Source organism: Rutilus rutilus, assembly GCF_951802725.1.
Source record: "Rutilus rutilus genome assembly, chromosome: 6".
In the NCBI taxonomy this organism is placed as follows: domain Eukaryota; kingdom Metazoa; phylum Chordata; class Actinopteri; order Cypriniformes; family Leuciscidae; genus Rutilus; species Rutilus rutilus.
The window spans coordinates 16192869-16424184 of NC_140214.1; the positions used below are offsets into that span (position 1 = coordinate 16192869).

The 231316-nt window shown below is 37.3% G+C and overlaps 7 protein-coding genes across 10 annotated transcripts; 2 read left to right on the forward strand and 5 right to left on the reverse strand.

Moving 5' to 3' along the window:
• The first annotated feature begins 210 nt into the window (after nt 1-210).
• On the forward strand, nt 211-2410 carry dynlt4 (dynein light chain Tctex-type 4). Its single transcript, XM_084410163.1, has 2 exons — nt 211-285; nt 1640-2410. Exon 2 carries the CDS (start codon nt 1651-1653, stop codon nt 2341-2343), a length of 693 nt encoding a protein of 230 aa, XP_084266289.1. The 5' UTR covers nt 211-285; nt 1640-1650; the 3' UTR covers nt 2344-2410.
• Nucleotides 2411-3855: 1445 nt separating this feature from the next.
• plk3 (polo-like kinase 3) lies at nt 3856-11336 on the reverse strand. The gene is made up of 15 exons (XM_084412195.1): nt 11044-11336; nt 9621-9728; nt 9415-9531; nt 9197-9326; nt 9013-9100; nt 8833-8928; nt 8247-8445; nt 7971-8097; nt 7569-7681; nt 7061-7178; nt 6272-6355; nt 6000-6162; nt 5696-5825; nt 5291-5404; nt 3856-5159 (listed from the first exon to the last, which is right to left on the reverse strand). The coding sequence occupies exons 1-15, from the start codon at nt 11242-11244 to the stop codon at nt 4962-4964; spliced, it is 1986 nt and encodes a 661-aa protein (XP_084268321.1). The 5' UTR covers nt 11245-11336; the 3' UTR covers nt 3856-4961.
• Nucleotides 11337-12362: 1026 nt separating this feature from the next.
• cacybp (calcyclin binding protein) lies at nt 12363-14984 on the reverse strand. Its single transcript, XM_084411453.1, has 6 exons — nt 14808-14984; nt 14298-14514; nt 14104-14200; nt 13266-13365; nt 13079-13173; nt 12363-12791 (listed from the first exon to the last, which is right to left on the reverse strand). The coding sequence occupies exons 1-6, from the start codon at nt 14823-14825 to the stop codon at nt 12632-12634; spliced, it is 687 nt and encodes a 228-aa protein (XP_084267579.1). The 5' UTR covers nt 14826-14984; the 3' UTR covers nt 12363-12631.
• Nucleotides 14985-15639: 655 nt separating this feature from the next.
• Nucleotides 15640-17751, reverse strand: mrps14 (mitochondrial ribosomal protein S14). The gene is made up of 3 exons (XM_084412473.1): nt 17086-17751; nt 16314-16478; nt 15640-16082 (listed from the first exon to the last, which is right to left on the reverse strand). Exons 1-3 carry the CDS (start codon nt 17155-17157, stop codon nt 15900-15902), a joined length of 420 nt encoding a protein of 139 aa, XP_084268599.1. The 5' UTR covers nt 17158-17751; the 3' UTR covers nt 15640-15899.
• A 13435-nt stretch (nt 17752-31186) lies between these two features.
• On the forward strand, nt 31187-60801 carry tnn (tenascin N). 3 transcript variants are annotated; one of them, XM_084410837.1, is made up of 16 exons: nt 31187-31322; nt 35679-36068; nt 36971-37345; nt 41796-42059; nt 42990-43172; nt 43284-43373; nt 50626-50889; nt 53188-53451; nt 54623-54886; nt 55208-55338; nt 57652-57790; nt 57947-58098; nt 58196-58292; nt 58430-58594; nt 58676-58839; nt 60121-60801. In XM_084410837.1, the coding sequence occupies exons 2-16, from the start codon at nt 35684-35686 to the stop codon at nt 60244-60246; spliced, it is 3063 nt and encodes a 1020-aa protein (XP_084266963.1). In that variant the 5' UTR covers nt 31187-31322; nt 35679-35683; the 3' UTR covers nt 60247-60801. The 3 variants fall into 3 exon arrangements, with proteins under 3 accessions (XP_084266963.1, XP_084266964.1, XP_084266965.1); XM_084410838.1 differs by lacking the exon at nt 53188-53451; XM_084410839.1 differs by lacking the exons at nt 53188-53451; nt 54623-54886.
• A 4656-nt stretch (nt 60802-65457) lies between these two features.
• Nucleotides 65458-70341, reverse strand: kiaa0040 (KIAA0040 ortholog). The gene is made up of 2 exons (XM_084410840.1): nt 70148-70341; nt 65458-66447 (listed from the first exon to the last, which is right to left on the reverse strand). The coding sequence occupies exon 2, from the start codon at nt 65929-65931 to the stop codon at nt 65596-65598; it is 336 nt and encodes a 111-aa protein (XP_084266966.1). The 5' UTR covers nt 65932-66447; nt 70148-70341; the 3' UTR covers nt 65458-65595.
• Nucleotides 70342-77309: 6968 nt separating this feature from the next.
• tnr (tenascin R (restrictin, janusin)) lies at nt 77310-222732 on the reverse strand. 2 transcript variants are annotated; one of them, XM_084410399.1, is made up of 24 exons: nt 222485-222732; nt 181129-181161; nt 146645-146697; nt 123466-124009; nt 119783-120256; nt 116557-116820; nt 114796-114911; nt 112858-113008; nt 107869-108138; nt 107472-107657; nt 106588-106677; nt 106099-106362; nt 104080-104346; nt 100712-100831; nt 100489-100632; nt 96669-96788; nt 95584-95727; nt 89470-89600; nt 87793-87925; nt 87287-87438; nt 85278-85374; nt 82259-82420; nt 81940-82103; nt 77310-80319 (listed from the first exon to the last, which is right to left on the reverse strand). In XM_084410399.1, exons 4-24 carry the CDS (start codon nt 123950-123952, stop codon nt 80203-80205), a joined length of 4053 nt encoding a protein of 1350 aa, XP_084266525.1. In that variant the 5' UTR covers nt 123953-124009; nt 146645-146697; nt 181129-181161; nt 222485-222732; the 3' UTR covers nt 77310-80202. The 2 variants fall into 2 exon arrangements, with proteins under 2 accessions (XP_084266525.1, XP_084266526.1); XM_084410400.1 differs by lacking the exon at nt 104080-104346.
• Nucleotides 222733-231316: the final 8584 nt, after the last annotated feature.

Consider the following 231316-nt stretch of genomic DNA (forward strand, 5'->3'; position numbering starts at 1 on the left):
TTATTTTCTAGTGACTCAGAAATGAAAGACTCATTTGTACTCTCTCTTCTACCCATACCTGTACTTTCACATGTTTCATCTCCTTACTTGCTGTAACTCTTCTACATGAGTGTAGAGTAGTAAACTGTGGTGTGTGTATATGTTTTGGCACATAGATTATTATCACTCAAGAGTGGTGTGGAGGCAAAGACTGTGGAAAGGCAGAAGAGCAGAGAACCGAACCTGAGGTGTGGTACTCCGTTGACTCAGTCTGAGGACTCTAACAACATTTCATTGTACAGAAAGGTGGGAACTTCCCTGACGGTGCTGATCAAAAGGTGTTTCATACATTAAAAAGCACCTCATTCTCTTAAATAAGCTCTTCGGGTTGGCTTCCATGAAAAACCTTAAACCTGATGCAATAGTAATGGTTTTCAATTGTTATCATCTGCAGTTGATCTGGATCTGGATGTGTCTCGAAAACCATCCCTTTGATTCTGGGCCATTAAATCATTAACAATTACAATTTATATCCTCTTTATTATACCATGAGAATATAAACCTCAGCAAAAGAGATTCATAAAAATTAATTCATGTTTTTTTTGATTAGCATCTCAAGGGCCTTTTTTCAGTCATGAAATGTGTCATTTTATTGGGCATATCTAACATTCGCAAAAAAATCCAACAAAAACCAAAAAAAATTTGTGTGTGTGTTTGCAAGTAGATCAGTTCCAAACAGTAGTTTGATGGTATTTGGTCCATTTTTTCCTTCATGAACAACTTCAGGTCATTGATTTTTGCAAAAACATTCAAATTTAGCTCTTTGGCTTGACTGTTTTACAATATGAGCTTTTAATCTACTCTTCTTAGGATTATTCATGTGTTTTTAGAAACACGTTTGGTTGAATTCCAGCTGACTACATTGTTTTTCTTATGTTGAAATTGTGACTCGTCATATTGTCATATTGTCGCTCTCAATTCCTTAGTCTGGCCTTTTTATTGGCCTACTGTAAACACCTTTTGAAGTGATTTTGTTGGACACGAATTCATAGGGCCTGGGACAAAATTGTAATGTTGGACCCCAGCCCCCATACACTCATAAACATTGATTTGTCCCCCCTAGTCACGGGGTCTGACAATGATCCTGGTAGTTCCCCCTGATGTCAGCTCTGGCCAGACACCATTTATAAGAAAGAATAACAATACAAAGAGTACATACTTCCCATACCAATGGATTTATGAGGGCCAAATCCCTGAGTAGTGGTTTGTCCTATATCTATTAAATCTCAAATGCCTTTAAATTTGATCTATATAAATGTTTTTTGACCAAGGAAATTATTTAATTTAGAAACCTGTGTCTTTGAGGAAGCTATGGTAATTAGCATTCAGTTTGTGTTACTGGGAAAGGCCCTTAGTCTCACACTGTGAGATTTCAATAAATGAACTTGCATGACCTCTTTTACAGAGTTTACCTTCCTGTAAGTTCACATCTTTTTCAACAAATACATGGGTAATTCTCAAGAACTGATGTCTTTTGTGCCTCAACTTTCTACAGATATAATGAACAGGATACTGAACTTGACACTCTAATGCCCAAGAATGTTCAAAATCACTTTTTGAACAAGGCTATATCGATACAATGTGATTTGTCTCCTCGCAGATTTCTTCATCATGGCCAATCAGCCTTTACCGCTGTCACAGGAGACTTTAGCTCAGTTCAATCGCTCCCTGACCACAGAACCAGGTACCTCAGGGCCTCCAAGGAGACGTCTGGGCTCCATCTCCACCCGCCGAAGCTCCAAAGACCAATCTAAGGACCAGCCCCACCACAGACCCCTGTTCCTCAGGGGCATGACGGGTCTCTCGTCAGAGTCATCGTTCCTGAGCCCCAACGTCAGCACTTCTCACATCTCCATCGGCAAGCGGTTCTCTTTCGCCGGCTGGCACCAGGGAGGAAGAGTGAGCTTCTCTGGACTCTACCTTCCCCAACCCATCCAAGAAGTCTATGTGGAGAACACCTACAGAATGGGACCAGAACCAGGGTGCCACTTCAGCGCCAGCAGGACCCAGCAGATATTACAGGCCACTTTGGATAGTTATTTGGAAGGTGTGAGTTACAGTCCTGACAGTTGTAGCCAACTGTGTCAGATGTTAGCAGATCTAGTTCTCAGTAAGCTAAAAGATGTCAATCCGCCACGATATAAACTTGTGTGCCAGGTGGTGGTTGGGCAGAATGATAAACAAGGTATAAGGGTGGCCAGCTGTGGCCTGATCAACCCCAACACTGACAACTACACATCTGCTGTTTTCCAAAATCACTCACTGTTTGCTGTGGCTATGGTACATGGTATGTACTTTGAATGAAAGTTAAATCAACATCTCTTATTTCGTGTGTTTTCAAAGATATTCAAAAAATTCAGTGTTTTCAAAAAAATTCAAAGATATGAAATAAATACTGGTCATAATATTAAGCTATTTTTAATGTTTTTGAAAGAAGTCTCTTATGCTTGCTTACCAAGGCTGCATTCAAAACACAGCAAAACAGTACAATACTGTCAACTCCAGAATTATTGGCACCCTTGGTAAATAGGTGGCAGTGAAAATAAATCTGTATCGTTTATCCTTTTGATATTTCATTTAAAAAAAATCACAAAATTCTAACCTTTCATTGAAGTAAAACAATTGAAATTGGGGGGGAACTCACATTATGAAATAAATGTTTTTCTCCAATGCATGTTGGGCACAATTATTGATACCCCTAAAAATTCCAATGACTAAAATATCTCTGAAGTATATTCCAATTCCAATATTATTATTATTATTTATTTATTTTTAGCACACCAGGATGACTAGGAGCATGATATTGTCTAGCCATGACTTCCTGTTGCACAAGAGTATAAATATGAGGAAACACAAAGGCCAAATTCCCTTAATCGTTCATCACGAGTAAAACCAAAGAATATAGTTCTGATGTGCAGCAAAAGATTGTTGAGCTTCACTAAATAGAAAGTGGCAGTAAGAGAATAGCTAAAGCATTTAAAATCCCCATTTCCACCATCAGGGCGATAATTAAGAAGTTCCAATCAACTAAAGAGGTTACAAATCTGCCTGGAAGAGGACATGTGTCTATGTTGTCTTAATGCAAGGTGAGGAGGAGAGTTTGAATGGCCAAAGACTCTCCAAGGAACACAGCTGAAGAATTGCAGAGATTAGTTGAGTCTTGGGGTCAGAAAGTCAGAAAGCCAGCAAACCCACCAGATGGGATAAAAAAAAAAAAAAAAAGTTGCCCACGGTTAAATATACAGCTGAATATTTAATGTTGTGGGTCTATTTTTTTGCTGGAGGTCCTGGACATCTTGTTCAGATTCATGGTATCATGGATTCTTGCAAATGCGAACAGATAAATCAAAACCTGACCGCCTCTGCTAGAAATCTTATGATGGGCCGTGGTTGGATCTTCCATCAGGACAATGATCCAAAACAATCAATCAATTTCAACACTAAAATGTGTCACTGAACACAAAATGAAGCTTGTGCCATGGCCATCCCAACCCCCTGACCTGAACCCTATAGAAAATGAGTGGACTGAACTGAAGAGAAGCACCAACATCAAGCTAGGAATCTAAAGGATCTGGAAATGGAAGGAATGATCTCTGATCCATAGTCAGGTTCTCTCCAAACTCATCAGGCATTATAGAAGAAAAGTCACAGCTGTTATCTTGGGAAAAGGACATTGCAATAATTGGGTGCCAATATTTGTGGCCAACATGAACTAGAGAAAAATATTTCATAATGACATTTTTATATATACGATTTGTTTTATATATTTGTTTTTCCTTTTAAAACTGGAAAAAAGTAATCATGAGAGACAGAACATTTATATTTTCAATAAACTTTATTCCCCCCCACTCTCCCAATACATAAAAAGTGATCATACTGAACATTTCCCAGTGTTGACACCATACAATGTTACATCAATAAATAAAAAACTATAAATAAAAAAATAAATAGAACACGTGCCACAATTAATTAATAATACTAGTTAGGATTTGTCTGAGAGAGTAATGGCTTTCACAATGTTGGTATTCTAAACACATCACTTACAGCCAAGGTCACAGTTTTGAGGACATTATGATTACTTATGATGGAGCATGTCAAGTAAACAAAGCTGGAGGCACACTGAGTACATAGTCTTTTTTTCCCCTCAAGTACAGACATTAGGGATATAATAACTTTTAAGAGCAAAAAGCTTATATCAGGTGTGTATTTGTAGTGTTTCTTCCCCCACTCCTGCCTAATTTGCTTGGAAAACCGAATATGAAGACTACATAAAGCCCGTCTCATTTCCTTTGTGACTCAAGCTTGAGATTCAGGGCCATTATTGCACAGAGGAATCCATCAGAAAGGCACTTTAGTCACTCCCACTCCTAACTGCTCCTCCATGAATTACAGTTCCACCTCACCTATTCACCTCTGCCATCTTTAAAACTAAACTCATTAAAAGAATAACCATTTGGTGTCCGTCGCTCTTCTAGTTTGTGTACCATTTAGTGAAATAAAAGTCTTAAAAAAAAAAAAAGGCCAAGTGATCGAGCATAAAAAGCCAAGCCCATCTTGCGCAGTGCTTGAGACACTGCGAGCAAAAGCAAGACGCTTAAGAACCCTGTGAATTTTATGCCATCTGCACTTCAGTCCAGCTAAAAATCGAAATAAAATGAACGGGCTCAAATTTTGGTTGTGCACACTGTGAGTCAAGCTGGTAGTGTGATACTGTTGGTGTAGGCTCAGTTGCAAAAAAAAAAAAAAAAAGATAGTGCACCATAGTTCAAAGAGGCCAGCCGATGACCAAGGACAGGAGATCTTCGTGGCAACGTGGAAGCTTCCCCTGATTTTCTTTGTCATAGTCCTTTTTTGCTTCCCAAATTGAAGCGGTAAGCAGCAAATTGTAATACGAAGCAGAACAGCGGTTCCGCGGGGTTCATTTATGCGTTGGTGTAGTGCTGGAGAAGCTGCACCACGTAATGAAGCCGCTGCCGGAGCTCCGGAGCACAGCCCCATTCAGATAGCATGTTCAGAGGGTAGGAATAAGAGACGCGCTCCTTGCTGATGTACGTCAGCAGGTACAAAGAGTCTGAGGTCTTGCTCAGGATTATCTTCGTGTGGTCTGTGTAAAAGTTAACCTGGGAAAGAGAGCAGAAGCAGAGGGAAACGTTATGAACTGCATCAGCCGAGCAAGGTCAGTCATTCAATTTGGGTCAGTGGCCAAATCGTCAATGTTTCATCTGTCGTTCCTGCACAATCAGAGACTCACCTGTAGGGTTCGGTTGTCAAAGAGCATGACTAAGGCGTGATCAGTCTTGATCCACTGCAGCAGTAATGGAGAAGAGCTTGGAGGTGGCTGGTTCTCACCATTGACATCTCCACCCTACAAAAGTGAAAACTTATTTTAAAAACTAAGACTTTATATAAATAGCTTTATTTTATACAGATTAATGATTTAAAATAGGATTTATATTTAAAATCATTTAAACATTTTATTTTTGTATTATTTTTTTATATAATACAATATGGTTAAAAGGTTAGTGCTGAACTTTAGTGCTGAAGTTTAATTGAAAAATATGTTATATATTTTTTTTTTTATATTTTCATTTAAACTGTTATCTTAGATTATCTTACAATTCAAATGTTTCAATTATGGACCAATTTATGGACTTACCTCCATAAGATTCTGCTCCATGTAGTTAGCCATCAAATCCACTATGTGTTTTTGATTCTGGAGCTTCTCTGGTAAAGCGTCAGCTGGAAAGCTAAAGTGTTTGTTGTTTGTCAGACAGTAATGTACAGTCCTGCAGAAGAATAAAAAATAAAGGAGAATTAGAATTTCACAAGTAAAAGTAAAGCTTAAAACATTTGGTCGACTTTGTAAAGGCTAAAGCACTCTATGTGGGTCAATCAAAGCTCAGTCCAAAATGCCAAACTGGAGGCTCATCAGAGAACAGAAAGCAAGCTAGCTGACGTACCTCCGCTGATCACACAGGCTCAGATGAGTGCCTTCGTTGAAGAGTACGCCGACGTTTTGATTGGAGAGTTGGTAACCGAAGCCGTATTTGTTGGAGTAGTCGACCCACTTGGTTACCCAGATAAAAGGCTTGGTTTTGGAAAGGCAGGGTGGGTTTTTTGAAGCTGGAAGAGGGAAGGACAATATTTGAGTACATGATCAATGGCCTAAGAGTAAACCTTGAAAATGGCCATTGCTTAAGCACCTCGGTGTGAACAGAGTGTGGGAACAAACCTGTCGGCATGGAAGACAAGCAGCTGTTAAGAACCTTCATGGCAGATTCGGCTACAGCAGCAGGGGTAGGGATATCGTCACAAGCTGAGGGGGAAAAGGAAATACATTTATTTACAGGCAGAAACAAAACAGTACACAAAAAATATATAATTATAAAAAAATACATAATTTTTTTTGTTGTGTCTTGGTTATATATTATATGCATGTAAACTGTTATTCAAACATTTGTTCATGTTTTTGAAAGAAGTCTCTAAAGTTCTCCAAGGCTGCAACTATTTGATTAAATACAATGAAAACATTAATATTGTGAAATATTACTACAATTTAAAATAAGAATTTGATTTTTTAAAGAGCATTTAAATGCAAATTTATTCATGTGATGGCAAAACTACATTTTCAGCATCATTACTCCAGTCCTTAGTGTGACACGATCCTTCTAACATGCTGATTTGGTGCACAAGAAGCATTCATTATCAATGTTGAAAACAGTTTTGTTTTTAAGAATAGAAAGTTCACCTGACCCTAAACTTTTGGTTGGTAGTGTAAATATAAAAGAGAGGTATAACTTAAGTGCCAGCCAAATATATGAAGTGTAAAAATGACAAGTCATCTTGCTGCTAAACTCAGCAAAGAAATAAAAATGAATTAGGGCACGATGTTTTTGGACAAACTTGTTTTTAATGGCTGCCACTGAAAGCCTGAGGGGTTGAGTCTAAAATAAAATAGGCCTCACACATGCACATCCAAAACTATTTACTGCTGTATGTCTGGGCAAATCAGCTGCCTTACCATCAGTGCTGCTGGCGACGGTCCCTTTGAAGGAGCGCGATGCAGACTTCCGGGACTCCTCCTCGGCCGGGGTGTCCAGAGGGCCAGAGCTTGCCAGTTGAACCGTGGGAGAAGTGGCCTAAGAGGAAGTCACAATGTTTTTACAATCATAAGTACTTCCTTGTACTTAGTTATAAGCAATTATCATGCGCAGTGGACACTCATTTTCCAATCTTGTGTCTCAAGCTTAAAATATCTATTTGTCATGTGATTAATATGTGGGTTTGGTTTTGTAATTTTGGGTTTGGTCAGTACGGAGCTATTTTTGAGACATTCAGCACAATAGGTGGACTACTGTACTCATTCATCTACAGCGGCTTTCAAAAAACGTCCCCACAGAGCCCACTTTAGCTATGGTGCAAAACTGCATACACACTGACGCAGCTTTCTACGACAGTCATGAGTCAGCCGCGGAGCGTAGACGCTATTAATACGCACTAATGCGCATAACTGCGACATGCATTATTACCTCATTCACTCCCATTGTCTTGTAGCTCATCTGCCGACCGATGGAGTGTTTCACCATGCCTGACACCAGTTTAGAAATGTCATCTTTCTCCTCACAAGGGGTCTTTTCAACAGCTGCAATGACAATTTTAGGTCAATAACAGAAACTAAGGTTTCATTCCAAACCAGTGTTACTGTTAACTAAAACTATTAATGTTTTCAGTAATAGAAATAAAAATATAAATATGTGATGAACTTAAACTTAAATTAGAAATGTCGGCTTGGCAATTTACTAAATACAAAAAATTTTAATAATCTGGAAACAAAAAATGCAAGCCAATAAAGATAATAGTATGAAAATAATATTAAAATAACACTGTCCCAAACATCTCAAATAGAAAGAGTGGTTCGAATAGGTACATACCTTTTGATTTTTTCTTGCCAAAGAAGCTTTTAGCCATCTTGGTGAAGAACTTCTTAGCAGGGCTGGGTGGATTAAGCTCAGGCACCATCACACAGCTGCTGGTAGGGAGTTTTTCTGGAGTGAAGCCCTGAGGGAGAGAGAAAAAAAACAGATTAGAGGACTGCAGAATTAAAATAAGGAACTGGTTAAGAAGAGTAAACACTTAAACTGCTCTTTATAATCAAGTTAAAAGGAAAAGGTTTAATTGCATTTGGACACAGATGAATGATTACAAACCTTTGTGAAATACTCGTGGGCCAGTATTTGATCCAGCGTAAGGCGGTCACAGGGGTTTTTCTGAAGGACTGCGGAGATCAGCTTCTGTGCAGCTGGAGTGAGGGATGGGGGAAGGCTGTATCTCACTTCCTTAATACACTTGTAGGTCTCTTTCAAGTCTAAGGTTTCAAATGGTGGATTCCCACATAGGAGTGTGTACCTAAATAGACAGGAAAAGAGCTTGTCATCCAGGCTGTCACATCTGATGCAACATAAATCAAGTAGGGACTTTCCATAATATAAACAGTATATTAACATTAGACAACACCGGAAATTTCCAATCTTTTGGGTCAGACCTAAAAATAAAAAAATTAAAAAAAATTCCCCCCTGAGATTGTAAGTTAATATTTTAATTATTTAGGAACACATTTGGATGTTCTAGGTTCTCTGATGACCAATTAATGGTCATGTGATATGCAGGTAAACAAATGAAAAGTGCATTTTATTTTATTGTTTTTATTTTAAAAATGAACCCCCTGCAATTTGGGATTCCCTGGTCTGCAAAATAACCATAAAACGGTCTAGAGTAGACTTGAAAAAGACTTACATTACACAACCCAGCGACCAAACATCTGACTCCGTCCCATGGCCTTGTCGGTTAAGGACCTCTGGTGCCAGGTAGTTTGGAGTCCCGCAGATGGTCCTGCAAAAAGAGCATTTTATGTCAGCACACTGATCATGTGCATTTCTATGAAAGTTATTGAGGATAAAAGGCAAGCAAACTCACTTCTTCCTCTGCTCGACTGTCTCCAGCTTTGCTGCAAGCCCGAAATCTCCTAATCTCAAATCCATGTTTTCATTCACAAAAAAATTACCTGAAAAAACAAGTTATAGCACCATCAAACCAACTGAACTCATGGATGTCATACTAGGATTAAAACAGCAGGCTAAAAAGAGTCAAAAAACAATACCTAGTTTGAGGTCTCTATGGAGGATGCCTTTGTTGTGGAGGTATTTGAGCGCAGATATGATCTGTCTGAGGTAGTAACGGACTTCTGGATCTGTCAGTGTATGTCTTGCTTTCCAAATGTGTGCCAGAGACTGAAAATATGAAGCACAGGATTAGAATCAGTGCCTTGTTTTCACCAAATGTGAACATTAGAGGTCTGTCCTTAGTAAAGCAGCTCACCTTTCTACTGCAGAGTTCAAGGAAGATGTAAATGTTGTCTTGGTCCTCAAAATGATGGGAAAACTTCACCACATGCTTGTGTTGGAGGCTTTTGTGGAGCTCGATTTCATTAATGATCTGCGGGACAAAACCAATGAATATAAATATTAAAGGAGGAAGCTGGAAATATGACGATACACACGTGCACTCGGTTATTATCCATTTACCTTCTCTCTCTGGTGTGGCTTCGAGACTCTGCTTTGAGGAATAACTTTCACAGCATACATCTTGTTGTTGGCAAGATCCGTCATCTCATAACATCGTGCAAAACCACCCTAGAAACAAAAGCCATTATAAATTAAATCACTCAAAATGTGTACACAGGTGATGATTAAATGCAGACCCCTGTTCAACAGTCTCAACACTCAATGACTGTAAGCAACTAACTAGTTTTTCAGACAAAGACAATATCTTTGGAGATTACCAGCATGTTTGAACGTTTGACTGATGTCAAGAATGCTGTCTAGGCAGCCAGCTTTTATGGTGTTCAATATGTACCGACCAGTATTTGCAACCTGGAATTGATTTTAAGGGGCATTTTTACCCTTTGCACCATATATAAACAGCGTGTCATCCATTTAGCAAATGCTTGAATAGAAACAGAATTATGGTTATCATCTATAAAAAAAAAAAAAAAAAAAAGCACAACATGTTCTCTGTTAGATTTTTTTTTTTAAATTAGTTAGTTTAAGTTAAACACAGCTCTCCAACATCAAGGTCAACAATTTTTGTAGCTGCTGAATATTTTTATTTTGCGGGAGATTGTACCAATTAGACTATCAGTAGACCAATAAAGTGGTCATTAGTAAACCAGCTGTCATGTCGGATTCATTTTAAATCTGCAGAAAACATCCGGTTTCCTTTCTTTTCTTTTTTTTTTAAGAAAACAAACATGCAAAGATCTTTTTTAAACAATTTGTTCACCTCCACGTTTCAAATATCTCGGGTAATTTTTGCACAATCCCTAGTTAATTTCTGACCCTGGTCCAAACACATGTACAAAGGAATGACGTATTCTTTTCCCACTAGACCATCCTTACAGCATCGCACCATGATGCGGCACTTTAAAAACTAGGATTGATGATGAGACTTCTAATAATCAATCGTCTAATTAAAATAATAAGAGCCTTGTTTTGGAAACATGAGACGGAAACTGACAGTGGTCATAGGTTCCACTGATCATAAGCAATGCAGCATCATTTTCATTGATGCATTAATTCATTCAGTCATTCATCTTTCCCTGACATCGGATCATGTCTGGAATCCTATTAAAAATCCAGTCAATTCAATAATTGCAAACAGTGTCTTTGCATAAAACCATATGTATTTGATCAAAATTGGAAGACAGTGTTGTCCTATAACCAGCAGGTAGGTTCTAGAATCACAGACAGGGCGGGTTGCGGTCCAGTGGTTCTGGTGCACCCATGAACAGCTCCCAAAACCAGCCGAGCACGCAAGAGACTGACACATTGCGCACCGTGCGACCACGTTAGAGCAGCAGCATATCAGGAAACGCGACACGAGACAGTAACAAATGGCATCATTTATTCAAACGCTCTGATGTATGGAGTAAATATAAAAGAGTGGTACCTTTCCCAAAAGCTTTCCTTTACAGTACGATCTTCCAGACTTCGCGTCAACCACCACCTGCGCGACCTCCGTCTTAACGTGCTCTGATTTACTCCGGTTCGGCTTGGCGGGCGGTTGAACCGCTTGAGACGGTTTGAACAAATCCGGATTCATCATTTTACAGGAAAGACGCTGCGCTGTGGTAAAACGAGCAGGATCCATTCATTGATATAGATCCTTCGCTTTAGAAAATAACCTCCTTTATGTGAAGTCCCAAAGTCTGGCCAAGTTCTCTAGTCCTGTGAATCAAACATGCCCGGACGCCGGAGTCAAGCAGTATATAAACTGTTCGTGACGTCATGGGCACAGGCGGGGCCGAAAGACGGCGACGTCTGGAAAGAATCAACGTCATTGGCTGGTGAAGATTCAATCAAAGATCAGAGAGACGCATATGAAAGTGCTGGAGAAAAGTGAATGAAAACCTGAGAACACATCATCCAATCACGGTTGACGTGATTATGGATCTCTGGATGACTTGCACTGGATGGTTTATTAAAAGTGTTTCTGTTTTCCTCTGTTTAGGGTTTTTGTATAAAACGACATGCCGATAAAGGTTTTTTTTTTTGTAGTTTTTTTAGCATTATCGATTTAACTGTATACTACTGGTGAAGTGTGTGGATTAATTAATAATTTCGTGTCATTCTGCGTGGAAACAAAATACACATATGGCCGCCGTGAGTGTTTTTATCATGTAACATTCAGAGTTGAAAGCAGACATATGCAAAACAATTGAACAATTGAACTGCATACACACAGGCTATTTTTTTTTCACGAGGATGAAGCCAAATTACGTCATTGTGGAATATACTGAACTGATCTAAAAAACTCGTGGTTTCATGCGCCCCCTTGTGCCTTGACATCTATGGTGCCTTGATAAGTAAACTACTACGTTTTTTTTTTTTTTTTTTTTAGTTTTATTCAACTACTGCTATAACTGAATGCCTTTCTTTAGCTTTGTTCATATAAGGGATCTGCTGGAACGTCATAAGTGATTACTTTGTTTTCCAATTTTAGAACCCCTGCTCTAGAAAAGCAGTCTGAGATCATATTAAAATTATAGTCAACAAATATACTGGTTTCCTTTCTATCATATCCAGTTTATTTTATTTTAATGTGCCCCGTCTGATTGCACAACCTATTCATGCATCATATTAATATTTATTGGATGACAGCAATATTTCGTCATACTGTCTGAACATGGACAGTATGACGAAATATTATTATATTTAATAATATACCCCCCCCCCCTCCCAAAAAAAAAAAAAAAAAAATCAACAACATCAGAAGAGATATTTTGTTTATTTTTTTATTTGAATTTTTTCCACTTTTTAGGTATATGGTCCTAACTGCAGGAATAATATTGAATGATAATCCTCTGAACATTTGTTGATAGGAATTACAATGGGGATGAAAACACATCAAAAACATTGTTCTTTAACAGCCGCATTTAACAAGAACAAAGTACAAAAATGCATAAAGTAATAAAGTGGAATGGCATGTGTGCAGCAGCTGAATTGGTGTGAATGTGGAAGCAGATCAATAAGTTGGCTTAGAAGTCAAGATCATCTGCTTTGACCTTCTTCTCCTGAGACTCAACCCAGGCCTTGTTGATAGTGCGTTTCATCTCATCATCTCCATCGGTGTAGATCTTCTTCAGTACGCTCATCAGCCCCTCGCTTGGATCAGCGTTCTCATTCGAGCTGGGTTTGCTGAAACAGGTATGTTACCATTTTATGACTTATAAACATAATTTGCAGAACCAGATTTGGTGCAATGCTAACTAACTCTGGTAGTCTGCAGTCAAATATTTTTTCTTCTCATATTAAAATAATAATAAACATAACTCATGATTACAAATGCATTATTTTTATTTTATTTTGGATCATATTAATTTACATTATAATATGCATAAATCTGCACCATTCAATTTAAAATCTTGTTTTCAAATTAAAAAAGGAAGACGAATAGAGAATGAAAGTGTGCGCATTTGACTCACTCTTTCTCCTTAGACAGTTTTTCTACTTGTGTCAAGCATTCCCATTTTTTTGCTGACTTCTTCTTGCACATGACAAGGACCATGTCTGTTTTTATCTGTAAACAAATAAATTGTCAAGCCTTTTTATCTATACAATTTTAACCAATTTAGCAACAGAATATACAATAACATTAAGCAAGTGACAAACCTTTTTACTACTCTCTGCAACAATAATGGGAAATAAAAGGTTGTTGACTGTCATTTGATGGTTCTTCCCATCCAGATCTTTGACTAGAACGTTAAAACCTCTGTAAAAACACGAGAGCAGTGGTTACACTTATTGACCATTAAGAACACCATGATGCAAAAAGATTTTCACCCTCTTAACCTAGTAAATACATTTTGTCACATGACCATATATCTAGAAAAGACTATCATTTACAGGTGCCTGCAACTGAGAGATAAACGAGCAAACAGTAGCTAACGTAACTTTATGCTGAACTTGTAAAAATTCACTTTGTCAAAGCAAATTTATGCACGTCTATTATATATAACATAAAAATAAAATATAAATCATACTTTTTAAAGAATTTCTCTCTCACTCTCACTCTCCCCGACTTTGAATTTTGAATAAATAAATACTGGACACAATAAGAAATAAGAAATTTGGGCAACACTGAACAATACCGTTTCATTTGTGAATATTAGTTAACTAGATTAGTTAACATGAACTAAAAACACTTCTTTCTAAACACTAATTTCATAATTTACTAATATATTTGTCAAATTAAAAGTTGTGTTGCATTAAATAATGCACTGTAAACTAACAAACAAACCATGAACAATTAAAATTTCTAACTAATTTTAATAAAGATGGTTTTTTTTTTACATTGCTCATTGTTAGTTCATCTTAGGTAATGCATTTACTTATTTTAAAAAAATTTGACCTTATTGTAAAGTGTTGCCGAAATATATGTCCATGGTATTACCATAATAAAAATGATAACACAAACCAAAATTCAGCAATATTTAATAAAAGACCACACCTCTCTGTGAAGTTAGCCTCAACATTTTCAGCTGGAATACTTTGCACTCCTTTTAGTGTGATGTAGATTTTCACGAACTTGTCAGATTGGTCCCATCCTAAAATAGAGACAAACGACATGTGTAGCCTATTAGACAATGTGTACCACGGTGGAATAGCCTATACTAAACCTATTATCATGAGGTATGAACGCACCAAAATTGTTGATTTTGACTGTGTATCCTTTGAGAGTTGTTTCAGTTTTGTCTCCAGAGTCTTTCTTGGCTTGCTGCAGTTTCTGCTCTCGTTGTTTTTGTGCCAGCTCTTTCTCTATTTTCTTGTGCTCTTGCGTCAAGACGTCCCGCACGCGCTGTCGTTCACATTTCTCTATCAGATTCGTGATCTCTTTCAAATCACTCTCAAGACCGGCGATCTAGAGACAAAAAGTCACATCTGATATCAAGCTCATGGTGTTAACATGTTCATTACAGGACAGGTGAGTTCAGCAGCTGTCAACTCACTGCCTAGTAATATTTAATTCACCCAACATGTATATTATCGCATAAGATATCATAGTAAAACATGGGTTTCATTCACATTTATGAGTTCATTTATGCCACTGCATAAGGGCGCTTACAGTGCAATACAGAACAAACCTAGCAGACCGCTATATTCTCACTACATGCCATTACAATGACCACAACACTGAAAAACAGCATATTATACCAGTTCATTGATGTCCATCGCTGTCCTGGAGAAACTATCCACAACAATTTTATCGAAGTTATGAAAATGATCTTTGCTTTCAATTCGTCAACGTGTGTCCACTAGTGTGCATGAAGCGCTGTTTCTTTCTAGAAAGATTCTTGCTTCCGCGTTATGTCAATTCAAAATAAAAGTCCTTAATTACAAAATAATTCCAACAAAACCAAATACTATTAATCAAATTATAGTTACTTTATAAATTACATTACTGCAAACTTATTACATCATCTATCAGGTAAAAAAAAAAAAAAAAAAGTACTTAAAATTGTGTGTGTGTCTATATCTATCTATCTATCTACATATATATATGTGTGTCAATGTCACTTTTATTTATACAGCACCATTAAAACAACACGTTGACCAATGTGCTTTACATCATCTCAGTAAAAAGACATAAGACAATAGTAATACAATTGTGTGTACAAATATATATATATATATATACATACACACACACATATATATGCCCATTGTGCATATATAAAATAAACAGTTTATCAATCACAAAATATTATTTAGCTAAAATGTTCTAATTTACTGTTGCTTAATGTAAGGTGTTAATCTGTAAATGCACAGATTAGTGAATACATTTTCATAGAAACATGCAATAAATTATTTACTTTGTATTGTTGATAGGTTAAATATTTTCCTCTTTTTGTAAAACTAAATTATTTTTAAGTGTGACACCAAACAAAGAGCAAAAGTAATCCACAATAAGGTTAGATACATAAAACCTGAAAAGAGCACACCATTTTTTTTTCAAAAACTGCAAATAAATCACAAAACACAAAAGTAGCACATTACACTTTTTTTATTGTATTTACAATAACATAACTTATATTAGATTTGCCACCAGTCCATCAATCTGAATCAATTTAGCAGAAAAGAAAATTCCAAAATTTGAGCAGGTGCTTTCTGTGTCTTTGCACTTTTGTAAGAATTTCTTCTCTTCTAATGGCATAACAAACTAAAGCTCAAGTTCATTCATAGATTGTAAAGCTTATAAATTGAATGACTAGGTTGTACGAATGACCACTTCAATCCCATGGTTGATCACCACATTGATCTCTGTATTCCAGACATTTGGTTGTGGTCCGCTAAATGGCGAAAAACAATTCGGCTAAGACGCCACCTGCGCTTCACCCCACGTGGACGGGATGTCATCACACACCTGTTGCGAATGCGCACGGGACAACTGTCTCGAGGAAGTGCGGCTATTTCTTTATCAGCTATCTCCTAAATACAGAAACATGAAGACATGCCCATTATTATTATTAGTTTTAGAACATTATTTTGACATTTCATTCATTGCATCAAGTCAAAATAAAGGTTAATGACTTTGTCAATGAGTTATTTAGCATACAATTATTTATTTTTGCAGGATTTTAAAGGCTGTAAGCCAATCATGTAACTAAAAAACTGAGTATAAACTAGAACTGAAGTGAAACAGCAAGACTTTGAATATACCTGTAGCTCTTTTGGCAAAATAGTATTCTTCCTAATGGCATTGATGCGCAGTCTCGTATCTGCATATTCAAATGCCATTTGTCTTCTTTTCACATCCCGTACCATCCTCCAGTCAACATAGTAGCTCCTGACCTGCTCCACCACTCCAAGTGAACTTCTGTAGGCCTGAAGGACATCAGATGAGATGTTATGGTAACACTTTACAATAAGGTCAGGTTTGTTAACATTAGTTATTTATTGTATTAACTAACATGAACAATATTTGTTACAGTATTTCTTAATCTGATAATGTCAGTTAAGTCAAATCCAGCTGTTCATTGATGTGCATGTTAGTTTAGGGTTCATTAACTCAACAAATATAACAATTTTAATAATGTATTAGTAAATGCTGAAATTAACATTAGCTAAGATTAATAAATGCTATAGAAGTATTGTTAATTCTTAGTTCACGTTAACTAAAAAATAACGAAACCTTATTGTAAAGCGTTATATTTTACCTTTGTAGAATCATTTTAAAAGGTCTTACATTTGTAGATTGATTTTCAGGTCTTACAAAACCCCTAACAACTTATAAAAATACAAATGGCTAAAAATGAATCTTTCTGACAGACGTAACGTTAAACTACAAATGTCACCAGCATCTCTTGGTCTAACATTACAGTGTCCAACGGGATCACAATTGAAATTCAACACCATCAAAACGCAAATACAATGCATTAAAAGTCCTTACAGACTTTGCATTTACACATTATAATTTTTACAGTAAATTTACCTGTCTACAAACCGGCAAGGACGACTGCAGAAACCCCATCCCCGTGCCGAGGATCTTCCATGCCGCCGCCATGTTGATCCAGCACTGACTGAACTCGATGGTGGTTTGCAGGTTGAAAACTGAGTTTGGTTTATGATTACTGCCATCTACTGGTCATAATAATGTTCATCCAAGCATTTAAGTATTGTTATCGCTCTTAAAAAGCAGTAAACCATTTGCAAAAAAAGAAAAAGGAAAAGAAAAAAGAGACTTAGTCGTTACAGGACACAGCTGAAAATGTCGACAACTGCCTTTGTCTGCAAGGTTGTCATCATGGCGATTCATATATATTGCGATTCATTATGGTAAAGTCCAGAATTGTAGATCTGAGCATCTAGATCACCAGCCATGAAAATAGTGGTGTAGGAAAACGGATCCACATGACACAATAATCAGAAAACAATTCAGGAAGTACGAAGAGCAGTACTAACCTACAGTTTAAAAATGGCTTGTGTGTAATTGCGGTACACAGCCAGATAGTGGCAGTATTAGTTCAACAACACTAGGGGGGTTTCAATCCTTTAGTTGACACGGACCTCCAAATATGATCATTCTCATGCGAAGGACCCGCAATCTATGTAGTTCATTGTAAAAATGCCCAATTTGTACTGTTAAAAAAAGTAGCCTAATATTAATAATGTCATTAATTATTTAAATCCCCGCTGGGGGGAAACCCCCCTAAAATCAGCCTACGTTGATTGGCTGGTTTCAGAGGGCGTTTGGACACTACTTTGTATCTTTTTTATTTATTTTAATTGTATTTTTTGCTGACCAGACTGGGAGACCAGCTAAACCAACTGAACACCAGCTTGGCCAGGCTGGAAGACCATCTTAAACCAGCTACTTCCAGCTTAAACCAACTAAGACCAACCAACCATCCTAGGCTGGTTTTAGCAGTTTTTTTAATCTGCTAGTTTCATTATTATTATTATTTTATTGAAGGCTACATTGTTTTTTTTTTTCCTAAACATTTCCACAGACCCCACCCCCCAGCACTCCCTTGCGGCCCCCTGTGGGTTCCTGAACCACACTCTGAAAACCCTAAACAAGAAAAGACGCAATTTGACAAAATCTATAAGATCTATAAGTCTTTGTAATATAGGTTACATATGCATTTAAAGCAGTAGTTCTCAACCTTTTTTACTTCAAAGCCATTGAAGTAAACATTGTCCTCAACAATATTCCAAAGCCCTTGCCTAGTTTTATTTTAATTTATGGGCAATCATAGTGTCTGTAAATAACAAAAAAGTTGCTAAAATAATTCTAACTAAATTAATTTAAAAAAGCAAGATTCTTGAAGTTTTAGGAGTTGTATGTTCTTTCCACTTTTTTGAATTTACTAATGAAGTTGGTTACTTTTTAAAATTGTATTTATGTTCGTTATCTACCAGATAAGGACTAAGGACTACTCAATTTCTACCCATTAAAATATTTTAGAGCTTAACAATTTTTTTTATTAATTTACATGACTTTTCCAGATCTGATTTCTAACGCTTATAAAAAATCCAGGTTTTCCAATTCTGTCTGAATCCCCAGACAACCGATGATTTAAGGCACATATGCCCTATTCAGCTAGCAGCCAGGGCTTCTTTAAAGGGATAGTTCACCCGAAAAATGAAAATTCTGTCATTAATTACTCACCCTCACGTCGGTCCAATCCCGTAAGACTTTCATTCATCTTCGGAACACCAATGAAGATCTTTTTAATGAAATCTGAGAGCTTTCTGTCTCTCCATTGACAGCCTATGCAACTACCACTTTAAAGCCCCAGAAAAGTATAAAGACATCATTAAAGTAATCCCTGTGACTCCAGCGGTTTAACCTCAATTTTATGAAGCGACATGAGTGGTCTGTTTGTGCAAAAAAACATTGCAAAATATTAATCTTCAACGTGTGTTCATGCAACAACATCTGCTTTCGCGTCAACGCAACACACATGCGTCGTGGTGCTCTCGTGAAAGCACGTTGGAAATTAATATTTTGTAAATAAATTGGTAAATTGTGGGGGGTTTTTTCCTGCAAACAAACACTTGAGCGCCTAATATACTTGAGGTTAAACCACTGGAGTTACATGGATTACTTTCATGATGTCTTTCCTACCTTTCTGGGCCTCAAAAGTGGTAGTTGCGTAAACTGTCAATGGAGGAACAGAAAGCTCTCACATTTCAATAAAAAGGAATTCATTTGTGTTAAGAAGATGAACAAAAGTCTTACGGATTTGGACCGATGAAGGTGAGTAATTAATGACAGAATTTTCATTTTTGGGTGAACTAACCCTTTAATTTGAACCTATCTCAGGATGACCTGTCAGTAACCTGTCATGCATCATTGACTAATAATTTTTATTCAATAGCGACCTTTTGCATCAGTTGGCTGAACTTGGTACACGTTGGTCTTCACAAATAACATTTTCAGGAGTGAAAATGCAATGGACACATGAACATCCTGCATAGAAACCTTTGACACATTTTGAGGTCACCTGCATCATGATCCTACACCTGCACTGTGCACAAGCTCTCTAACAGACAACTGTCTGATTGTAATGCAGACTGGTTGTACAAATAGCGAATCTGGGCACGTTTAGACAGCAATTTTGTTGAGCATATAATAGGCCAACAAACTATAAGAATAAACAGAGGAGAGAGTGAAACTTCTGTTTTAAAATTCCTCCCTCGCAGCTTGATGTCAGAGGTAAGTTTGCTCATTTTGTGTCTGCTGATATTTTTTCTTTTCATACTTAATGAGGTTTACATGCCATTTCTTATGCTCATCTATACCAGTCTGTCATTGCCACAGAATAAATCCCCCATTAAAACAATGCAACCGAAAAGAAGGAAAAAAAGCAGACGACAACAAAATAGCAACCAACAAACAGCTCCTTATGTGCTTCTCTGCATGACATTGGTTAGAGTTCAACCCCAAGGCATTCATAAAAAACTGTTCTAGTAAATTCCTCTTGAATTTCCCAAGCAATCAGCCTTTGTTAAAAGATACTGGGAGATGTGTTCTGAGAAAAATACTAACATATGTCAAATTGCACAACTTTATAAAGAAGATCAGTCATGTAAATTAAAGTGGAGTACAGATCTTGCAGGGGTCGCCAGGTGAAAAAGATGTACTATGGAATGTATTAAAAATGTACTTGAGTATGTTTTTAGTACAATACAAATTTACTATGCATTCGTTTTTTAACCCATTTAAGCATGCAACTAACTAAACTCTAAAGCAGGGGTGTCCAAACTCAGTCCTGGAGGGCCACTGTCCTGCAGAGTTTAGCTCCAACCCCAATTAACCAGATAATCAGACCTTGATTATCTGGTTCAGGTGTGTTTAATTGGGGTTGGAGCTAAACTCTGCAGGACAGTGGCCCTCCAGGACTGAGTTTGGACACCCCTGCTCTAAAGGCTCATGTTATTTATGATCAATTTCTGTACAAGAAGACAAACCTACAAAGAGGTTTTGACAACTTTGAATTGAAACGGGAGATTACGTAATTTGGTGATATTTAATTCATGAGCCTTTTCTGGATGTTTACTCAGAAATATACCTGGCAACTTTAGTGACACTGAACAAAAAAATCCTCATCTGAATCTTTGCATCAGTTTCTATGGGAGTTTTTAAATGTGATATGTGCCCATCGGTCACTAAAATTACCATCATGAAATCATTTTTACATTTTAATACACTTTAAAGAGCTCCACACGAAACATTGTGCAAATAATTATATCTCTGGGCATGCGGGCATTAATGCTGTTATTCTAAAAACTCCACAGCACAGTTGTGTATTTTAAACTCACCAATATGAAGCAGAATGCCACACTGTGATGTGCATGTGCTGCTCTTCTGAAGCTGAATCTAATATCTGCAACTCTGCTCTTCTGAATATTTCTGAAGCGTAGGCTTCAAACACTATTTATTAAATTTCCTGCCTGTCCCAAGCCACTTGAAACCCCACTAGTTGAAATCTAATGAGAGCAATGCTTTCTAAAAACAAGATTCGTTCTGCGCTTTGTTCTTTAAAAAATGAAACATACTGAAGTGAAGAGCTTCACTTCATCACTTCAATATTCATATTCAGACATTCCAGGCTGATCCCCACTGGAGTCTGAAAATGAGAAACAAAACTGAACCTGGCATGATATGAAACCAAATGAGTTTGAGAATGACATTTTGTTGCTGTTTAAAGGGATATTTCACCGCTGGAAAGATTAATGTGTATTTAAATTGGGTCATTTATGTAGTAGAAATGTGAAATTATTTTAGAAGTTGAGAAAAGCCAGAAAATGTATTTTAGGCTTATGTGGATGAAAGACAACAACTCCCAGAATGCACTTGCTTCGCTGCCCTACGAGGCCACTCCCAAGCCACGCCCACCGGTTACAGAGGGCAGTATCGGAAGAAATGATAGAACTAGGCTACTAGTTGACTCGAAACTGAAAATACGCCGTTTTATTGTGAGATCCCACCCATATGGGCGGGTTCAGAGATCAGTGAGTGGAAAGCAAGTCTGTATTGAATTATAAAGGATTTTGAAAGTTATTTTAATTTTACATACCAATTTTAAAGGTATGATGTACAGAACAGCTGATGGACAAGAATTGTAAAGTTAATTACTCAACATTCACAGTTTGCTATATGTGACAAACATTTAGTTTTAGATTATGAATGAATTATGTATTGAATTCAGATGTTGGTATTATTATTATTTTTTTTTTTCACAAAGTAATTTTTTGTTTTGTTTAGGCTACTTCTGTGTTATGTCTCTGACTTGAATGCGTGACATGCCGTAATAATAAATGCCTTAGAGGTACGAGTTTCCCATGGTGCACTTGAAGGCAACATCGTTCAGAAAGTTCCCACAAATTTCACTTGACGATGTTCCACACGTGTGGAGACGCATCTGAGCTCTTTACCATATGTGGTAACAGGTGATTTGCATAAGTATTGTTTGGTTTCCAAGACCTAGCGTTCTGGACCAGTGGCCTTGAAAGTTTATTTAGATTTTTTCATGTTTTTTTAAGTTTTCAAGCAAAATTATGGTTAGAGAGTGGCAAAAACATTATAATTTGTTTAACACTTTATTTCGATTGTCCTTTATTCCACTAACTAGGCCTATAAAAAACTTTGCAACTGTCATCAGTTATTAGAGTATTGACTGTCTGCTTAATATCTGCTACACCTTATTTTGATGGTCTCCCAAAAGACATTTTACTGACTATAAGTAACTTTGCGACTATATGTAAACTTATTCTACTAACCCGAACCCTGACCTAAATATCTACAACAGTCAGTCTACTAATACATACTATAATGAGAGGAAGTTGACATGTAGTTGCAAAGTTACTTATAGTTAATAGAATGTCTAAAGTGGACAATTAAAATAGAGTGTAACCTTTGGGTAACTAGGCTATATTTAAGAAGCTCAGAATTTTTGACAAAATGAATAGCATATGAATATGAATGCAGTTTCTCTAACATTTCCATTGCGCTTACTATAGTTTCAGGCAGCCTTCCAGCTATGAGGTAAAGTCCTTTTTGGACTTGAGGTCAAGGCCTTCCTGAATTATGGAATGTACTGCATTGCTCCCTTAGGACCGTGTCAATCAAATAACTGGGGACTTGGGACTACCCCTTGCCGAACGAGTCTATATTTTGTCGGAAGCCCCTGTTCCTCTGTCTCTCCATGGGTCAGTTCATGTTTTTATCTACCTTATATACTCGGGTCCTTCTGTTCAACAGATGCTGAGGCCAATGTATAGAAAAAAGAGAATCCATCCATCCTGAAGTCTCATTTAATTTCATCATCAATTTCAGTAAACAAACAAGGGCTCTTAGAATGACTCCCAGCAGTGTCATTTTTACTGAACATTCAACCTCTAATCTTAGCACAGAAGCACAACTAGTATTTGATTAATGTTTTGTCCTCGATGCATGTCTGGTTTTGACATTATTAAGAAATAGAGACATCAGAGGGAATGAACTTCGCACGGCCAACCATCACAATCAGAGCGATCCCGCTTTCCAAACTTAACTGTTAATCCCATCAAACACAGCACATGGACGTTTATGATGAGTCAGATCCAAAATGAAATATAAAATGATAACTGGGACTTTATTCCTCTTTAGAGTTTTTTTTTTACACGGCCATCTGTGAATTCATTCAACGGGACCACCAAGGTTAACAGGAAGTGTGCTCTCAGGGCATCCTTTACCCTTTTCCACTCAGTGGAGCGGAGTCACCCAACACAATACCGTAGTAGAGTCTGTAAACTTTAAGAAAGCTTCTTTTATTGAGTCGGGTAATTGAGAATGGTCTGCAGAGAGAGAAAAAACCCTGACATGTGCATGTCAGCATGTGTTTCTGACCTGTTTAACCATTTAACTAAGAGGATAAATTGAATCTATAGACGTTTTTTGAGAGCTGCCATTAGAGGCGAGATTGCATGACTGATTTCCTCATGCCATGGTGCATTATTTTCAACAGTACATCTAAACTATGTGGATGTATGGAGTTGTGGACAGCTGAAGTGTAGTGTTTCTGCACCCACCTGAGTGGGTGGGTAGAGGATATCTAATTTAGCATGGAGAATGTGACTGGTGAAGTACTTTAGTTCATTTGATTAGACTTCTGGAAACATTTCACACATGATCTTGAATTATATCAATCCTCTGGCTGCAATGCTTTTTTAAGAAAACTTTAAGCTAGAGTGAGAGGTCATTTATTAATGTAAAAGCAATAAACTTTCACTTTAACTCTTTCCCCGCCAGCGTTTTTGAAAAAAGTTGCCAGCCACAGCCGACATTTTTGATCATTTTCACAAAAGTTTTATGGCTCCAGAATATTTTCTGAATACCTGAACATGCAATATGTCAAAAGAAAGAACAGACCCTCTGCTTTGAAATAAACAAACAAACAAACAAACCAAAAAAAGTTTTATTCTAGCTTCATACATTCCTTTTTTTATCAACACTTATATGGGTAAGTTTCATAAAAAGCAACATTTTGAGCAAAAAGCTGAGCAAATTTGCGTTTTTGTCAAAGAATAGCCTACGTCTGGATCGGATTCAGAATGATGATAGATGGAGTAGATCGAGTTCATCAACACCCCCAAAGCTTACACCGTCATATAGCTCATATGGGTCGACATTTCATTCAGTAACATTACAGTCTATACCAGAAAATATGGAAATATAGAAAATTTTACTAAGAAATTTACTATTATTTACTGTAATTGTGATACATAGTTTGCTAATGATGCAGACGTTGTGTTCTGTCATCCGGTTTGTATTTCAACAGTATGAAGGTAAGATCTTACAGATTAGTGCACTGTATAACTATGGCTGCATATGAAATCAAAGTTTTTTGAACGCATATTTTTAAAGTAAATTTCACTTATGGAATTAAGTAAACTCTACTTAACTAAGTTAAGTGAAAGTAACAAAGAAAATAAGTCATTTTAACTTAAACTTTTAAGTAAAAGGTTGAGTAATATCTATTTAGTTGAAGTTTCCTTTGCAATACATTTCACTCAAACAATATAACATTGAATTAAACCACACTGTTAAAGTATATGCTTCACTTATAAACATCTAAGTAATTATTACAATGGATATTGTGTGAGCCACTGTATCTAACAATCATAAGTTTTGCTTTAAGTGAACGCAGAGATCTCAAAACTGGGTAGACAATACACAATGACGTAACATTTGATGGATCGTTTTTTGTGTTTTTTGTGTTTGTCATTTTGAGTAGAAAATGAACTCCAAATATCACACAATGGCAAGTTACTAATCCTAACAACAAAAGCAATGATAAAACAGTGTAAATACAGCTGGAAAATCAACCTCATTAATTATTCAAGGCCCAGTGCATGATGGGAACACCAGTATCAGAAAAGTTGAGTTATTTTTATAACGTTGATATTTATGCTTTCATTTCTGCATGCTTGAATTGAGGCTACTAATATAGAATTTACTTAGTTTTTTTTTATTTTATATTCTTGCCTGAACTAACTTTTTCATGTAAATAACATTGTTTTTTTTCTGTAGTATTTACTTCACCACAAAATCATTTTTATCAGTGTAGTAGGCGAAATGCATGTGAAAAGTATGTCAGAATTCACAGTACTCATAAAATATTAGGCAAAAAGTACCCGGATAACACTTCTTCCGGCAAGATTCTGAAGTGTGCATGCAATGGACACTTTACTGTCCCATGAGGCCACGGAAGAGGATTTGTGAATGGCGGTGACGCTGTGTTAAGGGCAACTTATAGCGAATGTAGTATGTCCAGATTAAATTCTTCACACATACTACCGGTACTTTTTTAATGGTCGTGAAGTAATTACTTATTCAAAATAAGTACATACTCATGAGAGTATGCAATTTTGGACGCAGCCAATGTGTTTTAACGAATCAATTAATTTAATGGCTCAATGATTAACTCATAAACTTGTCACTTGTTGCCATGTATTCGTGCAACCTATCAAAGAAAAGTCTGTCTGGAACGAAAAACAAAAACAAAAAAACAAAGAAAAAACTGAGCAATTCACAAATGGTGAAAAGAACCAGTAGCGCCATATGGGACACTTCTCCCAGAGATTTGACCTCTGCTATACTATAAAGAAAGAATGTATTTTTGGGCCCTGCAGTGCAGGTTGAAATAGAATGCTTCGAGTCAAGTGTCCAGATCACATTATATCTGAAGAGGAAAGAACCTCGGTGGCTAATGAGAAACAGGTGAGAGAAGACGAGCTTTGCTCTCTGGGAGGGAGGTGAGTTATTTTTATGCCTATGGGATACTGTTATCAGTTATATGATATTTTAATGGCCTTTTTTGCTAATAAGTTGGTGTTTTGTGTGGTCTCATTATTAATATTGTGTATGATAGGCTACTTGGTGAAATTCTCCAGGAATACTATATTTTCAGATTTTTACAAAATGGTTTGAACCTGTCTAACTAAAAGGCTAATATTCAGGAGCGTTTAACTGTGAGTGTTTAAAGCAGAGTTTAGACATCTCTTTCAGGGTCTATTCTTTCCAACCAATTAAAGGCACAATATGTAAGATTTTTGGATTAACATATACAAAAACCACTATACAATGTTATAGTCTACTGTTTTTGTTGACTTGTACTTACATGATCCCAAATGTTTACATTTGTTACAGTATGCAAGTTGAGGCTGCTTATTCAAAAGGATATAAGAAGGAATGACGACAGTAAAGGGCGAGAGGGGAACAGGACATTTTATGTTGCTGTTTTTACTATGCTTATATGCGGCAGTCGGCTGCAGCCGCTCCTTTTGTTTTGTTGTTTATGTATATTTTACAATTACCTTCTTCCCTGAACTTGAACTTTGTTAATCATACAGGTCAGTTTGTTTGACGAATTACATTTGTGGGGTAACACAGCACTGTTTTACTTGGTCAAACGATCATACTATCAATATGTTTGAGTGTTTTGAAAGTTATGTTATAATGTTACTCTGTTCGTTCGCTCGGTGGCTGGAGGCACATGTTGCAAACTACAGCTGGATTGATAATAGAATATCATAATAAAAGCTGGCTGACATGTGTTGCTAAATGTCCTGCAATTAGTTTTAAATACTGTATGGTAGAGAAAATGCTGAATGCTGAATTACTGTTACTGCAAAAAAAAAAAAAAAAAAAAAAATCTGTTTATGCTATCATAGCCACTAGAAAAAAGTGTTATCTCTTGAGGCAAACATGTTACTTTCAGTAAATCAAGAAACAATACAACTAACCGTGTTAAACATTTTCCTTTCTATTGTTTAGCTGCTCTGAGCTCAGCTCAACTTTCCAATAGGTATGATGCATTTAAGTTATTTTTGGTCTGTCAAACTACTGCTCAGTCATCTATAATGGAACTACATTTGTCAAATGGTAAATAATATTGTGATATTAATTAAGGTTACCTTACTAATTATACAAAAAAAAAAAAATCTGATTATCTTATTATATGGTGTCTACTTTTAAAGTCTTTATTGACATACTTATTGACTGATTGATCGATTTTGTTAATTTTTGCATTTAATGTCTTGCATTTACGTTACCTCTGTATTCATTTTAGGAAGTGAAAGGCTGTCAAAAGCCATGAACCTTATAGAGCAACGAAGCTCTTTTACATTTTTCAGGTTGGGAACATGCTGTCTCGAAGAGTCCTGCAATGGATTTAAAATAAATCAGCCTCACATAGGTCTGATTCAGTGAGATGGTGTGAATGTGAAGAATGCCTTTTGTGCTGAACTTAAAGGTCACCTGCATGCTAGTATGTTTATTGCCATACATATTCCTGCTTTGAGTTACAACAACAATCATCCTTAAGTGTGTTTGTGCGATTAAGGCCATCGGTCAACTTTTGAAGAGCAAATCGTTATTCGTAGGATCACATTTTCTCCCATCGTTAATGCTAACGATGTCTTGGTTCAGTGAGTAAAGAATTGCACAGCAATGTTGGAGCACACCCCATTCGGTTCCTCGTAGCTTCCTGCCATAGCTTTGGAAAGATTTGTTATGTTCCCCGCTTTGGAGACAGGTAGATAGATGAATGGATATGTGTCTCACACGTATAAGTTGGTAGAAGGTTTATTTGCAGAGCTTGAGACCTTATGGCTTTCATTTAACTGTTTTTTTCCCTCTTAGTTCTCTTATGGTGGGGTTGACCTTCAAAACCAGTCTAATAAAACCCAGAAGCATTCCATCTAAATATGTTTAAGTACAGAGATTTTATTTTCGTTGATAGATTTCCTTGCAGCTTGTCTTTCAAGTCTCTGCACCTCTTGTAGACTTCAAAACAAATACGCTGTATTAAGTTTAACTTTCAACAGAAGAGAGATGGGTTGTGGAACAAAATGTACTCCTCTGAGTTTGTCTAACGTGTAGTCTGCTTATAAATTGTGTTTTTATAGCTACAGGTTATTGCTTAGTAATTGTGATCATCATAAACCTCCAGCATAGCAATCAACATCCCCCCCCCCCCCCCCCCCCCACCATTTTTTTTTTATTCTGTGAACATCACGTAGTCTTTATTGAAATATATCCCTGTTTCCTTCATGCACAAACTCTTGCTGAGCCTCTGCCTCATAAAAGGCATGGTAAAAGCCATAAGTCTGCTTCACGCCACGCCACATTTCTGCTGCATTCTTGTACACACAACACTGGTGGCCAAACACATTAATCACACAGATCCTCTTCTCAAATAAACAGAGAGAGTGGTGAAAAATGAGTGACAGATGAAAGTCATATTTCCTTTGTGGGTATCATCTCAATACTAGGGGTGAAAAACTGGAACATAATTCAATAATTCAAAAGGGAACTGCATATATCTGAGTACGTGTCAGGGGGGGACCTCAAACATGTGTATCGCTCAAAGGATAAATGATTTAGAGCTCTCTGGAACATGTAAATCATGCGGTACCCAGAGCTTGACTTACAAACGTATATATATCATTCTCATGCATAGTCCATTGGTATGTAAGTGGTAAATAAATATAGCCACTTCAAAAAAATTATTTTAGTATACTCGTCAATTTTGTATGGTCAGTCATTTTCTTTCTTTTTAAAAAAAAGAAAGAAATTAATACTATAGCAAGGGTGCAATTTTTTTATTTAGAAAATATTTAGCCAGTTACATGCAAAAAAAGCTTTTAATTGTGTTAAGCACACATTATTGGTCAAGAAATTAGCTAAATTTCAGCAAATGCACTTAAAAATATTTTTTGGGGGCAAAATACGGGAAGTTGTGTGTGGAGTGATGAATCACAGTGAAACTCATGGTGATGCTTCAGAGCGGTGTCTTCAAGAATCTGGTGATAAATATAATAAATAAATGCATCTCAACCACAGTGAAGCATGGAGGAAGAGCTATGATTGTGTGTGAGGAGCCTTTTTAGCTGCTGGTATGGGGAGCTACTTCACTGTGAAAAGTAATTTAATGATTTGGAGTACAGGAGAATATTGCAGAATGCCTTGCTTCCCATCAATGAAAAGTTGTTATCTCAGGGAGTGATGATCAGATGTTATTTTTCAACAAGACAATGCTCCTGCCCAAGTTTCAAAGACAACCAAGTGGCTTGAGAACAAGTCCATCAGGCTCATGTTTTGGCCTGGTCAGAGTCCAGATTTGAACCCTATAGCGAATATTGGGTCTCACATTAAACTCATTAATGAAACAACTACTCATGAACTCTTTGAAGGCATTAACATTGAGTGGAACACTGACTCCTGTAAAAGCTGTCTGCAAGTTGAGGAAGGCTATTCCGTGCTAAGTTACTTTATCTACAGTATTTGTGCAAGTTTTGCTAATTTCTTGACCAGATTTGTGATTAAAAACACCATTATAAGACCACTGAATATTTTGCCACTTCTAACTTGGCTCATTTGTTGTTGTTGCTGTTTTGTTTATTTAAAGTTACAGAAGTTTTCTAAAATTAAAATGGATCATTAACTTACTGTGTCTTTTTAAAACAGATATTATATGATTTTAGAAGACTTAAAATATAGCAAATTCCACAGAAGAAAGTCAGTCAGAGTGATGACGGTGAGTACACAATGACAGTATTTATTATTTGGATAACTATCCCTTCAAATCTAATCATCAAAATCAATCAATCAAAAAAGCAAAATATATTGCATAAAGGGGTACATAGATTTTGTGCAAGTATCATTATACATGACTATATACAGACTTAAATTTTACCTTAACTTAAGTCTGCCTTTTTTCCAGGATTCAAACTATAGTACTGCAGTCTGTAAATCAATCGCCCAATAAGCAAAATGGCATGTAATTAAAAACCAGTAGTAACAGTGTTTACTGTGTTTTTCAGGGGTAATTAAAGACATAGACACGGACACAATCACTTACTCAAAGAATCACTGCTGAGTGAGAGGTACTGTAAACTTGCATGACTTTTTTTTTAGCATGCAGCTGGACATTTCCTGACTACAGAACAATTTCTCCCTGTTCTTATTCCCTACATATTCCAACCACATGTAAAATAATCAAAATATATGGAGACAATCAGGTGTGCCAAATAATTTTTTATAGTGTTCAGGCTCTACGTTTAGCCCTTAACAAATTAAACATTGAGTATGTCTGCTTTAGGACTAAAGGGAATATTTTAAGGCATATAATCATGACTTTTTTCAATGACAACATCCTTTGAAAGTGTTCCATGAGGAAGCTACTGTCTGAGGAATAATATACGACAACATTATGTAAAAAGCCAGGCCCCTGCTTCTCTTTAAAAAACATTACACCTGGCCTGAACTCCAGTTTCAGCCCAAGCATTTCACCTCAGTGTAACACAACACCCTGAGATCAACAGATGCCTGGGAAATAATAGCCAAACAACTTTACTGATAATTGCTGTTCCGTTCTACTTAAAATCTTGATTATAGGCTGACAGAAAAATATGTGTGGAGTTTCTCCAAACAAATTAATTTGTTAAATCAATAATAATCAAAGTCGTATGTTTTTGTTAGGGCTGTTGTGCTGAAGTTTATGCATTTGAATATACATTTGTGTACATTTTGTTGACTACATGTTTAGCGTTGAACATTTTTTATAAACGGCACAAAACCAAAAGCTGTAAATAAGATTAGGAATCAATTTCCATTTGTAAAGTTATACAAGTTTTGGAATCAAGAGGAAAGAATTTGTGGAAAGTACACATACAAATATTGCTCTATTGCGCCATGTAGTTTGGTGCTGTATTTATAAGCTCAGGACTATGTTGAATTTGGCTCTACATGCCTGTCAGAAGCTATATATCACAATTCCTGGAAAATAGATTGATTAGCACTGCTACTGTAAGAAAAGCTCTGAAATAAAAAACGCTCATCAAAATTTACCTGCGAGGGATTGTGGTATGCATGGAGCGCTCTTGTTAAGTTTGTATTTAATGAAATAAGTTCCAGACAGTGTTCAACATTACCTCCCTCATTCAGTTCTGTCCTCTATGGTTGAGTTTTGGAGGTAGCCACACCCAGGCTGGCCATTGGCTCAGTGCTGCAATGAGGACATTTAAACAGTTTGAAGGCAGAGAGCTGAAGGACTTCCCGGGACATTGCTGGACAGGAGGGCCCTGAATGCCTAGTGTGAGCTTGTAAACAGGTGCTTGCAGTAATAGGCGTCAGTCAGTGAGCAGGGATACTACTGTGGCAGGGAATATTCTGGGGTAAGGCATCTGCTGCTTCATTATTGCATGTGCATGAACTTCTCACTTTTTTTACAGCCATAAAAATGGCTGTAAAAATTCGATTATTGACATCAAATTATGTTATGGTGGTATGTTTTTTTTAATTTTAAAAGAATTTCCCAGTTCTTGAATATTTAATCTACACTGTAAACATGTTTTTTGACAGATAATCTAAACTTTATGATCAAATCTAAATAACCTAGTACTATTCAAGTAAAAAAAATTTTTAAATGTCTGAATCACATTAAGTAATTTATATTTATTAGTCTAAAAACATAACTAATATAATGCAATCTAAATTTTAAATTTTCTTTTCTGTTTTTGTAATTGCTAAATGTCCATGCTCGGTAAAGAACCATTGCCAAATGTATCCTTTTTAGATAAATATACTGAAAGCATTGACATTGATTCATATTTTGTCATTTGGGACAATAATCTCTGGTTTAAAAGTACAAACAGCTTCATTTAAATAAAAAGTGCTCAATGAAAGCCTTAAAATGACCAGTTGATACATAAATCTTGTACAGCAATGGGGTTCCCAGTCTTGACAAGATAACATATGTGTCCCAATGGACAATGCCTAGTGGAAAAACGTGTTTGAAGTCAGGTGCTTGGCAGCACGGTTTGTAAATGAAAGCCTTTTTTTTAATGGTTTTAAATAATTTAGTTTTTTTTTTTTTACAAATTACTATTTCATATTTATTTAAACATATTTGATATTACTTTGCAATGGGTATTGGTACACTATTTGTCAGTTTTCTTTTGAAACCTTCCTACTTGCCATAACAGAAAAAAATATGGTTGTCATATAAGGCTGTATTTCCTGCTTATTCCATCTGTAAGTTTTTTTTTTCTTTTTCTGAGGCATATGCGTTAACTTAACCTATTCAGACCCCACCTTTACACAAGATCTAAGCAACATCCCCCTCGTCTGCCAGATTAGGAGGAAAGGCTACTGTGTTGGCTTCAGGTATTATCAGAAGCCCAGATCAGATGAACAGCAGATGTTGCACGCAGCCCACTGGAGTTTTACTATATGCTGCCCGCACATTACACATTACAGGCTAACAAAATCAGTTTTGGGCATCTGAAAGATCCTCTAAGGCTGCTGTGGTTTCATTCCCCAGTGGTTCACATACTGAGGAGAGGAAATGAGTCTGTACCTAGACTTAAGCTTAATTGCTTTCAGCTCTCATCAGCTGAAGAGCAAAGGGGAAAATCACTAGTGCTGGATGTTTGCGGCTCACAGTCTGCACTCCTCACCTCTCCGCCTCTTCTGTCTCTGCATCGGTAAGCCCTGAATCTCCTTCCTAATGGTGCAACTGGGGCTCCGCTTCAGATGCAGTGGAACAGACTGTCTTTGTCTTCTTCCTAATGTGTCTCAGGAGAGGAGAGGGCATGGCACGGCACAGTCTGGCTCTCTGTTTTCCCGCCTTATACCTCACTCAATTTATTCCCCTCTCAGAATGTGATTTATGCTGTTCACAGTCTGTTCGTATGCCTTATTGCTTGTAGGTCTTTGCACTTGTAGTTCCTAAAAGCCATGAATGAGTCCCAGTCAAAGCATTGAAAGATTATGTTTTGACTTGGTGTTGAGATCCAAGAGAAAACAGCCAACGGCCACTTAGCTGCCTGCATCTCTTCTATTGAACCAGGCTCTTTTAAGCATCCTTTCCACTATTGCTGTAGCAGGGATTTCATTGGGCACGGCTTGCTGAATTGTTCACTGGGTATAGAAAATAAATGTTCAAACATTACTGTGTCCAATTGGACATCAACTTGTAAAACTCAAGGAGATTCTTGAATGTTCTACACTGCAAAAAAAAAAAAAAAAAAAAAAAAAAAGGCATAAAATAAGACATATCTTTTGAATTATTATTTTTATCATTATGATATTTTTCTAGTTTTAACAGTCTGTTCCTCTATATATATTTATTTTATAAATATATAAAATCATGCATTGGCCAGTTACATGCAAAATGTGGGCAAAAAGTATTTTGTGGTTTTTGCAGTGCGATTTGTATTGTCTGTTCAGTTACTGTGATAGAAACAGAGCATCTTCTTTAGTGTGTTTATGTATGTGCATGCAGACTCAAACATCTCCTCCTGTAGCTGTGGAAGAAGAAAGTTGGCAGGCTTTTCCAGTGTCCTTTCCAAGATAAATAAAAGAGCAAAAAGAAATAAAAGCCTCTGACAGAAAGCAATAAACGAGACCCTCAAAGGGCCTTGCAGCTCTAGCATGTGTGTGGTGTCTGGGCCTGTGATGTGGGCTACGGCAGGACGGTCATGGACCTCACCACTCCATGCTTCAATATTGCACCATCCAATCTAATTAGCATCAGAGAGTCCTTCAGATGATAGAGAGACTCTCCTGCCTGTTTGAGTTCAGTGTTAAGTGTTTAAATATTACCCAGTGAGTCGAGTATTGTTATTTTGATATACCAATTAGAAGGGATAATGCAGAGTTAAATACTTTGTTCCATGTATGAGTCACAGATGTGAATGTCTTTGAATCTAGCCTACATAAAAACACATGTTAAACCAACATTATTCCTCTAAATAGTCACAAATTTCTCAACAGACCGTAACAAACCATTTCATATGAACTGTGTTGCTGATTTGTTATGTGGTTACTGTTATAGGATAATTGTTTTGCTCTGTGTGAACATTTTGTTTGTGCTATTGATGTTGCTTTTTGAAGTTGCTATTTGTATTGAGGTCTACTATTGGACATATACAGTTGGGTTGCATTGACAAGAATATATTGGCTGATCAAGACATTTTGTATTTAGTGAATGATTCATTGCTTTACTTGTTTTTTTAAGGTTATTATTTGGAAATTGATGAACCCAAAATGGCCGTTAGACGTCTTCTCAGACTAATGCAATGGAATAGTTGTCCACATCTGCAAAATAGAATCTGTCAAAAACAACAGCCGCCAGCACTGTTTTCTTCTCAGTTGGTTGATCCGCACGGCATGAGCTCCAGATTTTTCTGTGCTTCTGTTCACATTTCTATCTGGGTCCTGAGGGAGTGCTCTGTCTCCTCATTTCAGCATTTCTGTCATTCCACATCTGCTTCTGGACTTTGATGTGTGTTGATCCGTGTTTATATTTAAGTGCCGCATTTACAAAGATCCTCTTAATTTTCCAAAACAATGAATATGGTGTGGAATAAATAAATGACAAATTCAAAAACGTGGTGCTGAATTTTTAAGCCATTTGTCATGTTCTGTTATTACAGTGTTGTGATTGATAAAAGGACATAATTCAAATCCATAAAGGAAAAGTGCATATAGATATTAATCGGGTGTTGTCACAGGTTATGCAGTGTCAGTGAAACTATCTGGCTGTAAAAGCAGAGTAGATGGCTGTCATTTAAGGTCCTGTAGGCTCACAGGGGCCCTTGCCTTTGCATTGCATAATGGCTAGATATGTCTCATCTTCTACGAGTATTTATGATTTTTGTTTACTCAAGTTCTATATGCTGTCTATCTACAACAATCAGATGCATGTAAATAATATTTCTGATTTATATTTTTATTTTTTATGTATATTTTTATTATATATATATGTAATTTTTAAATAGTTTTATATCAGATTATTTATAGAAGAATGCTGTCATTTATCAAGTAATTTATAAAGATCTGTCGTATACATTTACTTATAATTAACTTAGTATAGTAGTAAAGTATAGTATAAACTATGATCAGTCTTTTAAGAGAAAACCCTTTTTCCACATCAAGATTCCCAGACCACACAAGATTCACATACTTACTGTAAATGAATTACATTAACTTAGGTATGCTGGGGCCCTGCTTTCCGCTGGTGTTCAGGAGAATAAAGTTATTTTAATTCATATTTTAGTTTTAAAGCAAACAAGTCCCTGGTGGCTCTTTTGAAGCATGGGTTTTCTCTTCTGTAAAACATCCTACTTTGCAGAGATGTATTAAAAGGTTTGAATGACATAATTGTCATGGGGATTACATCATTTAGTTTGAAGTGTTCTCTGCTCCCAGAAGCCCTTGTGGTTGTAGATGTGCAATTAATGGTTTTGATGGAATGTGCTTGGCAAACATAAGGTCTGCCCAGTTCCTAGTAGGATCAGACATCTGTAACACTGGCCTTGTAAAACAGATTTCGCTCCATTAAACATAATGTGATGTCTTGTGCATTGATTTTCATGTGTGTAGCATGCAAATCAAGCTCCTTACTGGAAGGTGAGACCGCAAACCATAAGGAAAGTTTGATATTTTGAGAAAGAAATGCTTGTAAATTCAACCACGCAATCATCATAAGATTCTCCAAGAGTTCATGTCTTTTTGCTCTCTTTTAGAAACCATGATTGTTAGATTCAACCGGCTGAAGAGAGGTCTCTTTCTTCTGGGGACGCTTTTTACCTTGTCCCAACTTGTGCTGTCCGAGGAGGTGCTTCCAGCAGAGAAAGAAGTCACATTCAGCCATGTCTACAGGATTGACTCTGGTTGTAAGCAGAGTTCTCAAGTGGGACAACTTTCCCAGGACCAGGCCTCAGAAGGACAGTTAGTCACAGTGGATGGAGAGAATGACATTGTCTTCAAGCACAACATACGGCTACAGCCGGCTGGTTGTGGATGTGCTGACTCTGAGGATTTCAAAGCCCTGTTGTACCGTGTAAATGGCCTGGAGGAGGAGGTCACGTACCTAAAAGGCCAATGCGCTCAGAGCTGCTGCAAAGGAGGGTCAGGTATTAGTATACTAACGATTATTCCCTGATTGTAAGAAACTTAAGATCAAGCTACTTGGATTGACCAAAAATGTATGGCAATTTTATTTAGTTAGCAGTGCATAGTTGAAAGTTTTAGTGCATAATGATAAAAGTGCAAAATGAATTGTCTTATGTGTCTCTTATCACATGCGACACCCCAGCCTTTCTTTCTAATTACATACAGTATCTGTTACTGTAATATAGACTAACTTTGGATGTGATCAGTTACATTAGACCAGAATGATTCGATTAAAAATACTACTACTACAAATAATAGCAGAGATGTATGTCATTTTTAATTTAGAATACAGAATTTTAAGTTAGAATACATTGAATTTTCAAATTTGAATTTAGAATTTTTGAAGGCAGTACCATTAAACTTTATATAACCCCAATGTAGTATGAATATAATCTGGATGTTGTCATAATCATGTGACCAACCAGCCTCAGTTGTCGGGAATTGAAGATCCGATTTATATCCGTGCTGTGGAGACACATTTATGCGGGCAAGTGTACTGTAAATGGAACCGTTTTAACATATCAGATAGCTATCCGATCAGTAAAAACTTATGAAATGACCATGTGGAAACAGGCCCTATTATACCGTGAATTCGGGGAGGAAGGATGCGACTTCAGATGCAGCCATAGATTTATGAACCACCAAGGTCAAATAACTTAATTTCCTGGAATGCCATTACCTTCTGTATTTCTTTGAATTGCAATTCAGTAAATTGAATTCAAAATCAATTTCATTGTTGCAATTATACATTAAATATTCTCTCTATTTTGTTACTCTCTGCTTCGTTCTCCACTTCAGATATAAATGCACTGGTAGTAAGACTTCATATCTTCAATATGTTAAGAGTATTCTCCTCTGCTAGGTGTGGACACCAGCTGCAGTGGGCATGGCACGTACCAGCATGACTCTTGCAGTTGTAAGTGTAACCCAGGCTGGGAGGGTCCAGACTGCTCCATCTCATCCTGCCCTGACGAATGCAATGATAATGGCCGCTGTGTTGACGGACGCTGCGTCTGCTATGAAGGCTACACCGGCCATGACTGCAGCCAGCTCACGTGCCCCAATGACTGCAAAGATAAAGGCCGCTGTGTGGATGGCAAATGTGTGTGCTTTAGTGGATTCTCAGGAGAAGACTGCAGTGTCGCGACCTGTCCGAACGACTGCATAGGTAATGGACGCTGCGTGGATGGACAGTGCATCTGCGATGAGGGATTCTTCGGAATCGACTGCTCCACGGGTAAGATTGTCTTCAGTGTGAAAATGTGAAGTGGGTTTACAGAATTTTTTTTTTTAGGATTTGAGTGTCCCACCTTGTAGGCAGAGGCTATTTACACTAACTCCACCCTCTATTATCTGACTGAGCCAGACAAAATTACAAAAGATATCCTGCTGATAACAGGAGCAGTGGTGTGGAGAGTGAGGTTGGTGGCATTAGCTTTTGATGCGACTGACACGAGTTTGAATCTGCCGCATATCAGCTCAAAGAGGCATTCATTTTAAATAAAAATTAAGAAAAGATTTGAAAATTGTAAATAAAGGGGAATAAAGTGTTTAACGGATACAATACACTGAGGAGAAAATAGTATCTGCCACTATTTGCACTATACCTATAAAGAGCGTTTAACTACTATTTACACTTATTGCAAAGAAAATACTGCTATTTTCACTCAGTGAACAGACTAATAAGAGTTATTCTCTTTCTAATCAGAATACCCTGATTACAGATGCACAGGTTCTTTTTAGTGAAGAATTCACTAAAAATAACTTGTTCATAAGTCGTTCATTCAGAATTTGGACTACTGTGGTCATGCTATTTGCTATATTTACATACATGTAAAAATAAATCTTAATTATGTTGAAAAAATTAATTGAATATGTTTGGCTTACTTACTATTCTCAAGTTCTGGCAACTTACAACACAAATAATGCATGTCAATTAAGTTTTTCTAATGAAAAAAAATCTACAATATACTCATCTTTTTTAGTTGAACCAACAAGCACCACACATGAGTTAGATCAATGCAAATCAATGCATTTCTTTTTTAAAACAGGTATATAATCAGAAATTTTGAGTACAAAAATTCATACTTAGGCTATATGCTTTATTTGAGAGGATTCTTCAAGATTACAAAGTAAGGGGCAACTTTTCTAGTTCAAGCTTTGACATTGTGCAAACTTTACAATTTACAGCTACTCACATACTTTTCAAATAAACGCTTATATAAGAGCTAATTGAACACTTTGAGGTAGTTCATTTGCTCGTATTAACTCTCTTTTTCAGTCTCCTGCTGCAAGAAAAGGTAAAAGATAGGCCTCATTAGCACAAGGGAATTGTTTTTCATCAATCCTTTTCTGTTCCATGCGATTCTCCCTCAGACCTTCAGATAAAAGTGGAGTGCCTCAGAGTTGGAATGCATGGATAGATAAGCTGAGTTTCAAAAAATATTAGCCATGGCCAGAGCCTTGGGGTGTGACACATCATCTGTGTTAACACTTCTGAAATGGCTTCTTAGGGGGGTTAGGGCACAGTTTAATTTACTCCAAGAATGATAATAGTAGGGAGTTCAAAGCAAGTACTGCAAACTAGTCAAACAGATCAATTTAGCGGTTACATTCTCATAATCTTGACACTAATTGGCTTTGGAATATAACTTGAGGGTTTCAGCTGTCCATAACTTGTCTGAAAGATTCTCCATATCTAACGTTATAGGGAAGGGAACTGCCATTGTTAATAAACCACACTCGTTCGTGCATATATGAGATGTCTGACTTGTAAAATCTTATGAGGATTCTTGGATGATGCTTTAAAAGTTATACCATGTACACCAGAAGCAATAAAACACATAGGGGTTGTTATATTAAGAGGTATTTATTAGGGTTTGAATGCAAGTTGTTTTAATACCCAAAACAATGTCCAAAATTATTTGTATACATCTAAATTCCCATTATATCATGCGTCTGGTAGAATGGAGTAAACAGAAATGTGTGAATATGACATGTTTTGGCATAACACTTAATATTCCTTTTAAAACTAAAACAAACAAGTTTGGGGTTGGTAATATTTTTAATGATTTTTTTTCTTTCTTTTCTTTAAAGAAGTCTTTTATGCTCACCAAGGCTGCATTTATTTGATCAAAATACATTTTTTTTTTTGAAAAATTATTACAATTTAAAGCCATTACACAGGCAGCCTTCAGTGTCACATGATCCTACAAAAATCATTCTAATATGCTTATTTGAGGATAAATAAATATTTCTTCTTATTATTGATGTTGATAACAATTGTGCTGCTTAATTTTTTTGTGAATGCTTTTTTGAGGATTTTTTGATTAATAGAAAGTTCACAAATACAGCATTTATTTAAAAGAGGAATTGATCAATTTAAGTTGTGCTTGCTGAATAAAAGTATTCATTTCTTAAAAACAACATCAACAACAGCAAAAAGAATTGACGGTAGTGTACTGTATAAATAGAAATTTGAAATTTGGGTTGCAGGCCTAGATTGTGTGGAAGCGATTACAAACCCACATAGATTAGACCTGTATGAAAAACAGAAAACACCATTAATTCTACATTAATCGTAAATTTGGTCGATCATTTAAAAGATCAGCGTGGCAACTTTGTTCTGACCACAATGAGTCTTGTGGGTTTTGGTGGATGTCTTAATGGCAAATCAACAACACAGTGTAGATGCTGATTAGATTTAGATTTTCCTTCTATGGAAACATCTGCTGCTGCCACAGGCTTAGGCACTGCATAAAAAGTCAGATAAAAGTGAAAAAGTGAAAAAGTGAAGTGAAGGCCAAGTATGGTAACCCATCCAAGGTAGCGTATGTAGCAGTGAGTAGAGAACACACACACTGCAAACCGTGGACACACAAACACACACACGGAGCAGTGGGCAGCCATTATTGCTGTGGCGCTCTGGGAGCGAATGGGATATTGAGTATCGAACCCACAACCTTCAGGTTACCAGTTTGACTCTCTAACCATTAAGGCCTCGACTGCCCAATTTCACAATAAATGTATATGATTGTGACATCAAAATCTTTTATATCTATTACAGATCACAATAAAATGCTATTAAAATGGCATTTATGGTTATTTAAAGGTACTTTAAGCATCAGGCTGATGCTGCTCTGGCTAGAAGAACCACCACTGTTGATTTATGCTAGTGTGTCCAAGTCCAAACAAAACTGTGTTATAATTGTAATTTAATGGCTTTGGTTATCCCTTACAATCAATCAGTGGGAACATGCATTTCCGGCACTTATGCTTTCTTTCCAGCTGGCTGATGATAATTAATTAGTTCTGCTGGCCTTTTGGGATATTATTTACGGGTGGAATTGTTACTGGAAAACCCTGGAGAGAACGGCAAGAATTGCCATATTAACTGCCACTGGATGGAAAGGCTCCTGCAGAATTGAAGGAAAACATTTGACTTCCTGCCCCCTCTCCATGTTGAACAATGTCCAAACCTGCTGTTCATTCTTTCCTGGGTAATGCGGTCTCCACAGCACCCTTTTCTCCCCCTCATGGAGTTCCCTGATGTTTTTCCCCCTCTAACAGTGTTTCCTTAAATCCACCATCTCCTTTATGTTTTCCCCTTAAGCCGGTGGGTAATGTGTTAATGGAAACTTCGCTCCCTGGGCTGCTGACAGTCTGTCTGACTCTGGGGCTCCTGGGTTGTTACTGGTCTGGGACCTTCCTCTTTTCTTCCTGATGTGTAGTTTTGTTCAAATCCATACTTATAGATGGAGGCCTAAAACCACAAAGTAACCAGAGTGAAAATGTAAGATCTCCCAAAAGTAGCCAGCTAAGATGTTCAGTAAACCTCAGGATCACCTGGTATTTGGCAAGATGAGCTGCAAAAATGTGAACAAGCTTAAGAAATGAAAGAAGAGAACTGGGTAAAAGTCAAAGTCATTATTTTCTCACCTTCACGTCGTTCCAAATTTGAATGACATTCTTTCTTCTGTGCGACACAAATGGAGAATTTCCAAAGAATAGTTTGGCCACTCTTTTAAATATAATAAAAGAGAATGGGGACTAGGGCTATCAAGCTCTAAATTGCCAAAAAAATAAATCATAAAAGTGTCCCATATGACTCTTTTACAGTTTGTGTGATGAACAAATCAAAATGTACTTAAATTATTCAATGAAAAGCTCCTCTTGGTGTATACTTGAGAGAAGTAGCAATGTCTAATTCATGAATTAGTTGTTCTTTTGAGTCGGATCCTTTTAATGAATCAGTTGATCTAAATGGTCTGAATGATTTGTTCATGAATCGGAATGATCTGATTCATCAGTTCAGCACACTGACTATGAGCCTGTAAAAATTCAAAGTAGGTTTTACTGGTTTAGTCTTTCTACTTTATTTTATTTTTAATTCAGAGTAACTAATTGTTACTTCTTTGTAAGGCTTTTAATATATCTTTATAAATTACTTGCAAGTAAAAGTGAATTTTAATTTCTAAGTGGAAGTTGTTTCAAAGTAAATCCTACACTCATTTTTGTTTCATGGGGGGAAGATTCTCAGTAAATAAATAGTGACACATTTCGGTCTGTTATTTTTTGGTGAACAAATCTTCTAATAAACCGGACCCCATTGCATAGACCCCAATGTCATCTGATGTAAAAGAATGCTTATAAACTCCCAGTGGTGACAACATTGTTTCATACTTCAGTTCTAGGACCAAAAGGCCTCCGTCTGATCAAAGTCACAGATGTATCTCTGCTGGTGGAGTGGGAGTCTGTAAGGGGAGCTGAGTACTATATCCTGTCCTACTATCCAAAGGGAGACGAGGGAGCCATTAAAGAGGTCCAGGTGGAAAACACGAAAAACTCCTACCTAATCACAGGACTCAGACCCGGAGTCACGTACATAGTGCAGGTGTACGCTGTCATCAGGGGCATTAACAGTGATTCTGATGAGATGGTGGCTACAACCGGTAAGACTGATGGCTTAAAATGCTACAGAGATACTTGTAATCATGCAGTATTAGGGGTTTATTTATTTATTTACAGCTTAAAATAGATTTTATGTCTCCAATGCCTTGTAAACAAAAGAAATGGGGGTATTTGTGTTAACCATAAATGCCAGATGTAACTAAGCTTGTAGACTTCAATGAATAGCCAAGAACACATTTTCATGGAAATGAATGTTTGCAGTTGTGTAACAATGGGATGTGCACTACAGCATTTTGATGTGGTCAGTTGTACATTCTCTAACAGCACGTTAGACTCCCATGAGAAAGTGCTGATCATATGGATATGATGACAAAGATGAATGGTCGGCATGGGACATTGTCAGTCACTGATTAACAAAGAGTTGAAATGTCTGAAAGCATTTCCGTCACAGAGATGAGAAGGACCAACTCAGTCTGAAGTGGTAGAATACTAGGCTGTAACTAATTTCTGTCATCCGGTGGCAGAATGTTGAGGACGGATGCTTGTAAGAGGAGTACCGGAGACATCAATTCAAAAATATGCAAGAACCTAAAAGTGTCACTGCAGCATCACTGTTAAAATAAGAAAAATAAGTGTTCTTCACTGATTAATTTATAAAAATGAATTATATATTAATATTTGCTAAAACAATTAATTATATGTAATATATACAATTTTAATAGCATTTAATAACATTCATTTAATAACAAATTCATTTTGGTTACACCCCATTGTTTTGATTTCTCCTAAGAAAAAATTTATTCTTGGACAAATACATTCAGAGAATAGGGTAATACTACAATGCCACTGGTAAACAAAATGAGTGTAAAGTTAAAGGCTACTGTCATATTGCGCAGTGAAACATAAACAAAAATCACTTTAAGCTGTTTACTGTGCATAACATAATTGCCCCGATCTGCTTTTCTGTTCAGAGGTCTCTGGTATTGAAGGAATAAAGGTGGTGGGCCAGACAGAGGACTCCATCCAGGTGGACTGGAAGAACCCTGCGATCGCTGTGGACTACTTCAAATTGACCCATTCTAGCCCTGATGGTCAGGGAGGACAGGAGAACGTGGCAATGAGCCAGGAGGCCAAAACCATGCACACAATTGTAGGTCAGTCTGCTGCAATGCATCCATCTACTATCATGGGTCCCTGAGCTTCAGACAGAGTATGTTGAATTCACTGGCTGTGTAGTGAGAACAACATGAATGTGTGTTTTTCAGGCCTCAACCCAGGAACAGAATATCAGATAGGCGTACAAGTGATCAAAGGTGAAATTGAAAGCAAGCCATCGTATGCTACAGGGGTCACAGGTCAGTAATGTGCCTCGTTGCAATGCATTAAGTGGAAAATAAAATGTATGAGCTGCCACTTTTGTTTTTCTATCATAGCGGATACTTTTCATTGACTTCTATAACATTTTTAAATTGAACTAACTATATTTTCTGTCCCCTAAACCCAAAACAGAATCCTTTTTTTTATTTTTTATTTTCTGCAAGGCTTAAGGTCATTCTTTTTTATTATTCAACATGTTTATTAACCCGTGTCGCTGTCACATTATATTTGATTTCACATTTTATTATTCTTGTCGGTACAAAAGGTCAAACCTGACCTTTGTCTGTATAGAAATTACAACTTTAAAAGATACTGAAAGAAATTAAGGAAGCGAAAAATGAAAGAGACAAATAGATGCAGAAATCAGATTATTGTTCTGATGTTGATGCTAGAGATAGAAATCTTTACCACAACAATCTTTTTTATGGATGGAGTCCTTTCATGCTTTACTCTCAGAAAATATTTTCTTCTGAAAGGGTTCAGTGTCCAATGGTAGTTAAAATCTTTACAGCCCAGTGCGCAAGACAGATATTTTCCTTGTCACCATAAATCAATTAAATTGCTTCCTTGACTGAAAAAAACAACAAATCCATTTTATTATTTTACCCAGGGCTATTGAAATGTGGCAGTTCTAACATTTCTTGCTCTGAAAAAATACACATGTCCAAAACCAACAAATATTCATGAAGAACCCTCGAGGCATCGGTTTCTGTATTATTATAGGTATCTTAGTGGTTGGAGCTGTAGATATTTAAAAGGTAGTGATCCAGTTTGCTTTAGAGCTGATAGTCTGCCAACAATGAGATCCTTATACTAACCAAACCTGTCAAATGATGTGGAAATAAATTAGTATTGTGGTCTGTAAATCCCCAATGATGTATAATGAAAATAAGTCTTTTAAAAATGTGATTTGTGCATGTCTGTGCCTTTTGGAAATGTTGCAGAATAATTCTGATGGACTGCTCATATAATATTCCCCTTATTAAAATGTCAATTAGCCATAGCCCTTAAAGCATTAAAAGGCATTTTTCATGTTTTAGCATTAAATTTCATAGCCTAAATGCTTGGACTAATATTTATGGCTTTTTAGGAGCTGTAATATTCCCTGTTTAATATTTATGCAACAGTGCTTTTGGCCCAATAATAAGATCATCCCTTCAGATTTATGGTTAAAGACACAAAATTATGGTTGCAAAGAAAACTTATCATACATAACCACAGTTACGTTCATGGTGCGTCTTTAATATGTCAAATGTAGGGCAGGGAAATGCTAGATTTTCTTTTCAACATCTGTATCTTTGAATTGTTGCTGTAAGCATAAATATAGTTTACTTTGTCAGGCTGTTTACCTATGGGAATTCAGCTCTTACCCAAAGGTGCTTAAGATAGATAAATTAGCTGTTAGAGTTTGCCAAGTCTCATAGTCAGCTGATCCAACCCGATCTCATGAAATGCGTCTCTAGTACGTGCATATTATACGCACTGTAAACCCATTGGGCAGGATTAGTGGTGTGGGGTACGTGCGTATTACACGCCATAAAGTGCGTATCATATGTGCCCGAAAACTGTGTATCATATGCACGTAAAAACAAATTTTCGCATATAAATTGCAAGATAAATACAAAGCATACTAGAGACGCATTTATGAGATCAGGCTGGCTGATCAGTCCAAATGATGTTTGTAAAGCTGTCTGAGGAGGCAAGTGTGGTGATAATTGACGGTAGGCTACATAAATAAAGCAAAATATGAAATCAAATAGTGGTCAAATAAGAGATTGTAACAGAAATACAGGCACACAGCTGTCTACTACAGGGGTATTCAATTAAAGTTCCTAGAGGTCTGGTCTCTATGGCCTCGTTTACACTGTCAGTGAAATGTGACCCAATTCCGATTTTTTTGTTCATGTGACACATATCGGATGTGTTCTATGACCGTGTAAACAGGAAAAAAAACGCATGCATTCGGATATTTCGAAATCGGTTTCAGACCTTGTTCATATGTGGAAATAAATCCGATATAAATTAGATATGTGGCAATGCGACTGTCATGTAAACAAAGATTTTCTGACGTTTGTTTTGTCGTAGGAGAGGAATATGGACAAACGTTGACACAACATATCAAAGGTTGGCTTGTTCATCCTAAAATTTCAGACACACTGCTCCTCGTTAAAGCCCCCCCACAATATGCTCCCACCAGTCCTGAGATCTCTCTCGCACACAATAACTGAAGCATATGCGCAGGCTGCCATAATGGCCCTTTTCGTCCTCCTCCGTCTCAAAATCATGGTGATGTTTGGCAAACTTCGCATATATCGCAAAGCTAGCATCAATCATATTTTGCATTCGTTCATCTGTGCAATAACCCCCTTTAAGCATGTGCGATGATGTTTCAGATAGTATGTCAAGTGTAAACACATGAATCTGATATCGGTCACAATTGAAAGAACGTGTAAATGGACGGTCAAAAAAATCGGATATAGGCAACAAATCAGAATTGGGCATTAAGACCTGCAGTGTAAACAAGGCCTATATTTCCTGCGCAGTGGCAGTCCAATCAATCAATCAATCAATCAATCAATCAATCAATCAATCGTTTCTGTCATCAATTACTCACCCTCATGCTGTTCCAAACCTGTATGAGTTTCTTTCTTCTGTTGAACACAAAATAAGTATTTTGAAGAATATGGGTAACCAAACAGGCCCAATGCCCCATTGACTTCCATATACCTGGGCCTGTTTAGTTACCGACATTCTTCAAAATATCTTCTTTTGTGTTAAGCAGAAGAAAGAAATTGAGCGTAAGCGTCAGTTCTAGCAGGCCGGGTAGTCAAGACGCTGCTAACGCTATTGGCCAACAACACGGTCTCATCAGCTGAGATGCATCAGCTGTTTTGCATCAGCGCATCAGCTGTTCAACTCCTCTCGCTGCTAATGGCTACGCTCAAAACAGGGCGCCCTATTTTAAGCAGATTCAGTTCGCTCCTAACTGCTTGATGCTAGCTTCTCTGCAGCCCGCCACCTCCCCAGCTCCTCCTTGTCGTGTATAACGTGGCATTTGCTTTTCTGTCATCGTTGCTGCTCTGTTCATTGGGGGAATAGTTCAGCTCTCCCAGTCCTAAGCTGTGTGAGCGTTCCCTAATGCTGCTGCTGTCCTCTGACTCTCTGCTATTTCATGGTGCTCATGAAAGGTCAGAGGACTCCCTGAACAGAGCCATACCGCCAAAAAATGTATTCAGAATTATCAACTTGAATGGCAATTTATTTCTAAATCATTTTTATTGTCGTGTGTTCTTGACTTAATAGACCTGACAGAAATTCATACAGGTTTGGACCAACATGAGAGTGAGTAGATAGAAGCATACTGCTTCTTCAGGCTATTTGATCCCTGTCAGGTAGCTAAAACCTGACCTCATATTAGTCCTACAGCACTAATCCCTTCCAAGCAAAGATAATTTACTTTACACAGTCGGAGTGTTGCCTAAAAAGTTGCTGGACACTTTAGCTCTGTGTTGGATTTTTAGAATATTGGCTCAGAATGATTGTATATTGGTAGTAATTGGCTTCTAGAAGACATAGTTTGGGTGTTATTCAGAGCCGGCGCAAGCAGAGTAATGAAAGTGGGCGATGACGTAACACAAAGTTACCCCAGCTAGAACATCAAATGTGGCCCATTCACGTATTTGCTGGACCGTAAACAAACCTGTCGCTACTACAACTATGAAACTAAAGCTACTGAACAAATACAGATGGCAGAGCTTTGAATACTACATAAAACAAAAGGAAAATTGCCTAGGCCAGCATATTTGAAATTTTGACTCATCGATATCCATGAAATTGACACGTTTTAAACCACCATATATAAGTGTCTTAGATACACAATTTCATTAGTTTTACCATGAAAACAGACAAGTTACCATGATACCACCAACACCAAAAGTAATTAATTGTGTCTGCTTTACTATGAAATAGACACTCATTGCGATGCGTTTAACAGATGTATATTATTATGTTTGAACAACCTGAAGTGTGGCCGGGGACAAACAATAACAATACAGCGAAATAGTCAGCTAACTAAGACCAGTTACCTAGCCCTCTAAACATGAAAAAATAAATCATCATACCTTTAGATTACTCAGTAGAGCTGTGTTATTTGTGCCACGGGATGTTTGTAGGTTAATGTCTCAAATGTGGCAATCAAAATGTGACTTTGCAAAACAGACTGTCCTCAGCCAAAATGTTGCTATAGTAGCCTAATTGTTTTATTCAGTTGTTATTTTTCTTTAAATAGTCTGTTATATTTTGTCATTAAAACCTGATCCATCTTGAGCAGGGTTTCTCAAACTCGGTCCTGGAGGGCCACTGTCCTGCACAGTTTAGCTCCAACCCTGATCAAACACACCTGGCTGTGAGTTTCTAGTGATCCTGAAGACATTGATTAGCTTGCTCAGGTGTGTTTGATCAGGGTTGGAGCTAAACTGTGCAGGACAGTGGCCCTCCAGGACCGAGTTTAAGAAACACTGATCTTGAGTGAGGGGGCAGGATAGTCTGGGTGAGGTGGCTCCAGCCCAGGTGTTATTGCACATTTAATATTTGATTTCTGTAGCACATACCTAATCTGAGCCTCAACAAGATTCTCATTTTCAAAAAGTGCTCGGGTTAGTGTAAATTTAATACCTGACTGTGCCTTTAAATTTACGGTTGTACTACATTCTTTAAGTCTGTTCCTGACAGCTACAGCAGCTATTAGAGGGGCCTCCAGTAGACAGGGTTTTCCCTCTGCTCAGCAACTTATGAAGTACAGCACCAGATACTCCCACACTTAGTCTCACCAAACCGTAGGAACAGGAAATGGTTTTTCAATGCTTCTTCATGGACATGACATATTTTGTGCATGTGCATCACAGAGTGTATATTATTCTTCTTGTCATCCAATGGAATGTAGGGCGACCATACTCTTTAATGTAGAATTCCTTATGTTTTACAACTGAAGCTTTCAGACTGACCTGAGAATGAACAGTGAAATTTATAGATCTGATTGTGGGCTTTACGAGGAACCTCTTTTAGCATCAATGACTTGAACAGCACTGTTGAGTTTTTTTATTTTTTATTCCTGGGAACCATAGACAAACAACTTTTAAATTAAATGAAAGGACTGCCTCTATAAAAAGAATAAAATTGCTCTATAGGGGATGTTTCTTCTACAATTGAAGACATTCAATCAGCCGCAGACTTTTGTACTACCCTGAAATCAACGTGTCCTCACCTCCTCCATAACAATCAGGTGTAGTTATGCCACCACAGGGGAGTTTAATGCATCATTTGTTCAGTGGAAAGAATCATTGGATTGGACTGCTTCAAAGAACTTAATGTCCTGGGGTAAGCAAGACCTCACATCTTGATCTGCACTACTTTAAAGCTTTATTTACCAGGAAGGGCTTTCAGAATCATTAAAACAAATGGTTCAGGTGTTTGTTTTCTCTTGAGCAAGGCAATTTTTTAACTTCAGAAAACTTTCTCTAATTAAAGACATTACCAAAAACAATTTGCATAGTGTACCTATATATGGTATAAGGACAAATTCAATGCTACCTCGCAAATTTGTTCAAGTGAGGTTGTATGAATTCGTACGAATTAGCCACCTCGAAAAATTCGTACAAATTGCCTTGCCTTTATTAAAGCTATATTTTAATTCTATTACATAACAAAGGCACATCATAACTATTAGATGCACTACAGTAGTTTACAAAAGCATGCTAATGAGTTCTATACTTATATTCAGTGTATTCATCACAGTATGAGCTTCTTTTCTTATATGCGGTGCTAAATGCAATGCAGATTAAATGAATGCACTCACAAGTCATTGAATAATCGCGTCGTTTTCTGTGCATCATTTTGCATTGCAATGTATCTTCACAACATATCTACAATGCACATCTTGAAATAGACATGAATTCTGCCCTGATTGTCATGATGGATAGAAAAGTGCTTTCAGCTTATTTGCTCTCCCCTGCTGTACCTTGGCCTGGAAGCTTGATATGTGTCCAGAGAAATTTGGGAGAAATATTTCAAATCTGACTATACTTCAGTGGTCAGACACAGGAATAGAGACACATTTGACAGTTTGGCTCAATCCCTCTGGCCACATGCTGTTTTATAAAGCACATTCTGTAATATGTGTATAAGAAATAACACAGAAAAGAGCTGCTTGGCACACAAATTGGTTTATGAGTGGTTGTTTGTGTAATGAGATATTGACTATAATTGCAGTATCATGAAGTTTTCAAGGTCTCACTAATGCGTTTAGCATTGGTATTGTCTGCTGTCCAGTGTAAGGTGTTGTTTTGTATTCTGGTCCATGTCTTGAACCCAGACGAGTCAAACATGATAAGCCCACCTTGGCAATCAGAGAGCATAAAATGAGAGCTGTGGATTCTAGCAATCTTGGAAGGCATCAGGAATCAGTTTCCATGATGCGGATACATTCGGCTAACCCTGCCACAGTCACAGAACGGTAATCTAAATGATGATTGCTTTTCCTTGTCTCCTCACTTCCTCCATTGCATTGCATGGACACTCTCTTAGTTCCAGTGAAACTGCTCACAAATGCTTACCGCACTGCCTATATGACCCTGCGCACATCCTCAGCTCTTCAGGTCTTGATAATTGAGAATCCATAAGCCTGATGAAATACAAAAACAGCATCTTGTTCCTGCAGTTACTTTCCCTCGCATACAAAATTCTACAAGTTTGCCATCTATTAATGAATTCACGAAGAATCAATTCACTGTAAAAATGTTTTGTCAGGTAACTGCAAAATCCATGTAGTATGGGGGTGTGGGAAGTAAATGTATCATGTTTAAAGTAAATTTATCACAAAAAATTATAATTTTATAAATATTTAAATATCAAATATTTGATTTAAACATTATACATACTTAAATACTTAAAAATAATTGAATAATAAAATAAAATGTATGCAACAAAAAATACAGAGGATTTATATGAAATAATATAAGAGTAATTAGTACATTTATCATAAATATTTCATGTAAATATTATTGTTTTTATTTCATTTCTTTTTATTGTGTGCAAGAATCTAAATATTTATTTAAATTGTTGAAATATTTTTGCTGGACAAAATACTCATTTAGAAAATGTTTTCTCTTTTATTGGTGCAACAAGTGTTGAATTTTCTTTTATCTGAATGCCTTGACTTATCTTATATAACAGACATTGATGCCCCAACCAATCTGGCAACCAGGGAGGTGACAGAGAACTCCGCAACTGTGACGTGGGATGGTGTTCGTGCTGAGATCGATGGCTATACGCTGACTTACAGCTCTTCAGAGGGCACCAGCCGAGAAATTAAAGTGGGAGCAGACGCTACGTCTTACCAGCTGACCTCTCTGAAGCCAGGAGTCCTGTACACAGTGTTCCTCTGGGCCTATAAGGGCTCTCGTTCCAGTAGAAAGAGCATGACTGAGGCCGAGACGGGTAAGCTCTTCACCTTCTGGGTGAGGATTTGGGGCTTTACCCTCTGTTTTTATTTCCTCATCTCAAGCATTCCCTCAAGGGATCTTGGCTTTGATCTTTCTAGTTTCTCAGTGGATGGAAGAGTGGCATTCTCATTCTCAGATGTTCATTGCTTTCATGTGCATCTAAGCAGTCATTTCCTTGCTTGATTTTATTTCTTTCGACAGAGCTTTTGTCTATCCAACAAAGCCTTTGCATTCATTCCTAGCAGAAAACATTTACATTTGTGCGTTTAGCAGACACACAGTACAGATTTTATCTTTATGTATGTTATCTGGGAATCAGTGTTGCAAGCAGCAGCAACTTACCAGTTTTCAACCGCATATTGTGGAGCCATCATTTTCTAGTATTTTCCATTTTCCATAAGGCGAAGCATCATTAACACATATAGAAGTGATGCTTTTAAACTGCCAACCCTGTAATAATAAGACTCCTTCATAGCAATTCAAGTTTAAAAGCGAGAATAAGAAAGTTATTTCTCCATTGGGTGCTGCTGTAGACGGTAAACCAGATGGTCTAAGTGCATTAGCAGCTGACATTCAGTCAGGAAACACAACCTAAACAGAAGTACTTGGATATATAACAAATGTACCCATGCGTATCCTCTGTCGGGTTTCCATAACCATTTATCACTGTTCACATTACAGCATCTAAAGAGCATTAGAAGAAATCTGTGCACTATAGTGTGAGCCTCATTGTCTATTTCTGTTTACATTGAGTTTTTATGAAAGACTGATACAGCCTTTAACAAGTGGAATATCTAAGGTTTTGCTTACAGGAATCAGGGAATCTAAAGTTTTGATTATTTTGTAGGAAATGTTGCTTATAGTAGCTGTTGCCTGAACTTACAAATGACAGCGTTTCATAATGTTTGCTTCTGTAGCTGACTTAATTAGCTTCAGACATTTTAATATGTAATGTAGTAATGTAGATTTTATGTTAATATTTATCATATATTAGTGCATTAGCATCTGTTGATTGCACAATAATTCACCCATCACTCCTCTCGAAACATGTTTGCTCTTTGCGAATGTTAATTCACACTGTCTGAGCATGCTTTATCTACCCTATTTTACCATGATTTGTTTTTGTATTGTGTTACTGCTTCACTTTAATGTGTAAATCTTCAAATTAAATGCAAAATATCAATCAGGTTAACAAATTTGAGGTAGTCAAACAGTAGCTTTTTATTGTCATTGTTCAGGAACGATTAGTTCACATTTTAATAATGTGGATTGGATTGGAGGTTACTGAAATGACAAAATAATAATAATAATAATAATAACAGCATAAAAATGATAAATATTATATATACATATTCATACTATGCTGCCACATTTCATAAAAGGAGTGTTGATTGACCAGTTATTTATTGTGCTCACACAACAACACAGACACTGACAGAAAAGAAGTGCTTGCAAGAAATTCTTGTTAGTTTTGATACATTATTTGTTTAAATTCCCATAAGCATTCATACAAGACATTTATAGAAGTCATGTTTTTAAAAGTACTATCATACAGCAGCATTCAGTGCTGTTTTGTTTTACGTCTCTGTGTCGTCTAATGATGAATTGCAACGTTCTAACAGAACCTGCTGGCTGCATTAATCAAGCTGAACACTAATTTGAGAAAATTGCACTTTTCATAAGCACAGGGCATTTCCAAATTTACACTAATGAAAGTCATTTATTTTCACCAACCAGCATCAGATAAGATAAAAAACTTTACCAAGATCAATAAACTTTCAAATGAAGTCAAACTGTGATGGGAAATAATATCAATTGCTATCTGCATTAGGGTTGGGCGGATAGACGATGCCATCGTCCATCGCGATGGCTGACAGACATCACGATGTTGAGCCGGCATCGCGATCCATTGAATCTGGCAGTTATGTCACGTCACTGTACATTCGGTCCTTAGTGGTCAGCTGCTGCAGAGCGTACCAAAATCGAAATTGCTGATGAGATGTAGAGAGAACTATCTAAAATATCTACCCCCCTACTTCCCGATGTCATCGTCCATCGTTTCACTGTAGACATCGTCTGATGCCAAATTGGTAGACATCGCCCAACCCTAATCTGCATCCTGCATTCGTTGTATCAGTATGAAAAGGATAGATCCTCTACCCTCTTCATGGTTCAGTGATGCATTCCTTTACATGGACATACATTGTCTTCTCCTCTGCTGCACTTCCTATACCTGCATGGCTTTAATGCAGCAATGTGGTGCATTAACACTGTTGTACAAATGGCTTTTTAGACATAGATGCTCCTACTAACCTTATGACCAAGGAGGTGACAGAGGACTCGGCGTCGGTGACGTGGGACAGGGTGCAGGCTGACATTGATGGCTACATGCTGAGCTACAGCTCTATAGATGGCTTCGGTCAGGAGGTTCGAGTAGGAGCTGACAGCACCTCCTACAGTTTCACTGGTCTGAAGCCTGGAGTTCTCTACACAGTCTATGTGTGGGCCATCAAGGGCCCTCGCTCTAGCAAAAAGAGCTCAACAGAAGCATTAACAGGTTATTGAACTGTATCTTCCCAATCGGCTCATGCAAACTAACACAGTGTTCTCTGTTTTGGACCGTTTATCTATTTGCAGAAATAATGCTTTAAATAAGACCTTTCAGTGTTACCCTCCCTAAATTTCAGTTATTGTGCTGTACTCAGACAGGTAGCCTTATGTTTCTACAGATAAATTGTTCAATCATGCATGGCTCAAGTGTAGAAATGTGGATTAAAAGTGATGTCATTTTTTTAAACGTAGTCCACCATTCAGAATTGAATTTTAAAATACTTAAAATTGAGGAAACAAACTGGATGCAGAATTGCAATTTGATTATGAAAGTAAAGAAGTTGAGTTAAAATTAATTGAAATTCAAAGAAATTAATATAACTGTGTAGAATGTTTAGAAAGCCTTGACGGTTGAAGATAGATGGATGGATGGATGGATGGATGGGTGTTTGGGAAACCTGCTTGAAAACAATAACTATTTTTGCAATTCTGTTTGGTGCCACTAGTGGTGAAGAATGACATGCTTCACCTTTAATCAAATGCGTTAACGGTTAATTTAGAAATACATACTCCTACTAACTTCTTGATCAAAGAAAAGAGAGACATCTATGTTACAATCAAAACTCTGGCCCAATGAGAAGAGACTACAGCACCCCCTACAGGTTTACTAGTTTATGCCCTGGTTGCCGTGATTTTGAAAAGTAAGGCATGTTCCTGGATCAACATCTTTTGTTGATCCTGGAACAACATTCCTGTCTAAAAACATAGCCCTAACTCTATTCGTACCCCTAAACCTAACCCTACCCATAACATCCCTAAAATCAGAGGGAAAGGATTGGTAAATAAGAATGGTGTAGAAGCCCCTACCCCCTGTTGTAAGCCTAAACTTGACATTAACTCTAAACCTATCCCTCAAATCTGACTGATTGATTGGAATGTTGATCCATGAACATGTTCTATTTGGTGAAATCATGTTCACCTTTAAGTCCTATACTCGTTGACAGACATATAGAATGTACATAGATGTCTTCTCTTTTGAAGTACTTCACACAACAAAAGCTTTTCATTTCTTTTATATTTTTCACTGTTCAACTCGTAATCTTGAGATAAATAACTGAAGCAGACCAATGGAAGTACTTCCTTGAAGCATTAACACTGTTGTACAAATGGCTTTTTAGATATAGACGCTCCTACTAACCTCTTAACCCGAGAGGTGACAGAGGACTCGGCGTCGGTGACGTGGGACAGGGTGCAGGCTGACATTGATGGCTACATGCTGAGCTACAGCTCTATAGATGGCTTCGGTCAGGAGGTTCGAGTAGGAGCTGACAGCACCTCCTACAGTTTCACTGGTCTGAAGCCTGGAGTTCTCTACACAGTCTATGTCTGGGCTGTGAAAGGCTCTCGCTCAAGCAGAAAAGCCACAACAGAAGCTGAAACAGGTTATTTGATTCATGCAGGCAGCGTGGCTCTGTGCCTGTGCTTTCGTCTTCTGCCTAAAAATGTCAAATGAAGCATGACGAAGGTCTTTGCTAAGGTCTTGTCTCAGCAGTAGTGATAACTGAATTAATTCAGCACAGCAAGCTTAAAGAGGAAGAATCCATAATTTTTCAACACTAACTGGAAGGCTAACTCTCATAGTTACAAGGAGAGACATTTCTCATCTATTAAGAGCTCATTTAGAATGAGTTGTTTTCTCATGACCATTTCCAGACACACAATGTCGACTTCATTTAACCAAGCACTTTTTTGTTGATCTGCAGAGATTGATGCACCCAAGAATCTCAAAGCCATTGATGTTCAGACTGAAACCTCCACTATTACATGGAAAGCTCCTCAGGCTAATATTGATGGCTACATCCTGACCTACAGGGCTGAGGATGGCAGTATGCAGGTTTGCTCTGCACACAAACATGTTCAATTGCATACTGTATCCGTTTAATGGTAACACTTTAGAAGGTAATTATACTTTAAGATTAACATGAACTAACAATAAACAATACATTTACTGCATGTATTAATGTAGGTTACTGTTAATTTCTTAATTTACTTATAGTTCTTTTACTATATACAGTTTGTATATATGTATATATATATATACAGTGCTATGCATAAGTGAATACACCCATGCTAAAGTTGACTAAAAAGAGGAATAAAAAATCATATTTTGGAAATTGAACTTAATGCCTTAATTTAAAAAATTAGGAAAAATCCAACCTTTAAGGACACCAATTTTCTTTGTGAATGAATAATGTATCGTAAATAAATAAATGTTCTTCCTTAAAATACATGGTGCATAAGTGTGTACACCCCTATGTTAAATTCCCATAGAGGCAGGCAGATTTATTTTTTTTATTTTTTTAGGATACTATGCATCCTGATAAAGTTCCCTTGGCCTTTGGAATTAAAATAGCCCCACATCATCACATAGCCTTCACCATACCTAGAGATTGGCATGGTTTTATTTCAGTTAGCCTAATAGCTAGTTTGATTTGCATTGAGAGATGATCTTATGGAAAGTACCCCATGCCAATCTCTAGGTATGGTGAAGGCTATGTGATAAAAAAATAAAATAAATAAAATAAATTTACTTATTTTTATTTAGAAAAAAAAAGCAAAAAATCACGAACGAAAGAAACTAACACTTTAAAGTTGAAAAGTGAACTATAATACATATATACAAATCTTTTTTTGTGAGATTGGGTTGCACGGTTTTCATTTTGGACACTTTTTTTCATACACGCACACACATGCATGCATAGGCACGCACACATACACATGCACACACACAACATGCTAAGATACGTGAAAGAGTAATGGCCATCCGCCTCCCAAGTTTAATTAAAAATCATCCCAATCCCCTCTTCTGCTGTCTACCACTTCTTTCGCCATGTATTTGTTCGTTTCTTTTATTATTTTATGCAATCCAAAACACTCTAACCTGCCGTGCTTCGTATCTCTGTTCAAATCCTTCCTTCCCGCTCTGCCAGAAAGCTGCTGTCAATTGCTGATGGAAAGCATGAAATTAAGCCATATATTGCTGAAAAGCGCATGTTGTCTACTGTCAGGGGCAATATGAATGGTTTTGATTGTGCAAACAGTTGAAGAGTTACAGTAAAATGAATACAGCTTGCTGGTATTTGTCGGCGACGACACAGTCGGTTTAAAAGGGTTAAAGGAACTCCTTCCATGGAAGCTGTTGATTCCAAGGCTTTGAGCAGCCTTGGTAGGCCTTCCGTTGTCCGGAGGCCACTTTGAGGCTTATAGCTTGGGCAGTGACAGTAGGGAATAATGTATGTGACCCGAAGGGGGAGTGTTTCTTAGCATTTTCTGTGAAATAACTGCCATTTCTGACAGTTTCTGTCACAAGCCATAATAGGCATGCACTCCCCTCAGCATGGTGGGATTGTATATCGTTCCCCATAGCGTCATCGACACAGTGCAATTTCCCTTTCGAAAGGGAACGTCTAGGTTACGACTGTAATGTTACGACTGTTCAGCAGGTTATGCCTGCTGAACAGTCCTTTCAGACAATAAGTGGATGACATGTTCTCTAGGCGCCCCTTTTATACTTCTGGGTCACACTAGTAGTGACATCATAGGCTGTCGCTGGTCAATATCGATTGCCGTGATTGGATAGCTTTTCAGACACCGATTCACGTGGAGGGCGTTCCCCCATAGCGTCATCATTACATCGACACAGTGTCTCGTTCCCTGTTCTCGTTTCTTATTATTATCAAAGTTGAAAAAAGTTGTGCTGCTTAATATTTTTGTGGAAACCGTGATACATTTTTGGAATATTCGATTAATAGTTAAAATCCCACTTAATTTGATTAAAAGTTCAAAAGAACAGCATTTATTTGAAATTCTTGACTGTCACTTTTGATCAGTTTAATGCATCCTTGCTGAATAAAAGTATTAATTTCTTAATTTCCCTCAAACTTTTAAACAGTAGTGAATGTATTTTATTTTAATATGAAATAAATGCTGTAAAAAAAAAAAAAATGCTATAAAACATTATTGCTCTTTGCTAGATTAGATACCCAAAGCATTAGCTAATGAACCTTATTGTAAAGTGTTCCCTGTTTAAATTGTAGCCGTTCTGTTTGTTAGTAGGCCAAACTTATATGATACTATGAGACATTTGTCATTTTGGCACAACTGAGTTCTTCTTTGTTTGATTCATTTCTCTGTTTTATGGTTTTAGACTTTGGAAAAAACTTTGACTGCGCGGGACAATAGATTTGATCTTTCTGGCCTTGCAATGGGGAAAAAGTACATTGTCACCCTTATTGCCTACAGGGGCTCGAAGAGGAGTAGGGTAGTGGAGACAATATTTAGTACAGGTAATATATGCAATACCATATTCCTTCATTCACACCTTTATTTGACTCCTAGTGTATCAACATATCATCAAGCCTTATTTGCACTAAATATTAAATAAAAGAAAGTTAATAGAAATAAAAAGCATCATTGATTCATTAAATTGGTGCTATTTGTAGTGGGTGTGGCCTACCCGTTCCCAATGGACTGCACTCAGATTATGAAGAATGGAAACATGGAGAGTGGCATCTACACAATCTACACCAATAGCAACCGTAGCAGACCCTTGCAGGTGTACTGTGACATGACGACTGATGGTGGCGGCTGGATTGTGAGTGCTAAGTTTGTCTTCATTTTTTTATTTCATTTGCATCTACAGTATAGTATGAGTGTTGTATCTAACAACTTACCCAATGCATCAACCACAGGTGTTCCAGAGACGAAACAGCGGCAAATTAGATTTCATGAAGCGCTGGAGAGACTATATGAAAGGCTTTGGAGAACTGAAAGATGAATTTTGGCTTGGTATATCCCAATAAAGATTTCACATAATATGCTTATTGAAACCTTTCACCTAGCCATGTCTTTGGTTCATACAGAACTAGATATTGATTTGAGCTGCACTGATGAATTTTATTTTTATTTTTATTTATTTTTACCAGGCTTGGAGAAGATCCATGAGCTGACTAATACTGCGACACAGTATGAGGTGCGTTTCGATTTGGGCGTGGGATCAGAGCGGAAATATGCCGTCTACGATAACTTCAAAGTAGCACCATCCAAACAGAAGTTTAAACTTACCATTGGCAACTACAAAGGAAACGCTGGTAAGTTGAATTATGTAATCTGATTATGCCTACCAAGTTATATGAAGCATAGTCATTTTATTAATAACACATTGTGCACAGGTGATGCCATGACCTACCACCAGGGAGGATCTTTCTCCACAGTTGATTCAGACAATGACATTGCACTTGGTAACTGTGCTCTGACTCACCAAGGTGCCTGGTGGTACAAGAACTGCCACCTGGCCAATCTGAACGGCAGATTTGGGGATAACAGACACAGTATGGTGAGTTATGATGATTTTTTTAAGCTGACTGATATTTTGAAAAAATAAGGGATCTGTATTGGTGTGGTTATGCCATGTAATGAGATGTAATAACCAGCAGAGGGAGTTCTCAAATTACAACACTGAAGGCAGGATTTAAAGCCAAGCCATTTACAAAGAATAGCCCAATAATTCAGTAGAAAAAAAGCAGTGTCCTGAATCTATCAGATCTCATAAGTTCACAAATAAAACGATACTTTCAAGTTGGCTGGAGATTTATGTTCCCATTAGAGCCCTTATTTCTGTGAGGCTAACAGGAAGGTTATACTGAATGTTTTTCACTGAGGAGTGAAAACAACATTTTAGGCCACAAAGAGTAGAATTTCTAAACGTCAAACTAAGCTTCGGTGTTGAGGGGTACCAACTTTTAAAACTTGTACTTTTTTTGTAATTTTTTAATATATATATATATAAATGGCCCAAATATACACTATAGTTTAGGAAATTTTTGAAAGAAATTAAAGGGACCCAAAAATAAATAAATAAATAATTGTCATTACTTACCATCAAGTTGTTCTAAGCCTTTTAGAGTTTCTTTCTTCTGATGAACACAAAAGAAGATATTTTGAAGAATGTTGGTAACCAGACAGTTGACGGCACTCATTGACTTACATGTAGGAAAAAAACCCACTATGTAAGTCAATGGGGCCCATCAACTGTCTGGTTACCAACATTCTTCAAAATACCTTTTGTGTTCAACAGAAGAAAGAAACTCATATAGGTTTGGAACAACAAGGGTGAGTAAATAATGACAAAATTTTTATTTTTGGGCGAACTATCCCTTTAATACTTGTATTCACTGAGGACGCATTCAATTATTAAAAGTAAAAAAAAAAACCATTGTGGTTTCGACAGAAATATCAAACATATTCAACTGGTTTCAACACTGATAATATTAAGACATGATTCTTGAGCACCAAATCATCATATTAGAATGATTTCTGAAGGATCATGTGACACTGAAGACTGAAGTAATGATGCTGAAATAAAATAGAAAACATTTTTTTAATTTGTAATAATATTTCACAATATTACTGTTTTTACAAAAATTTTGATCAAATAAATGCAGCCTTGGTGGCATAAGAGACTTTAAAAATCTTACCAACACTAAACTTTTGAACCGGCAACAGAACAGAAAAATTACCGCTTTATATTTCTCAGAGATGCTGCCTAGTGATATAATTAAAGAGTTTATGAATGTTAGTAAAATGCCTTAAATACATTCCTGATTGTGTCTTCCAGGGAGTAAACTGGGAGCCATGGAAGGGGCACCTGCACTCTCTTGACTTTGCCGAAATTAAGATCCGCCCAGTGGGCGCAGCGGGCAGACAGAAGAGGTCACTGAAGAGGAGGGTATCTGTGTATTAACAATCACTTGACAAAAACTACAAAATCCAAAACGTGTGGGAACTGGATCAAACCAGGTTGGAATAGATCTTCATATCAGGAAAGCCACTTTAGATGTAGCCGCTGTAGATTATATGCTGTGTAACTGTATTTTGTATTGTTACAAAAGGCAGATTTTGAATAGAATATGCTTTAGTTCTTTAATTTAGTATATATACACACTGTATATGAAAGAAAACTGATATCACAGTGCCATTCCTTACTCAAAGGATGCTTTTCATAAGTAACCTTTACAGAACCTCTTTTTTATTTGATCTCAGTGTTTTACAACCAAGGACTTTGTATGATAATTTCTAAAGTTTTTAATGGATATTAATGATTTTCCCCCATCATAATATTTGACAATTATGATCACATTTAAATGTCATGCATAAAAAGACGTTTTATAATAAAGTCTAAGCTATAATGTCTTCCATCTGGATGTGGATACTATAATTCCTGACACAGACACCAAATTAAGTGTCACATATTTTTACAGAAATAAAGTTTGTTGAAATAAAAAGCATTTGGAATCGTTCATACATGTATGAGGATCAGTCTTGACTGGCTCTACAGCCAAAAATAATGGGAAATTAGAAAAATTGCACCACATATTGCAGCATTTCAGCGTCATTGTCTCTACAGTGGGCCGGTTGCCCTCAGAGTAACTAGAAGTGTAAAATTAGATGATAGCGGTAAAATGACTGTTCTTATAGAGGAACTGACATCAGGAGGAGGCATATCAGCCTCAGCAGGAACAGGACTGTATATTGGCTCTTCTACAGGTCTCATGTGTTCAGCCTGCAGCTTTGCGTGCTTCATCTTTCCCTCATCAGTCCATGGCTGAATCACTGTTTTGAATGGGGTTTGTTATATTTCCTCTCCCCACCTTCCCCTCCTGCATTAGTGTGAGCTGGAGCATGAGACAAAACAAGGTCTGTTTGTGTGGAGGGATCTGGGCAGTGGGTGTGCGCAACCATCAGCCAGGGGAGAATTTCCTGACGCTCAGGACTGTTATGTGATGGAAAACTGCAGCAATAGGGTGTGTCCATGGCTGCAAAATGTTCACTAAGTGCTAAGTGTTGAGAAACACTCTTAAATGTGAATGAACCATTTGATGTTCTGTGAAAACTTAAAGTGCACTTGAGAGTAAATTATATATGCAGAGTAAAAAAATAATAATTGGTGTATAAAATAAAATGCAATTCATTTCATGATTTCTGAGTCTGAACAGCCTTTAAAAAGCAGAATTGAAAGGGGTTTTTTTTAGGTTAAAGGGATACTTCACCGCTGGAAAGATGAATGTGTATTTAAATTGGGTCATTCATGTAGTAGAAATGTGAAATTATTTTTTAATTTGGAGCTTTCTAGACTGAGAAAAGCCAGAAAATGTATTTTTGGCTCATGTGGATGAAAGACAACAACTCCCAGAATGCACTTGCTTCGCTGCCATAGGAGGCCACTCAAGCCACGCCTACCAGTTAGAGAGCAGTTAAACAACATACCGCCCTCCATGGGCAGGTTGAAAACATGCGGAACTAGCTCCTCCTACTGGCTGTAGTCTTTAGCCTCTGGCCAAAAAATCCTCAGATGACGCAAAATTACGATTTTTGCGTCATCTGAGAATTTTTTCCAAACAAAAAATACAGAAATCTCTCATCTCAGGGGGATATGAGGGAGGAAAGCATGGTAATTCGAAAATACTACAGGTTTTCTACTGATACAAAGCTTAATGCTAAATCCTGAAGTATCCCTTTAATAAGTTGTTAACCCTTAAATGCTTGAATGTTTTGCCATTCATTATTACATATTCGGGTCTTTAGCAACCCGGATCTATATCTAATACACATGGACATCTACCTGTCGCGATAATATAAAACTCTCCTGATATTAAAGTAACATTTACAGAAGAATAAAATAAAGCATATTTTGTTACCTTTTGGAGCTTGGAAGGGTTCAGTTTGAGCAGATGTTTTATACCCATCACTGTCCTTATCAAAGCTCATTTCCCAGTACATTCAGCATCTGGCTCATATTCGCAGTCTCAAACATATTCTCAAAACTATCATTTTCAACATCTTCAAAATCAATATTTTGATCGCTGACAGCTTCTTCACCAGATCCACCATCAAGTGACAGTGACACTAATATTTGATTGCGTTCAGTACTTGCTCTGCAGTAAATCGCTGAGCCATTTCAAGTTTTGCTGATGATACTTCCTATTCTTTTGTTTTCTGCCTGCAGTAACTATGAGTGAAATGTCACTTCATCATTGTGTATCAGACATTGCCATCTTGTGGAATAAAAGTGAATTGCACTTATTCAGTCATCAAAGATTATTGTTGTGCAGAAAAAATATACTTACACTGTTACACATGATTAACGACTATATACAAATTTTACAAAAAAAATGAATGGGAAAACAGGCATTATTTTATCATTTTTCTCTTGTTATATTGTTTATAATGAATTGATTGAGGAATACTAAGAAGGTTGATGTCTAACTTTAAAAAATTAAATGAGGAGGAGGGTAGTTACCAATAACGTCCTGGGTCAATAAAGACCCAAGGTATGCATTTAAGGGTTAATCGAGATTCAAGACCGGTGACGCTCATCATCAATCACGCAACCGGCCTCACGCTGTTTTGGGACAGCCTTCATTGTCGGTAGCACAGAATGCAGCATTAGTGTATACCTTTAGTTAAGTTTGTTGTTAACTTTGACAGGTATGAAAAAACTAACTACAGGCCAATACATATAAAAAATAATTTTATTTAATTTTGTATATCCCCCAAAAAACTGGGTTGAAAACCAAAGCTAGAAATATCTGCATGCATCGACCTGCATAGCAACAGACTTTGAGAAGCATATTCATACAAACTGACACTCATTTTCATGCAGAACTCGACTATCAAAGCTTTGCTATCACATATTTTGAACGAGAGCACAGGAAACAGAACTTGACAGCTTTGTTGTTTAAACTAATGAAAAATGTTCTCCTTCCAGCTGTACCAGAAACCAAAATCAATAAAGGACAAGTAGCTATGGCCCAACTTTACTGATTATGCAATGAATAATTCAGTGGTTGCTTTACCCGATAATACAAAAATGCGTGCTAGCCAAACACAACAGTTAAGTGAAAAAGAGCATGATGGTGGGTGTAAATGCATGACTTTCTGAAATGCATAATCAAAATGAGTTGAAGTAACAACATAAACATCTAATTATGGCACTGCAAACATCCCTGCATCTGAATAGTGCAAGAAGATCAAAGTTTGTTTATCAGCAAGCCCAATTACACACAACTGTGATGATAATGCTGTATCCAACAGTCTGAGTTTTGAGATCAGTATAATCATTTTCACTCTATTGTGAATAGAGGTGTTTAGGGGGAGATTATGAGGGAGATTAAGTGTCTTTGAACTGTTGATCTATACTCTAGTAAATCCATCCATATGGGTCACAGAGCCAACATAACATCCCTCTCCCCCTCTCCCCCTCCCATATTTCTTTAAATTATGGTTTAGTCAGTCGACAGTAAGAAATGCAGGTTATATAGGGAAATTGTGGGAAAGTATCAATTTCTGAAGCCATTTCAAGCAAGTCATTTTAAATGCATCGCATCCTTCAAGTGAAGGACAAGTGGTTGCGACCCACTAAGTGCATCACTAGATGTCTTTGACATGGTTTTGGTTCAAGTGCAGATTTTAGAAGCGTTTGTAATTGTGAAGAGCTCTTTGGAATTCTTACATATTTCTGACATCTGGCTCGATTAGAAATGTTAATCAAGCAATTGGCTATTACTGTTGTTCCGATAGAATAAAGCAGGTATAATCACATCCGTGTTGATATTCAGACAAACAACACAACTGCGAGTGTGAGGTTTCTTTTGTACAGCAGTTGAATAAACAAGAAGTTCATATTGAGTACAGTAAATGCCTAGGTCTGTCATGAAACTCTTGATGGCGCAGGCTGATTGGTCATTAAGACAAGCTGATGATATTTATTGCGTTAACTTCTTGGCACAAGCTGATTGGTTCATGTCAGCAGCCGTTGGCCATTGGTCAACATTTAAACGGTTGGTTACCATTCACTATATCAGTTTGCAGCGCACTTTCAGAGTTTGTCTAAAACACTCCACCTCCCCAGCTCCACCTGTATAGATCTGCTGTGGTTAATTGATATATTCTATTTGTGCAGCAGCAGTATGTCTTACTCACAGCAGCGTATCAGTATTAGCAGTAGCAAGTTCCTGTTTCTGTGCAGGCAATAATCTACAGAAGCACCAGCATCTACAACAACAGCAATAACAGCAGCAGCAGCAGCGTAGCAGATCTATTCTGCCAAGACCAAATAAATTAACATTGTCAAATCCATTACCATGCTAAAAATATCCTGAGAGTTGTCATGATAAAACTTGAGTATTTTGGCACAAATGAGCAAATTTCAAATGAATCCAAACCAGAATCAACTGTTGCACTTGCTAGCAACAGACAGCACAAAAGTTGTTTTTCATCTGCAAAATAAATCAGTGTTTCCGAATGAATCGATTCCATAATGATTCAATGACTCACTAATTTAGACAGTCACTAGCTTTGTTTATGAATGAATCTCACTCATATAGACAGTCACTATTTTCGCTCCTGACTGAACCAATCAATGACTGGCGTAACAATGTAACGTGCAGAAAGAGTCACTGAAAATCCTCACCGGAACGCACAAACGCAGATAAGTGGAGTGATACTAATCCTGGTGCTTTTGGACAGTCTATTAGGGACTATTCACACAGAACACATTTTTGCGTTTAAAAACACGAGACTCATGGCAGTGACATGAAAAAATGCAAGGTCTAGAGATGAGTTAAAAAAAAAAGTTAAACTATTTTTAATTAAGCGCCACATTTTTCGAAAGCCATGTCATGCGTGAGACTGGAGAAATGCATGAGCACAAAGATCAAACACGTCCGTCTAGACTCTAGAGCATGCTTACACACAAAAATCAATAGAAAAGCAGCGCAGTCAAATGCAAAACCACAGCTCAGCAAATCAAATCCAAGGCCCTGGACTAACCGTTGGATATGGATTTCTTTTCACCTACAATGTGGGTTTTGGGAAAGCCTTTCAGGACCACACACACATCATAAAGCATATTCTTGCACATTCATTCACTCCCAAATTACACTTCTATACAAAAAGTCTCTTGAAATTCTCTCTCTCTCCTTTTTTCTACATTCAGGCATATGTTTAGTAAACACTGCTGCAACACTTTGTACCTTTACATGTACCATAAAGATAAATAAATATAAAATTGTTCATTGTTCAACGTGGCTATTTACACCATAGTGAGTGCAAGTCTGTCACTACTCATGGGATCTGTTTTGACTGAGATCCACAAGTCTTCACTGTTCTGGCTGCCGTTTTTCTTTTTCTTCTTCTTTTCGGCCTTCACATTTGTGACCGAGGTGTCGCCTTTGCCGCGACAACACCGACATCCATCGGCATGGCGACAGCAGCAACAATGACAGCACACCAGCACAGATGTGAAGAGCACAACCAGCGGCAGAGTCAGAAGCACTACCAGGCAAACCGTGTTGTAGATGCTCTGGTCATGCTTGGATGAAGCGAGGCTCCACATATCATTGAAAAACTGCTGGATTGCCTCCTTCATGGTTCAGCAAGAGTTCTTCAAATCCCTGTAGAGATCAAATCCAATGTGATTTAAAGTGTAAAGCCACTGTAGATCCGATTAAACCACTAATTAGCATGGGATTTCTATCTGGAGATCAAGAAACTAAAGCACAGTGATAGAACTGGCTCAAATGGGCAGTTAAATGTTCTGATGTCATAGTCCCATCCTGAGGAAATATCACTCAAGCCGGTTGTAATAAATGATGGATGGACAATTTCAAAATCCTTGATGCACACAGTTATTGCTTTAATCCCAAAGCTCACTATTCATCTCATACAACGCCTTGCCTTTGGGGTCTAACAACAAAGCATTGCTTATGAGATGTTTCTCTTTGACTTTTGACGATTCATATCTTGTGGCTGTGAGGACTGCGGAGATCGTGGGTCCTGTTTATACTGGGTGGATTCCTCTCAGCATCAGTCCCTCTGGAGACACCAACTCTATTTTAGTCTCTTCTGCCTTGACTCTCACAGATGTGATGGAATTGGGGCATTTCTGGAGAGAGAGAGAGACACAGAGAAATAAATAGCGAGAACGAGAAAGAGAGAGAGAGAGAGCAGAAGTTAAGTCAGCTGTGGATCCTTCAGTGATTCAGTGTCTCTCATGTATTCTGACTCTCATCAATGTTGCAGGACAGAGTCATGAGTGCACAGCTACACGAGTCAGACCAGGTCTAAGAACCAAGCTTCTGACTGGGCTATAATACATATTTTTATGTGCTTTTTATAAAAAAAAAAAAAAAAAAAAAAAAAAAAAAAACTTCAGATGAGCTTCATATTGTAGAGTTAATTCAGTGTTGCTCAGAAAGTTGATTTAGTATTATTTTTTATTTTATTATTTTAAAATATATATATTTTTATATTATCAACGTATACTAAAACACAAATAAACAAATAAATATACAGTACCAGTCAAAAGTTTGGAAACATTACTATTTTTAATGTTTTTGAAAGAAGTCTCTTATGCTCATCAAGCCTGCAGTTAAAAAAACAAAAAAAAAACTGAAATGAAATATTATTACAATTTAAAATAATGGTTCTCTTTTTTAATATACTTTAAAATGTAATTTATTTTTGTGATGCAAAGCTGAATTTTCATCAGCAAGTACTCCAGTCTTTGGTGTCTTATGATCCTTCAGAAATCATTCTAATATGCTGATTTATGATCAATGTTGGAGACAGTTGTGCTGCTTAATATTTTTTTTATAACCTGAGATACTTTTTTCAGGATTATTTGATGAATAAAAAGTTAAAAAGAACTGTATTTATTTAGAATAGAAATCTTTTGTAACAATATACACTACCGTTCAAAAGTTTGGGAACAATAAAAATTTTTTTTTAAAGAAATTAGTACTTTAATTCAACAAGCATGCGTTAAATTGATAAAAGGTGATGGTAACGATTTATATTGCTAGAAATGTTTTTATTTTGAATAAATGCTGTTTTATGAATAAATGCTGTTAACGTTTTACTCATCAATGAATCCTGAAAAAAGTATTCCAAAAAAATATATTAAACAGCACAACTGTTTCCATCATTGATAATAACTGAGTATCAAATCATCATATTAGAATGATTTCTGAAGGATCATAAGACACCAAAGACTAGAGTACTTGCTGATGAAAATTCAGCTTTGCATCACAAAAATAAATTACATTTTAAAATATATTAAAAAAGAGAACCATTATTTTAAATTGTAATCATATTGTATAATATTACTGTTTTTTTTTTTTTTTTAACTGCTGGCTTGATGAGCATAAGAGACTTCTTTCAAAAACATTAAAAATAGTAATGTTTCCAAACTTTTGACTGGTACTGTATAAGCAAGTAAGTAAGTTAGTAATAATAATAAATATATTACTAAACCAATGAGAGATAAGGCATTATTTCAACAGCCCGAAGAACTATACACTGACGTCAATACACATACCACAATGATGGTAGAAAACCAAAATACACTGTGGAAAACCACAACATGACAGTTAACTGACATGGACAACAAACACAACAGCAACATAATGTCATCAACATAATAATAATAATGAAGTAAATTTGTACCGATTTTGAAAGTTAAACCGATGTATTACGGGTAAGTTTAAGCTGATACTCGTCTCAAGGTTAGTACACTATACTTAGACCTATTGATGTGGATACATGAAGTTTTCCTGAAAAATTAAAAGCACTGATACAGTATTTCGAGTAAATGTAATTGTTAGTAATGATTATTCGTGAGAATTTTGAAATGTTTCGAAACCAAGGTTTGATACAATATGACGTAACAAAGCCTCCTTCGCTGAAATCATGTGACTTGGTGAGTTTGATACAAGCTCCGAATTACAGATTCGAAACAAAAGATTTGTAAGTTGCATGAAGCGGTTTCAAAAGAGACCGTACATGCTGTTCATTTATTTGGGTATAAAACTATAGAAATGATAGTTAAGTTAAGACACCACAAGCGAATAGGGCAAAAATACAGATGTCACCATATTCATTATTTTCCAAGTTGATTAATCACAAACATCAAGACAGTTGTTTTGTATTTCAGTTAAGTTTTCTAAAAAGTCATTATCTAATTAAATATGCACTAAATTACTTACATTTGCAGAACATAAATCTGAACATTGGATAAAGGCAGGTTCAAAATTATTGTTTAATTTTTTTCTGGAAATGTATGTCCACTTCAGTAGCACTTACATTCCCAAACGTTCCAGGTTTATTCCTGGCTATATTCTGAAGGGTTTGTCTGTTAATATATTGTTCGCCTGATTTATATAACATTTTATTCCAAAAAAACATGGACGTTTTTTTTTCTCCAGACAGTAGATATAATTTCTGATTTATGGAATGATTAAAAAGAGATATTAAATTTGTTTTTTTTTTGAAATATGAATTTTCTTTCACAAACTGTGGAACCAAAAAAACAACAACAACAACAACAACAAAAAACATTTCCAAATGTGTTGCACAAACTTGATGTGTGTGCAGTGTGTTTGCCCTGCTTCCTGCAGACAGTTTCTCAACAGGAAATATGTTTGTGCAGCAGATTCTTGTGAAAAACACCTATGTAAGAGGAACTGACTTTTATGAAGACAAAAGAAAAAAAAAATTCTGAATTTTTTTTGAAGTTTCAGTCGTAGACTTGCGTAAGACTTCAACAGCATTCAGCTCTCCGTTCTTACTCTAATCCTTCACCTCCTCAGCATGACCCCTCTGAAGAAGAACAATCGCTTTAAATAATTCTAAGATCTGCAGAGGAATGTTAAACAGGAAGACTCTCTCAGCTTCACACAAAGCCAGGATGGAGCTCCGAATTTCACAGACAACATCAGTTACATGCAAAGACATGCCGTTGTGCACATCATGTCGAATTCCTCCGAATTTCGTGAGGAGGTTGTTAGATTCGCCTAGATAGAAAAGGCATTCTTTTTCTGAGACTCACAACCAGATTTAACACATTTCGAAAAGACAAATACAGGGACACGATTAACCTTCCACAAGAGAGGACACTGTCTAAATACAGCACAGGCCCTCAGGGCGCAAAATGTGTTTGAGAGAAAGAGGGCGAACATGGCTGAGAAAGCTTCACTCACAATTGCTCAGTTTCATCTGTTGGAAGCTCTGTATTAAACTAAGGTTAAAGCGTCTGTCTTATAATCAAACACTTGCTTGCTGCTATAGACCTGTGATGGAAATATTTACAAAAGCAGAGGACTTTTAAAGAGCCCGTATAAGCCTCCACCTGCCCTTCATTTACGGTGCCCAGTTTATATTCATGAATGATTTGTATCTCCTACATTCCTACTTTGGTGATGCCAAACAGCAATATTTTTCCAAACTTTAAAGTAGAGTGTACAATCCCGGGCGGCAATATAAACAGAATGAGTTTTACCACATCTTTGCCAGGACTAATCTGAAAAAGGTCAAGTTATTTAAGGAATATCAGCCCGAAACACAGAGAAAGCTAAGCAGAATGAACATGTGCTAAATATAAAAACAGAAAAGCATATTTCTCAGCATGTCCTCAAGCTTCTCCGTTACACAGGACGTCAGTCACGACACGGGAGGAACTCAGAAGTTAAAAGGGCATACGGCCTGAATTGAGTTAGCTGTTCTTCTCAGCTATGCCACATGTGACAAACAGATGCTCATCAGGACAGTAATCCATCATTTCTCAGCCCAGAAGCGTTAAACCTTACCGGATCTGATCAGAGGTCAGTCCAGATGTCTCTGCGGGCATCAGGAACACAATCTGCTGCTCTGACTGGAAGGCACATATCCACAGCTGTACCTGCGTGAGAGAGGAGGAGTTGAGTCACTGTAGGCCGTACGCTTTAAGAAAGAGCCCTCTGTCTGCTCGCAACTCTTTCGCCTGACACACACTGCATTCTTGTGGTTACTTTATAAACTCAACTTCCCTGTGATGTCACAGAACGAAGGGTGGGGAAAATGTGTCACTGTGTTTACATAGTGCCCCCAAAAAAGTTTTCAACATGTAATGGTAGCATTTTGAAAGTGCACAGAGGAACTGGAGAATCGTCTCAAACGCTTTCTTATAATTTAAGAAACTGTTATGCCTTTAGCTTTAGATTGAAGTGCAACACAATCTAAATTAATACTTCACATTGAATGAGGGCAAGAGAAATAGCAGTTTTGTTTTTTAGTAGATTTGATTTATGGTTTGCAAGATTTATCAAATGAACAGTAACAGGGTTTATTTATTCATACTCATCAAAATGCCGCTGTCCAAAAGAAGGCATTGTATAATTAGATTTGAAAAGGAAAATTAGGCTTGACTTTAGGTAATGTAAAATTGTGTTTAGCCTCATTTCTCTTCGTCTCATAACATTCACTTCAATTTTAAAAATATGTATAAATAGGGCCTACAGTAGTATAATAATATTACTGCTCAAACATTTTCCATCAGTACAAACAATAATATTGTGAAATATTATTAGAACTGAAAATAGCTTTTTTCTATTTGTATTATATTTTAGAATGTATTTTATTACTGTGATGGCAAAGCTGTATTTTCAGCATCATTACTCCAGTGTCCTTCAGAAATCATTCTAAAATGATGATTTGCTGCTAAAGAAATATTTCTTACTATTATCATCAATGTTGAAAACAGTTGTGTTGCTAAATATCGTTGTGATAAAAAATGTCAGGATTTTTTGATGAATAGAATGTTCATAAGGACGTCTTTTATTTGAAACGCATATATTTTGTAACATTCTAAATGTCTTTACTGTCACTTTTGGTCAATTTAATGCATCCTTGCTGAATAAAGTATTTATTTCTTTGAAAAAAATGAATAACCCATAACTTTTGATTGGTAGTGTATAATATCAATGTAATAATTATATTAATTAATCTGATTATACTATGACTAAAATGAAGCAGCACACCTACTGTGGGCTTTACTCTATCAAGCATGAAAATGCAGAACTGAGTGTTTATTTTGGGCACGTTCGAGACTTGAACTTCCCTTATTCAACCAAGTGACACAGGACGATCAACAACCCTGGTGATGTTCATTTCTAACACTACTTTCACAATTAGAATTGTCTTGAACTTAAATAAAACCAATAGAAGTCTCGTTTGCATTTAACACGTTTAAATACGCCTTCTAGCAGACTTGGGTTGTGTTTGATAATGTAAAACCTGGACTCATCATCTTTGATGTCTCACAAGCTTGAGGTTAAGACTCCAGTTACTGCGGTTATTCACACCCAACTTTAAAGTTCCAAAGAAGGCAGACTCAAAAATGATCTCTCTCAACCAGCATCTTCCATCATCCTTCTGTCTGACGTTCTGGCCTCTGATTGGATCTTTCAGAAGCAGCATCTGCACATCCCAAAGGCACAGAGTGTGCTTCGGAAACATAAGGGTGTTAAGTTTATGTGCAGTCCTAATGAAAAATAAAGAGGGCTGCCTCTGAATCCAAATATAGTCCAGGCCGTTCCCAACCAGTCAGAACTGTAGCTCATGAGTCATTCTAATGAAATGTATCAGAACAGTGCTATGAAAACAAGAGGAGGGACCACAGTATGCTCTGTGCTCTGCCATAAATGGACCTACTGTACTCCCTCCTAACTTTCTATACTACTGTGACTTAAGAATCAGGTTATTTACACAGGAATTGAAAACTTTTTACATTTCTTTTTTTGTATGGTTTTTCATTTCAATCCAAGTATGAGATAGTCTTTGCGTGTAGGACTTTTGGAGGGGGACATTTCTCAAAACAGGGAACTACTCTTTTCAGAAATGATGCAAATGTACAATCACATGAATTTGTGCTGAACCTTGAAATTCAGCTTCCTGTTTTGACTCACACACATCACCCCACCCATCCCTCCCACCTATTGTCACTTTTATATTTAGATCAGTAAACTCCGAGAGGTGGAAAGTAATGAGTTAGTAATGGAACATTTATGAATCAAAATCGGTATGCTTTTATAAATAGTTTGGGTTATCCATGTTTAAAATTAAGACTAGTCAAAATGCACCATGACTGTACCTCACCTTGTTTTCATATAAAGAGCCTACATTGTTAGGCTAATAAACTATACTACTTCATGGAAGAATTGTTTATGCTCATGTTTTTTCTTTTTAATTAGTTGAATTTATCATACGCCATCACTGGCTTACTCATTTACGTATCTTCATGTTGTTCCAAACCTGTATGACTTACTTTCTTCTTTGGAGCACACAGATATTTCGAAGAACTTTGCTAACAAACAGTTTCCGACTCGTTTCCCATTGACTTTCATTGTATGGACAAAAAAAAATAAAAAATACAATGGAAGTCAATGGGAACCGAAACGGTTTGGTTGTCAGCATTCTTCAATCTCTTGTGGTCAGCAGAAGAAAGAAATGCATGCAGGTCTGGAACAACATGAGGGTGAGTAAATGAAGACAGAATTTTCATGTTTGGGTAATCCTTTAACATTATCTAAGGCGTCTCAAACTTTCAGATTTTTATTTAGATTATTGCAACAGTCTTGTTAACACAATATCTCATGATGTTAGGTAGTCTAAACATATGACAGTATTGTTGATATTCAGAATATGAGCCTACATGACCCAATAGCAAGCAGCTTAGAAGAGATGATCACAGAGATTGTGGCTGAATGTGTGAATGTTTACTTTCGCTTTTGAGAACATGAACTGAAATGCCCAACAATACAACGTTAAATTATTATTTTTTTTATAAAAGATAGTTAGAACAAGGTCAATGCAATTTTTTAAGTTATGTTTTACAATGTCATTTCAGCTGACAACAGAAAGCTTAAAATAGAATGATTCATTTGGGCCAAACTCGCTCTAGGATTGGATTTAGCCTGGACCATATTGAGGCCAAAAAGACCCATCCCATGAAAGGCCATTTGAATACATGCGTATTATTGGGTTTCCAGCCCTAAAGGGCACTTCTGTGGTTTTTGCACCGAATGTTGTGACATCTTGATAAAAGGACAAAAGCTCGGGCATGCTCAATACAAGAAGGTTGATGTTGCCTGAGAGCATGAATTCCAACATGGCTGAGGAACTCAGAAAAGCCTGCTTTTGTACTAAGAGCTCCTTTCTGGAAAGCTTTATTTCATCCATCAAGCTGAAGTGTGCACTGGAAATCCAAGCAATATCTTGTCAACAATCGTCACGCATGTCACAAAATGAGGTGCAATATGAACTTATTGTTAATTACAATCAAAACAATGACTAATCCATCATTTAAAGATGAAAAAAGCTCATAGTTATAGTTTACAATTTATATTGACCCTAAACGAACCCACAAAGTCGTTTACATACTGGTAGGATTGAATAATCTTATTCTGAAAAACGACATATATTTAAAGACAGGTACTAGTATCTTAATATTAAAATAAGCTCTAATGCTTTGCGTGACTGATGAACCAACATACAAATGAAGAGTTCAGATGCAAAAGCCTCTAAGTGCCATCTGAAATTTTCTTCTAGAATGATCATTTTTATCAAGCTCGTAAATTTAAGTTCAATAATTTCACTTAAATGGCATTGCAAATGACCTATTAATTGTCATTTAAGTGAAATTACTTAACTTAAATATACAAGCTTTATAAAAATGATCATTCTAGAAGAAAATTTCAGATGGCACTTAGAGGCTTTTGCATCTGAACTCTTCAAATATTGTATACTTTTATAGCAGTAAATAACACTATTACAGTATGCCATAGCTCTTTGAAAGCATGCAGCTTTTTTGATTTCTCAGCACCGCTGACCTGTCAAGGTCAGGTGAAAGAAACTTCAAATAAAGACACATTACTTCTTTTAGCAAACTCTTTATCCTTCTGTTTAGGAATCACCTGCAACTGCATGAAGCTTACCTTTAGATGTACATTGATCGCCGGTGTTTCCTCCACAGCATGTGCATGAACTGGCCCTGAACGTACCTCCACTTGTTCTGTTGAAGCTGTTCCAGAGATTTGAACTTGGTTTCTGATTTAACCCCCGTATGTGTGTGTGTGTGCTGCCATTAGTGAGTCCTCCTACAGGCAGCCGCCCAGCCTCTTATTCTGGTGTCAGGAGTGATTAGTTCGCAGCGTTCAGTGACTTGTGAAGATTTGGGGGTGGTGTACTCTGCCTACTTACATCAGACTCACCCTGGGCACGGTGCATACAGGGACCAAGAGCTCTGATAGAGCGAAGAGGTTCTGATGCCAGAGGGGTCAGCCATTTCGAGAGCCCTTCCGGTTGATGATCGGGCTATAAAGTGTTTTATCGGGACACTTTTAAGTGTGCACAGTAAATACCTGCGGCATGGCTCTTATTTTTTACCTCCTACCTCAGAGAAAGCATTGAAAAGGCAAGCATTAATGTTACTTAATACAAGCCCCAGCAAGTCAGTTCAAGACTTCTGTCCACCCGCCTTATTTAGATAAAAGGGGTTATTACAGCTGTAGCGCTGAACAGAATCACATACAAAGAGGATTTCTTATGTATTTTTGGATCATAAATTAACACCTAGCAAGAGTGTGTCTATGGCTGTGAAGCGTGTGACGCAGCATTAGGAGAGTAGCACATAAAAACGGTACATACAATTCTGTCACCAAGCAACCACCACTGATAATGTATCCTTTCTGTACTCAACACGGCCCCGTTCTTCTCAACGTTTCCTACAGGAGCATATATTTTCATATCATTTTTTTATGCAGAGGCCATGCATATTCAGACTAACAGCATGATTGTGAGTGTTATTCACAGCCTATAAACAGTTCAACAGTGATGTTGTTTTCGACACATTATATCCAAAGTGCTTCCACACTGAAGTACCGTATGAGCTTAATTCGCTTTGCCAAATGCACTATAGCACATCTGAAGATTCATTCACCTGCAGAACCAGGTGCCTGCGTGTTCTTGTTGAAAAGGAGTAAATCCTAGTGCTGTTTTCTTTACTATAGCCTACTATCATTATTAGAACAACAACAACAACTAATTTATATGTAAAGCCCAATGTTCATTTGACTATGAAATAACAGCTGAGTCCCGACTGGGGCATAGTTAAAATTTTACATGGTTACATTTTTTATTATGATTGTAGTGTCGATACACAGACATGAATTAGTTACTTTAACAGTGACTTATTTATTTCACTAGTTTGAAAGGTACATTTAAGAGGAAAGCCTTCACAAAGCTTCATTTAACCTTCACCACAGTTCAATAATATTGAGTAACTTACTTTTTAGATGCTATTTTGCATTACTTTGTGTATTTTAGCTCGACCAATGATAATTCCAAAGGAAGTCAAAGCTGAAACGGTTTCGCGTTTCCGAGCAACACAGTTCATGAATCAATGTTTTGAACGAATCGTTTGAGCGAATGATTCAATGACAAAACTTGCCTCTACCTACTGGTATATCAATGAAACCTGCAGAAAAGAAAAAAATACTGAAAAATCCCCACCACAAATGCAAAGACTGACATTTTGTCTTACGCGCAAACACAGACAAGAGGAACGATACAAACAGTGAAATGCCAAGCGCTACCACTCGGTCGCTGCAGAATGAGTAGCCTATGCTTTAAAAAGAAAAGAAAAAAAAAGGTTAATCATTTATAGGATTTTAATTGGCTACACAACATGCAATGGTTCTTTAAAAAATACCCCCCAAATCACTTCACAATCAAACTCAGATTTTGTATTTTGAATATTTTATTAATGTGTAGAAAATGTATTAAAAAAGGAACTATACAGCACATTTTAAGTTAAACTAGAGCTAATTCGATCTGTTACAATAATATCCAAGGTTATCTGACAATGTGGTTAGCAAGTTAGGGAAAAAATGTCTCAAATACTGTTTTTGCACACATTGCCTGCGTCATTAGTGTTCATGCTAAACACATTTTCATTTAGGTACAAAATGTAGGGGATTTTTACAATATCCTACTGTTCAAAATCAAATAAAAGTACAAGAGAGTGGTGAAATGACCAGATTGCCTGTATAACACAGAGTTAGAGTTCCAAGTGTTATGTGTAACATGTTTTCCATGGTGAATGTTGAGCCATAAGTGGTTTGGTGGATAGGAGGCATGTCAGAATGGAAGGGGACTTGAAGTGTCTCCACCATATGCAGAGTCAATGAATAATGAAAGAAAACCTGCCCCTGTCTCTCTCTTGAGAAGCGGTCAATCACAAACTGAAGTCTATATTCCTCTTTCAAAAATAACTAGAAGGGCTGCTTCCTGGGAACCACAAACAATTAGTTTGCTGAAGAAAACGGTTAGAAAACACAAGAAGGTACACACATTTCCACCCATGTTCAACACAGAACAGTAAATGGATAAAATGATGCCTTCTGGTGCATGCAAAAATGTAAGTCTTTTTCAGTGTTCAATGCAATTAGCTTGAGCTGATTAAGAATTGACTTGGTTTCTATTTCCCATCCCAGCTGTTGCTACACTCTCTAATGTTACCCCTCAAAAAGATAAGAAAAAAAATAGAAGCATAGGAAAAGGGGAGAAACTCTTTGAAAACATCATAGTGTTGTCTCTCAGAAGAGGCTCATTAGGAGATCTGCGACTATAGGAAACAGGTGTTGTTAGAGAAGCAGAACGCTGGAGACCTGAAAAAAATTATCTATGCAGAGCATGCAGATATATACCGAAGCAGAAGAATCAGAATTTTAAATCTGACTTAAAAATATATATTTAAAGAAATCTTGGTGTTTGGGACACGTACTGCAATACTTTCTGTGGTGACAATAACATTTGATGTTATCGAAACCCAAAAATATTCTTCAAAATTCTCCTTTTGTGTTCCAAAAAAAAAAATGGAACAATGTTTGGAACAGCATGAGAGCGAGTCAATCATTTTCAGTTTTTGGTTTTGCACTAAGTTGAAATGCAGAATAAAATGTAGATCTTTAAAATGTTTTAATTGAATCCCAGCATATCTGTATTATGCTACTGTTGTTTCAGTACTTTCAAAAAGTGAATACATAGAAAACAATGTATTACAACTTCAGTGAGTTAATTAGACAAAAACACCCTCTAGTTCAGAAATGAGAGAGAGATTTGCTACTAGAAAAAGAAATATCACTTGCTGCATGAGGTAAGTGTTACACTGCATGAGGAAAGGTTTAGAAAAATATCTCATGGTTCCACTCCTTCACAAACCTTTCAGTCACTGTACAAAATACATTGAGGCCATGTTAAACTACAGAATTAAATAATACATTTTTGTCAGGTACAAAACGTTAAAGAATAAAGACTATGTTCTAAGTTGCACTAGGAGTTGCATTGCTTTTATGACCTATTGTGTATATGCCAAGCCTTAAAAGCTCAAGCCTGACTGCTAGTCAGCATCCATTTTAGAAAGACTCTGAATGAAAGGAATAGAAACATCTACGAAAAGAACACTTCAGATGGTCTTCTCTCTGCAGTGGTAAACACTGCCTGCATTTCTCCTGCACTCAACAATGAATTGCTATTAACCTAGAGGATTTACAAAGACACAGATGGACACAATTATTCTACAGGAACAAAAACATTTGAAACACTGTAAAGCATGGAGTGTGTGACGGAGCTATGCAAAAAATTCTCCATATGAGTTCTTCATATGTACATATCAGTGCTCTCAGGCCAGCTTATATGTTCTTTTAGACAGATCTAAATAAAACACTGATGTGGGATGATGTGATATTTTTACTACTAATCAGGGGTGCGTTTCCCGAAAGCATCGTTAGCCAACTATGGTCGCAAGTTCCGTCGTTATCCGCATAGTTCAACGATTTGGTGTTTCCCGAAACCATCGTTCCAACGAACATTCGCAAACAGCATCGCAAACTTGTGTCGTTGGAACGACAGCTCTCGAGCTGTGGTTAGAAGCATAGTTTCTAGTTTGCATGAGATGTAGACTGAATAAATCATTATCTTTAGCAAAATAAGCAAGATGACATTCAGTACAACCCGTGTTATTTATTTAGAATACATACAAATGTAATTTACGTCTTTTAGTTTGTCAAGAGATTTAATGCACCGTTTTTGAAGACTGCGCATGTGCGAACGTGCTCTACCATGTAAGAACGAGCCAAATATTGAGTCTGGTAATAAAGCAAAATAACTGAGAAAAATTTGAAATGGTCTTCAGATGCCATGTCCGTAACTTATATGACAAAATCTAGCGTTAATTCGATCTCAAACAGATTAATTAAAATAAGTTATTAGTCCCCCAGACAGCAACACAGTGTCGGCCCAGATCCGGCCCAGATCCGGCACATGTGGATTCAGCACGCACCAGATGTGGGCCGACACTATGTTGCTGTCTGGGCCACCACGTGCGAGACGTCATAAACCAGCGTGGTCGAACGATACTTTGCGACATACGGTTTCGGGAAACAGTCGTGACTAGCTAGTTGATTTCTCCAACGATGCATCGTACTATGGTAGTTAAGCAGCGAGCTATATAGTTGTAGGCCTACGGAAAACGCACCCCAGGAGTGCGTTTCCCAAAAGCATGTTCGCAAGTTCCGTCGTTATCAGCATAGTTCAACGAGTCAGTGTTTCCCGAAACCATCGTTCTAACGAACATTCGCAAACAGCATCGCAAAGTTGTGTAGCTGGAACGACAGCTCTCCACCTGTGATTAGAAGCATAGTTTCCAGTTTGCATTGCATGTGGACTAAATAAATCCTTATCTTGAGCAAAATAAGCAAGATGACATTCAGTACAACCTGTGCCTTTTATTTAGAATACATACAAATATCGTTTACGTCTTTTAGTTTGTCAAGAGATTTAAAGCACCATTATTGAAGAGTGCGCATGTGCAAACGTGCTCTACAATGCAAGAACGAGCCTATGATTGAATCTGGAAATAAAGCAAAATAACTGAGAAAAATGAGAAATAGTCCTCAGATGCCGTCTGTAATTTATAGCAAAACATCTAGCGTTAATTCGATCTCAAACAGATTCATTAAAAGAAGTTATTACTCCACCACTTGCGTGACTTCATAAACCAACGTGGTTGAACGACCACTTTGCGACAATATGGTTTCGGGAAACAGTCGTGACTAGCTAGTTGATTTCTTCGACGATGCATCAAACTAGTTAAGCAGCGAGTTACGTCGTTGTTCGGGAAACGCACCCCAGCCTTGCAAAAAATAGTACAATTTAAAATAAATTAAAATATGGGACAAATTATTTGATTGAAAAGCATTTTTGTTTCAGATTAGTCTGAATTGCCCTCAGATACTGAATAGTTCTTTGGTTTCTGAGGTTTCAATGATGATAGAATTTTGTGTTCAACAGTACCATGGCCAATTGTTAATATAAGTTTAAATATGAGATGAAATTAGGCTTCAGGGTGCAGTGAATGCAAAATCTAACACTGTGATGGGTCACATGAACATGAAAATCATTCAGTTACTCTTTAAAGGTATTTCTCATCATTTATAAAAATAGAAGCATCTCATTTTTAGGGGCATTCATTTTTCCCCAAAATCTTTTATCTCAAAGGGAGAAATGATCTATTTTCTTCATTTAATGAGGTTCTTTTCTTAGGCCTCACACTGTAAACGTGCTGAGCAATACCGAAACTTAGTCTTCATTCTCCCAGAACTGAACAAATTGCATTACACATAAGAAAGTCACCGAACCTCAAGGTTTAGTTTACAACCAACATTCGTCAAGGGGGTTTTGTCATTCAAAGATTTAAATAAGTTACATCGCTCCTTGTGTCCTCCTCGCCTCATTTAAAAATAGAAACAGCTAGTAGGACGGTGGATTAATGGGTGGACCTCCTCCGCTTGCCACTGATGCTGCGGTAGTTGAAAGGTCTCATCTTCATCTCCACAAAAGGGATGGAAAATTCATGGCCTTTCCAGTGATACCAGTTTATACCCTGCGGAAGTCAGACACATAATGTTAATACACAAACAGTTATATTAACTAAAGCGATCTCATAAAATGTCATTCTAGTACAGATACACTTTCATATGTTTAGACAGAAAATTAAACATAAAATATCAACATACTGACATTGTATTAGCATTTTAAACTCTTTCACTCTATGTACTTATAACTTAAGTGTATAAATGTTTATGAATCTCGTGAAATTCAAAGAATTATAAGATTATAAGAATGATATGCCAGCGCAACCGCCGACCCCAGGGGGTTAAAGGATGCACCGCTATTAAAATCCTAGTAAGCCAATAACTATTTCATGTTATATCCAATAACACCAAAAATCGGTGAAAAAAAAAAGTTAAATTAGGCATCACAACATCAATGGATAGTCTGAAAATGGATATTGGTTTTAAGATTTGCTATTTAACATTGTTTTTAATAATCAGTGTTAGATGACGGCAAAGGTAATCTAAATGTAACAATATTGGAAATGAGCATAAGATTTAAATACAGACCAACAGCTATTAAACATATCTAATATCCAGTAACTGATATACAATATTGTGAAACCATACTAAATTCATAGGTTCATTTTATGGAATTTATGGAATTGTGCAATGAACCAGTTTCAGTTTTGCCAGAAAAGTTGCAAAGATCTGAACAATTTGTAGGTAAGTTATACATAAGAAAAATGTTTTAAGATGCTGTCAGTATGTTGATAATGTACATTTCAGTATCAATCCAAAAGCACAAAAACATACGTTTACAATTTATGTCTAGCAATTCAATGTTATTACTACTGAAATATCTCAAAAAGTCAAGAACACCTCTCAAAAGAATATTTTTTATATTATAGGCCTTTATTAGTTTTCAGAGTGTTAACCTCTGCTTTTATGAAAAAAATATCACCGATACCAATGGGAAATATGACCTTATCGTTTATAAGCTACACCAACCTGCTAACGCTTGTGAGAAAGCTGAAATGAAAGCAGACAGCGAGACAACAGGACATGACACAACACAGTTAAGCAAGGACGGATCTAGAATATTTTTACCCATTGGCCTGTGAATCTCACTTATCTTGCTTTATTTGCTTTCAGTTTGCTTCCAAATGCTCTTGCATGTTTCCTGTCTTTAGCGTTTGCCCTTGCAAACAAAACCACAAAGAATGAGTCACAACTAACAAAGGCCCTGTAGGTGTAAGATTAAATAGCCGAATTAAGATGTAATCAAAGTACTAAGTTCCTGTAAGAGTTTGCATGTGTAGGCAGTTTGTGCCTACTTGTTACTCCAGAGGTGGGGGAAACAATGCATGTATAAAGGTGCGGTAACATTAGCGAAATGCAAAAAAGGCCCATTGTCTATTGTCAATAGTGTAGTGATGTATGAAGCACAGCTCACACATAAGTCATTTTCAAACCAAGCAGCTTTCTGTTGGTCAACACTGCAAATCCAGATGTATTTTGTCCTCACTCGAAATTCCCTATAGCGTTGATTTCTATTGACCTGACTGGATTTCGCCTGAGACGATTCGCAGAACAACGGTAAATGTGACCGCACCTTTAGGCTAATTATGTGGATATACCAGACATTTCAGTCCAGTGCTTAGGACTACCTGGCTATGTCTGGACTCTCCGTATTTTCCGTTAAGGTTGGCCCGATGACAGTTTTTGTACCACCACGCTCCCTTGTAGGACAGTGCACAGTTGGTGACAGCGATGTCATTGTCCTTGTCCTTGGTAGAGAAAGGTCTGCTCTGGTGGTAGCTCAGAGAGTCACCTGGGGTAAAAAGAGACCATAATTACAATTGATAGGCTTAAATATCCAAAACCACTCTGGAGAGATCCTCTTTGGGTTGTTTAAATGAATAAAAAAATGAGTTATTTCCTTTCAATGTATTTTAAAGTGAATGCCCAAATGTCCTCCGGCCGCACCTGCAGTGCCATTATACTCTCCTATCCTCAGTTTGTAGAGGCTCTTGGAATCTCCGATGGAAAACCTGTCATAGTTGGCATATGCAGACTCCTGGCCGTCTTTCATGTCAATGCGGAGCTCGTAACGACCTTGAGCTGCAATCTTCTGAATGCTGTCCAACCCTGCATGGAGAAATGGAAAGAAAAAAAAAAGTTCTGAAGAACACACCTAGAACACTATCTACCATCCAGCCATCCCATCTCTGTGTTCCAGCCCCTTAACATGTGAAAATGTTGTCTTCAAATATGGTCCACACTGATAAGAGCCCATAATTTAATATAAAAGCCGTGCTTGTTTGGTGGTCCATCTCACTCTCTCTGACTCTTATATGTTCTGAAGATAAGGAGCAAAAGACTGCAGATAAACAGTCTGTTTATTGAAGATAATCAAATTTTCTGACTGTGCAGTGGAGAAATGCCCTGTCTGGCTAAAGACACAATCACTTTTTGATAGCGTAGATGTCTCCTGATAATAGAACTCCATCTATTTCGTGAGTGTCTACAAGGATGTGCTGAACTGTAACTAAGCCCTTAAACTCACCTCAGGATTTAAAGCCATAGAACGAACCTAGGAAGCAGAAGGCTGATGAACTGTAACAGTGAGGGAAAATGATCTGAATCACCTGACATGGTCAAAGAGCATCTTTAAGGGAGGCCATGTTGTAATGAGATTAGTAAAAAATGCAATGAAGGGAACCTCATTAAATAGCAGCATGAACACCATTTTTTTTTACTGACCCAATCAGTGCAATCCAAGCAAGAGACTGTGTTTTTACTTGATTAAAATCAGCCAGGCATCACATGGCAAGATATCTAAAATATTACAGAATCATATTACTTTTAATCACCATTTTGGGCCAAGTACTGCACTTTTAACAGCACACTGCACATTTTATTATTATACATATTTTATTATATTATTTATACCTCACAAAATTGTATTAGATGTTTGCTTAAAACAGGAAAATGCATTTGACGAAGGTGTAATCAACATAGTAAAAAAAAGAAAGAATCAATATAATTAATAACGTTTTTCGACAGTGAAATGTGTAAAAACTGTATTAGTGAGTAAAAATAACCAGTTAGTCAGACTGGTTAATGTGATAAATACAGTCTGCACACCAATTATCATAGCATTATTTCAAGCAGAAACTGAAAATGCATAACATCATTCCAGTATCCTGAAAAAAAAAACATTCTAATTTTCAAATGTGTTGCAAAGAAAATAATCTTTTTTTTTTTCTCAGTTCAGGAAGACTGCAAATCTCTTGGAATAATGGCAAACAGACTAGCAGATTCTATTACTTTTAACACCATATCTCTACAGTACTGTCCTATCTGCATGGTTGAACTCCAGCCCCATTTCTTAAATACACCATTCAGAAGTAACTGACTGTCATGACCAGGTGAGGAATTACAAGGAGAGCCCAGGGACCATGGAGAAGTAACAAGTACCACAGGAAAACAGACATGCTCTCTTCTTTGAATGCTCGAATGAAGCAGGGCAGCAAAGTTCATCTGCCAAGTTGTGTGGTTGATGAACATATAGTGTTTGTAGTCCAGTTTAGTTGTATTTGCAACAACAACAAAAAAAAGGTGTGTAGTACACGACAAGTCTTTCATCATTACAAAAATAACTTCACATTACATAACAGCTGGGCTGAAAAGCAAAAAACTCGAAGAACACAAAGTTATGATACCATAAACAACCTACAGTTAACACCATGTTTCCATCAGACCAAGCAGAGTGTCTCACTGCTGAAAAACGAACTATATATATATATATAACGTAAGCACTCATCTATGATGCAGTACACAGAATAGACTGTTTTCAGCTTGGTGTCTGTTTTTTTTATTATCACGCTGTGGTTATACAGTGGTATAGCAAAATATCTACTGGTCCCAGAATATACCGCCTAGCCCTGCTAATTATTACCTTAGTAAGAAAGCATACTTGTGATTACGGCAGTTGCATTTATCACAGTGATGGCAATGTCTACTCCAACAGCCACAAAGTGATTTCATTGTGTTAAATGTCTATTGTGTATATAAATGTAGTATGTGAAGATGCCGCTCTTCAAACGTACCAAGAAATGCAGCACTGCTGCAAACAGTGTTTACTTTCTGCTCATGAGCTGAAATCTTTCAAATGTGCTCCTTCCACACTAAATATCGTTATACATGTTATCCAGGCCTAAATGTCTGCAGAGGCATAATTTGTAATGTTTACTTTTTATCTGTAATTGAGACAATGCTCTGAAATCCGTGCTGTGCACAAACGTTATTTTTTCCCTGAATTTTAATGAATATAATTATAGCTTTCTAATAAGATTTATGCATCAGGGATAAAAAGAAAAATGGGCTCTATTGTTTTCCATCAAATTGGATTTTGATGAAAATAATTACCGGATCATTTAAACAGAATCTGAAAGCTGAGAGTCACCAGTAACAGACTGAGGGGTCCTGAAGCACAGAACCGATACAAACTCTAGATACTGAATGCAGGAGGACACATGGAGAATTTCAAAGGATGGTGCTTTGATGCAGCCTCTCACAGAGCTAGAAGACTTTGTGTTATTTTCATCTTTATTCAGAGCAGCCCTGCACTGTCTCTCATTTGAAAGTATGCTACATATAATACAAGCAAATAGGAAAGATATTCAGTGTCCCTGGAGCAAGTTAGCATTAAGTACTAAGGTAAAGCTAGATGGTTCCCCAAAATGCCTATCCAATATTTAAACGAAGCAACCATCTGATTGCTAGTCAAGAGCACTCCTCACTGAGTTACATTTAAAGGGATTGATGCTTAAGTAAAACTCATACATTTGCCAGAAAGTGCTGACCAAATTTAGATCTGCCTGAAGAGTTTAATGGGGCCTAAAACGACCATATTTTTAATGAGTCATTACGTAGCAGCTTTTTTTTCCAGGCAGCTCTAACCGCTCTGTCTATAATTCAAGTGTATTTCACGTCTTCTCACCGAGCCAGAATTCATCCTCCAGGTTGCCAAAGCCGATCTTGTAGTCACTCCACTTCCTGGAGAAATCCGTCAAACCGTTCTGACGTCGCTGGAACACCTGAAACACAATCAGCAGAGGTACAGCTGCCGCATAACACTCCTCGCCAATTAAATATAATGCGTTTAGGGCAATATGGAGCACATGAATGGCAATTTATCCCAACAGTCATTTTACTTTGGGATGATGACATCTGCAATAGAGGCAGCTGTGTCTGTGACCCTGCTGAAAAGAACAGAATGTGCAGAATGAATCACCAGCATATGTTGTGTTTTGAACACTGGTCTCTGGTGTGGGATACAGACAAGGCTCAAAATTTACACTTGTTATGCACCAAAGGCAATTATTTAGTTATTTGCCAATTGGCCGCTAACTTTATGGTTCAAGTCGAATTGTAAAATCGATAGTCTGGCCTTTGCTGATGTAAGTGGTGTATGTATGTCTCATAAAGAAACTCACCAAATTTTTTCTCAGTAGAAAAATGCATCATCAGAAATATGTTTTTTTTTTTTCTCCAGACCTCTATGTGCTTTTAATGAGTGACAGACATTGGCTCATTTTTTTTGTGATAATAATAATATGATCTTGTTTATGATAATAAAATGTCTAAATAATAAAAATAATATAATACATAACTATATTTGAAAATAATAATAAATAATTATTTATAAATAAATAAAATTAGAAATGGCTAAATAATCAGTCATAGTACCAAAACATTTTTTTTTTTATATAATGAATAACTTCATGTTTTATATGTATGTGCATGTGTATATGTGTGTGTGTGTGTGTATGGCCAGTAGAACATTTTTCTTGGCAATACATTTTCTCAATGGACTCTGGATATATATGTACTGGTGTTGACGCCAAGGGCCCTATCTTGCACCCAGCGCAATTGACTTTGTACACCGACGCATGTATCATTCCTATTTTGCACCCGCGCACAGCGGACTTTTCCCTCCACAGACGCACGTCGGTAAATTAGGAAATTAACTTGCGCTCCCGGGGGGCGGTTCAGCGCAAAGAGGAGGCGTGTTCCGGCGCAAACGTTCCCTGGTGCTAGTTTGCAGGTTTAGAAAACAATGCATGTTATTCATATGCTATTTTAAGGGCGCATGCTTGGCCATAATCAATGTGTGCACAACGCGCATGCACTTTGCTTATCTCATCTACACACAGACGCAGCAGTTCTCATTTTTAGAAAACCATACATTACTTCAAGGAAAAATATTAACACACGAGGGAAATCATTGTTGTGTCCATGAAGATGTGAAAAAATAGGCATAAATCTAGCTTACACATTTACTCAAATTTTGATACGCCTGTTTAACCGAATCTAATTTGGGTGGGTTTCTCCCATCCCCATACAATGTCACTTCTCTGTGTTTTACGGCCCTGACGAGAACGTCGGCCTCCTCGGCTGTGAACCGCTCCTGGCATGCGCCTGGCAAATCCGCCGTTATAATAGCAATCCGCCATGGAACAAGCGCGCCTGCTCTTAAAGGGAAATCTGAGATGTCGCTCTGATTGGTTTATTTCACGTTACGCCCAAACCACACCTATGAATAATGAAGCTACTTCAGACCAACCCATTTTAGATTTGCGTCGGGTGCAAGTGTCATTTATCCCGCCGGTATAATAGCAACAGTGCCCAAGACTAACCCACAAAGTCACTTGCGTTTCACGCTTGATACTTGCGTTTCAGATTGTTAAAATAGGGCCCCAAGTTCTCAACTAGCTTAACCTAAAACAGCATGTTTCATCTAAAAGTTTGCTTTTGAACAGCATGGCTACACTGGATACTCCAGCACAAACCAGTCTGAAAAACAAAAATGCTGGTCTAAGCTGGTCTTTTCAACAGGGGCCAATCCTATAATATGGCACTGTGGGATTTTGTGTAAATCATACATTGTGCCAAACATATAGACAATACAGACAGGGTTCAGATGTCATAGTCAGATCTCTCACTCACTATCCAGCCGCCTCCGTCGGTGGTCATGTCGCAGTAAACCTGCACACCTTGGCTGAGGTCTCTGTTGATGTAGATGGTGTAGATTCCGCTCAGGTTCTCTCCGTTCAGGAGGTGTTGCGCACAGTTTTGTGGCGTGGGAAACAGTCGGTTTCCTGAGGAGGAAAAGGGTTGAGAAACATCCAAAACAACAGAGCAAAAGAAAGCGAAGGGTCACTGGGAGGTTAATGAGCGGTGATTTGCATCACCGCCACGACAATGAAGTGTAAATTTGTTGATTTCTGCCTGAGACGTTATGAAATGCTATCTTTGGAAGTCGGGTGCTTGTAAAGTCACAGAAACACAAGGCAATAAATGAGGGTGAAGCAAGATGCGAACAGATGCAATGAATGTGTCGCTACTGATTTGTACTTGATGATGTTGATGGGGCAATAGTGTGCATTTGTACCTAATGAGGTGAACAAACCCGATCGAACCCGAAGTTTACAGGAGATGTGGAAGATTTGCACCTGTTGTGAAAGAAGTAGAAACAATGGCGCTGGTTTCTAATCCTCTGGCGGCTTGCAGTCTCACAGTGTATTCGGTGGTCTCCGCCAGCCCCTCGAGACGAATCCATGTGTCTTCGGCATCTAAGATCAGCTCCTAAAACACAATCAAACACAGTCTACTGATCCGCAGGCACGCAGAGGCATTAGTACATTACCTCTGTTCAAACACTGTAGACCAAAACTAAACAAAGAACTGCTCGGCGGCAGAACAGTTTTGTGGAAAACATGCCTAGAGATAGTACAAAGAACAGCAGCTCTTAGCATTGTGGGTAGGAAAGATATTCCTCATAAACAAACAGAAGACAGATCACAATCATTTTAAGAACTGCCTGACAAATTGTTGTGATCTGAAGCTGCTTACTGTTGGGTGCTTTTCATACAATGCTTTTACTCCCAGTGTTTTCTTCCATATGATTGGCAGTTCTAAAGCCCTTGATGGGGGAGGAAGAGGCTTATCAGGCACTGGTGCTGCTGGGGAGAAACAGCGTTTCTATTTTGGTCTATAGCTCATGACAGTTCACTTCCCCTCTTTTGTTTTTAAAAAATTCACTTATCAAACTAATGTGCCACACATTTTCTGTGCCTTTTCAGAACTTTCACTCAGAGCATTTACAGAGGACCTGGATGGACATGCCTTTGAAACAACATTTGATTCCATATTCATCCTTTTCCTTTTGATCAATGTGTAATGTGAATTACGCAGCACAGCAGTGTTCTAATGAAGTTGCATTAATGTTTGTCAGTATGCAGAGGATACTGAGCAGGTAATTGTATTAGGGAAGCTTCCATTTGTAGCAGAGTGGGTCCATTTTTATGTTCTCATTTTGATTCCTTTACAATCCTGAATCTGAAATATAGGCTGAATCAACACATAGTGGATGTAGACTACACTGTATTATTATTTTTGGCAATTCCCATATTGTCTGTTATTATGCCAACCTGGCTCTAATGGAAAGAGAAATCTTTTATGTCTAAGATGCACCAGCAGGGTTTAAATCATCTGTGCACCACTGACACCCACTGGACGGATACTAACACTAAGAGTTGGCTACAAGGTCAGAGTGTTCTGTTGCATTGATTGTGTGCACGTCTGTGTATAACAACATAAATCTAAAGTTTATAATCCATAACCTCATTTTTGTCATTGCATTTTTTAGTCAAGCTGTTTAAATACAGATTACAAAAAAAAAAACATTATAGGACAGTGATCATGCATTAAAAGTAATGAAATTATTTGAAACAGATACTGTATCTACTGTCTCATTTCAGAGAAATTGTTTCAGGGAAGTCTTTAATAGACTTTGAAATGACTTTGTTAAATGATTTAATTAAATTGAGCTTTTCAGATAGGCAGATTTAAAAGATGTAACGGCTCCCTTAGATGGTTGATCTCTGCGGAATTTAGTTTGTTAGATCGTAACGTTTTTATAAGATCAGGCTGTACATCAACTACAGTTCAAATCTGAAATGCAATGAGCACAGAAATGTGAACAGCAAAATATCAAAACCACCAATAAAATGTTCACACTATAATTCATGCATTTTTATTTCCTATTTTTGTTTTCTAAATTTGTGTTACAAATTGCATTACTTTATATCTGTATTTGTCCCTCAAGTTAAAGTCCACATTATGCTTGCCTTTCGACTGCCGTCCGCTGCTTTGTAGGTCAGCATGTAGTTATCGATGTCCGCGATGGGCGGTCGCCAGGATATGAGGGCACTTCGATGGTTAATCTCACTAGCTGTCAGGTTCTGGGGCGCATCCATGGCTGTTTAAACAAAGATCAAAGAGCAAAAGCAATTTATAGACAAAACACATCTGTTAGAGTAAAGTCTCATTACCAAATTTGACAAGCAACATTACACTGGCATCTACTGGACACTTTGATTGTAAAACCCAGTAACTTTTTTTGGTCAGATAATATTTACTTGTATGGACTATGTTTGAACGGCACAAATCTATGTTTTTGTTTCTTTTTAGCTGTTTTATGTGTTTTTCTTGGGGTTGACTATGTATAGAATGCATATAATAACTATGACATACATTAGTTTTCCATGTGTTTCACCATTTTCAGCATCATTACACCAGTCTTCAGAGTCACATAAACCTTCAGAAACCATTCTAATATGCTGATTTGTTACTCAATAAACATTTCTTATAATTATCAATGTTGAAAACAGTTGTGCTACTTAACATTTTTGTGGAAATCCATGATACATGTTTATTTTTTTTTCAGGATTCTCTGATGAATATAAAGTTCTACTTGAAATAGATATCCTTTGTAACATTATAAATGTCTTTGTTGTCACTTTTGACCAGTTTAATGTGTTCTTGCTGAATGATTATTTCTGTTCCAAAAAATCCTTACCTACTGTACCTCAAACTGCATTCAAAAATATTCATGTATTCAGACATTTTTTTTTTTTTTTTTTTTTTACAAGCAACATTTAATTTGGAAGTCTTCCATTTGTTCTGGAGGCTTTAAAAATATTTGTTTGTCATAATTTTCCTGCAGCTCCCAATAGTATTTAGTCACATGGCATTTATGGCAGCAGTGATTGGCTCAAAACAACATGGCTTCAGAAATCATGAGGGGGAGGAAGAAGAGCAGGCGGAGGGCTTGCAACAGGAGTGGTAGAAGGGCTGGAGAAGGCAGGCAGAAATTCAAGGAGTCTACCCGGGGAGGGAGGGCAGGCATCCGGGAGGCTGACGAGGACGTGGTTAGGAGGGACCAGAGGCCTCCAGGACGGAGCCTTCCGTACGGACGGCCAGGGCGGAGACTGCAGTTCGGGTGGCCAGGGCGGAGCCTGCCGTTCGGGAGGCCAGGGCAGAGCTTGCAGTACGGAAGACCAGGGCGGATCGGCATTTCGTGGCCTTTCCGTGAGAGCCCGGCTTGGCCACTATGGCCAAGGACCTATAGCCCCCACCAAAACTTTCTTGGGTGGAATTACAGGCTAACGCTCAAGGCCCTTGCACACTGTGTCCGAAATTCAGGTTCGATTTTCTGCGTTTTTCGCATCCGTAGCAAGCATTTTGAATAGTGTTTTGACAATTCAGAGCCACCGAATCACGAAAGCAAAAAAAACGCATGCGATAATTTCAGACTCAGTGTGCAAGGGCCTTCAGGCTCAGGAACAGGTCTTGGGACAGAAATATGCTCTGACGTGGCGGCGGCGATCTTGGCCGGGGACGAGGGCTCAGCCGTGGCGGCGGCCTTCTTGTCTGGAGATGAGGGCTCAGGCATGGTGGCGGCCATCTTGGCCGAAGGCGAGGGCTCAGGCATGGCGTGAAGCTCAGGCTTGACAGGCATGACGTGAAGAAGCTCAGGCTTGACAGGCATGACGTGAAGAAGCTCAGGCTTGACAGGCATGACGTGAAGAAGCCCACGGTGAAGGCTGAACCGCTCAACAACAGCACATGATCCAGGTATTGTGCGAATGAACATGGTTTTGTGACTGAAGCTGGCTGTTGCAGAGGATTGTCCAGTCCAAGCCCGAACACGTTCTTTAGGACATCATCTGTCCAGTTGACCTGGTGAGAAATTTCTAGGAACTCTTTCACATATACTTCGATCGGGCGGCCATCCTGGAAACAGTGTATCAGAAGATCGTTGGGTTTTGATGGATGAGGGAAACGCCCATACTTTAAGTTTAGGGTCTGGTCTTCTGTCATGAAACAGAAGGATTCACACAGGTAAAGTTATCAACAGGTTTATTTGCAGAAGTATGTGATCGCAACGATGGAAGCAGGTGAGCAACTGAATATAGTGTTCAGGATGGATATCTGGATGAGTAATGCTCTTATCTGTTGCAGGTTCTGAAATGGAGATCGAGGCAGATGACTGAAGACGGATGAAGGGAGCAGATGACTGAAGATCTGGTAGGTATCGTGCAGGTAAGGAGTCAGGTAAGTGTTCTTTGAGGGAACGCCGAGACCAGACAATGGTGAACTGCAGTGGGAAGAGTTATATAGTACAATATAGGGAAATGTAGCGAGGAGGTGGTGACTAGCATGTGACCGTGACAGCTACATTAACAGAGCATGTTTAAAATGACAATCCCCCACCTGACATTCAGCTGATTTTTCACTATTTCACTATCAGATGCTTTGTCTATGTATCAGTGTGTATGTTTGGAGCTGTGTCAGCACACCCGCTGGAGGCATGTAAGATGCTCGCTTGCCTGAGGACAAAATAAATCACATGGTTGCGTGTGTAGTATAGGTTTCAGGCACACTGACAGATCCACTTCAGAGGAAAGACAATTAGTGTGTGTTCACCGGCGTCCTGTCTCTCAACGTGATCTCTTATCAGTCAACATGCCACTCTCCCTCCAGCAGAGCACAGGCACACAAGCTGAACACATACACACACTTTCCTTTCATACCACAAATGCTGATGCTTCTTTTGCATGTCTTCAAAAGCCATCTGCTGTCTATGTGCAGAAAAATTGATGTATTATTGTTTTTTTTTCAGGGCGTTAAAAAGTACAGCTCTCCTTCTCCAATCCTACCTCTCATTCTCTGGAACTAAAGGTATGAAATGTCCTAGATATGAAATGATTTGTTGCACTTGTAGACAAGACAACATTTGGTTACTCTTTATTTTAAGGTGAGGTAGTTACATTGTACTTACTCAAGTACTGAGTTATATTAATTAACCACATGTACATACTATAGAGTTACGGTTAGGGTTTGGTTTAAGGTTAGTTATTTGTAATTATGCATAATTTACTGTTACTACTATAGTAAGTACATGTACTGTAGTACCGTGTAACTACATCACCTTAAAATAAAGTGGTACCTAACATTTTAATAAGAACCTATCACAGAGTTACGGGGGCGTGGAAAGTCATATCAGAACATAATACCGTTAGTTAAATATATCAAAAGTAATTCTAGTTTTACACACAAACATATGTATGCCGTGAGAGCCAGTATTATACATATCAAATACCTTGAGCTGTTTTGTTTATTGAACTGTGTTTATAGCGTTTTTCTTTGTGGCTGACTAATTAATACAATTTGACAAATTCAACATGGAATATTTTTGGTAAAATGTACAAGCTTACTTGCAATGTTACGTTTCTGTCAGGATTTTGGGTTGAATAGAATGTCAACTGTCTTTACTGTCCCTTTGAGATAATACTATATTATCAAAGTAACAGTAAAGATAGTTAACATTCTACTCACCAAAAAATCCTGAGGAAAAAAAATTAATAACTGTTTTCAACATAGGTAATAGGAAATGTTTCTTGAGCACCGAATCAGCATATTAGAATGATTTCCGAAGGATCATGTAACACTGAAGACTGGAGTAATGGCTACTGAAAATTACAGGAATAAATGACATTTGAAAATATATTTTAAAAAATATATAAAAAATAAAACGTTTTTTTTTTAAATGGTAAAATTTAACTTCACAATATTACTGTTTTTACTGTAATTTTGGTCAAATAAATGTAGCCTTAATGAGCATAAGAGAGAGAAAAAAATCTAACCAAACAAAACATTTGAACAGCATTCTACTCTTGATTTCCCATTACTAACAAAGTGCACCTGTGGAGATTGAAACGCTACCGTGGAGGAATGGAGAGATATGCTTGTATGTATATCTGAGGAACACATTCATATTCCTGTCCTCACCTTAATCTCTTTAACAATGAATTTAGAACTGTAATTTAAATCAAAATGACAGACAGCACTAATCCTGAAATGGAGCATGAAATGTGTTAGTTGTTGTCATCTTAATTATCCCCTTAAGCTTCCATAAGCCTCCTCATAAATTCCAAAATGATGCATCTATGACGCTTCACCTCCCTCAGGGTGGGAGCGGGCAGATTCTTAAACACCGCAGGATGGTAATTTCAGCTAAGTTTTTTCAGGCATTGCAGGCAATAAAACATTGTTACATTTTTATCAGAGCATGGCAGGATCTAAATCCACTGTTATTGGAGCAGAAATGTTTCTGAATTAAATTGTCATTAGGTATTGGAGGCAAATGAACACCACAAACCTCATCAAGCGATTTTGTGTCAAGATTCTGCACGTCACTGAGCTGGCACTGGGGTTGCAAAGCCAATGGCCTGTGACACTTTTATGTGCAAATTAATTTCCTCTAAACAATCAAAAGTAATGAAGTATTCTGGGAGGGCCGCTTGATTAAAGTTGAGGTCTAATGCATCTGAAAGTGGCTCGGCCCAACCACCCCCTTTAATAGATGAGCTGAAAGTTTCAATGCAGAATAAAGCAGCTTGAAATGAAATCACTGCTTGTTCTAGTTCAGTCTTCTGTGTGGAAAAGACAGCTCGCCTCTCTCCACAAACATCCTCACTGTGAGGAAAGATGGGTAGTGATGCTGATCTCCTCTCTGTTCTCACATGGGAATTGGAGCTTTGCTGACTTCAGTATTTTGTTACACAAACTACAAAGATAACCCAAAAATAACGGCCTTGTTTCTGCTTCACATCTCTGCTAAACTAAAAGAGGATGATAGTATAATTAGAGAAGTGCTTAATCTTTCAGCTGTCTATTGGATATTTAAGCATGAGTGCTGTTTTACTTAATGTCTTCACAGCTGTGATTTGACTGCAGGTAATGCGTAACCATAGGTTAAATATCAGCACTATTGGGATGCTGGTTGTCCAATCAAATTAGAGTACACTGCGATGGTGTATAAAAAGCTGTAGATAATACTGAAATTAAGTCAGCAACTTTAACTGCCACTAAACCAGAGTTTCTCAATCCTGCTCATCTCAGCACAATTTGGATGTCTGATTCAACTCATCAGCTCATTAGTACAGTGCTCCATGACCTGAAGACATTGTAAGGGTACATCAGGTTACTGAGACACCTAAAATGTGGGCCATCAGCAGCAGGATTGAAAAACATGGCACTAAACTAAAAAGAAAGTACTATTGACTTGTCCTGTCAATCCATTCCAAATTATATCTAAGCTTTTGAGTTTACTTACAGTAATGTAAATAAATATTACATTATTTTACTGCTACCCCTCCAAGCCTGTGCATGGCAGCATAAGCAACACTACCGTTCAAAAGTTTGGGGTCAATAAAATGTTAACATTTTCTTGAAAGACGTCTGCTCACCAAGGCTTGATCAAAAGCAGTAAAAACAGTTACATTGTGAAATATTATTACAATTTAAATAAAAGTTTTTTTAAACAACGCTCAAAGTTCAAAGCAAAGGGAGATATTTTCTTTTACAGAAATGGCTTTTTAAGGACTACAACAAACGGCTGGAAGGGACTACACAAGCTCCCTCCCGGGTTAGTGACATCAAAAACCCTAAAATTGACATAAACCCCGCCCCCAGGAACGTGATTTATAGACTATCATGACAGAATATGCTAATCAATCACTAGAAGATAACTACACATAAGCTACATAAATTCATCAACTAACCATTCAGAAATGTCCTGTTGCATTCTACATGTTGTCACTTCTTGAGTCTCTCCATCTTTGTCTGACTCCAGTTTGAACATAAAAGGCTGAAAGTTTTTTGTTAATTTTCAATGCATGTCTGTGTGAGGTGCTAACACATGAGCTCTAGAAGCTCCGCCCTCTGTGCTGGGAGCAGCAGCTCATTTGCATTTAAAGGGACAGACACAAAAACGGTGCGTTTTTGCTCACCCTTTAAAAAGTGACAATTTTAACACGCTATATAAAAATATCTGTGTGGTCTCGACCTCCTCTAGTCTTTAATTAGAACACAGGGCACAGAGATGTTGCACTTACGTGTGACAAAGTTGGCGATGACAGTGCCACTGGTGAGAGGACCTTTGGTGGCATAAAGGGCCAGTGAGTAGGTGGTGCTGGGAATGAGCTGACTCAGCTGGTGCTCCTGCTTGCTACCCTCCACTAAGAAGGTGTCTGCCGTAACTGGAAAGATAAGTTCCATTAGTGCAGATGCAAGTGAAAAACTTCTGCAAATATTCTTGGATTTTTTACTTTATTTTAATAATTAGAAAAAAAAAAATCATGCATTATAACTGAAATTCAAAAATTAACTGAATTGGTATTTAAATAGCAAACATTACACATATGTGGCGACAACAGTTTTATCATACAAAAATACTCAAAATTACAATACCTGACTGTATTAATATGACCATGACCATGAACATTGGCTCACCAATATGCAATATTATTAACATTAATGACAATTTTGGTTTCTAAATGTACTTGTTAGATGGTTTCATTCTCTCAGAAGACAATAAATCACTGTACAAATAATCTGTGGTCAGCACAAACCATTTTTATCCTCGATGTAGGTGAGACCATTTAACATAGTCTTGATTGTATTTTCCACTTGTTTATTTATGTATTGTTTACCTGGCATAAATTTGCTTTTTAAAGGATGACAAGCAACCTGTCCATGTTGGCATCTACCTAATTTGGCAAGCTTCTGCTAAGTTAAAGATTGATTGAATGATCTCAAAAAACAAAAGATACAAGAAGCTTTTTCTTCGCCCCTTTTAAAAGTTGATAAGCCAATTTATCCTAACTGCCATCCTAACTACCCATGATTATATGGTTAATTGTTTATATTTATTTTATATTTCTTATATTTTTAAAGTTTATATTTTATTAATGCAATTGAGTGAGAACCATTTGCATATGCGCATTGTTTTGTCTTGGTTTTTTTTTCTCTGCTGCCTGCAGACCTGAAATGGCAAAGCAGCCTATCTTTGTCCGTTGGAAAATAAGTTACATTTCGTTTAGTGTTTAAGGCTCCTGCTTTTGGGATGTGATTTAAAGAGTAAATGATGCAGATGAAAGTTTTACAGAGATGTGTTTCTCTTCATCAGGCCTCCACATACCTTGGTTACGGGTGAGGGTGAGCACGTAGTTATCAACACTGGAAACAGGGGCGTTCCAACGCAGCAGAGCCCCCTGAGGTGTGACATTCAATGCAGTGAGCTCCATAGGCATGTCCATAGCTGTGTGGAACAGAAGATTGCGTGCAGGTTACAGACAGACAGTCTTAGATAAGCTAAGCCAAGGTAATTGGCAGCCGTCTCATCTTCACCTTTTTCTTCCCTGTGCAAACGATATTCAGCGGCAATTTAAAATTAGAGCACCTCAGCAGCTTGGAACTAATTTGTTGTGATTATCTGGCTGAAGAAGATCACAATTTCCTTAATTAGCTGACATCGAGGGGGAAATTAGACAGTCAAATGTGTGCAGAGCTCATTCTCAATAGCATTTCCATGCAAGTGAGTAATGAGAAATATTGTTCTCAGTAATCCTCTATCCATGCTGTGACTTTCACAGATGGCCTTTCTTTTTTCAGACAGGAAAAATCTCACTCTCCTATTTGCACTGTGGCGTATGTCCTCTAAGATGAGGTCAGTGGACTGTAATCGCACATTACCATCTTCCCATCCTGTCCCTCGTATTTTTTGTTCTGCCAGCCTCTCTTGCAATAGCCATATCACTTCTACAGCTGTAGAGATCTGACCCTCCCATTAGATTCTGTTGACTCTGTTCCAAGATATTGTAGGCCCTCTCACAACCTTCCAGAGAAGCTGATCTCAGTTGCCTGACAGCAGTTCAGAGGCAAAATCCCCCAATTCCTCATCGCACCTTCCCCTCGCTCTGCTTTACGGTGTCTTGACATACCCTGCACTGACAGACTAGGAGGAGAATATTAGTTTTCCCTTATGTAATGAAAGTGAACTTGATGATCCCCAGTAGGTCATTAGCCAGAGCTGTGAACCAGAACATATCCATGAACCAGATCCATCATGTTATACCATCCCCTCTTGTCACTCTTTACATTAAAGCTGAAATAAGCCAGACTTTTCTCTATATCCAATTATTATTACATAGCTCTATGGAATACTTGATTCTGATTGGTCAATCGCGCCATCCAGCAGTATGTCCTTCCCCGATAACAACCGCTAAAAACAGATAACACAGGCTCATCCGGGTTACTGAAGTCGGCAGCGATATACGCTTGATAGGAACGGTTTTACTTTGTGGAAGTTATGCGTTTGGTGAGCTAATAAAATATTACAACTCAGTCGAATCAATATTTTGTGTACAGTTATTTAATTATGTCATCCGTATGTCCGTATGTCATCCATATGTCCTTCGGATGAGACGTAAAATCGAGGTCCTGACTCTCTGTGGTCATTAAAAATCCCAGGATGTCTTTCGAAAGAGTAGGGGTGTAACCCCGGCATCCTGGCCAAATTTGCCCCTTGGCCTCTGTCCATCATGGCCTCCTAATCATCCTCATATACTGATTGGCTTCATCACTGTCTCCTCTCCACCAGTAAGCTGGTGTGTGGTGAGCGTTCTGGCGCAATATGGCTGCCGTCGCATCATCCAAGTGGATGCTGCACATTGGTGGTGGTTGAGGAGATCCCCCCCCTTCTATGTAAAGCGCTTTGAGTGCTGAGAAAAGCGCTATATAAATGTAATGAATTATTATTATTATTACTATTTATTATCCAGTATCGTGGACTCGCTCTCTTGTTTCATACAAACGCAGCTGCCGTCATTTTGCGACTATTTTTTTGTACACTCTTGGATTATAAGATAACAAACAGGTATGATTTTAAAACAGTTTCATCTCAAATCAATATCTCTTATCCCCATAATTATAATTATTTATTATATGTGGTGTATGCTGTGTAATAAGTCGTATGACTGTATCGTATTCCTTAAATATCTGTCTAGTTTGAACTTGCCACGCTAGCAACTGCTCTCTCCATGAAAGCTTTGCGTTTAAAAACCTGATAAAATGCTTCGACTCAGATCAATATTTCGTGTCTTATTATTTACTTATTTCATAAGCGCCCTTCAGCCTGTTAAAAGACACCTCCGCTTCGCATCAGGGTCCTCATCACCCGCATCAGGGTTATTCTGAGATAGCAACCGGCTGGATGTACATTATCCCTTACATAATAAGCTGTTTCCAAAAGATACATTTTTTAAAAGAAGATCTACTTGTCACTTTGCATTGTTACAGCACTGACGAGATTTGTCAACACGGGCAGCTTGAGATTGTTTGCATGTCATATTTTTATTAGCTTTGAACAAAACTGTCAGGCTTTAAGTTGCAATGGGGAGTGTAGCTGTGTTCTGATGTATAGGCACACACTTCCTTAGTAGTTATTAAGCAAGTCAGCAGTCTTTAAGCAAAGGCCAGCATCTGTTTGTTCTATTGTACTACATACATTGATATGACTAATTAGTTAACTTCCTAGGCTCGAGACAAAGACTAATTAATTCATTTCAGTGATATAATGCACAGCTGGGACAAAGACCTTTCCTGGAGATTTGTCATTTGAGACGCAAAGTTAAATATTCCTACAGTATGTTTAATCTAAAGCACTATTCTATTCTCAAGTCAAGCTTTTAACATTAAAGCAATACACAGAGAAAAGGTTCACTTGGCTTTCATACACTAACCGTGCATATGTATTAATTTGTGTGAAACATGGAAAGTTGAAATATTTAATTACATAAGATATTGTTTTATTTATATATTCTTTTTATTTTCTATATTATATATACAAACACTACAAATAAAATATATAATTATAAATACTAAAAATATTTGTATATATACACAAATATATATTTATAATAATAATAATCTAAAAACACTATCTATATACTAAAATACATAGATAATTATTTTTCAACCATTTATTTACTACCGTTTAAAAGTTTGGGGTCAGTAAGATTTTTAAGGTTTTTGAAAGAAGTCTCTTGCGCTCACCAAGGCTCCATTTATTTGATAAAAAAAATACAGTAAAAACAGTGATAATGTGAAATAATATTACAATTAATCCTGTGATGGCAAAATTGAATTTTCAGCAGCCATTTCTAATATGCTGATTTGCTGCTCAAGACACATTTTTCATTATTACCAAAAATGTATTGTTGAAAACTGTTGTGCTGCTTAATATTTTTAGGAAAATGTGATCATTCTTTTTTTCAGGATTATTTGAAATAGAAATATTTTGTAACATTATAAATGTTGTTTTTACTGTGTTTATTAATGCACCCTTAATGAGTAAAAGTATATATATATATATATATACTGTACACACACGCACGCGTGCACACACTTACATTTTACACTACTTAGAATAATCCTCATTAGAATGGTCAAGAGTATTAATAAACAGGGTAAAGATCAAATTTATGCACAACATATTGTGCATCTGATGGAAATTTTTAGCAAAAGAAAGATCTGTACATGTAAGTAAGAACACTTATCAATTATGAGTGAATGAGACACAATCCATTCATAGTACTAGCTGCCTGTCACCGCCGTGTGGTGCTGTTCAAGTACGATGGCAGGTGAGCATCCCCGCTGATCACTGATTCCATTAGTAAAATTTCATTTCACTTCTGCAAGATGGCTGGCAGCCTCCCAGAGGACGGGCGGAACGCACAGGGTGAGAGATGGCACTCATCACATGGTAAATGATGTGCATCATTCCTCAGTCTGTCATCCATGTTTCTATCAAATCAAAGTTCTGTGACGAACGAGGCTATGAGAGCACATCCTTCACGAAATACCAAAAGACATTTCCTAGGGTAAATTACAATACATGTCTGGAGAATGTGCAGTAGCTTATGATTAGTCTCTGAGTAATTGACTGAGAGCAGAAATACCTGTGAACACAGTAGTGGTGATGACCTTGCTCTCTTGACTTCCTCTCACTGCGTTCAGCTTGATCTCGTACTCCATTGCTGGGTGGAGGCTGGTTAGGGTGTAGTTGGTGACATCATTGTCAATCACCACATTGTCCATCCTGCCTGTGAGGTGATTACAAACAGTAATGCTGGCTTATTTGTCTTTGTTCAACATGCTTTAAATATACTGCGGAGGAATTACCTTTTGGTGATTGGTAAGACATTTTGTAGTAATCAAAGGGTGCGAGTGGTTGAATCCATGATATGGTTACAGACTCCTCAGTGACATACAGCACAGTCATGTCTCTGGGAGGATCCATTCCTGCATCATGGGGGACAAGATGACCATGAGTGAGAAATAAAGTATATTTGATTTAGATCTACACTACCGTTCAAAAGTTTGGGGTCAGTAAGGTTTTTTTCTGAAAGAAATTAATACTTTAATTCAGAAATGATGCATTAAATTGACCAAAAGTGACAGTAAAGACATTTATAATGTTATAAAAGATTTCTAATTCAAATAAATTACGTTTTCTGAAGAAAAAATATACCACAGTTTCCACAAAATATTAGGTAGCAGAACAAAATCAGCATATAATGATTTCACTGAAGACACTGAAGACTGGAGAAATGGCTGATGAAAATTCAGCGTTGCCATCACAGGAATATATTGTGTTTTAAAATGCATTAAAATAGAAAATGGTTATTTTAAACTTTAATAATAATTCATAATATTTCTGTTTTTACTGTATTTTTGGATCAAATAAATGCAGCCTTGGTGAGCATAAGAGACTTCTTTCAGAAACAATTAAAAAACCTCACCGACCCCAAACTTTTGAACAGTAGTTTAAGTGTACAGATGGTGCACTCATAAAATCAGCACTCGATAACGTTACGCTGATTGTAGAAATGCACTATTCACAGTTAGACATGATTACCTTATTCGGGGACTGAAAATTTCCAAAAACAGGGAACTACCAAGACAAAATTAGCAGTACTAATTTGGTCTTGTGATCTCATGGCATCTGCACCTATAAGGTGCTGCATGTAAAATAAATATTATATAAATATATCACATTATACAGTTGATTAATATATTGTTATTATTATTATTATAATGTAGTCTCCATTGTATTTGCATGCTTCATTTGTAATTCATTTCAATGGACTAGTCATTGTAATTCTTTTCTTTTCTCATGTCATTTATTTCCTATTTATGTTTGCCAACAGGCCCTAGAGAGGAGGAGGAGTATGAGTATGCTGGACAAACGACACTCTTCACAAGGACATTTACATTGTTATTGTCTGCCGCTGTCCAGCAGGGACTCTTTCACGATTTGTTTATCTGTCCCAATAGCTCTTAGCATCGCAAAAAGCAAAGGTTAGACTGCCTCTGAAAAAACATCTTAACGGACTAACAGTGGTTCTGGAGCTTTCTGACAATTGAAAGGGAAATAAACAGATTTACTCCTGCAATTATTGAAGTGGCCAGTCCTTAAAGCGAGTGGAAAGCCATTCACACCTCCCCATATTCATTAGACTAATGCATTCAATTCATAAACTCTGGGTTGCAATTCATAAACAGGTTGTCAACCTCATTTAAATGCTTTCAGGGTAAAATATTCCTCAGTAAATGAGTCGTGATTATTCATGTATGCATATCTTAATTTATTTTCCACTCTCAGCAGAGCAGTCAATAAATATATTTTCAGACTTTGAATAAAAGGCACAAAGAACAACTTTTTTTCAGCCCATTCCATCTCCATTTACTCCGTTTCTTATTGTTGAGCATATGGTGACCTTCTTCACTTATGTTAATGTAGAGTGTTAATGAGTGCAAATATGGTTTCTAACTAAAGCAGGAACATGTTGAAAATGTACTTAACACATTTCTAAGCAAACAGGCTTTAAAACACACTGGACGGCAAAAGGTGCAAGTACTTAAAGTGCTCACGCACAAATCATACCATTATAATAATAATATCATGTGAAGTAAAAGTTGAAGTTTTTTTTTTTAACTAATCAAGCTGCTGTGCAGGTGTTCCTCTGCAGAGCTCATTTCTATGTTTAGAAATAGCTCCGAGAAAATATCTCCTTTGGCAACTGCAAATATCAGTTCACTGACAGAAAAGCTGAATAATTCTTGACACCTCCATATTCAGAGAGAGGTAATTAGGGGAGGATTACACACGGTTGAATTAATTAAGACACAAAATGGTGAAATCTGCTGTGCAGCTGTGTGCAAGTATCATAATGGGGAAATCCAGCAGGTAGAGACGGAATCTTGTTCTGCGCATGCTCACAAATGACTGTCTAGTGAAATGAATAAAACTGAAACAAAATGTAAAAACCTTAAAGTGTTCCCTAATAAAAATAAGCACTGTGAATCTAGTGTGAGCATGCAAATGCAAGCACTGCATTCCATTGTGAAGTCAAATTTTCATTTTTCTTTTCAGTACAGATTGTTCATTCTCTTGAAATTTCTGTAAAAATCCCTCTCATTTCTGTTAAGCCATAGAATTTTTTTCACATCAAACAACACACGTTTCTCAAGTGATAAATTTAAGGAAAGAACAGTGTGAATGGCGAATCCATAAAAGGCACAAATGTAGTTCAATATCACTGCAGGCCTCTTTTATTGCTCTTTGTCGTAAGGTTGCGGTTGAACACTTTTTATATCTAGGAAGAGAAGAACTCAACAACTGGATTCAGAAATGGAGAATATGGTAATAGGCCACCATCCATAGGTTTTCACTGATGACTCTTACATAAATAGCAAAGTCATGATAGTTGACAATTTCAGAAATTGAACTTCCTGTATTATGTGCATTTCAAACCCAGCAGGTCTCAATACGGTGCTATTTGACAGCATACCATCATGTGCTTTTGAGAATATGGTATTTTAGTTGACTGTGTCGACTGTTTTTGAATGCAAGAAGCATGGATCAGAGAATTTTAACGTGGTGCATGTACCACTTTAGTGTACCATTTTAACAGGGTTAACATTCTTATTTGCATAATTGCAGTGTCAGTGTCATTGGACGAACACAGCAGCAATCCGTTTACATAAAGTCTCAAGTATTGCACATCCTCATTTAATACATTCGCGACTGTACTCTCAAGTTTTTCCTGAACAGACCTTTCCGACTATAAAGGAAAAAACGATACGGCCTCTTCTTCACTCCAACTGTTGTGTTTTCCGTTGCGATTTGCCGCCTCAAACGTTTATGCAACATGCTGCATTTCCATGACTGTCCAAAGCATGTGAATATAAGGCACGCTATTGGCAGTCGCTGTAACATTCTAACACTATATTGTTTCACACAAGTGTGTAACGTTCCTCTAGCCTGAGTTAAAAGCAAGGTTTAGAACGACAAAAACCTAGGGTTAAGCACAGTGTGAAAAGCCCTTCTGTTTAGGAAAAGTGCATGTGGAATTGTTTTGAGAGCATTGGCATTTGTGTAAAATGTGTAAACTCAACTAAGAAAAAAATCAACATTAAATAAACACACTTAACTCCCTCAGACATATTGTATAAATAATATCCTTGAACATCATTAGTATTAATACCTGTTGCAATTGAGCCTATAACTGGCTTTGAGGTCACATTGCCGTGCATTGTAACCAAGGTAACAGTGTACCGCCTGCAGGGCAGGAGACCAGTGAGGGTGATTCTGGTTTTGGACCCGTCTAGAGCTATTTCAGAATCATCACTGGAGTCCTGGGCACTGTAGTTCAAGATGAATGCGTCAGCAGGCGGTGCCGGTGCACTCCACGCCACAGTCAATGAATCAGATGTGACTTCAGAGAAGAAGAGCTGCGTGATAGGGCGGAACCCTGAAATTGAATGACAACAACGATATTACGAAATGCTTGCTCCTGTGATTAAAGATCTCTTAAATGATTGGCACATCCTCACAGGAAGGAGGAATGAAGAGTACAAGAACGAAAAACAATGAGGTGATTGGATGTAGTTGGCAGAAGAGATGCAGTCAGACAATAGATATCAAGCAAAGGATGGAAACTGAATGAAGAAAAAAAGTGGAAAATGCTGATAAAATATGATACAATCTTGATGCTGTAGATATAAATGTGTTGATGCACCAGGCCAAAGCAAGTGAGTGACTGATAACAACAAAGACAAGATGCATAAGGAAGATAAAGTCTGAAAGGGTTATTTCTTTGGTAGATGTAAAAAAAAAAATAATAATCAAAATGTAGCAGTGAAGCAGTGTTTTCCAACAAGGGATTCTCCAACCCAAATTTTATGATAGAAATGTTAAATTAAATTAGAGCTGTTAATTTAATCCGATAATTTAGTGCATTAATTACAGAAATAACAGTGGAATAAAAAATATGCAGTTAACCACGCCGCCTGACACATGTGTAAATCCCATAAAAGGGGATTTATTTTTTACCACAGGAGCAATTAAAGCTTGAAGCACCACTTTCATATCACTACTACTGCCAACAAACCTCACCAAACCACACTACCGAGAGCAGACAGAGCCATTCACGCAGGATGCACTCATGGATTCAAAAACAGCTGGACAGAGTGCAGAATGAAACCAGAAAAAAGAATGAAAGAGAAAGCAGGGTTCTCAAACCTAATTTTCAAAGTTGAGCGTGACATGTCGTCATAAAAATATGGCATTCAAGATGTGATGCAACAGCCAAAGACTTGCATGTCTACATAGAACAATAAAAATAATACTACTTATTAAAAAAAATAGCAGATGGAATACAAAAACATGTCCTGTGTAAACAGCTTTTAGGTTAACATCAGATGTGTTGACAAAATCAATTATAAAATGAATTGTAGATTGCAGGCCAGTGATAGACATTTATATTTTCATATCATTGATCATAAGCCTATTTAATAATTTACTTGTCTACCACAACAATGTCTTTGAATCATTTTCTCATAACGTTAAAATATATGCAATTTATTGTTTACAATGTCTTTTGCTTATTTTTAATTGATTGACATCCCTATGTAAAATATAAGAAAATTAAAACAATGTTCTGTTAGAGCATTTTAATTTCATACTTTTTTTATTAGGGCTATCAACAAATCACATGATCTTATTAGTAGACATCAAGCAAATGATGGAAATTGGATGAATAAAAGTGGAAAATGGTAATGCAATATGATAAAATCTTGATGCTGTAGATACATAAGTGTTGATGCGCCAGGCGAAGGCAAGTGAGTGATAACAACAGACAAAATGTCACATAAGCAAAATGATTAAATATGTTAAATTGACTGATAACACTGGGAACCCCTGAAGTAAAGGACATATGAATTTTGAATTTTGATGAAGGATGATTAGAATTGACTAGAAATGAACCTGCTGTGAAAAAAAAAAAAAAAATCTACAGGAGCTATTAAATCTTCTTTGCCCATTGTTGACACAGAAGCAAAAGTCTTACTTCCACACCATGCTGCATTACTCATGAAATTATCGGAGAGATTAACGAGAGACTTCTGCCCAAAACTGGCATGACATGTCATGAGGCAGTTGTGAGGCAATGCTTTGGACACTCAACAGTGATTCCTGTACTCGAGTTCCCAAAAGATCAAATTACCTGTGAAAGCATCGATAGTAGCTGCAGTGCTCTGCTGCCTGCCTCTCTGTGCTGCGACTGTAATGCTGTACTCTGTGCCCGGCTCTAGACCTGTCAGTGTGGTGGTGGTGACGTCCTTGGGCACCGTTAGCTCAGTTGTTACTCCAGTGGAGGATGTGTAGGTCACCCTATAGTGATCAATAGGCCCCTGCACTGTGCCCCACAACAGCTTGATGGTGTTGTCAGTGGAGGCTGTGACTGTCAAATCCAAGGGGACATCCAGACCTAAAGATAAAGAGTATACTGCGGCTGTTTCAAGGTTTGTAATGGGAGTATTACACTGTTTGGTTCAGTAAACATATTTTTATGCCATCACAAACATCATTTATCAGTTCTACTGGCAAAAACAGATTTGCACGGTAAGCAGCAGAAATACAAACTCCATACTATTGAAAATAAATGTATTTCACTGTGATCTGGCAACGGTAGACCCATAATCTTCTCGCTTACCCGTTCTGGCATTCATCGTTGCCGGGGTGCTTTGGTTGGCACCTACAACAGCTGAAATTCCTATGCCATACTCTGTGCCAGGCAGTAAATCTAAAGGGGAAAGAAAGTGAAAGAGAAAAGGAAAAGGAAAGAGAGAGCTAAAAAAAAAAAATCTGTATATTTGGCAGATGAGCAATATATTTTGTTGTCACTACATACTGTAAGTATAAAAATAGATTTGTGGGGGCTCAGAACTAACTCATAATGAGAAGGAAAACATCAGGAGCAACTGAATACCTTGATGTGACTTGTAATATCTTTGAGAAACAAACAAATAATTTCTTTTCAACACTTATTGTCAGAAATGTTGCTTACTTGAATAAAAAAGCTGTTAAAGAGAGAGAAAAAAAACAGTATGGCAGTACATTTAAAAGAGGATTCACTTTAAAGGTTTCCATAAAGTCAAAAGTGTACTACAACTGTTTTTTGTGTGCAAATGTTTAAGAACACTTAAAAGATTACACTGACTCATCACCATTACACTGGTTGATCACCATTCACGTTTTTTGGAGAAAATAGCGAGGTAATAAAATAAATGCCTTTATGATGTACAAAAAAAAAAGACCTCAATTCATCAATAGACAAAATAGACAAAAAAAATATATTTATATATTTAAAATGTTATGATTAATGTGAATGTGGGATGACATGCTGTTTTATAATAATTTTCTACATGATCTACATGCCGGAGCACTGGCCATGAGGCTAACAGCCTCCACAGTTTTATTCTATCTATTTACATTTAACAGAAACAATTTTATTATAAATAAAACCATTTTAAATTGTTTTCCATATCCTATATATTCCAGTACTATGAAATAAAGGAAAGGTTAGGTTTGAGCTACCATTGAGAGTAGTTTTGGTGGTGGTGCCATCGTTGCGCGGGACAATGACTTTGTCATACTGATCGCCAGCCAGTGTGCTGTAGACCACACTGTAGCCTTCTACATCTGCCTCACTATTGTCCCATTCCAGCTCCAGGCTAGTGGAAGTTTTTGACAGCACTCTCAAGTTCTTTGGTGCATCGATTTCTGAGAAAAATGATACAAATCGATAATGAACTGGTCACTCAGATGGATCACAGAGAGCTAGAAATTGATGTCATGCATTGTTATCATGTTGCATTTTTGTAATTAAATATAAATGTTTACTTCTGTGAAGCAGACCCACTTCACTAAAAGATCTTTATTCTTTTAACTCTGATGAAAGATTATTTACACAACCAGAACTGCTTTCTTTCACCTGTCGTGAACTCTGTGGAAATGGCTCCACTCTCACTGCCATTCCGGACTCCACAAACTGATACTTCATATGTGGATCCAGGCCTCAGTACTTGGAGAGAGTATTGGCTCAGAGTAGGCTGCAGGCGAAAGGTGGTCTTTGGTCCGTCCACCCCTACCAGCCCGTACCGCAATATAATCTGGTCCACTTTAGCCTTGGGTGGGCTCCACTCCACAAAGGCAACCGTGTCGGAGATGTCTCGTACAATAAGCAGTGTTGGCCCATCGATTACTAAAGAAAAAAACATAAGAAAACATCAATAAAATGAGAAAAGTGTGGTCAGAGTTTCTCAATATGCTTCAAGAGTTTTCAACCATGAGTCAGTGGACACTGGAGGGCCTGTAAAGCATGGAGAAGATATAGAAAACATACCAAATTGTCTTTTAAAACTCTGACATTTTAAACAGTTTTAATAAAAAAATAACTAATGATCTGATACACATTAAAGTGAAATTAAAAAAAAAAAAATCTAGCAAAGGATAAACATCCTTAAATCTGTAAAGGTTTAAAACTCTTGTGCAATAATATCGAAGAGCATTGTAACATTGGCATTTAAGTTTTTTTTTTTTTTTTTTTTGTGGCATATGAGCCTTGGGGAGTTTATTTAATGATTTTAATATACCGGTACTCTCTGTAAAAACATGAAAGTCTGGATGATTAAATACAGTGATGAATGATGGACATAAAAACATCCCTGTTTTGTACTATTAAATACAAATGAAAATAAAATACAAATGAGCAAATATGTGAATTTGCTTAAAGCTTATTTTTTCCACACAAAAAGCCCTGAGCTATAGAACTAACATGGCATATTGGATGTAGTCAAAATGTCCACAACATTTTTTTTATTGCTTTATTTCTTTATTTATCACATCATAAGAATATTACCAAAGTAATGGAGCAACATAAAAGTGGTGGCAAAACTTATTTAAAAATGAGGAAGCACAATGTTGTAGGAATGTGCAGAACCTGATAACACTGAATTTGCAAGTTAAGCCTGAACTTTAAATATACTGAACTGTGACTGTCTGACATCTTAAAGGTGTAATTTATGTGGCACAAAAAGTACCAAATGAAATTGTGAAAATATACTACTTTTTTTTCTTTTCTTTTTTTAACTGCCTCTTTTGCCCTTTCCTCATCTATAAGTTGCTAATCAAAACTATAGGCTACTATAATCTATCTTGCAAAAAATACTACTTTGTCAGAAAACATGGCAACATCAGAACACATGGAATGGCTGTCAATGGAGAAATATGGGCCCGGTTCCCCAAAATGTTCTTATCGCTAAGTAGTTCTTAACCTATTCCTTAACCTCTCTCTTAACGTTATGGCACGATTCGTACGCTAAGTATATCTTCTGTAAGTCACACTTTTGTAAGGTTGGTCTGGACCACTCTTAGCTTTACCTTATCACTGTTGCAGGTCTATACGAATATAATTCTGAAGTTTTAATACACCCAGACAGTGTTCAATTAGGCTAATTCAAGTGTTTTCATGCAAAGAATAAAATTGTCATTACACTGATTGCTGTTAGATTTTTAATTACGTATATTATTATACAATATTATTAATTTAATTAAAAAGCGCTTTTAAAGGCCAGTGAAAGCATAGGCTACTGTCAGTTAAGTCCTATTCGGACGCTAATATTGTTTCTCATGGGCTTGTATGGTATTTTAAACATTTACAGGGGTGAGTCGGTGATTTTAGTGCCGTCCGAATCCATAATATCAGTGTTTTTTCTCATCCAACCCGCGTAAAAATCCCTGGCCAAATTAGTACCTACTGTTTTTTGACAAACAGGTCGTGTGGTGATTTAATTGCCGTCTGAATCCACATCTCTGAGTTTACAAGAAGAGATTCAAAATCCACTGTTTAAACCCCTTTTGATCACTGCCGAGCACCGAGATGTAGGCCTACACTTTTATTACTGAAATGCTGGAAAGTATTTCCAAGAACAATATTTCATCGCAGCTCCACCTCAGCGAACAAAAATGGGAAAGAGAAGAAAGCACGTACAAAATTGAAATGGTTATTATGGCAGCAATATATGATACAATTTAAAAATATGTAGGCTAGGCTATTATAGTTTGGATTATTTTTTATAATATCCCATGAGTCCTAATAAATGCAATTTCAACTATTTCTGTAGTGCTTCTTTTATAAAGAACACCGCTTTCTCACATAAACAGCCCCTGCACGAGAGAATAATTGATTCTCGAGCCATCGATATCAACCAATTCAGCACCATCGCCACGGACAGCACCCGGTAACGTCGCACGTAAAAAGGTATATCTTAAGCAGCTTCCTAAGGTATGGTTCGGGGAACACACTTAGGAACATAAACAACTTTGGTAAGATATATCTTTCGAGTCTTCTTAGTGCGCTAAGAGTGAGCATTATCGGGGAACCGGGCCATGCTTTTTATGGTTTTATTACAGCTAACTAGCCCAACTGACCTCTTTGGCCAAACAGGTAGTCCTGTGCCACTGGTTAAGTCAAAAGTTTCCATGTTGGACCACTCAAACCAAACAATGTTTGAAAACTGAGAGTCACAGTGTATACAATGAAGTCATATTAAACTGGAAAAGTATTTTAATTACACACTTCACTTTTAACTTATCCATGTTTTCAAAGGACAGTTAATGAGAAAGTATTCACCAGATACTGACATCAGGGAAACACACACTCAAGTGACTGAATCAAGTGGCCATGCTGAGCCTCCGACAGGCTCTTTTAATAAGATGCTAACTGGTTGTGTGAATAATTAACCTGCTTCTTTATATAGGGCAACATGGCCATCTGCCTCAGAAACAAGTATTGTGAAGGAAGATGAACATCTCTGGTAGTTTTGACCTCATCTCTAACCTCGCCCTCATTCTGCTGTGATATGTAAAACGCTACTAATTGGACCAGGTGAGACTGCACTGAATACCACATTTCCCTTTTAAAGAATAAGTCCAAAACATACAGTATATTGTGCATGATGCCATTGTAACTCTCTACAGGATATTACAACTACAAAATGTGACCGTTAATCAAACACTAGGGTTTAGGAGGAACCCCAAGCAAATGGGGAAATGATGTCACGTCATGTTCATGCATGGGAATATTTACTTTAAGTTCTTTGCACAGCCTATTCAATCCACAAGGGCGATTTCTTGGTTTTATTCAAGGCACACAAGCATAGACTAATTTTTAAGTCTAGTCACACCAGAGACCAGGCAATAGATTACTGTTTATTTTTTTCCTAAAAATGTTGTATTTTAGCACTTAAGCATAATTACTGTGAAGCAGCTTGCAAACTCACGAGGAACCAAGCGTGTCCTTAGTGAAAACTCGTCTTCCTAGGCTTTCTCCGGGGATAGATAAATCTTTGCACACATAAATAATTAAATGACATCAAATTTGTCTTTCTTTATCCAATAAGGTATCCGCAGTGGACATGTTAAATATTAATGGACTCGCATGCATAATTAATGTCTCTTTAATTATGCTCGACAGTGAGGCCCGTAGAAATTAATGGCGTTTTCACAGCAGACATGCAATTTCAATTGTCCATGAAAAGTTCAATTGAATCTAAACCTCCTGTCTGCAAGTGACAGAAGAAGAATTCTTGGGTGAAGTTTACATTAAGTGCATAATTGCTGGCAGACTCACCCATTCATCATGGTGACATTTTCCATTAGCTGAAGCAATGTGACACCTCCTTGCAGTTTATGCCTTTCCAGCCCAGTCTAGCCCCTCTCACACACCTTTTGAAAGGTGTTTACACACCTTCCTTTGTGAGTGCACTATATCACTATATGTTTTTCTGCATGTCTTGTCAGACATATTTGCAATAGTGTTTTGTTCTGACAACACTGTCAGCTAAGTAACAGTAAAATGACTGTGTTCATAGTATAGTTTGAAGGTGAGCCCTCTGTTCAGCCTCACTCCTGCACTACACGAATTTCAGCACCAAGGACGGGGAAAAAAACAGGACATGGCAGATGGGTGGAGGAAATCACTACTCAAGCCACTTCCAACTTGTCAACTCCAGCTACAAAAGAGACACTAGTGACTCAGCTGGCTGAGTAACCTGAAGGGAAAAGCACTTCACGTTGTTCTCTCTTTCATCTTCTCTGTGCACAGAATGCAACGGTAAACTAACCCCCCCTGCACTGTGCATCCAACCGAGAAGCATTTGTTTGCTTTGCAAACTTTTGTCTCCATTAATGATGAAGCATCCTGTTCTACAATTCCACATTGACAGCATCTATGCTGTCTATCAAAAAACTTGCTTGCTTGACGAGCATAATTAATTCAGACAACTAGGGATGACAAAAGTATCAGTCGATACTAAATACGGCTTTTTATCAATTTTTTTAATTTTACATTATCTATAATAATATAATATAATATAATACGATATAATATCTATTCCAAAAAGTATGCCTATTTTAACAAGTGGACAAGAAGTGTCCAGTGTTGACTCCTCAATGTCATGTTGGAACACGGTGGAACATTTCACAACTGAAGACAGACCTCATTCCTATACAATTAATTACCATAATAATGCATTAGTTTTATCACTGTGGAACCATGCAAAAATGTTCGTCCTTGGAAACAATTACTGTATAAAGTCCTGAAGTCACACTATGGAATCTTACACAGAACGTCTTGATACAATTTTTGCAATATAATGTCATTATAGGGTGAAAAGAGAAAATGGATATATTGGAAGGCACCAACACTCTAGTTAGATCATTACAAATCAAAGAACCATTGAGTTATTGGAGAATGAAACAGTGAGGCGTGGGTGTTTCTCTAGCTAACAATGCCAAGGTCATGGATGTGACTCCCTGGGAACACAAAAAACTATGCATATAACCAGAATGCACTGTAAATTACATGGAATAAAAGTCTGCCGAGTGCATAAATGTAGTACAAAGTGAATGAGAGGCGTACGTGTGATAACGGTTGCAGTAACAGGCAGGCTCCTGCCTTGGTCTTTCAAGGCCACCAGGTTGACAGTGTATTCTTCCCCAGGCCTCAGCCCTGTTTGGTGGAACGATGTGATGGTACTAGGTAGTTGTGCTGTCATCCCTCCATCATTGTCCTTTGGCATGCAAAAGACACAAACAAATACAGAAACATCACATTTCACAATTCTGGCATCAGAGTGCAGGCAGGCATGCAGGAACAAACAGTACACCACTTGAATCAACCGAGATTGTTTTCAGAAGGCAGTCGGCTGTGTAAAAAGAGAACCTGCTGGAATTTCTGTGCAGATACGTTTCGCCAGATGTTTGATGTATTGAATCAGGTCTTGTTTTATTTCCCCAACTTGCTTAGCAGAGAACTTTGAGAGCTGCACTGCACCCCACAAGACATCAGCTTATTAAATCAGGCAATATCAAAGTGCTTGAGGGTTTCAGAAGATGTGACTGTTCTAAATGTATGTTCTTTGCCATTGACCCTGTGAACGCACACTTGTCTCTGCCCTCGCATCCATTACAATATTGTGGAAAATCAGAACGGCTCTTACGCTTTGTAGGATTAAATCCACAGAGGATATGACTTCCACTTCTAATATGATTTCCCCAGTGGTGTGCCGGAGTTGGCACGGTACTCATAGCAAACCCTCTCACCGATGGAAGATTGAAGTGCACCATGATCAACCCCCCAAAAAATCGGCTTCTTTGTATTCACTTCCTATTCTCCCGAAAGAGGCTTTTGACTTTCCAAGGTATTTTCTTCTTTCATTCCAAAAATGATGGATTTATGAGCTCACTTTGCCAGGGCATAGGCTATGGCTTTAGCTGAAAGCTAAGGCTATATTCATACTGCAAAGCCTCCTTTGAGTCTTAATGCTCAATTCTGATTTATTGCTCAGATCCAATTTCTTTGTGTGGCTATTCACATAATTCTTTTTTAAATGTGGCCAGTATCCGAGTGTGAATTGATAGAACAATAACAAAGAACAATAACAATAACAAAAACAGCCGGCCGGCCGGACGGCCGGACATCCTTCCGTCCGTCCATTCATTCATCCATCCATGACAGAAAACTGCACTCTTCAAATGCTCAATAAGAAGTGTGACTATTATTTGACTGAGCTTTCAGAACTGTCTGCAGATAGATTTGCCAAATCATCTGCTGGCTGAAGGAAGTTGTTTGTGTGAACCATTTAAGTAAACCATAATCCCCACTTTACCGGTTTCCATTACACTCAAGCACACCTCTGATATGTCAGATCTTTTTGTTGGAGGGGAACATGATGTTTACAGATCCAATGGCTGTTCTTAATAGTAACACTACAACTAAACAAAATGCCTCCGGGGCTCTGTTGCACATTTGTTATTACACATAGTAGGGAGAGATATTTCACCTTGATGTGAAATGACAGGTATGTTGCACAGGAAACATGCTGTTTTGCATACTTCAATGTCTCCCACTGCTATTTCATAATGAGACGCCAAGCACAAGCTCCACATTTTGTTGGCATCTTCCTGTGAGGGTGCAGTATGCACATGCTGAAAATGTTTTGTCCTTTCTCCAGATGGAACATTTGAAAGGGGATTAGTGAGAACATCTCTGCCTGGATGTATTGTTGTTTCTGCCATGATGCAAAATAATTCTCTTTCAAACACGGACAGATTGACATTTATCATGCTGAGAGGCACCTGTCAGAAAACGAATAATCTTTGGCTTAAAAAGAAGCATTAATTTATCGGCTGTGCACAGATGTCTGTCAAAACCTCACACTGCAGTTTCCTTGTTTACAATGCGGTGGATGGTAAAGTCCACAAATGCTACAAGATTCCAAAACCTCTGTGTTGTTACGCCAAGAGCTACAGCAGGGGCAGAATCAAATGATGTGTGACCTTCTAAGGAAAGCCTTACCTTGGGAATGAAGCTTATTTCCCAACCATCAAACAAGTAGTCTAAGGGTTGCCACTGAACCTCCACGGATGTCTCCGTGATGGATTTGAAGAGTAAACCGTCTGGATTCGAGAGATCTAAAAGGTACAGATTGATGCATTATTGGCCTCCGTCCTGTGTGTGTTCAATAAATCAACATTTTTCTCAGCCAAGACAGATCTTTACTCTCAGCTTTTAGCTCTGTAAAAAGAGGGCAGTGAGAGCAGATACAGAGCGGTTTACTATGCAGACATATTGAGGATTTTTTTTTTTTTTTTTTTTGTTATTTTCAATATGCAGTGTGTCTTCAATCAGTTTACATTTATTTTATAACACATGGAGTCGGGAAACCCAAAGAATAGAAGTCTAAGGAAATAGTATTACAGTCATTTCACAGTACACAAAAGTGAACCTTCAGCCTTTTCAGTGTCAATAATCGTAAGAGCCTCCAGAGGATTTGAAAATAATTTCATGGAAACAGTAATAAAACACTTATCTCTGCTGGGAGCGTTCTGCTTATTCCACATGTATGATGACATACAAAGGTTTGTAAGTAAGTGATAATGTACAGTCATACAATAAGTCTTGCTAAATAAACTCTGACAGTAGTCAGCACTCTCGGTTGCTCTCCTTCTCACTGGCACTACCTTTCAAAGGTTTGGTGTCAGTAATATAGTTTTTTAAAATAAGAAATAAATACTGCTATACAGCAAGGATGGATTTAATTGATCAAAAGTGTCAGTAAAAACATTTAAAATCTTCAAATATATGCTGTTTTTCTACTTTCTATTCATCAAAGAATACTGGAAAAATGTATCCACAACATATCAACTAGCATAACCATTTTCAACTTTGAAAACAATAAGAAATTTTCTTGACCATCAAATCAGCATTTTAGAATAATTTTTGGAGGATCATGTGACACTAAAGACTGAAATAAATTTTTAATTAGAAAAGTTAAACAAGTTATTTTAAATTGTATCAACTGTTCTTTTTTCTCTTAGTCATTCCTTTCTTGCAAAGTTTCCGAGGATGTTATACATCACAAGCATATAATTCAGTTGCAGAAAATGTGCAATAATGTTCAACATTAGTCTCATCTTTGTTAGATTACAGAAATTATGGCTCCACTAGTTGAATACCTCAGATGTATAAGTCAGATCATGATGTCGGCCAGATGCCACACGCAGATTGCAATTTCTTTCAAATTCATTAAGTTCTAATTATCTTTATTATCATCTCTGAATTACCTGCGAAAATGTACGAAACAGAAGGCCAATCAGTGGTGCTTTGTGATTGTCTGCAGAACGCCCCAACTGGCTTTTCACAAATAATGGAATATTTGTTATGATGTGTTCTATTCTAAGCAAGGCATTTTGCTCAAGGCTGACAGGCAGTGACTGTATACGAAAGGCCCTCTTGCATTTTGCCAATCTGGCACTGCTACTCACCAGGTGGTGGGTGTCTAATCATATCCTGTTGGCAAAAACAGCCAGTTGTTCCTCTGAAGAAGTAACATGAGGTATGTGTGTGTGAAAATGAGATTGTGAAAGAGTGTGTAATCTCACATCCAGGTCTATTAAACCTGGGTCATGCTTGGGTAACAATGATGCACTTACAATGAAAATGTCACATTCAAGATATATGCAAAACACCTCAGACATTTCCATAGAAAAATGCCTTATCTGACCAAAACACTGATGTTTTTGAATAAAAGAGCTCTCAGGAGAGAAGTGCACTCACAGGTTGAGGCTAAAGTGTTCATAGGGGCACTGATGATGTTGTCGATCACTGCGTACACGTTGATGTTGTATTCCAGACCCGGCTCCAACCCTTTGATGGTGGTGTTGGTAACGTTTCCTGGGACTCTGATTTCTAGTTGGACTCCACCAGGGGTTGTGGGGGCATAAGTGATGAGATAGTCTGTCAGGAACACAGGGCCCTCCCACTGCAGATCAATGGTGTTCTCTGACACTCCCCGAACTTGCAGATTCATAGGAGGTGACACTGTGTAAAAAGGGGTGAGGATATCACATGAATATTAATCATTCTGATCAAAAAGCAATCATTCTTAGGAGTCGGAGTTATGGAAATTTCTTTAACGTGATCTGAGGCAAATCACACTGGAAGCACTTACCACAGCTAGCATTGTTATGTTGTGGTGTTGCAAGGCAGCAGATTTACATGCTTGTTCAAGCCACATCCAGTATTATCTGACATTGATGTCACGGTATGTAGTAAACTTGAAAAAGTTAGAAAATGTAGCTAAGAGTTTGGAGGATCCCACTTGGGCTACCCATGAGACTAAGAAGCAACCAGGGTCTCCAGAACACATGAGACTTCCTCCTGATCTGGGCTCATAGGAGTAGCTATAAGTGGCCCCTAAGGAATTACTAAGGACTTGAAGAAGCAATTCAGCTTCTTCCACACGAACAGGACAGACTGGTGTTCCTTCTGTTCCCCCTCAAAACAGAGAAAAAAGTCCCAGGGTGCATACTTAGCAAAATTTATCACTCTGGCATCTGTGCTTTTCACCCATATCGAGCTGCCAAGCTCCCCTTTTTATTTTTAAGGAGGAACAAGAACCCAGGAAGCGAAGCAGATACAGTCTTAGACAAAAAAGGGAGCAATGGTCTGTCCAACTGAAAGTCTCAGCACCTACAAAATTTAAAGCTGACTGTAATTATTTGAATTGTCTTGATATGTCAAGAAATGCATATTCAGCATAATCATCATATATTTTCTAATAATCTATTCAGCATATATTTATTTATCTATTGTAATAATAGATACAGTAAATAAAGAATATTTTGACAACAGGATAGTATTAAATAACATTTTGTAACAAATTATAAAGTTACAGTTTTGTTGTATTTACATTATGTGTTGTGAGTTATTTTTTAAAATGTCATTAAGCATCACATCACAAATTCAAGCAGTTATTTTTCAATCCACTCCAAATTAATTTATTCTCAGCTTGGTACGTGCATTAGCATCGCCAGCCTGCTTGTCTACATTATCGATTATTATGTACTGAAGCAACAATGTGTCAGATAACAGTCTTTCAGAATAACTTCAAGACTGTATTTGGCAAAGTGTGTAGAGTGTAAATTGCTATGACTTTATGATTACTTTTGGTTGAATTATAGTTGAAAGACATGGTAAAAGTGGGTGTAGTGCTATGTTAAAGTTTGCAATTTCATTCCTTGAATAGAAAATATCTGTAAAAAAAAAAAAAAGTCATTGTCAAAGGAAGAAATGTAAGAAATAATTTCATTTTGAGCTATTTTACATTTTCAAAAAAGGATCTTCTCATGACATCCCATTTCCTTGATTACTTCTTTTTCCTTCTTTGCTACCTGTTTGCAAAATACTTTTTGCTTACGGTTTCATCTGCCTAATGAAATGAGAAAATTGGATAGAGTAACTGAAAGAAAAAGCCATATCCTAATTCATTCCCTTGATAATATGAAGACCTAAGAGAGCAGAGAATCTCCAGAAGAGGTGTGGAGAGTAATAATTGAGCAGCCACTCGCAGTATTCCACCACCTCTCGCACACAACACCCCACTATTTTCTCCTAATTGCAATGAAATAAGCAATTTTGCCTCCACTCAGTCTTGCAGAAAATGAGAGGGAGAGAACTGGGTTCTTAATATGATTTGCCCTTCCCTCTCCCACTCGTGAGATGACAGCTGTCTTCGGCGATGTGGGGTTTCGACAGCCTTTTTCCACGAACTAGCTCTGAACCTCGGTAAGCGTGATGGAGAAATTGCTTTGGCCAGGTTAATATGACACATCTTCCCCAGTGAATGTGACTTTTGACAAATGAATGGTGTTACGCTGTGAGTTGTCACCAATTTTACAGCCATGACTAGAAGAGCAGGGGAGCTCCCATGGGGTTTAGCATCTGCCGTGTGTGCCCGTAACTAGGGAAACGGTCACTGTTCTTCCCAGAGAGGATTTTAATATTGATATTCAAAAGTCAGTATACCAGTCGCATTTAGACTTCACTTAATAAAGTGGTTTGTTTATCTGCAATTGGCTTAAAGAGAAAGAATAGATACAATGAAAATACTTTTTGTATTTTCTCAAAACAAGCTTTTGTTATGACTTAATTTCTTCTCTGATGGATTTTAAATGCTCAAAGAACACCAAGTGAGTCAGACATTACATATTCACTTGCAATATATAAGGCGGAAAGTGTGAATTGTCCAGCACAAATTCATTTTCCTGGGGAATGGTTAACTACTCTGCTCTACTGTGTCAATACAGCAAGCTGTGGTAAGTGTTTGTAATGTTAAAATTATGAAAAAATTGTTTCAATTTAACAGAACAACACATGTAATTGCTGCAAATTAAGGTATGAATTACCATATAAATTACAGTAAAAGAACAGATGTATTGTTTCCTTACAGGAATAAAAAAATATATATACTGTATATATGGCTAATAGGAAAAAATTGTCTTCTTAACCCTTTATACGTGAAAAAATTGTCTTCTTAACCCTTTATACGTCGGGTCAGAGGTCACTCTTCCGCCGGAGGTCTTCCTTCCGCATACGTTACTGGAAGCCTGTGATTAGTGTTAATAAAGTTATAAATGTGTATATTTTTCTCAAAAAAATGCATCACTTTGCTTTAGAAGGCCTTTATTAACCCCCTGGAGCCGTATGGATTACTTTTATTATGGATGGGTGCACTTTTTTGTGCTTCAAAATCTAAGGTACCATTCACTCCCATTATAAAGCTTGGAAGAGCCAGGACATTTTTTTTATATAACTCTGAATGTGTTCGGCTGAAAGAAGAGAGTCATATACACCTAGTAAATTATGGGATAATTTTCATTTTTGGGTGAACTAACTCTTTGAGGCAGGCTGGGTATACAGACATGTCAAGTAATGAAATATATATAAATCATTATATAACAATATATTTTACTGTACTCAACCATACACATTGAATACTGACCTGAAGCGCAGTCATCCCCTGTATATCCCTCTTGACAGGCACAGAAACCATCCTTACACACCCCTTTCTGGCTGCAGTTATTAGCACAGAAGATGAGAGAGCAGTCTTCCCCCAGGAAGCCGGGTCGGCACTGACAGGTTCCGTTCACACAGGTTCCTTGATCTGAGCAGTCGTTCAGACATCTGCCCTGCGAGCAGTCCTCCCCAGCATAGGCTTCCTCGCAAACACACTCACCATCAATGCACAACCCCCTGTCAGAGCAATCACCTGGGCATCGAGGCTCCGAGCAGTTCTCACCGCCAAAGTTACGGTCACATGCACACTCGCCTTCGATGCAAATGCCCTGGCCAGAACAGTCATTTGGGCAGCGCGGTTCAGTACAGTTCTTGCCAATCCACCCTTCTTCACAAACACACCCACAAATGTCCATGCTGAAGGTGCCATGGCCACACTGAGGGACGAAGTCCAAGCGACCTAAGAGTGAACAAATATGTTGAAGTTAAAGAAACAGTTCACCCAAAAGTGAAAGCCATCATTTTACTCGCACTAACACCATTGAGAAATTTGACTAATGGCGACTGTTAAAGTGCCCCTATTATGCTATTTTAAAGGTTCCTAATTTTGTTTTGGAGGTCACCTACAATAGGTTTACATGCATTCAAGGTAAAAAAACACCTTAATTTTCTCATGATATACATTGCATATCAGCATATATCTCAGAGTCTGAAAACGATTCGATCGAATATTCAGTCTCTCTAAACCACTCCTTTCCGCAAGCCTACTCTGCCTTGATTGGTCAGATGGCCCAGTCTGTTTTGATCGGTCTACCGATTATAGTGTGTATCAGAAACGAAATACAGATTACCATATCTTAATTTCATCTCTAGAGGCTTCCTCAGCGCTCAATACACAGTAACACGAACAGTGACCACTGCGTTGATTTTACCGTATCAATTCCAGAGCGAGTCTTCATCCTTTTGAAGTGCATGCAAAGTGGATTTGCAGCACTGAAAACAGCATCTTCTCAACATGTCGACAACACAAACCAAACTCTTCCAGGCCTCAGCTACAACTAGAGTGTCTGAGGGTAGGTCAAATTAGATGTTGTTAGCGGGCACCCAATGAAGACCACAGGCTGGCATTATGCTAATTTGTAACATAGGTATGTAACAGGAAGTGAGACTGGAGCTGGTGACGAATTGTTTCAGCAGGTCAGAATCGATTCTTTCTTTTAGGAGATGATAACTTTATTTGTTGTGCATTTTGATCTTTAAAACTTTGCAGACCTTTTACACTCACAAATTATACACTGCATGAAAGGTAATATTCGAAAAAGCATAATAGGGGCACTTTAACACTGTGACTGAATAAGTGAATTAAAGAACTGGCCCTATTAAAAACCCTAGACCATAGAGCACCCTGACTAGATACTTCTCCCTGACTGGATACTGGATACTGGATTCGCTCTTTTCTATTGGACTTTGTTTAAAGAACTGGACCTGTTTGGTTCATGAATTAATCATTCAGACCGGTTTTGTGACCTGGGTCAACCGATTCGTCAAACTCTATGATTTTAAGTGTATATCGACTCAAATTACAGCCTGTTTCTCACACAAATCTATCATTATGGGTGTCAAAACAAGTTAGACCATTTTATAATAATTTTGTTGTGCTTTTTTGGTATTTTGGTCCACATTCATCTCACTTTTTATTATCCTGAACACTCTTTTAAACATGTCCTTCAAAAATGAATGCATTTTCCTCAAAATAAACCAAATTAAAGATGTTTGGAACAACATGAGCTTGGGTAAATAATTCAGAAGAATTCAAGAATTCACACTGGGAAAGCTATTCCTTTTATTTTCATCAGGTTGGAGTAAAATTAAACTGAAGCAGAAAAAATAAATAATAATTCTGAGGCAATATCCTGCAATCTTATTTGTTTCAGCACATGTAGCCTGGTTTGATTCAGCAAGCAGAGGACTTATCAAAGGCTTGAGGGGAAGACCTATCCAGCAGCAGTGCTGTAATTAATCTAGTTCACAATCTAACCTCATTTGTATAGCTTAATATGACGTTCCCTTTACTACTGCAGTGTTTCAGCTGTTTTTAGCTGCCCTGAAGGGGCTCCACAGCCAAGGTTTGCAGGTGTGAATCCACTCGAGTGCCCCTTTGAGACATTAAACAAGCACAACACTACCATCGTCCACAGTTCTGTTGTCCCTATGGGTCAATGCACAATACAGCCTCTACTTCACTTAGCACTGCAGTCACATCATAACCGACAGAAAGACCAGGATGGGCTTTTGGTTTCGTCCACCAATGAGTCAACGCCATTGAAACTGATTCAAGAAGTTTGAATAATCCACTATAAAACAACCAGGGTTGTTAAAGACACTGTCTGTTTATAATATATTCATGATTTTTGATTAAGTATATTTAGCTTAGAGTAAGTATATTTATAACTGTGTTTACAATTGGTAAACATTGGTATTGGTGGTGGTTGAGGAGATTCCCCCCTTGTAAAGTGCTTTGAGGTCTCAGAAAAAGCGCTATATAAATGTAACGAATTAATTAAATGATAAATTATTATTATTATTATTATTATTACTACAATATATCCATGATATTTGATTAAGTATATTTAGCTACAGCAGGACATATTAACTCTTCAATTTGTTGTTTTGCATGTTATAACTTGGATCTTAAAGTGCTATAACCTTTCTTTTTATTATGCACCAATTTACACTTCTAGATGAAAGCTGTCAGTGATTTTCTCTTTTTCCTGTCAATACTGCTAATTCTCTATATACCAATTTAGTAATCCAAAGGCCTTATAAATTAAATTAGTACACTACCATTCAAAAATTTGGGGTTGATAAGAGCTTTTAATGTTTCTGAATAAAGTCTCTTCTTATGCTTACACAGGTTGCATTTATTTGATAAGAATACTGTAAAAACAGTAATATTGTGAAATATTATTACAATTTAAAATATACATAAAATAGAAGGCAGAATTTTCAGCAGCCATTACTCCAGTCTTCAGTGTCACGTGATCCTTTAGAAATGTGGTGGTCAAGAAATATTTCTTATTGTTATCAATGTTGAAAACAGTGGTGCTGCTTAATATATTTGAGGAAATCATTATACAATTTTTTCAGGATTCTGTTATGAACAAATTAAAATAACAGCATTTATTTAAATATTTTGTAATGTTATAAATGTTTTTACTGTCACTTTTGATCAATTTAATACGCCCTTGCTGGATAAAAGTATTATTTATTTAAAAAAAAAAGACCTGTCCCCAAACTTTAATGGTAGTATTATATTTAACTTTAGGTTTTACCTAAAAAAAGTATTAAAGGAGCAAAAATAAGTGTATGAACTGTATTAGCTTTAGAAAAGCATGTATTATGAATACAATCTATATGAATACAATAAATGGCATAAATCCCTATTTTATCTGATCTAGTCCTCAACCTAAAAGGAGTTTGAAATCGCTGATTTAAACATTTAAGCTTAAACATTCTGAAGTAATCTTTACTTAGTTCAATCATAAACAACATTTTATCTGTTAGAAAATACCATAACAGAAAGCATGCTTGAATGAGCAAATCCAGTCAGATCATAGAACTTTTTTTTTTTAATACTGCAGGCTGTGCACCTCAGAATCTTAAACTTACCCATAACAGAGCTTTCTCCGCAGCAGCTGGAGCTACACTGTGCTCGAAGCACGGACACCTCCCTCTCCAGCATCTCTATGCGGTTAGCCAGCTGTTCCATGGTGGCAGCTGCAGGACAAGCACAGGCCTGCTTTGGGATATTGATGCGATGGGTGAAGGTCACCTGGCTGTCCGAGTCCACTGTCTCTTCTGTGTACTCTGTCGGCATCTTGTCACTCCCACTTGTACCTTTGTTTATCTCTGGGCCCGGTACAGTGTCTAGGTCCACTGAACAGAGTGACTCTAGAGGTACATTGATGTTGTATACATGATTGAAGATCATGGGCTGGGTCTGGTTGCCGGGGGGACCCTCACCTTCTGGAACCTGCCGCCTCACCCTTGTTGTCCTCACTAGTTTGCTGGTGGGGTTAGGAACAGCTTGAATCCCAAAGAACAGTAGAGCCAGGCTCACTACTGAACCTTGTATTGCCATGGTGCACCCCCACATCTCAACTCAGGCACTAGGGCGAGAACATCAACTCCACAAATAGACCTCTGATTGGCACTGTGGACAAGAAGAGACCATTTTTTAGCTCTAGAGAAAAAGTAAGACAATAACAGGGCTCAACAATTGCAATATTTTCACTTGCCCTCCTAATACTTTCACTGGCCTCAGCACAAATATGATACATTTTGTACTTGTTAAATTTAGCAAAAAATATTGTCATCATTGGGTTGGACTTTGTCTCAATGTCTATGGTAGTTATAGCCTATGGTGGTTATAGTCATGCTCTGATGTCATTTTCAATACAATTGATAATTATAGGGCATTATCGGATTGATAGTTCATTGAGCCAATTATGGTGCGATGAAGGCATTCCATACTATCTGGTCATCCTGCAGTAAAGGAAAGCTTGTAGAACAATGACAAAATTAGTGTTTTACACACCAGTGTTGTTTTTGGTAACTAAATGTAAATCTATTAAGACTTAAACTAAAATGAAAAATGGAAATATAAAAGCTAATTCAAAATATGAATAAATAATATAATAGTATATCATAATACTAAAATAACACTGGTACACACTATTTCTGAATATTTTTTGTAGGGCTGGGTATCGGCAAGGGCCTCACGATTAGATACATATCGCGATACATGTGTCACGATACAATATATTGCAATATGATAAATAAAAAAAGATGGATAAAGAATAAAATGTAAAAAATAATAGAGCTGAAAATACAACTTGCTGTGTACCAGCTGAGTATCACATTATATTGATAACTCTTTATTAGCTAAATTTATTAGCAAAGCTATTTGCGTTACACAGTGTCACTAGCCGCGTTTCCATTACCCTTCAAATTGCGCAAACTGAAATTGCGAATTGAAAATACGCCCAATGGAAAGTCAATGGGGACCAGCAACTGTCTAGTTAGCCACGTTCTTCAAAATATCTTCTGTTGTGTTCAGCACAAGAAAGAAATTAATACAGGTTTGGAACAAATGTATTAAATACCTTATTATATTCTAAAACCTTGTGAGTATATATTTGACAGTATTGGTGCAATAAGACTTGAAAGATAACTTAGTCCAGTATCTAGGTGCTGTTTGACAGGCTTTTAGTGCCTGTGCGCTTTGGGTGTATGCGCTCAGAAAAGCACATGCACTCTCCGAAAAAAAGATACAAAAGCTGTCACTGTGGCGGTACCTTTTCAAAAGGTACACCTTTGTACCTAAAGAGTGCATATAAGTCCCTCAAAGGTACATATTGGTACCAAACGTGTACATATTAGTACCTAAATGGTACATATTAGAACCCTTTTGAAGGGTACTGTCACAGTGACAGCTTTTGTACCTTTTTTTCTGAGAGTGTGTTAGAACAGCGCATCAGCATGCGAATGAAATGTTTAACAGGCAAGGCTTTAAAGCACATGCAAATAATGAACTTTTGTGAATTGCAGTGTCCCGTGAGTGTATCTATGTCTTCGTTAACATGTGATGTGAATGTATGTCGCGTTGTACAGTATGCTGAGTTGGAGGCGCCAGAACTGCAACTGATAGAATGTACTGTAATACGATACTACAATATTTTTCAAAAGCAGATCATGGAGGCATTTTAATGATATCGCACACCCCTAAACCAAAGTGCACCCACACGTCGGCTCTGCAAGCTGGAGGCGCTCTTATATTTTCCGCCCCATGCTCGCTCCCACTTACTTCTGAGACATTGGCCGTATGAATGTATATGAAGGGCAAATGTTAGCGTTGTAGACAGCGAGTCAGCAATCTACAGGAACTGAGGAGGTCGTTTGAAACAGAGGGATTGATGAAATGTTAACGTCATTTTAAATCCATTTAAACGTGATTTTAAACAAGTATCAATACTAGAGGATGGAATGTCGAATATGGAATATTTTTGCACAGCCCTAATTTTTTGTACTGTCCGTTTTTTATATAAGGAACAGTCTCCTTTGCTCCTTTTGCTCCTGATTTTTTTATAATGTTCAGCCCATTCTAACTAATGCTTCCAGGACTATAACAAGTCATTCTTGTGATTTTAACAAATGTAGACAATGTCAGTTTGGTGACATATAAATCAGCATAATTTGCAAGAACAATGTTGAGAAATCCAAATGTTTATGGGAAGTGACAGCTCTTGTCAGCTCATCCAAAACCTCTCACACTGGCCCCGTTCCATCAGGCCCTTTTTACTGTTGAGCCCTGAAATATAGTCAACACAAAGACACACCTGGTAAGCAGAATTTATATTGATTTGGTATTTTTTGCAAAAATTATTTAATTGTGGAGATTCAACCAAGAAGCTTTCCCTACAGCACGAGAACATATTGGAGAAATACGACTGAGAATTTTGTTGATACAGTTCATTGATTCAGTTTATAATTTTCTTTAAATCTTCCTTAATCCCTTATCAGCAACAGAACTCAGGACAAGAGCAAACTGTAATCACAGAGTCAGACTGACACCTGGTCTTTGGGGCTATGGTCAGACCGATAATCTTCTCTGACATTTTCTATTTTTCATGCACTGGCAGACATCCTCTTCTCTACCGAAGAAACTCTTTTTATCACTGCCCAATCACTTGGATAAAAGTAGGAGACATTTATCCAGTGCTACATCATTTCTTATGGAAGAAGAATTCATTTGTAGAGAACAAAACATCCATCCATCCAAATCAATCCCAATCACTCACGTCGCTTTAAAGAGGACCTATTATGCTTTTTTTACATTTTCAACTTTCTTTAGTGTGTAATGTTGCTGTTTGAACATGAAAAAGGCCTGCAAAATTATAAGTCCACTCCAAAGGGAGTTAGTCTCTATATCAGTAAACACTGTTTCTGAACTGCCTGAAATGCCTCGATTATAGTCTTGAGTTTTCTTCTGGGTATGTACACATCAAAATATTCCTCTTTTAATTAATTAATGTCCAAGGCATACACAAAATGTGTGTTGGTTGACCAATCAACACACTGGATCAATCAGAGCACATTACGCTTTTCGAAAGGAGAGGCCTTATAGAGACAGGAACTAAACAAAGTGTCAATACTGACAGACTGGGAAGGGAAAAATATGTGAAAAATGTTTTTGAACATTCAAGCATGAAAATCTAGTAGACTCCAAACCCAAAAAGGGCATAATATGGCCTCTTTAAACTAACAATCCAAATGTATTTTCATATTAATTACCTAGAATATTGAAAATGTGTCACAAAAGAATGAATACGTTCCTGTAGTGCAGAATCATATATTCCTGTCAGATTTGTCAGCGTGTGGGGGTGTGTTAAAGCGGGTTGCTCTCATTTTATTTGTGGCACTGGACCCTGGAGCAGGTGGCTTGTTAATTCCACCTCCATCCTGCCTCTTACATGACTGAGTGGCAAACTTCACTTCTCATTCGCACAAAAGTGGTCTGACATTACACAACCAATTTCACACCTTCTAAATTTGCATAGTAGTAACACAGTCTGCTTCACAAATTTCAGCCAAAACAATGTCGTTTTAAAAATCACAAAGCATTTAACTGTCAAAAAAAGTCATTTTCTCTAAACTGTTGAGATTTGAAAAATGTCTTTCCTATGGTCTAGTCTCTAGTATTTTCTCTAATGGAGAAGATTAGAAAGACTAGAGAACCATACAGAAACTACAGACTACTGAAGATACTGTCACACTCTCACTCTAATTGCTGTGTTTTTTTACCCATGCTGCCTTCAAAGGAAAAGTCAGAACGGGTCATCCAGACAAATCTGCGTTTGTCTTGTTATAATGGGTTGATGGGAAACTTTTCTTTGACTGGAGATCTTGGCAATGCCAAGCAGCCCACTGCCTTTGAAGAGAATGGAGTGCCATCAGACTGAATGACGAAAAGACTCAATTAGTAGAGCTCTCAATTAAATATGACAGAGAAGACCACAGGGCCCTTTGACTGTGCCTTTTTCCCCAATATCCTAATTTACTTTTGAACAGCACATGTTTCTTGCTGGGATTTTTCTTTCAGTCACTTAATGGTTGTCCACATGGTAGAACTACAATCAGAACTGACATTGTGAGTGTCTGAGTGTGTGAAAGAAGTGAAAGGAGCTGTTTTCAACACTGATAAAAGAGAAAATGTTTCTTGAGCACCAAATGAGCATATTGATTTCTGAAGGATCATGTGACAGAAGACTGGAGCTTTGCCATCATAGGAATAAATTACATTTTATAATATATGAAAATAGATAACAATTTTTACTGTTTTTAAAAAAAAATCCTATAGACCACATACTTTTGAGTGGTAGATTTGTGAAAGGAGTCATTGGTAACAATAAGAATTGTGTCAATTTCTTGAGATGAGGATCTATTTTAACAGATATTAATATGCTATGATTTGGGCTGCAAATGTGCTCACTGACACATTTACATTAATGTTTAAACAGCTGCAACCCTTTCATTTCATTTACTGATATAACTTAAAAATAAAACTGAAAGTATATAAATACTGTATATCATTATTTCTAAAATAACTTGATCGACAGCCCTAGTGTATACCTTTTCCCTGGAAACCAATAATGTAATATTCCACAGCCAAGCAAATAAATAAAAGATTTTTTTTCAAATACTGGTCTGCAAATGTTCTGCTTCAAATCAATGTAAGTGATGCTGCAGATCTGTAATGGAAGAATACATGCGGTGGAAATGGATGTTTTATAAGTAAGAAAAGAACAATAGCATCATTATGGCCTGAATCTTATGTAGGAAGAGCTGATGTAACATCCTGTTTTATAATCCATGTTCCTTGTTATTTAAACAGCATTCTGTGGCCATTGTTGCTGCTGATAAACTTTAGAAAAGTTACCAAGAGTTGTAATACAAGTATACAGTGTGTGCAGAATTATTAGGCACGTTGATTTTCTGATCATATTTTATTTCCAGGAACATTTTGCCAATTCCAAACCATATTAATCTTAATAACTACTATTAATTTTGTATTTAATCATGTATAAGTGATATATAATTGTTCATGAAGGCTGGAAATGAAAAATGTCTTATTTTCAGGTGTGCAGAATTATTAGGCAAGTTTTCTTTTACAGATAAAATAAGCCAAAAAAGAGATTTAACAAAGACTGAAAAGTCAAAAATTATTAAATCCCCATGAGAAGAATGCAAAACTAATGCAATACTAGAGATTACAGTTAAGGCATGACCATTGGACAGTGAAATGCTCATTGGGTCAGCAGGGTCAGACAAAAACAGGTGGAGAAGAAAAAACACATGTTAACTGCAAAAGAATGAAGAATTAAGGTGAAGAATTAAGTGTGAAACCATCGGGAACCCTTTAGTCTCCAGCGCCACCATTTTCCAGAACTGCAACCTACCTGGAGTCTCCAGAAGAGCAAGGTGTCAGGGTCTCAGAGACTTGGGTTAGGCAAAGAATCTTAAAAAATGACCCCCTCTTAATAAGAATCACAAGCTGATGAGTAGTAAAATACATGAAGACTGTTTTTTTATAGGCTTTATAGACAGACAGATTGAGAGTGACTCTTGAAGGACCAGCAACACATCCTCTTCTACCACTGTTTGAAGAATTCATCTTCCAGAATACATTTTAATACGTTTTGGGAGTTAATTTTTAGTCCATCTCTGCAAAACGGACTTCAGGGTAGGAGATGGACTAAAAATAAACTCACAAAACGTATTAAAACGTATTCTGGAAGATGAATTCTTCAAACAGTGGTAGAAGAGGATGTGTTGCTGGTCCTTCAAGAGTCACTCTCAATCTGTCTGTCTATAAAGCCTATAAAAAAACAGTCTTCATGTATTTAACAACACTTCAGCTTGTGACTCTTATTAAGAGGGGGTTATTTTTTAGGATTCTTTGCCTAACCCAAGTCTCTGAGACCCTGACACCTTGCTCTTCTGGAGACTCCAGGTAGGTTGCAGTTCTGGAAAATGGTGGTGCTGGAGACTAAAGGGTTCCCGATGGTTTCACACTTAATTCTTCACCTTAATTTTTCATTCTTTTGCAGTTAGCATGTGTTTTTTCTTCTCCACCTGTTTTTGTCTGACCCTGCTGACCCAATGAGCATTTCACTGTCCAATGGTCATGCTTTAACTGCAATCTCTAGTATTGCATTAGTTTTGCATTCTTCTCATGGGGATTTAATATTTTTTTACTTTTCAGTCTTTGTTAAATCTCTTTTTTGGCTTATTTTATCTATAATAGAAAACTTGCCTAATAATTCTGCACACCTGAAAATAAGACATTTTTCATTTCCAGCGTTCATGAACAATTATATATCACTTATACATGATTAAATAGAAAATTAATAGTAGTTATTAAGTTTAATATGGTTTGGAATTGGCAAAATGTTCCTGGAAATAAAATATGATCAGAAAATCAACGTGCCTAATAATTCTGCACACACTGTACAGGTGCTGGTCATAAAATTAGAATATCATCAAAAAGTTGATTTATTTTCCAGCAGGATTTGCACCTGCCCACACTGCCAAAAGAACCAAAACCTGGTTCAATCACCATGGTATTACTGTGTAATTACTGTGTGATTTCATGTAATATTCAAATTTTCTGGGATTTTGATTTCGTGGGTTTCATAAGCTGTAAGCCATAATCATCAAAATTATAACAAATAAATGCTTGAAATATCTCACTTTGCATGTAATGATATAATATAGGCCTATTAGTTTCACCTGTTAAGTTGAATTCTTGAAATAAAGCAACTTTTTGATGATATTCTAATTTTATGACCAGCACCTGTAAGTATAATGGCAGGTACCCAGCAAACACAGAACGTTGGCGCAACGTAGCCAACCTTCTAACAACGTTTTAACAACATGGCCAAAAGGTTACTATAACTACGTTGTGTAGTGAAGGTTGTTACAGCGTTGTCACAATGTTGACATTAAACCACCGTTCAGGGCCATTGCTTAAGGTTGTGCCAACGGTGTCTTGACAACCACTGGACTACATAATGTACTCGTCACTGCCCTGAAGCGGGAAAATCAGCCTTTTAAATTCCAACCACCTGTTGGGCTCATTATGTTCTCATTCATCATCAAGCAAGGATACGTGAGTACTGCGTTTAGCCTACCTCAGCTATCAAACACAACCTACAACTTTAATTTCTAATGTGATTAATGTAGCCTCGCTTGCACTGTTTAGTTTGTAATTTGATTTTTCCGCTATTTAGTCTCATTCGTTGCTTTGCTCCTCTGACGTTTTCCCGGTTACCGACCTTTATCGGCCGGCTTTCGGCTATACTGCCATACAGACCCGGTTTTGTTCATTAAATGTTCTGATCTGCCTTTGCTTTTTATGTTTTATTTATTATACTTAAAATAAATTTGTATATTCGTTTATTTCTTTTCCACAAATGTATTACTTTTGGAAGTGCAATTTGATTCTATTATGCAGTTTTAATAAAGTTGAATTAACGAAACCTGTCATTTTTATTCTTCAAAGTGTACACTTGCAGGTGTTGATAGCCCCATTAAATAATAATATAGATAAACAATAAACGATAAAAAGTTTATAATTAACTAACAAAATGCTAAATGGGGGATATAGCAGCATATAAAAATATTGTAAGAACGTCATCTCTCAGTTGCTGAATGTCGCGCAACAACGTTGCTACAGCCCTGTCGCGTCTTACAATTCTACGTTGTTACAATGTTGCGAGCACGTAGACAGCGACGTTGCCATAGCAGAAATGCAACGTGCCACAGACGTTGCCACAACGTAAATGTGTTTGCTGGGTATAATGGTATTATTATAGTATAAGAAAAGACAGGAAATTGACAAAGTCTAAGAAAGATATGAATGCGAAGCAATCTCTTCTCATTGCTGAAAACAGCTTCACCTTCTTTCAGTGAGATGACACATTTTCAAAATAAGACAAGATGCACCACAATTGAGATAATGACAACAAATCTTTCTTCTTCTTCATCGAGAGTTACCTCTGACTCAAGATGTTCAAGAAATAGAAAGTAAAGAGATTAATTTACAACAAATTTGAGATTGAGATTTTTCTTTCCAATTCACTCCAAAACAAAACTAAATAGTAACATAAAACTATTTTACTCAAAAATATAAAATCCAATTTAAGTTGGTAGCGGTTTGGAATGTAGTAGCTGGTGTAAGATGGTTTACCAGCTAATAAGCAAGCAACAAACTATAGGCACCAGGTGATCTAACAAGCTTCAAGTGGTCAGGGTGGGTTTTCAAACATACTGGATGGCCAACCAACCAATGACCAGCTTGGGCCAGTTTAAAAAAAACAAAAAACAAAAACAAATACCAGCTTAAGGTTGATTTTCCAGTAGTGTGCATGCTTGAATCTATGACATGTGATGAGCTCATTTTCACCTGCAAGACACATCATCCACTCTTCAGAGAACACAACCACACCACTGATTGAAATGTCAGGGCTGAAAGCATGAATGACTGTATTTCACAATCTCAGAATTATGTCTCTTCCACATGTTCAGGCGATATGACTCATCTTCAAGCCTGTGATGTAGCGTATTTGAATTTTCAAGCAGTATCCTGATGAATGCCCGCATGTCTTCAAAGATTGCTGGTAATTCTCCAGTGTCCTGCTGGACAATTCTCCTATGGTTTAGTAAATGTTTGTTGTGTTCTTAAGCCATGATTTGTTTAGAGAGAAAAGCAGGGGACTTTAAAAAAACAGAGCATGCACAGCAGTGTTGTGATAAAGACATGTAGCCCACATGATGTTAGGGCATCAGGAGGTCAACAAAAGCATTAACCTCTCACCAAGATAACAGATGGGAATGTTTGTTGGCTTCACACTGCATTTGGAAAAGCCTTGTTGATAATGGAAAGATAGCAAGGAAAATAAATGTGTACCATCGCTTTAAGAGCTACAGTGCCGACGTGATGTAAACGGTCTCTAACAGGTTTTAAAGAGTGAAAACGCCATTATAGATGAAACTGGATAAGATAACTTTGAACAGCGACAAAGTCTGCCTGACACAGTTTTAGTCGAGAGTGAACACTGCTTGCTGATTTTCTGAGCAAAATAACAGGTACAAGGCTTCAATGAGACCCCTTTGCCTTTTTTCTTTCCTTGTTTTTCTGCTTTTCAAAACTTCCAAATCATTAAAATGAGAACACGTTTTCACGACCTAAACACAAGTGTCTCTGCATCAAATAACTAGTCTGTGTTTTATGATTCATTTCAAGTTTATTCAGTGGCGGATTCTGGCAGAAACAGTTCTCAGATCAACATTCACTTCTCTATCACTCAGCAAGTTTCTTTCATTCCCACTCACCGCTTAAATTAACTGTAAAAGTGGGTAACTTTTTTCCAAATAGTCCTCCGCTCCCTCTCACTTCGGCTGCTGTCTATCGGCACATGCTGAAGTCAGCACATGAAAAAAGTCTCTTTATTTGCTAGGAGCCAGTATAGGTCAAGTTAGTTAAATACAAATGTGCCATCCACTGATACATTTTATATAGCTGCAATTTTATTTGGTTTCTTAAAATTATCATTCTTATAAGTTTTGAACCTTTTTAACACATTACCATAAGTCACTCTGCTATTCCAGTGAGCTAATCAATGTCACAGATATTTTTTTATTATAGCTGAATTTAATTGTATTATTCAAAGGTACACTATTTACAGTAACTGTTGGCCTCAAGTGGTTAATAAACAAAACTGCATGCATTTTGCAGAAGAACGGCGTTTTGGTTGTGCTTCGGCTCGGTGTGACTGTGCAGATGAATATGGTTATCCTACTGCTCGTAAAAAAATTCACTACTAGGCTTAAGAGATAACATAAACTAACAACCCATAATTAAATGACCCTTCACAATAGATAATGTTTTACAATAAACTCTGTTAGAGAGCTACATATGGCAATTTATCTGGTCAATACAATACCTTAATCACCTGTTGAGTAATAAAAACGGCATCTCTGCATCGCTATTTCAAATCCCTCAATTCTCACTATTTTTGAAAAGCCAAGCTAATGTTGATTCTTGTTTTATTACATGTTATTACAAGCTCTGTTCTACGTTTCTTTTTAAAGGTTTGAAATTTAGCTGCTCCATGTCAACCTCTCTTGCTCATTGTGACAACTAACCTATGCCACTCCCACATCATACACACGTCAAAGTAACCGGAGCAACTTTTCTACATTTTCGGAAACAACAAGACAAGCATGGGCGATTGACGCATGTATGCAATTTTACAGATAAACCATCCCGCTAGGTCTAAAATATAAACACTAGGGCTGTGACGGTGGCAGTTTTTTACCACCGCGGTAGTAATGGACCCAAATACCGGCGGTGTTGCGGGGGGGTGGTTATTTGAAATAAATAAATAAAACAAAAACAAAAGAAACAACACACTAAAGCCTGTAAAGCATTGAAATAAATATAAGTAATTACTGGTAACTTACATAATATAATAAAGTTGAATCTATTTAAAAAAAAAAAAAAAACTTTCGTTTAATATTTCCACACAAAGGCGCGTGATATAGCCTACCGCTCTGCGCTTTGAGAGGGATGTGGGACACGAACAGGAAAGAGACCATCGATCTCTTTCCTGATATCTTCATGTTTTCTACTTGTAAAAGGTATGAAGAGCGAATTTTATCTTCTACAAGGGCAAGGCATTTAGGCTCGCTGCCAGAGAAAGCCAAACTAAAATCACCCCCGCGTGTGAAACGCGCTTTACAAAATGAACTTGACGCGCCTTACCAATTATCATATGTCTAACAAGCACAAACTGTGTTAAAAAGAATTTGACTTGCAAGTAAAAATGTAGGCTATCTGTCCTACAGCGTTTTTTCTACTTTAACACAGTAAAGAATACGAAAATAATAGACCTAAAAGCAAACAAAGGAAGAAACGTTTATAACGGGTCTTTGGGTGAGACGCGAGTGAAGAGATGGGAAAAGAAAAAAGAGATTTCCATGCAGGGATGAGTCACGATTTTTGAATATTCGATTAGTTGATTTAATTATAGAATATCTAATGTTCTAATGTCTGTTGTGCGATCATTCTCTAAAATAAAATCTCCATGTTCTGGTGCTGATGCAGTCGTGACGCGTTCATGTAACCGGAGGGTGACGCTGCCATTAACGCACATAACAGCTGTCACAAAGAACCGGCAAAAGTAATGATTATGAACGTGTCAAATATAGCAAGGAGACATTTGAATTGTTTATTAATAAAGTGTTTTTGTGTGTGTGTGTGTCGGGCTGCAAAGATGAAGTTGACGATGCTCACTCTTCGCAGTGAACGCGCCTAGAGAGAAATGCACACTTCATTCGGAATACATAAGCATAATGCTAGTCGGTTTATTTTCGTTTTGAATTGTTTTGTTTAAAAGTCGATAATTCAAGCTTTCTATAAGGAATAACTAATGGAATATTTTTAAATTCGCTAATAATCGGGTGACCGGATCGCAAACCAGAATTCAAAGCCGACAAAGCTTAAATTTATGGGCTCACGTAGGCTATAACTCTCTCATTCGTCATGAATTCAAACTTTTCCATGGCTGCGATATAACATTTAATTGCTAACCTATTATTTATTTTGTAAACAAAGCTTTGTGTGTCATAATATTAATGTAAAACAGCATTCATATACAATTTTTTTTTTAGACGAACCACCGCCGGTACTACTCAGCCACCGCGGTGGCGCTTTACAACCGCGGTGGTGCGGTTGTCAAGTTTACCGGCACAGCCCTAATAAACACCTATAACATGCTTACCATAGTAAATCAGAGTAAGACAAAAACATGTTTTTGAAGAAGGATTAATGATGCATTGACTCATTTGAATTGTGTTCATTTTGAAAAAAGAATGGTGCAACACAAAAATATTTAGTATTGCGTAAGTTGTAACTTAGTGCCCATTTATGTCAAAACTAGGCTAAGTTGTAAATTACACACAGCTGGTGCAACCGGCCCGAGGTCTTAAGTCTCTATCTTCCCTCGTTTAACAGGATGTTTCCAGCTGGCCGTGGTGAATCTGGCAGCAGGTTAGTGGAGTTCTTCCTTTATTTCAAGTTCATCTAATCTACTAACACTATATGTCACGTCTGAGAGAACATGAGGAGCAGTTCCCCTAAGAGACAGCTATGCCTCATCCATCTCTTTATCCCTCTCTGGAGAGTCCTCTTGCTCTCGCTCTGTCTTCCTCAGTCTCTCTTGCTTCAACATGTTTTCCTCATATTGCTTCCTGTGGTATCTTCTGCTTACACTGGCTAGATTGACAAAAAGAGATGTCTGTTTTGCCTGTGTAAGGAGCCGTAATACGACTTTGTAGGGTGAGTGTTACCCACAGTCAGACATAGTCAAAGGTGGATGGTTGGGGGTGCTGCAACCCCTATTTGTGCAGGTTAATGTGCAAGCACCTCGATGTGCATGCAAGTTGGCCTTGGCCCGGCTTACAAACGCTCCTGCAAGAGAGCTCAGCCCCGCAACATTACCATTCTTTTCTCATTATTCCAACAGTGCCTGCCAAATTGCCTTGTCTTTCAGGATCATTGGACAGTGTTCATTTCCAACACCTGCGACCCAGCGGGTTTTACTTCTCAGTCTCCTTCACACTCGCACTTCCAGAGTTCCCAAGGCAACGTGGATTTAAGCATGTTGGGACACACAAAAACATGCTTTAGAAAAGCACATTGTGAAGGCCACACTCCTTTTCACCAAAGGGGCTGTTAGACAGACAGTGCTACTATTTTTTTTTCTCTGTCTCTAAGAAATAAACATTTGAAATTACTAAACACTCTGATAAATAAATTATAATAACTTGAAAGAAAAAAAAACGTTTCTTTTTTATATAATCATTCTTTGTTATAATTTAGTTTTTTGTCTATTGCAAAAATAACAGTAAATATACCAGAAGTTCTTTTTTAAGCAAAGTTGAATTTATATGTCATAAATAAAAATAAATAAGAGTACAGTCATATTGTTTGCATGCATGTGGTCATTTGCATACAACACACTCTAAATGGTTAAAAAAGGCTTTCGAAGATCTGGGCTGGGTTACCCGATAACGTTGTCTCTTAGCGCTCTACGAAGACTCTTAAGGTATAACTTAACTGAAGGTATACCATTTCTAGGCGTGTTCCCCGAACCATACCTTAGGAAGCTGCTTAAGATACAGTATACCTTCTTACGTGCGACGTTACCGGGTGCTGTCCGTGGCGATGGTGCTGAATTGGTTGATATCGATGGCTCGAGAATCAATTAATCTCTCGTGCAGGGGCTGCTTCACTGCGTTATGCGAGAAAGCGGTGTTCTTTATAAAAGAAGCACTTCAGAAATAGTTGAAATTGCATTTATTAGGACTCATGGGCTATAATAACAATAAACTATAATAGCCTAGCCTACATATTTTTTAAAATGTATCATATATTGCTGCCATAATAACCATTTCATTATCAATAATCATTGTGCTTTCTTCTCTTTCCCATTTTTGTTCACTGAGGTGGAGCTGCGATGAAATATTGTTCTTGTAAATACTTTCCAGCATTTCAGTAATAAAAGTGAACATCTTGCTCGGCAGTGATCAAAAAGGATTTAAACAGTGGATTTTGAATCTCTTCTTGTAAACTCAGAGATGTGGATTCAGACAGCAATTAAATCACCACACGACCTGTTTGTCAAAAAACAGTAGGTACTAATTTGGCCAGGGATTTTTACAGGGGGTTGGGTTAGAAAAAACACTGATATTATGGATTCGGACGGCACTAAAATCACCGACTCACCCCTGTAAATGTTTAAAATACAGTACAAGCCCATGAGAAACAATTAGTATCCGAATAGGCCTAGGACTTAACTGACAGTAGCCTATGCTTTCACTGGCCTTTAAAAGAGCTCTTTAATTAAATTAATAATATTATGTAATAATATAATTAAAAATCTAACAACAATCAGTGTAATGACAATTTTATTCTTTGCATGAAAACGCTTGAATTAGCCTAATTGAACACTGTCTGGGTGTATTAAAACTTCAGAATTATATTCGTATAGACCTGCAACAGTGATAAGATAAAGCTAATAGAGTGATCCAGACCAACCTTCCGAACGTATGACTTACAGAAGGTATACTTAACTAAGAACGTTTCGGGAAACACGTATTAACGATAAGGTACAGCTTAAGGTGTAACTTAAGAACGACGTAGCGTTAAGAAGGTTTCGGGAAACCATTGTCCTATACCAAAACATTGTTGAAGAAACTGTTGTGATTTATTGAATAGTCTTTTGTTAATGGCAGTTGTGCTTTTTGTTTATTTTTTAGCTGTCCTGTCTGTTTGTAACTGTCAATTTCTTGCATGAGTGAATTGTGAATAGAGAAATGTGTTTGACTTAATTTTATGCTTGAGTGTTCATTTTCGTTTCAGAATAAATTGGGACACTGTTGAGTTTAGACCTGGCTTGGGTTAGAGTGATCCATAATAGAAAATGAAAATATTCAAAAGGTGTGTACTGTCATGCTGGTACTATTCTGAATTTATAAGGAAAGACTAAGGAGTATTTTCAGCCACTCATGAGAAACCGGGAGGTAAAAATGCATGTCATCAAACCAAAACCTCCAAGTAAATGGAGAAAGAGAGATGTTCAAAGACTTAATTTACATTCAAGAAGCTCCCTGCATAAAAGTGTCAATCCAGGTCCTCAATCCACTCAGGCCTCAGAATTTTTTTTCAGAAACTGCTCCCCTATTTTGCTCTAGTTCAAGAAAACTGCCATTCTGAGTCAGAATTATTATTTTTTTATTCCAAATGGAAGAACTGACTCGCTTTCAATTCATGAGTTAAAACTGGATTGGAAGAGAAATTTGCAGAAAACAATTAAAAGAAATTCAACAATCAAATTACAGAGAAATTTAAAAACATAATGAACATAAAATAATGAATTTTGAGTGATTATGCCTATATATTCCTTGATATGTAATTTTTTCTAAACTAATTAAACTAATACATTACATATTGTCAAAACAACCATCAAAACAGGTGTAATTTCACCATACAGCACTACAAACGGTCTATAACATTCTTTACAGATGACTTCATAGAAATACACATGGACAAATTTTACCCTATATTTTGAGTACATTTGAAGAAAATTAAGCGTTTCTCTTCCATAGTCTACAAAATTAAAAATAAATATAATAAAATACATTGATTATTCAAATTTCAGAATGATGACATATTTATATGTAATTCATTGTGAAAAATTATTTTCTTTATCTAAATTAAATTCTTTATCTAAAAATACACTTCTAAAATACATTCACAAAATTTACATTAACAATAGTTCTTAAATTAAAATGTCATTTACATGTCTGTACCGTATGCTACAGCAATTCAAATTCAAGAATTGAATTGGAACTTTAAAGACATTCTTAATTTAATTCTGAATGGCACACAATCCTGCTGTTGGCATTGGAAATGCTGCACATTTGTTTTTGGTTAATTTTCATGTCAAAAGTTGGGTTAGAGTCAAACTCATCATTATGATTTTCGGCAGTCCCTGCACAATAGCTCAACACATTATGACTGCAAAACATCTGACATTGACAGACTATTTTTGTCTGGCCTTCAACTATTGCATTACTGAAATACTGATTACAATGAAGTCCTGATATGTGTAGGTTTGTACTGAGCGAGTTTGGCAAGATATGAATGAACAAAACTTTAATAACTTTTCTGATATCAGAAGCTTCTTCTGCCTCTCGGGCAGAGTCTTTATGGTGATATCATTGCTTGTGCTCTCCCAAAAACATAATGTTTCTCTCTCCTATATGTCAGTGAATCAAATAATGTACCAGGGGCTGTGTTAGACAGAAAGCATAATTCCCACTTCCCTTTAAGTGCAACCCCCTCTGAAAGAGCTATTCTCTGCCATCCCGATCTGAAGGATATTTCCACCTTTCTATCTTTTTCTCTCACAACCCTCTATTTTTTTACTCCCTCAAACTGACAGTTATTGTTGGGCTGTTCCAACATAGACTATCATAGAGTATCAGAAATTGAGTAAAGTTACCTAGCGGTCAAAATAAACTTGATGATGTGTTACCTTTTGAACACTGACAGTACACCCTATCACATTTAATACTAAGGATATATGTCATGTAGCACTGCTTTGTCATATTTACATTAGTTGAAGTGTGTACTTGTTCAGGGATGATTTTTTTCCTTCTTTTTTGTGCTTAATATCAGATTTCAACTAATATGGCACTGAGTACTTACAGCCCTGCTACTGTACATAAGATCTGATAGAACGATCTTTATATAATTCCGGTGGAGGAAAGTAAAATCATTGTGACGGTTATGATCTGTTTTGATTTAAGGCTGGGCCACACTAAAAGATTTTTTAAAATCTTACAAGTAAAATGTTTAGATTAAGTCATGGAGACTGTGTGAACATAGACTTTACATGTTACAGCGCAAGCTGGAGGTGAGTCTTCTGTCAGATCGCTTTCTGATTGGGTATTGTTTCGTTTCACGTGATAATCTCCAGAGCGTGCGTGTGTTGGTTCTCGGGATTGTCCTCCCAGGCCTAAACCTACCCATTTGAGTTAAACGTACACAGTTTTACCTCAGAAAATACAGCAGTATTTGTAAAGCTTGCTTTTTGAAAATTACTTTGTAGAAAGCAATAGGCCTTCCAATGGAAGAGCTCTTTGGCCGTAGTTTGCCCACAAAGACTTTGCTTACACACTGCTCTTCCTATACAACGTGTATAAATAGGAAACATTGACTGTAAATGTCCAAATCATTACGTTATACATTATAACATTTTCAACTTCAAGCCTGCCTGCCGAGAAGAAAACTTCTTCGGTTACGCGCAATGGAAGAACTGCCCATCATGCACCGTAGTGAATGAGGAAGAAACCGTGCAAACTTCATTGGTTCTGCATGCACGTAAAAAAAACAGTTCGCAAACTTCATTGGTTGTGCAAGTAAAAAGTCAAGGGCAGCACATTTGAAAGTCTTCTACTGTATACATTAGTAGGCTAGGCTTCTGTAAACTTCACCAGCAACGGTAGTCCTGACTCACACGGTGCAGCTAGGCAAGCTCAAATCCAATATAAAGTTGCTCTGATCAGTAGGCTATTCGTTTAAAGTGAAAGTGCCAAAGGAGAACAGAAATCAGGAAAATATTACCTGACATCCACTAGAGGAGAAATAATATCACAAAGCTTTCGAGACACAATTAAGGTTGGGTGTGGGAGTCAGTTATTAAAATGTGTTTTTGCATATAAAGAGCACACCAAATGAAAGCATGAACTCGTGCAATAAATACACAGTGCCGGAAGATCGGGTTGGTTGTACATATAGACACACTGGTATAGATCCTATTAATAAATTGAGTATGTGGCCTTCAGAGAAGCACATTTGGGATATACATAAACTTCCAAAAATCCAATGGCTCAGTGATGGTCCAAAGATTCAAACACCTTTAGCTTTCAGCACTGCCAAACAAAGTTAAGTGTTTGATCTTACTATATAAACACTCTTTGTATGTGTAGCTGTGGTTGTGTCAGCTGCCACAAGAGATAAGAGTGTAGATAAAACATGGAAGAAAAGGAAAAAAGACCTGGATGGTGCACCTGATGCTGACAGATATCGAAAGGCTGATGGATTAGAAGGTAAAATCAGACATGCATTTTGGATTATATGACTCCCACACATTCATTATTGAGTAGCTTGGGCTCCGATTGATCAGGGATCTCTCACTGCTGTCTTTCTCAGGTCACTAGATTTCGATCCTTCCCTGAACTCGAAACACACCTCTCTGAATAACATTACAAAGCTCTTGAGCCTTCGCTGTCAGTTCTTTCTTTCTCAGTCATCAATATTAAAACTGATAGATTATATCATGTTTGTATAATCCATGAGAAGACACTGTAAACACTTCAGAATTTCTCCCCCAGGACCTGATTAATTACATACGGGTGAAGTTAGGATGCATTAAAAATCTATCCCACATGATAAGTACATGTAGTTAATAGGGGTGTGACGAGACACTTATCTCACGAGACGAGACAAGACACAAGATTGGGTTCACGAGAACGAGACGAGATTTTTGCACAATATTTAATAGAAATCCTAAATGACAAAATTCATGAATGGAAAAATAGTCTGCAGGTGCATTTTGAAATGTTTTAACTAGGGATGCACGATATTTATCGGACAGATAAATTATCGGGCGATATGGGTGAAAATGGCGTCATTTTTATTGCTCCGATAAATAAATAAAATCCTAGAATTAAAAAACTAGATCCGATAAAGTACGCTTGCTGGTAGGGTTGGGCCGACAGACGATGCCATCGTCCATCGCGATGGCTGACAGACATCATGATGTTGAACCGGCATTGGCACTATGCAATTTTGAGGATGCACTTTATTTTTGTTGAGGATGCACTTTTGTTTTTCATTTTTTTTCGAGGTTGACAAATGTCAATGCATTTTATTTATGATGTATTTGAAAAACATGTGACTTAAAGTCTATATACCATCCTCATCCTCATGCACTAAAGGTTGAATAGATGCATTTATTTGTTATGCATGAAATACTTGAATATAAATTAGTTGTTAATGAGTTGTTAGCCTAAATGCAGAGATTAGGGAACGAGATCTCGTCACACCCCTAGTAGGTAATTAATATTACTCATTACTTATTTGAGTAAGTACAATGTAACTACGTCACATTAAAATAAAGTCTAACTAAATTGTTTACTTACAGTTTGCGTACAGTTGGCTTCTTCGTCTTTCAACAGTTTCTTTTCTCCATTACATTGTGCCTAGTTTTCAAAACAATCTGCAATCCTCTGATGCGATCCCAGTCGTCATTAAAAATAATAAACCATCCACTTTTTCCTTATGTGAGTGTCCTTCTGAAATCTGTACAGAGATGCAAACGAGCAGGACTCGTCAAAGCAAATGTTCTTTGACTTCAGTTTGTCCTGTTGTCAGCAGACTTAAGCTCATAGAGTATATCAGAAATTGAATAGGTATCTGAATACTGTATGTATCAGTGTGAATCCAAAGGAAAGAAAACTAGACATGGAGTATAACAGAAATTGAATAGGTATATGAATACTGTATGTATCCAGTGTGTATACAAAGGAAAGAAAACTAGCCCATTTTTTCTTCCCATCCAATCACAGTTGACAGCTGCAGGACAGCTATTTTTGGAGCTTGCTTTTCACTCACTATCCAACTATTCAGAACTAGCCAAAATAAACAAACAAAAAATATCAGAAATAAACCAGATTATCAAGATCACTGCTTAGATTTTATATATATATATATATATATATATTATTATATCTGATTCTGAATCATTAGGTATATTCAAAATACACTAATGTATTCAATCCAACATCAGATTCAGAAAGTTCTGTTTATATGATCCGTTCAATCTGAATGAAGGCTTTTCAATCATATTGAGGCATCAACCCAATTACTAAATTGATCGTTTGATTGCATTTAAACAGATCTTGAAAGGCTTTCGTTTTTTTGGCAGTTGATATGTATTACCCACCATTGCTTATTTGGTGTGTTGGCGAGTGTTAATTTCAAACCCTGTTTGTAGGGGTGTTTCCAGGTGACTCTGACTCCCATCATAGACTCAACTCCATTTACTTTACTTCAAAACAGGGTCAGGAATAATACAAGATTGCAGTTGTAATTACACTAATTTTGTGTATTTCCCCTGACGCAAAGCCTTAAATTTCCCTTATTAAAACAAAACATTTTTAGCTTCACTTTCCTTAGTCAAATTCACCAATGACATTACCTTGAAATGATGAGTAGCCTATCAACGTCATTACCTAGCTGTTGCAGAAATTATAGGCTTATACATACAAAAAAACAAACATACCGTAATGTACACATTGATGTGTTTATTCTTGATGTGGATTTTAATTATATAGCTATGGTTGGTTTAATGAACATAAATGACCAAAAATGCATTAATTTAACATCAATAAAGTTATTATGACTGTTATTTATTAAATAAGCTAAATGTAGGGTAAAACCATGTGACAAAGTTTTTTAGCATACAACTACTTTTAAAAATGCACGCAGACTTTTAAAAATGGTGGTTGAAATAAAATGCTCAACCAATCAAAATGCTGCGTGAACTCAACCAATCAGTATGTTCAGCACCTAAGTCCCACCCCAGAAAAGTCCCTGAACTTTGAAAAAGTACTACCTCGCGAGCAGGGACTTTCTGAGAGGGAAATTTTTACCCAGAACTTTATTTATGGCTCGTTTCCACTGAGCAGTACGGGACAGTACAGTACGGTTCGGGTCTTTTAACCATGATCTGGCTAGCGTTTCCACTGCCAACAGTACCCTTACTTGATAGGCGTGGTGTTTCGATCGACGTCATTTTCGCGCGAAGAAGAACATAGTAAACTACAATGGATGACATACAGCAGATCTTGTTCTTGTTCCTCGACATGTTTGTCACAAGAAGACAAGCGCCGACATTAGGCTTTTCTCAATATCAAGTACGCAAAGTTTGTACTTGCCATGTGCGACTCCTACATGCAAATGGTACAGCGCGTTCTTAAAAGCGTCACTCAGCTCGCTCTGCTACTCCGGTTATCTCTGTTACTCTATGTACATTTTACGAAATATGTTATAAAACACCACTCTGCCTCTTTTCGTTTTCATTTAAATAAATTAAACATTATGGGGACACAAATGTGGTTCATGCGCAACGCATATTGATTATTCACTGCACGTTATTCGTTATTCTGTTTATAACAAAACGAAATTTAAAACACAACCCTAACGTTACCTCTTTTCGTTAAAAAAATAAATAAAAATTAAACATATTTCAGGCAATATATGCATTTGTACAAATGTTGCAATAAACATCAGTGATAATCTTGTAATAAAAAAATGACAAGAAACCATATTTCTTTTTGTAAAATTTCAGTTTTATCAATAATAGCCAATATAAAAGTTTAAGTAAAAGGTACAAGAAGCTATACAATAAGACATAAAGCAAACAGTTCAGTCAAATGCAGCGCTCTAGTCTAACTTTACAACAGTAAAGTTAAATACAAATAGCCTATAACGTTAATATGAAACTAAACTTAGCCCTCAGCCAAAACGATTGACAGGGAACGAATATCTCATGTTTAACCACTACCGTCAGCGGCGAACTAGCCTAGCCGAGGAAAGGCTCATCCAGCCGGGAAACATGAGCGCCGAACGTCCTGCAGTGAGTCTAGCTCCACCTTTTAGTACCGTTCCACTGTGCTAGGTACCCCAATGGAAGGGTACCTAAAAAGTGGTACGGTACGGTTCGGCATTTTGGTACCATTCACTACTTTTGATAGTGGAAACGCAAATAAATGCGTACCGTTCCGTACCGTACCGTACCGTACCGCTCAGTGGAAACGAGCCATTAGACCCTGGTCCCTGCGGTCAAAACACACCGAGTACCACCCCAAAGTCCCAAGTTCCCACAGGCGTTCACTGTTCAGCACTTCATGCCCACACTAGTGCTGATTGCACACAGCATTCTACTACACAAAACCATGTGACAGTACATCACCGAAATGTTGACTTAAAGGGAGGGTCGCAAGGGCTGAGGGTATAATTTGAGAGGTGCGATAGGACTTGGTTATATATCTTTGTATTGCGATCAGCGTAATTAAATAAACTTGCTCCTGCCACCCTTCATTTAGGACTCCTTAAAGATTAAAGACACTATTCTTAGATGACTTGGAGTGACTAACAGTTCGACAACTGCAGGCCACCGCAGGCAACCACGAGTTATCAGTGTCACCCTAAAGTGAACTCTTATCCACAGAGATCTGTGAACTGGTATCTCTCATAATTCTAGCCATGCTAATGGCTCATTAATATGAGAGTCATGGGGCTGTCAAAGACATTGCGCAGCACAGAGCTAAAGGACACTAATCCCCATTGATTAGAGTTCTCAGATCAAAGGCTCCCAGCGCTGTCACTTCACCTCTATTCTCTCCTACCCACTCGCGCCGCAATTAGGAGCCCTCTCAGCGTTTCATTAAGATGTTAAAAATACCAAGTCACCTCCCCCTCAAGGGACCCAGTCACCGAGACACATACCGAAATCCTCATTTACTATTGTGAGAAACAAGCTGTGGCATCTCCCAGAACATTTCAATCATTTGGAAGCCTCACTCGCGCCTGCAACTCACAAAAGCAAATTCTGAGTCCTCAGTAGCCCTGGACTCAACAGCGCATACAATGGTTGATAATGAGCTCATGGTCCGCCAGTGATTAAAAAAAAAGTACATTTAATTAGCAAAAAGTTGTTTTTTATTTTTTTTATAGCACATAGACTCTACTCAAAAAGAACGAACTTAAAAAAAGAAATAAATACAGGATTTTTAAGTTTTAAGTAAGGATTGGAAATTCACAGGGCATACCTTGACATGTAAGTGAAAACTGTAAAAAAAAAATTAAATACACCTTTGATACAGATAAGAAGAGAGAGAGGAGGACATTATAATAAATTATGTTTAAATTGACATGTCAAAAGACTCACAGACCTTACCTTATTTTTACATCAGTGATGCATATCACACACGCGCACGCACGCATACACACACACACACAACTATGTAGTAGGTGTACTCAGAAATACAGCCGGAAGAGTATTATCTCACAAACTGAGTCTTATCTTACCTTAAGTGCCAGTGCTTATGCTCTTCCTGTCTCTCCAGAAGGATAACCTGCGCCTGGAAAAAAGAGGAAGTGCATTAATGAGTTGAGCCATACATATGCATTCATGCACACTTCCAGCAGGCATTCCTAAATTTACTTGTGCACATGAAACACATCCCTGAAACAATTACATACTATGGCAACGTTTTTTGTTTAATTGGGTTCTGCAGACCCCCGAGAATTCATTTCAAATCTCAGAACCCCTGAACTGTGAAAAAAAAAAAAAAAAAAAAAAAAATATTTAATAATATAAAATAAATAATAATAACACATCCTCATGCCAGTACATGGCGGAAAGTGAAATCTTTATGAATGAGTCATTGAATCATACACTTAGATTTGTTCTAAAACACTGATTAATTCAGGGGTGAAACACCACAACTGAGGTGGGACAAGTCAATAATCATATATGGCCAAATTGTCTACCCTCAATATTAGAAATTCTTGATTTCCCAGATTTCCCAGAGCAGGTCACAATTGACAAAGCTTACTGGCGATATGAAACATATCATCATCCAACATAATGGCAAATAGGCTTTCCAAATAATGTAAATTAAATTTACATAGTATATTAGTAGTAAATTTATGTCTCTCACACATTTCCCGCATTGTCCTGCAAAATCACATCTACAGTATGTCCTGCAACAGAGCAATAACCAGGTGGTCACCCTGGTGTTTACTGGCGTGAGGGTGGGACAATAACATCTCCACTCCTGCAGCAACCTGTGACTCACAGATCAATAGCAAACGACAACAATCCAATCAATTCCCAATGGACAAAATCAAGTCCCGCCCTCCATTTTTACTTGTTCAAGAAGCCATTTCACTTGGATACACGCCACCAAAGTGAAGAAAAGACTATCACAACTTAGGTTTCATGCAGACTTTAATGGTGTAAGAGTGCAATAAGTTGTAAGTAGATAAACATTTAAAAATTGACAACTGTTTTGTGATAGAAATGTTAAATGATCCAGTGATGCTGGACCAAACTTTTTTGTGAAATTTCACCATTTTAAAAGGAGAATATCCTATCGTTTAGGATAAGCAATTCATGTAATTTATAATTATAAACATCGAAAGGGCAGTTTTCGACATGTTACGCATAATTATGTGAAATATTTTACAAATAGTATTTGCAGATAGTTAAAATGCATTTTAACTTTACAATGAATTAAATAAAAATACATTTAAAACATTATTTTTATGTTTTCTTTCTTTTTCTGTATTCCCTTAAATCTTGCTTATAATAATTTCCTTATAGCGGTTACTCAAGTTACTCAAAATTAACTTGTTTATTGAACTGTTGTATACAAAGGCGCAGGTTTGATTTTGACTTTAGAGGGCATAAAAGCATTTTTGGGATTTATAATAGATTTTAATTGCAATTTCATGTCATCTAAAGCCTTTATTTATAGATATAGGTAAGAACTCCCAACTCATAACATAATCCTCACTTCACTTCATTATGCAACCAACAGCATTACAATTTAGCTTTCTGTGCGTTATTCAGGGATTGACATTAAGGTTTTTAGCTTAAATTGACTACAATTAATCATTTCTGTAATGTTATAAGTCAAAGGTAAGTAATGATGACAAGGAGGCAGATTAACTTTATTACATAGGCTTACATAATGTATGTAGAGCACTTACTTTATATTCTCTGTTAATGCATTAAATGCATGCCCTTGAAAGAACACATGCAGTTTTCTAACGTATTTATTTATTTTGACTTCTCAGGTAATGTCAATGGTATGACCCATTTACAATGCGGCAACAGTTTTACAGATTACAACAACAGTGGTTGCATTTAAATATATTTTAATTGTTTGATCAAAATTATTGCCAGGGACAATTCAGTTGTCGCTGGATATTGGTAGGGAGACGTCTCTAGTGTCACAATCACGTTAGTTTGGACTCGTTATGTTTCATAATCGTTTCAGCTGTGCACTCATCAATCACCATCATTATCACCTGTATATATGTTCAATTCTGAGTCCGGTGGCATCTATTGTGGAAGTGTTGTATGTTGTTCTGTTCCTGTTCGAATTACCCGTTGGATTTATTAAATATTACCTTATTTCATTCATCATCTTCTTCGTGTGTTTATACAACCAGCCCCGTGACATCTAGCATCCCTACTAAATTCTACGCCTTTGGTTGTATAGGATAGCAGCCTTTTTACTGTTTGTTTCAGAAGTTATTTTCTCATCAGTGTGGCTACAATCTTTGTATTCCTTCTTTAGGGAGAGATGTTGTTCACCAAAATAAAGCCAATTTATTTCTGCCTTTGCTTGTCAGCATTGAGGTTGAACAAATAGGAAAGATTATAGTATTTAATTTTCTTTCTGACCGTAGCATGATGTCATTACAGGGATGGCTTTAGGGTAGACTGAGGCTTAACACTGTTCTGGAGAGATATAAATTAAGTGCATACTTCCTATAAGACGAGACAATATGCATTTGGATAGTGATGGGAGCTTTTTGAATGAGTAAACCACAGAGCACATTTCCCCTAAGGACACATACCATGTCTGAATTGATTTGAATATTTAGTCCACAAAAGCAAACAATGTTCAGGATTTGTGTAATGTTAAAAAAATAAAAAAAATAATGAAAAAAATAATGCTGTGTCTCTTCCCGCGGAGGTAGGTAAAACCACTGAGGCATTTCGGGAAGAGAAAGTAAGCAAACTTTTAGAATGTAAATAATTTCCCGGAGAGCAGAGAATGCAGGAGGTTGACCAAACAAAAATAGTGCTGTGTAGGCACAAAAAAATGGATCCACAAAATGAATACATAGAGTATGGTCAAAACAAATATGCTCTATCCATTCAATGGTACGCCAAACAATCTATGCCAACCAACAATGTTCCGGCTCCGAAAGATGCCGATCCTCAATTTCTTGCTCACCTTCAATCACTTCTTACAACCTGTGAAGTGCTACAATCAACCATGTGGCTAGTTCGCTTGCAAGTAGCTTTTCAATTCTTTTTCTCTTGAAAAAGAAATGTAAAAAATTCAATAGAACTTTAGTTTCCACTTTTTGCCATCCCCACTTTTCCTTCACTATTTGAACAGGATAACCACCGTAAAATTTCTCTAGTTTTCCCATATGATTCATGGGCCTTACTGTATGCTTCAGCATAAACATGACAGAACTCCTGTGCTTCACATTCAGCCCCTGTGCTGGCAGTTACAGTATGTCAGTGAGGCATCAGAGAGAGGGATCACCATGGAACCAGTACTCTGTAATTTGTTATCTTTCGGAGATCCCATTTCCGATGTGTTGATGGTGCAAGATAGATTCCCATACCGTAACCATTTATCACCTGTCACTGGAAACTGTTGTCACTTTTTTGTATCTTTCAGCAGGGGAAAAAATCAGCTTTGAGAAATGTTTTTTTCTATGGAGGGGTTAGAGTCATAAACTTTGACAACATACAGTATGAAAGTACAAACAATATGAATACACTGTGTACATTTATGCATGTCAGAATTTTTTTTTAAACAATGCAGTATATTTTCTTTTGTTTGCAACACAATGTGTGTGTTGGTTTGAGTTCAGATCATGCATAATGAGCACAGACAATTAGCCATTTTAAAAGTATAACACACTTCCTGACAACTATTTGACATAAAATGAGTAATCCCACAAGTCATGTTAGAGCATTTTAAGTTTTTTTTTATCCTGCAGTATTTATCATGTGGGAAGTTATAGGTAACCAGAAAATATGAGTATCAGAGTATTGGACCAATTGAACTTGGTTCATACAATTTCGAGATTTCAGTAAGTACTGTATGTTTGTTAGGTTTACAGTCATTAATATCGACTGACTCTTGCATGTGCGACATTGTTTAAATGTTTCACAGTAAAAGTACTGTATGATAATGAAAATGGCATATGTTGTTCATATTGCTCTAATTGTGTTTTCACATTTGGAATGGTGATGTTCAATTAAATCGGATTAAGATTAATTGCTTGTTTCGGAACTAAAGTGAAAATGGTGTTTAGCTCAATGTGTTGATGAAAAAGTTGAAATCTCAGCACCTCATTGCTCAATGATTTATGAATCCTTTTGGATTTAAATCTGAGTTTTTAAAAGCAATATTTTAGTAAAGTTGTGCCAGAGTTCTTTTCTATTTGTAAATGTCATATCACTTAATTGTGCCTTACTATGTTTGGAGAGCAAACACACTTTGATTGGTCAGTATGTCTAATGGTTAGAAATGATTAATGGAAGTGTCCTCTGTGGCTGCATATAGATGATTAAATAATAATGAAGTTATGAGAATGAAATTCAATGATCAGAGCAGCAAATTCAACGGGTCGAACAATGTCCTTTGTTGCATTCGAGTATCTGAATAATCTATCACCACGCCCTCCCATTTAGAAAGGTCTCCTGCAAAAATGCCGGTATCAGCGTTTTGCCTGCAACCATGGCCACACCTCAGAGCTTTGATATAAAACCTGTCAAATGTTAATTAATATTAGTTTCATGGCTTGGGTTTTTTATGATCGACACTTGTGATAATGAATTTCATTCACTAGTTACAGCCTGTGAATAAGGAATATGCTTCCTGTAAGACAGTGGGTAATATTCATCTCCCTCATTCTGTCTGTCTTTCTTTAGTAGAACACAGCGAATCAAGAGGATTTTCCTTTCTCATTAATGGTCAATTCCTTGAAAATGGTGTTGCATATTGAATGAGAAAGAATCGGCTTCTCCATATCCATGACTACCTGACATTTCCACATGCCACCCAATCAAAATCCTAAATCATTGTTTATATTGAAAAACAAAACACATGCGCACACATGCATGTCTTTCAGTTGGATATCAAGACAAGATGTAAGTCAAGACAGTGATGTGATGTCTAAATGTGCACATACTAATGCACATTTGCAATGAAATTTTAGTTGCTATCTTTAGCCTGGAAAAAAAAAGACAGACAAGGTTGAAAAGAGCTTTCATCCTAGGAAGCTGGACTACATTTTCCTTTTTTGCTAAGGCCTTAGGATCTTTCCTGAGTGCTTTTATCTTTATTTATTTTTTCTGAACTGTGAGGCTGAGATGAAATAGCACCCTTTACTAGGTAAAGTGTCAGCCTTCACCTGGTGAAGCTATGACATCAAAAAAAGCCAAAATGATTTTAAAACTTAAAACCTGAAAAGTAGAAAGAAAAAAGTTTTGACCAGAATGCTCTCTGCATTCTGATAAGAGTGCACTATTAAGTGTAACACATAAGAACAGAGTAAGCATCATGAGTCTGCAGGCTTATTCTGTTCTTCCATTGCATTCATTGGAGAAGCTTCAATCAAAAGAGTATAAAAGGGCCTGGGATGATGAAAATAATGTGCAGGGGGGTTGCAGTATCTTGTTAAAAGCACTTGTATGCCTCGTGGCTAAACCAGCATCGGCTTTATTTGTCTAAGGAGGTCAGAAACCCTCTTCATCACGCATCACAGAATCTGAATACAGAAAACCACAAGTGCGGTATATTATCTCTCAGAACGCAGTAGACACCAAATCTGATATTCATTCCTTTATGAATATAATAATGTTTAACGAGAGTCAATCAGGCACTCAGGATTTGTTATTATGCAGACAATTAATAACCTAGACCAGTTCTACGTAAAATGCCCCCAACTAATGCGTGACAACTTATATTACTTGTGTTACAGTAAGGACACATTTTTTACTAAGCCAACTTGCACATCTTGTGTCTTAGTTAACGATTGTAGTGAACATGACCTGCAAAGTGCTCGTCTTGCTTCCAGGCTAAAACTAATCTATTTTTGTAGAGCACAACCATATGTTTAATGTATAGGTTGGTGGTTTTCAATCTGTCTGTGCACTACAAAAATAGATTTGTTTTTAAATTTAAAAGATTACAATTTATAGTTAGAGAATTTTATAAACTGTCATAAAGGCAAGATACGATATAGTTGGCCCTCAAAGTAAACATCTATGTTTTGTTTCATGAATGAAAGCTTTAAAGCGGGGCTCAGTAGTTTCGGGATTTCTTCGCTGTATTCTCGCTTTTTGCTCGCAGGTTTCTCTCTAGTGCTCCCCCCACAGCTTCGGAATAGATATTTGACAACACTGTTGTAAAAACTCGTTGGCTATTCTCAGACACCAGAGGCTAGTAGATCAACGACATCAAAGCAGATGGGACATTCTTTAAAACGTCTTCTTCATTCGGGTTCGAACAGCGTGAGGGAGCGCAATAATGACAGCATTTTAGCAGATTTCTTTTGGCCGTAAAGCAATTGTTTACATCGCGAGACCTGATATCACGCGATACTTCCTGACGCGGCGGCCAGCGGCCCGCCGGCTCAAAGTTGCAAGTGCGGATTTTCCGCTCACAGGCACCAGGGGGGTGCGAAACGACCACCATTCAACCCGAAATAAGTAATATAACCATTCCAATGACTCCGAAGCTGTTCAGTTAAGGTAAAAAAGTTACTTACAGTAGTTCACCTTTAAGATTAGCCTACTTTTGACAGCGATAAAAATCTCAATTTTGAACATAGTATTGAATATTGATAATGTAACCAATCTGAGGAGTTCCAAGCTCTTCTAGACAAATGTGAAAAGTTTTAACTTAAATTCCAAAATATATGCTTGAATCACTTTACAGATCTGAAGAAGGGCTAATCAATGGCCTTGCGGCAGAATGATTTACTTTAACTACAGAAATATTGATATTAATCAAAACAAGGCACTATGTCACTCACACAGTACTTAAGTTTGCATTCAAAGAAATGCGAGTTTGCTCAAAAAGTGATACTTGACTAAAAGAATATGCAAGCAGAATGAGTTAGTAAGATCACTATACTTTCAGAGAAAGGTGAGCAAAAGCCAGACACAGATTTCCATCAGGTCGGCAAGAGAAACCGTGAGAAAATCAAAACCTATAATCTTCAGTGAATCTCTACTGGGCCGTTACTGCATTCGGATGGTCTTTAGAGAGGTGAACTATAACTTCAGTTTTACAATGCGATTGAAACATTTTTAACAGAATCAGTTTTCTTTTGGCTGCTGTAATGGAAGACAGATTTATTTTATGCTGAAAAAAAGCTGGAAATCAGGTGCATTTTGAAAGGTTCTTCTACATGCATTCTGCTCATTAATATAGACAGGCTGTTTTAGAAAAAGCAAGCAACATTTGCTGTAAACATGGCCTGAGGAAATCATCGATGCACACAGATGCTATCAATGTGAGCAGCACAGAGGAAAAGCAAGCACAATAATCTTGTTTTCCTTGTAGTGTTCAGATAGTTGCATAAATTGCAAGTACTGCCCTGCCTCAGAACATTGGACACATGGCCTCAGGACTACCGGGCACTTTGGTGAATGCTAATTAAAAACTATGAAACAATCAATTGAACCGCTCTGTGCCATATTTGTACAGACACAGCAACCTGTCCTCCCTCCATCTTTCCTTTTCTACATTCTCTTCTGCCCTCTTCTCTTTCTCTTGCTCGCTTCTCCACCACCTTTCCTTTTTTTCTTTCTGCCTTTTACTGCTCTCTTTTCTGTCTTAAAGTCTTCCTCTTTTCAGTCTCCCTCGCCTTTGGTTTCTGGTTGTGCAAAGTGTTTTTTATAAAGTTGTGTGATGGAGCCTTTGGAAAGCAACTCCCCAGAGCTCTGTGGAGTTTGACTGCATGACAACAGGTTTTGGAGCTGGGTCTTATAAGAGCCTGGAAAATGAGGTATAACAACCCAGTGTTCTTTGCTTGGACTGTGGAACAACAGGGGACTGTGGAACTGATGCCAGAAACCTTACTTCAAAGGGCTCATACATGAGTGACCAACTTCTCTTCTAAGAGTAAGGACAAGCTCAATAGAGACACAACAAACTCTCCCCAGTGCTGGGAGTTACTAACTAAAGGTTGTGATGTCATAGCTTTACATTTTTCAGTACTGATTTTAGCTACTTTTTCTGGTAGTACAGTTACGTATTCAAATGTACTTTTATTGCACATGCTGCTTTACAGTCCAACAAGATCAAGGAATGTCCTAAATGATCCTCCGACTGATTCAGTGAATCATTTCCCCCTAGATGGTTCTTTCTCCCAAAACTGTTGGAAGATCTGACTGAACTAATAGAAAATATTATTCTTATATTCTAACATTATGATAACAAGCTGTAATAATTGCCTAACATGTACATTATGTTTGCTCCAACTAAATACATGATATTTACTTGCCACATAACTTATGTTATCTTATATTATCTTAGCTGTATATTACTGTTATATTTACTTTGACAAACTCATCTCTGAAAGTAACAGATACCTCCTGATTGTAACATTGAAAAATGCATTTTCTGTACACTGAAACAATATGCATTGTGAAAAGTACTACACAAATACGTTACAATTAATTTGAATTCTATATAAATTATTCATCTTAAATGTAGCATTGGATCTTCTGATGGCTTCAAACGAATCAGTTCCCTCCAAACGGTTCTTTCTGATTCCTTCTTGTGAATCATTTCGAAAAGAACTGATGAATTAGTTTGCCCTAATTGGTTCATTTTTGTTTGTTTTGTTCACAGAACAGAACTAAATTAACCTTTATGATTCATACTTGTGAATCAACATTGCATTCCAAATGTTGAAATTATTTACAATATTGATTGTTTATGTATTTGTGATGGCTGTAGAGTTTGCATGTCTTCTGAAATATGATACAAATGGTGGCAAACGTGTGAATGTCGAGACCTAAGTTAATTCATGCTTTCTCAGTTCATGCAGTTGCAGTAGTAGCTGTCTTTTGCCTCAGAGAAACCTGATAAGAATTCAATTTTCTGACAGCAGTCATCACATTCACAAGTGTGCGCGCACACACACACACACACACACACACACACACACACACACACACACACACACACACACACACACACACACACACACACACACACACACACACACACACACACACACACACACACACACACACACACACACACACACACACACACACTCTTTCTCTTACTCAATAGGCTTGAAAAACTGTCACAACTGTCACAAGCTGTCCTCAGACTTAGTACTTATACCAGGTTGTCTCCTTGGAGAAAGACATATAGGCATACTGTAGCTCAATTGATTTTTTACACAGAATAAAAGTCAAACTAAGACAAAATTCAACCCCAAAAACAACACTGGATCATGGTCATTTGTAGGGCATATCTTTCTGTTCTTCTTAAAGTGAGAGTATATTGACCATTGCCTACACCAAATACTCCATGCAAAACTGAATGTTGTATAAGGTGATTAATAATGTCCCCTTTTTGCTGTTGTCCTCTTTGATAAATTATAGATATTGCCATATGTGGGATGAACAAATATAGCTCAAGCAAGGCTGAGCCAATCACACCAATTACCATCTCATCCTAGATGAGAAAATCATCAAAAGGACATCCTGGTTTGAAGTGTCCATCAAGGACCAGTGTAGTTCATGAAGCCAGTGCTCAATATTTCACTTGACTTCAGTTGGTCAGCAGGGAGTTGGGCTGGTTTGACAGGCAGAGTCCCTGCTGGCCTCAGGACATTCATACTCTGGTCTGTGATGAGGGATCTATTGGCCCACTTTTGTGCTGGAATGTGGATCATAAGAGGATGTTCATCAGGCGAGCTGACCAGTTTAACTGGATAGAGACAAATCTCTTCCTACTCTCCACATGAACTGCCTCCCAGTGACAGTATATATTGTATTATAATTATGCAACAGTTAGTTCCAATATTCGATTTTGACTGGCTATGCATTAGTGGAGTTTTTTTCTATAGTTACACCACTAGGTGGTGACAAGTAACTGTCTTTATGGTTGAATTACTGAATCATTAATTCAGTCCATTTGTTAAGTCACAATTCATTTCAGAATGAAAACAAACATCTGCGTTTGAGTGAGTTTTAATCATTCATTCAATCGATTCGCTCAAACACATTGATTCATTCAGAAACAAAACAAGCAATTGTATTTATGAGAGAGTTTTGGAAACATTCATTCAATCGATTCTCTCAAACACATTAGGTGTGTTCGACTTAAAGCAGCGCTACGCAAACCGATTTCATGACATCAAAGTACTGCGAGAACGATTCGAAAGCCGTCTGCTCTCTAATCGCTCTCACGGTAATTTGATGTCATACACCAATCAGTCTGCACAGTGCCGCTTCAGGTCAAACACATCTTTTGATTCATTCAGAAACGAAAACGACTGTATTAATGGAGAATTTCTAAATCATTCGTTCAATCGATTCGCTCAAACACACTAGAGCTGTGTTCAAAATCGTTCCCTCTACCCTCATTCACTATTCCCAACATTACTCCACTAACATAGTCCACTTGAAGGAGTGAATGAAAACGAGTGAGCGAATTTGGACAACAAGTGCACCGGAAGGGCTGCCGCTATTGCATAGTTTGTGCTTGCTGTTTAATAATCATCTGAAACTTATCAAAACTGGCAGCTCCAGTAGTAATGAAAATATTTATCTTGAACTCTGTCATGGAAACTAGTATAAACCTTAATTAAACAATTGAATAATCAATTAAAAAGGAACTTATACCTTTATGATATTTTGCTATACCCACATTGGACCAGTGGTTTGGAAAATGGATGGAAGGATAATTCACCTGCGGGCAGTATTTTCTGGCGAGAAACAGGAATTCATTCAACATGACCGTCACAGTACATTATGGGAGCGTACATCGGTTGTACACTCATTATTGCGGTGCATTATGGGATTGAATGAGTGTAATCAATAATGTCCACTATGGTTTAGGACAAATAATGCCCTATTTAAGGATATAGGGGTTGATTTTGGACACAGTCTATGTGTTCGACTAATAGTGGCACTGCACACACCAATCGGTGTATGGCATCAAAAAGTACCTTGAGAGCGATTAGAGAGCAGATGGCTCCGTTTGCTATGGAATCACTCTTGCAGTACTTTGATATCATACACCGATTGGTCTGTGCAGCGACGCTTTAAGTCGAACACACCTATTGTTTCATTCATAAACTTAACAAGCAACTGCATTTATGAGTGAGTTTTTGAATCATTCACTCAAGTGATTAGTTCAAAAACACAGATTCGTTCTGCAACAAAAAACACAGCTACTGTGTGTTGCTTGGCTTTGATTTTGCCTAATTTCCGTCCATGAGGCAAAATACATGAAATATCAGGCATTTTGTATTTAAAATGTAAGTTACTCAAAATTACCGTTTTATTTATTGATCTGAATTAACACCGCGTGTAATTACCGATTATCATCGATTATTTTGCAGCATATAATATTTAGTGGTTATATTAGTGAGATATATTCAGTTTGCTATCTGTTCTCTGACTAAAGCGGTTCTTTAACACCAAGAGGTTATCTATACAACGAATTTACGTTGGACATCAACTGGCGACATAAATCAATGGCTTCTATAAAAAGACAGATGAATGTTGTGCGCCAAAACCACAGTTGATTGGATGCATTGCTTTTGATGTCAACAAGAAAAGATGGAATGAGTTTCCTTTTTAAAGTGGGTAAAAGCATTAACAATTATGTCTTTGGTTGCACTTTATTATTTGCATTCAGTATAGTTATACTTGATATTCGCATATCAGAACCAACCTGCAAGCTCTTTTGTCTCAACCCACTAGCAAGAATATCAATCATCTTAGTGAGAGATAATTTTAACATCAGTCCCTAAACAGATCACGAGTCCAAAGATCTGATTATTTTTTGTTTCCACCTACACTATCTTTTAGAAAGTATCAGGAAATGTGCAAGGTCACTTATCTCTGAAAGCAATAATTTCTTAGGGGCGTTTTTAATTGCCAGACCACCATCTGATACTGAAACACTGGAGAGTAGCTCAGTGAGATAACACTGTCTGTATTCCTATAGGGCTGGGTCACATAAATATGCTCTCCTCTCCCATCAGCTCTTCATTAAAGACTGAATAATGTCAAACTGCTGATGAGAATTAATTTGCATCTCCACATTAATTCTAGTCAGCTCCTTTGTTCCAGCCAGAACAAGAGGGTGCAACAGCTTAGTAGCAGCAACAAAGGCAGATACCTAAAAAAACAAATACAAGACCCCTGCGTTTGCGTGTGCATTGCGCACAGTGAACGCTGGTATCACAGGCTGCTTCTTTGGTATATATCATCCATCATTGCTTGGTTTGGCATGAAAGTTTGAGGAGCACATTAATCTATTTTTAGAAATTTAAATGAGGGAGATACTTTGTCATGCCCAACTAAATCTGTGGGCATAGTTGATGTTTAAAGCAATGGATTACTCCAGCTGGAAGTCATTTGCAGCTAAGGTCAAAAGTAATCGAAAGTCATTTTTACTGGGGGCTGTTTTCCATGTGTGAAATACTGCATGCTCAACTGAGGATGAGGGTTGGCCACTCACCCAAATCCCCATGATAAAAACACCCACCAAACTCACCAAAATATTTGATGATCATGGCAATAAAGTATGCAAATAAAGATCTTCTAGCAACTGATCTTAAAAACATATTTCAAGAATATTATTACCTGCCATAAATAAACTATTAAAAAGGTTGAGATTTGCAGTGGGAGTCGAAATTATGAGAGAAAGCATTAACAAAGGTTGTCTGCTATTATAATGTCATATAAAATCCCTTGTCACAGAAACACTTATTATTATTCAGAATCTTTTTCATTAAGCAGGGGAGCCTGGCAGAAAAAGAAAACTTTTCTTCCCCTACAGTGATTTTCGATTATTTCACGAGGACATTTTGAGTTTGTCCTGTTCCTTTTCTGCAGGTCTGTTGTTGAAATGAAATGGTGACCATTTTAGCACAATGTCTGAGTGATTGAGTCCTTTCCAGTGTAATTGGACCATAATGGCTTGGTCATTGGCCTTCTCAGCAACAGTGATTTTCAAGCATCCAAACAGGAAATTCACACCGGACAAAGGAAAGGCAAATAAGCAGAAATTCTCATCTCTATTTACCCCCTGGTGTATGTTTTTTAATATGTATACTTGTGCTTAGAGACGAGACCTGTTTGGAAAATATTCCATATCCCAAGATGCACTTTTAATATGATTTTTGAGATTCTAGTAAACAATCTCTCATAAAATAATAGGAAAACTAACTAATACAGTACAATAGGGGCCTATACGGATCTTGGCCTCTAAATATTCAATGACATTTACTCCCCATTTTAAGCACTTTCTCACTCTTATTCTCTTGAAAGCTTAAATATGGTGCCAACAACTGACTTCCGAATGTTTCATTTTCCTCTAGCTGATTAATAGGGTAGTTAAGGTAATGGGAAAAAAACACACTGTTTGGAACATTTCCTGGCAGTTAGTCATTTCTTGTTGAGAGTAACAGTTCAGATATTACTAAATGTGTCAATGCCACCGTGGTGTAATGGCAAGTTTTGCAATGCAAGAGCCAAAATTCACCGTAGAAAATAGATAATCAGATTCCCATGCATTTCTGAAATTGGCAGAAGACCATGTATTTGGAAAATTTCACCCTTTCTCCTTGGTTGAGCTGACGTGTTAAACCAAATAAAATGACTCAAGAGATATACAAATTGTCAATTTCACCATAACCGAACGGCCAGAAGCAAAGAGATGATGCATATCGTCGCTTACCGCTGATGCTTTATAAACATCCCCACAAAATGCCATTGCATAAAAGCTCTCAAGGATAAGCCCTTTCCCCATCTACACTAACGGCGTTAGCTCTACTCGATTTAAAGTGAACCCGAGTCAGATTTTCCACCGCCGCCTATGCATCATGCTCACTGAGGGCTTGAAAACATAATGGCCATTTAGTTGACAGATCTCAATGAGATTATGAGGAAAAAATGGAGGACGTGTGAGTAGACTCCCGGCTTTTCCCGAACAGGCCGAGGCACATACCAGCTTAGGCTTCATAATAAGATCTGAAAGCGCTGATGCACATTAAATGCTCAACATCAGTCACAGGTAGGCAGGGCAGTGCTGCGTTTACACTCACCTGTCAATGCCTATCAAGCTCTATCAAGGACATGGATATAAGTCAGTGCCTCGAGGCACCAAACGTGCCGGTGAACGCTAAAAGCAGGTACCTGTTCAATCTGTTATCGTAAGACTACTTGGCAGACCTGAGACAAATATGTAAGCATGCTCAGCTGTAAAGGTCCATTACTTGTGACATTGGGAAGCCATTCGTAAGATTGAACTGCTGAAAAGTTGCACTCTCTCAATGCATAGTAACAAGCCAACTGAGACTGATGGTGTATTACTGTGGACCTTTTGGTTTCCAGCCAGGTTTGATACCTTTCATGTAAAGCCATTTTTCAATTTATGATTACTGAGCCAACTTTAAAGATATTATCCCATTTGCTATATTAAAAGCTGATATGCAAAAAGACTGAAGTGCTGTTGGGCCACAACAAATGAGTCATATTTATTTAGGCAGCAGCTATTTTCTCTAAAAGAGGGTAGATGCTATTCGTACTAAGTGTTGTAGAAGTGAGAAAATGGCCTTGCCATCAAGATTGGCGTTTGTATTTGTAAATAGACACTGGCAGTACAGGGTTTTTTTCATTTTTTTTTATGTTGTTTGTTTTTATTTTAGCTAATTAAAAGACATTTAGGTGGCATTATCATGTTGGGCTTTTTTAAGCGCTAAAAAAGCACTGGGATCAATGATTTTCCATTTCAACAAAAATGTTATCACCTCAAAGATTCCTTAGGTGGAAAATGCATCAAAACAATTGAAAATGAAGGCAAATGCAGTATTTTTTTTTTTAATTCTGAATGTGTTCATTATTAATGAAGAAGTTAGGGATGAAAGGAATTTAGTGGGGGGGTTTTTTTCCAGTACGTGCACCAGAAGGACAATGATAAGAGTTAATTAGCATTGTTTTTATGTCTTTTGTGAGTTTTAATGACTTTGCTAATAAGGAGCACCAAATGCCCTAGTGACTGGTCAGAGGTTGTTTTGTCATGAAATATTCATATTCACCTAATGCTATTCCAACACTTTAGCCCATACAGACAAAATAGCTAAATATACCATCATGTCCATTGTTAATAATCCAGCACTTTATATATTTTCTCTGTTGTTAAATATAATAATTTCACACCATACAGTTAAATAATGTTTTAAATAATTATTTTTGATCTCTTTGATATGAGGGGCTTTAAATTTACTTCACACATTAATGAAATATAACTAATCCACTAATTCTTTCCGACTCTTTCCATCACAGAGCTCACAGAATCTACTGGCAAACTTTAGGAGAAGAACAAACAAAGAAAATATGTTGTCCGCCTCAAAATACAGTGTTGATTCGGTCCAAGTGGGAATGCTGTGACTCTTGGTGCTGTGTCAGTGAGATTGAGTTCTTTTTGAACTGATAGCACTTTTCTAGTATATATCAGTATCAGCACTTCTCTATTGCTGGCAAACACTGCAAAGACAATAATAGATACCTTGTGTTTGCTGTTGTGCTTTGGCACTCAGGTCAATAGTAGAGGAGACGGTTTATTCAGACAGCTTGCGCCCCTCCCACATCCTTTTGAACAATGCTTTTCAGCTGCATCTCTGGTAAGATATATGCATGCAGTCATTTTTCATTATGGATGTTTGTGTGCCATCTGACGTAAAGTCGATCAATCCAATCCCATTTGAAATGTGTCTATAATGCAAAAAAGTGCTTTGTGTGTGTTTGCGGCCCTATTTAGAGAATTAAAGAGATCGTTCACCCAATAATGAAAGTTCTGTCATCATTTACTTATGCCCTTATGTTATATGATTTTTTTTTTAATTTTTTTTTTTATGCCAGGTCAAAAGATATATTAGACAGAATGTTCACACTGCTCATAGTTGCAAACTGACAAAAGCACCACAAAAGCAGTGCATACATGCAGTCATGTTAAAGAAAGTAATACTTTTATTTAGTAAAGAAAAAATACAGTAAAGATATTATGTAACATAATATTTATATTTCTTTCTATTCATCAAAGAATTCTGCAAAAAAAAAGTATCACAGTTTCCACAAAAAACCACAACAACTGTTTTCAACATTGATAATAAGAAGAAATGTTTCTCGAGCACCAAATCAGCATATTATTATCATGTGACACTGAAGACTGGAGTAATGATGTTGAAAATTCAGTTTTGCTATCACAGGAATATATTAACATATTTTAATATAAAAACAGTTATTTTAAATTGTAATAATATTTCACAATATTACTATTTTTACTGTATTTCATCAAATAAATGCAGCCCTTGGTGAGCATAAAAGATTTATTTCAAAACCATTAAAAATATCTTACTGACCCCAAACTTTGGTATGGTAGTGTATGATCTGGAATGGTAGTGTATGAACTGTGTCATAAGACACTTTTTTGAAGTCAAAATTCTCCTTTTTGTTTTCAACAAAAGAAAGAAAACCATACAGGTTTGGAACAAATGATGAGAGAATGATGACAGACAGAATTCATTTAGGGCTGAACTATCCCTTAGCAGTGTTACAATTTTCCCGTAATTCTATCTCAACAGGCCTGCATCATCCTGGCACATCCATAATATCAAATGAGAGGCATGGGAAGTGCAGCTGATGAAGACGATGAGAATATGTGGATTGGCCTGCCTGCTGGCCTCACCTGCTCTTTCTTAACCCAGCATTACTGTCTTAATGCCTCCTTACACTGCTGTAAAGCCCACGACCATCAGCAGAATCTATCATGTGGACAGAATTGCTGACTAGCTATTACTTCTCTGCAGTTGCCATAAAACCCGGCAATTAAATGCTATTGGCCTATTCTGCTCTGTCTTAAACCAGTGAGCTCTGGTCGGACGCAGCCACTGGAAACGGGAAATTAAATACTGTGACAGTTTCTGTGAAATTGCACCTGATGAGGTGGGCCTATTCTTATCCAAGCTTTGGAATAACTTTCTTGTCTTCATGGAAAATCAGCGGTCTAGACGGATTACATTTTTTAAAATCACAGAGACTAATTTAAAAACACTGGCAATCTTCATTCTATCATGTTATAAGACGAATATATTAAATATTCATAAAACTGAGTGGGTGCTAGTATTTGTAATGAATGACAGATTTCACATAGGTTTTATTAGTGTTCAATTCTTGACAATTTAGGCACATTTACATATTAAAATAGAAACAAAGTTATTTTTTAAATTCTAATATTATTTCACAATATCACTGTTTTTACAGTATTTTACAATCGAACAAATGAGACTTCTTTCAAAAACCTTTAAAAACTCTTACTGACCCCAGACTTTAATTAAAAAAATAACCAATTTGATACTGTGTGTATGCGTTCTTTACACTCAAATCAGTTTCAACTCTCAACCCTATAGCTAGGACCTTTTGAAGGAATGTAATGTTAGATGGTCTTCTTGCATTTTATATACTAAGGGTTCCTAAGGGTATTTTCCATCTTAGAGTTGTAAGTTTGTACTGTGTGTGCTTAGGGTTTTGGTGTTCAGCTTTCTCTGGCAATATCAGACCACATGGCCTCAGGCTTTGTAGCCCCCTGGCAGTCCATAATTTGGCTCGCATCACTCTGTACTGTAATTCACTTAATATTTACAGTTCAAGATGGTGCAGTTATAAACCAATGCCATTTCATTTCGTTGCAGACCTGTTGAATAAATATGAACTTTCAAACTTTGTGTTCAAATTTTCAATTAGTGTACCAGACATAACTTCTATTTGAGATATGACATTACAATTTTTTTACTCTATCTGAGAATGCTGGGGTTTTACTGGTATAGGATCTGTCAATCTGCTCAATCGCCAACCATGAACCATATTTCTTTAATCCATCACTGAATTTTATGATCTTTTTATGATCATCACACCAGAACAAGCTCCAAGACCTTTCTGTGACATCTAATTTACTGCACCGGTCAACATTTTTGTCTGGATTTTTAGCTGAATAACACCACTGTTCTCACGTCATACACTCAGAATGCTTTGACTGTTTAGGCACCTGTGGAAGGATGAAAGACAGACACAGATCTCAAATCTTCATTCTTAGATCATCTCTTCATTATGAATAACATATATAAAACAATCTATTGTGTTGATTCCAGTTTATCATTTTTATGCTGCACAGTACTGATGTCCACAAGGACAAAGGAATATCCGTGAGAGATTGCTGCCAACTCTGCAGCTGTTTTCTCCTCTGTCACATAAGAAAAAGGTTCGTTCATTCTGCCACCACAGTCTCCATATCCTAAAAATAAATTGCAATCAAGCAGGATGCAGGTACGCAATGCACCAAAGCATTACATGCACCTGACTCCAGTGAAAGGAGCCAAATGGCTTCATGTCTCATTAGTGGAGCGAATGATTTTACTTCATTTAAATCCAGATTCCACCCACTTATCCATCTTGTGTCTAATGCTTGTCACATCCGGAAATTGGATGAATTTGAATGTAAAGCAGTCGTTTGACATTTTAAGTGAGATTTGGCATCCATGTACTGCCATGATGGTAATTGTGGTAGTGGCAGTGTTTTTGTGCATGAAAAGGCTTCTATAAAGTACTTACAATTTTTTGCATGGATGTAATTAATTGCCATAATGCCTTTCCCTCCAGTCAATACCCAGTTTATACGAGAATGAAATTGTTGCCACGCACTATTAAGCTGAGAAAATTTAAGCATAATTTTACATTGCTTTATTGACATTTAAACAAAAAAGTTTTAAGTTTTTAATTACTCACCTGTCTTTTGAAACCTGTATGACTTCCGATGAACAAATATTTATGGAAGCTGCTCTCTTCCATATAATGAAAGTGAATGGCAACCACTGCCAAGCTAGATTTGTAATCTGTTCCTCACACAAAGCTATCATATGGATTCAGATGATTTGGATAATAGTGCACAAGTCATATGGATGGTAACACTTTATTTTGATGGTCCCTTTTGAACATTCTGTTGACTATAAGTAGCTTTGCAACTAACTTTCATTAGAGTATTAGTAGAGTGTCTGCTTAATATCTACTAACTCTTTATTGTGATGCTCCTCCAACAGACATTCTACTGACTATAAGTAACTTTGCAACTACATGTCAACTTATTCTAACCCTAACCCTACCAATCTACTAATACTCTACTAACACTCTAATGAGAGTTAGTAGACATGTAGGTGCGACGCTACTTATAGTCAATAGAATGTGTTAAAGGGACCATCAAAATAAAGTGAAACCATATGGATTACTATGGCGCTTTTATTGTCCTTTTTGTTGCTTGACATCCCCTTGTCAACATCCACTTTCACTGTATAGACGAGAGCAGCATACCATGAACATTTTCTACCATACCATGTTCCACAAAAGAAAGTAAGTCATACAGACAACATGCAAGTAAATGACGACAAAATATTAATATTTTAGGTGAACTATCCCTGGAAAGGAAGCTATAAATATAAACTGAATCTCAAAATAATGAGTGTGCTTGTTAGATTTGTTGAACATCTCAGCCAGGTATTCAGAACCCGTATATTGATTTCCCCTCAATCATTCCGTCTCTATCTCTCCCTCTTTTTTGTTCTTTCAGTCCATTGATGCTCAGTGATTCAGAGTAGTGCCCCTCAGCCTTTCTGTTTGCCATGGTTTAAATCCACCTCTATTGCAATGGGACTGATCCAGTATTACATCATGCCATCCTCACTTTGCACATCACCACCTCTTCCCCAGGCAATGAGTGCTAGAACTGGCAGTGAATACTTATTGCAATGTTAGCAGTAGATTGTCATTGAACTTGTTCTGTCTCTAGAGCTCAAAGTACAGTGATAGTAAAGTTTAATTCAGGAAAAGTACAGCTGTCATTTTGATGTCATTGCACTAATTTAGTGCAATTAATTGTAAAGAAAAAAAAAGGAAAAGAAAAAAAGACTTGAATTTTAAGGCATCACACTTTACCAGTAAGTCTTACAACTCCATCTACTGGTTTTTAGTCACCAATCTGCTGTGAGGAGGAAGTTCCTCTGATTGCACCAGATAAAAACAAACACTTAGCCAATATTGGCTGCCATCTGGATGTGCACGTACGCACATTGTTTTCCTGGCAAATCGATGACTCCCTGTCGCAGAAGGGGGTGTCCGCTTCAGCCTCTGAGGTATTGGGGGGGGGGTCTAGGTACATGCCTTTTTAAAATCCAACCAATCAATGCACTCTCACAGAATCAATAAGGACCTGCTATTAGGAGTAATTAGAAAGCAAAACTTAGTTCTGCCAAGCACATCTACCTATGGTCTAGTGCCTTGGCCATGTCTTGGTGATTTAAAAGGGGAATACATTAATACTAACGGTTCCTTAAAGGTTTCTTATTTTTCAACTCACTGAAGAATGAGTCACAATTATTTTTTTATTTTTTATTATTATGTTTTGGGAACAACATAGTAATAAATAAACCTTGCCTTGGGATAATTTGTACTTATTGTGGTATTTTTTTTATTCAGAATACACATTAGGTGGTTTCATTAATAGTTTGTGCTCCTGTTCTATAGAGGTGAAATTATCCATTTATGTAAGGACAGGTATAGCCAATGGTCCTTTTCTGAGAATAAATTAATTTAGATTGGTTTTGAAGTCCAGTTTGAAGTCCAGTCATAGTCTGCCAACACTAATTTGCCTTTTAAAATCAGTATTCACCTCATACTACTGAGAATTGTGCTACAATCTCTGTGCAAAAAACAAAGGAGTAGCCATCTGCAGATGTTATTTACAGGTGGCGTTAACATCACAATTTTCATCACAGAAATTATATGGCACACGGCTCATTCTCAGATCCCTTTTCACCCTTCCTGCACTTTTTATCAAATTACAGGCTTGCCTTCCAAAGAGCGATTCTAGAACTTCAACTGCTTCCCTCTGGCTTAGCTGGCCCTCTGATTCAGAACAGGAGGATTAGCATGATTGATGTAATGTACCCTGCACCCAAGCTCTGCTTCTTTTTCAGACACAACATGCAGTGCTAGCCCAATATACTGTATGTAAGGAACAGCCAATTCTTCTTTAAAGTCATCCCTTTGGTAATGTGGTATATAAATGCATGGTTATGTAATAAATGGAGGTTCTGTTAAACATCTTGGATGCATCATATCCATCTAGTGAGGTAGTGAATCTAAAATAAAAGGAATGTGCAATGAACCCACAATGCTAGATAGGTGAAAATTCATTTTATTGTGGGTGGAAATAGGATTTACGCATCAATGCGATTGTGCTACGTGCTTCATAAATGTATTTTTTATTTTTTTTTATAGTAGCACAAGGAAAAGGGTCATTAGTAGATTTTGGAACCGAAAGCCGCCAGTTTTTTTTTTTTGACTAAAAAAGCGCCCTTGTCAACTTTTTCCTGACAAAAAAGAAGCAACGCGTGAACACCCTTAAGCTGCGTTTGCGCCAAATTACTGTAATTTCGAAGAGATGGAAAGATGTGACGTTATACTCGGAGCGCTTCGTGACTCGAATTTATGTATTTCAATGGCAACACTATCAACATTGAAATTAATTTGCAGCAGTCAGGTGGTACAGGTCAGTGCTCTTTAAGTTGTTTATGTTCATTGTAATTTTAATATAATCAAAGGGAGGATGGGATCTCATGCTTTCAAAGCTAACTTGCTATTGCTAGCCTGTCTGAAAATCGACAACCCTACCTTTAAAGCACTGCTTGTTTTGCGCTGTGGATTTAGTAACTGTGGTCCATTTTAAAAGTATTGCAGTAATCTCTATCAGAGTATGTTCGATATTTCTTCTACATCGGAAGAACACACAGGCGAAAACACTTAACGGAACCGAGTATCATTCGGTTTCAGTATTTAACAAAAAAATACAGATGATTCCCAACCCTTTTTGTGGTTCATACTTATAATTTCAAAGCAAAAACGCTAATTTTCCACTCTCTGCACTGTCAGTGATAAGTTACCAGCTTCAAATGAGGCAGAATGCTTTTATTCTGTGCTTTTTTTTCTTTTTTTTTAAGAATCAGGATATCATTTTAGCACAGCAAGAGATGTGTTGAATTAATGTGCACGTATGGCAGAAGAAACAAGCAGATGGAGCCCGAATTTCTCTCTCTTTCCATCTCAGAGTCTAGCAATTAATTTCCAGGTGGGTGGGAATATAACTTGGAAGATATGTGAGGGTTCTTTGCTGAAGAGGAATGTGTTAAAAAAATTCTTCATTTATCTTCAAAGGGGCTAAAGCAAGCTGGAATGGTAGAATGTATATTTAGAAATATATTACAATGAAACCACAAAATAAAATGCAAGGAAATGTACCCCAGCTCACGATGCTGTACAACTGCAATTTTGATTTATTAAAATAAAGAGCTAGATTAGGGCACATTTGAATCCAGAACTCTGCGTCCTCTAAAAATGCTACTTAACATTCAGACTGATCCATTTATCCGTACTGCTACAAAATCCCGGGACCAACAGTGGCAGATGAATGAATATTTAAGCATTTAATTTGATCAGCAAGAAAAATTATTCCCTAAAATGCCAGAGTTTTTGTTGTATTTGAAAAATAGCAACTCAATCTGCTATTGATTTGGACATTTTTAGACTTGGAAATTAGCAAATACTGTGCTACAGGCCTGGGTCAATTCATCATATACTGTAGGCCTAGACTATTTATCAAAATCTTATTTTAAATTGTAAGTGCATAACCTAATTATTATTCAAAAGCTAAGACATTTCCATTTTGTGATGATACAATCAGCACATCTGTGCACCACTCTCCCTCCAAATCCCTATCACTTTCTAAACAAACTGATGCCTTCACTGTATCCTTTGACCTCCTTCTGTTTAAATGTTTAGGTCTATTTTCCCTCCCTGTTTCTCTGTGAGCATGACAGTGTTGAACAGAATGCATTACATTCAACCAGGTCGTATTCAGCGTTTGGTAAGTGTGATGATGCATATCCGTGTCTGCTCTTTTACAAGGTCACTCCTCTGCTTGAATAAAAAAATAAATAATATATATATAAAATGAGGCCAACAAAGCCTCTGTAAGCTCAATTCATTTCTTAGAACAAAGAAGTGAATCAAAGTGTTTTAGCCTCACAATCAAGGTGACTTTATTAGATTCCAGAAATATAGAAAAGAATGTATAAAAAAAAAAATCTTAAGAGCATTCTGCAAAAAATTTTCTGTATACTTAGAACGGCTGGATACACGTTGAATGCAGTGCTTGTGCAGAGGCACTAATAAGAAATCATTGATACTCACCTCATTTAAAATGCATGAGGCAATGGATCTCAGATCTAATCCTGGCAATTAGTAATTAACAAAAGAGACTCACAAGCACGCCTGAATCACGGAGTTGTTTAGATAGCACTTTGCAAGACCTATTTGTCGTTAATATCAGCGTACCTCCTTGACAGGCTGAAAAATAACCAATAGTGATTGAGCCAGACAAACTTTATGCACTATTTTGGGTGGACCTGTCTTTGCCGCTGCCCTGTGGTTATTTGCTGGGGAAAGGCTTTCATTATTGCTTGACCCGTTCGCAATTAAACTGACCCTAGCTGTCCATGCTGCGCGGAGTGGCGGAAGCTCCCATCACTCTCGGGGTGAATAACTTCAACATCCGCTGCTGTGCATGCCTGAGCACTAATAAACATGCAAGGTGGAGTCTGTTAACTAATGCTGAAAAAATTTATGCTTTAATAAGAAAGAGCAGCCCCAGTACACATTTCTCAAGGGGTTTTGTTACGTTTGGTTATTGCTTTAACTTCAGGTTTTATTGGTATTGGTTTGCGTTTCGTAAAACTTCCGGCAACTAAGGGCACGTTTACACGACAACAATGTACTAAAAATGGAAACATTTTCCCTTTGTATTTTTCGTGTACGACAACGTTGTCAAAACGATCCCCGTTCACACGGATATGTGAAAACGATTAAAAAAGCTGTATTATTCATGCCAGGCAAGTAGTTGGCAATGTCACTTTGCAAAGAAAATCTATATATTTATAGACAGAACACGTTATGCACATGGCATCACCATTAGGGCTGTCACTTTTGTGAAAAAATCCTGTTCGATTTTTTTTCCATAAGTGTTCCATGTCTAAAGACGATATGCCAAATATGGGCACATCCACGGACAACTAACAGGCATCAGGACGAACGTAAAGAGGGCGCTTGAGACGCGCACAAGTCAGCAAATATTCCTGATGATTTATTACCGTGAAGTTTCGTGCACAATGACAAACAGGAGTGCAACATTCTCGAAAAACAATAAGCAGAGTGGACTGCCATAACATCAATGAAAAACATCACTGCAGTCTTCAACATGGCTGTGTTTACGATTAGAAATGTCAAACAAATTCCGCCTACGTAGGCGATTGTCTGCACACCAGCAGAATTCACAGTTTTGTTGTAAAAAGAGACACATTATGCAGAAGTATAATTTGCTGTTATGTGTGTTTGTCTGGACGCGCTCCGAGAAAAGACCGTTAAAATCGATTCCCTATTTTCGTTTTCGAAACTTGCGTTGGTTGGTCCGATCGATTGTGCAATTGATTTTCAAACGTAAAGTGACAGCCCTAATCACCATTTCCACAAAGTTGCATTTTTGTAGGCTTAATACTGTAAATTCTATTTTTAAGGCCACTCAGAGTTTGTAATTTTTACAATTGGTTGTACATTTTTATCCTAAAAAAAATCATGTAGGAACTTATTAGGTTTGTCACACAAGTTTTGCACACAAATACATGCATACATATTCATATTGAATGAGACCCAATGTCTTCTGTTAAAATTTCCCACCAGTTGAAAACCACTGCTATTTATTACATATATAATACCAATAAATACCTAAGTTCAGATCCTGAAAAATGTCCAGATCCTAAAAAATGCATGATTCATACAATACTAAGGCTAAAGGAGGTCCATTCAAGGACGCTACTCACGTCACCGCTGACGTTGTGATTTTTGGATCACTCGTCACTTAAAGGTGCAGTGTGTGATTTTTAGCGGCATCTAGTGGTGAGGTTGCGAATTGCAACCAACAAAAGTTACGGTGGCCGACAGGAAAAGATGTCTTCGTCTGAGACAGCAGAGACTAGCCAGTTAAGCAATGAGGTTTCTTTACAAAGATAAATTAAGAAATTAGGTTTACTTTACTATTCAGTAAAACAATATGTTATTGCGAATATTATTGTTACTTGTTCATCGTTGTGTCAGTGTTTTATTCGCTGGCTTTAGCTAGCTTCCTTGCACAAAGAACAACATAGTAACAAAACGCGTTTGTCCGTTTAGGGCCACTGTAGAAACATGTTGGCGCATTTCAATGTACACCACTAAAAACATTGTTATATTTATGATTTTGCATTTCTGTCAACAGATCCCCCTAAATATTACACAATGCACCTTTAAGGTGTGGTTATGAGTACATCAGATGACCACCTCCCCCCTCTCTTAGTTCAGGGCACCAGTCAAGGTCTTTTACTTTGGCAGTATGAGAAAACTCCCCACAGGAGGCTGTTCAATCATTTAGAATTACTGTAGTGTAGGGAGTTGGTCAGCTGATTTATCTGAAAGATTGGTGAGATCGCTAACTTGTAGAGCCTCTTCTGTATTATCAGCACAAGGAAGACACAAGTGTAATAAAATAAATAATAGAATAACTAACACAACTACTAAATGAATACCATGAATGATAAAGGAATAAAGTGCATAAGATGCATAAAATACAAGTGATTAAGTTGAGTGTGGCTATGGAAGAGTTACGTTATCTTATGGAACGATAAATTGTTGTTTATCTTCTCTGAAACTAATAAGGTGAAGAACCTTATTATGCATCAAACAAATAAAAGAAAGATTATTTGTTAGTAATTAGCACCAGCTATATTACCTCTAATGTAAAATCATATACTGATAATATACAATAATTGCCAAGGTCTCTGGAAAGTGGTTTGGTTAAGTGATCTTTACGTTCCACGTGGTCGAGTGAGCAGTCGGATGACGCTGACGTTTTACACTGGTTGTGCTGGGTGACAATGCAGTGAGGAAAGGAGCCGGAATCCGTTTCAACAGCCTTGAACACAAAGTTCTGTAGGATGCTGATCTCCTGGAGCACCCAAGGGTCCTAAAATCTGAAACACGCAGATGAGGCCCTGAAGTAGGTGCAGAAGGTCCTTAATCTGGAACATGCAGATTAAGGTACCTTGAAGTGAAGGTTTGCTCACCTGAACTTAACCTTGTTGCAAATGTCTTTGTGTCTTCTGTCTCTCTGGGCCAGACACTCAGAACTTGGTCAATCCACTTTTGTCTCTCTGGCACGCCCCGCGTGTGCTGTTGTCATTACAGTCTCGCTGGACGAAAACTATGAACGTAGCGTTTGTTCATGTCTCTTTGGAGACTGGACTTAAGACTGGAGGCTCAGAACGTGGTCATATCTGTTGCTGCCTCACAAGCTGTAGACAAAGATCATAGAATCTGTTGTTGTCCCTCTCTCGAAATGAACAAGAGTCTCAGAACTGTGTATCTGTTATGTCTCACCTTCGCAGGCGTGATACTCAGAACAAGGAGTGTCTGTGGAAAGGATACCTTTATCCCTTTCAGATGAGGAGGAGATTGCAATTTAGCGCTTCTCTATTTCACTGCTGTGATTGGCTGCTGGCATCACACAGTGTGTCAACCCTTCTTTGCTTTGTGCAACTTATTTGCATAAAGCACACAGTTAGAATACCTTTGGCAATATTCTAAACAAATAGAGTACAAACAAGGTGGGAAAAGATTGAACTGTCATGCATTCATTAATGTATACATCAACAGCTGAATGTGTGTAACATGTTGCAATACAAATAGCTGCCACCAAGAATACGTATTTCTCTGAATACGTATGAAATGGATGCGTGTAGTTTACATCAGTTTTAAGGTTTCCAAACATAGTTATGAATGGATTTGGATGGATCATTGTGGTCTCTCTTTGTTTCACCCACTGCTGCTGAGGTACTGAGGAATTTGTATGGCAGTCACAGTCACATGCCAACCTTAGGAATTAGTCTCTAGATGGGGTGAAGGGCAGAAACTGCATGTGGACCAATGAGAAGTCATATCCTTCCTGGTCTTCTTCTTGCCCACTAAGAGGTGTCTGACTGTTGTCCTAGCATCTTTATCTGATGGTGTTGGACAGTTTGTTTGTTTTCGTCCACCAAGACCCAATCTTAAATGTAGCAAACCTTTGTCCACTGTTATGGACAGAGCGGGGCCCGGCCATAAACTGGGCCCTGGAATGCGCTGTTCACCTCAATGTGAAGTGCTCACCATTGTTGACCTAGTAACCCACTGCCCACCCACTATTTACAAACAGAGAATTTTTTTTAACTCTCCCTTTGCTTGCTTCAGATACAAACTCGTGTGGAGACAGTATTGACGCTCCAAATGGTTATATGAACAGTTCTCGACTGGCCTCCTCTCAAATGTGCTGTGGGGAGGCATAAAATATTAGCATCCAGGTGCTAATTAAAAATTGCAGTGCTGACAGGCAACACCACGCCAGAGACGCAATCGCCTTGTCTCTCAATGGGGGAGAGGAACAATATGATTATCTTTTCAGAGAATCAATTCAGCTCAGTTTCTTGATACAGAGGGACTCTCAGCAGAATGAGTTGTTTGAGGTGGAGAAACAAAAGGGAGTGTAATGTTTTTGAAGGTCCTGCTTTTATGTCTCCAGCATCTGGTGCCTGGAGTCTTTGCATACCCTTTGCACACATAAATGCTTCAAACATTTGCCTTTCTTCCTCAAAACCAGCTAAGCATAGAAACTGAGCTTCTGAAACCATTACCAACAGCTGAGCGTTATGAGAGCAGGGGCTCTATCTTGCACCCAGCGCAATTGACTTTGTACACCGACGCATGTATCATTCCTATTTTGCACCCGCGCACAGCGGAATTTTCCCTCCACAGATGCACGTCGGTAAACTAGGAAATACACTTGCGCTCCCGGGGGCGGTTCAGCGCAAAGAGGAGGCGTGTTCCGGCGCAAACATTCCCTGGTGCTATTTTGCAGGTTTAGAAAACAATTCCGCCACTGACCAGGAAAAACCTAGTCTAAAGTCAGTGGCGTGTTGCGCATGATATTCATATGCTATTTTAAGGGCGCATGCTTGGCCATAATCAATGTAGCGTGTGCACAACGCTCATACACTTTGATTCTCTCATCTAAACAGAAGCAGCAGTTTTCATTTTTGCAAATCATACATTATTAAGATAGATAGATAGATAGATAGATAGATAGATAGATAGATAGATAGATAGATAGATAGATAGATAGATAGATAGATAGATAGATAGATAGATAGATAGATAGATAGACAGTTTATTATAACAGCATAAATCTAGCTTACACATTTACCCAAATTATCATACGCCTGTTTAACCGAAGTTAATTTGGGTGGGTTTCTCCATCCCCAATGTCACTTCTCTGTGTTTTACGGCCCTGACGAGAACGTCGGTCTCCTCGGCTGTGAACCGCTGCTGGCGCACGGCTGGCAAATCCGCTGCCTGCTCTTAAAGGTACGATATGTAATTTTTTTGTTTTAAAAATAGCAAAAATCACTATATCTATGTTATATATTTTTTTTAGTTGTGTACTTACATTATCCCGACTGTTTCCAACAACTTTCAAACCAGGAGAAATTTGTAATTTAATTCGAAGACACAACTGTGTAGTTCCTAATGTCTATCTGCACGCTGTTGTTGTTTCGTTCAAACATTATGGACCATGGCAAGCAGACTTTGGATAAAAAAGGAGAACTAAAACGAGAATCAATATCAGCGCGGTGTTTTCGAGATGCCTAGAGCTCCCATAGACAGAATATAAACGAGAGCTCCACGTCCGAGACTTCGACCGCTCCTACATGTACTTTATTAAACAGGTGAGCACATTTACATAAAACTAATCAATGTTATATAGTTTAACAATGATAAAATGTTAGAATATGATCTGTATGTTATTCTAATGTTGATCTAGCTTACTGCTAGTCTCATACAGACAAACTAACACATAGAATAACATAAATTTCAACACATTCAAATGCAGTTTAGTGTGACAGTGTAATGTTAGACAAAGTGAAACAGCGCTGCGTTACCACACAAGTTTAATTTGTCTAATAAACTGACCTGTGAGTAGTAATTCTGCACTTGCGTGTAGTTCGGTAGAATGAAATGTCCATATTCCTTTTATATCCGCGGGACTCGCGTCGCGTGTGGAGCTGATAGCTGTCTCTTAGCAATCCCGACCTGCTTCATATCACAGTCATGATAAAAACATAGGTGTATTTACTCATCCATAAACATTATTAGATCGGTCGGCTTGACGTTGACGACAAGATCCATAATTCTTAGCAAATTTTGCGTCATCAAACTACGCCTTTGTTATTGTAAGAGGTTAGCGACCCCTAGCTGCGAAAAAAACGCAGCTTGTACGTTTAAAGGGAATGTGAGATGTCGCTCTGATTGGTTTATTTCACGTTACGCCCAAACCACACCTATGAATAATGAAGCTACTTCAGACCAACTCATTTTAGATTTGCGTTGGGACCCGCCCACAAAGTTACTTGCGTTTCGCGCTTGATACTTGCGTTTCAGATCGTTAAAATAGGGCCCCAGGTCTTTGACTCATAACTGTACTGAGGTCAAAGTGGTCAACAAAGCAAGCTCTGTGTAAAGATGTGAAGATGTGTCCTTAAGGTAACCAGTCCAAGTGTTTTGGATTCTTCGTTTACAGAAAATATATTTAGCTTCTTTTCCCAGTTTTAGCTGAAAGTATACTAAGAATGTGCAACTGGAAGATCAGGATTATAATTAAGGGATTTAGGCTGTTTCTATTATAACAGAGAGCTGCAGATCCTACAGCCACAAAGATAATGATTTTTACTAGATGAGTTATAACTGTTTCATTGAATTTTAAAAAGTATATCTTGGAACTACTATTATCATTTTATTTAGCAGTGAAAATATTTTACAGTTACAGTTACAAATAAATGTATAATATGTGTATTAGTGGTAAGGCTTTTTCAGGTGACACTTTCTGTTGCCAACATCGTTGCGCCAGTAGTGTCTTTATGAGAGAGTCATTTGAATCACTCAATAAGTCGATTGGTTAAAAAAAAATGATTCATTCAGAAACAAAACTATTTACTTTCAGTCAGTGATTCTTTCATTCAACCAATTAAAAAAAATGCTTTAATGTCATACACAGATCAGTCTGTGCAGCACTGCTTCAATTTGAACACGCCCATTGATTCATTCAGAAATGAAACAAGTCACTGTGTGTCATTAAATTATTCACTCAAATGATTCATTCAAAAATACTGATTCATTCAGCCACTTCAGTAATCTATTGACTTTTCATGATTTTGGTCATTTTTCTCAGCAATTAGTATTGCAATATTTATTCATATTTTTAATTAGCTTTACTTTTTATATTTTCAGTTTTCATTTAATGGTTTAGTAATTTTATTACATACTTTTGTCATTTTATTATTATTATTATTATTTTACAGTTTTAGTACTTAAAGATACTTATTTCAGTTAGTTGCCAAAGAAACATTTAAGATTTTGCAGTTTTAAGTTTAACATCTAATTTTTATATTTGACTTTATTTCAATTGCCGAAAACTAAATCTTTAATAGTTTTAGATTTAGTTACGGTAACAGCACTGACATATGCAACTAATTTGAGTTTGAAACTAATTAAACAGCCTAATGAAAATCTGGAATTTTTGATCTAATCCCTGGTCTTCTAATCCCAGGTTAAACATAAGTCTCAAGGCACGAGTTGGGCCCATGTTGAGGCAGTAACTGATTGTTTGGCCCTGAATCGTTTTTAAAGGTTCGAATCTAATGTCATTCCTCCTCATTACAGTTCAGCCTTCCAATGCCTGTGCTAATTCCTCTGCCAGTCCCTTAGAGAAATCTCTCTGCTGCCCTGGCTAGCATAAATCATTTTTATCGCTGGTACTTCGGCCTCGATCTCTACAGACGGGTGATGTTTTAAACCCTATGTGGATGCTAAATCTGCCAACTTTAATTAAAATGGCATCTTTCCCCTTTTGTCCTGGTGACATAATGGCCTCCAAACTTCCTACAAAAGATCTCTGAGGACTGACCCTAAGAAAAAAAAAAAAAACATATAAAAACAAAGGGACTACCTCATGCATTCTCCAAAAAAACGACAGTTTAAAAAGTTTGAGCCAAAAAAAAGTTTCAGAGATGGCGATTAATGCTATTAATTAAAAAATTAACACATAACACATAATACCAGTAAATGACAGAGAACAATTGTCGTTTAACAATCAAATTCCACTACACATAAAAGAAAAGGCCTGAAACCTAAGGTACTCCACAACTGTCGAAGATAATAAAATGTTTCACTTTCATTTAATGCAGTCATTTATCACGTTTAAACTGTGAAACAAAAAGGTTAAGTGAGATCCCACGAGATATATGTTTTAACGTCAAGGCTTTCTGCCACAATGAGCCAAGTCATCCATGGCCTCTTGTCTGTCTTCATTGCTGTTAATGACAGTGTGAAACTCAATCAATGAAAGCAATTCATTTCGTTTTGCATGCTAATCATTCAGCTATGCTAAACACATAAGCCCTTATTGAGAAGTGCATGAATTGTGGCAACAGTTTCCGCTCGCTCCAGCTGTAGTGCTGAAATGAAAAACTCATTGAGAAAAGTCAACACTGATTGCACTGTACTGCATTAAAACGCAAATATTTATGCTGTGACATTTTCCACAAATCAATAACTTAATCCACTTTCTGCCAAATGCTTTTGAAAAAGGCCATGCCGTACTATAATGGTCTGGCCTTTTAACTACAAAAGCCTCTCTGTGGATTGGAACTCAGGACCCTGAATCCATCCATTTTCATCATGGACTGGGAAGGTCTAGCTGTGTGTGTGGCCACATTCACACAGAAGCAGAATACAGTCTGTCCTTAGTGCTATGTATAGTTTACACACACTTCATTAAAAAGTGTTATGCATCACAAGCGTTTACATAGCATGTTAAAAAGATTATTTTAATTAAAATTGTTGTTTCATCTGACTGAAAACTAATTTTTAAACTGCATTTTCAAAAGAAATAAATACTTTTATTAAGCAAGAAACATTAAGGGCCCTATTTTAACGATCTGAAACGCAAGTATCAAGCGCGAAACGCAAGTAACTTTGTGGGCGGGTCCCAACGCAAATCTAAAATGGGTTGGTCTGAAGTAGCTTCATTATTCATAGGTGTGGTTTGGGCGTAACGTGAAATAAACCAATCAGAGCGTCATCTCACATTCCCTTTAAGAGCAGGCGCGCTTGTTCTAAAGCGGATTCCTATTATAACGGCGGATTTGCCAGGCGCACGCCAGGAGCGGTTCACAGCCGAGGAGACCGACGTTCTCGTCAGGGCCGTAAAACACCGAGAAGTGACGTTGGGGATGGAGAAACACACCCAAATTAACTGGCGTATGATAATTTGGGTTAATGTGTAAGCTAGATGTATGCTTTTATAATAAACTGTCTATCTATCTATCTATCTATCTATCTATCTATCTATCTATCTATCTATCTATCTATCTATCTATCTATCTATCTATCTATCTATCTATCTATCTATCTATCTATCGTAATAATGTATGATTTGCAAAAATGAAAACTGCTGCTTGTAGATGAGAGAATCAAAGTGTGTGCGCGTTGTGCACACGCTACATTGATTATGGCCAAGCATGCGCCCTTAAAATAGCATATGAATAACATGCGCAACGCGCCACTGACTTTAAACGAAGGTTTTTTCGGTCAGTGGCAGAATTGTTTTCTAAACCTGCAAAATAGCATGAGGGAACGTTTGCGCCGGAACACGCCTCCTCTTTGTGCTGAACCGCCCCGGGGAGTGCAAGTGTATTTCCTAGTTTACCGACGTGCGTCTGTGGAGGGAAAAGTCCGCCTTGCACGGGTGCAAAATAGGAATGATACATGCGTCGGTGTACAAAGTCAATTGCGCTGGGTGCAAGATAGGGCCCTAAAAGTGATCAAAAGTGGCAGAAATCTTTTGTAACATTATAAATATCTTTGCTATTTCAATATATTAAAAATATTTATAATGTTACAAAAGATTTCTGTCACTTTTGATCACTTTTAATGTGTCTTTTAAATGCTGTTCTTTTGATTTTTCTATTAATCAAAGAATTATGAAAAATATGTAGGAAAGAATCATGGTTTCTACAAAAATATTGTTTTTAACATTGATAATAATAATAATGTTACTTTAGCACCAAATCGGCATATTAGAATAATTTCTGAAGGATCATTTGACAATGAAGGCTGGCTGCTGAAAATTCAGCTTTTCCATCATAGAAATAAACAACATTTTTAAATATATTAGAATAGAAAACACTTATTTTAATTTGGAATAATATTTTGCAATTTTACTGTTTTTACTGTTTTTGACCAAACAGCCCTGGTGAGAATAAGCAACTTTCCATAAAAGTCATGTGAAACTAGCCTATATGAAATATCCAGCTTCCATAATTTGCTTTTGGGGACAGCCAGTAATTTTCCCATTTCACTCTTCATCTGGGCCCTGCTCTTTACCAGCAGTCATCTGTGTCTCTGAGACATTATCAAGACCTGACAAAGTGCCCCAGTCTGGGTCTAATAAAGATCCTTTATGAGGCAGAGTGCATTAGCAGGTCTTAGAAAAAGCCGTGGACTCCATTGATTTCATGCACAGTGCGGTGTATTTACACTTCCTCTCTATTTGTTACCAGACACAGGCTGCAATTGTTTTCTCTAGCGTGGGCCACTTATGACGCTTGTTTTGCGAGAGGTGTTCCTTTAAGTGTGACTGCAGGCATGGGGAGTGGCCAGACTATAGGGATATTTTTCCCCCGATTGCCTTTATGTACATTTCCCATATACAGAGGCATCTAAAATGGTTGTTAAGAAGGAGAGGAGGTGAGCTTTAGTATTGAGCGATGTCTTTGCATTGATTTAGCACCCTGGACAGCTACTTAGAGACCACGATATCTCTGTGAAGCAAAATCAGCAATGAAATAAATTGAGATGCTGTTCTGTTACACTGTATGCTTCCATTTGCATAAACATTGTTATTGTTGAAGGATTAAACAAAAACACTACTTTGCAATGAAAGTTTGATAATGATAAAGATTCTTCTCCCAGACCTTTCAACACAAGGCAGTGTGATGCCTTTGTTAGACTGCAACATTGAAACTTCAAATTATTTTCTTTTTCCACCACCATCACATTAGATTAGATTTTTTTATCAATACTTTCTTTATATATGCAGTAAAAAAACTATTTTAATAGGCACATAATAAATCAAATTGGATAAATGGATTTAATGTTGCATGAATTAAAAAACATTGAATATCTTTCTCTCCACACTTACCCTCTGATGCTCTGCAGAGTCCCCAGCGGTCTTCTGAAATAAGAAGAAAAAAATAGCATCATAATTATTTTCATCAACCCATCCAATGTAATGATTTAACCTTTTTCTCAAATTCTCAAAGGTGGAAACTCAACAACCTTTTAAAAGTGAGTTACATAATTCAGTCGTTTTCATAATTCATAACAATTACAGTCACAGCGAGAACTGTACTGTAACACAAATATCTGAATGGTTGAAGATTATAATTAAGCGCTCTATGTCGTTTGCTTTGAAGAGGCTGGTCCTTTTGTTAAAAGGGTCATAAAAGCATAACAACACTTGGACATTGGTTATGCAAATGTACGAATGTTAAAAAACAGAAATGAATAGAATAGAAAGGTGTTACATCTGGTGCAAATCCCTCCTGTGCTTGCAGTCTTAGGAAAGGCTTAAAGTCTAGTTTGCTGAAGAACACATAATTACGGCCCGAGCGCCGATGGTGTGAAGGCCCTATTGGAATTGCTCCGTTTCTTATGCACTATTTATGTTCCCCTTATAAATGTTTATTTTGAGGAAGACATTACCAGAGGTTGTTCTGCACCTAATAAGCAATGTCTTTCATTTCATAACCAGAGTACAAAACATCCTTCATTTAACACTTGCTCAAAAAGGCTCTTTTCTACAGAATATATATTTTGGTAAACACCATGCATTACTGCAAAGTACAGTTAAAGTAAGCATTACAAAATACATAAAAACAACAATCTGGATACCGTTATGTAGAGTTATGTGGCCACATTAGTTTGTTTGGTGATGGTCTACAACTCAGGAGAACCTTAGAAACTGTCATATGAATATGATGCTGATGATTTATTTATTAAAATCACTCCATGGCCTATGTAATCTACTCATTAGCCCAAGATTGTATTTTTTTATGTATTGAATAACTGACAGTATTAATAATTAAGTTTTCATACAGACAAAGATGTTTTTAGATATTGTTTTATTAATAGTTTGCACTATTAGGGAGAGTTTTCACAGACTGTGAAAAAAAATTAAGGTTCTTTATTGGCATTAGTGGTTCCATAAAGAACCTCTAACATCCATGGAACTTTTCCATTGAACAAAAGGGTTTTTTTTTAGATAGTGGAAAAAGGTTCTTTAGATTATTAAACTATTTTTCACACTAAGAAAAAAGTGGTTCTTTTAAGAGCTGTTCACTGAAAGGTTCTTCGGGGAACCTTTATTTTTAGGAGTGCAGGTTGCATACAGTAGTTACGCCAAATACGTGGCAACAAGTCACTCTCTTTATAAGTGAGTCATTGAGTCAATCATTCAGCCAATTTGTTCAAACAAGCTGATTCATTCAGGAACTAAACAAGTGTGTCTTTATGAGCGAGTCATTTAATCATTTATTCAGCTAATTAGTTTAAAAATGCTGATTCATTCAGGAATGAAACATCACTACTGCGTGTTGGATGGTTCCGCTGTGGCATTTTTTTTTTACTTTGTGTTGGAAGAACAAAAACAAAGTAAAGTGATGATTAACGGGTTAAAGTTGTTTATTGTAAACTTGATGGACAATATCAAAGTGTCAATCATGCTGTTTTTCTGAAGTTACCTGCAGATAACCATTCTCATGTGATATTGCTTTTTTTCTCAGATGATTGTCTCCACTATTGTTTCCACTTAAACACAAATCATTTTATTACACTTAAATGTGTTTAAATAATTTGTCTATTGTCTAATCTAATCTATTTTTAAAATAGATAAACGCAGACTGAGACAGAATGTCACATATTCACAGAACTTTAGTGTGAAAGCAGAGGAAACAATGACACTTTTTAAAGTGAAGGGTGACCCTCAAGGCAGAACAGATCTATAGACAGCACATTAGTCCTCTGTGATGACGGACGTGAGTTTGAATGATTAATGGTGCATGTGGTTGAGAGAAAGACTTATTGACGTGACCTTTGAATGCAGGATTTAGGTGCAAATGGAATGACATAAAACTGCAGGACTTGTCCCTCCTGATATTTCTGTACCATCATCGCCCTTGCCAGGAGAATAGAATAGTGTAGGATTGTGGCACAGATGTCATGCACTGAACATGCAGATATATTGTCAGTTAAGCGTTTGTCAGTTTATATCAGCAATTGACAATATTTTGTAACTTTGTACATTTAGACTAGAAAAACTGATATCAAATAAAGAAAGAAATAATTAAATATAAAGGCGGATAGTTGTGACTTTTTTTTTTTTTTTTTTACTCCAGTGAATATGTATCAGGGTAAGTCAATTAATAGACACATACTGTAAAATCTTGACTTCAAAAAAGCTGATAAACATGTTCACAAGTATCATTCAATAAAAATAGATTCTATACAGAAAAACAATTCATAAATTGTTAAATTAATGAATAAAACTTTTGAAATACATGTGACAAATTGCCCTAATAATAATGCTAACATGTTTTTGAAACTAAAATAAAAAAGCACTGCTAGAGAAAACACAAATTAGTTTTGAATCAAAAAGTTACTAAAATACAGTCCTTGTGAAAGCAGTAAAAGTCTTAATATAACAACCTACAAACCAAGGAATTAATACAATACTGTACACATTCTAGACTGTTTGATCATTTCATTATAGCCTTTTAACTTCATTTCAAGGCCATAGTATAAGTTGTATCTACAGTATGAACTTAATATGTGTGATGAACGTCATCTTTATAGTTCAAATAAGGACTCCATACACTGCATACTAGCAGCAAATAGCGAACAGCATTTCTAGAAAACTGAATACTGTGATTTTGGCTGATGGGATTTTAATGAATAACAATATCTACTTTTTGCCTCGTAAGAGGAAATGCTCCCGCAGACATTTTCTTACAACAGATTTAACGTGTCATTACAGCACAGGCATATACCATGTTGTAAGTCTCTCAAGAGAAGCTCCTTCAAACAAACACAGACGCTTCCATCTGTTAAGCTCATATTTACCACCCCGTACCAATTCTTCTCTCTCTCTCTCTTCTGTGTGGGCAATTCAGGTTAGTATTGATCGGGGTACTCTTACCCCATTCATCAAGCTCTCTGCCACTGCCCACTACAGCTCAGGGACCCAAAAGCTTGGGGGTCCAGGGATTTTGAATAGGTCTCTATGGCCTTTTAATTTGTGAGATACTGATGGCCCACTCAAGTCGTAATGTAAATGAAAAATGCTCTCACTCTCTCAATATTTATTTTTTATTTTTATGTGGACTATTTAAAAAGGAAAGGAGGAAATGTCAGCTGTTTTGAAGAGCTGTTTAAAGGTCATGAAAGCAGTGTCTGAAATGGCACTCTGTTTTCTCCAGTAATTATACTTCATTTAATCATTTATTGAATACATTTGTCCTCTAGATCTCCTTCTGACAATTCTGCCTGATGTATAAGCCAGAAAAAAATCAGAGAACCTCTTCATAAGAATAAGATGGGCTTTTTATGTTTCTCTCATATATCCATATGCATAATTGATAGCAAGCTCAACAGCCCTGTTGTATATGAAGACGAACTATCGGCTAAAGGAAAACATTTCTGCAACAGTTTTCTTAATGAGCATTTAACATAGCTAGAAATAGTGTTTCCCTTCCTTTTTTGTATTTTGTACACACTCAGCCCCATCAGTTCATATCATTTAACATGATCATTAATTTTATTATAATGACTATTATTAAAGCAAACAATGCAGTAAGTAAATGCAGTATGTAAACTGAACTGAACTGAAGCAGATTGAGAATATGATTTAACCTCTATATATAGTTTATAGTGTGTGTGTTTATTACATACAAATTATTTTAAAATGGTAAAAAAAAAATTTCAAATACAAAAAAAACTTTACTGAACTTACTGAACTATCCCTACAGAACTTTTTACATGGCCTATACTGCTTACATACACACGCACACGCACAGCAGGACATTAATTCAATTGATTGTGAAAGTAACTGGTTGTTACACTGTTAATTACAAAAATGAATAACAAATAAATCATAAGATTAAAAGTCTTTTAACAGCCCTGGTATTTTAATCTTAAAAAACAAAATCAAAAACTTTCATTGTGCTAGAATACATCAATTTCTCTGTGCAGACGCACTAGAAATGGCCATGGCTGAGCTGTCATGTCTGCCCCTTTAACAATGGTCCTTCAACAAAAGATGAACAGCAGGATGGCAAACAGTTCTCTCTGCCATTACTGCCTGATGCCTCCCTTGTGTTTTTGCTTATCTTTAGCTTTTGTTTGTTTCTTATCCCCGGCGATTTAAAACACACTTTCTGTATAGTTGCATCCACTCTAGAAATGTTTAGTTACTTGCAGCTTCTGAACACAGTTACAGTCATATCAGCAATATCTACATGGATGAATTCCCAAACCATAATTTGACAGTAACACATATTTAATAAGTAAAACCACTCTTCCGCAAATAATTAATGAGAAAATCCGCATCCTTCATTAATCTCAGTCAATTTGGAAAACAAAGCCTTGGACTTTGATCCATATTAATGTTATGAGTTTTCTGCTGAACCAATCTTTAGAAATTAAATCCCCACTTCTTCACCAAAGTAAGCTTCGAAGATTTTATTTACTTATTTTTTGGAGAGAGAAGGATTTTGCTTTGTTTTGCTTAGGAAGGGCTGTGATTTATTGCAAAGCTGAAAACTGGGCTAGATAAGAAGAAGAGGATTTTATACAAATGTGTTTGCGGACACACTGACCCACAGTATAGTGTGTGTCGCTGATTAGTGATGGCTGAGCAGGAAGGTGCTTTGATAGTTATTGCATCTCAGAAGACCAAACTGAGAATTTGTCCTCAAGAGTTTTATTTGAGAAAAAAATAAACCTTTCTGCTCAAAGAGGATTTGGCAAAAATGACAAATTCATGCTTGATAGGATAATCCCAAGGTACTCCATCATGGGTAAGACATGCATCAATTCTCCTTTGAAAATCTGAGGTGAGGCATCTGCTACACTCCTCAGACAGCATGAATCCCATGAGTACCTCAAAAAGACTGTTACATTCTTTTTCAGATGAAAGCCTTTTGCTCAACAAAGAGAAATTCATCTTAAAACTTTGTAAAATAATTATTTTCACACAAAAACATGAACAAAAACCCTGTTATAGTGTCAGCTGTTGTCACAGTCAACAAATTGGTCAACACAACTAATTCTGGTAGATCTAGATTTATCCCATTGGGCAAGCTTATCACTCTGATTGAACATTTTCCTCTTTGTCTGGTGCTGTTTGTGTTTGAGTAAATACTGTTACTTTGAAATTCTCTCTTGTGTTGTTTAATTAAAGTTAATTTACTATTTGAACAGATCCCTTGCTCTTTGTCATCATTTGTGGACTAAATTGTGACAGATAAATGGCTAGATGCATGGAAAAGTGTGAATAAAACAAACTAAATTTGATATTGGCTTTCTAAAAGTTTAAAATATAATCAGAAAATCTTAAAGGAGAACTCCGGTCAAATTTAACATTGAGCTCATTTTTTTGTACATTTGGAGTGCTGCCAGTACAGAGAACAACGACAGAAATCGGTGTTGCCTACACCGAGTTATCCTCTTTTTAAAATTTGCCCCTTCAATGGGGCAAGTTTTAAACCTGCTTTTAGGCTCTTAACATCCTTGATGTGTCATTACAAGTGCACAGGCCATGTGAGTGATTCCTTCGGAGTGAACGCGGGTGAATCTGACTGCAGTAGATGTGAAAGACATTAATAAAAATGATGTTTATTCAGCCAGCGCACATACCTGTATTTACATCCTGTTTTCGGTCGAAGTCCACAGTAGTCGATTGTCGAGTTCATGCGCATAGGTTTAGTACCTATCACGCGCGTGAACTCGACAATCGATTACTGTGGACTTCGGGGTGCAAATTTTAAAAAGAGGATAACTCGGTGTAGGCAAAACCGATTTTTGTCGTTGTTCTCTGTACTGACAGCACTCCAAATGTACAAAAAAATGAGCTCAATGTTAAAATTGACCAGAGTTCTCCTTTAAAGTATGAAGGGGATGGATGGATGCTGTACATACATAGTGGTGTGTTGTCAATTCACTTCACATTCAACTACTGAATTAAAAATAATCCAGTACTGCAATTCAAAATTTTGCACAACTCTCCTCCTTGGTAAAGGATTGTAGTTGCCAGTGCCTTGGTTGGAATTCAGATTTGGCCTAGGACATTCACTCAGGAAAGGAACAATTGGTCCTGCTACAGTAATGTGATATAGTGATATCACACTGGACTGGACTGTGTATATTTATTTCCCAGGCCTCTTTGTCATCGCTGGATGCTGCTGACCTTGTGTACGAATCTGTATCAGCGAGCACAGTCTTTATTTCCAAGCTTGAGAGAGTGTGCTTACTGCTCACCTTTGTAACCTTGCTCCAAATGAACATGTCCTTTCCTAAACACAGGTCTCTTTTTAACTCTTTCACACCTTAAAAGTGATAGAATTGGCAACAAAAAACACCCCTTGTCTGGGTTGTGTATATAACACTGTACAAAAATATGTACTGTTATTGACAGATATGTACTGTTTGTGAATAATTCACCACACAGATCTGTTGATGATCTAAGATCTCATGTCAGCGAGGTCAGCAAGGAATCTTGGGCTTATATTTGATGACCAGCTCAGTTTCACAGAACACAAAACAACTGAACATCAGGAACCTTTTCAGATCAAAAGCTGCATACACATAGATCCAAGCCTACTGGCTGCCAGTACACATGGCAGAGGCGAAAGCAGTGTTAGACCCTCCAGCAAAGCAGACTTTGGATGTGTCCCTTATCTAAGACACCAGATTTAACACATTAGCAGAGTTTTCCATGATCTGAATTGGGTACGTCAGATTAGAGAAAACAGAAAGGAGTGCTTTCAAACGGAGCTTGCGCCAATGGTCAACTGAAAGAACATGCGAACGCTGCGTGATAATCTTAATATAGCTGTCACCAAATTACCTGCCATGTTACCTAATTAATATTTATGAGCCAGGCTGACAAGCAATGGAATGTGTCCTTCACTCCGCTTTTCAATAATTCCTGAGAGATGTTAACCCACCAGGGTTGTCCACCATTCAGAAATATTTAGAATTTAGAATGACTTTTAAATTCCATATCAGTTCCTGAAAATTTATTGAGGTAACAAACAGAATGCATTTCAATTAAATTTAACTAGATTTATTGATTTTATGCATTTCTTTTGTAGACCAGTGTGAAAAAAAAACTTTATTCCAATTTAACTTTATATGGGGCGTGGCCAATTCAACTCTAAAACTGAAAGGAAGCCACATATTCAATTCTGAATTATGCACAAACCTGGAGCTCTCCCAACCTGATGTAAAAGTACTTCTTTGCCAACAACACTGCAGCCAAGAATACAACTTCTCCAAATGATGATCAGGTGCTGTCTGTGGCTGAGATTAGCAGACAATGCAAAAAGTCAACCTATGAAAATGTATTGGCCCAGATGGAATCCCTGGCAGGGTGTTGAGAGAATACCTTAGTAAGCTGTTTGATGTCCTCACAGATATATCTTCAACACCCCGCAAACACTGGCTGCTGTGCTTACATTTCAAAACTACTACAATCATCTTTGTGCCAAAGAAGTCAATGTTAACATCTCTTAATGCCGACTGCCGTGAACTCACACTCGTCCTTATCAAGTGTTTTAAATGACTGGTCATAACCCACATTAAGGCCTCAGTCCCACCCACACTAGTATGCTTACAGCTAGAACCGTTCCACTGTGAGTAACATCCACCACCCACTTGGTTATTTCCCAACTGCACAATAAACACACTTATGCTTGAATGCTCGTTGACATCAGTTCATACCACTGACACTAATTGGCAAACTCTCTGTATGAAGAACAACCACTGGCCAGGAGAGTTTACAGAGTGCCTGTGAATTACATAGAACAGTAGACAAAAGAGAGTAATTAAATTATTATTTTGATATTCAGTTCATTTGATTTTTTCAATGATTTCTGTCATACATTCTCTTAAGAGAATATGAATTTTTTTTTTTTTTTTTTTTATGTAAAAATGCAGAAAGCTTTATGTGATGGGTAGGTTTCGGGGCAAGTTTAGGGCTAGGGGATAGAAAATGTCATTAGCTCAGTAAAAAAATGCCTATGGAATGTCCTCATAATGATATGAATACGTGTGTGTGTGTGCGTGTGTGTGTGCGCAAAAAGAATGTTAAAAGTCAATGTTACAGTTTGAAAGGACAGCCTCTCAAGCACACTAAAAAGCACACATACATGTTAATGGTTAATGAAACATATGCTTACGAGCGTTATGAGTTTTCAATGCCATTGACATTGTAGATTGCCCCCTTGTGCTCTGATATATTAGAGTGACAAATAATAGCCTACTTAATGCAGCACATTTTTTAAGTTTATTATCAACCTTTAAAAGGAGTATTCAGATTACAGTGCTGTTTTCAGCAAATTTGCAGAGAGATCAGATAATCATACATTTTTAAGGGGGCTGACAGCTTAATAGGATATTTTAGGGGGGCTGAGATGTCAAAAGCCCATCTAAACAGGGTCTAGCAGATGACTTGTCCTTATAGTGGCAAAGACACAGTAATGTCATCGCTTCCTTGAATATCTCAGAATAATAGACATGAGCAACCAGTTCTACAGGTTTGTGACAGTACATGTTTAAGATGTAGTGTCAAGTTAAAGTTTAGGTGCGTTCCAATTTGCTTATGGATGCACTATTTTATGATGTTTTGTAGTATAAATAGTGCTGAAAAACAAAGTGTGGAATGTGTAACACTTCATGCACTCAACTGTCGCAGCTTTAATTGCATAGCGGAGGGGGTGGGGCTATCAGACTTGCGATGCTGAATGACAAAATAACCATTTAAACTCATACACTACACGGTTGAGTACATAGTGCATAAGTACATAGTGTATAGTGCTTCATTTGGGACACAACTTCTGATTAATTGTGCTCAGTTTTTGCACACATTTATTTAATTATTTAAATGAGCACAATTAATCAGAAGTTGTGTTCCAACCCTAATTGATGGAGTGTGTAGCTTTTTTATTTCTCAAAGGGGACATAACACACACAGTTTCTGCCACTCATGTTAATCTTGAGTACCGTCCTATAGAGTAGTATTGCATCCTTCATATCTCCGAAGCGTCTTTAGTTTTATCAGATTTATAAAAGGCACTAAGGCAGATACAGCTATACCTAGTGCTGGGCGGTATATGAACAAAAATCCATATCACAGAATTTTTCAAAATTATACCGGTTTCACGGTATATGACGGTACATTTTTTTTCCAAGCATGACTAGGTGTTAACCACATTTTCTACTGATTGAGAGAGGAAATACTACAGTAGATTGACTTAGAATGACCTATTTTACTGTCATGAGTGAATATTATAGAAAAAATCAAATCCTCACTAGTATTAATACAGGTTTGCAAGGCTGTTTACAAAGAGGTGCCAGCAGGAGGCACTGCAGAAACAGCGGTTTCCCTGGTAACGGCTGTACACAAAGCAGCGCAGCGCTCATACATGCTGCTTTATCAGGAAAGATAAAGAAAGATTCAATTGAAATAACATCGAAACTTTTCTAAAGACCATCAGTTCACAGTACATTCATATAAAAACACCCGCACCGCGTTTTGACTTTGAAACATGCAGTGCTCATGTTTATTCAACGATGTCAATGCCAACCACAAATAGATTTTCCAAAAGCCTGGGTTGATATTGTGAATCAATGTATGGGAAACACTGTAATATAATTTGACAGCTATCAATTATGGTTTAACCTAACTATCTTCACCGTCACGCTAAGTAACACATACAGCAACAGTGAAAAGCGACCCCTCTCAAACAGTGTTGCGCCGCGTTCCAATCGTTGTTAAAGTGACATACACCGGTATTGCGGTATATAAAAAAATTCATATCATAACAAATATAAACACCAGGGTTCTCAAGTCTCACGCATTGGCCGTGAGACACACAGGGTTCTCAAGTCTCACGCATTGGCCGTGAGACACACGCAATTCAACCAGTTCACACGCTCACACGCCACACCGTGTATTTCTCACGCTGAAAAGGCAATGCCAACCAAGTTGTCCTGCAAGCTTTATATATAACGTTGTATACGAGGCGCAGGCACACAAAGTGAAGCTTCCTGCCGCCAGCACGTATCTCGGCCAGATTGCGTTCGTTACTAGGCAACATAGATACGCGAACCATAGGCGCGAACACACGGAAGTTGACGGAAAATTCTCGGCCGCCGTACGTTCGTTACTAAGTAACCAACAACATCACGCGAACACACGTCGTGATGGAGTGGATTTATAAGCCGTTTTCCTCATGGGGACCAAAAAATGTGCCCACTCGAACAAGGATTTCGGATATTGCCATCCTTGTGGGGACATTTTGTCCCCATAATGTAAGGTTTACCAGGCCACACTTACACACACACACACACACACACACACACACACACACACCTTAATACTATGTCATTTGTTCACAATGTCCCACCACACAATAAATCATTATACCATTACGACTAGACACATTCAAAATGCAAAAAGATTTGTTTTTCCAAACTGTTTGGAGCAATTTGTTATATTTTTGTATATTTGTAATTTTGAAATATAACATTAAAGAGTATATTTGATGTGATTAATTGCTCTGTCATTTATCAGATTTACCAATTGTTATAATTTCAATTTGTGCTGGTTAATTATGAACAATGGTTAAAATTGGGGGGGCGGGGACGGACGGGTGGGGGCGGGGCTCCATTAGGGCTCCTCCCCTAACCGCATGTGATCTCACTCCAAGCTTTTGATAAAACTTGAGAACCCTGATAAACACCGGAATTCGGTATGAACCGGTATACCGCCCAGCACTAGCTGTACCGCTTCTTTCGAGCTCCTGGAGGCGTGCCGTGCAGCACTGCCGACGACTTTCGTAACACGAACGAAGCACGTTGATGGGCGTGCTCGTGCTCTTGCTCTGGTTGATGTGTGTGCACGCTCTTCCGGGAGAAGTGTCCATACAAGGAATTCTCCCCTTTATGAAGTCATACAGGGCCATACTCAAAAAAAAACTTTCCGAAACTTTTATGAACCCTGAAGGAGTGTATTTGGCACAGAAATACTCCGTCATACCTCCAACTCGTTTTTTTTTTTTTACTTTGGCCATGTTTAGCATCCAACTCTTTAACAGTGTAAAGTCAGAATGCATGAAATGACATTAGACATCCCCTTTAAACAACCATGTAGGAAGAGACATCATCGCCATATTGCAGGATGAAAATGTCAAGATTCATCTGGTTTAAATTGTGAAAGAATGGTTGGGAGGGAGCATGAAAATAAATGTTGTGATGTTATTTCCATCAAGAGGTGCATCAATTTTTGGTCAAGATCTTGTATTGACAATGCAAGAGTCGAGCACTCTGTAAAGTCTACTCCAGCACACCCCAAAGACTGTCAATGAAATTAAGGTCTGACTCAAGAGGTGTCGATTCATGTCTGAAAATGATTCTTCATGCTCCCTCACAACTATTCTGTGACAATTTGAGCCTGATGCATCTTCACATCATCATCCTGGAATATGGCCATGATGTCTTCCTACATGATTGCTTAAGAAATGAAAATCTACACACTCCATTCATTAGGGTTAGAAGTACTGTTGCCAAACATATAACATGCTAGAAACATAATAATCACTGCAATAATGATCCAATCATGGACTCTTAAGCATTTGTCTGGCGAGAAAACAGATTTTTCATGCAGTGGTCAGTTTTGAGATTTTGGGCTAGTTTACTCCTTCAATATGTGTTCTTTCAAGTAAAGAAAACGTTGAAAATATACATTAAGATGTTTGTTTTATTACATTTTGTTTACTTGCGGCAGTAAGTTTCTCCTGAATTTACCAGGAAGTTAGCATTCCAACGCGACATGCCGGGATCCATCTGTTTACTGAAGTCTGTGATGACCGGGATCGTTGTAAAGCTCTGAGTCTCCTGCACAACGCTATGTAACCCAAATATGGGCATTTCCTTTCTATCAGTAACCAATCGTGAATGTCCAAAGGGTGATTTAAAGCTAAAGACGAAATCTCATTTAGATCTATTTAAATCTTTAACTGCCGTTTTCTCAAAATGAGTTTTTTGCGTTTTTTTTGTCATTCTCCAGTACAAACATCTCAGCCTATGTAGCACCTATGTACACCAAACTTTCCAGTTATACACTTAGCAGTATTCTGAAGATATTTTCAGAGGGATTTGTTAATAAATCATTCCTGGCCTGATTTATGTGACATTTTAATCAAAAACATATGGCGAAAATCCATTTTTTATGGCTATGGACAGTATATTTTGATTTCCTAGGTAATGAAAGAATATATCTTGAAATCCGTCAGAATTTTTATTTTCATCTTGTGTGTAAACAAAATGAAAAAAGAATTTTGCACCTGGCTTTATCATATGTTCAGATCTATCTACCGAAAATATATGCTAAATCGTGCATATTTAATGAGATAATGCCTAATTTGCATAATTCAACATACAAATTTCTAAAACTTGTAATACATTTTTTTTATATACTTGTTTAATTAATCAACTGAGGAAGTTTCATGGTGATATCTATTATTTAAATTTTTTACCCTATTCACCTGTAGTGTCTCGCCTTAAAACCCAAACAGCGTCTTTTTCTTTTTTGGCCGGACAGTGTGCATACACCAGTTGTATCGAGCCCTTTGAAGCAGAAATAACACGACAGAATCAGAATGTGACAGCAGATTACACGAGAGCAGCATTGAGACTTATTAAACCCCACTTTGCTTTTAAGCTTGTGCATCTGAGTGTGAATTTCTATAGTTTAACCTCAGTGAGACAGATATGATTATAGGTTCTATTTAATAACAGCAGAAGTTTCTGTTCCATCCAATTTGAACAAACTGATTGCCATTCAATGCACTGAAGAAGCCATACAAATCTAACTCTCTATCGCACTGTACTGTACAGACCCATGCAGTTAAATATGCATGGAAGAAACACCTCCAGAAAGATCAAGCAGAGTTATGCAAGGGAAATATGAATGGAAAGGAATCCTTAACTGCTTTATAATAGAGTGGGCATTAAAAACTTGAGCACATTACATTAATTGGGCAGTTCTCAGAGACCACAAACACAGACTGTGAAAAATGAAAAACTGAAGGAAAGCCAACTAGTTCAAACACCAGCAACTGTTGCCTTTTAGTTTATGGAGGCCTTGTAATTAATCAGTGTTCAAGAGGGTGAGGATAATATTTATGCAGCCAAAATGTCACAGTTACTTTGAGGCACTGAATTTAATTCAGCTGAGATTCAACCAGGGCGCTCACATGGTATAAATACAAATCTAGCCCTGGGCAACTTCAAAATTATGTTAATAAAATGTGAAATATGGCTGTGATATTTCCTCCTGGATGTAAAAAGGAGGTATTTCTCTTTGGCAAAGATTGGCTTTATGGGGTTTATGGAGTGAATTCTAAAACTCCATCATAACTTTGTGCTCATTACTTCGCTAATGAACACAAGCTTCTTGAACTGTTGTATGTGTGTGGGAACGTAAGTGAAATGTCAGCATTTCTCAGGGATCCAGACTAAAAAAAAAAATTCATATTGAGCTATATGGCTCATAGAATGAAACATTTTGGGGCCAAAAACTTTTTTATTTTCTAAATACCATTATCACTCAAATACCAAATTTCAGAAGTGATTTACTTCATTAAGTGCATAGCTTCTTTCTTTAGCTTCTAACAGTCATTAATGAATTAACATTGTATTGTATTATAGAATAACAAGTTATAAAGATGTTTCTTCTGGTTGTATTTTGTATGAGTACTTTTTTGGAAAACATCCTATTTGATGATGTCACCCCCCTGATCCTGATTGTATTTGTGCAATATAAATGTTTCAGCCTTACAACTATGGCAAACAATAATCAAAAATAGTTTTGTAAAGTGTTTCAATTATGTTTTAGAAATTATTAATTATTAATTAATTTTGTTGTAAATATGCATGTTCAGTTATAACGTTGTCATGTGAACAGTTCAGGGTGTTCACACTTGGCAGGTTTGGTTAAAGGAGTCATAACCTGCAATTTTCACTTTTCCACGAGAATCAATGTATGTTATGATCGACTAACGATTATACACTGGCCGGGAAGCCGATATTTAAAAGTGAAGCGTTTGTTTACCTCAGGGTAAATAAACCAGCGCGCGTGCACGCGCACTCAAATACGAGATTTTGATTTCAGCTCCCTCTTGACGTCATGAGGTAGTAGGATATACCATATATGGACAAGCCCCCCCCCCTTCCCCTCTCCCCCTCATATTCAGTTCAGTCGAGAAAGATGGGGAACACCGGACTTGCTCTGTGGTTGATTGCCATAAAAAACATGTAAATGTGTTTTATCTCCCAAAATCGGACGAAACTATCAGGGACCAGTGGATGAAATTCATTTTTAATGACGCTGTCCCAACAACCCTTTCAACTGGCGTGCAGAGCCATATAGAGCGTCCACGACAGCCAAAACATCGCATTGATCTCGCGAGACAATAATGCCTTCAGAAATAAGGGTAAAAGTAGGTCTGTGTTTATTTTTTTTCCACTTTTCTTTTTTAGAAGGGCCTGAAAGACTATAATACAGCAGTAGGTATCCAATGTAATACTAGGTTATGACTCCTTTAAAAAAAATAAAACACTCTGGTGCGATTTCTCTGTTAATGTGGTTCATTGTACTCAAAAATGTATTCATTACCCTTACTTAATTTAATTAAAGCAAGTACTCACACAATTTAATTTAGTCAACACAATTTTGTTGGTTTAGGTCAAATGAATTTACTCTAGTATGTTTATCTTAACTTTATTACATTAAAAAAAAAATAAGTTTTTTGTTTTTATGTTGGTCCAACTTAATGTTTTTTATTAATTTACTGAGACTTACTTTTCTTATGTTCAAACAAGCAGCTTCTTACATCATTAAACACAATGTATTTAATGAACAAATAAGAAAAGACTGGTGTCAGTACTGACATTAGTATTGATTAGTGATGTTTATCATGAGCGATTTGTTCATTTTGAACGAATCTTCAATATGACTTGAGAACAACGAGTTGTCTCAAAGAGTGATTCGTTCATTCTGTGTTGACCGCGCATACACCTTCCTTGCAAACAAGCGCTAGTTCGTTGTTTTTAATTCTTCCAGTTATGTGATGCGTTTCTTATCTCAAATTGTAGCTTTTTTTTTATTTCTTACAATTTATAAATTTGTAAATTTCTGTCATGACGGTTCTTTTCCATAGCATTGAATGTGGTAATAAAGACATGGTTAATGCTTTCAACTTTATCCGTATGATGGGGAAAATCACTTTGATAAAGCAAAGATGGCTAAATATAATACAACATACAGTCAATAACACTAACGTAATGTTGTATTTGTTGTAAGATATACCATACCATATAATAAATACCATCACATATAAACACATAAAAAAAATACCATCACATATATGCACATACCACAAGTGCATTTAGCCCAGCACACAGCATTGTTTTGAATGTTCGGTAAGTTACATCATAAAATATATGTCATAAAAGCGTTTTTTATTTATTTTGTATCTTTAGGTTTGGTGTGAGAAAAATGACAGTGTGAATGCTAAGTGAACCAGGACTAAATGCAGCATTGTCTTTTTTGGTTCGGACCAAAAGAACCAAGAGAACCAAACTACAAGACAAGTGTGAACACCCTTAGTCTCAAGAACCTAATGTACACATTACAATATTGACTTCCAATTTCAAAACATATATAACCGAAAAATTATTTGGATTTCAGTGAGGGAGTCAGTTGTAAACTCAGTAACGACTCTTCATAACAACACTGTTAGACTTTTCTGTAATTTCTACAGTTATTTACTTTAAATCCCCCAGTATTATACTGCTATTTCTCTTTACAGTAAATAACTGTGATTCCCATTGCATCATGGGCAATTTCTGTGACGTCTAACACCACATACAGAGACTTACTGTATTTTTAAAATTTGCTGTTTACTACTGTATTTGACATAACGGCCTCTCTGACTGGCACCATTCCATCGTGCTTTTTATTTCCTAATTTTTGCCTTACACCGCGTGTCTACAACGCTGTAATAGCCAGAGGCTGTCTATATTGGACACATTGAAGCGACCGGACCATTAATTCAAAATGCAAACCTGTTTGTCCCTTGTCAGAAATAGCGCGAGCGCTTGGACTCGGAGAACCGTATGTCAGAAATATAACGGCACATCACTATACACTGTCTGGGATTTTGTCGTGTCGCGCCGGAGCATCCAGTGTAATATCACTGGGTTCTGACTGTCTTTTGTTGGACCGCGCCGTTCGTGTCTGGCCTGGGGAAGAGACGGAATTCACTTCACCGAGAGAGAGAGAGAGAGACCAGCAAGCAAGGTAAAAAAAAAAAAAAAACATTCTGTGTGTGTTGACAGGATTGTGCTCAGTTTAACCTATGTTATAACGTTAGCCTAACGTTACTCGTCAACATGGCGGTAACGAACTTTACCACGGTAAACTGCGCTAACGTTTCATTTTACAGACTTTTTTAGATTATTGAATTGTCGAGTTTAACAGCCCGTTCTCATACCCAAGGCGTCACTTTTTGTCACTTTCAACCATGCTTCAATATCTGACGCTCAAAGCACCCTTTAGCGTCCATATGAGACGCATAACCCTACCACAGACCTAAACCTACCCAACCGAAGCGTCTCATATTGACGCTAGGGGGTGCTTTGTGCGTCGAATATTGACGCTTCCGAAAGCGTCAGTTACATGACGCCTAAACCTACCCATAACCGAAGCGTCACATATGGACGCTAAAGGGTGCTTTGAGCGTCAGATATTGAAGCATGGTTGAAAGTGACAAAAAGTGACGCCTTGGGTGTGAGAATGTGTTGAGTTTAAATATGCCAACGAGCAACGCTTAGTTTACATTAACAATAAATTAACTAATGTGAAATTCTGTTTTGGTTGTAGATAATGTTGGATTACTGCTGAGAACCTTTATAGTTTTAGCATTAGTTTGCAAACTATAACATATTATAGTTTTTTTTGTTTTTTTTATGGAATGTAATATTTACTTCCATTTTTGTATGTGTTTAAAGGCAACTGCAACAAAGCGCCAATTCGCGCCAGTGACTTCTAGCAAGATTCTGGAGGTAGGCCATTTGTGATATATTTTGAGATAGGTTTGCTGAAATGATTAGCAATATGTGAAAAGTGCTTTGAAGCCACTGATGCAGACTAGGTAGCTTACAATATCTTATAAAATCCCTATAAAATTGGCTAACTTTATATTAAATAAGTGACCTTTGCATCATGTCTAACTTTATATTTATTAAACAGCAAATTAACCAATCAGAAGATGGACCATTTTCTGTGTTCAGTCTCACCAGATTAAATGTATCCAGGTAAGCATTGCAGTAAAACTTTCACTAATTCATTCATACCAAATCTAGCATTCTAAACTACTTAGGTTTATATTTTTGCATTATTTTGATATTTTATTAGGCAGAAGACTCTCTACCATTGCAGTCCCACCTGAACAGGAAGGTCCTAATATCAGCGCACAGGTGGGTAAACTACTGTAGGAAGGAGAACGATCATCACACAGTGATTTCTTGCATGTGTCTTACTGTGTATTTGTCTCAAACAAGTACTTCTTCACTGCAGACAAGCTGAAATGGGCTAAAATCATCGATTTCAGTCTTTCTCTCTATGGATCTCATCATTTTTGGACAGAATTTAGGATTTGTAAGTATTAAAATTTAATCTGGCATAATTTAATTTAGTTCTTTTGTATGCTATTTATTGACAAAAGCTGTTTACAAATATATATTCTTAAGTTTTTGTGAAAATAATAAAAAAAAATGTAAAAGGAGGTTTAAAATAATTTGACACTAATATTTTCTCTCTCTCTCTCTCTCTCTGTCTTATATAGTGTTGGAACCAGGATCTCCTCTGAAGGACTGAGTACATTAGTGTTTGTGGACACGCATACAGACCAGGGAACATTCTGATGTTGTCAATCAAGTTCTGAACAGGAACCAATCTTTGGAGAAGTTCATTTATTCGCAAAGGTGGACAAAAACATTGTGTTGGCTTTTTAAAGATTATTTTGATGATGACTTTTACTCCTATTCTGTAGAAAAGATGGAGGAGTAGACAGTCAGACATTGTTATTAATAATAATAACTGGTGGCTTTTGGCCACCAGTGTACATAAATCCAACAAATTTTTGTAAATAAGTGAAATTATTTTGAAGGTGGGGTTATGTGTCATGTATTGTGAAAAGAAGTGTGTTTTGTCCTGTGTTGGACATTTCCTTTTTGACTGCTTAAAAATGTATTTATATTCTGCAGTTTTATGAATGTAATGGTTGATATTTCATTATAATATAAGCTAAACATTCAATGACTCTACATTCATTTTGTCAAATGCTAACGTTTTGTTTATGGTTTTATGTATGTTTTTTAACAATGTGTGCAGTGAAGGACAGCACATAATGTGTTCATTTAACACGTTTACACATCTTTGTGCTAATCTTTCTGACAAATTTACTTTGTTAAAATCATTAACACAATGAATGAGTTCAAATTAACACAAAAAACTTTATCCCTAAACTCACCCATTCATGTGTAAAAATTTCACACATCATTTCCAGCATTGGCAGACTGCTTATTTTGTGAAATATATGAAATGTTTTAAATTAAAAAATGGTATTTTGTGATAACTTTGTCTAATTGGTTTGTATGTCAGTAGTACTTATGTAGGATAAAAATAAAATTAATCATATATCAAAATTATGAAATCTAATTTATGTTTAGTACAAATAAAAAAAATAATTACAGTAGTGTACTGATTAGCTTCGTTTTTACAGTAATGCACTGTATTACACAGTAAGTGAAATACGGTTTGGTACTGTAAATCATAATTGCAACAGTGTTGCCAGTAAGTTACTGTAAAAAACCCTTGAAAAGTCTAACAGTGAACTTACTCGTTTTAAAGAACCGGTTCCATTTGTGTGTTTGGACCTGCCTGCAGGAAACACGAGCACACACATGTATTTGATGAATCCTTTTGTGAATACACTCAAAGATTTCCTGACTGTTTCATTTTTTTTTCTTTTTTTTGCAAGCATTTTCATCAGAGTCTGGAGACCGGTTTCTTTTTGGCTCGCTGGCTCATTTGCTTTAAAGCTTGTATTCAAATATCTGCTTTTACAATCATGCACTCTCGCATAAAAGGTGATATTCGAACTGTACACTCAGTAAGCAATATCATTCATCAGGCCAGCACAGTAAATGAGCTTCCCCCTCCATCCAAACTGCATTTACACACAGATACAATGGCTTTTTTTTTTTCTGAGGAGCTCTATTCAGGACAGGCTATAAATGGCTATATAAGGACACCTATTTGTTTCATGTCAAAGTCTGAAGTACTGTGAATTGAAGAGGTACACAGTACACACTAAGGCATCTTTTCCCAGCCATAACTCTACCTGGAGAGAATTTCTATGCATACATAAGAGAGTGCAGGAATTTATGAGTATTGCTTTTCAACAATTGCCTTTGATGAATTATGTACCTATACAAATTGCTGGTGCTCTTCATATACTCTCTGTCTTGATAAATATGCTTTATGTATACATGTTGAGTTATTCTTTTTCCAGCAAATATGCTGGAATTACAAGTACCTTATTCCTAATTGGTTTCCATGAGTGCACTGAGTATGCTTACAGAACACAGATTTATTTGGACAGCTCTAAAACTGTAAAGGGATGCAGTCGGGTGGAAGCTGTTTTTGAAGGAGAAAATCCTTGTGTGCTATTCCTTCAACCTCCCACACAATTAACAAAGTGATTTTCACAGCTCTCTATACAATTAATCATTCAACACAAACGCACCACCAACCCACAGATCCGAGCCACAGGGTTGGAGCTGAGGCCAGTCTGAGGCATGTTTCACGCCACGCATACAAGCGACTTGTAAGTGAAGCAATAGCATACAGCCTCTTGTTGGGCTTTCACACTGAAGGCGTTTCTGATGGATTACAATAACTAATAATGGACAAATTATAAAATGGTGATCAGGAGCTATTGAGAATTATTACAAATTTGCAATCTGTGGTAAATTAATCTACACAGAATGGAACCCAACCCCTATAGGGATGCACTGAAATTTCAGCTGCCAAAAATTATTTTCAGTTTTTGGCCAAAAGAGAAAAAGGCTGAAAATATATGCCTCAGTGTCAGTTTCGGCCCAGAATTGTTATTTCGGTGCATCCTTATAAACTAGTCTGTTAAAATGCATTGTACAAGCCTCTGTTACTTTCACTGTTCATTCTGTTGCTCTATCATAATTAAGCATGCAAATATATATTTGCTAAAAAAATGAAATCAATGAATAGGCCTATGCTTTTGTCATTTTTAAATATATTAGGTAACCAAAAGAATATGAATAAGTGAAAATACAGCTATAGGTATCAGCCATGTTCTGGAAAAAGTGGTATCAGTGTATTCCTAGTGGATTCTGTAACTTGTGCCCAGCCCTTGTGACAAGAGCCCAGCGTGATGTCACAACGTAAATGGGCTTTTTATCAGTGTGTAGGAACAGCAGTGAGGCACACAGCAACCCAGTTATGAGTTAATAAAAGGTAGGAGACTGAGATGAAAGTGATACCCAGCACCTGTGAGTCAGAAGGGCAAAGTAAGACAGTAAAGCCAGAAAAAATGTGCAAGGGTGTCTCAGAGGAGACGTTTGCATCTCAGCATGATGGCAGGTTCAAACGCAGGTACAGAAGCAGTGCTGCTGGCCCCAAACGTGCACTTCAGAGCTCTCCAAGCTTAGAGAGATGAAAGGAGAACTCTTCGGCCAAGACCCACATCCCAAGCCGAGTATCTGCCAGCCATGTGGGGGTGCTTAGGAAGATAGATGGATTTGGAAGGAATTCAGAAGGATTTGATGGTTGTCGCTGAGGTGGCAGCACCGTTTGGCCTGTAACACTGTTGACATCTCCATGACGGTGCAAAAGTTTCAGCTGCTTGGCAAGTGCAGGACGCCAGCGAGAAAGGGGATGTGGTGGAGAGAGAGGTATTGAGATTCGGCTTCCTCTGCCAATAGTGCCGAACACTTTTCCTCGGGGATCTAGTGTTTTATTACCCCTTAAATGGCTACTGACTGCTCTATATTTGAAGCGTGACAAGAGTGTTTGCTTAAAACGTGTGACTGGAGAAGCAATTGTACTATGCCTGTCGATACCAAAAAGAGTTTTGAATAATTAGTAACACTGAGATCTAGAGAAATAAAAGGCTGATTACAGAACCCGGCATGAAAAGTGGGGCGTAAACAATGTTGCCTCTTGTTCTGCGGAGTCCTCTTGGTACAGAATTACTGCAACCCTATGATCATCGAGAGGAGACGAGAGGAGAAGAGAGGAGAGGAAAGAGGAGAGGAGAGGAAAAAGGAGAGGAAAAAGGAGAGGAAAAAGGAAATGTAAGGGCAGATAATATAAAAGGTAGTGCACAGGAGAAAAGAAAGGATAGAAAACCCCAGCTAAACAAAATCCTGCTTAAAACATTTTCTTAAATAGATTTTCTGGTCTTTAGCAGATTTAGGTCAGTTCAGTTCAAAAGTACCCAAAACCTCTCTAAATCCAGCAAACAGACCAGCTTGGAGACCAGCTAAGACCAGAAAACCAGCTTAGACTGGTTTAATATTTCAGCAAAGAGGAAAATAACAGGAAAAAATAAGCACAAAAGTAAATAAAATAAGACAGAAAGTAAAAGAAAATGGAAAAGGAAAAACAGAAGAAAAGAAAAAAAAGAGAAAGAGAAAATAAAGGAAGAAGAGTGAGCAGAAAAGAAAAGACTTTTGGAGTGACTAGATGTATCGTTTAATTTCATCAAATGACAGAGTTGAAAGAATCCAGTAAACAAATGTAGGTTGAAGTCAATTAAGACAATAAGCCAAGCAGACAGATGACTCCTATAATTTACAATTAAATGAAACAAATTGTCTTTTCACAGAATCGCATCAGCTATCCAGCAATAATAAACCAGCACAGCAGTATTAAAGGAAGCATCACAACATGGCCGTCCACACCCATGCTTATGTATTGATGGCCTTTATCACACTCAGTGTCAAGCCAAATAGTCAATAGTTCCTTTCTCCACGAACAGGTTGGCTGATTCCATCTAGGCAGAACGACAGCTGAAACCGTTCAACTGAAAACGGGAACTTTTAGTTGCCCCGGTGAAGCAACATTTGCCCTGCTCTTACCGTCAGCGTTGATGAAATGCCACAGACCTGGGCTCATGTGAGCAGGTGGGCCGATTTTGCCAGTGGGTACACAGAGTCTAAACACTGTTTCTTAGTCAGCAGGGAGTCGGATTGGGCACTAATTTACAGCAGTTGCCCAGGAGCCCTGGGATCTTGCCAGCTGGACATCTGGCAGTTTATTGAGTGGTTACATGATCTGGCGACTCAGTGGACTGATTCATAGTCCGGTTTTGCCACCGCTGAATTCATAAAGTGGCTCCTCAGGGAGTTTTTTTTTTGTGCAAAACAGCACAAACTCATAATGCATGTCCTTCTCTTTACTGCAATGCCAGCGGTGTTAGCGGGGTGGACCACACCTAATGGGAAACACAGGACAGAGTGCAGCAGACCTGAGAACCCCTGTCTATTTCCAACACCCTTCATCTAAGCCTGACACCCGTTTCCTTGGCAACCGCATTGACAGTACAGGGGGCTGTGGGGGTCGTGAAGTTCTGAGACATCTGAGACAGAAGAAATGAGAACTACTTATGCAGGTCCTGACACTACTGGCTAGCTTTGTCTAAAAATAAAGCTCACCTCACCCCAATATTCTCCCTCACTTCCCTACCTAATTGAAATCGAAATTTATGCAAACCAGTTTTATTTCATTTTAAATGCCCAGCGCCATTCTCTTGTTAGTTTTTGTACGCGTTCAAAAAAACTACATAAAAGAAATGACATTTTATATTAAAGCTTAAATTTAAACCCACTCAACTATTTTACCAATACAATGAGTAAGGGCTGCTTTCCTACATCTTTGCACATTTTTATTATAACTAACAGAGTTCATCTTTTCATTTAGGTAAATGAAGGTCACTTATATTGTCATTTATTTTTACTTTTCAAATGTATGCGGTTTTATTGGTTTAGACCCTTGTTCCAAACCGAGACATTTAATCTTAAAGTATGAAAAACTATCATAAAAAATATGAATTTAAAAGTTTAAAAGCCGAATTTTCAGCATCAACTCTTTCCTTCTGAAATCATTCTAATATGCTGATCTGGTGATGTCAAGAAACATTTCTGATTATTATCAATATTAAAACAGTTTAATATTTGGTGAAAATATTTTGTGAATGATTGTTTTTTTCCGGATGCTATACTGTATGGGACATTCCATAGACATTATGATTTTTATACTGTACAAACTGTATATTCTATCCCCTTACACTAACCTTACCCCTAAGCCTACCCATCACACAAAACTTTTTTCTGGGACCAAAAATGTCCCCACAAGGACAAGGGTTTCAGATATTGGCATCTTTGTGGGGACATTTTGTCCCCATACTGTAGGGTTTACCAAGACACACACACACACACACACACACACACTTGTGATTTTAAATAGTTTAAAATGGTTAGAATCTAAATATCTGTGAAAGCAAAGGTGCCACTTCCTAAATATTTAGTGCAAACTAGTAGCAAACTGCCATTAAACATTGCTTGCCAACATGAATAACACAGCGGCAGAACAGATATGGTCTACAGAGAATGCCCTTCTTTTCTCTCTTTGAAGAATAATGTATGATGTTGTTTTCATGAGTGGCTCTCTGAGTTCCACAAACCCTTTCCTGGGATTATAGTGAACATGCACAAATCAACGCAACACTGAATAAATAATATATGCATTTTTGGTTTTGATATGTTCACCTACTGAAAACCTAAATGCGCTGGTGGGCCAAAATGTGATTAAAAGAGCAAAAATTCTGACCTTGCACTTGATAACTGTCATGCTTGTTCAGAACAGAACAGCTGAAAAGCTCAGGTGTTTATTGATCCTTCCTGCATTATATTGAGGTCTGCCTATGTAGAACATAAGTATAAGGGTATTGCTGGATAAATTAGGCTCTCCAATTTGTCTCCTGGCACCAGCAGCGCACTGCAACTGACAGATATGGCACAATGAACAAGGACTAGTTGTTATTATTGTTGTTTAATAGCATGGCGAGCTTAGATTATTTTGAAGCAGTGTTCCGAAAAAAATGAGGTAAATGGAAATTGGAGAACTGTGGCAGCTCAGGCTTGTTTAAACTGGATCACGACACACAAAAATGCAACTTTAGAAATATGTTTAAGCCCCTTCCAATAAGGAATGTCTATAATGAAGTCTCTTTGAATGAGGCTGTAACTTCTTCACGGAGCATTCTTATTCTTTATTTGAGCAGTCTGGATACTTTGAGCAGTACAGAGAAGACTATTGAGAATAGTGCTCAAGTCTTTAAACGAGCAGCTGCACCACATAAAAGGACAGGTACATTTAGTTAGATGACAAGAAGTGGTATTCATGTAGTTCGCTGTAATCCAATGCATTTCTCTAAAGCTATTTTTCCTTTTATATCTGCCTTTAAATCTGAAGTGTGCCATTAATGCCACCCAATCAAAAGGCAGACATGATTAACTCAAATAGGTTTTCCTCGCTGTCTGCCTTTTGTTGGACAAACAGATAATGTGCGGTCACATTAGCGAACTTTCGCGAGCAAAAAGGTAAATTATCTATTGCCAATATTGTAGCGATGTACACAGCTATCACAAAAGCAGCTTTCTGGTCTGTGCGGCAAAACCGCATTGCCAACTTGGTACCAACCTTTTGTCGAATCTGCATGGGGAAATCTTTTGCACTCGCGCAAAAATCATGATCGCATGGATTCCTATTGAAATGACTGGATTTTGCAGATGAAAATTTGCCGAACAACTGTATTTGACCACATCTGTAGCCCTGTACCAAACTCATGACATTTGTTGCGCAATGTTGTTTTTTTGGTTTGGTATACTCAGCAAACAACAACGACAACAACAACAAATAGTAGTAGTAATAATAATAATAATTTAATATTTTATTTAGGCTAGTTTAAAATTCAATCTTATTACATAGTGTTACAATCTTTATTTTAATGGGATAATAATAATAATAATAATAATAATAATAAACAAATTATTATTATTAAATAATTAAAACATTTCAATTAAAAGCAATTAAATTTCAATGAATAAAGAAAATTATTTCAATTTGTTTACAGTAAAGTGTTACAATATTTATTTTCCTAGGATAATAATACTACTACTACTAATAATAATAATAAAGTTAATATGTTTTAACTCATTTGTGTAGTTACTTTATTATTTTTCTCAATAAAATTAATTAAATAAATTACATTAACCTACATTAATAAATGCTGTAAAACTGTGATACCTAGTGCAGTAAATGATACTTAATGCAGTAAATAACGCTAACAAACTGGACCTTTCTGTAAAATGTTACCATAAATATAACTGATAAGAATATGATAAGATGCAAATTGTATTGAAAGTTTGGGCATACGTTGAGGCTGAGGTCTAAACTGCAATGATGTTACCCAGGATAAAAATGTAATTTTCTCTTAAAAACATCAACCCTTGTCAAGTCCACTGAGATTTAATTCTGCCTCTTCAAGACTACTTTTTTGTCCCCCACTTCACCGTTTCTTTTGTAACATAATTGATTCTTTAGTCCGAAGGTCTCTCAACCATAAAGGTGTGCACTGTAAATTATGGTCAGTTTGAAACGCAGTGACCTTTGAAGTGCTTCGCGATAGTCGGCTCTTCATGATTCTAGCCCATGAGTTGCTTCTTCATTCTAGTGATATAAGAATGGCTAGAGGACATAGGAAGGAGGGCGATCACTAGAGGCTGACAATAAGTGTGTATGTGATCCAACATGTCTGCCTGAATATGTGATTTCACTCAATTTCAAGCATGATTGCCCCTGCACGACTCACGCGTTTCCTTCAAATATTCCCAGAAAACATTTATCTAATCCCTTTCAGGGCTTCTTGGCTCTGCAGGCTGGATAGTGTACAACCAGGTCGGCACAAACATCTGCACGGGCATCAGTCCTGCAGGAGCTGTTTTGGAAGGAAAGTGTCAACTTTGCACATGGAAGTATTGTATTTTTACTGCTAATGCTGTCAGTTAAAATTTGTATTTATTTTTTATCACAAATTAAACACCTTTTTTCAGAGATTGGGTTCTCCTTCCCTTCAATAGTTTTTGTTTTTGAGTTTCCAGTTCACTTTCTCTCATTTAACTCTGCTAGCTTTAATTTGAATAATCAAACTTCAAAGGCTCCTTGCTTTTTAAACCACTGTGTGTCTGTGCACTGAACGGCTGCCATTCTGCTCTGAAATGGTCTGTGCCTTATCTCAATAGACAGATGTCTTCTCATCTTCACTATGGTGATTTCAACTTCTTGTGGGCCTAAAAATTTGATTCAGTGACCAGCAACAAGCTGGAGGTTGTTAAGTGTGGAGTAAAATCTGTTTCTAAACCAGTTTAACTGACGAACAGAGGACTACTACAAAAATGTATTCTGCTACAGATAATTAATTAATAAAACCAATAGAGTAGGAACAAAATGTTGGTAGGCTTCCTGTCCCGAGGCCGGATTAATAATATGGATATTTGGACACATACCCGAGGCACCATGCAAAATAGTGAGAGATGCAGTACAATGACCATGATATAATAAGTACACCAATCCAATACAATTTCATATGCAAATAATGACAAGAGAGAAACACTACATGACTTAAATGTCTTAAATATCAGCAATCTTGCCAGTACAATGGAGAGAAAAAGGGGGATACATTTAAAAAATATTAAAAAAATAACATCTAATACTAGGTGACAAACTTCAATGTTTTAAAGGTAGCCAGGGTAGGCAATTATCGGAGAGGCTAACAATAGGGAGCTAGCTTTGAAAGCATACTCCCTTCAGAGCGTCTCCAAAGCCACGCCTCCATCAAAACACATGAACGCGTACAGCAGGGAGCAAAACAAAAACATCATGAGAGACGGCGTTAAACTACCTCATGTCTCAATGCACATAACATTACAATAATAAAGAACAAACAACTTTCACTGACCTGTACCACCTGACTGCTGCAGATTAATTTTGGCTATGATAGTGTTGCCATTGAAATGCATAAATTCAAGTCACGCTACAAGTATAACATAATCTCTGACAAATTACGGTAGTTATGGAGTGAACGCAGCATAAGCTCATTGTTTTGGTTCATAAATACATTTAGACCACTTTACTTAGTGATTGCTATCAGAATGTGAAAAGCAAACATCTACTAGGTGACAAACTTAAATGTCTTAAAAATCGGCAATCTTACCAGTAAAATGGAGAGGGAAACATTTTCCAACAATGAACGCACTTCTGGGCAGTTCAGGATCCACCAATATTATACTTGATTTCTTTCCAAACATGCTTAAAATTGTAATCTTACTAGTAATAGTAATTTGTTTTTTTAACAAAAATAAATAATATTCAGTTAGTCTCCTAGCCTGTTGATGAAAAAGTATGTGAACAAAACTGGATTTGATGCAGCAAAAAAGGATGGAGTCAAATTGATAATGAATAGATGAATAAACAAATAGAACACATGAATAACTTCTTATTTCAACTCAGAGGCAAAGCTGAATGTTCACAGAATACAAAGAAGCTCTGCCTATACGGACTGCTCTGAGGATTGGACTGTGAGAACAGTATAAAGCTGACTTTTTTTAACCCAAACTGGAGCTTTTTTTAAGGAAACCTAGGCCTGGTTTCACAGTCAGGGCTTAGATTAAGCCAGGATTACACTTTAGTTCAGTTAGGACATTTATGTAGCTTTTATAAATATGCCTTAGTAAAAACACAAAACAATTGCAATGACATTTTAATGTCAGTGCAAGTTACTTTGAGTTAAAACAGCTCAAACACAAATATTTTGTCTGGGACCAGCTTAAGCCTTGTTTAATGTTCTTAATTTTAAATACAGTATTTATAACAATAAACTCTTTAAAAATACATAACTCATGCATTTGTATGGAGAATTTTTACATATAGAGTTCAATTGTTTTGTCCCTGATCTGGACACGGACAATAAAAGGTCAAAGCATGTTTTTGTGTGCATTTTGTTTGGTCAGTTCTGTCTCGCTACAGTGCACAAAGTCAATACACATTGAGGTCAAGTGAATATCGAGCGTAACGCATGGAAATGTCATTTTGTTTCTGTCTTTAGGATTTCAGTATATAAATCAGTTGCGCAAAACAAATGACACCAAAGGCGATAGCTTCACCTCACAACACGTCAAAGGCTTGGATATATACTTTGTGAAGGACATTGTGATGCCTCTCACAAAATGTCTTTGATATTGCACCTGTACTGAGTGAAGCTTTTGTAGGGTGCATCTGGTACACTGATTCACCTGCAACCAACAAGTCATTCTTTAGAAACATTCAGCGCAGACTGGGTCGGAAACACTTGACAATGCCTTATTACAGTGAAACTGTAATGTTCCCAAATTAGTTTAATCTTTTTAACACAAAAGGAGAAATTTTACGAAGCATTATGTAAGCTTTATGTCATTATAGTTGTTAACTGGATAATTGAGTCAGATCAGTCTGATTCCTGAACCATTCAGACCAGTTTTGTGAACCAGATCAAATGATTCATTAAAAAATTCTGGCTCAAAAGAATTATTAATTCATGACATTTCTGACAGAAAAATCTGATAATTATCTCCACAATGATCATAAAAGTGCCAAAGAAAGCTGAAAAAAGTGGATATTCTTTACAGTTTTTGGAACAACATACAGTATAGGGTGAGCAAATAATGACAACACTGTTCATTTTTGAGTGAACTATCCATTGAAATGAAAAGGAAAGAGCCCATTCAAGACAGCCTGATTAGAATAAAGACCTGTTGCCAATTCTCGTGTCCATTCCCTCATAACAGCTCTTCCACTGTAACACATGCACACACTGCCTGCCCAGAAAAGCCTCATTGTACTGGGCTGCGCTGGTGGGTTAATGTAATGTGAAATATGAAGTCAGACTGCATAGACCGTGGCTAGATTTTATAAACGCTAATCAGACTGGAGATGTTTTCTCCAAGGATGTGTGTTCCATAGGCCAGCACACATTAACACCGCTTAAAAACATGCACAGGCCATTTCGGCTTCATTGCAGTGGGGAGAAGGAGACGTGTCTTGCTTGTTTAAGAGGAACAAACCTGACAGAAAAAAAGCTGTGAATAGTAGGATAACACTTGTGATGTGCAAAAAAAATTTAAAAATAGAAAGAAATGACATTATACTTTTAGATATTGGAAGTACTGGACTGAATTAATAACCCACTGTTCACTGGTTGAGTTCTTGAACAGATTTAATTGTTTTTATGTTACTAGAAACTCTGCATACTGTAGTACTACATTTTATATTTATTTATTTATTTATTAATTAGTTTAATTAATTTTTTCCCCAAATCCAGCATGGGGGACAGTTCTCCCAAAAATTATGTTCATGTCCAAAACAGTATGATTTTCTTTCTTCTGCGGAACACAAAATGAGATGTTAAGCAGAATATTTTAAGCTGCTCTTTTCCATATAATGTTAGCGAATGGTGACCAAATAAAATAGCACAACTAGTTTCGAATGACTTTTTGCCAGGGGTGCAACGGTTCAAATAGCTCACGGTTCGGTTTGTATCACAGTTTTAGGTTCACAGTTTCGGTACGTGCTATAATCATGGAAAAAAGGACTACTGTCAAATAAAAATAAAGAAAATAAGAACAAATAAACTAACTACAAGCATCAGCACAAATAAATACAAGAGAGCAAAGATACAAATAAAATAAACAGTACTTTTCAGGTTTTTCATGTAGGTCTAACATTATTTTTCAGGTACAGAAATTGAATAATGTAGCCTAATGATCAAATGTAAATTAACATTGCATATTTTACTGTATAAATCCTTATTAAAGTTACAAAAGCTATTCAATCCAGAGCTGTGAGTGATGTCCTTGTCTTTTGTCAGCACAGACAGCAGGAAATATTAGGCTGCTGTCCCTTTAAGACATAATGCACGTATCCAAAATACCGATACTGTACATGCGTTGTCTTTCTCGACCATAAATAATTAGTTTGTTTGATTATCGCTGTTGTAATGTATTATTGGGGAGCCAGCATGTGCATCCATTGACATCTGTTTTACGTGTTATTTTCAACAAACCATATCATAGATGCGTCATCAGATTTGAGATCAACCGCGGTGCAAGTGCGTCCCGAACCATGGGAGGAGGACGGTACGGTTCGATATTTTACAGAGAACAATTACACCCCTACTTTTTGTTATGTTGCTATAATTCTGTCTTTGTGAAATGTTACATCATTTACATCACCTTCCCCTCCCACTTGCAATGAGATCCCTTCTCTTCTTTGATGACGTTTACTGGCGCAAGAACCTGTCACTCACATGAGATCGCAGCAATAGCAAATGACAACAATCCAATGATCCAATCAATTACCAATGGACAAAATCCCGCCCTGCCCTATCTTTTTCTTGTTCGAGAAGCCGTTTCACTTGGATATAAATCACAATAGGGAAGAAAAGACTATCGCAACTTCCGTTTCATGCCGACTTCAACCAATCACAACCTGACAAATTTTATATGCACATATTCAAATTGCACAAATTATGGTGTGTTTTTTTTAAATGTATTTATTTTATTTTTGGAGCTTCACAGCCCCTGGTTACCATTCACTTTCATTGTATGGAAGAAAAGCAGCATGAATATTTTAACTCCTTTTGTGGTCTAGAAAAGAAAGCAAGTCATGCAGATGTGGAACTACAAGAGGGTGAGTAAATGATGACAGAATATTCATATTTGGCTGAACTACTGTATCTCTTTAATCATTTTAAAGACGTTCCAAGAAGTCTCTTTGAAATGCCTAGAGGCAGCTACAAACAGCTCTTTCTACGACGAACACAATGTTGACCAAAGGAATTTACATCAAATGACAACATGGCACTGCTGCGGCGTATTTGAATGTAAATCTCCGAGTCTCCTCGAAATTCCTCACCGACTCTGTTCGGCAGGCAGAATCTATTTAAATATTACACTCGTCAGCAATTGAGTTGGCTTTTGTTTAGAACAAGTCTCTCAGATAATCACAATGCACTTGTACATTAAAATAAGACACACGCTGATATTATTCACATGCATTCAGCTGACAAATCAAGACTATTGGGATGGTTAGCCAGAAAAGTCCATGAAGGAAGCAATGAAATGATAGCTGGACCGCTTAGTGAAGACAAAGGATCCAAAAATGCTTCAATTTTCTCTTTTAACTACAAAGCAGGAAGGATGGCAATTGGCAAAGAAATCTTTATGTGGGAGTGTTCATCCATCTGCCCGCACAGATGGGGAGAACTAGCGAGGGAAAGACCAACATGAGCCAGCCACACAACTACAAACAGTAGGTCAAAGCAAATATCCACACAACAGATCTGCTGATTCCTGCTACAACAGAAGAGCTGTGTGTGATATATATCTATTTTTCAACAAACCACCTCTTTTCAATCTTTCTCTATTGACAAAAGGACAGGAAAGTCCGTTGCACAGAATATCAATGTGTCTGACTTTTATTGCACTTCTCAAACCGCAGTCATCTGATTGGCCTATTGCTTCAGGGAGAACAGGAAGCAGGAGCGGATGGTGGATGTGTTCGTGAACTGGACTGTGTCTCTGTGGGAAATCAATGAAATTTGTTTAATTATTGGGTGAACTTAATCAGTTCCACTGATGTAATTACTAGCACTGCCTAGAAGTTATAAAATCATTTGTTTTATGCCATCTTGGGCTGAAATAATGAATACAAGCAATTTAGGAGTGCAAAATAAGAAAAATAATTATCTAACGTATTTGTTTCTCTCTAACATGGCAAGCGTGCGTTTGCATGAGTGCAGTACCCTGTGTCCTTTAGCAATATAGATTTGACACATTGTCAATGATTGCTTGTGACAGCATTCATTGACCATGTCTCTTTCAGAATCCAGTTGAAATGTCGGAATACTAGCAATAATTGAAAATGACATTGTATCAGAAAGATTAATATATTACATGTAGGTTCACATCAGTATCTCCGAGGGTGTGCGTTTACAGAGCTACAAATAAAATGTGACCACGAGTCGGCACATTTCCATTCCCAACATTTAGCAGAGGAAATTTGTGAGCAGATAACATATTAAGTTAATGATACAATTCTAACTAATTGAAGACAGATGGAATCTTCACTGGAGCAAATCATTGTTTTACTCCTTAATCACGTCAATTAACAGGCGCAAGATCCGCAGCAAACCTGATTGGCTGAAATAAATGTGACCTCACCCACGCTGGAAATGTAAAATTACTGTGCTAGACTAAAGAGATAACACATTACAGTTTATCTATTTTGCCAGCTTTGGCAGATGACAGTCCCTACAAGTCATGATAGCACTCTGTTTACCAGTTTCTTTAGGACGAGATAAACAAACAGGCAATTTAAAAATGAGAAAACATTATTTTCTTGAACTTATACAGTATGTATACCACAGATCAAATCAAAGTGTGAACTTTTAATCACAGTTTCAGTGCAGCAACTGCATGGACTAGTCTTTAAACAAGCAAGTTTGAACTGTTTAAGAGCAATAGCATGAGGGTCTGTACAGACAAACATTTGAAAAATACCATCTATTAACCAATTTGGCCATCAAAAGGGGCTGTTAACACGACACCATTTTCAACTAAAAAAAGTAATACTTTTTATGCATTCCGGCCGTTCATTTACAGGACAACAGCGTTCTGGGTGCCTGAAAATGCAAACTTTTGAAAGCGGGTTTCAAAGTGCACGTTTTTGAAACCGGTCTCTGTGTAAACAACAAAAACGTGAATCTCTGAAAACGATGATGTCATGCACATGCGTATTACATGTTCAGTCTATAGTGTTTAATCGCCATCTAATGGCCTGGCAGCAGAACACAGCATTTTTTGTCGTTTTCGTGGATCCGTGTGAATGGGAAACATTTTGACAATGGTGTTGTCTGTACGCAAATCAGTTTTAAGCATACCATTGTCGAGTAAATGTACCCTAAGAAATCATATATTTTAATCAAATGAATTGCATTGTATTCAAATTAATTAATCGCAAATACAGTATATCACAAAGGGGAGAAAAAGGTTCATTGAATGCATTGAATAAGGGCGCAAATCAAAATGAGGAGGCAAATTCATATTTATTTGAGCATTAATCTTTTTTTCTTTTTTAATTATGTTTTCATTTGTTTTGCACTATTTTTGACATTAATTTGAATTTCATTGGTCTACTAATCGTGTTTTATTTAGAAATTATGGTTGAGTTCTTTAATTGGCTAGCTAATCTTGGCAAGATAACTACTCAAAAGAGATGTTTTCCTGCTCCACCCGATGACCCTCCAGTGCAACAGAGATAATCCACACTGACTTTTGCCTGCAGTAATTTTCAATAATGCATTTTTTTTTAAATGATCAACCTAATGTATAGCCTACTCACATAATAACTCATTCAGTTTCAGCATTCAAATTCAGCATTATCAACAAAACAATTGACTATTTGTCTATGTCCCTCAGTATAGATGAACATAACTGGCTGTTGACTACCTGCTGTCTTCTCACTTCTGTCCTCTTTTAGCTGCTTCTTTACAAACACATACACAGTAGATCAGCACACTTGACCATTCCTGATAGAAGCTAAGAAATACCTGGCTCTTATCTGTGCGTTTGTAAATCACTCCTGATTTATTCATTTCTTCCATTTCCTCCAGAGCTTTACAGAGCAATCAATCGCCCTGTTAGCTGGCCCTGATCGAATGCGAGCTGATAAGTTAAATGTTCTTTGTCACTGAGCACTATGTAACAGTGTTTTTAGCCCTATATTGATTGCTGATTTTCTTTGGCTCAGCAAAGCTTTTCAATATGCCAGCAGTTGGAAATGTATCTAATATTGTCAGGCTACCTGTCAGGTATACCTGATATAATTCCAATAAAAACACATGGAAACCTAAAGTGCTGACTTGGTGCATTTTCACTATTAATTGATTTATTTCTTCTTTTTTTTTTGAATACCAAGCATAAAATGTTCCAACTATGACAGACGTCACTGGAATAGGTGTACTGAGAAATCACACCGGTTTCTGTGACAGGCTCAGTAAAATGCACAGCTCACAGTGTTTTAGCCAATCAGAAATGCTCTCTGCAAGTAAATAATTTGCGCTTTCGAGCTTGCTGACATGTCTGTAGTTGGTGGGGTTTTTATGAGTATGCACGCAGTCTAATTCATTAGCTAAGTCTGGCAGAACTAAGCATATTCTCTTACAGCACATTTAAAATGGAATGTGTAATTTCTGCACTACTAGCAGTACTAAAAGAATTGCATTATGTTTGTTTGGGCAACCCGACTGAGATGGACATGCTATTTTCTTAATCACAGGCATACATTTGGGATGGGACTATGTTTGCTGAACAATGGCAGACGGAGTAAGTGTTTAAAACTAATTTGAATATATTCATAATGCTGTTTGGTGTCGCTACACTGCACCTTTAAATAATGTTGATGAATATGTTTTTTTACTAACAGGATTTCTTGCACACTCTGGAACAATTCAATCCGATTAACTCGTTAATCAGATTAGCCAAATAAACATTAATCCCATTAATTTAGAGCATCACGCTGCAGCTCAGTCATTGTCTGATGTTCTGAAATGATCATCAAGCCACAAGCACATTTTCAAACCAAAGCAAGAGCTCACCGGCTCCCCCTATTGACTGAACTGGAGTTTGGGGATCATCTTCAAGACTGTTAAGGTGGCAGAAAAAAAAAATCAGGTGCACAAGCAGTGGGCAAGTGTTCAAGTAATTTTCTTTCCCCAACTCTCTTTGTACCTAGGTATTATTTAAAGCTAGTGTGGCTATCAGAAGGTGAACACCAAAACAGCACAGAGCCGGCGAAGCATTTATCAAACAGATTGAACCCATGACAGAACAGACCACAGCTTCATGTTTGATGGGGTAAATGTGAAATGCTTCCTTTATATGGTATCATTTTTTTCAGCAAAAACAGTTGGCGTCGCCTAGCGTGTCCTTGGCTTATGCTGAACATTGAGGGTTGGTAATTAAATTGAGAACAATTGTGCTCAAAAGGGTCATTTCAACAGCAGGAGCGCATTAAAACTGCATACAAACTGCAATAACATAGCGTTATAATAAAGTGATCCATCAGCTAAGCTGTATTTAAGTCAATGAAAAAAAAAAGAAAAAAAAAAAAAAAGTAAGAGTAGTCACTTGAAAGCCATTTAATGGCAGTTGAACAGGGAGTGCATAGAGAGCAGCCGCCTCAACCTGCTTTCATTTTGGACAATGATCCTCGGGTGGTCCAATATATGCAGTCCGATTTTTTTAACGTTCGCATTCCTCCGCAGAGTGCATGCAAATGGGGCCCTGGCTTAATTACCATTTAGCAGTCTAATAGCAAGAGTAGAGGAAACTTCTGCAACAGTCACTGCTGGGCATTGTGCAGAGGCAAAGCCCCTGGACTGAAATATTATGTAAATTATTAATTTCCTCATAGACTAACACAGTTGTGCTATTTGGTTACCCACAAGCATGCCGCTACATGTTAATTAATCTCACTGAGAGGGAAAAGTATCAGAAAATGTTATTATGCAATCATGATTAACACAAGATACAGCTGCACAGATGCGTTTATATTAAATTAACCCTCAAGGTTGTGTTCAAAAGCCTATAACACTTGTGGTGTTCCCGGTCAAAAATGACCGGCCTATAAAAAAAATATTCTTAGCACTTGTTATGCTACATTATCACCCAGTATTGGATTCAATCTTTTTGTCAACTTGTTTTCTTTCAACTAGTTTTGTATTTCTATTTGCATCTTATTAATCGAGTAGTATTAATTGCATCTAAGAGAGTAGGCATCTCATTTTTTGAGTAAAAAAAAAGCATTATTTATGAATAGTTTTCACAATATTAAATGAAATATAAAAAAAAAAAAAAAAAATGGCACAATTGATCACACTAGTCTACTTTAATGTTTCACCAGGAAGTTTGTTTTGAAAAACTTTTATTTTGTACAAAATGGCACAAAGTTATACTTGTGGTGTTCCCGGTCAAAAATGGATGGCCAATGAAAGTGAATGGAAGACCGAAAATAAGAGAAAAATGTAGGATTTTAGGAATTTAGTTTTCAGGAGCATGTTCATTATGTTCATGTACACATTATGTGCATGTGTGCTTGCAAACATCAAGCCCTTGGATCTGTGCATGTGTGGATACATGCATAAACACGCTACCCAAACACAAACACACACACACACTATTTTGAGTATTACACACATTCTTTTTCACAGAGAGAAATTTGATCCTACCCTGAACTGCATCTAATATCCATTCATCCATCTGACATTACCACACACACACACACACACACACACAAATGCCAAACTGTATATACTCTGCAGTGATCATGTTTCAAAAGAATATTTCTTTCGTGTTCTTTGTTTCATCACAGTTTTCAGACAAAATATTATTACATTGTTTTGGGACTAAAATGTACAAATATAGATGTTATAGCACAGACACATATAAATGCCTCACAGTGCCTTGCTTGGCATTCATTTTGTAGCAGCACAATGGCAAAGAAGCTCTCTGTGCATGATGTTCTTCATCAGATCATTGATCAACACACTAGTGAGGAGAAGGCGATGCAGGATGAATCTTGCAGTGAAGGAGCATTAGAAGATGTATCAGAAGAAGAAGGCACCAGATGCTACAGTCCTTGAAACAACTGATGAGCAGCAGTCTTCTGATGACGAGAGCCCAGCTGATGCTACGGTTACATTCTGGTCGAAAGATGGAATTCGCTAGCCTGACGTCGTCATACTCAGATTCTAGTCAGAATGTGAGTCTGATACTGCTCCATAGAGATTTGATTATGGGGTGTGTCTCAACCGAACCAGGAAAAAAAAAACCTCTGCACTCAATTGGATAGACCTACAACCAATCAGAGCAACGGAGTAAATGACGCATGTTCTTCATTCATATTTTCAACCAACAAAATGTCGCGGCTTCTACAAGCATTTAATAAAAAAAATAAAAATAAAAAATAAAAATGTCGCGGCTCTCTGTTCCTCTTTTAAAATGAATGCGCTGCCGATATCTTCTATAACAGACGCGATGGCGGAATCTACACGATGTTTCATAAACAAAGTTCGGGAGGAGCACGTACAAATAAATAATCAATCCAATATCAACTTGTCATCAAACAATACCATGTCTAACGTTACCCTATATCAGCATGAGGAAGCATATTCACTCTGTCAACTTACCTAACACTCCTTGACAGTTTTTCAGCATCCCTCCACCACCCCGAATCCTCACTCTTGTCTTGTTCTCTCACAACCAGGAATACGGGGGGAGTATGGCTACCGAGCCCACAGCCCTCTCCTCGGACAGCACGTCATATACGCATTTATTCTATCGACTTATTTGTGTGAACTCTATATACGCATTTATTCTATCTGACTTATTTGTAAATGTGAGCTCGTGAAATCTCAATTCTCCAGCAGCAGTCGTCTTTGTTGTAAACTAATTCAAATCAAGCGCTCTTTGGTGACGTGGATGATTACGTTACCGTTGCTCATCTGTCCATCATCGTATAAAGCCCGCCCTGACAATTTGATTGGTCCGAACAATTTTTGTTCGGGCATAATAGCTCCTCAACGGAGCGAGTCCAGACCGAACTTCCCGACCAAAAAATGTTGTGGGCGGGGTTCGGGCTGGCACCCAGGCTAGGAATTCGCCATTGTGCTTCTACAAAATAAATGTCAAGCAAGACACTGTGAAGCCATTATGTGTGTCTGTGCTATAACATCTTTATTTGTAAATTGTCATCTTTTTCTGTGTGAGAATTTCAAAGTCCCAACACACAATGTCATAAAATTTTGTCTGAAAACTGTGATGAAACCAAGAACATAAAAGAAAGATTCTTTTGAAACAGGGTCACTGTGGACTAAAACCAGTATGCGCGCGCGTGTGTGTGTGTGTGTGTGTGTGTGTGTGTGTATGTGTGTGTATGTGGTAATGTCAGATGGATGAATGGATATTAGATGCAGTTCAGGGTAGGATCAAATTCCTCTCTGTGAAAAAGAATGTAATACTCAAAATAGTTTGTGTGTTTTAACGTACGTGTGTGTGTGTGTGTGTTTGCAAGCACACATGCACATATGTGTACATGAACATAATGAACATGCTCCTGAAAACAAAAATTTTCTCTTATTTTCAGGCTTCCATTCACTTTCATTGGCCATCCATTTTTGACCAGGAACACCACAAGTATAACTTTGTGCCATTTTGTACAAAATAAAAGATTTTCAAAACAAACTTCCTGGTGAAACATTAAAGTAGACTAGTGTGATCAACAGTGGCATTTTTTTTTTTATATATATATTTTTTATTTATTTAATATTGTGAAAATTATTCATAAATAATGCTTTTTTTACTCAAAAAATGAGATGCCTACTCTCAGATAAATGAGGCCTACGATTAATCAGATGCAAATAGAAATATAAAACCAGTCCTAATTGAAAGAGAACAAGTTGACAAAAAGATTGAATCCAATATTGGGTGATAATATAGTATAATGAGTGATTTATAAGCTATTTTTTGTAGGCCGGTCATTTTTGACCGGGAACACCACAAGTGTAACAAGGTGACAAAAAAAGTACGCAAAAAGTTACTAAGTCACTAAGTTTCAGTCCAATGCGATAACATTAACTAGTATTTTCGGGGAAAATCTCATTTTCTCCGGGTCAAAATGACCCGATTTTTTTCTTACAAAAACCTCACAGAATTGATTAATTATAATTAATTAAAACCATTAATTATATGGCATAGGCTATCTTTCCCCCCTTTCTTTATAGTATTTTATAGTAAAATGTTATGCATGTTTATGGATGTTTTCACCATATACTGAAACATCCATTTGCTTTGTTCTGAAACCGAGACCAATGTTGTATTTTCTGCTTGGTTTATTTTGCTTTCACATGGCAACATTTCAAAACGAACCTAAATTTGTTAATAAAAGTCACATCTAAGCAAACTATCCCCTCATTGGTCAGAATATTCAACACATGGTGACATTTTCTAATTTTAAGATGGATAGACAACAGATCTGCAGACTAATAATGAGCACAGAAAGAAAGCCATGATTTGTCATTACATTACATCATCTTAAAGGGATAGTTCACTCAAAAATGAAATTTCTGTAATCATTTACTCACCCTCATGTCGTTCCAAAACTGACTGACTTTTTTATCTGGAACACAAAAAAAGATATTCTGAAGAATGTTTAACTACTTTTGTCCATATAATGAGAGACAGTGGGGTTCAAAACAACATTGGACCACATTGGCTTTCATTGTATGGAGGAGAATTTTTTTTTTTTCTAAATATCTTCTTTTGTGTGGAAGCACCATTTGAATTTGCCTACATTTTTATTAGAATTACGTCTTTCCATTTAAGTGTCATTCTCAGTACCTTTGTCCTAGCAATGATTGTGCCATTTCAGCCAAAGCAAACATTTTAAAATGTACTATTTGCTGGTCCACATTATTGATTTACATTTCCATAAATTTGACTGTGTTGGTTGAGAGAGAGCCTTCTGACGGCTTCATGTTTAATAGATTGGCCTGTGTGCTAGTGGGAGCAGAGCGCGTTATCTGAATTCTCAGACTCAGGGAAAGCTTTGAAATCATGCCTAAGACTAATGAAAGAGGAGCAGGAGGAAGGAAGGAATGAGCAGCGGAGAGGTGTGATCTACCTACGGAGAGATTACCATGTACCCCTGGGCTCTCATCTTACTCTGTGTGGGGAGGCATGCGGTATCGTTCGTTCACATGGCAGCGCGGTGAAGAAAAGGTCTCGTAGCTGAGGTGTTAAGATTTATTCTCCACTATAAATCTGCAGAAAGAATCCCCCACACCAGATTTTTAATATAATGCCGATACCACACTCTCTGCCCATGGACAATATGTTCAGCTGACTTTGACAAATCAAACACTTAAGAAAAATGACAATATCCCTCACAGTGCAGCTCTGCAGGGAGGAGGAATGGATGAACAACAGCAAGAGTGAGAATATTTCTCCAAAAAGGTGCCACAGGATGTAGTGGAACAAATAAACAGCCAGTTTATCCACAGAATGGATGTGACATCATTATCTGCCCATAACAGCATCACCAACTATCTGGATGGAAAGTTTTCCCACTGCACAGAATAATTGCTCACTCTGGGGTACAGTGAGGCTGGCATTCAGAAAACATCTATGCAAAAAGGCACAGAGCAATCAGATCCTACTTGTTCAATTCTTGAAACAAACTGCATCTAGATTTGAGGGAAATTGCTGGGATGTGTCAAACTTTGAGCTGACCCAAAAAAACATGTTCTACATAATATACAGTTTTGCATTTGTATTTCTAAACAGTATATATATATATATATATATATATATATATATATATATATTCAGATTTGTGACATATGTATGTAATTTTGTCAGTTGTTCAATACTTCCATATAGTTTTGCATGCATCATATAGAACATTCTCTTCCAACAATTTTAAATACATTATTCATTACTTATTTTCATTGTCATTATCTAAATGACAGATATTACTGAAAATAAAAAGTTCTCCAATCATAATATGCATCAAAAGGGCATATTAAACCAACTTCTTTAAAACCATCCATGCAATGTTTTTACTCACTGTACTTGCACTTATGAGTCATTCAAAAACAACAAATGCATTCTGATACTTCTGGAGTAGGCTACTGTTTTAAAGAATTCAACTCAATGCATGTTCAAATAGAAGAATAATACAGCTTTTGGTTACATCAGACACAGTCTTTGAAGCTCTGAAGCTCAGATTGATAATGTTTTGATTGATGCAGAAAACACAAACCCCAATCAGTCCCCTCAAGTACAGCACAGCCACGATGAGAAGAGAGCACTTATTAAACACAAGCCGTTCAACTTACCTAGTTTTGGAACCTGGTGCTGTAATTGCCTCAGATCTTCACCTTATCTGCTCCACCCTGGTCCGTGAGCAGCTTTCTCCCTCTCACAATGTTTCTGGCAAAGGTCTATTGATCGGTCAAGCTGTGTTTTCTGTAGTCTATTGTTGCCACCGGTTAGATTGGAGCTCCTCTCTGGCTGCCTGTCGCGGCTGCAATGAGGATGGCTGAGCAACGTGTACACCTTGCTCTCGCACTAACTCCCGTCTCTCTCTGTCTATCCGCCTTTCGCACCCTCCTCTCTCTCTCTCTCTCTCTCACACACGCAAATGCACGCTATCTCTGTCTCCCTCCCTCACCCGGCGACACCCCCCGCTCTCGTTCTCTTTCCTTCTCCTACCCTCCCTATGCCTCTCTACCCCCTGTCTTGTTCTCTCTCTCTCCCATTGTATTGATCTGCTAGCGCTGGCGTTCTCCTCCTGCAGCCTCTAGAGGGTGTTCCAATAGCCGACAGTAGCCAGTCCAGAACTAATCCCACTAGCTTCAGTTCGGCTTCGCTCTGAAAGAGAAAGCTGTAGAGAGAGGAGAATGGAGACAGAGAAAGACAAAAGGATGAGATGTGGATTCTCTCTCACACACTATATAAAAAGCAAAATTTACAGTAAAAGCTGGCAGCTTTAGTTGGCACAGGTTCACTGTAAAAATACAGTGACAACATTTCAGGCATTATAGGAGGCATTATTTTGGTGCCTGTATGTTCATTACTATATATATATATATATATATATATATATATATATATATATATATATATATATATAAATATAAATATATATATATATATATATATATATATAGTATATAATATAATTTTGAAACTGCAGAAGTATATAAATATATAAATATATATATATATATATATATATATATCGAAATTATGGGATGTTAATATGCCAGCCTGTTTACACAAATAAAATCAAATTTGTACTTTTAAATATAGTGGAGTATGCCTGTCTAAGAAGATTATGCATGTACTGCTACCATATTCCATTAAAGTCATTTGATTTCTTCTGAATATACAGTTGCACTCGAATTCAACCCATATTGCAAATCAGGTTTACTGGCAACATTTACAGACATTCAACTGTACAATGAACAAATCAAACAAAAGTAATTTACAAATTTAACTGAAAATGCAACTTTTAATGACTTCTGCAGTTTCAAAATTATTCAACCCCCTGAACAGAATCTCTCACAATAGCACACATCTGCAAAAAAGGTGTTGTCTCAAGCATCCAGATGCAACTAATCAAGGGCTTGAGGTTGCACAAGGTGTGCTTGAGCTAAAACACACAAAATATCTGAACTGGCTAGGTTTGTTGAGTGTCACGTTTGACTGCATGTTAGAAATATGGCTAAGTCAAAAGAATGGTTCAAAAAGTTAAATGAAAGTCAACGACTGCAACCAGATTTCTTAGAAGGCAGGTTCAGAAAAACCCTCGAGTGACTGCAAAAGACCTGCAGCAACACTTGGTGGCAACAGGCACAGAGGTTTCAGCTTGCACAGTAAGGTGTGTACTAAACGCATGCCAGAACTCAAAGACGTAGACCACTTCTGACCCAAAAGCACAAGAAAAGTCAGCTCTAATTTGCTCAAAATCAAATAAATAAGCCACAGAAGTCTTCTGTGGAGCAATGAAACAAAACTGGAACTTTTCGGCCCTATGGATCAGGGGTATGTCTGGAGGAAGAAAGAATGAAGCATATGCTGAAATGAACACTCTGTCTACTGTTAAGCATGGTGGTGATTCAGTGATGCTCTGCGGCTGCTTTGCATCCTCTGGCACTGGAAACCTACTGGATTTATTGAAATATCAGAGAGGAAGCTGAAGCTTGGGCATCATTGGACCTTCCAACAGGACAATGATCCCAAGCATACCTCAAATTACAACAAGGCTTGGTTGCAGAAGTAGTCCTGGAAGATTCTAGTGGCCATCACAGTCACCTGACTAGAACCCCATAGAAAATCTCTGGTGGGATTTGAAGGCAGCGGTTGCAGCATGCAAACCCAAGAATATTACTGAACTGGAGGCCAGCAATGGCCAGCAGTCTTTTCATGAGGAATGGGCTAAGATTCCTCAGAAACGCTGCCAGAAGCTGATATCTGGTTCTACATCTCATTTGCAGCAGGTCAGAACAGCAAAAGGGTGTTCTACTAAGTACTGAAGATGCTTGCCATGGAGGGGTTGAATCATTTTGAAACTGCAGAAGTCATTAAAAGTTGCATTTTCAGTTGAATTTGGGGAAACCACTTGAAACATTTGTTGTGTTAAGCTATTTAAATGACTTTTGTTTGATTTCTTCATTGCAAACAGCTGTAGTGGTGCAACGGATCATCATTGATCCGTGATCCGTTCGGATCAATATTTTCGGTTCGGCACACACGTGATCCGCGGATTGATTTATGAAAAAAAAAGTTGTGCGCATGTTCAGTCCACACACAGCGTGGTCATGGCGAGCGGAGGAATGGAGGAGCTTGAACTCCCCGCGTCATTTAAATCCTCTATGTTTAAATCCCCTGTATGGGAGCATTTTGGCTTCCCTGTCAAATATAATGATGAAGGAAAGAGGTTAGTGGATAAAACCGTGACGGTGTGTAGGCACTGTGGCACAAGAAAGCCGTATTACAGTGGAAACTAGGAATCTGTAGCCCCGCCTTTGCTCTGAACACCTATTTCGCTTCAAATGCTCGCTTTATCATTATACGCGCGTGGCGCGTCCTATTCGCTTTGGACGCGCGAATGGATTCAAACTGTTCAAGCATAGAACTAGACTCAAATTTGACGCTCTATTCGCGTTTGGTGTGAACGCAGCAAAATGAACAGGCTGCGTTGTCAAAATTGCAATGCTGGATTGTGTGTGTGTGTTTCAGAGAGAGAGAGAGAGTCACGGGCGCGATCGAACAGTGGAAACATAAAAACATACTCCGTTTTGTACAGGACATCATTAAAACTGCAAAAATATAAAGTAATTATATTTGTGTAAAACACAAAATCGTGCTTTTGTCAAACTTTAAACTCCTGTCAAACTGTAACCTACAACTGACACCCAACCAAAATCACACACACACACACTGTTTAAAAGCAAAAATTATCTCATCTTTTGGACATTCATCATATTGCATTGGTTTTCATTTCTTGTCCTAAAACAGCACTAATCGAACACTAATACTAATAGAAAATCAAATGCGTTTTTAATGGTAGTATTATTTTATACAGAAATAAATTATTTATAATTCAGATGAGAATAAAGTTAAAGTTAATTAAAATTTTAAGGAAACAAATAGGCTATATGATCTGAAATATAGCAAATTAATTTTAAATTCATTCAGGTACAATTACCAAACATATCTCAAGGCCTTTTGAATAAAGGGTGGCAGTCTTTCGTTATCAACTGTTGTTGTAGACTATATTCAAGAATAAAATAAAAATATCGGATTGATATCGGTATCGGCAACTAGCCAAAGCTGCGGCATTGGTATCATATCGGAAGTGAAAAAGTGGTTTCGGGACATCCCTATGGCCACGCATTTGAAGCGACATCACCCCGGTGTTTCACTGACATGAGTGAAAACGAAGGCTGCTCAACGTTGCACAATCAGACCGGGCTAAAGCCATCACAAATGCTATCAGTGTGTTTATAGGTGCAGACATGAGGCCATATTCGGTTGTGCAAAACGAGGGCTTTAAACACATGCTGAAAGTGCTTGAGCCACGTTATGACATCCCGTCGCGCACCCACTGTTGATTTTATATATTTTAATTTAATAATTTAAAAGTGTTAATAAACAAAAAGACAAAACGTATGTTTATTTGTATTGTCTGTTTTTTTTTTTTTTTTTGCTGATCCGAAAAATGATCCGATCCGTGACTCTGATCCGAGAAACGATCCGAACCGTGAGTTTTTTGATCCGTTGCACCCCTAAACAGCTGGAAGTCAAATTTTTGCCAAAAACTTCGATTGCAACTATATATATATATATTAGGGGTGGCACGGTACATGAAAAAACATCCGAACCGTTCGGTTCGCTTGTCTCGGTTCGGTGCGCGTGTGCGTCGCGCGGTTTGCACGGTTCGACGCATGCGCAATGTAGCCTCGTGCCCGTGCTAATACAATGCTAAATCATAAATCAGACATATGTAGAATTACATTACAATGTCCAGCAATCGATTTATATAGTACACTGAGTTTACCTAGACATTTAATGAGATCTACTCCACTATATGTTGTTTTTTTCATGTGAATAAATAGGCTACATAGATCGACTGTTCCACGTAGCCTAATGGTCCAGTGGCAGAACTTGCCAAGCGTATCAAAGGTTCTGAGTTCTAATCTGCGCTCGTATATATTTTTTTCTTTATCAAAACCGATTATGTTTATCAGCGGTTGTATATCAAGCAGGGACCGATTTGTATGAATTTTGTTTTATTATTTAATCGGAACGAGTAGCCTTGAGTCTCCTCAATGGATTGAAGCGCGCGTCCGAGTGATGAATGTGCGGCCGCTGCGGTGTGTGCGCGAGCCACGAGAACACTGTATCAGCACCACTGATCGCAACTGCAACGAGCACTTTGATCACTTGATTAAAAAAACACATTTCAGCGCTAAATTGCTTCTTATTTAACAAACGAATGAAACAAATACTTTGCTAGTTAACTGGAAATGTTTTATTTATTTGTATTGGTACACCCGTGCTGCAAGATAATATCAACCCTGGCAAAAAATGGTGGGGACATGTCCCACCTATGATGACGAGACACGAGTATAAATTGACAAATAACGGTCCAACACAGCCCACGTAGCTCTACAGATGATGGACCTCCAGGGCCACTGAAAGTTTCCTCAGGGTGACTGCTCACTCATATTACTTCAGAATGGGAAATGAGAAGCTGCGTTTTGCAAACACACCCCATTTATGAAATAAATAAATAAATAAATAATTAGATAATTCAGCTATATATCATATGCTGAAGTAAATTTTTGGAGTGTTAAAGATTAAAAGAAAAAACAACAACATGAACCGTACAGAACCGAAAACCGTGACCCTAAAACCGTGATACGAACCGAACCGTGGGTTTTGTGAACCGTGCCACCCCTAATATATATATATATGAAGAGTTCAGATGCAAAAGCCTCTAAGTGCCATCTGAAATCTTCTTATAGAATGATCATTTTTATCAAGCTTGTATATTTAAGTTCAGTAATTTCACTTAAATGACAATTAATAGGTCATTTTCATTGCCATTTAAGTGGAATTACTGAATTTAAATATACGAGCTTGATAAAAAAAGATCATTCTAGAAGAAAATTTCAGATGGCACTTACAGTAGAGGCTTTTGCATCTGAACTCTTCATATATATATATATATATATATAATTATATAAAATAAAAAAGATGTGATTTAGTGACATCTATGGTCAGGACGAAAAGCATAATAGAGTGGTAAAATAGAAGATTAAAAAGACTATCTGTAAATAACTTTTAATGGGACATTACATGATTACATTTAATTTACCTATAAGAATAATAATGGATGGTTGAATATATATATATATATATATATATATATATATATATATATATATATATATATATATATATATATATATATACCTTGAATGAACTTTGAATGAACTGAAAAATTGCCTGATTACATGTAATTCCTGTAAGGTGTGTGTGTATATATTAGGGCCGCAACGACGCGTCGACGTCATCGATTACGTCGACTATGAAAATACGTCGAAATGCAAATCTAAAAAAAATAGATAAAATCTAATCGTTAGATTAGTCGACTAATCGAAGAAATAATCGATAGATTAATCGACAACAAAAATAATCGTTAGATGCAGCCCTAGTATATATACACACACACACACACACACACACACACACACCTTACAGGAATTACACATGATCAGGTAATTTTCAAAGTTTCAAAGTTCATTCAAAGTTCTTTACAATAATTTTTTTCATTATTTTTCCATTAAAATTACAAATATTTTTCACTCTTTTACTCTCACTGTCTCCCTCTTTCTTTCTGGCAAAGCGCAATCTGTGCTGTCAGCTGGGCAGCGGGACCCCTGCCTCAGTGAGAAACAGTGAAACTGAGACAGGCATTAATGTTTCAGCAGGCAGTCTGAAGCAAATGAATTCAAACAGAGAAGGTGAAGTCATATCCCCGCTGCGCTGGTCTTTACAAATCAAAATTGGAAAAGAACCTTTATAGCACCTCCTAGGAGGATGTCAGACTATTATTAGTTGATACGTTTCATCATATCATCATGGTGACCGTGTTCAACTTGCCTTTCAGGAAATATTTTGCACAATCAGCATTAGTGCTCGCAGCAAAGAGGCTGTCATGTAACAATCTGTCAATAAATCAACACGCCTGTGGCGCAGCCGACACGCAAGGTAAATTACAATGAGACTTAACGTCTCATCTCAGATTCTCATCTGAGCCAGGGTTTTCCCACAACACAGAAAAAGAAACAATTATGCTTAAATAGTCATTATTAGTTGGGTAATTCCTTCAGCTGTTTCTAACAATAACAGGCATCTGGAAAAACCTGCAATACCATGATGAATAATTGAGAGCGCTCATCGTTTTTCGGAATTCCCAGAGCCTCCGGTTCCTGTACAGTAGACCACCAGCTACATTAAGAGTGCTAAATGGGTTGTCAGCGCAAATAGAGGGCAAAGCTTAAAGGCAGCAATGAAATGGTGATAGTGCTTGTGCTCTGCTTGAGTCAGAGGTTAGGAGAGTCGACAGCTTTTGCAGCACAAACTCAGAGCTCCTTAGAACAACTTTAAGAGTTTGGTGAAAGTGAGCTTTGTATGTGCACACTGTAAGTTTAGGGCCATTTTAAAGGTATAGCGGAGGATTTTCCCGAATTTTAGAAAAGAACCGCCCTCTCCACTTTTTGAAAAAAAGCACATGCGCAACACTCAAGAGAGGGAACGCCTATTAAACGTGTGCATGAGAGAGCATGCACGAGCTAATCATAGCTTACATTAACTTTTACTAGCAGTGATTTTAAATGGATTTCTCCAAATAGCATGCCAAACTTTACCTGTCAAGTAGAAACTTCGCGACTGAGGCATCAGTGGGAAGCCCAACCTGTGTTTTGAGCGCACGCCATCGTGTGAATCGTGTGCACGAGCACGTACGACGGCCTTACGTAAACATATCACGAGAATGATTGACACTTAGGAGGACCAATAGTCTTGATGATCCACACGGAAAAAGAAAATCCTCCGCTATACCCTTAAGTGTTATGTGAGGTAAAATATGAATCACAATACACAACTTTGTCTTAAAAAAAAAAAAAAAAAAACCTTTTGCACCTTAAAGAGTAGGTCACCCAAAAAAAATATAATTTACTGACCCTCATATGTTGTTCTAAACCTGAATGACATTATTTCTTCTTTGAAACACAAAAAAAGATTTTATTTTTATTTTATTTTATTGAAAGTCAATGGGGTCCAATGTTGTTTTGGACCCCACTGAAATTAGGGACAAAAACAGATCATCAAAAAATCTTCTTTTGCATTGCACAGAATCTCTTAGTGATACTTAGTCAATCATTGTGAGATATTTTCACAGACATAATAATTATGCTTTTGTATTATTGTTTATTCCAGAAAGAGTCACTGAGAAATCATGACAGTAATTATTATAATTATTATAATTAAAAAAAATAAATCATCATTCAATGAATCACACTGAATAAGGATTATTCAGCCTTGAACATAAAGTACTGTTCAAAACGAGGGTGTGCGAGTTTGATCTGCAAAAACAAGCATTACATTTGAGTCCTCTTCAATTCATCTGTTGTGCTTCTGCTGTATTTTCATTATTTTTGCTGATCTCAAATGTATTCCATTTCCATCATCTATTCATTAATACAATCACGAATAAAAGAGCAGGACATTATCTGTTGTCAAAATCATCTTTTAATGTATTTGTGAGAGTTTCCTGATTACCTTGCACTATTAGTGCCTGCCTTATATAAAGATATGATTATCAGGTTTTGTCATTTATCTCATTTATACTTAAATTATGAATGGGCAGGGCCTTCAACTATTCTGCTGAATACCCAAGTCAGGAAATTGCAGTGATTACAAAAATAAAACCTATAATTTCAGGCACCGCAACACTGAAATTCATAGGGAGAAAAATCACAGCCTAATCAGCACCCTTCTATGGGTCAGCTGACGGCCATTTTCAGTTACAAGCAAAGAGCAAGTGTGCACAAGCTGGCAATAAAAGTAACCAAGGTAACGCTCCAAATCTTGCTTGAAAATTTGGTTAGTAAAACTGTTCAAATTCTGTTATGCCTCCAATCTATTGCAGGCTACAATGTTCCCACTTCAGCCTTTACGGAACAGAGTTATTATCTCAAAGAGGTCTTAACAATTCCTTACATTGTTATTCCAGATACTTACTCTAAATTTCCAAACTGTAAACTTAAAATATAATAATAAATTGTAAACAAAATATAATCTTAAAAACTGCTTTTGTTGTCCAGTATACACAATAAAAAGTGTAACTGTGCTGCTCTTAAGTAGCTATATAGAGAGAGATAGAGAGCACAAACGTGTGGAAAAGGATCTATTTGCAGCAGTCAATAAATGTATTAAACAAAATTTTAAATACAAAGAGGAACAGAACAACCGTAATATCACGACGAGAACCGACTAAGAAGCCTTAAATACACAGAACAAACCAATCAATGAAATGAACAACAGGTGTAACTGATAATCAAACAATGAATAACCAAGGTTACCAGCAGGGC

What these genes read in the sequence shown, in the direction of transcription:
- plk3 (XM_084412195.1), bottom strand. Translation starts at nt 11,244, where the DNA reads ATGGATCCTGCTCGTTTTACCACAGCGCAGCGTCTTTCCTGTAAAATG. An exon ending in TGGAGCAGAATCTTATGGAG is followed by an intron (nt 5,405 to 5,695) that starts GTAAGTCCATAA and finishes TCACTTTTGTAG; the next exon opens with GGTGGAGATGTCAATGGTGA. An exon ending in TTGACAACCGAACCCTACAG is followed by an intron (nt 5,160 to 5,290) that starts GTGAGTCTCTGA and finishes TCTCTTTCCCAG; the next exon opens with GTTAACTTTTACACAGACCA.
- mrps14 (XM_084412473.1), bottom strand. Translation starts at nt 17,157, where the DNA reads ATGGCGGCGGCATGGAAGATCCTCGGCACGGGGATGGGGTTTCTGCAG. An exon ending in CCTTGCCGGTTTGTAGACAG is followed by an intron (nt 16,479 to 17,085) that starts GTAAATTTACTG and finishes GATGTCCTTCAG; the next exon opens with GCCTACAGAAGTTCACTTGG. An exon ending in TTTTGCCAAAAGAGCTACAG is followed by an intron (nt 16,083 to 16,313) that starts GTATATTCAAAG and finishes TTCTGTATTTAG; the next exon opens with GAGATAGCTGATAAAGAAAT.
- cacybp (XM_084411453.1), bottom strand. An exon ending in GAGGCTAACTTCACAGAGAG is followed by an intron (nt 13,366 to 14,103) that starts GTGTGGTCTTTT and finishes GTGTTTTTACAG; the next exon opens with AGGTTTTAACGTTCTAGTCA. An exon ending in TTGCAGAGAGTAGTAAAAAG is followed by an intron (nt 13,174 to 13,265) that starts GTTTGTCACTTG and finishes ATTTGTTTACAG; the next exon opens with ATAAAAACAGACATGGTCCT.
- dynlt4 (XM_084410163.1), top strand. Translation starts at nt 1,651, where the DNA reads ATGGCCAATCAGCCTTTACCGCTGTCACAGGAGACTTTAGCTCAGTTC.
- kiaa0040 (XM_084410840.1), bottom strand. Translation starts at nt 65,931, where the DNA reads ATGAAGGAGGCAATCCAGCAGTTTTTCAATGATATGTGGAGCCTCGCT.
- tnn (XM_084410837.1), top strand. Translation starts at nt 35,684, where the DNA reads ATGATTGTTAGATTCAACCGGCTGAAGAGAGGTCTCTTTCTTCTGGGG. An exon ending in CATGACTGAGGCCGAGACGG is followed by an intron (nt 50,890 to 53,187) that starts GTAAGCTCTTCA and finishes ATGGCTTTTTAG; the next exon opens with ACATAGATGCTCCTACTAAC. An exon ending in GGAGACAATATTTAGTACAG is followed by an intron (nt 57,791 to 57,946) that starts GTAATATATGCA and finishes TGCTATTTGTAG; the next exon opens with TGGGTGTGGCCTACCCGTTC.
- tnr (XM_084410399.1), bottom strand. Translation starts at nt 123,952, where the DNA reads ATGTGGGGGTGCACCATGGCAATACAAGGTTCAGTAGTGAGCCTGGCT. An exon ending in AACGATGAATGCCAGAACGG is followed by an intron (nt 106,363 to 106,587) that starts GTAAGCGAGAAG and finishes CTTTATCTTTAG; the next exon opens with GTCTGGATGTCCCCTTGGAT. An exon ending in AGAGTATAATGGCACTGCAG is followed by an intron (nt 82,104 to 82,258) that starts GTGCGGCCGGAG and finishes TTTTTACCCCAG; the next exon opens with GTGACTCTCTGAGCTACCAC.